General features: G+C 38.2%; 1 protein-coding gene across 1 annotated transcript; it reads left to right on the top strand.

The window, feature by feature from the left end:
* Positions 1-70,215: 70,215 nt before the first annotated feature.
* On the top strand, positions 70,216-221,278 carry LOC5564848 (neural-cadherin). The gene is made up of 12 exons (XM_021847322.1): positions 70,216-71,083; positions 102,724-102,867; positions 118,268-118,383; positions 138,439-138,603; positions 157,166-157,303; positions 166,760-166,997; positions 167,084-170,474; positions 170,549-170,719; positions 178,854-179,095; positions 208,515-208,724; positions 208,978-209,148; positions 217,620-221,278. Exons 1-12 carry the CDS (start codon positions 71,032-71,034, stop codon positions 217,733-217,735), a joined length of 5,154 nt encoding a protein of 1,717 aa, XP_021703014.1. The 5' UTR covers positions 70,216-71,031; the 3' UTR covers positions 217,736-221,278.
* Positions 221,279-288,358: the final 67,080 nt, after the last annotated feature.

Here is a 288,358-nt window from a genome sequence, read left to right as displayed (position 1 = left end):
AACACGGCTGAATGCGTCATGTTCAAGAAATCCTGTTCCATCGTCAGTCGTCATGAGCCGTGTAGCCGCACACAGTAGCAGCCTCCCAACCAGATGATGATGATGATGCAAAGAGCCAAGCATACACGACGAAACCAATTACACTTCACTGAACACCAGTGCTTGCACGACTCGTGTACGACTAGGACTGCCTTGGTCCACCCTACCTATGAGCCGAAATTCCTTTGATGTTACGTAACAGTCAGATATCGTTGAATGCAAATTCGTACGCGAGGCAGAATGCTTCTTGTGTTGTCGTCCCGTTATGCCTTGCGGCCAAATCCTAGCCTAGTTCTCTCTTGCACTTCAAGGCCCCGTCATCCATTCTTCCTTCCATCCATACATCCATCAGCGTATTGAAACCATCATTCGCTTCGAATTTTTTCTCATCAACAAATAAAACTGCCGTTGGACGAGGAGTGCGCGTTGAATTCTCCGTCATCGTCGTCAGGTCGAAAAGCTGCTTCCGTAGAACTGTTCCACTATGGGCCAGAAATCAACATTTTGCGACAGATCTTAAGATTGTCCGCCTTATCTAGACATAGAAAAAGCATTCGACAGTGCTTGGCATGAAGGCTTAATTGAGAAATTAAAAGAACTTTAATTTTCCAACATACATTGTCAGAATAATCCAAAGTTAAATCGTACACTTCTGGTTAATTATCAGAACTCCAAGTCTGAATGGCTTCCTGTGAGAGCTGGCGTTCCTCTAGGCAGCATTTTGAGATCAATATTATACAATATTCTCAAATCTGACTTACCTGAGTTACCTCAGGGATGTCAACAATCTTTGTTTACAGATGACACAGGCCTCTCCGCCAAATCTGCGTGTCAGCTTTAGTGGATAGCAAAAAAGTTTGGTTATTTCTTCTTCATACTTGTAAAAATGTAAGATTTCCCCTAATGCTCCAAAACCTTACTTATAATATTTATTTGAAATCTTCAAGAAGACATGTCAAATTCACAAGGCATCTTAAACCCTACAGTTACGATTTTTTCATGTATACTTGAGTTTGAATTACGTTTAGGTTGACTTCGTTTCATCATGAAAGTGCTTGTAATTTTGTCGCGGAATTTCGATTTCTGGCCTATAGTGGTGGCGTTCGTTGTTGTGCAATGGAGAGCGTCAGTGCTTAGGTTCAGCAGCGCAAACCGGGGTGGCGAGAAATGCAGATTTTCACACTTCATTGAGACGATTCGGTGGCTCTGGGCGGGTGATGAAGCAAGATTGCCTGAGAACAGTAGATACCCCATGTATGCCGTTTCTGTACGCTCACTCGAAGGATTTCGCCATTGTTCGGAATGTTTCCCTCTGAAGCACACTGGAAGCACTTCGGAACGAGTGATGAACCTTCCCCACTTGAAAGTAGATAGTGAGACCCATATATTTTTTTTTTTTTTTGATCGCTACATTCGGGTGAGGCACAAGCACTTTTGGAGTCGTGTTAGCATTGAGTGCATTTCAAAAGGTGCAAAGCTGTAGGTTTTTTTCGGGACGATGACTGACGAAATTGTTCACATCACTTTCACACTTTGTCGGGGCAAAAAATTCGAACGCTTTTTAGTGAATATATCTGTAAATATCAGCTTTCCTCCAAGGGCTCTACAGAGATTTTGTTTAGCTTCCCATTCATGGCAAGGAAAGGCACGTTTTTTTTCGGCACTACACAACTCCAAACGGTGAAAAGGCAACCGGAAATGTAATCTCGTCATCGGAATGAAGTGCGTTGCGAGTTGTTTGCTTTGAATGAAGTATGGTTTCTGTTGGGATTTTTTTTTAGTCGATGGATTCAAAAATGAAATCAGGTTATTTCGTTAAGTGAATGTGCAACGGAATGTTCGAACTGCTGCTTTATTGAATTACTTAAGATTGTTCAAAAGGATTCTTGTTTTGTCATGCTCCATTTTTGGCACCCCTCCTGATTTTAACAACAAAATGGATCAATTTTAGACAACATTTTTTGAATATGTTTGCTCTCGTCATTTGAGCAGCAGCCTAACCTCTTGCCCATCATATCCCGGAGCCTTAGCCTCGTTGCATTCTGTCATATCCTTCAAATTTTAACGGTTCGCATATTCGATCATAAGTGTTACCTTTCCTTTTTATGGCAGTACGTCCTTTAAGACATGACCTGCGCAACAATGTTACGCCAACTAACTCCATCCATGGCTGCTAACCTTCAATTTCTCGATTGCCCCACACTTCCAAGATCCTGCTCTACTTGGTCAAACCACCTAGCTCGTTGCGCTCCTCTTTGTCTTGTACCGGTCGGATTCGAATTGAACACCATTTTTGCGAGATTGTTGCCCGACATTCTCACATCGTATCCCGCCCATCGTACCCTTCCAGCTTTGGCGACTTTCTGGATACTGGGTTCACCGTAGAGTTGCGCAGACTCATGGTCCATTCTTCTCCTCCATACACCGATCACACATACTCCCTCAAAGATTGACTTAAGCACACGTCGTTCAAAAACTCCTTGCGCTTGCAGGTCCTCTTTGATTATTGTTCACGTCTCATGCCCGTAGAAGTTAACCGGTCTTATCAGCATCTTGTACATGGTGATACTTTTAGTACGGATTTGGAGATCCATTTTTGCTACTTTTTTCTTTCCGATCGATAGTCAAACGTTCGTGGTACCGATTTGAAACACGAGATACCATAGAATGTACCATTCCCAGCTATCTGCTGATGGCACGATGAGATGGATCCGGATTTTCGAGGTACGTGCGCAACATTTTTTTGCGCCGCTGCTGTTCCTACTCCATCTTCACAACGATTGCGAATCTGCCAGCGAACATTACACAGCGTAAACAAATACACATTGAACAAAATACACCCAAAATTCAAATAGAAAATACCCAACGTGCAAAAAGTTACAGCCATTTGAAAGTGGTGCAATTTGATTTCAGACGCCATTTATTTCTCAAGGATTTTCTCAATATATCCTGCCGATAACTTTCATGTACATCATTTACTTATTCTTTTCTAAACACTTTTTACGAATGTTGTAAGGGTTTTTCCAATAACTTCAAGAAATTTCTGGTTTTATTCAGCTATGTCCCATTGGGTTTTTCTCAATCATATGTTTGCTTATTTATCAAAAATTATATAATCAATTTTGTAATGAAATGGCCTACCGTTTTGATTCATATTACGGACACTTAAGGCCTCAGTGAAGTGTTACTCATCATAAAGCATATAAAATAAATCAGTTTGTATGATTCCTCCGCATTATTGAGCCTTGAAGACTCTTAGCTTTCGAATGGTGGGTGAAGGTTTTGATTCCGCAACATGAATAATTTTAAATAAATGGAAATGTGTGGACTTCCCATGATTCTAATTCCGGACGCTTCCTCACTTTTGCCTTGATTTCCGGACACTTTGATTCGAATTCCGGACAGCTCATGAGAATCATAAAAAGAGAAGTCAAATAATCGATTGAAATCGCCCAACCACTAAACATACGTCTAAGACAGTTGGGCATTGTATATTTCCATAGATATTCATGAAAAATACTTATTAAAACAAGCTTCGAAAGTGCGAACTTTTGATAGGCAAAAATTGAAACATTTCGATTGAAATGTTTCCCATACAAAGAAGAGTGTCCGGAATTAAAAGCTGTCCGTAGTATGAATCAAAACGGTACTTTCCTGTACAACATTCGCCTTTATGAAAACGCATATAACTCCATTTTTTAACGCTAAAGACCATATGTTCATAATATTTTTTTGAATAAATGCCATTTATGTGAATATATTTCACGCGATGAATGATCAATATATGATAAAAATTCGCTTACAATACGAGTTTATAGATTTTATTGCGAACTGATCTCAAATCTTATGCGACTCAATTTATGGTAACATCTTTAATTTGATAGCTGTTTGTACTTATATGCCTCCGGAGCGAAAAAAATACAATGAAGAATTCAGAAAATAGCGTTTTATACGAGGAAATGATTTCGTTTGCCGTGTTGTGCGGGTGTGATGTAATTAGCAAAAGTAACCGATCTTTCAAAAAAATGTTTTTATAAAATAACACAATAGAGCATGTTCTTGCTACTACTTTGGCAAATTTTCCGGCTCAAATACTAGCTACATATATCACATTCAAACTTTAATTTAAAAAATGGGTCCATATTTGAATCATAGACATCGTTAACCGTGACACTTTTGATCATGTTTAACATTCACTTGGTAGACAAAAACGCCACAGGGGTTTTACTTTTTAACACTGGGGTTATTCCAGTCTGAAATTTCGGAAGGGACATGGTAAACAAAATAAACCCAATATTCAAGTTTAAACCAAGGTGTGTGAAACAGGGAAAGTGTTTAACTTAATCAGACGAGAAACCTAAATTGACGTTCCGAAATCTGTTCATTTTATGGTTGCACAAGAATGACGTAACAACATCCAATTGATATTATTAAAAACACTTAAAGCAAGACAAAAAGGATTCAAATTTTAACACGCACAGTGGCCTAAACCTGGACAAAAGGTTAAAAATTTCATGGATATTTCATGCTGCGAAGATTTTAATTTTCAAAGCTTTCGCACGATATCGATCACGGAAATGGGTTACAAATACAAATACCGTGGCTTCAATTGCGCCATTTATACATTCATTTAGACCTATATGTTGGTCTTGTTTAAAAGCATGCATTTGTTCTTATCAGAAAATTTAACCATCATTCACACACGAGCCATAATTTTACCCCATTTATCCGCCTGCATTCACACAACACGCATGATCGTTCGTGGAAGATAACGAGCTAGAAAAGAAAAAAAACTGACACACACCGCCCACTGTTTGACGCCGGTCATTGTGTGTCACGACTTGTAACATTCGCTGACACACTCTCATTCTAATCAAGAAACAGGGGCAAATATTTTCGATTTTCTGTGCTATGTTTGCAGTCAAAGGGGTGTTCAGTGATCCAATAGATGTTTAATAAGTTGTTTAAGGTTGCATTACCAGAAAATATACAAGTTTTTCCCAAATTTTGCAAAACACAAATCACCCGTTGTAACCTGTGAGAGTTGCTGCTCTTGCACGCTCTCTCGTCACGTATTAAACTAGAGTGAATAACAAAATCCATAGGGCTCTCCGATTGAGATGTGCCACAAATTGTTATGGTGCACAAACTGTTACACTCTCTGAATATGAATCGATCGGCTTATTTGTATCAAAATCCAAACACTGGTTGTTAACATTGGCTCTTGAATAAATTTTAAAACCACGTCATTCATATCATATTTTTGTTTCGACCGCCATTTTCATAGTATTGCCTTCAACAATCATGTTCTGTCAATGAATTGATTTTTGGAAACTGACACTTATATTGAGCTGTTCGGTAATCCAATCCGCATGGTTATTAAATTAATAAACTCATTACGCGTGGTAAAAATGGACAAATTATGGGTGAATTATGAAAAAACAAAATCCACGTGCTCGGCTGGGATTTGAACCAAGGATACAAGAGTCTAGCATACAAGAGTCCTGGGCTCAAATCCCAGCCGAGCACGTGGATTTTTTTTTTCATAATTCACCCATAATTTGTCCATCTTTACCACGCGTAATGAGTTTATTAATTTCATAACCATGCGGATTGGATTACCGAACAGCTCAATATAAGTGTCAGTTTATATTAGAGTCATTGGCGTAGCTAGGATTTTTTCCTGGAGGGGGCCTAGGGGGGGCCTAGCAAATTTGTTGACTTACCGAAGTAATGTCGCTCGCAATGATCACAAATTTCGTAGTTTGCATAAATTTTATATATTTGTGATTTTGTGTCACATCCTGTATATCGTTATTCGTAAATTTCAATTTTCATTACGGAAAATATTCAATCTATGTCTAATCCAGTAAAAAATCCTTCAAGAATTCTTCCAAAGAACTCACGAGGAATATCTCTTTGTAATTCTTGCAGGAACTTTTCAGATATCGGGGATCTCTTCATGAATTATTTCCGAGCCTTTCCAGTACATTCTCCCAGAACGCGTTTAGGGGAGAGTTCTGTATGACCGGACAGCCTCTATACCCGGACACTAGCCGTTTTTTCAGAAATCAAGAGTAATTTAAAAAGTTTAACATCATAATACAATACCTATTGGGAAGTTATTTGGTTACACAGAATATGACGTTTCTGTCTTCACAGATTATAAAATCAGAGACATGTGTTTTAAAAGCCGGACACTTATATGGAAGTTTTAAGCTTAATTTTGGACCCCTTAAAAACACTGATTTTGTCAATAAAAGTGCATAAAATAATAATCAATTTATATGAAGCAGAAAAAACAAATGTTATATCTTCAGTCTATGGTATTGGTTTGAAGTTTCATCAACTGATTCACTTGTACGAGTTAACTGAATTTAGTATCCGGGCATAGAGGACACCTACAAATTTTTACAAAAAGTGTGACAGCTTTCAAAAATATATGATGACGGTTTAACGAGCCACACATATTTTATTCCTCTTGTTCAATCGTAGATCTTGCAATTAGTAACAAAATTCACGCCAAAAGTAATGTACTTTTAGAATTATGAATTTTCAACGAAAAGTGTCCGAGCATTCTGGACTTACCCCTACCAGTTTTCACTAAGTTCCTGCTGAAACTCCCACGGAAAATCATTTCCGGGATTAGAAATTATTATTTAACAGATTTTTTCTTGGAGTTTCTTTAGGCTTTCTTATCTCACCATAATTTTTTTTCGAAGAATCTGTATCAATTTGCTCTTGGAGAATTCCAGATTTTGAACATTTTGCCATGAAGGTAAACTACGTACATATTACACATATAATTTAATTTTTTGGCTGAAAATATAATCCAGTTGTTCATTAATAATGTGTTGAAGATTTTCTGGATATATTTAGGATTTCTCCAGAAAATAGTACAATAAATACTACCAAAACTGTCTTCAAGATCACTAATACTGAACTCTTCCCACAAACTCATCAGAGAGTGCACTTAAAGGTTTTTCAAACTTTGCCTTCGTGATTCTTCCTAAAGTTTCTCTTCAGATTCATTCACCAAATCTTTCAGAAAATCTCTCATAAAATCCCTCAGAAATTCTTAAAGGTTTGCTCAAAAAATTCGCAGCAAATATTATCCAGGACTTCCTGCGAAAAAAAAGTTGGATGATTAATTCAAGATTATAATAATCTACCAGATTTTCATAAGATTCAATTGGGATAATATCCTTAGTCATATGTCAGAGAAGTTTTCCACAAATCTATCTGCTTTATTTTCACAGAAAATTTAAGATTTGTCTGAAATTGATCCCCGAATTCCATCAAAATTCTCTCTCGCAGACTCCTCTCAAATATTTTAAAATTTGTTCAATCACGCCTACCTATTTTTTTAATTCAATCTTTCCTAATTTTTTAGCGGAATACGTTCAGCTATTCTTTTATAAACTCTTCCGTAAAAATACTCCGAAAATTCCCGGGAAATTTGTTCAGAGATTTCTTTAGAGAGTTATAGTATTGCTTCCCCTGGGGGTAAAACGTAGTATAGAACTTAAGCAATTGAATTAAATTCAAGAAATTATTTTGAAAAATCAAAGCGAAAACAAAGAAAGAACATATTGTTGGATTAAAAATCTATGGCCGATTTTTTTTTCAAACTTTTGGTACAAGCCTTAACCAGGTTAAAATTCCTTGAAGATATGTGTTATGAATAAGGTTTTGTTTTTTTTGTCAATAATTCCAGCTATCTTATGTCTAAGAAGTTCCTTTAGTAATTTTGCCTATTTATTTATTTGCCGTCAGCTTTAATATCTATTAATTTTGTTCAGTTGTATTATTTTATACGAGTTGTAATTATGTATGGACCCTCCAAGTTGTAATTATTCAGGGCACCTTCAAGAACACAAGAAATCGTATTGCAATGCTGCTCTTTGCTAAAACATTTAAAATAGCATTTTTTGTACTATTCAAAAAAATACGAATTAAAGGAACTGCATTTCCTGTATACTGACGGTCTTTAGTATCACAGTATTTTTTTTTTTTTTCAGCAAAGTTGTCGAGCAACAGCCGGACGATTAATCTTTCGATGGTCACACGTTTCACCGAAGACAGAACCGTCACACTGATGCTGCGTATGACAAACGAGGTTTTCCCACTATTGTTTAACAGAATAAAAGAACGTAACTACTGAATATTTGTCAATTTTATCAGAAGATTTTTCTTCACTCTAGAATTATGTAAAATAAAATTCCTGTTCCTACGCCAATGATTAGAGTGTACTGCCTCTCTGTAGTAGTCATGTCGTCACTTGAGTGAGAACGACACGTTGATGGCCTTCCCACATCTTTACTCTTCCACAATACAGTTGTTGTGGAAACGATGTAGGTACGATAGGCAAACAGTTTCAACACTAAATAAATCGCACTCGCTAGCTCCGCGTGTGTAGGAACATGAGATGGATATTGGTTATGGAAGGGGTCCGCGTGGTCTGTAGGGATTTGAATTCTAAACTTGTAACCAACTCAGTTATTGGGTCACCAAGTGGCTCGGTAGCTTAGTTGGTAAAGCGCTCGTCTAGCATACAAGAGTCCTGGGTTCAAATCCCAGCCGAGCACGTGGATTTTTTTCATAATTTCACCCATAATTTGTCCATCTTTACCACGCGTTATGAGTTAATTTATTTGATTTTTGGATTTTTGAACGATTTGGGTGAAATAAGCACTTTTTCAACATTTGTATGGAATGCAGCCAAAGTGACATTTTTTATACTTATTATGCTACTAAAAACTGAGTTTTACTGCATCTTTTGTTTTCAAACTGAAACATTTTTTCAAGTCACTTTTATTTTAAATGGTTATGGTATTAATAGAGAAAAGATTGCAACCGAAAACATTTCGAGTTTTACAGCCGTTTCAGGAAGACAGTATTCAATTCGAAAGGAATGTGCGATATTCCTACGCAGTGGCACGTGTTTTGGCTCAATGCTTCATTTGATCTGAGGCGTCGCGTGCCCAAACCTACCATCTGTTCAACATGAAATATTTTTCACATTGCTAGCCATAAAACTTTTTAGAAATAACTCAATGTATAAATGTGAGCAAATATGCATTTTTTGCATTTAGTATGATAATTGAGGGCTGCAGCGATCATTTGTTTTACATTTTTCTGTGATGTTTTACTTGATGATGAGAAATTATGTATCATAAATTTTCGAGTTGTTTACTGGAATAGTTACCTATAAATAAAGGAAAACCCAATCAAATACTATGCTATTCAATTCCTCTAGAGTGTGTATTTCGATCTTAACTGTAAGGCCATCTTCAATGTCGTGTACTAGACTCGACTTGTCTATTTTCCTATTTTCAAATATATTTTACTCATTATCAAAGCAATGTTACTAATATATGAATATGCTGTGTACTGTGTACGTAGAAAATTTAAGAATATAGTGCCAAACATGATTGAAATCAAGGCAAGCTCGAGCGCACAGTTCTGTTCTGTTAATCCTTGTCCAATAAACAACATAGATCTCTCAATAATCTATAGAGAAAATTAACAAAGGAGAATAATTCTATAATTCAATTGTTTAATACTATACAAAAAAATATTGGTCGGAGTAGTACACGAAGAAAATAAAAAAAAAATGTACTACCCTATTCAATGATATTGCTTTGAACTTTTATCATCTTCCTCAGCCTGTTCAAGCGGCTGGTTGAACGTGTTGAGAGAAGCCGACGTCGTATTGCATGAAAATTTGCATCATCCTTGCTTGCTTTACACTCTAACAATTTTCCATTTTGGCTGCGCTAACTTCACCAAAGCCCAAATTTTGCTAGTCTTACAATAGATCAATAAAATTTACATGTATTCGGTATGCCTTTGATTTTTATTATTTTGATTGATTATTAGATTAACTCTTAAGCTATAAGGAGCCGGATACTATTTATGACACTTTTGATTCACTTCGGCAATGGAGTTTTTTGAAAGCTACAGAGTTCATGTTTTGCACACAATATGGGTCGTACTAAAGCGTTTCTTATACTTATTGCAAAGTTTCAGGCAATTCGGCAGAGAAAAAAGCCGTGCCAAAGTGAATCATGAAAGTGCCCAAGTAGCTCTGCACCTTAATAACCTTCTAAGTTGGTTAACGAACACTTGATCTTTTTCGTACAAAATAAAATTTATTATGAATTTTTAAAGCGTGCACGATTCTGACGAAAAACTGAAACCTGTTTAATTTATTCGTAGAACAGGTTGGTTCCATACATATATGCTTCAGAGCGTATACGTATTACCAAGCGGTGAATGTATGTAGGAGCTTCGAAGTATGGTATTTGGTTCGACAGGGGCAATAGAAAAAGTTGAACACACAGAAGAACGGCATACCATTTTCAGCTTATGTGCTAAACCACGCTTGTGCTGTGGATATCAAGCGAGCTATTTTCATGATGGATGTATACGACGGTAACAATCTTGGCGTGTTGAGAGAATTTCCCCTCTTGTGAGAAAGAACCCGCACTTTATTGAAAATCCTCATGCTATTTCAAAATTATGTGTTGAATTTGCATTGCTTTTCTTATATATTTCCACATTTTGAATTCAAATGGTCTACCTGTTCTATGAACATGTTGAACGGACTAACGGGATGCCTCTGATTGGATGCTAAGCAATGACTGGCCCCGAAATTCCAAACTAATGAGCCAGGATAGTATGTGAACATTATAGGGATGAATCCAAGACAGGCGTTCTTGCATAGCTGATGTCAAGCTTCAGAAAACTCTCGTTGTTGTGTCACTATGCCCTCCAAACGGATTGCATCAGCATTCAGCAGCACATCAGAGAAACATCTCCAGATTCACATTGTTGGGCGGGCACACGGGCAAAGAGTGGGTGGAACAATGTTATTCATCGACATGCTTCGGTCAAGTGCGGCCCTCATTGTCCCTGTTATTGGTCGTTATTCAAACGGTTCTGGGCACTCGTAGACCGAAGACTGCGGTGTGTTGTCAACTAACCGGCCTTCCGTCACCTTTGATCACAAGAATGAAAAGATAACAATAACAGTGGCCGTCGTCGTCGAGCTAGGCGTCGCCAATTCAGTATACCGGGTCGGTCGTTCGGTATGCAAAGAAGTGCCTCTTTTGAGAAGCCTTCCGTAAACACAATTAACCGGAAGGAGCCGAGAGTCGATCCCGGTTTCGGTCGGTAGGCCTGAAATTGCAAAGCGAACTCTGCTAAGTTTAGGCGAGTGGCTCATCGGTCGGCGTTGGTCGGTTTTGTGAAGGCCGTTTATTTTCCCACCACGAACCGAACAGAACGGTTCTCGAGCGAAGAATGACGATGATGGAAACGACAGGAAGTATTAACATCAAACTTGAGCTCGAGAGTGGGTCCTTCTCGTTTGAAGATGTGTCAAATTGAAAGTGGACAAAACAATTTACCTATTGTGTGGATGGTTCGAGAGGGGATTGTATTTGATCTTTCGAGGAGAAAAATAGTTTTCCCTTTGACAATGTAGAGCAGTCTTTCGATATTACATGGCTGGAAACAAATCAAAATTTTGTATTGAATAATACGGAATTGAGTGCAATTTTGCCAATTTTTTGCCACATTACTTGAATTTTATCATCTGTGGAAGGTTATACTGATGACGATTCTTAAAGAAAACGACGATATCTTGATAGCTTTGTAATACCAACTCAACATATGTCAAGAACACGAAGACGGGCCCCGATAGCCGTAGCGGTAAACGCGTAGCTATTCACCATTCGAAACCCACCAGTCGAGGATCTTTTCGACTCCCCAGGGCATAGAGTATCTTCGTACCTGCCACACGATATACGCATGCAAAAATGGTCATTGGCATAGTAGGCTCTCAGTTAATAACTGTGGAAGTGCTCATAAGAACACTAAGCTGAGAAGCAGGCTCTGTCCCAGTGGGGACGTAACGCCAGAAAGAAGAAGAAGACGAAAACGTCAAGACGATCAATGATATGAGTTCTATATTGAAGTCTATGCTTTGATTGCTATCACATTAGGGCGATTCAAAATTTAAAAATATTTGAAAATCCAATCTCCGTGTTTGAAATTATGGAGTTTCTCATAGCATTATGAGATTCATGTGATAGTAGGGCGGTTCAAAATTTAAAAATGTTTGAGAATCCAATCTCCCATATGTTCCTTACCATCCTTGCCATAAAAATAGTGTTCTGTGAAATTCTCAGCTTTTTCGGTGGCGATTTAAAGGTGGCCCAAAGACAAATTAGGTTTGTATGGAAATTACTATGGAGAAATTTTGAGAAATGTTTCAAACACGCTAATGTAAGTAGGAACGTATCATCCCATATTGAAAACTAATTCTTCAAGTCTCAATGAAGGATGTTGCTGAAGAAACAAATCCCTTTTGAGCAAATTTTGTTTGAGATTTTTGTACATGTTTACAGGGCTATAATCCCATATTTAGCAAACTGATAACAAACAAACTCATGAATATCTTTCTGCTATTTGTCGGATTGAATTAATCTCTTCATCAAATTTCTTTATTATGGCTTGAAGAATGAGTCTTTAGTATGGGATAATAAGTTTGTACTTACATTACATTACTAGCAGGTTTGAAACATATCTCAGAATTTCTCCATAGTAATTTACATACAAACCTACATTGTCTTTGGGCCACCTTTAAATCACCACCTAGAAAGCTGAAAATTTCACAGAACACTATTAATATGGTAAGGATGGTAAGAAACATCCCAGGCAACCAGAAGTCGCATAACAGTTAGCGAACTAAGTCGTTTATTCATACGAATTTCATCACACCCGCACTGCATGGTGGATGAGATCGTTTGATCGATGAGTTTCCTCGCATTATACGCTATTTTATGAGTTTATATGTACATTTCTCTTCATCCCGTAAACTTGTACAAAGTAAATCGGATCAATCCGTAGCAGCTGTCAAATCAACTTTGTTATCATAAATTAAGTCGCATAAGAGTACTGATTAGTTCGCAATACAATCAACACACTCGCATTGCATGCTGCTTTTCATCATACAAAATATGCACGCATATCGCCTCCACTTTTGTACATATAAGGCCTTTTCGCGACATCTTATACGTGAAATTTTGCAAATATAAGCATCGCATAATGCAAAAGGTGTTTTCGTTATACGTACATTCTGGTTGTCTGGGATATGGGAGATTGGATTCTCAAACATTTTTAAATTTTGAACCGTCCTACTATCACATGAATCTCATAATGCTATGAGAAACTCCATAATTTCAAACACGTAAATTGATTGTATCCTTAAATCTAGGAGTAATTTATTCTTTGAACATAAATTTTAAATTTTCCGAATAACGGCAACTCACCACCAAAGCCACGTCTCGTCTGAGCCGTCGCCATCAACCAAACCCATTTACCCTCCCGTCATCGTAGAGCCCCGTAATCTTCCTCCATCAGACTGCTCCATTGATCATTTTGTGTGACTCTTGTCAAAAACGTCACAAGAGCGATTAAATAAGGCCACCGCTTTTCAACACGGAGTCACGCCACATTACATACCTACCTTCGACATCTTAGACTACTCTTCTGGTCTTGATTGAGAGCATTCAGTCTGATAAGAGTTTAACCCCCTATAACGGCAGTACATTAAGGAATTACCGACACGGTGGGCAATAACCAACGTCTATCTGAAGCGACATCGCGACGACAGGGCGTGCGATTCCCGAATTTGAAATTTTAGTATGGTTTGGGGCGATGAAATAGCAGCGGAACAGTTTCTTGATTTACAAGCTTTACCGCCTGAGCACACTCAAACGCACCGCAATTCACGCGTAACGGAAAAGGGGTTATGGGCCCAGACGGTATGGCGCGGTGTAATTAATGCTGCTGGCGGTCGAAGCCGTTGTCTTCTTAGTCGTCGTCGTAGTCTTCCTCGGAGTGGTGTTAAAAGTTATTAGAAGAATATTCCACTCAAATGACATCCATTTCGCGAAACAACCGTCAGCTTTGTCATCAGCACGGGAATTCGACGGGGTGGATGTGGATTTTTAGTGGCTTCTGGAATTGATTTGGTTTGGTGGAAGCTTTCGGGGAATGGAAGTTGTGCGCAGCAGAAAAGGTGATTTACCGCGAAGCTTAGATTATAAAACATTCGAAACGGGCTTGATGATGCATCAACGTGTGGGAGTGGCAGCTTGATTGAATGACATAAAATTTCGGAATTTTCCAAGCGGGACCAAGATGTACACGGTAGTGTCTAAACGGTGCAGCTACCGTTGTTTTAATTAGCGAAATGTTGCTATGGAATTTCGAACATCTGCGCTCCTCTGGGTTTTGGTGCGACACCACAAGTCAAGAAGTGTTGATTTGTGTGACTGGGAGCAGTGGATCCTGGCGATTTCACACGGTTTACGAATGTTGTGGACGACGCTGGATATATACGGATGGAGCAATCAAAACGGAGAGTTCTAATTTGTATTTTATGGACGATTCCGTCCAGCTGGTACCAGGATGTAATTTCCACAAAACGGTTGATACTTTTCAGCAACCAAGTGAAATATTGTGCAAAGAGAATAAATGGCTACCAAGAATAAGGTACACAATGATTGCATGACAGCTACATGTACGAAGATTTGTCACTTATTTCTATATTCGACTCTTAATTTATCACAGTTGATCTATTCGTTCATAATATTTGCTAGAACCAAAAACATGCAAAAAAAAGTTTCCCTACGCTTTCAGTCTTCCATCATTATAGCACGCCTTTCCTTAAGCCAGATACATAGGCAGTGTGTTAATTAAGAAGCAAGCCTCTCTGCCATAAAATTGCTACTACATCTCCTGTCTGCATGAACTGGCGTAGATGCAGGGGTATATCCGGTCTACTGTGGGCTAGTTTTGAATGCATCATCAATTCCTCCCTCTTCCTCTTATTGGTCTACATTCTGATGTAGCTGGCGCCGTTAGGGTTACCATTTGTCATGATTTAGCAGGACATGTCCTGATTTTGAGCTTCTTTTGAGTTGTCCTGATTAATTTTTCATATTTCAAGTTTTGTCCTATACTTGTTTTTAATTATGAATCGTGGTTTACGGCTAACCAGCCGAGTGGAAGTTTTACAACTACCGAAAAGCTAAACATTACATATACTTTGCAATTGGATTAAATGGACAAATTGATGTGAAGTTTTGCGAAAAAGTTACACGTCAGTGAGAATCGAACTCACGACTCCCTGATCTTTAGTTAGGGCGCGTTACCACTACGCCATGAGAGGACTAATGGACGCAGAAGTTAACCTGAGTTCGATTTCAGCTCAATAATCACGTGGTCCTTTTTCACAAAGTGCACCTCTTTCGGAAGAATTAGATACCCATCCAAACACAAAGCTTTCTATTTATATCCAATGCCTAGCCCGAGAGCGCATTATTTCTTAGGTAATGAAATAGCACACAACACTAGCCAGCAACTGTACTGGCTGACGTTTCTATTGTGTGGGCTTCCAATGGGTCGCGACGTGAATCTGAAGGTGTTCAGATTCAGTTGACGTTTTACGGTTCTGATGTTGTTAATAGAATTCTTTGAGCTCGTAATAAAACACAAGCTATCATTTTTTTGTGAATTTTCGCAACATTTTTTGTAGGGCTCTTCATGAATTTCCAGCGAGATCTATGGAGAATCATCACGAGATCTGAATGAAAACTCAACGGAAACCTCTATGTGAAATTTGTATAAAGATTCTTATCAGATTCTTTGTGTAACCATGATTCAATCCAAGCAACATTTCCCTGAATCAAGCATGTGCTAGAATAAGGGCGCAAGCCACATCATTGATTTCTTTTCATCGGTCCTCTCTTTTGCGATTAAAAATAACAAGGTGCAATTTTTTTTTAACAGTTTGCATTTCACAACGCTAGACAGCGATGCAATCTTGCATTCTTAGAAGAAAACAATCCAACAAATTTTCATCTTGTAACCTTTATTGACAGAAGGGAGGCTCGATGAAGAGAAATCGACCATGCGATTTTTGCGATTGTACCCCGTTTGGCATAAAGTCGTTTGGCATAAGGTCGTTTGGCATAAAGCCGTTTGGCATAATGGCTGTTTGGCATAATGGTCATTTGGCATAATGGCCGTTTGGCATAATGATTGACTTGAAAAAAATATCGGCATTTTTTAAGCTTTTACCGAGATCAACACCACCGAGCCCTCAGCAAAAAATTTTGGTAGGTTCTAAACAAGCGTGGTGTTCGTTCAGAGATTATCCGAGCTAAGAATTTCAAAAATTGTTGTGACATTATAGAGCATTACTAAATAAAACTCGTGACGGGTCTCTACATCTCAGAACATAGAGTACCCTTGAGCTTGTTGCGATATACATATTTGAAAACAGTAAATTGGCAAGGAAAGTTTGCAGTTATTCATCAAGGGAACGCTCATAGAATGTTTCGGTACATATCAAGCTCTGTCCCAGTTTGGAAGTAACACTCGCTGGAAATTACTTGATAAAAGAATGATTTTTTTTGCAAAATATCAAAAGCTCTAATCAAAAGATCTATTAATGCGACTTAATGCAAAAATAGCCTTTAAACGAGAGCAGATTATTTTTCGTTTAAAATGTTTCAGACTCTAACGCAAAAAAAATCTGTTCACAGCACAGCTCAAATGAACAACACATCTTTAAAAGAAAATATTTGTGACAAAACTTTTCAACGGTTCAATATAAATTCTAATTTTGAAAGTGTACATCAAAAACACCGTCTTTTATCGAGAGAAGGGACAATTTGTGATTGAAATAATATATTTTCCAACATATCTCGTAAGGAGATCACGCGTTTGCCCCAAAAAAGTATATATTGAATATTGGCAGGTTCTGAAATAATTATAATTCTAACAACACATCAAGCAAGAATTGATAATAAAAATGGTTCACAATTAGCTTTACTAAATAATAAAATTTATAACAGTATAAACATAAAGAACAGCCTATTTTTAAAAGAAGGCAAAATTTACAATTAAACTAATACAAGAATTGACGCCAACAATTATTGCGGTTCCCCCGAAAAGTGGTGACGAGAAAGAACGATAAACAGTCAAAAGAAGGAAGTATTCTGTAATTCTCGGCTATACACATGTTGTCAAAAATGCTGAAGACGGTAAAACTCGAAAGAACCGCCAATTAAATAAAGAAGGGATGATGGTCAGTTCGTTCACCCCCTGAAATGTATATCGTTACGACAATTATGATTGCTAAAAATTTTCGGGGGAAGTGGGCTAGTCGAGGAAACGGGATATTCGGGAAATGGCATTCGGGGAAACGACATTCGGGGAAAAGTAGCACAACCCATCAAAGTAACTGCAGTAATCGATTTCTCTTTTCGCTGATAATTTGAGCAGATCAATGTTATCGATTGCCGCCCTTTTGTCAGTTGTGTACAAAAATACTTAAAAAATATAGCTCCAAAGAACAGCCTATGCATAAAAGAAGGAGAAATTTATTGAAATTTAAAATCAACAGTTTTCATACTTATAATAATGGTTACATCATATTTAGGAAAAAAAATAAAACAATTAATAGAAGGGTAAATTTGTGCTAAATATATAAAAATCTTCAGTGCAAAAATTTGTTCCAATAGCGAAACTCAAAAGAAGAATTAATATATGAAAGAAGGGTAATTTCTGGATAAATAATAAAATACTATTGGCAATAACCTTCCTAATATGCTTAAATTTATTCAAGAGCGAATGATTGTTGAATAGAGTGCCATTTTGTATCAATTGACTCCAAAACAAGCCTTGTGTCATAAGAAAGATTCAATAGAAACGTAAAAACGGAAATTGAGAAATTCTTGGTTTCAGACTCATTATGCCAAACGACTATTATACCAAACGACCATTATGCCAAACAACCATTATGCCAAACGACTTTATGCCAAATGACCATTATGCCAAACGACTTTATGCCAAATGACCTACCACCGATTTTTGCCCTTATTCTAGCACACGCTTGGAATGATCTCTAATAAATATCCGAATAGACTTTAGGCGAATTTCGAATATTATTTTTACTGTTTTATTCTATTAAATATACTTTTAAGATGCTTTCGCTTTTCTGACATTCTTTTTAATTTCCTAGCAATATCGTTATCAAACATAATACATCAAACATAAACATACCACTTTATTTATTTTTTTTTGCAATCGTCAGCTACCGTTAGCTCTCATGCACGGCACGAGCGGTAGAATGAACATCGATAAACACAAAAATACTGCCACTTGAATAGTGATTGTCACGCTCAATTGTATAAGTGTCTTTGTGTATAAGTGTTTGTGAAACTCAGAGGAAAACAATATGCAATCTGTCTCGATATTCAAATTGGGTAGTATTTCCATAAGCATTTTAATTAGTCAGGAAAGTGTGTGCAAGTTTCTCGAGGGAAAACAAAAACAAAATGTGTATGACGTGCGTTTGCGAATGTTCGTGAGTTCAAATGTCACTAAGCTCTTTGTCGTCTGACACGATGACATTTGAATAAATCGAAAGTTTCGCTTTGAATTCAGACATATCGGATCATAAGTAACAAGAATTACAAATCGAGTCTAGTACACGACACTGAAGACGGCCTTACAGTTGAGGTCGAAATGCGAGTATCTGTCAAAGGATACAAACTCTAGTGGAATTAAATGGTGTAGTACTTAATTCGGTTTTTTCATCTACTTAAGAATTATTCGATCTTGCTTGTTATGTCGAATACACACACATACAGTGAAAGCAGCGCCTATTACGAAAAATGACAGAAACGAACAGAACCCTAACGTTTCATAGTGAAGCTATCGCCATTCAATTGACATTTTTCTTTTCGACACTCGTTTGATCGCTAGTGTTGTGAATGTGTAATGAAAGCGCTGCCATATATCAGCGAAAACGTATGGACTACCGTGATTGCTTACAACACTGCCAGCACTTTTACACTGAGGTTAGTTTCAAGCAGTCATCTGTTGGCTCCATGTGCACTTACACAAGAAGCTGATCTGGCAATACTGGAGTAGTAATCATAGGCAGCCTATCAAGCTCAACAGGTGTCCATCAACTTCATGGAATACACAATACTGGACATACTAATTCGGTTCTAAAGATAATATCAATGTTTTGGAACTCTCCAATCGTAGCCAAATTTGATTTTTCAGAGCTAATGACTAACTCTCGCAGCTACTTTTATCTTTTATGTCTATCAAGTTAAAATCTCTCTTATGTATCCATCCATTAGGTAACAACATTTTCTATTACTTAGCTTTTCGTCTGCTCGGGCAAGTACGGTTTGGTCATTTTTCATACAAAATAGTCAAGTTTGTAGTCCTGGATCTCGGGTTGTAGTGGTTCGATTGACCTGAAATTTTCACCACAGCGCAGAAATAACGAATTCACTCATGACATTTGAAATCCATTTAGGAAATGTTTTGATAGCGAAAAGTTTCCCTTGCATTTTTTTTTCTAAAAACTGGTGTGTTTTGCAGAAGGGCATATGACTCTTAATATTTCCTCTATTTATTTTTAATTTTGTCATTGTTTGAGATTTGCAAAAAGTACAGAGTTTGTTTATGAAATAATCTGAATTCTCAGCTTAGAAAATTTGAAATTACTTTCGAGCTGTGGTGAAAGTTTCAAATCAACAGCACTAGAAGTCGAAGTCCCCAAACTTGATCATTTTGTATGGAAAATGGCCAAGGCGCACATCATTATGCCCAGTACTGTAAACTTTCAATCTATTGGCATAACTGGTAATTGTATGACTCAACTTCGAATCATGGATACAACACTGAAGACGGCCTTCTTGTTGAGGTTAAAATACTCGTATTTATCAAAAACTACAAACTCAAATAGAATTAGATTGTATAGTACTACATTAGGTTTTCATTTACTTAAAAGTATTCCACTAAACGGCTCGAAATATTGTTATGAATGTTTTTATGTACCGTCAAGCTACCATTCACCGTGCATTTAAGAAAAATTTGCACTTCAAAAAATTATATAACTTTTCCAAATAATTTGAAGCGCACTAGAATACCACTATGTTGCGTGCAATTATATAACAATTCAGGGAAAAATCTAAAACTAGTGATGCATAACAAAAAAATACTCAAAAAATATGTTTGAAAATGTAATGTAAAAGTCGCCTCGTACCGTTCTATGTCACCATTTACCGTGCACACTAGTGCACCATTCACCGTGCGTATAGTTTTCGTCATGATTTAATTTTGTATCTCGAAGAAACGTTGTTGATGGTGCAACTATGTTGCTAGTAGTGTGCGCACTCATTTTTAAAAGTATTCAACCATAAAAAAATTTAAATTGTCCAAATCATTATTTTTTCATTAAAAACGTTATAGGAGGTTTGACTGTATTGTCCAAACCATTTCATATTCACTCAAAAACTAAATATGAAGTAGTTCAATGACAACATAACAATAAATCTAATATTGCCGAATAGTTTCATGCCTTTTACACTAATGCACGGTAATAGGAACCATATATATTGAAAAGGGTCCATTCACCGTGCATTTGGGTTTCGACTGGAACAAAATAAAAAATTCAAATTTGCATAAAATCTTATTGCTCATACGATGAAATACATCTTACTTATAGTATCCACAGTGAAAACTTGTTGAAATTTTCAAAAATTTCATACTTTATCGTTAAAATGAAAAAATGTGATTTTTTGGCGTTTCTACTAAGAGTGTTGAAAACTATCATTATCAAACAGAATTCACATGATTTTGACTACATAAACTAGGTTTTTCAAAATGCTTTGTGACAAAAACTACTTCATTTCATCAGTTTTATCTTATTTTGCTGACAAAAGAAAAATTTGTAAAAATTGTATGAATATTCCATAGGAGTTTGTATATGTGCACGGTAAATGGAGGCCACACGGTGACTGGTGACTTAACGGTATGGCACAGGACCTTACCCTCCATATTTATAAATGGAGCATTGTATTGGTTATTACGGATCTTGGTCCATAATCTTGGTTATAAGATTCTTGGTCCTCCAAGAATTCTATCAAATATATAGCTAAGGATTGGCCGATTGATAATTTTCATACATGGAACAGTCCCTCAACCATTCATATTAGTACAGAAGTACTGATTTGTAAGAATATTGTTCGTCCAAGGACTGTATGGAAGATGGGCTCGCTATAGGACATGATACAGTCCTTTGACTATTCAAATAGGTAAAACGAGTATTTATTTATTTATTTTTTAAATTTCTTTATTAGTATCATTCCAAACATTACATTCATTTCTTATATCTAGGTGTTCTGTGTTGTTAGACAACACTATCATCCTAATTTGGTAAAACAAATTTAAGATTTTATTAACATTTTGTTAACAACATATTAGATTTCATTTGCCGTAGCAGTTCAGATTTTTTACAGGTGAATTGATTTCACCTGCTTATAAGAGAAAAAAACCGTTTTCAATCTACTTAACCGAACTTAACCTAAACATATAACGCATTAATCGTGGCAATAGTAGATTGTAACGATTTTTGCCTGAAGTTATTAATTATTTTATTTGACATTTGTTCCAGTGTTTCAACATTGGATATTTTATGTAACTCATTGGTACTGTACCAAGGAGGAAGCTTCAGAATCATTTTCAAAATTTTATTTTGAATTCTCTGCAGAGCTTTCTTCCTGGTATTACAACAGCTAGTCCATGTTGGTACAGCATACAACATGGTTGGCCTGAAAATTTGTTTGAATATCAAAAGCTTGTGCTTAAGACAAAGTTTTGATTTTCTATTAATAAGGGGATGAAGACATTTTACATATTTGTTACATTTGCCTTGAATGCCCTCAATGTGATTTTTGAAAGTTAAATTCTTATCTAGCATGAGCCCTAGATACTTACCTTCATCTGACCAATTTGTTGGAACCCTTCTCATCGTGACAACATGTCTACTTGGTTTATGGGGGAATATTATTAGTTTAGTTCTGGAAGCATTAGGAGAAATCTTCCATTTTTGCAAGTATGAAGAAAAAATAACCAAACTTTTTGTAATCGCCTACAGATGACACGCAGACTTCGTCCTTTGGCGGAGAGGCCTGTGTCATCCGCAAACAAGGATTTTTGACATCCTTGAGGTAACTCAGGCATTGGCGTAGCTAGGTTTTTTTTCTGGAGGGGGCCTAGGGGAGGCCTAGCAAATACTTGTTTTACAGAAGTAATGTCGGTCGCAATAATCAAGATTTTCATAAATTTCGAAATTTTAACATATTTGTATTGTTTTGTTTATTTGTCTCAATTCGTGGTACTACATTTATATTTATCAATTAAAATTTTCGCTACGGAAAAGATTCATTATTTCTGTAATCCAGTATAAAATCCTTTAAGAATTTAACAAAAAAAAAAACTCACCATGAAATGTCCTTTGTGATGCGTCCACGATTTTTTCAGGTATTCAACCATGTGCTTTGAAAAGATTCCTCTGTGAATTCCTACGGAAATTTCTTTATGAATTATTTTCGTACTTCTCAGTGCTTTCTCCATAACTCCATTATTAGTTTTCACTGAGTTCGCCTGGGATTCCCACAGAAAAATATTCACAGACTTTCTGATCACCAGAAAATTTCTCGAAGAATCTCTATCGAATTGTTTAAAAATCTGTTAAAAAATTCCGCCAGAGAATGCGGTAGAATTACTTTAAAGTATCCTCCAGTTGTTCATTAAAAATTTGTTAATGATTTTCAGGAATTACTGAGGATTTCTCCCAACAAAATAGTATACTAAATTCTAGAAGTCTCACCAAAAATGTCATCAATATCACCAAGCAAGGACACATTCCACAAATTTTTCAAAGAGTTCGCCAAAAGTTTTTCCAACTTTGGTTTTGAACTTCATGCTAAAGTTTCTCTACAGAGTGTTTGAAAAAATCGCAGAAAAAATTATTCAGACTTCCTGCAAAAAAAAAAATTCTTCCAGGTGTTAATCCAAAGATTCCTTGTAAAATTCCACAAATATTTCATGAGTAATTAAAAGGAATTCGATTGGGAACATGTTTATCAAAGAAGTTGTCCGCATATCTATCAGCGTTTTTTTTTCACAGATAACTATTTTTTTAGTTTTCTTAAATTAATGAGCAATATCCCGCATTTCTTCAAAACCCTCTCGAAAACCCTGACTAAGAAATATTTATAGAATTCTTACTTTCCTATAAATTTTCTAGCGAAATACGTTCAACAGTTCTTTCGAAAACTCTTCTGTGAAACTACTCAAAGATTCCCGGAGTGATTTGTTCAGAGATTTCTTAGAAAACTACATTATTGTTTCCTAAGATTCTCCCGAAAAAATTACCAGAGATTTATACAAGTATTTTCCAGTGAATTTTAAATCACGCTAACGATTCTTTTGGGAATTTTTGAAGAAATGTTTCATCAAATTCACTAAAATTTTGTAAGGTACCGCGGGGCAAGTGGGAACGAAAAAAACGATAGTTCAAACAAATTGTTCAATCAAATTTTCAAATGTCAATATTTTTCAAATCCAACAACACAATCACGTTTTGGCAACATATTTGCTGGTGTGTGCATGAAACTAATCGAATAATTTCGAAATTGTGAAAACCTTTGAAGAAAGTTTTAGAATGAGCCAATGGTCCCACTTGCCTCGCTAAGCGGGGCAAGTGGGACACATCCAGTTTCATGCGTCAATCCACATCAGTAAGTCAACCATTACAATAATAGGATTGATAATTCATAGATTTTTAATTTTAAGTACATATTTGATGTACATAAGGGATCAACCATAAAATACGTTACGTTTTAGGAAGAAACCCTTTATTTAATAGTATGTCACCTCACATTTAATATTAACTAAAAATTCCTCAATAAAAGCGTAAGGAGGTATTAAACATGTTCAAAATATATCATTTATAAGTTGTTAATTAAAATGTAGAATCATAAACAATCAATAATTGACGAAATTATAAATATGTTTTGTTATTATTTATATACATGGCAGAAAACCACCTTATGGGGTGGAATTGTTTTCCATCTCTACTTAATTTTATAGAAATAACAAATAAAGTTCAAATAAAATAGAAAAGTAATTGTTCTCATGATGCATTTCAAATTTCAGCTGTGTGTTTGTTCAATTTTGAAGTCGTATTTCAAAAATAAAAAATAAATTTAAAAATAAAGAATGATAACACTTTTCTTCTCCCTCCTATGCAATTACGTAATTTGAGGTTGATCTTTTTTGATAAAAAATCATTTGTTTGAATGTTTTAGTGCTACTCTCTAGGAGAATGTATGAAACGTGTACGAAAAGTTTTGATTCTGGTTTTTGTTTTGATAGGTCCCACTTACCCCAGGTACAAATATATTCTGGGGTAAGATAGACCATCGAAAATTTCATATGAAATGAAAACAAAATACTGGTTTATCGTTAGCAGCTTGTAATAATACTCAAAATTACAGCATACTGATGGAAATTCGATTTAAAACACATTTATTTTTTGCGAGTCAATGCAATAAGGGTATGCGAAATACCGAATGATTCCGTCAAATATGCTTCGAAACGAAATTCCGCGGAATTCCACGGAACTCGCACAGGCGAAATTTGTATTTTGCTATTTCGTTTCGTTTCGCCAAATTGTTAAAATATTTCCACGGAAAATTGAAAACAAACGGAATAAAACGGAATTTCGCGAAATTCGAGTTTAATTTCGAACAAAAAAAGGGAAAGCGTTCGCTTCTACTCCTAGCTCCGTATTAAATCCGGATCAAATCGACTCATATCATGGATCAGAACACTATAACAGCAAATTATCTGCGAGGTAATCGAATGGTGTGCTACCCGAGGAGGAACAAATAACTCCCCAATAACTTATGCATACCATTTTTTGGTATCATACCAAAATTAGGTATTGTTCAGTTGTCAATACCTCTATTTGGTATTATAAAGGTATTGAAAAAATCTTTAAAACAATTAAAAATACTTCATTGAGGTATTAAACAGCTATTGAGGTCTGCTGGAGGTATTGAACTACAATTGAAAAATTTCATTTTTATATGAAAATCCATCAAGTATTATTGAGGTATTACAATACCTGATCTAGTTATCAGTTTGGTGTTCGTAGAATGTGCTTGAGATATTATTTCAGGTATTTTACCTCTTATGCAAGGCTAATTCATACCTCATTCAGGTATGTAGTATTGGAAATTATCTGGTATGGAATACCTCAATTTGGTATTCAGTAGTTATTTTCTTCTGCTCGGGTAGTGAAGGCATACGTTTTGGCGTTTCTTTAGGAATCGTCTTATCTTAGATTCATAACTGATCGGTGTTCAGACAGACTGAACCAAGTGTTTTTTCATGATTCCAGAAAAACGTTCCCCAGGCATGCGAAATATCCAAATATTTGTGTTATTTGCTGTAATAATGGAACCTATCTATTTGATGATACATCTGTATAAAAATAGCATAGGAAAATCTTATTTGATTGAGTCCTTAACGTATCTTTAGAACGCCAAAACATCATCTAGTCCGGTCTGTCTGAACACCGACCAACTGTGGTATGGGTTTCAATGCCCCACAAATATAAATCAACGCCTCTAGGCATATGTATGACATTTTATATCGTACGAATGGAACAAAAGTGTTTAAGCATGTTATTGTTGATTGCGATGCTGTATAGATTTTTGGTTCGCGTAGGTAAAATAGGTTCTGCGTAATTGCTATTCTATTTGATGAGATATTCTCTGTTTAATCCAACTCTGATCCATATCTGTGTGCTATCCATAACTGTGGGATGACAGTAGTATTAACTGGTCCGCAGGATATGATAACCTGCACTGCCGTTGTAAAGTTTCCAAAAACGCCCATTTGCCCTGAATTCCTCGCGGCAAATAGCCCAGAAAAGGAACAACTGCGTTTGATGAACTACCACAATGTTATCTTCCATAAGAATGAAGAAAGCAAAACCACGGTTTCCTCCGGGAAACATCGAGTGTCCTGTTGAGCAAATCCGTTAATATATCGCAAAAACTGTTTGTACACAAATGTAAAAAAAAGCTGCGGAGCGTGAGTCCCTGATGTTCTGGATTTGCTCAGGTGGTGCAGATTATTGATGCGCGCATTAGTTCTCTCTCTTGCTTTCCCGCTATGACGTCACTTTTAACATAGCATAAGAACAGCTCTCCCAAATCAACGCGATTTTTTCCGCGATGGCGAAAAAAAATCGCCGCGATTTCATTGTTGTGTCATAAAACTCATGTAGCAGCGAAATCGCAGCGATTGTTTGTCGCTGTCGCCGTAAAAAATCTCGTTGATTTGGGTGATCCAAAGCCACACCACAAATCTTCAAGAGCACAAATCTAAAGAACCAGACGTCCATTCAAGCTGAAAACTCTATTGATTGGTTACTCGATGTCCAATCGATCAAGTGTTCAGCTTGAATCGCTGTCGGGTTCGTTAGATTTGTGCTTTTGAAATTCTGAAGTATGCCTTCGATTTATATTCACCTTAAACAAGAAAGATGCATACATTATTTTTTATCGAAAAGTGAATCTAGGTTTATTCTCGCTGTACCACACCACCAACTCCTCTCTCCTCTTATAACGTGACATATTCTCCTCACGACTTCCAATTAATACAAAATTGCGAATATTGATAATATATCATTACAAGTATTAGAAGCCAAATGCCGCAAGGCAAAAATCTTAACCTTTTCAATACCGACATCAAGTTTCAAAATTCTCTAGTTTCGCCATCTGTCGATCGATTTTGATGATTTATTTCAGGAAAAATCACAAATCAGTTATAAATTTAATTCATGCATTGCATGCACCATCAAAATTGGTTCCGGATATAGATTCAAGTTTGGTAGGGTACCTTGGGTATTTCACAATGGAAAACCGCAACATTTTTTTTTCGATTTTCGCACATCTAAATCCCGAGAAAAAAAAATGAGCCAAACATTAAATTTAGCTCATTGAAAAACGGATTGTCTGAACGAACATGGGTGAACTTGTCAGCCTTATTTGCGGTTCCTCTATGCTATGTAATCCAGGTTCAAAACTTTTTTTTTCGAAATATTCAAATATTTTTTAAAATACTCTCGAGGCTCAAAATTTAGTGAAAATGTGGTTTTGTAGACAGTTTTAAACAAAGAATCTGAAAATTAGATAATATCAACAATCCTTAATTCTTCCAGAAATCGTCCAGTCGTTCCTTCACAGATTTTGGAATAGGATCATTTATCCAGTATTTGCTCTTCAAAATAATAGAAATACCTTCAGTATTTTCTACAAGGTTTACTCTAAAAGTTTGCTTTCGTCCAGATTTGATCCCTCCAAGAAATAATACACAGTTTATGCAAGGCTTTTCCAGAAAATTTATTAGGAACTTCTAAATTAACCCCAACAGGAAATCCTAGTTTAACTGTTGTCGCAATATCTCTTGGAGTTTATTACTTTTGCAGTTCGTTTAAATTTATCTTGATTGATTTCTTAGGTTTGTGTTGATGGATTCTTTAAAATTTAATTTAATTCAATACTCCAGCAAATACTAAAGCAAATATTCCAATGATTCCTCTGTTCTACTTATTTTTCTTCTTCTTTCTGGCGTTATGTTCCAACTGGGACAGAGTCTGCTTCTCAGTCTAGTGTTTTCATGATCACTTATCGACTTGTGTCCCCAATCTCATTCATTCATGCCACAAAGCATAAAGTACAGCAAAAACTATGAATATCATTATTCCATGTTTTATGGTATATATTAGCATAACATCACATCCACATGATTAAAAAAATGTTTCGACCCACTGCTTAGTTGTAACATTTAAACCCACTCATTGCCTTGTGTGAATGTCAGATATGTTGAAATGAAACCTTATAGGGTAACTGGGGGTAAAACGCGCCCTCTAAGGAAGGAAGCGTTTTTAGCTATGAATTTTTTATTCATTATCTCATAGACAAATATGTTTTCTATCAAATAGTAGAAACAGCCATCCATTTTCTTTTTTCTGGAGTTAATAAATCAATTTTTACAAAATGCTTGCTTATCTGCATTTTTATTTTTTGCGGGGTAAAACGCGCCACCTGATCTCGGCGTTAGTCGTTCGCGCGCACGCATGCGCAATCATGCTTGCAAATACGTTGCATATATTAGGGCGTTTGATCAGATGTTATTGTTCGATTATAGTATACATGCTGATTCGATAAATGTGCATTTGTAAGGTTCAAATTGGCACGTAACTTCAGCGTGCCATTACGTTTGCAGGAATTTGAATTCAAACGGCTGTTTTGGTGTTATGAAATAGGTGTGGCCGTTTTGCCCCACGAGTTGATTAAAGTTTAAGTCCTTCAATACGCTTTTTAAAGTTGAATTCAACACTTTTTTGCATGCAATACAAACTATGGGAGTGCACAAGTCGATTCTCGGTGATAGTTTCAAAAGTTTTGTTGTTTATCGGCCTGATAAATGGCCTAGAAAATAACACAAAATTACAACGAAAACAGCAAAAAACGTTTTTTTGAGTTTTTCACGATTTTTGCCAGGAAAACACTTAAAAATATATATAGAGAAGCATTTTAATACATTTTCCATTATCTCGGGTGAAAAACAGCGTCCCGAAGCACGTCGTTCGTTCAAAACAAGGGTGGCGCGTTTTACCCCAACGGCGCATTTTACACCCAGTTCCCCTAAAGTTATTAAGAAAATTTCAAACAAGCAGAAAAGAGTTACCGTAAAACGGGGTAGCTTTGATAATGCGGGTAACTTTGATAGTGCGTAACCCACCACATACTAAACGAAATATCATAATTTCTGTTAATCAGTTAAGCAAAACGAATGCAAAACTAAAGAATATTATTATGACACTTCATGTAAGAGCGGTTTTCTTTTGAATCAAGAACATTTTAGGCTTTTAATACGAATTTAAAAAATTCACACAATTTTAGCATTTTCGAAACGCTTACAAACAAACTGTTCTACGTTCACTATTTGATGTAGTTTTGAATAGTTGGCCACTTATCTTTGACAGCCTAGTTATCATAGAACTTGAATACGGTCTCAAATCTCTTAGCGTAAGGCAGCGTCCATTTATTACGTAACGCTGAAATTGGGAATTTCTGACCCCCTCCCTCCCCGTCCGTAACGCTTTTTGTATGATTTTTTTAAAATTTTTGTATGAACCGTAACGCTTAAGCCTACTCCCCCCTCCCCCTAAAGCGTTACGTAATTTGTGGATGCCGCCTAAAGCATTTTCACAAACTGGGACCATTTTTGTAATCTAAGTCAGAAATTTCCATATAACGTTAAACGCCTAGAGGTATGCAATGCCCTACAAATGTTCGTTATTCATTCAATTTTGTTCGAATCATACTCCATTATCAAAGTTACCCCAAAACAGAAAACCGACTTTCGGTTATATGAAAAATTATATATCCATTCAAAATAAATCTTTTGCCAATTTATCGACTGTAATCGATAGCTAGGATTCCAGTACTTGTTTTAAAAATATAAATTGTAAATCTTTAAAACAGCATGCAAAAATATTCAAGTTTTCTTCGAAAAAACTATCAAAGTTACCCCGTTTTACGGTACCAAAACATGTAAGGATTCCGCTGAGCAACACTAATGTTTCCATATGGTAGAGGATTTAAAAATCCGTTTTTTATGCTTATGGTCAAATTTCCAGCTTTTGACAAGAAAAAAAAAACTTAAACGTGTATTCCGCGAAACAAATCCAAAAATTTCGTTTCGTTTCGAAAAATTCCGTGAGATATTTGATTTCGTATCGAGATACACGAAACATTTTTAAATATCGTTTCGTTTCGCCATTATCAGCGCAAGATATTCCGCGTATCGTTTCGTTTCGTATCGACATGGAAAAAATCCATATCGCATACCCTTACAATGCAAGACGTGGAACGTGTCACAATTTGTCATGCAAGTTGAAAATGGCGCTGAACTGACAACTGTTACATGAACCACATGGTAATAAAAATAACAATATGTTTAGTACTAAATACATTCCTTGTCATTGTATCTTCAACTTTCTAGAAGAATACCCCCATGAAAAACTTTTCCTAGTTGAGCTATGACGAAACGCCCCACTTACCCCGTATTCTCACTTGCCCCGCGGTACCTTAATTCATTTTTGAACTTCCAAAAAAAATTCAACAGAACTTTCGTCGAGTATTTTATCAGGTTCAATAAGTAAGCCCAATGGTAATCTCAGGATTCTTCTATAAATATCATTTATTTTTAGGTTCAAAAACTACTCCAGTAAATTATCAATATGTTTAGGAATTGCTTTACAAATTCCTTTACGAATCACTCCAAATCAGATTTCCAGAGAAACGCATGTAAAAAGGTTTGAAAGAATTCTGGTGGTAGATTTTTGGTGAATTGCAGCTTATATATAATTTGAAAAAAATTACTAAATTCCTGTCGTAAAATTCAAGAATCTAACCTTAGAATTTCTGAAACTTGTTGACAATGTACCTCACACAAAAGCTTAAGTGGTCCTTGTAGGATATACTACAAAAAATCTTGTTTTTTTCTTCTCCTTTTTTTATAATAGAAAATGATTGATGTTTAACATTGAAAGTATTTGTAACTAAAACGTAAGATAATATTTTGTATGAACTCTTAAGTTTCATGATGTAGAAAAAAACATACCTTTAGAAATTTCAAACAAGTTTTTTAAGGTGTCTGTTATCGGCAAGAGACGTTTCAAAAATGTTTTTTTATTCTTGAATAAACCTTAAAAAAGCAAAAAAAAAGTAGACATAGAAGGAATGGATGTCCACCAGCAGGAATTGAAGCTTTGATAGTATGAACATGTCCCACAATATTATTTGACTAAGTTCCAAGAGATTTGAAAAACTTCTGAAGCCACCTTTCAATATTCCTTGAGGATTTTGATTATAACTAAAATTCTATTAAGAATATCGAAAAATTTTATAACAAAATTTTGCTTCAAATCTGCTGAAATAATAAGTTTTTTTTTTAAATTGAGTTGAGCAATATTTTTTTTTTCTATCTTTATTAACGGGATTTTTAGCCCTGGGCTGGTTCATCTCGGGACCAACGGCTTTACTTCCCTTCCGAAGGAAGTCGTCACTGATTTTTTTAGTGACTATCTCGGGGATGGGATTCGATCCCAGGTCCTCGGCGTGAGAGGCGTGTGTTCGCAATAAATTTATTCTTGCGAAAATACTTCTCACATTGAATCGAAAAGAATTTATCGTTGGAATAAAACAGTATGGTCGATTTTTTTTAGCACCAGGTTAAATTACGGCCATTCAACTGAAGAAAACTTGACCATGTCGTAATTTCTTGAAAGTTAAGCCTTATTTTTCGATAAAAATTCCCGCTATGTGTTGTCTGAGAAATTTCTTTATTAGTTTTGTCAACATTATACGAGTTGAAGTTAATATACTTGTATTTGTAATCTTACGTCCAATCAAGCTCAAGCAAGCTGTATTCGTAATCTTAGTAATATATACTCTTCAGTATAGGGGAAATCATCATTGGGGTATAGGGGAGTATAGGGGAAATCATCATCACCGAACACATGAGAAAACACAATGTAGTGAATATGCTGCTTAATGCTAAAACAGCATTATTTGGATTATTCAGAAAAAAAATAATTTTAGAAATCAAATTTCCAGGATATTGACGCTTTTTTGTACCACGGTATTGTAGCAACGGAGATGTCAAAAAAATGCGCTAATCGTATATAATAAGAAGCTACTTCCAATAGTAACCAATCGATCGACAGCCGGACGATTAAGCTTTCAGTTGTCGCGCAATTTACCGAAGTCAGAACCGCCACGCTGATGTTGTGTAAGACAAGTGACGTTTTCTTTAAGGCGAAGTAGGCCGTCATTGAAATTTGTACGCGTCTTTGATGATTATTGCTAATACATCTCACGATTTCGAATCAAAGAAAACCAGTTGGTTTTGCACTGACACAGCTGAAAATGTATCAGCATACTTTATGCATGTTAGCGCGTACAGTGATACTTTTTCAAGTCAATATAAACTATCAAGACTGAGTTTTATCACTTTGAAATGCAAGCTGAAAAGTCATCATTGTTGCCAAAACGAATGACGGGCTGCTTAGCCTTAAAATAACGTAACTACTTACAGAAGAGATTTTTATCAATAACAAGAACCATGTACATTGATTTAAAAGTTTTTGGTTCGTGTTATATTGTTATCTTGTTTTAGTTTTAATTTTTATTATTATCAAATTCTGGGGGGGGGCTGGATGATCCTGGAGGGGGCCAGGCCCTCCTGCCCCCCACCCCCCCCTGTTCCTATGCCAATGAACTCAGGTAAGTCAGGTGTGAAAATATTTGTTTAATATTGATCCCAAAATGCTGCCTTGAGAAACACCAACTCTTACAGGAAATCTTTTAGACCTGGAGTTTTGATAATTAACCTTAAGTGTGCAATTTGACAGATAACTATTCTATTCTAACAATGTAGGTATGTTTGAAAATGAAAGTTTTTTTTTAATTTTACAATCAAGCCTTCATACCAAACACTGTCGAAACACTGTTTTTTTCTATGTGTAGTAGAGCAAGACCAGTAAAATAGCATTCAGATTTGTTGGAACGAATCGAATTTGTAAAAGTTGATGAGTGGTCAAATGTCCATGGCGGAATTCGAACTGTTCATTGGCAAAAATTGAATTTTCGTTGATGTGGGCCATCATTCTGTTCAAAATGACCTTTTCAAAAAGTTTACTGATGGAGGCAAGCAAACTGATTGGACGATAGCTGGAAGCTTCTGCAGGATTTTTGTCTGGTTTTAAAATTGATACAACCTTAGCATTTTTCCATTTGTCAGGAAAATATGCCAAAAGAAAACATTTGTTATGTATATCAAATAAGAATGATAATTGATTGATTGATTGATTTGTTTATTATCGACACTTTACACCAGTATGGTGCATTCGTGTCCGATTGAATTAGGACTAACAATACAATTCATTTTGATTAATTACTTTTTCTATCGACAAATTCAATTATTAATTATCCTACCTAATTTTACAAAGAATTAAATTTAATTCAACTTCTTACATTTTCTGGATCGGGTAATCCTCCAGCCCAAATCGGGGGATTCGCATGGCTCTTTCAATTCTTTTTCTGTTCTAGTTCCTTGACCCTTATCGTACGCTCGATCTACATCGTTTTCATCGCTTGACGTTCTGGTTGACAGCCGCCGCTTCGTGGTGGTTTGCAAATCGTCATCTACCGCATTATTATCGTCGTCGTTGTCGTCGCCGTCGTCGTTGTCGCACGGTGTGCGTGCGTCGTCATCGTCATCTTCATCGCCATCGTCCACGTCTATTTGATGCTGCTGTATCGGTTGGCTATCATCGTTGTTCACTTGATCGATAGCATTTGTAACAGATTTGGGTTTCTGTTGTTTTGACTCATCTCCTTTCTCTGATGATGTTTTGGGTTTCTCGGCTTTTGGGTAGGTAACGAGCGAGGGTTGGTTGTCGATTGTGATGTAAGTCGGCACCGGCTTCTCCATTCGCATACGCACCAATCTCACTCCGTTCGGCGTTCCCGAAAAGTAATTTCTCCACACTTCGTTGCTTATGGAGATGACTGCCGTACTGTCGCAGGTAGTCGGATATCGTTGAGTTTGGCATCTGTGGTGATAGATCGTGGATCCGGATGGTAGTTGTTGGGCCATCCACGTATATTGGGATGAAGTATTTCACCCCGTTATACCCGATCGTGTATCGTAGATGATGTAGTTTCGCTAGGCGAAGGGGTACACCTGCGTTGTACATTTCGATGTACACACAGTTTCTTAAAGTGTGCAGTTGGATGCTCCTGACGTCGGCCATATCGAGTTTAACGATATCCCTGAGGAACTCCTCCACCTGATCCGTTGGGGGACGCTTCGGCAAAACACTGAAGTCCACTACAAGAGTGTTCTTCCGATAAGAAGACATCTTGTATTTCGTATTTCGACACAGATTTCGCGAGAAGTTCGAGATACGAATGAAAACGTCTGTCGCGCACGAAGGGCAGCTGTCAACTGATGAAGAATGATAAGCTACTTTCTGAAAGTTTCGTGATGAGGATGTAGAAAATTCCATCATCGCCAAGGGCTTTCATATTTTCGATTTTGTTAGTAATAATTCTCACTTTTTCCAAAGCAGTATAACAATAAATTGCATCATTCAAGGCATCTAAAGGTCTTGAAGACATTCCATAACTTTGAGGAACACCTTAATCGTTTAAATTGATACCTTGAGATATTGACTTCTTATCAAAACAGTAATCGATGTCAATTTTGATCGTAAAAAGTGAACGTAAACAGAATATTTATAACATCTTTCTTCGCAAAAAGAGGGTGAAGTTCATTCAGTCGATTTTGATTGTATCTACAATAGAAAAGAATTTTGACTGTTTCCTTACTTTGCGCAGTGGCAGCTGCAACATAGCTTTCAACAGAATTGCATTACGGTTGAAGCACTTCAAGAGTATCGGTAACTCCATAAGCAAGTCCCTATCATAACTCCACCCACATCTGGCTCAGTAATGTTTAAAATCAGCAATACTTGCTAGCGGTTGGCTCCAGTAGTGCTACCTACACTCCCGTGCATAAGTTTGGGTTCACCCCCTAAAAAACATGCAAAAGTGTTCAGTCCATATCTCTGTGATTACACGTTCAATTGAAACTCTCTAAGCCGCATTCGAAAGGCAAAGAGTTATTTTTACTTTATATGTATTTTTCCAAAAACATTTTTTATATTTTGTATACTTAATTTTTAATTATAGTTGTTACATTTTTCGAAAAACACCCTGAAAAATCATATTTAATTTCCTCAGTATTGGGTCGACCAAAATTTTAAAACGTGTTTGGATGGGCATCTAATTCTTCCGAAAGAGGTGCACTTTGCGAAAAAGAACCACATGATTATTGAGCTGAAATCGAATTCAGGTTAACTTCTGCGTTCATGAGTCCTCTCATGACGTAGGGGTAACGCGCCCTAACTAGAGATCAGGGAGTCGTGAGTTCGATTCTCACTGAGAAGACGTGTAACTTTTTCGCAAATCTTCACATCAATTTGTTCATCTAATCCAATTGCTAATTATATGTAATGTTTAGCTTTTCGGCACTTTTGTATGTTTTTGAGGGGGTGAACCCAAACTTTTGCACGGGAGTGTACATATGACCAAACCGCAAAAACAGCGCCTCGCGGGGAATCATTGCGGAAGTGTCACAATGGAGTCAACCGATAGCATTCTCTCATGACCCCCTTCCCCTTTTTTGCAACAAAACCGGGAGGAATTTTGCGGTCGGTCATTGCGGTTTAATTAGTGTCGGGTGGGCAGGTCGATATTGAGCTAGATTAGCCTGTAGGTTTATGTTGGTTTTGTGCGAAGCTTAAATACCGCGGCACTGAGAAAACATGCAATCAATCAATAACATGCGTATTTTTATTCGGTGGTAAATTTTAGCGAATGGGAAAACATTCCTCGGAAACAATTGTTTTGTATCCATCAACTTGATTGATTCGTTCGAGGAATGGAAATTTGCAGCCGGTTGATTCAGCGGCTGTCAGCAGCTTTAAACGATCAATTGCTAGAATTTCGAGCCATGTTTACATGATTCTTCTTCTCCTTATTTTTTCAGCATTACGTATTCATTGGTACAGAGCCTGCTTCTCAGTTAAGTGTTCTTATGAGCATTTCCACAGTTATCAACTCAGAGCTTTCATTGTCGAAGTTGCCATTTTCGCATTCGTATATCGTGTGGCAATTACGATGATACTCTATGCCCAGGGTAGTCGAGGAAATTTCCACTGCGAAAAGATCCTGGACCGACTGGGAACCGAACTCAGACACCTTCAGCATGGCTGACAACTCGGCTAAGGAACGTTCCATTTACATGATTGTCTCCCGGAATTCCCTTATGGATACTCACAAAGCGACTGTGCAAATTGCCTTTTTGTTTTTGACCATATTGATAATTTTGTATTTTTTATAATTGAAAACCACAATATTGAAAAACAAGAGGTAAATCTAATTGGCTGAGCCGTTTCATTATTCTGGTTTTACAAGCAAGGGACGATGGGTTGATTAAATTTTGCTTACAAGCTTTTGAAGAGTTTGTGCTACTTAATAGGTTTGCTCGACCGTTTTTCGTGCGGTCGCCAACGAAAGTAATTTTATTATTTTTGTACTGAGAAGCACTTCATGCTTGGGATGCATGAATGAAGTCAAACTGTGGATTGCGTTCTGCATTTAGAACTAAATGAATTTTGCTCAGAACCTTTTACGTGGCAAACGCTAATGCCCGTCGTAGTGGATGTTGGCATTTTTTGTTCGATCACCAGCAAAAGTAGTTTTATCATTCTTGCTTCAGCAGCGAAACATATGAGTTGTTTCTGAACGTCTGTACTTGAGCAGCATCATCCTTCTTGGCATGTGAATAGAACACAATGAAAGTTTTGATAAAAATATCGTTTTACATAGAAGTCTTCTTTTGAGGACTGAACACCATTGTTGCTGCATTTTTGGTTCATTAACAAATTTATTTTTGTTCGCAATGAACTAAATTGATGAGCTTTTATGAGAGGTTTCTAGGTCGTGCGATTAGTGTACACTCATTAGGCATTTATTTGTATCATGTCAAGGAGTGTGGGTTCGATTTCCGCTTCAGTCGGAAGGCTTTTCGTGAGGAAGGTTTTCGGATCATGCCACTTAGTGTTGTATGGTTTGAAGATACAGAAGTATTTTCGGTCCCAAGAACCAACCATCATTACACACTAACATTCCTTTCATGTATGAAATCTGATTTTCTGCAATAGTCTTGATATGACAGGGAAGTCGTGCCCATACTTTCTGGGACACCCTATATTGTTTTCTCTCTGAACTTTCATAGCATTGCACTGCAAAAATATCTTCCAGGATGTTCATAGATGACAGTAACTTCTTGAATTCATGGTAATAACTCTACAAAAACCTTAATTGCGCTCTTTAACTGTCTCCAAACTTATTGCACGGGGTAACCTGGAATTCACTGATGAACATTAAATCAGCAAACAACCAAAACAAAACCAAACAAGCACGTTCCGATGGGAGAGATTGCAAATATTGTTCATCACAGTGTTGATTTATTCGCCCGTAGTTACCATGGTGTGTCATTTCAGCTGCCGGCCACCCCGCAGTGTTACCACTTCTGTTTACCACCATCACGTTTTTTTTTCTCTCTCGCTCTGCACTCAGTTCTGCGTGCAAGCAACAATCAACATACGTAAATAAATTACGAAAATTTAAATATACGAAAAGGCATCCCACCACCACGCCACAGCAACGACAACGTTGGATAAACTCTACGAGCATGAAAAGTTAGCTCTCCCTAACTTCATGGACTGTGCAATAATTTGGCTGCAGGAGCAAAATAAAAACAGTACACACAAAAACATTCCGCGCAGGACGTGAGTCGTCATCAAGTCCTCCCGGCGGCGATGGTTGATCCTCCTGAGGCAACAGTTTCCAAAGGGGAAAAATATGATTATGCCATAGGAAAAGGATAACCATCACTAGCCATTCGAAACAAGCAATAATTGTGTCTAATGTTATTAATTACCAATTTAACACACCAAAACAGCATTTGAGAATAAGACAAAAAAAAATCCAAAAAAAGAGCAATTAAAATAGAAAGAAAGTATTTTGGAATTGAATATTCTTAAAGAAAAACTGAAAATAAGAACAAGAATTTTTGAAAAAAAAAAAGGCCAAAGTTGTAATTGGCAAATTTTCGATTTCCAGAGCTTATTTTATATTTTTCTATTGACGTTTATAGAATTCTTGAGTGCCTTTATTTATTTGTTATTCAGTGCTAATTAATATTTTCCATTTGGAATATTTTTTTTGTTTTTAGTGTTAATTTTTATTTATTTTTTAATATTATCTTACATTTTTTATAGGAATGTTGATTGATTTTTCACAGCTTGTTTCCAATTTATCATTTTTCGATAATTTTTTTATTGACTACTTTTTTAAATGCTTTTTAATCTGGCTGCCGTTTCCAAAGCTCCCGCACTCCCACGGGACAATTAACGTGCACCAAGCATAAATTTTACATTATCGAAATTTACATTTCGACGGACATGGTTCGAAGCCAAAAAGCGCCAAAGTGGGCGCCGTTTGGGAGGGTGGGCTCCACAGTTATGAATGTGTGATGATAACCAGCTTTCGCCAGTTCTTCTGGCGATTCCTCGTATGGAAATGGCCCGAACTCAACGAGCCGCGAACAACATTTGTCATTATGGTTTGCAATCACGAGACGGGGTTGGTTGCGTGGTCCGAGTGAATGTACATTTCAGTGGTGTTTATTCGGAAAGGAGTTAATTGAGGATTTAAGCGTGATGATCAAAGTTTTTCCGGTGACTGTTGGAGAATCGAAATGCGAAATACTTCTGCATTTTGCAACACCTCGACGTCCTTCAGCAGATTATTCTTCTTCTTGGCATTACGGCTCCACTAGAACCGTGTCAACTATTACTGATGTTTTAAAAAATTTCCATTGCTTATTAGGCTTTCTTTATCAATTTACCATTTTTGATAACCTTGTGGCAGGCACAATAAGACGCTTACGAAAAGATTCTAGGCCGAATGGGTAACGAACCTAGACACTTTTGGCATGGCTCTGCTTTCTAGCCGTGAACGTGATCTTAAGACAAAAAGCTGCCCTATAGCTTCTTCTTGTAAAGCTTTGTGATACACTAAAACATCATTATACAAAGCCTTTTTCAACATAAACCCAATTTAAGTCTTTCTCAACATAAACTCAATTTTGTTCCTTAATTTGTAAATTGTTTTAGACTATTCAATGGAAAAATATGTATTACAATGATAATCTTTGCAAAAAAAAAATTCATTTGTTCTTTGCTAATGTTTATTAGATCTTCACAGCTAATCAATGATATATTGAGCCGTGAAATTATTTGCACAAAAAGTGATGATTTTTTATTAGGAGCAAATAAAAAAGAAGTGCTTCCCGACGAATTACGATAATAAAATTACGATAATAAAAAGAGTGAACCAAGTTTGCTATTTTTAGGAAATTTCTGAGAATTCCTTGGCCGACTGGATTCCTTTTAAGATTAGCTTCCCCTCAACCCATTCCTCTCGAATCTTTCAGTAGATATGATACAATATATTTGACGGATTTTAGAAACTCTCAATCTTAGACTAGTGTTATCAGAGATTCTTAGTAGATTCCCTACACAAAATATGACATAGTTTTGAATGCATACTGAAGGATTTCTCTAAAAGATTATAAATTTAAATTTGAGGCGAGACTATATGGCAATTCTAACGAAAAATTTCTCGTTAGAATTGCCAGAATTGTGTCTGATAATTTAATAATAATATTCGCAATACATACAATACATTCAAGTTATAAATACATAGCACACTACATCTACATCGTGCCATTTCCACATTTCATGTCTCCAAAAAGTTGTGTATGGGAAAGTTGTAGATGTAATCAAAACCTACAACTTTGATGAAGACTGCACGCCGATAAGCTTAAAATCTCATGAGCTCAAGGCGAATTTCAAGTTTTTTTAAGTGAGCTTCAATTTCATCCATTCATCTGAAGACCACATTCACGTAGAACTAAAAAAACTGATTTTTCGGGTTCACCCTAACTAAATATATCCACCTAGTAGTTAATAAAGTTTAGTCCGCATTATGGCATTTTAGTGCCTCAAACGATCTACTGTTTTTTTGTGATATACCGAGTAAACTCAAGTGATCAGTGAATTACCCCCAATCCAAAATCCCAAGAAGATCGGAATCCCAGGAATACTCACCCCACGATCGACCAACTCGGCAAAAATCCAGAACGCCATCCTCAGCTATCGATCATATGGTATTCCGTCCAACTTGGACAGAGCCTGCTTCTAAGCTTTCAAGTGCTAGACAATAGTGTTATTTACTCAACTTTTTCTTACCTTTGCATAATATTCAGGCTATCTACGGTACTATACGAACGCTCAATGGAATCGTAGTTCGACCTTCAAGAGTATCGACCATGCTAAGGCGGCGTCCATTTTTTACGTAACGTTAAAATTGGAAATTTTCGACCCCCTCCCTCCTCCGTAACGATTTTTGTATGTTTTTTTTTTTTTTTATTTTGTATGAGCCGTAACGCTTGAGCCTACTCCCCCCTCCCTATAGAGCGTTACGTAATTTGTTGATGCCGCCTAATTGAAACCATAAACATGATTTATGTCCAACAGCAGAATTTCTCTTCCATATCGAACCAACTGCTCGCTGTAGCCTGTTAACCTAACGACAAACCTTTTTCTGCTGCTATCAGACATCCCAGTCAGCTTCGTGATAAAATTGATCCACGAAAATTCTACTCTCCAAAATTCTGCCACAAATGCATTACGGGTGGCAATCAGTAATCAACCCATTTCTGTCCTTCCCATATCAAACAGGAGCGCAAATGCATGGTGGTGGCTTTCAAAATTGTTTGAAACTTACGTCGTCGGTCAGTTTCCGAAACTGAACGGAACGAAACTGCACCAGGATAGCATAACCCGTTCCGGTGTGGTTCCGATGCATCTCACCCATCATCGCTGCTAAGCTTGCTGTCCCGATCGGCAGGTTTTCCACTCCGATACCGATCTCCTCCACGGTGAATTCCGCTGCCATAAATCATAATTTATATCCCTCCGCACTCGACGAACAGGTTGGGCTTTCGTCGGTCGCGCATGTGGTTCAAAGGTGGTCAAAGGCTCGAAAATTAAAGTTGATTTCGCCGAAAGGGAAAAAAATCCCGGCTTCCTCAAAACTTGTGTGCTTGGAATGTGTGTGTGGTAAAAACTTTAAACAGCTACAACAAATGAAATGTGATATGTTGTTAATAAAATGTTAATGAAAGCTCAGCTTAGTTTTACCAAATTAGGATGATAGTGTTCTCTAACACAGAATACCTAGATATAAGAAATGTAGGCAATTTTATGAATGATACTAATAAAGGAATTATAAAAAAAAGATAATTATACAAGTTTAGCAGAAGTACAACAATTTTTACTATTGAAATTAGAGTTTGAAGTTTTGGACTCCCCTTATTCTAGATCGAACCACTGTGGATCGGTTGAGGGGGGCGTTCTCCGATCATCAGTGCGCAGAGAATAGAGCCATCACTTGGTATCCCATCAGAAGCTTGCCGCTTTGCTTCAGCAGATAGGGGGAAATTTGATGGTGAGTGAGCCAAATTTATGATTGACAGGGTCGCTTTGGGGATTGAATGTGCTGGCACTCAGACAAACCGAACGATAGGGACCACGGATAGGGATCTCGGAGTTTTTATTCGATTGATAGAGATGACATAAATTATGTGAGCTTAGAGCGGGAGGTGCAAATTTTTGCAGTTGCAGATTTGAAACGTCTGGTTGACGGAAAAATGTAATTTGTTTTGTGATTGCGTGACAGATGTCTATGTAAATTTTGTACGTTCGTAGGATGAGCCCTTTTTAATATTTTGTCTCTAATGGGAAACAACGTTTGTTGAGATAGTTGGCAACAGATTTGGAATACCGAATTTAGAACTAAACCATTTAATTTCACTAGAGTTTGTATCCTTTGACAGATACGCGTATTTCGACCTCAACTGTAAGCTTGTGGTATTAACTAACACTGGGACAGAGCCTGCTTCTCAACTATGAGCACTTCCACAGTTATTAACTGTGAGTTTTTTTTTGCCAAGCTTGCCATTTTCGCATTCGTATATCGTGTGACAGGTATGATGATACTCTATGCCCAGGGAAGTCAAGGAAAATTCCATTACGAAAATATCCTGGATCGACCGGGAATCGAACTCAGACATCTTCAGCATGGTTTTGCTTTGAAGCCGTGTACTCTAACCACTCGGCTAAGGAAGGTCCCTTAAAAAAGTAGAAGTCATTGTACAGCGATTCAACACATAAAAGATGCATGAAAATTCCAAAACACGAAATTCGTAAAAACCATGATTGTTTCGACATTCCTCAAACCAGAACAGAAATAGTTCCCAGAAATGTTTGCTCCATACTCTGGCTATTCTACAGTGTTCTTCGAATCCTAGTTATGCATCTAGTCATATTTTGAATGAAGTAAAAACGCTTCGCTATGCATTCTGTGGTCACGAGATGGGAAACCATCAGAGCTATGGCACACCGGGGTAAGTTGAACTGAATGTGACTAGCCCTAGTACAAAATTTGTGGTGAAAATTCTCTTCATTCATAGTTTTTCCAATTTGAGGAAATAACAAATTTCATCAAAATTATCTTCAAAAATAATATTTTTTTGCGTTACTTTTCAACTAGGATAGAGAGCTTGGTGTTCAAAAGGGGCACTTCCAATTCTTTGCCAATTTATCATTTTTAGATAGATTAGATTTTTTGATAGATAAGAAGGTACCTTATACCCTGGGATCGCTTGGCTTTCTTCTCATCCCAACTGATTTCAACTTACCCCGATGTACCTTAATATTCAAAACTTGAACCAATAGCAGTGTGCCATTCTATGTTGCTCGCAGACATGAAAAAGCTTCACCCATCAACCCCAACACGAAGTAAAACTGCAGAAAAAAAAGTGTCACCCCCTTGAATCCAAGAAACTCTCCAAGTGAATCTTGTTAACGTGGTGCCGACACAGCAGCGACGGTAGCTTATGTCACCCACGCGCTTTCGCCGCCAACATGTCGATGCCAAGTGGTGACAAGAAATATTTCCCTGTGCAAAACGTATGGCGAACGTGTGTTCCATTCCAGCCCGTATCGACGACAGTGGGAAAGTTCGAAAGAGGATGGAAAAAAACTTTCGAATCGGTTCTACTCTCATATGAAAGGCTGAAATGTTCCACCATAGGTGCTATACACGGGTCGGTCGTTGTTGAACTAAATTTCTCTAGAAAACAAAATATAAAAGTTTGGTCTTCCACGGTACATTTTTCCCATTCCACGGTTAAGTTATGAACGCTGGGTATGCTCTGAACCAGCGAGCTTGGTAGATAATGAATGTTATTGCGCTTCAATGCAACGTTAATAATTCACACTGGAGAGAGAAATTGATTGAAAGATAGGGAAAGTGTACCAGTTATGGCCATAGTGGTTCCCTATTTGGTCATTGGAGAAATTTTGATAAATTTCACATTTTAAATCTTTTTGAATGTTTTAACATCAAGATATATCTTTAATCTAACTACTATGATGCACAAAAATTTTCAAAATTTGATGACATCAAAGTAATCACGTATGGCGAAATAGGGAACCACTATGTCCATAACTGGTACACCTACCCTAGGTAATTATGATCTCTATGTATTTTGAGATGGCTGTATAATAGTCTGCGGATCACATTCCACAATTTGTTTGTAGGTACACAGGAAGAAATTAGAATCTCAATCGGAATCATGATAATGACTCATGATTTTATGAATCCAGTGAGTTTACCGTAACCTTAACTGGGAAACATACCATGATTTCAAAGCACGATATCACGCGTTATGTTTTGGTAGTTCATTGCTCGGAATCATGTGTCAAATGTTTGGAATCACGGCTCGCGTATCCAAAAATGATCTGTATATAGTTCCATCAGCTAACACGACAAAATAATAATAAAAAAAAACAAAAATACGGAGTGTGATTCGAACCAAGATCATTTTGATTGAGAGCTACGCACTCTGAAACACTACCAATTTGTTGTTGCGTTCAAATGCAAATCTCACAGCTTGGTGTTGCACTTATGAAGAATCATGATTAGGACTCAAAGAATTATGATTTGTAGGCACTTAACTAATTTATAAATTACATGACATTTAAATAATGATTTGGAAATAAGATTGTATGTGTATGTATTCAGCGCTCAATCGATTAAAGTTCACCAATTGTGTTTCATTTTTCTTACTTCTGCATTCGAAAATGTGGTTTGAACAGGCCTTATAGCAAACAACGTGTAGCTCCTCTAGGTTTTATTCCACATATTCTTCTTCTTTCTGGCATCACTACCTTACTGAGACAGATCCTAATTCCCAGTTGAGTCAAAATCTATGAGCACTTTATTATTAAATGGGAGCTATCTTTAACAATTGATCATCTTTGTATTTACATATAATTTGATAAGCACCAAGATACTCTATTCCCTGAGAAATCAAACAAAACTACAATCTGAGAAGTTCCTCATGTGGAGGAGGATCGAGGCTCACCAACCCCAACATGTTCATCCTGAACAGCTGTGTGATTTGAATTTGAACTTTTCCTATCCCCTATATTTTTGCTTGAAGTATTTAACCATAAAACACTATTTGTTCCATGCTTCCACAACAGGGTAGTGGGGAGGACAAGCCTAACAAATCGTTAAATAGTACCACAGAAAGTAACCCTCGATAATTTAATATAACTTCTCAGTTTAAATGTTGGTACCTTTTCACGTTTCTTTATTTAGGTTTTTCGAGGCTGCCAAAACATATCATACCCGTCGGGAAATTTCACCCACCTACACGATGACTTCATCACCTTCATCGTATCGACTATGCCGATTTTCTACCCCTCATCCCTCCCCATACCGATATTTCACAAGAAAAAGCTAAAACGCGTTCAAGATTAGCTCCAAAGTTTCTTTCGTGTTTACTCTCGGTGAACTGTTCCCCCCTCTCACATTACAGGGTGTGGACCATATTTTTGCACTTGATTAAGTACGATATGGTAATTCCAAATAAGACAAATATTGTGAACACTCGACATGAGAAAAATGATTTTGCATATATATCACTAAACTTTTTCATAGGTTGATTACTTTTTAAACATTACAAGTTCTTGCACATTGGGAACTTAAAAAAAATCCAATCTTCAAAATCAAAAGCAATCTTTAAATAGCTGGCATATGAGTCACGTCGGCTTAATCGATTCTATTCTATTGATCTCTTATTAATTAGAACCCGTGCATTCGATTTTTTGTTGACAGCAGATAATTATCTTTAATGGTAGTACGGGAAGCGCACTAATTTTCGACCCATTCAAACGATTTTGACCCACTTTGTAAGAAAATCCGAAAATTGGCACAGAATTCTTGCAGGTCGATTGCTTTTCCTCTTATTTTCCTTCCGCACCGTTCTAAAAACCAACTCTTAGAAGGTCATTTCTCTGAATATGATTACTATCACAAGCAAAAAGATAGGTACAGTCGCCTCTCCACATCTCGATATCGAAGGGACCATCGAGATAGGGAGAGATCGAGACAAAGAACATTAATTTAATGAACACTAGATTGAAAATCACTCCGTTACTAGGAAAATAATAAACAAACAAACTTCATTTCGGGTTTCCAAATTGTTCTGAATCGCTTAAATATTATCTAGTAACCTTTGATAATGTTCATATCGACATATAGAGAGAAAATTGGAAACAAAGAATCAACAGGATTAGATCGAGATATGGAGATATCGAGATAAGGAGGATATCGAGATATGGAGAGAGAAATCGTATGCAGAATGAAGGGACCGAAGCAATCATCGACATAGGGAGTGATATCGAGATGTAGAACATCGAGATGTGGAGAGTCGACTGTATATCTATAAATTCACATTTTTCCTCCAAGGAAATAATGCAACACTGTTGATAAAACTTGATTACACTAGATGGAAAGGTGCATGTTTCTATTATAAATTGTAACGAAATAAGCAATTAATTCGAAGAACTAAACACATCGGAGCAACAACTCTAACCAGCCTCACAGCCAGGCTCTTCGTTTCAAGTGAGAAAGCAAAGGGTGCTCCCAATCGGGGTTAGTATATTTGAAATTGCTGGATTAAGGCACGATTTCATTAACTCCATAATAAATAAATCATGAAATATATCCCAGAATTCGAACTGCAAATATACAGTAAAGTGCAAATAATCCTGTGATATCAACTACATTACCGACAGAATCAGTGAAAACAAACACATTCACTGTAATATTGATACTAACGAATAGCTCGGTATAGAGAATGGCAAAATGAATAAAAGTCGTTCAAAAGAACCGAATCACTCAACTAAAAGAGTGATCCGTGGCTCTTTGTTGGCGAGAATCGGTTCATTCGATCAGTTCAGTTCAACGGATTAGATAAAAAGTGACCCGCAAAAAGAATGAACTGATTCTAATTAGACAGACAGATTTGCCCCGTCCACTTGCATTTCAGGCAAACGAAAGATAAAGAGAGTCAGGGGGGTCCGTAGCCTTGAGGTTACGCTTTCGCTTCATAAGCGGAAGGTCATGGATTCAATTCCCAGCCCCTCCAAAAAATAACCCGTCCAGCCACCAGAAGACGCCGCACGGAGGACCGTGCTTAGGAGGGGAGCACATCCATCCTCCGTCAGTTTCAGATGGTGACTGAGACAAACTGACCCACTTCGCAGGCAGCTAGCCTCAAACGACTCAGGAACACGGCAAAACGAACCACCGCGAGAGCAAAATGGACTATGGCTCATGGAAATCGATTGGACCAACAGCAGAGCACTCTCCTACCTGCTCGGTGTGAGAGCAAAAGAGCAGAAGAGAGTGAAAGCAGATGTGAATATAGATTAGTTAAAAATAGAACTGTATCGGTAAGGAAGATACAGATAAACTGATTCCGGCACAGTAGTGGCCACGAGCACGGAGTGCCTCAAAAAAAAAAAAAAAATATATAAAGAGAGAAAGTGTCCACATGAACGGCAAAGCGCATAGTTTTGTGTTTTGGGTTCGAATCCCGCTGATCGTGGAGGAAATATTCTCGATTCCCAGGGCATATAGTATCTTCGTACCTGCTACACGATATACGCATGCAAAAATGATCATTGGCATAGTAAGCTCTCAGATAATAACTGTGGAAGTGCTCATAAAAACACTAAGCTGAGAAACAGGCTCTGTCCCAGTGGGGACGTAACGCCAGAAAGAAGAAGAAGAAGAAGGATGCTACAATCGGGGGTAGACAAAATCGGGTCATTACTGTATCAATGTTAATTGTTTTTTTATACAAAACATACAATTTTTTGAATTTGAATTACGTATGATGTTCACAATTTTACGTAAAAATACGTAAAAACGTAATATTCTAGTATTTTTACTTTTTATCTTAACTTTGTGATTTTGAGTCCTAGAACTTTTGTGTCTTAGACATCATTTCATATATTTTAACGTTCTAAAACATGGATGGAGTCACGCAAGCTCTAGTTCACGAAATAAAAAAAAAATTGCATTGCAGCACCACCTATACGTCAAAATATCCAACTAACACATGTTATCAAATTAAAGAACAAGTAAAACCAAGATAAGGCTCCGAGGACACCAACCCGAAAATTATGCTCCTGGCGCAGTCTGTAGTGATTTCACTGGAAATTCAACTAGAGATAAATGAAGCGATTTCTCAAAGCATAATGTAATTTCTCCAGAATTTTTTCATAAAATTTTTCATTTCGGCTAAAGATTTCCATAGGAATTCATCCAGTGAATCTAAAAATTGCTGTGAAATCTACTCTGCGAGTGCCTATTCTTCTGGTAATTCTTGAATTTATTTACAGGGTTTCGTTTAATAATTGTTTCTAATGTTTATCCAATAATTATCCTGAGACATTTTCAAAATTTCCGCAATTTTAGTCAGAAATTCTTATTAGAGTTCTGATCTGCAGTTGTTTACCAGAAGTTTACTGTAGCAGTGTTTTTTTTTTTCTTAGACAACTAACTTGAAAAGTTCTTTGGTAAATTTGGAATCTCTGAAAGAAGAATGATTCTCTGTAATTAATCTGAGGGAGATGCACTGAATAATTAATGGAGAAATCCCTGAAAAATCTCAGAAGGAATTCAAAGTTATATCTTTTAAAATCCTAATGAAAAAATTCTTATATTTCTTTAATTTTAAATTTGTTTTTACTCCAATTCAAGAAAAAAAAAATGGCCAGAACGCGGTTTCTGTTTGCGTTAATCTGTATTGGAAGTGATATGCGATTACTTTTCATTATGGGACAATTCGACTTGGTGTTATTCCTAATTTCACCGAACGAAAAGTGTTGTCTCTTTAGTGCAACAGAATGGTCATTGGAAGAAATGTTGAAACCTGATATCGATCAAATTTTTGAGGAAATGCGGATGCGACTGACTAGCGATTCACGCCACAACACCTAGAGCAGGCCTGCACAACCTTTTTGAACCGCGGGCCACATCTCAGCAACTAAATTTGGCGGCAGGCAAGTATTGTTGTTGTCTACAAAAAATATTTTTAACGATATCTAACAAAACCAGTCAGTAAAGTTTGAATTTTGAATTACATGAAATCTGAAAAAGATACTTAAAACTTAGCACCGGGAGAGTTTTTAATTATTTGTTTTGTACATCTTGCCTTGAATTTTATGAGAATGAAATACAAGTTTTTATAAGATAACTACACCGAATTCTTCCAGAATCCCTAAAAGTCTAGCCCAGGATTCTAAAAACAATTTCTAGAAAGCTTCCCAAGATTTTGCGAGAATTTTGCCTAGGATAGTAAGAATTTTGCGCAGTTTTGTAAAAAATATGCAAAGCATTGTGACAGAATCTTGTTTAAAATTCTGTTTTGTAATCCTGTCCAGGAATATGTAAAATGGCTATCTATCATTTTATTTGAATCCTGTTCGAAATTCTATCACATTTCCACCTAGGATTATATGAATGCTCTGTCCATGATTATGTTCTAGATTCAGTATGGGCCAAATGAACACATGAGAATTCAGCACAAGTTTTACATAAAATTCATGTAATTGATTTTGTGAGAATCATGTCAAGATTTTTCAAGAAACCGTCTTAATATTTTAAATAATCCTGCTCAATGTTTTGCTTAGAAACTCACTTGAATTGGGCGAAATTAACACCCCGGTTTTTGAGAGAGTTAAGTGAAATTTCGTTTGACTATTTTGACCTAAAACTTTTGTTGAAGTTCGATGAAACTTCAGTTCATTTTTGTATCAAGAAATGAAAAATAGGTTTTCTTATAGGAACATAAGGAATTCAAAATTTCAAGTTTAATTTTAATGAAGAAAAGTATCAAGAAAAGTCCATGTTCAAATTCTGAAAAAAAAGTTCATAGAATCAAGCTACTGAACATTGGCGAAAATTGTTGTTGAAATTCAGTTTGGAAATAAAATAAAAGAAAAGAAGAAAAATGGAGTAAACCATGGCTCTATTTTTAAGTTGGAAAAATATATAACAGACCAGATATGAGACGAATCTTCAAACCATTCACGGGCCACACAAAAGGAAGCCGACGGCTGGATGCGGCTCGCGGGCCGTACGATGGGCAGTCATAACCTAAAGTAATGTCTGGAGGAATGTAAGAAGAAGTTCCCAAAGCAATTCTTCCAACTGTTCTTCGAGAAATGTCTGGTCTGATCCTCTAAAACCTTTTTTTTAATAAAATTACTCTTGTAGTACTCCCAAGTTCCATACGTTTTTGCTGTTGGTGTATGATTAGTTTATTTTAAGGTATGTGGTCCCTGAAGTTCTTATTTTTTATATACGCTCGGTCGCTACCAGCCTAGCCATTCACAAAAACGAATTATGGAGTCCCATCCCGAGCATGAAAAAAATGCTGTAGAATACCAAATTTAGTTATTTCATATCTGGTAATTTCCAGTAGTTACTCTGAGTTAGATTAATATCAAATAATATCTTATGGTTTTTTTCTGGAATTTTACAATAGCAATTCAATACTTCAAACAGTTTTCAATTGCAAACCAAGACCTTACTGAGGAACTTAAATTAATAATAAATTTTTGGTATAGCCAATCCCTCATTACTGAACTAAACATAATTCTTATATAATACCTAAAAAATGGTATACTATAGATAAGTGTTTGTTTTGCTCGGAATATCAGGCAGTTTAGGTAGGAACTATAATTTTGTTTGTAGTATCTCCAACATTTTGAAATCGTCAAATTTAATTCTTGTAATTTATATCTGAATTCATATTACAATTATTACTAAAGTCTATTTGAATCCAAACAATAAGTCCTATGTTTCATGACATCACATGGCGACCGTAACAGGTATTTCCTGCACTTACACACCTACTGTGTGAGAATTTAAGCAAATTTGTTTAAGGTTCCAATGTTGAAATGTGAGATTCCGAGGTTGAAATGTAACTGCAACAATATCGAACGCACCCTGTACAGCAAGTGGTCCTCCTCCCTATATGCTACGCACAAATTCGTTGAAAAACAAATAAAGGAAGTACTTTCTACCGAAGGCTGTCGCTCCAAACGGTTGCGGTGGAATCAATTTCTGCGCTGTACGCATTATGCAGAACGTTGTACGTAAGAAATGGAGCCCTTGTTTGGTGGTTCCGTTATTGTTGCGTGAGCAGAAATGGGATGAAGATGCGAAACATCTTCCGAAGAAAATTGGTGCCATTTCGAGAGGGATTGCTGGATTTAATTTTTTAAATTGATCGATTTTCTCGGCTGAGGGGTTAAGTATTCAGATACAAACTCGGTTTAAACTCATGGGATTGGGTGAGAATGATTGTAACTTTGACCATGATCTCCGTTAACATCCTGACCTGACTTCCGGTTATCTCGCGGAAAGACATAAGTGATTAAATAAACGTAAAATGCTTGAAATAATTTAAAATGTTGATGTGTTGTTGATTCATAACCTGAAAAGAAACATATGTCCAACCAAACCCTTCAGAAGTTTTACGGTTTATTATAAAGGTGATTTGTTTGGAACAAGCCACGGTTGTTACCAGGTTTTACCTTTGACTTTTTTGTAAAACATATACTCCCATTACCATAATGAAGCTTTCACAAAACAGACGCAAAGTGCATGCCAGAAAGCTGTTCGAAATCCGAGAATGCATCTCACGAAACTTAGTTAGCTCGCTGGTTCGTCGTTCGTCTCTATACTGCTAAGACGAGTGCTGAATGTTGCAGTTGAGGAAGACCAACAACATAACATCAATTTGGTTGAAGCCTCAAGTCATTCAAAAAGCAATAAAGATGACAACCACTTATTCTTCAGCTTCTCCGTACACCATCCACCTTCGACTGGGGCTCTTTCGCCCCGCAATCCTATTAACCCTTATCCTCTCTTGATACGTTTTTAGCATTCGTAAAAAGACTCAAAAAATCATATCTCCGTTATTTCTGGAGCGATTTTGAAAATTTTACCACCAATGCAACCGGTCACTTCTCTAGTTTCCATATGTCATACCGAATATGATATTGGCCACATGGTTCCGGAGTTATTCCGGGGTGCAGTGGGGTAGGTTTTTTCCCGGATGATGATCCACTTACAAAGTGCTTCAGAAACCTGGACTTCGACATGTCATTCTTCATGATTTATCAAGAAGAGGTCACTTTGAACCACTTTGGGCCTTTCTGGCCACTTTGGCTGCATTCCGGTAGTCTTCCGGTCACTTGGTTTCCCTGGGGAAGTGGCCATTTACGGACTGGTTATGAAGTAGGGCTTGCGGCATATCAATCTTCAAGATTGAACGAATCAAGTATGTTGAAGACTATATCAATTGATTTTGGTCACATTGGCCACGTTCCGGAACTCTTCCGGGCACCTCGTTCCCTCAGGAAAGTGGCCATATATGGAACGGTAATAAAGCAGGGCTTGCGACATATCAATCTTCAAGATTTTACAAATCAAGTATGTTGGCGACTATTTAAATCATTTTTGATCACATCGGCCACGTTCCGGAAGTCCTCCGGGCACCTGATTCCCTCAGCAAAGTGGCCATATATGGACCGGTTATGAAACAGAGCTTGCGACATATCAAACTTCAAGATTTCATGGACCAATTATATTGGTGACTATTTCAATCGTTTTTGGACACATTGGCCACGTTCCGGGAGTCTTCCGAGCACCTGGTTCCCTCAGGAAAGTGGCCATATATGGACCGGTTATGAAGCAGGGCTTGCGACATATCAATCATCAAGATTTTGTGAAACAAATATTGTGCAGACTATTCCAAGTATTTTCGGTCACTTTGGCCACGTTCCGGAAAGCTTCCGGATACCTGGTCCTGCGGGAAAGTGGCCATACATGGATCAGTTATCAGATATGGCTTACGACATATCAATCTTCAAGATTTTGTGAATCGAGTATAGTGTAGATTATTTCAAGCATTTTCGGTCACTCTGGGCACGTTCCGGAAATCCTCCGGATACCTGGTTCCGCGGGAAAGTGACCATACATGGATCAGTTATCAGATAAGTCTTGCGACATATCAATCTTCAAAAATTTGTCAATCAAATATAGTGCAGATTATTCCAAGCATTTTCAGTAACTCTGGACATGTTCCGGAACTCTTCCGGATATCTGGTCCTGCGGGAAAATTGCCATACATGGATCAGTTATCAGATATGGCTTGCGAAAAATCAATCTTCAAGATTTTATGAATCAAGTATAGTGCAGACTCTTCCAAGCATTTTCGGTCACTCTGGGCACGTTCCGGAAATCTTCCGGATACCTGGTCCCGCGGGAAAGTGAGCATACATGGATCAGTTATCAGATAAGGCTTGCGACATATCAATCTTCAAGATTTTGTGAATCAAATATATTGCAGATTATTCCAAGCATTTTCAGTAACTCTGGGCACGTTCCGGAAATCTTCCGGATACCTGGTCCCGTGGGAAAGTGGCCATAAATAGATCAGTTATCAGATATGGCTTACGACATATCAATCTTCAAGATTTTGAGAATCAAGTATAGTGCAGACTCTTCCAAGAATTTTCGGTCACTTTGGCCACGTTCCGGAAAGCTTCCGGCTACCTGTTCGATGTAATGTGAATGAATGTACACTTTATCTGTTTCTTTTTCAGTTTTATTTTATTTTGTTTTATTATATTTCCATACAATTATTACCCAACAGTCTTACACATCAAGACAGCTATAACATATGTCGTTGTTGTTGTTGTTGTTGTTGTTGTTGTTGTTGTTGTTGTTGTTGTTGTTGTTGTTGAAGTTTATCATCTTGCTGGAGCAACAGCACACAAACAATACTTCAAGCTGCGTTGGACGGTCCTTGTTTTAGTATTGGGCAGTATCACACATAATATCAGTATCTGAAGTGTCATTACTGAAAACATGTAGAATTCCTATTATGTACCCAATAAACGAAAACCTTCCTTCTATCGTATAATGTTCAAAAAATTCGATACGCTTTCGAAAAAAAATCGCCCAATACTGAGTTGCTCATGTATTATGCTTGAAATCACTTATTCTATTCCACGACTAGCTGTTGTTTGCATGACACACGTTTGATTAAAAATCCAATCTATCAATATTGATCTAACCAACGCATCATCAGGTTACGGAATCATTGGGAGCAAGCTTGTAAGTTTCCCAATATTGCTGCTCCCTTCTCGAACTTGTTTGCTTAGGAGATGTTCCACACTGAATGGAGTGGATTTTTTAGGTTTGTTTTATAGTGTTGCATTCTGTTTAGTTTCTGATGCCCTCTTACAGTTGATCTCCAATCGGTCATTCTAATACGGCTTAGGTGAGTTCAATTCCCCATGCTTTTTCACAATTTCCCATGCATTGCATCAATGTGGAATCGAAATCTTCAAACACATGTTTCGATTCGTTTCCCGGAAATCTTGCTTTAATCCTGTGGGGGTGGGCCGATTTGAAGGATATGTACTGGAATGAGATATTGATTGAGAACTAATTGCGTTTTCTTACCTAGAAATGGGTGCATGTGTGATCTGGCCAACCGAGACGGATATACTGAGTGAAGTGACGATGATTGGCTGTGCTTTAGCATTGAATTTTAAATACTAACATTTGTTTTTTTTTCACTTTTTGCAGGTGAGAGATAAAAGATGAACCGACAAATACTTCAGTGAATGGGTATGTAAATCGATTTGAACGTATCTTCGGGTTTGTGATTTTTTATGTCAATGTTCTGGATATTCCGAATTTGCTCTAAAATAGTCGTTAAAGGAGATGTGCAGCTATTCAGACAAACCTTGCTGAAGATGACAGGTTATGTCCTCACTGCACTGGGACAGAGCCTGCTTCTCAGCTTAGTGTTTAATGGGCACTTACATAGTTATTAACTGAGAAATTTTCTGGCATTACGTCCCCACTGAGACAGAGCCTGCTTCTGTGCTTAGTGTTCTTATGAGCACTTCCGCAGTTATTAACTGAGAACTTATTGTGCCAATGACCATTTTTGCATGCGTATATCGTGTGGCAGGTACGAAGATACTCTATGCCCTTGGAAGTCGAGAAAATTTCCTACTCGAAAAGATCCTCGACCGGTGGGATTCGAACCCACGACCCTCAGCTTGGTCTTGCTGAATAGCTGCGCGTTTACCGCTACGGCTATCTGGGCCCCAGTCTGACCTCCTTTCTTCTGAAATGTCTGGAATGCATTATCGATCATCACATCCGTAATGTTTATTTGGCAAACATGCCTTTTCATGTGAATCTAATCTGGAAAGTCCACTGTGACTCTTTTACACAAAGTTGTATTCGATATGGAGGAAGCATTCGCTCAGAAGTAATCCTGCTTGGGTGTTTTCTTGAAAATTGCAACTGTAGAGTTGTGTTGTACGGAAGAAAACCAAATTATTTATGTCTCTTGATCAGAATGATAATGAAAACATTGGTGTTCGAAGAGAATTTCTCCAAAGGTTCTTTCAGAGAATTCTGCAGGATTGTTTTGAAGATTCTTGCATGGAATTTACCACTTTTTTATCAAGATTTACCCTCTTAAATGATGGCTTCGGCACCCTGAGGGTATTTTCGGCAGCACTAACTTATCGTCCTTGTTTAAATTTATCTACGGAACAAGAGTTAACTTCAATGTACTCAACATATTCCTTGAACTATAATCTTTCATGTAAATCACTTCTTTCACAAAAATATTATATAACATGGGTTTTATCATTGAATGAAATAAATGTTTCGTAACCCTCCATTATCGTCATTCGTGAGCTGCCGAATAAAACAACACAAGAACAGCTTACAAAAACTCACCACTTTAAAAGGTCCAATTCTCCGCTCCAATGCCAATTTTTTCTCAAAAGCTACGTACCGATCACTTATGCACTATTTAACTTTTGATTTGTATACAAAGCACTCGAAAATACTTGATTATTATGCTTTTAATCACAAATTAAAATTAATGCACTTTGATTTCCTCGGCAATCACTTTTTATTACGGGACCAGGTTGCCAGAAAACCATATTCAATTCCGGTGTATTTATTATTCACGATTTAAATTCACAGAAAAAAACGAACATGACTAATTAATTTATTGGAATTAGGCAACAAAGCATGCATTGGTAACAACTGAGCCTTTTAATACTTTCTTATTTGAAGAATGTAGTGCAAAATCTTCAATATACTGAGAAACATATAAAATGTACGTCTTTTAATAGTTGAACTGTTTTGGCAACACTACTGTTGTTCTACAGGCAATCAGAGGCATCAGAGGATGATGTTTTTGTGTCAAGTCATTAGTGAATTGATTTGCAAAGGGCCTATTTCGATTTTCTCATACACTGAGAATAATAGGATTATCCAGAAAAAAATCGTGGAACATTGAAAACAAATGTGCTAGTACCGTCGTTGGGGGTGAGATTTGGCAAACAATTCGTAAGTCCTTATTTATTTTTGAACAAATTTCGCAATTTGACTTAATGTGTTCGGCTAAATATGAGAATACATTGCAAATTCTGAACAAATAATTGAACTATCGATAAACATAAGAAACCCTTATGAAAATTCGCCACATGAGAAAGGATTGAAATTCATACATTTACGTTCTAAAACCAAACTTGAGCATGAGCATGAGCATAGATGACCGGGAATTTATGAATGGGGCTTGGGATTAGCTTACCATTCTTCAATGTGCACAAATCGAGAGCTCAAATTTTAAAAGTCAATAACGGCGCCGGCCACGTCCTTACGGTCATCGGGGAAGGGAAGGAATGTTAGTTAGACAACCGTTGTTACTAGAGACCGAGTATACCTCTGCATCTCCACAGTTGTCATGGATAGGATATTGGGTTAGTGGGATAAGGTAAAGATCTGGAAGTCACCTATGGTTGGTGGTGCGATCCATGATATAATCACGCCTAATCGGATTCGCGACATAACTCGAAAAACGCATTGCACTTCGAAAAAATGTTCATCACTCGCCCACGCAAGAGCAAGCGACTCGATCAATAGATCAAACACCACTAACGATCCGCGGCGCTTTTTCATTTCATTACTCGACCGACGCGCGACACGTTTGATCCTGCCCTCGTCACTCGCCCCCGCAGGAGCAAGCGTCAAGGTCGAAAGATCAAACACAACTCTTACGTTCTAAAACCAAACTTGAAAACAAAAATATATTTCACGGCAACCTGGACAGGCTTCAAATTTATCCCTTTCATTTACCATTATTACGTCTATCTTTTGATACTAGCAAATGATACTATCACTATGGGTAGTGATAGGGATACTATCACTTCTTGAAAAATGATGGATAGAAGATAGACTATATTGTCTCTATCAATTGATGTACGCATGGAGATACTATTAGCATTTTTTCATCAATGATAGATTAAGCATATCTTTATCATCCATCTTTGGGAAAAAATATACTATCTGCAAAAGTCTATAGCTATCCCTATCCTATATGATAGGATATTGATACAAAAACCGAAACCAAAATCTTGCGCATAATGGGAAAAGGCTAATAGAAATAACTCCAGGTATGTTCTCATGGATATTTTTGAAACGGGCACGACGAGGGAATAACGAAAATCGATGTCCGATACCATTTTGAAATCCAAGATGGTGGCCTCCGGTTACGGAAAATCGTTGAAAACCCATGCAATATGGGTATTTTCGGAACGGGCACGATGAAGGGATAACGGAAATCATAAATTATTCATAAATCATGTTTTTGATGAAAAATGGAAAAAAAATAATGGGAGCCAAACAAAGTTACGTATATCGAGGTAAAAATTACGTTATATCGAGTTACGTGATAAGGAGGTTTCGTTATATCGAGGTATGACTGTAATTACAATCCCTAGCTGTTGCTAGGACATGGCCAGAACAAGTCTCGACTGCAGAAAGATGTATCGATCGATAGGCTCGTGCGCACTCCTCTCGTCTATCGACGCCTCGATGCGGGGTGCTGCTAAAACGATACATAAAGCTTTCGTATTGCAATAATCTTTCCATCTTTCTCAAGGCAAAATGCATGAATCTCTATAGTCCAGATCGCCGCGTGTAGAATTGATACGTAATAAGAAAAAAATAAATTTTGTGTTTGAGCCGCAACGTTTGAGTCTACTCCCCCTCCCCCTAGAGCGTTACGTAATTTGAAAACGGCGCCTTAGTCTGCACAAATTTAGTGGCGTTGTGTATTCAATATGACTCTCAGCTATTCTATTTATAACTGCAATGCTGTTCTCAGTGTAGTCTGTATTTTTCTGCATTGGTCCTTCAAACGAGTAGAACATAATGAGCGACGTTTAAATTCAGGCATTGTCAACAAATACGAAAATTTATCAATGCATAACCTAGTTTTTGTACAGTTTTGGATTGCCGAAGAGAACAATTTAGCTGCCGACAATAGTCATTGCATTGTCGATAAAAGAACAAAGTGCCTCGTGACTTTGGTGAAGAAAAATAGATGATTTGGAGAACGAAATAGTGTTTTGTGCATGATAATTTAAAAAGGAAGAGTGCTCTAGTGTAGTTCAGGTGTCTCAGGAGATTAGCAGGACTGCTAATTGTTGTGCTTCATTGTTCTGTATAATTGCCTCCTCCTAAGTTCAGCTGCTTAGGCTGCCGACAATACGTTAGTTCCCCTATCTACGATATTGTGAGAGATTCCGCCACGAAGAAGTTTTGATCGCAGCCTAATTTTTTAAGACCGGATCAGAGCTCCAGGACTATCTTCAGCAATTCCTCCAGAAATTCTGCCTGGAGTTGCTCCAGGGATTCTTCCATTTCTCCAAGGAATATTCCAAGGACTCCTCCAAAAAATCTCGACAGGGAATCCTCTAGAAATTTCGCAACGAATTTCTAACAGAGTTCCAACAGGAATACCCCCAGTAATTTTTCCATTCCTTCGGTAATATTTTTAATAAGATTCTTCTATAAACTTCTTAACACTTGCTCCAGGAATATCTCCAAGAATTCCTCGATGAGCTTTTCAGGCGATTTCTCATTATGTTTCTTTAGAGATTCCTCCAGAAATTCTTCCAGAGACTTCTCCAAGCATTCCTCCAGAAAAAAAATATCTTCAGGGATACTTGCAGAGTTTCTGTCTCCAAGAATTTCTCCAGTGATTCCTCCAGGGATTACACTAGGACAACTTCTTCTACGATTACTCTAGATATTTCTCCAAAAATTCCTTCGAGGATGCTTTCATTGCACACATGGGAAACACTCACTCGATTGTTGCTTTTTTCGCAAGTGTCGGATTCTTTTGCGGTCTTCGGCAATATTCTTCATCGTAAAAATACCTATCGAGGTCTGTGTTCAGAATTTTTATAGAGGACAATGGGCGACCTCTGGCGATTTTTCTTTGTAAAAGTAAGTTTTCCCATAGTAAATTCCATACAAACTTTGAACGGCTGGCGCTAAAATATAGTTTCTCCGATCTAGCTAAAATTTTGCACAGTTGTTATGGGACCTAATACAATCCAAGACGTGGACTGGATCGAGAATCTAAAATTTGTCCCGCACTATTCAACACCTTCAACACCGAATTCGTGTGCCGAAGGCATCCGATTGCAGTAGCGAATCATTCACGGTAAAAAATCAGCACGTTCGATTGAATAGATTGATAACTTGACCCAATTCAAAACACCAATCACCATGATTTGAAGAGTTCTAACTTTGGATTTGCTCTACTGTCTCTAGAACTAGATTCTAAAGTGAAAAGTCGTTGATTTTGAACATCATGTCTTTTGTGTAAAAGCAATCATTGACAGCTCGTTGTAGAAAGTGATTGAGATCAATTCAACTCTTTTCAACAGATTCGAATTGGTGTCGAGGTAAGACACTAGACTTGCACTTGGCTGTTCAAATCTGGGTCAGGCGGAAATGTTTATTTTAACTTTTTTTTATTTCAAATCAAAACATGCAACGTTGAATTCAAGTGCTGTCACCTTCATTTTGTCAAGATTCAACAGTAATAACGGTCAGGGGAGCACCGTGGACACGAATACCAACGCACGATTAATCTTACAAAAGTTGATTCCCTCAGAATGAAAACGTATCGAACATTGTTTGACGTCATTTGAGCTTTCGGTCAACGTCAGTTGAACAAGAAAGTGAATGCTCTGCAGCAATTCTGTTTATGTTTGCATTCTCATAATGTTGTGACAGTTCTTACAGCAAACAAAAAACATTTTGTCAACATTGTACTACTACGCAGGCAATTGGATGGGTCTAGAAACATAACACTCTAAACTAATATTACCCAAAATTTCATTATGTTTTACCCCAGAGATAAAAAGTTACATCCAAAACAAAGTGTCACATTTTTTTCAAGTTCAATCTTTAGCAGTTGTGTTTTTGGCAACTAGAAATTTCGACCTTGTTGCCGAAAACGGAATCCCACTGTATTGGGTTTTCTACTTCAGCCTTTAAACACAGACAAACAGACGTAACACTTAGAACAAACTTCATTAAAATCCATCGCTCACTTTTCACCATTATCATCGGGTGAGCATCAGTGTGGGACAAAATTAAGATTCTCGCTCCAGTCCACTTTTTGGATTGCATTTAGGTCCCATAACAACTGTGCAAAATTTCAGCTCGATCGGAGAAACTATATTATAGCGCCAGCCGTTCAAAGTTTGTCTGGGATTTACTAAAGGAAAACTTAATTTTGCAAAAAAAAAATCGCCAGAGGTCGCCCATCGATCTCTATAAAAAATCTGAACACAGACCTCGATAGGTATTTTAACGAAGAAGAATATTGCCGAAGACCGCGAAACAATCCGACACTTGTGAAAAAAGTTAGAAAAAAAGCCTCATATTTTCACCTCAGGACGCAAGATTGCACCGCTGCCTAGCGTCCTTAAGTGAAAAATGCTAACAAACCCGCTTCTTGTCACCTTTATTCCCAGAAGAGAGGTTCGATAAAGAGAAATCGATCATGCGACTTACGCCCTTATTTTAGCACACGTTTGATGTTATCAAAATCGATTGAACTTCGTGAGAAGAGAAGAGAAAATCGAGAAAAACAAATCATTCACTGCATTACGACTGTTTGATACTAAACGCGAGAATTGGAAAAGAAAATTTCTTATTTAATATTACCTACCTTATCCCATTCAGGTTTTTTGTTTTCACTTCAATTCAACGAAAGAATCACAAAAATATGAGTTTTCTTCATTTCACTGAACGACTTTTACCATTCTTTATCGCCTTTGTCGCCACCTATCTGAGAACTGGTTGAACTTTTTAATCAGCCAGATATAAAACTTATTTTTCATTTATCAACCTGATATGAAATGAAGGAATTAAGAATTTTCTAAATAAAATTGTCCCTGTTGATTCCAATTCCCATATGTGCGAAAACTCAAGTTTCTACTTTTGTTTCCGGTTTCTGTTCTTTTCATGGTATAAATGAAATTTGTAGCAGCAACTCTTACCATAAAATATCATTTACAAGGGGTGAGTTCCCATTCCCACGAATAACATTTTAGTACAAACAAGTCCACATATCACCGTTTTTCTGCTGCTCTCAACAGAAATGAAGTTTGCCATAATAGAAACTTTATCATTCCTACTCAGGAACTGCAAAATAAGCAGTGCGCATGTTTCCCATTTATACATGGCTCGAGTGAACGTTTTCCCAACAACAAATAAGTGAATCCTAAAGAGAAATCAGTTCTCCTCTTCGATTGGTAAAGAAAGGAAGTTCAATTCAAACGGTTGAATAAAGCTTTAGAAAGCTTCCCAAAGATAAAATATCCTGAGAATAAAAACCTATTCGGAAGGATATCCAATGAGCGTCCATTTATAAGCTTATAAGCTTTTCGTTTTGGATTGTCTATCAAAAATCTATGACCAATACTGATTAAAATAAATAACTTGTAAATGGAAATTTCCTTGCCATTACGCCCTTTCTTGGACAGAGTCTGCTTCTCAGCTTAGTGTTGTATGATCGATTACAAAGTTTTTATTTAGATCTTCCTTGGACAAAGTTTTCATTTCCGCATTCATATATCGTACAATGATACTCTAACTCTATGCCCAAGAAAAGTCAAGGAAATTTTTCATAACGAAAAGATCCTGGACCGACCGGGTATCGAATCCAGTCGTCTTTAGCACAGACAAAGAGACGTAACAGCTAGTAAAAATAATTCTCGAAAACTTATTCAAATAGTTTCAAGTCGAAAACGTGAATAAACTTACTTCATTGATCCTACGTGTTTCGCAGACGAGATTCTACATGCTCCGCTCCTACCCAACTAGATTTTTCACTTTTAGAACGTTTAATTTCTGGATTTACAAAACGACGAAAGTAAGATTTTCAACTTTCGCAACTTAACCACTACTTTCGCCGCCCCGCTGTATAGAGAGACAAAGTGACTTAACCACGAATCAAAACAAAACACTACTTGAGCCGATTTTACACTGGTAGAAAAACGTCGAAAGTAACTGTATGAAACGGCTTATCATTTTGTTATAATTATTTTCGTTGAAAATAATAGAAACTACCTAGTTTTTGAACGCGATATGATTGTATGCAAAATTTGAGCGATGTACACGGCGAAAAAATGTTAAAAAGGTGATTCATTTTAAAACAGTTTTGAAAGACAGATTGTGATTCTTCTCAATTAGTTTTCAATTAGTTTTCTCTAAACCGTATGAAAGTTACTTACGTTGATTTGAAAAAGTAATCGAGAATTTATTTTAAAGCAGGGGGGTGTATACGCACGAAGGTAGGCCTACCGTTCATGTTTTGTGAGTGTGTTAGTGTGGCTCACAACGCTGCTAGACATCCCGTTGGTTGAGTGTTGAAAAGCATCAGCGTTTACGGCTTGGCTTGGCACGCGATTCTGACCTGTGCTGTTTGGGCCGGTCCGCGTGAGAGATGATTGTTAGGCAAGCTTTGTTTGTAGTTGACAGTCGTATACCTACCCTGTTTAAAACATAGTCACATAAACATTTACGCCCAATGCTAAAAATGTTTATTTTGCCAACCACGAACTAGGTGGCGGTAGTGAGCAAACGAGTGGCCCGGCGGCCAACTACCAACTATTAGAATTGAACGGTATTCTGCAGGGCGATGTAAATAATTAGAATGTTGCGTTTGTTCGTTTGTGTCTTCAGCATGGCTTTGCTTTGTAGCCGCTGATGTTACCACTAGGCTAAGGAAAAAATGTTGTATTGATGGGATTTGAGCCTAATAAAGGTGGCCAGATACTGTTACGTTTCCTCAGCTAATTTGTTCATTTACTTCGCCCATATAACAGTGATAATGATGGAGGTATAGTGCTCGTATTAAGCTAAACAGCTGAGCTCAATATGAGTAGCTTTGTGATTTACCCTTTGAATTTCCATTCCACGAAACTATTCAATTTGAGGTATTTCTGGTTTTCCTTCGTTGTGCAATAGTTTTTTGTTCCGAATTTCGGTGTCAGTTACGTGCAAATTTGCGATATAGCTGTTTGAACGAAAACTTCAACATTTACTCCCAGCAATCACACCCCATGTTTGTCATCTTTAATTGAGATGATTACTTTTTCGCAAGAAGTTTGACATAAAAGCACTTACCTACCACCGTACCGGCATAACCACCTCCTCTGCAGTCGTCAATATTTCATCAAAACTTTTGTCCATTTGCTCTCTGACGCCATGGCTGCTGCAGCTTTTGCTGTATGGCAAGCAGTTAGAGCAGATATTTCTATATCATCATTCATTCAACAAGTGTCGGCAATGTACGACTTTCGAGTTCTGCAGCAATAAAGTGCACCACACAATTCGCAACTCCCCGAGCCCCTTCTCCGGAGCACATTTGCCATTCAATTCGATTCGTCCCAAATAGGAGTAACTGGTCCAAATTCCTGGACATAAGACAAAAATTTTTGGAGATTTTTATATGTTTTATGAGATACTATATTAGGTGATATTGTGAATATAATAAAACGTATGTTTTCCTGGAATAGTTGCATGAAATACATGTTTTTCTACACATATTGTTTCATTTACAACATTATCTAAAACGCAATTTTTTTTTTCATTTTTTATAAGTTTTGCCTCAGTTTATGTACAAAAGCGTTTTAACAGATTTTTCACCATCTTTGGTATTGAGCATTGAAGTATAGTAATGACCTAAAAAAAAAATTCTTAGGCATTGAATAAATTCACTATAATCAATAATCAGAGCTGTAGCAGTAGACAGGTAACAGGCTCTCACGATGTGTTGCGGATCATGATTGTTACAGAGAACGATAAGAAAGAGATCCTCACAGTTTTTTTAAGAATTAAACCCTGAAACGTTTTTGAACATTTTGGCCATGAAATTGGTCCTGTTACTCCTATGTACTTCCTCTCGAGTGTATCAGAAGAGAATTAAACCCCAGCAGAAAGCGAAAATCCGAGAAGAAAAACAGAGCTGCAAACTTCTCACTCGCATAACGCACCCGTATGTGAATGGTTAGGTATGGGAACAAAAAGATGGCACACATTTGGGGTGCAAAGTTTTTTGCGGGATAAATTTTATTCGGCGGCGACGGATTGAAAGTTCCAGTCTCTCTCTCTCGCTCTCGTTCCACACTCGGATTCGGTGTTGATTGACGCTAACGAAGCACACAAGTGGAAAGTTTTGACGAACAGCTCACAGTTGGATTAAGCTGGAGAAAAAAAACTGTTTGAACACTATTCACCACAGGACTTCTTTGGGGTCATGGGGAATGCTCATGGCTTCAAAGTATAAGATTGTGTTAAAGCTAGCAGTGATTGAATCCCGGTGCGATTCAATGACATATTCCCATGTCAGAAATGTAAATTTTCTCAACTTTTCCATGGAGACCCAAGAACAGTCTCTATTTCAATTGCGATGTTGCATCTTAAAGTAAAAGAATAAGCTTTTATAGAGCATCGAGATCGTGATTCTGTTCCGTCCGTGGTCTTTTTGTGAAAAAGTTGACCGCTGTAGAAGAAATTAGAATTTTTTTCGGTGTGTGATTAGATTGAAATTCTTCAGCCCGGTGAAGTAAGTCACATAGAGGGGTTGGAAGAAATATGAGTCGTTATGTGGTGTAGCTTAGTCGATCGCTAATAAGATTTCACTCGGTACGTCTTCGTCCATGCGATTTCAGTGAAAATGTGGAAAGTGGATAATTAAACTGATGTTATTTATCGGAACACAGTAGTATAATTACAATATTTTGGTGTACAAGTAGACGTATCATAACATCTTTCACAAAATTAAACTTGAAAAATAATTCAATATTGAAGGTAAGTTAGAATATCCGCCGTAGTGAAACATCAAGTCTGATAAGACGAATAAAAGCGCTTGCGACGAAGTAGATCGTAACCGTACTGGATTTTATAACAATTAACCATTGATCGAAACCATAAGAATCCTGCTGCTTCGTGCTTTCCACATGAAATCAATGCTAGAAGACTATCTTTCGAGTTGAACATTGGAATAAAGAATTTTCATCTTCCAATTTCACTATCATCCCAACTTCAATCTGCTCGACTTTCAACCGAACAACATTGTCATGCAACAGCAATCCAGCTCATCGAAAGTTGTCAAACTGCATTACATACTTTCGCTGTTGTTGGTGTGCTGCTACGAATCGTTCTGATGCCGGGCGCAATGGTGCGAATAGGTGTCATTTATCGCGTTGTTAGCGAGTCAGATGGAAAAACTTTTAATTAAAAGCAACCACTAGTACTGCGGTGGTGTACATGTTCACTGGTTCCTTTTCATGAGCAGGCACACAGTGAATGTCTTAAAGTGATGAGAAAGGACGCTGAAAACTGCTCTTCTTATGAGACATCTCTGTAATCAGCCTTCTCTAAGTGCATCTCTCTCTCAAAAGGAAAATTTTCAGTGTACTTCAACTGTCTACCAAGCATCTAATCAGCGACAGCTAGGTGCTCGCCCAATTACAACAAAAGATCGGAAACTGAATCCTTGACATTCGAATCCTTGAGCCTTAGCAGGAATGTTGAATCATGTTTGTTGTGCTTTGTGCGTTCCACAGTGCTTCCAAGGGCCTTCATTCGTGATCGAAAATGTTTTGCACCAGAAAAGTTGGTTTAAGAGGTATGGTGTCTTCAGAGAAGTTGTTCGGGATGTTGAAGCCCTTCTTAAGAAAGAATTATTTTTGTGATGAATCCACCTAGCAGTGAGATAGATTTTCACTTTTTTGAAAAAGTGGAGATACAACAATGGTGTCTTCGGCAAAGTTGTAGATAATTTCACTACATGAAAATTTGCTGAAGACACTTTAGCTCTATCTATTGAATTTTAAGAGATATGGGTCATTTTTTGTGAACGACCCCTTAAAACTATTTTTTTTGTTATATCTCTTTCTGGGTATTTTTGAGATTTTTCACATGTTCTACAAAGTTGTTTTTATTGATAAAATACGCATTTCTTTAGAAGACATAAAAAATGTATCTCTTATATTTGGCATTTGGCTCTTATATTTGGCATTGGCATAACTCCGATAATGAGTTCAATTCGTATAAAATGATAATATTTTTACAGAAAAATATTCTGCTAAGTCTTTAGGCATTGCTTCAGAAACATTCCCAATGAATTCTTCTACTGACATCATTGAGAATCCTTCCTTCCATAAATTCTTCCGATGATACCTTCTCATCCTGAATACTCATAAAAAGAAGACATTTGATCAGGGATACTTATATTAAGCATTCATCCAAGGGGTTGCTCCACACATTTTTGCAATAATATCAAGATATTCGCCCAGATATTCTTTTCCATACTTCACCTGAAATAGCACTAGAGATTCAATTAGAAAAGAAATTGACGATTGTTCCAGTAACATTTTCAAGAATTCCTCTAGGGTTTCTTGAGGTATTTTTTCAAGGATTTTAAAAGGGAAATTATACCCTTGTTATTGTATCCTTCTTTCCTTGCACAGGATTCCTTTGCCATATATGTGTCAAGAGATCAGTACAGAAATTACTCTGAAACCTTCAAGGACTCGTTATAGGATTCTTCTAAGTAATCTCTAGTGGCGCTGCTATGAGATTTACAATGATGTCTTTTGGAATTTCTTATGAAATTTGTTCAAAGATCACTGTAAAATATAATTCTCAAAATAAATTTGTCCAGAAAATATTCATCCATAGATTCCTTCAATATTGCGGCAAAAAAAATCTCTTTGGCTTTTATCAGTTATATATCCAGATTTCAATTGGATTCTTTCCTTACAGAAACCTCACTGAATTTATCCGGTATTTACTTCAGAAAATATTTGAAGGATATTTTGTTGAAACTTCTCCTAGTGCTCTTTCAGCATTGTTTTTAGGATTCACGCATCAATTATTTCAGATATTCTTCACCATCGCATTAAACAAATATCTCTTATGCTACTACATGTTAAAGTATCGCTTCAGCATGAATCACCCCACATTAATTCTTTCAAGGAAACCTGAAAAAATATGTTTGTTTTTTCTTCGAAAATATTTCCAATTATCGTTTCAAGAATTCTTCCTAAAGATTCCTTAAGAAACCATTGTCGGTGTTTTCTTCTACTTGTTCTGAATCTTCTTATTTTTTACGGTCCGTTCAGCAACTTTTCAAGTAAATTCTAAAGGAATTTTTCATAGGAAAATTAAATGAATTCTTAGGAGTTTACTCCTCGCGGCCTTCGGAGGCCTGGCTAAAGGGGTTGTTTTAATCCCACAATCTAGATGTTGATTTCTCGTCTCGGCAATAGTGTATATAAAATAACTTTCAAAAATCGTGTTTTGTCGATGAATTACAGTGACTCAATTTCATTTTCGTACGGGGCACTGTTTTCATATCAAGTTGGTATAAAACTATCATTATCCATGGACTTCGATATACTTTATCAATAACGAACGGTTCATCTATTGTTCGGCAATCATAAACTGTGTTTATTTTCTTAAATCTTTGAAATAATGGTAAAGTGTTGAATTTGTGTCTAAAATTGACCCAATTTCATATTCGTTCACCTTACAAAAAAACAAACATACAACATTCAAAACTTATTTTAATGGACTAGATGATCGCTTAAGGTCTTCATTGTGTTGTTTAGATGTAGTAGAGTACATTTGGACATTTTATAAGCGGACATATTTTAAACTTAAGTAAATTGAAAAAAAAAATACTACTTTCTTAATGTTTTTTTTTTACAAAAATATCCGGTAAGTCAAACAATAACGTACATTTTTTTCAATCATTCTTCCTTAAGAATGACACAGCGAATACTGCACAAGTATCAAAAACATATAAGGCTTCCCCAGAGCTAAGCGACTTTTAGCGGCGACAGCGACAAAAAATCGCCGCGATTTCGTTGATGTTTCGCTGCATGCATTGTTTGATGAGCGCGCCTAAGCCACAGCGACGCGATTTCGCAGCGATTCGCGTCGTGTTAGTCAGGATGGTTCCACAGAAGAGTGCTTGTAGCGACACAACAACGAAATCGCGAAGATTTTTTTTGTCGCTGTCGCCGTAAAAAGTCGCTTAGATTTGGGAGAGCCTATACTCAGTTTTAGAGTAACTACGAGTGGATATCGACAACTTATACTTCACGATCATAGGTAACATAACATTTATAACAAATCAAAAACCAAAAATTTCAGTCAATTTCTCTCAGTTTGGCTCCTGAATGGATGTACATTATTTTACATTTTACCACCAAACATGGGTACAGAGATTTATAGAATAAATAGTATTGCCTTAATCGCAACACATACGTTTTTTTTAAATGATGAAAACGACAGGATATATTCTATTAAAAAATAAATCAATGCTCTCTGCTCATTCCAGTTGTTTATATTATTTTATAAAATCAATAAACTGCAAAATAGGGTCCTGTTTTGAGTATAATTTGAATATTATTTCGAAGATAATTGAGCATTGAGATAACATCAATTATGTCAAAGTATGTACAGCGTAGTGTAGGGTACTTTGTTGTAAAACGAAGTTTGTAGTTCAATTTATTTTTTACAGACAAGGTCAAAGTTTACCTTTACCTGTTGTTTAGAATGAAAATTTGGTTTACATTTATTAAAAATGTCATTTTAAAAGAGTTTTGAAGTTACGACACAACAATTTTCTGAACTCAAAGGGGATAAAATCTGTTTATGATTTCTGTAAACTGAATCCATTGCAACCAAAATTCCTTCAGAGCTCACGAATATAATTAAAAGATTGGTTTCCAACACTAAAATTAACGTTATTGTTCGAGTTATTGAATTTAATATTGTCGCGCGCCCACCAAATCGGAACGCGCGTGTGGGACATGCGACGTGTAACTCGTTCCCGACATAACTGTCATCAAGACATGTATGGCGCTGCACAGCAAAAAATTCTCAAATTTACATGGCACGTAATTTTTTATGATAATCATGTAAAACGAGTTGTAACTGAACATTCAACGATAATTAATTTGAATTGTCTCATTGCATTCGATAATGATTGCAAACTTGAGTGAAACTGAAACATTTCATGATCTTCCATCCAACATTCGAAAATGTTGTATGCATTCTTGCATCTTGAAAGTGAAATTGCAAACAAAAAATTCTCGGTTTACATGATTCTACACTAAATATTCTGTCAAAAATAATGCACATGGATGGATCGACGGCTTGTCATTCCATGTGCATTATTTATGATTAAATTTTCAGCGTGAAAATCATGTAAACCGTGCCGTTTTGCATGCAACATTCTTCGAGAGAAGACGTTGCGCGTTCAATATTAAGGATTTTGGTAACAATGTTGTATATAATAGATGTGTTTATAGGTTTTATCATTGAATAATACATGAGAAATGGCTTTGCATGATTGAGGCTAATATTACGTGACGTGTAAATCTAAGATTTTTTTGGTGTGTGCATTCTTACGATGTTTATGAACACAGTGCACTATTCAAATATTAGTCGCGACGCTTGTAGATTAAGAAAAAAATATATTTAAAAAAATGTTTGTCCTCATTTCTGTCGTATACATTATGGCAATAATCATTGGAAAACTTTCATTTTTTTCAAATTTTACCTAAGTTTTATATACGTCTGCTAATAAATCGTCCACATGTTCTTTACTACATCAGAGCATCATAATAAAGCACTCCAGCAATCAAATAGAGTATTGAAATTTAGTTTAAAATGTTGTACGTTCGATTTTTGATAGGTGTACGAATATGGAATTTGGTGATTTTTCGACATAAATTCAATACTTTTCCATTAATCCAAAGATGAATGTAAATGGAAACATTTTGTGATTGTCAAACAATAGATGACAACTTTTAGCTTCAATATGGATAAAGGATTTCAAATACAATACATCATTTAATGGTTTTTCACTAACTTGATGTGAAAACAGTGTCCTGTACGAATATGAAATTGGGCCACTGTATAAATTATAAACGATTTAAGCAAAATTTATACTTTTGTCCAACTTTTGTATGGAGTGTCATTGCCCATTGCACGGTGACATCATCAGAAAACCGCTCTCTTTTTCTCCTTCGGGAAATCTAAAAACAATGGTGCCAGTACCAGCACCATTGTTTTCAAGTTTTGTTGAAGAGTGAAAGAGAGAGAGCTTCGCCGTGAAATGCCTAATTATGCGCCGCCTTCGATCAAAACTTTTCGGCGTACAGGTCTACCTTGAGGAGTCAACTGGGTGCAGCGTGAGTAGCTGTTCTAGATTTGCGCATGATTCGGCACTCACGCCACATCGGGTTCATGCCGAAAGAGAATGAGTGTCGTTTTGTTTTGATTCACGTTTACCTTCGTTTGCAAGCACGCAAACACACCCACGCACAACTGTGTCACCGTGTCAGCTGGGTGTAAACGTACGTAGTGACCCACTCGCAGCTTCACAGAGAATGAGTGCTCAGTCAGTCGGACGACACTCATCCCCAGTCACCGTCGCTCGTCGTCGTTATCGTTTGCTTGCTAGACTCGGGGATGCCTCGATTAGTTGCAAACGGCACGTGTCTATGGTCAGTTCGGTTGTGAGCCCGAGGAATACAATACGTTCAAAATCGGATGTGAATTTGTTCCTTTTCGCGCGCGTGTGACTGAAACTTGTTTATTTATGAGATTAAGTAAGCACTCCCACGGTTCGCGATTGCATTAGAATTTTCCGGTGAATGTTTGCTGAGGTCTGTAGACCCTGTAGACGGGAAAAAACCAACAGTAGGAAGTGGTGATTGTTTACACGACATAAATCTGATTCTATCCAAACGTGTCCAGCAAATTCAGCGTGTCCAAACCCAGAGAAGAGGATTAACTCAAGAAAGGATTACTGCTATCCGATTGGCGCCGAAGCTTCCGCATTCCCGCGTGTGGTTTTAATTAAATGGGCAGAAGTGGGCGGAGGAGTTGGTATCCTTTGCCGACCAGTGATATTGGAATCAGCTTTGGAGATTGATAAAGTGTTCCCTACAGCTTATTCTCGGAAGTGGCACAGAGTGTACAGTGTGAAGATTAGCAGTGAATTCCACGGCAACAGGACCACGGTGGTGGCCTCTGGAATGCTATTCTCGATGCTACTACGATGAAACCGAACGAGCTCGCATGGGTGGAATTTGTGATGTGCTCAATGGTACCTTCCAAGTGCAGGTGGTCACCTTCAAAGTGCAGGATCTTGTCAGTGCAGTTACTGTTGTTATTATCGCTGTTGGTAGTTTGGCCACAAGTAGTTCCGTGTCCAGAAAAAGTGTTTTTATTGCCATTGCTAGCTTGGTGACTAGTGCCGGTGTCATTACTGCTGTTGTTGCTTCCTCTCCAGCTGCCGGAAGTGATGGTAGATCCACTTAAAATCTTCTGGGTACTCACAAACAGCACGTATCTAGGTAAGGTGGCTGTGTCTAGCCGTGTCGTTGGAATAGACAAATTAGAAATGAAATAAACCGGTACATGTTCGTGGAAAAATATTTAAAAGAGTTGCTCTAAGATACACAGAAAAAATCCTTGTAAAGAATGTTAAGAAGATTTCTAACAAAGACGTAAAAAATTTCTGAGGAGTTAATCGAAAAACTTAGAGAATTTCTATAGAAATGTATGACGTTGAGTTTAATGACTGTTATCCTATTATTACGAAATTCTTTAAATGAAACTTTTGTAGTTGAGTTGTTTACTTTATTTAGAGACCTTTTAAACAATTTTGGTCATTCGGGTGAAGCTTTTGTAGTGATTCTGCTGAAATACTGGAAGAGTAAAGATGAGTTTGCTAAGAATGATACTCTAGATTTTTGATGAATTACGAGATTAAAAACATAAGTTTGTAAAAGAAACTTCTGGAAAGCTTCCGCCAAAAACAGGGATTTCATAAGAGATTTTGCTATTTATTTTTGGAACCATTTTCAAGGTTACCTAAAAAATATTTTCTCTGGAATTATTTTCAGAAACCCTGTAGAAATTTAGGAATTCTTCCCTACAAAACTTAGAATTTTTCGAGTTCTTTCCAATGCAACTGACGAAATACTCTGGATAAATTGAGATTCAAACGGCTGGTACGCTTCTCCCCGTTTCTTACTCTTCTTTTAACGATTTTACTTAAGAAAGCAAAATTGGCGCTTAAGCTTAAGCTAATCAGCCAGGGCAAAAGTTGTACATACATATGCCTTCCAAAGTTAAGCATAACTCCAAGAGCAATCGCGAAAATGGGCATTGCAAGAAATCCCTTGCTTATGATATTTATATATTTCTTTTCTTCATAGATAAACTTCGACTGTACCAAACTAGACCCCCTACCCTCATCCTCTTAGAGTGCCTACGTAGTTTATGGATGGGTCTTCATTTTCGCGTTAACCTGCTCCGTTTGCCAAAAGGGAGCGAGAAATGTGTCGTTTTATGTCGAGTGGAAAAAGTTTCGTGCTTTGTGTAATGATGATGATGGCCATTCTCAGCGCAGAGATTCTCAAGAGCTGGAGGATGTTTAATCGGTTGGCTGTTATTGCCATCTACTAGGTTTTACTGTATGAAGCAATTGGATCTTGGCTGCATTCTAATGGGCTCATCATCACAGCTGGCCCTATATGGAATAGGTTTCGCATACCTTCCTGTTTTGGTAAAGTTTTATCGACCATTTGAACTGCTGGAAGGTTCTGGATTTGAAAATCGGATGGTGATTGGACATTTTACAGAATAGGGGTATTCTTCACTTTTCTCATAACCTTAAGGCAGAAATGTAAGTGGTTTGCCAAGAATTATATAACTGGCCATGTAAGTTATAACTCTGCTGAAGATGCCCAAATGAGCAAAATGTTTTTCTTCTTACCACGTTCTCACTGGGACAGAACCTGCTTCTCAGCTTAGTGTTCTCATGAGCACTTCAACAGTTATTAACTATGAGCTTTCTTTGCCATTTTCGCATTTGTATATCATGTGGAAGGTACGATGATACTCTATGCCCAGGGAAGTCAAGTAAATTTCCATTACGAAAGGATCTTGGACCGACCGGGAATCGAACCCAGACACCTTCAGCTTGGCTTTGCTTTATAGCCATGGACTCTAACCACTCGGCTGAGGAAGACCCTAAAAAATGAGTGAAATGTTTAATCTTTATTAAGTTAAACAATTCGTTTTTGTATCTAGATGTTATGAAACCATCGCGCCTAGTTTCAATTCTCATGTTAGCCACATCTTTCACGATATTCAATAGTCTAATTTTCACTAATATTATAATACTTATAAGTACTCAACTTGTCAAAACTTGACCGAACACGTCAATGGGGTGTGGAAATGAAGGAAAGCTGCCCCACGAAAAACTCCAACGGATGATTGATGTTAATCTTGACGGTAGTCAGACAGAATAACACGTAAGCTGCTCTGTCGTGGATGGAATTATGTGTTGTTGTCTGTCTCAAACGACTCATTCTTATCCATCATGCCAGCCATATAGCTCATGCATCATATAGCCCGTCTACATTTCGCGTAAGATGACCTATGGATATATTAGAAAATGGTTAAAAAAGGTCACAAAGATAGTGAACAGAGTCACAACACAATTAATCATTCTCAGTTTGGAACACAGCCCAAAAAAGAAACTACACGACATGAGAAAGATGCTCTTTATTAAGGCTCTTCTATCAAACCTGTCAATGATCTGTTTGCTGACGCCTGTGGGAATAAATTTCTATAGTTTGACTAATGATGTTGCATGTTAGTGTACTTTTTCACGTGAAAATTCACTTCAAAAAGTTTGACGGGACCAACCACGTATCGAACTTGATATTAAGAAACACCTAATGTGCTGAATCTGGGATAAATACTAGTTCTGCAGTTCCAGCTATTTCTGTTTTGTTTTTTTTTTTGTTGATGACCTCTAATTCTTCCATTTTTCACTAAATGACTATTTTTGACACTTATTGCAAACTTTTTGTTTGATTATTCTAAACACTATGAAGAATGTCAACTCTCCTTACTCTAATACAATGGACACAGAGGACTTAATTTTTCAACAAGGTAACGGGTCTAGTTGACAGGGCTGGTACCTAGCCACTTCTTAGTGTATTGGTCTGTTTAAGATCTAGTAACTAGAGCGTCACTTTTTGGAATAAAAACTCCCTAAAGACACTTTTTCTGCCATTTTTGATTTCTGATGTCAAAGGACTGATATTTTAGATTTACTTCCAAAATTTAGAAAGAGAATAGAATTTTTTGTAGCAGTTTTTATTAGGATTTTTTTAAATCAATTTGAGAATAGCACAAAAGAGAAGAAAGAGGTATTTCTAATGACTCTAGTGGAGCAATTCAAATCGTTAAAGTTTTTTAAACGAATCGGTATTTCAGCATAATTTCCAAAATTACAAAAAAAAAAAATCATGCGTTTTCCCTTAGCAAAGTTAAAAAGATATAACTCTTCTTTCACATCGGCACTATTCAAAGATTCTGCAATATAAAACCAATCTAGGAATTTTGCAAACATTCTCCAACCATATTTATCCAAGAAATATTGGAAATCTTGGAGAAATATGGCTGTAGAATGTTTGCAAAATTCCTAGATTGATTTAATAAGGTAAGTGATCCATTAGTTGTGGGTGTTCCTATAGTTGCGGTAGTGCCATTTTCACTGATTTTATTGCATTAACCACAGAACCGACACTGCCAATCGACATATTGGCTTGTTGATACACTGAATAGTTGAAAAGAGCGCTCAAATTGCTTTAAAACTGATGAAATATCACTAAAATTGCTAAAACTTTTCTTACTTGTACCAATATTTGCGATAAAGCGTTCCTAAAGTGGAGGATCCCATAAGAAAATCACGGATACCGCAACTATAGGAACACAAACTGAAAATTTACCGCAACTAAAAGAACAGTGTATCAATAGTAGAGGAATTTTTTGACTGACATTCCATAACATTATTTTTCTCATTAAGTCAATGGTCGCTACTTTCCGTTACAACATTAACATGTACATTAATTGCGTTTCTTGAATTTAGGCAGTTCAATGAAGTTCAATCGTGCTTAGTACCTCCATTATTGGTACATTTACCCTACACAATATCTCGCGGAATATCCGAATATAGCTCATGTGAATTCAGAATAATTTGTTTATTGCTTTGCTAAATGAATAATGGAGGATTTTTTGTAAATTTCCATGAATTACCCTAGAGTATACCCTGCGTATTTTCAATAATTCTATCTTAAACTTGTCCAGGGTTTATTCTAAGAGTTCTGTTGGGGACGAAGTCACATTTGCAGAGCTTTCTCGATAGCTGCTTCAATGCTGAAATTCAATTTATTTTACTTAAATATACTTTAATTCTAACTTATTATATACATACATTTTTGTATTTTAACTCGCGCTGGCTTCAAATTGACCTTCTACGAACGGTGATACTCTATACTATTATGCTCAGTCAGTCAGTCCGTGTTGCCGGTTTCACAGAACATTTTACCCACAACAAGTTACATCTCTATTTTCAGCATTCAGCCCCAAATTCTTAAATAATAGTGTGAGGTCTTTTGATTCTGTTGCATGCTCTTGTGGAGCGGGCGACCGACCTAAGATCAATGTAGTCTGGTTTGCGTTGTGTGAGAGCGAAATGATATTAGTGTTCAGTCTAGGATGGATTATCTACTGGTGAGCTCGTTCCATGCTTGTGATAACACATGTGTATGGTGGCAACGCACTATGGTCCAGGAATCAGTTTTACGCGGAAAGATGCATTTTGAGCTTTAGAATGAAACATTAGACAAAAACGGTCTTCTACAAAGTTGTTTGTATTAGTTGAGCCCTATGTTTGGTTTTATTGAAAATTAGGGTGGACCACATTTTCATAGAAATTGTGTAACTAACTTTCTTATTTGTTAAAATTATATTATACATGCTTCAGCAAAGTTGTGAACCATTCAATTTCAAGCAACTTTGCCAAAAAAAGTTTTTTTGTATCTCTTAAATTTACCGATTTAGAGCTTTTTTCCTGCAGTGTCATAGGGTGGTCCGAACAAAACTGATTTTCTGGCTCTAGAGTTTTTCAATTCAAATTTCTCATCGAAGTAGTCTATGAAACACTTTTAGAGCTTTGAAAAATGCGTAATTTGGTGAGTGAAAAAACTCGCTTTCTCTTTCCGATTAGGAGTTATTGTTGTTTTTCTCTCAAAAACATGCCTACTTTGATTGTAAATATCTCTGATTGGGGCAAACATAACAAATATCTTTTGACGGCGTTCAAAAGACAAAATAAAATTGTATATTATATCGAAAAATTACAAATGTGTTATTTTTGTAACTCTAATAAAACGTCTTGAAAATCAAATATTTTTTATCACAAAAACTTTAATAACTTTCGAACTAGAATAGATATCAACAATCTTTTTGCATAAAAATTTGCATTTTGTTATGTTCTAAAAGTCGTTTATAGATGACTTTGACGAGAAAAAAATATTAAAAAAACTAGAGTTGAAAAACTTATTAGTGTTGGACCACCCTGCGATGATTAGGAAAAAATGCTCTAGATGGTCACATTTTGAGCTACAGAAAAACTTTTTTTGGCAAAGTTGATCAAAATTTCAAGCTCTACCACTTTGCCTAAGAGCATATACCAGTATTTTTGCAAATAAAAAAGTTGATTATATTATATGTGTGATATTGTGGACCACCCTAATTTCAAATGACACAGTATGAAAGCTTACATTTTTAGAAACAATTTTGTAGAAGATCATTTTTCTCTAAAATTTCATTTTCATGCTCAAAATGCAAAATAATAAAGAAATACATTCTATGAAAATCTTCAAAATAGTTTTAGAACCCTATCTTTCTTATTTCAGATTTCTCGTCAAAGCGGTCTATGAACGACTTTAAGAACTTAACAAAACGCAAATTTTCATGCAAAAATATTGATGATATCTATTTTAGTTCCAAAGTTATTAAAGTTTTTCTGCTTAAAATCCTTTGTTTTTCAAGGCATTTTATTGGAGTTACAAAAATAACACATCTGTAATTTTTTGATATAATATACAATTTTATTTTGTCTTTTGAATGCCGTCAAAAGATATTTTTTATGTTTGCCCCAATCAGATATATTTACAATCAAAGTAGGCATGTTTTTGAGAGAAAAACAACAATAACTCCTAAACGGAAAGAGATAGCGAGTTTCTTCACTCACCAAATTACGCATTTTTCAAAGCTCTAAAAGTGTTTCATAGACTACTTTGATGAGAAATTTGAATTGAAAACTCTAGAGCCAGAAAACCAGTTTTGTTCGGACCACCCTATGTCACTGCAGGAAAAAAGCTCTAAATCGGTAAATTTAAGAGATACAAAAAAACTTTTTTGGCAAAGTCGCTTGAAATTGAATGGTTCACAACTTTGCTGAAGCATGTATAATAAAATTTTTACAAATAAGAAAGTTAGTTACACAATTTCTATGAAAATGTGGTCCACCCTAATTTTCAATAACACCAAACAATGGGCTTAACTAATACAAACAACTTTGTAGAAGACCGTTTTTTTCTAATGTTTCATTCTAAAGCTCAAAATGCATCTTTCCGCGTAAAACTGATTCCTGGACCACTGTGCAATGTTACGTTTTTGTAATTTTCAAACATACTTTAAATGGTTCGTCACTACAAGTGTCGACGTTTATCCTTATTCTTATTTTATATATCTTTCTTTTTTCGTCATTACTGATAATAACCTTCGAACGATTCGATATTATGAATGTCGACGTACTTTTTTTTATCTTTTACCAATATCTTCCAATATATTTTCACTGCGAAACAAAAATACAAAACTAGTTTTAAGTAAGGGCAACTTCACCGGTGGTCCAAATCACTGGTTTGGTCCAAATGGTCAAAAAACGGTAGCTTGCACCGGTGTTGCAAATGATGTTCCATTTTTTTTATACCAGTTTTCTGGTCTATGTTTTTGGAACAGGACAACTGCCTGGTCCATTTGTGGTCGGATTTGGACCAAGATTTGAGCTGTTCCAATTCTGGTTTGACACATGTTTGTTTACCAGTTCGGATTTTTCTCCCTGAATCGGCAAATGGGGGTGGGTGGAAGCTTGAAAGTTTACGAAGTGAAAAAGAGTGATCTAAGAAGGAAGGCGGGAAAACAATCCTTCAAGAATTCATACAGATACACCCTCATAAACCATCAGATTATTTCTCCGGGGACGTCCACCTAAAGAAATCTCCAGGAGCTCTTTCAGGAAATCTACCGTAATTCTTACTAGGAATTCTTCCTTCGATTTACTCCAGGAATTCTTGTGGGGATATATTTCAAACATTCATCGTGGGCTTTTATGCAAGAATTACTCCGGGGATTTGCTCTAGGAATCGCTTCGGGTTTGTATTTTCATCATAAATTTTTCTGTGGATTTGCTCAATTCCTCTATGATCCTTTCCTCCATGGATTTCCTTCAGGAACTCCTCTGGTGATTTGTTCCACGAATTTCTCTGGAGATTTCGTACAGAAATTCCTTCGGAGATTTCAGACATTTTATCTCGAAATTGTTTCGTGGATTTCCGAACATTGGGATTTCCTCCACGAATTCCTCTAGCGATTTCGTCTAGAAATTGTTTCAGGGTTTCACTTCAGAACATTTCTCCAGGAATTTCACTAAAGATCTCTGGGGATTTGCTCCAGGACTTTCTCCGGTGAATTATCCCAGGAATGCCTCTAAAGATCCAACAATTTCCCACGGGATTTCCACCAGAAATTACTCCAAAGATTTCCACCAGAAATTAATGCGGGGATTTTTTACAGCAATTCCTACGATATTCCCTCCAGGAACTCCTCCGGGGATTTACATCCAGAAATTCCTCTTGGGATTTCCACCAGGAATTTCTCCATTTCTCCATTTCTTTGGAATTTTTCATGGGATTTCCATCCGGAATATCTACAAGGTTTACTTATCCAGAATTTCCTCCAGGAGTTACACCGGGAATGTACCATAATTCATTCGGGGATATCCTTCAGGAATTCCTCTGAAGATTTCCCCCAAAAAAATCTCCAGATATTTCTCCGGGTCTTTCCTCCAGTATTTTCTTATTGCCCTCAGATTATTTTTTGCCGGGATTTCTCACAGCAATTCCTTCGGGTTTTCATCCAGCTAATCCTCCGAAGATTTGCTCCAGAAATTCCTCCGGGGATTTCCTCATAGAATTCCTACGAGCATTTGCTCCAGATGAATTCCTATTCATCTGGAGATTTCTTTCAGAAATTCCTCCGGAGATTTTTTCCAAAAATTGCTCCAGCGATTTTCTCAACAGTTCCTCCGAAACCTTCTCAATGAACTTCCTCAAAGTCTCTCCAGGAATTCCTTCGGAGTTCTTCCACAAATTCTTTTAGAATTCTTGCCGGGAGTTCCTAATGAGCCCACTAGGAATTACTTTAGAATTCCTCTAAAAATTCTACCGTTCTTACTTCGGAGCTCCACCGGAAATTACTTTGGATTTCTTTTATGGATTCTTCAGGAAATCGTTCAGAGTTCCTCCAGCAATTTCGCGGATTTCCTTTAGAAATTTCTCCGAGCTCTTTATATTACAGCTTTCTTTGGAGATCATCCCGGATTTGCATCAGGCTTCTTCCGGGATTGGGCTCCATTTATTCCTTCGGTGTTCTTCTAAAAGTTCCTCCAAGAATTTCAAAACTTTTGCCGGTAACTCATTCGGAGCCCCACCGGTAATTTATTCGGATTTCCTTCATAGATCCTGCAGATCCTGCAGAAATCCTAGAGTTCCTCTAAAAAAAATCCTTGGAGTTCCTCTAGAAATTTCTCGGAGTTCCTCTAGCAGTTCCTTTCAATATGCTCCAGGATTTTCTGCAGAATTTCTCCGGGATGTCCTCCAAAGCTCCTTCAGGAATTTCTTCGGAGTTTCGTAAAAAATATTCACCGTTTCCTCCAGCAAATCCTTCGGGATTCCCCAGGAATGTTTTGGAGGTCCTCCAAAAATTTCTTCTGAGTTGCAGTTGGATTTTCTTTGGAGTATGTCCGGGAATACCTTTGGAGCTCCACCGGTGATCCCTTCTGATTTCCGCCATTGTTACTACAGGAATTTTATCGAAGTTTCTCCAGGAATTCTTCAGAGTTCCTCCAGTAATTCCTCAGAAATACTCCAAAGGCGCCTGAGAATTTTTCTGGAGTTACTCCGATAATTTTCCTAGATCCTCCGAGAAATCCTCCAGAGTTCCACCGGGAATTTCTTCAGAGTTCCGCCTGGAATCCCTCCGGAGTTTCTCCAGGAATTCATTTCTTTCCGAAATTCTCCTGAATTTCATCAAGTATTTCCTCGGAAGTTCCTCATGAGTTTATCCGGGAATTGCTCTGTTCTTGCATGAATTCTTCCAAAGCAGTAACTCTTCCACCTATCAGTAAATATTAGGTGAAAAATTCTAGTTTCCGCCAATAAACTTAAGAATTTAGTCTAGCGTATTGGGAGTCGTGGGATCGAAGCCCATAATAGATATGACAATCCTAGTTGACTAATCTAGCATATTGAAAGTCGTGGGATCGAAGCCCACCATAACGATCATATTACTCTTCACAATTTTACATCTCAATTATCCAAATCGAATTTTGTGTCTACGACCTTCAGGTTTTTTCAAAACACTGTCGGCTGGTTTGAGCCGTAATAGACTTGACAACCGTAGTTGCGTAAAATCGTGCGGCGATCTCTCTATCGCAAAAGGGATCGATTTGACGAGATACGACCACGTCGAAAGCCGGACCCATATTAACCATCTCAGTGAGCCAACGTTGGCTTATGAGTAGTGTGGTAAAACAAGGCAGAATATATCATCAGATGGCTAAAGGTGATCTCGCATAAATTCTCAAAGGATCATTTCAAAAATACTGACTGAGCAATCAACTTGAGATTTTTTTTAAATATCTTTCAGAATTCCTCTAGCTTATGTATTGAGTTTTCTTCAGAACATTTCTATAGACATTGACATTTATCAGTAGAATTTTTCTGATACTCTGCCATGTAGCAGCGGCGAAAATATTGCAGGCGAAAAAGGCCCCCGGACTGGATGATATACCGAATGTGACACTGAAAGCGGCGATCCTAGCTTACCCTAATATGTTCCGGAAGGTGATTCGGAAATGCCTGGACGAAGGTCACTTCGGAAGATCCAGAAACTGTTACTGCAACTAAAGCCACGAAAACCACCCGGTGATCCATCATCATACAGGCTTATATGGTTGCTGGATACACTGGGCAAATTCTTGGAACGGGTCATCCTAAACAGGGTGGCTAAATGTACGGAGAACGAAGGACTATCACAAAAGCAGTTCGGGTTCCGGAAGGGAAAGTCGACGGTAGACGCAATTCAGACGGTCTTGGAGAGGGCCGAGAAGCATAAACGAAGAGGAAATTGTTACTGTGCCGTAGTTACTATAGACGTTAGGACGTTAGGCTGAACGGCAACATTAGCCCAGTGTAAACAACAAATCGCTAGCTCTCAAATTTATATAAAATTCGGTCAGAATTTGCGTGTTTAAAATGTGTTGCCATCTTGCAATTGCTCAATAATAGTAATAGGCTTCGTTTGAAAGTGAAATCGTGAATCGTCAAGTGTTGGTTAGTGAAATAAGTGAAATAGATGGTGATAGAAATTGAGCTGCTTCGAAAATGGCTGCTGCGCTCGTTGGATTAATCGCAAGGAAGTATTTTTCTTTTTACCACTGTGTATGTGTGTCGGATGGATGAACGCCAGTAAGGCTGAGTGAGTGTGTATGGTGCTTACTGACGAGAGAATAATGGATCAATGCACGGGTTCACTAATTTGACGTTTGAGCGGTGCCGAATTCACTGGTTGCCATGGTCACGTAAATAACACGGCACCGCTCAAACGTCAAATATTGAACCAGTGCATAGGTCCATTCTCTCATTTTTTCCGTGCTGTGATGCTACCATACGTGCGTGCACATAAGAATATGTAGGTATGTGTGCTGCTTGCTTCGATGAATGCTGCATTCATCACGCGAAGTAGGATGTGCGGGGGGAGCACAGAAATTTTCGATCACTACGCGACGCTCACACGAGTGTGTATTTTTTTTTTTTTTACTTTGTGTGGGAGATGCGTCGCATGTTTGATTGGAAGCTGTGCAGCATTATAGCTTGTGTAGCATGCGTCTTTGTGTTTTATGAGTGTTTTACGGGTATTGACTTATCCACCATGGAATTGAGTTCGCTCGGTGCGGGAGTTTTGAAGCTTGAGCGGGCACGCTTCTGAATGCTCTCCGGGGGTTCGAGTCCTGTTAGTGATTCTGGATTATCGGACCGATTTGACTCGGTTCACCGATGGATAATCCCATGATCGTTAGTCGCGTCTGATGGGAATGGATTCGATCGATGGAATTCATTTTTGGTAGGTGCTGTGCCGATCTGGCATTGGACCTGAGGGCTCGTACGTTTGAATGTAATCCAAGCTCAACTCGAATAAATTCTTTAAGCAAGTAAATCAGTTTATGACGGGTGTGGTTATAAATTAGAAAATGACTTGTCCATTGGTGAATTGAGTTTGTTCAGTCTGGGATCGTTAGTTCATTGCATTGCATTGCTCGTACGCGGTAATATTGACGATTTCGGAGTTCGTAGGTAGAATCAGCGCCGATTAGGTTAATATAAAAAAAACATTGTAGGTAATTACCAACAAGAGCAGTAAACGCAATATTTTTTTTTTCGGATTGAGGCTTTTATCTCGGTTTGCACATTTCGATCGGTCGGTTGTCATAGCTAAACTTTCCTTTAAGGCCCAAGTAAAAATGGAGCAAGTGTCGAAAGTGGAAGAGTAGTTTTCGGCGTTAAAGTCGACAAATTGAAAAGGGTAAAGACACACAGCATTTTTATTTGCAAAATAAAAAGGCTGTGTGTTTTTATTTTTTCCGATTTGTTGATATCAAGGACAAAAACTGCTTTTTCATTTTCGACATTTGCTTCATTTTTTCTTGCACCTTAATTTCGACCTTTTTTTTTACATTTCGATGACCCTGGAGGGATCGAATCTGCTTTTTACTGGTTAACAAGCAGAAAACTATTACCGTAATCAATTATTTTCAATTATTTTACGCGAAACAACATTCTTCATACTGTAAATAAAATATTGCTTCTCTTTTGATTGCCGGGTTTCAAGAGATTAAATTAAAAACAATTAAACAACAAATGCTCTGTGTCCATCGCTAGCTTTTCAAGCGAATAATGACCTAATACCCCTCCCAACCCCCAGCTCCGTAGCACTTATGAGGGCGTCGCTGAGTCGGTGGCCTCTCGTTAAGTAAGTGCTACATCAACATTTCCTTTCCCTATCCCAAGTTACGGTAAAGATGGGCGTGGCCGGGAATAGCAGTATTCATGGTTTTGGTACTCTTGTTTATGATTGGATAAAGGTTAACTCCCAAGCCTTGTTCCTGAAAGCAATCTGGATGAGATTATCAAAATAATAACATGAATATTGTTAGTATCCAATCTACGAAGTATACCGTAACTACGCTAACGCTAACGTAGTTACTATAGACGTTAGGAACGCGTTCAACAGCGCCTGTTAGTAGGCCATCGCCATAGCGCTGCATGAAATGCGGGTTTCTGACTATCTGTGCCGGATTCTGCAGATCTACTTCGAGAATCGGTGGTGGTCGGAGTTAAGACTAACGGGAGTTTCGCAAGGTTCCATACTAGGTCCGACGCTGTGGAACGGGATGTACGACGGGGTCCTATCACTGGAGTTACTCATGGGCGTCGAGATCGTTGGCTTTGCTGATGACGTCGTCCTAACAGTAATAGGCGAAACGCTGGAGGAAGTGGATGTGCTAGCCTCGAAGGCAATGACCACGGTCGCGAACTGGATGAATGAAGTCAAGCAAAAGATAGCCCATCACAAAACATAGGTGCTACTAATCAGCAATCGCAAAGCGGTTCAACACGCTAAGATTACCATCGGGTGACATGTCATAGCATCAGGGCGGTCGCACAGACACCTGGGCGTGATGATAGATGATCGGCTAAAGTTGATCAGGCACGTCGACTATTCATGTGAGAAGGCGACAAAAGCAACTAACGAACTTACAAGGATCATGCCGAAAACTTATTGTCTAAGAAGCAGTAGGAGGCATCTTCTGCCTAGCGTATCATTGTCGATACTGAGAAACGGAGTTCCATCCTGGGCTGCAGCACTGCAAAACAAGCGCAATCGGGATAAGCTCAACAGCACGTTTCGGCTCATGGGCATGACAGTAGCAAGCGCATACAGACAATATCGTCGGAGACAGTATGTGTGATCACCGAGATGATTCCGATTTGCATCACCCTGGGAGAAAACATCGAGTGTTATCAGCGAAGAGGCCCTAGACAGCTGAGATCGATTCGCTGGTCAAGTTGCAGCAAGAATGGGATGCCTCTGAGAAATGTAGGTGGACTCACAGCCTAACCCCGAATGTGTCAACCTGGGTAAACAGCATGGCGAAGTGAACTTCCACCTACAAGTTCCTGTCAGGGCACGTATGTTACAAAGAGTATTTGCATCGGTTCGGCCACGCGCTGTCACCGTTCCGCACCGTGTGTAGTGAGAGAGAGGAAACGCCGGAACATGTTGTCTTCGATTACCCGAGGTTCAACATGGAACGAAGCGCATGACGGCTGCTTTTGGACAGGACTTAAATTCAGACAGAATGGTAAGCGATCACCTTTGGAATCTAGCGAGTTTATGGTCGTGGAGATAACGTCTATCCTGCAGAGAAACTGGCGGGAAAAAGCAGTGAAACCAGAAGCAGAGGTCAGTTTCTGACAACGGGCTAACGAACCGGAAGACAACTCCCAATGGGAATCGTATCATGCGACACATCAATCTTCAATTTTTTTTCCGCCGGAAGTATAATATGATGCATATTGAGTAAATGTATGTGTTGGCGAATCCTCGCCATCGCGCCTTCACAACCATATTTGGGACACCCTATTGTCGGGCGAACGGGTCAGAAATGACAATTTTCACTGTCGTGCGGTGAGTCAGGGAATGGGTTTGAAGTTTCTTTATGATGCAGAAGAAAACAAGCAAGTGAAAGTACACGTTCTACAAACAGATACTTAATCCTAAATTCTTAGCCTTATAGCCTAAATCTAAGCAGTAAAATTAAGTGAAATTAAGCCTATGCTAAAAGGTAAATTGAATTATGAAAATTGTTCATTCGCATAATTATGTAAAAACCTATAACCTAAAGGGTGTAACCTAGAAGTTCTTATAGTCGCCTACTATTACAACAATAGAAATATTAGTAGTAAAACGCTAATGGCGTTGTTCTCACAAAACTGAATTAGTTTATTATCACCTTTAACTATATCTTTTCATTGATTGGGCGATGCCATGTTGTAGTGGATGATTTTAAAATTTGTTTGACACTTTGAGGACCGGTACTCAAGCTGTCAGTGCGCAAACTAGATGTTGGTAACACGAACAGCAGCGACATTAGCATTCTTAGGTTAATGCTTCTACTATTACAACTGAGGTAAATCTAAACAATTTGAGTTACATGCAAAATGAATTGACTAACTTTAGTACGGCAGGTTTAATAGTACGGACTAATACGACCAAATACTAGAACAGATATTTGTACAACGGTTGAAGACCAAAACGACACGAGACAGACTGAATTGACTACACGGAGAGAAATGAAATACTGAAATCGGGACTCAACGTAAGTTCACAAAAATAATTAAAATTATATAAAACACAGCAAACAACATACTGCTACACAAATTGGATTCTACATTGATAAAATTATGTAATCTTCTCAGGGAAATAATAATCTACCGGACAGTAATCAATACCCATTCTCCGGTTGTTTCATTTCCGGGATTATTATTGCGGAATATTCTGAGAGCGTTGACAATTTCCAACAGTATGCAACATAGAATCATTTCAAGAATCAAGATCATCAAGAACTTTCGGTATGTTCTGGAGCCGATTTCGAGATCCTTGATCAAAAATGATCACCGACTGGTGGGATTTGAACTTGCAACTTTTAGCATGGTTTTGCTGAAGAGACGCACATTTACCACTATGGTTATTTGGACTCTTTTGTTGTGTTTTTTTTTCTATCATAAAAATTGCCCACCTCATACTACGAACGGTTAGACCTTGGATTTTAGGATTTTACTTTCCATTCGAACAAGCAAAATTGTTGTTTTCATAATGGTAAAAAGTCAGAGTTTGAGCCCCAATCAGTAGGGGTAGTCCATTTGTCGTTATCCGAAATTGCTGCACTCAGTAAGATTACTTTGACAATGCTCGGATCCATCCTGTGATCTCTTCGGAATATAACTAATGCTTCGTTTCTGAATTGTCCTCTCCGTCAAGGAAATAACGAGATAAACACTCGTTTTCTATTTTCTTTGTTGAAACTCACACATATATATGGGAACGAATAACAAGAGCGATGAACGTGTACGATGTAATGCAATGCTTGGAATAATGAGCTCGCCGGAAATGGATTACGTACGGTTTGTTTTCAGTTCGAGTTTTAGCTTCCCGAAGACAAATGTTGAGCTTGCAAAGATGAAATCGTAGCACGTTTCATTAGTTTTAGATAAATCAAATTTGCTACTGTTAGTGTTTACATTGATGCTGACTTCAATAGAAACCGACTGCTGGGAAGTCCATTCATTCGATTTTCGTAACAGTGACAAACAAACAATCATCTACTCAAATCCTCGTTCATGAGATCAAACATTGTGTTTCTTATCGTATTTGCGTTTGAAGTTTCCGAAGAGACATCTCTAGGGAAGTCGATTTGTTTTCCCACAGTACAATATGTTCACACTCTCCAAAGTTATACGATTGCGATTCGTTGATTTCCCATTCCAAAAAAGCGTATTTTTGAACATATGCTCCTCAATTGTCGATTTCAGCACACAGTTTGCACAATTGTGCGAAGAGTAGTGTGTGATCCTTTGACTGCGACGCTTGCTCCTGCGGGGGCGGGTGATGCGGTCAGGATCGAACGTGTTACGCGTGGAGTGCGGTGAAAAAGTGTATAGTATTTTACGGAAACCCCAGTGCGGCGACGGAGAAAAACTGCTTCACATCCTGGTAAAATCGTTCTTTATTATTGTTTACTTTACTCACTTATTACCAATTCAAACTAAATACGTGCCAGGGTCGAAAATATAATTTTCGATTCGGGAAGTGTAAAAACATTGCATATATCCATTTGATATCTGGATGTTTTTATGCGGGGCTTACTGTAAATGAAAATGACCTCAGAATGTGTGTGTATTTACTGCCATTCTTGAAATGGGTCGTTGGAATTTCAGTAGAGCTATCACCTTTCATCTCCTGGGCTAAAATTGTCTGCAGATATAAAGATATCGAAGGGTATTATTAAATACATGCATACAATTTTCTTCCATAAAAGCACTGCCGGCCAGTGGGAGGTGGATTGTATCACACACACACACACACACAGTTTGCACAATTGTGCGAAGCTTAAACAGAAGGCCCAGATCGAAAATTTAAACTAAATAAGACTCCTGGTGAACCAAATGGTACAATCCGAAACGAGTAGGCGATAAGAGAATGCTTTGGTAAACTACTCGTTTTTCCATTATTAAACGTTCGTTCTGGTGGTTGGCAAGTAAGGCTCTTGTAAGTAGAGAGCCTACCAGAAACGGAAAAATCTCTACAGCCAGCAACGTTCTGCGAATCGGAAGTTCTTATCGGCGCTTGCCAGAATTTTGGGAGTCATCATTTTTCGAGGTTTATTATGCCAAGATGGCAATTTGTGTTCCTTTGCTTGCTTGGCTGCTGACAGTGCTTTACCGGGAATGAGAGAATTGCAAAGTGCAGCGAATATGGTAATCTGGAAAGGCTCTATGGTCGTATTTGTTTGAGTGAAGTTTCTCTTGTAGCTGGAATTATAATTTGAGTAAACATGAAATTTGGCGAATTTTGAAGATATACTAGAATTTTCTCGTATCGTGTTTTTTTAAATGCGAATGCAAATAATCACATGTAAGGACTGGTCATATTATAAAGTGGACACCTAGTACATGCAATATCTTTTTGATTCATCAATGAAATTGCAATCGGTTTTCTGCACATCGTTCGACTAATATTGTACAATATTGTGATAATCAAAAATTCAACAAAAATAATTAAATTTAACACTAATAAGGCACAACGTTTAGAACACTCGATTTTTGGAGGCTATCAAAAACAATGATTATTATAAATTTACTGGAATCTTCAACAATCTTTATATTTTTATATTAAAAAAGTCTTGTCTTCGAAAGCACCATCAATCACAAGCCTGCTGATAAATATCAAGTTATTTATAGAGCATGATATCATGAAATCATTTTTCACCGATATTTTTTTTAGGGAAAACCATTATAGATTCACAACTACCGAAAAGCTAAACATTACATATAATTTGCAATTGGATTAGATGGACAAATTGATGTGAAGATTTGCGAAAAAGTTACACGTCTTCTCAGTGAGAATCGAACTCACGACTCCCCGATCTCTAGTTGGGGCGCGTTACCACTACGCCATGAGAGGACTCATGAACGCAGAAGTTAACCTGAATTCGATTTCAGCTCAATAATCACGTGGTCCTTTTTCGCAAAGTGCACCTCTTTCGGAAGAATTAGATGCCCATCCAAACACAACGCTTTCTATATATATCCAATGCTTAGCCCGAGAGCGCATTGTTTTTTTTTTAGGTATAGGAGTAGCACACTACACTAGCCAGCAACTGCGCTGGCTGAGGTATCTATTGTGTGGGCTTCCAATGGGTCGCGACGTTCTCAAACGACCGGTTACGGAACATGAGTCCGTTGCTCGATAAATACATGTTTTTAATTATGAATCGCGGTTTACGGCTAACCAGCCGAGTGGAAGTTTAACAACTACCGAAAAGCTAAACATTACATATAATTTGCAATTGGATTAGATAGACAAATTGATGTGAAGATTTGCGAAAAAGTTACACGTCTTCTCAGTGAGAATCGAACTCACGACTCCCCGATCTCTAGTTGGGGCGCGTTACCACTACGCCATGAGAGGACTCATGAACGCAGAAGTTAACCTGAATTCGATTTCAGCTCAATAATCACGTGGTCCTTTTTCGCAAAGTGCACCTCTTTCGGAAGAATTAGATGCCCATCCAAACACAACGCTTTCTATATATATCCAATGCTTAGCCCGAGAGCGCATTGTTTTTTTTTTTAGGTATAGGAGTAGCACACTACACTAGCCAGCAACTGCGCTGGCTGAGGTATCTATTGTGTGGGCTTCCAATGGGTCGCGACGTTCTCAAACGACCGGTTACGGAACATGAGTCCGTTGCTCGATAAATACATGTTTTTAATTATGAATCGCGGTTTACGGCTAACCAGCCGAGTGGAAGTTATTATAGATTCAAATGGAACTGGTAGAAGCAGAAATTTTTGGTTTAAAATATTAATATGGAAAATAACCTACGCTTTCATAGAGTTGCTTATTTGGTCCCCACGTCAAATTTGAATCACAATAGTAAAACAAATGCTTTATTTCCAGAAGAACTTCCAAAGCACAATGACAATAATCAGAGTTGGGAATACTGCTATACTAAAATCTAATTTATTTTCCATGTATTATTTTCATAATTATTTCTGAAATTAGCCATCAAAGTATTTGGAGAAAAACGCTTACAATTTGCTGTAGATCGATAGATATACGTACAAGATTTTAAAAGTACGATATTTTTCAATAAAACGACCATAAAGAGAAAAAAATATACCTAAGAATGCGGTTAAGACTCGCGATTTGGCTCTCATTTATACAATTATAGTTTCTTTGGTAATCTAAACCAATTTTTAACATGATTTTTTTTTAAATTTTTTGCTGTGAGTAAAAGGATAGTGTTTCATCAAATTTGGCCATAAGAGATAAATCACTAGAATGACCCAGTATCAGAGAACGGTGGAATATTTTTGATTTTTTTTAAAGCACTACCTTTAGTAATATGATAAAGGATACCAACATACAACTTGTTCATGAAAATGAGGATTTTTGTTATGCGAAAAATAATGCTTAACTTTGACAAACAATTTTTTTTTGGGAGTTTTTGGAAAAACTATTCAGTTCTTCAACCAAACGCATTTTGTGAGATTTTATATTTTCATAACATTGTAGAGTAATTGTTGAACGATGTACAGCAAACCGATTACGATTTTATCAATAAATAAAAAAGATATAGCAAAAGCAATGTGTCCACTTTATAAAATGAACAGTACTTAGTGGTAAAAGATCAGTCTAGTTCATTATCTTTTTGGATAAGAAGGAGTCTCGAAATGCAGGGCCAGATTTACAAATATGGGGACTCCAGGATTCCAGGCTTCATTCCCAAAAAACATTTTTGATATTATAGAAAAGAGTAGAGTAAAGTGGGGCAAAAGTTCGAGTGGTGCAAGAGTTTCTTTTTAAGATTTCTAGCTCAATTAAAAACAAAGCCTATAAATGTCATGGTGGTTCGAATTCTATTCAAGTAAGAGACTTTTACTCCAAATACCATGAAAATTGGTTGAGATTTGGAAAAGTTGTGGCTATTTGTTGTTTTTCGACGTGAATATTGTAATTTCCGGGCAAAATTTCGTTGCATGGAATCAAATGAAGATAAAGTATTTTTCAATATTTTATGTAAGGGCGTTTCTAGGCCTATCATAAGGATGCTTTGAGGTGTATTAGTTTTTGCATAAATGCTTGGAAACAATTTTTGGCCCATAGTGGGGCAAAAGTTCAAATCAGCGGGGCAAAAGTTCGACCCATGTATAAACTCAAGGAAAAAAATGCAAATTGCCTAAAATCCACACATTATCTTCAAATTTAGCTACATTTGCCTAATCGTGCGAAAATTGTCATCAAAATTTTACATTTCCACTTAGTTTGCGAAAAACTGCTATTTTTGAGTATATTACAATTAACCCTGTTTTGGGCAATTTTTTGCTGAAAATTTAGTGTGTATTTTTCGGCAAACTTAAGCTTACGGCTGGTATAAAGTATGCCTGTCAAAAGTATCGATATTTTGTGTTTTAACCAGCGAACTTTTGCCCCACACTAGATTCGAACTCTTGCCCCACCGGTGGGGCAAAAGTTCGAATAAGACATTCAATTTTGAAACTGTTATAACTTAAAATGGGTAAATATTTTGACACAAGTTTGTTCAGCAAAATTGTAGCCAATATGTTGAAGGTTCACTGTATGGTATTTGTTCTGTTTCAACTGCTATTGTTTTCCAGGCAACTTTGATTATACCACTAAGGTCGAACTTTTGCCCCATCTTACTCTAAGAGAGGTGACGGGGTTGGTGGCCTAATGGCTGCCGCTTCTGCTTCATAAGCAGAAGTTCATGTGTTCAATCCCAGAGCCGTCCCTTTCCTCGTACTTTGTAATTGTATCTTTCACTTACCGTAATCCGGGGGCAAATTGCTCAGTGGGGCGAGTTTGATCAGGTCGGTACCAAAAAATATTTCCTTCGAAGGATGCTGAAGGCTTCGTTGGTACCACAGACATTCAACGTTTTCTAGTCTATGGATGTCTAATGACGATGTTGCACTATTTCATTTTTATTATACTCAGTTTTGCATAGAAATATTCACCCTTTTTGAAGGTGTAAGCAATACCGTTGGAAGTATCGGTGCTAAACAATCTACTGGTGCTATGAGTACATGTCAACTTTGAGTATTTAAAATGTTGTGTGAGCTTAAGTATGAACTACTGAACTCATTTTTGATATCATACAGCATAGCAAGTATAGTTTTTTGCTCATAAAACCGTTTATTCTAAAAAAATGAGTTCATTTCAAGGAAATTTAGGCGTATTAGGCAGATTTTCAAAGTTTAATTTTGCAATAAAATGATCAAAAACTTGAGTTGTAAGAACTTTAACATCATTTTCAGAATCAGGAGACCTAAATTGGACATTTTTTTCTTAAACCTGCTTTGCTTTGTTATATGGTGATCAATTTCGCCCCAGTGTGTCATTTTATTTTTTTGATATTAAAATTATTTTTATGATATGTTAAATACATATAACTTCATGAAAAGTCAATTACATAAACTGATAAAGATCAATGGAGTACTGATTTTGTCGAAATTTATTTGACAATACTTGAATTCCCAAGGGTAACACAACAAAAAGTTGTATGAATGTGATCAATTTGCCCCCGGTTTACGGTACTCATATCGTCCACTCTTAACTAATCTTTCAAAAGCTAGATTCAGATACGGACCAGGAAGCGTTTCCCAACGCTTCCATTCTTCCATCATTATATAGCACGCCTTTCCTTACGCCTGATACATAAGCAGTCGGTTAACCAAAAGCAATCCTCTCTGCCATAAAACTACCTTACCTTACCTTCCCGCCTGATTTGGCGTAGATGACTTTACATTTATTTTTGAATGGGTAACAATCATTATTGAATATATTTTCGAGAATACAATGAAAATTTTCAGAAATATTTGTTTTGCTTATATTTTTGCATGATATTAATTTTACCACCAACAGTGTTGTTCATTCTACCCACATAATGCAGGCAAAACGAAAATTTGCATCGTTTTAAAAAATATGTAAAAATTTAGCTATTTCAATCTGAATTCGTGTCGCTGCTATAGATAACATCCCTATTTTTGATGTTGTGTGATAGAACTATACAAATTCCTCGTTTTACTATCAGAAAAAAAGATGATATCCTTAAGGTGTTCATTTTACCACCCCTCCCCTTACTTTTATCGGTTTTATTGATCATCCAAAGTAATTGTTTTAACATATCTCTTTCAGTTTACAACATCCATCAAATCTGATCAAAGTGAAATCAGAGTGTTTATTACCTGGGAAAACCTGGAATTAATAGGGAATTTGATGCAACCTGGAAAAACTGGAATTTTCAGGGAATTTTGGCTAAACTCAGGGAAATTATTTTAAAGCGGAAATGCATGGTGCAATAGGGTAGTTTTTGAGACACTAAATTTCCTCTACCCATTTTTTTTCGGCTGTGCCGCTTTCAAAACGCTTATTCACATGTTCAGTCCTTTCAATGATTTTAATTAATCAGCATGAAACATGTTTAGACATAGAAGCAAAACTTAAGATTCCCAAGTTGGTAAAGGCAAGTACAGTACCAGTTGGGTGTCGTTCATGAGCAGTTTATGAGTTGACAACTAAATTGTTTTACAAATATGTTTTTTCGCCTAAACAAAAAAAAAAAAACTTTGTAGGAAAAGAGCTAAAATTACAACAGAAATGAAAAAAAGTACATTTCATTGGCAAGCAGATTTTTTGTTTACTATTGTAATGCAAGAATCTATTTTTGATTAAGGTCTTAAAACTCTCTATTAAAAAAAATGATCTCTAAGAACACTTTTTATTGCTGCTTGGAATGAACCCTTGTAAAAAATTCTAGAGGCTCCAGAGAATCCTACAGATGCTATTTCGCGACTATTCTGATATATTATTAGATCCTGACGAATTTTTCAGGAGTTCTAGTAATTTCTCCATACTTTCTAGAAAAAAATCAAAGAATTCCTCCTGATTCGGGGATAGTTTTTAGAATTTGGACCAAATAATCTTAGACGGTTCCGCTTTTTGAAAAAATCGTTTCAACATTTTTCCAAGAAACCCAAGAATCCATAGTATATTTTTTGGTTAATTTCAGGAATTTTCATTAATATTCTCTTGAAAATTCAGCCACGATTATTCTCAGAAATTGTTCCTAAAATCCTTTTTTCATTATTCAATAATCATTTGGCATTCTTCAATGGAACCTTAAAAAAGTTCGTGAAAAATTTCAAAATTAACTCCTGAAGAGATCTTCGGAGTAATATGTGAAAGTAATCTACAGTAAAACGAGCTGTTATACTCGTCGTAATGTGACGAGAAATTCCAAAAGTCTTGGAAATATTCTTACAAAAATGTATGTTCAACTTAGGAATGAAATTCTCATGTCGTGATTCCGGTTAGGTTTCGTTTAATATTCAAAATGCATGTATGGACTCGTTCAGTTTTTTTTTTCAGGGAAGAGGTCTCTGAAGTTCTTATTTCTAGTACGATTAATCGCTAACAGCCCTGACATCCCCCCCAAGATATCATCTAGGAAAACATACATAACGTTTTTCAGAAAAATCAGGGAATTTAATTCCTGTAAATGAGTATACACCCTCGAAATGGAGGAAAAGTAATTCTGCATCTAATTACAGAATGATCTAATTTCACAAGATTCGTACTTGGTCCATTCTGACTTAAGGCCGACCAAAATATAAAATTGCATTCGAATATATCTATGTTTCCTAACTTTTGTTCTGTAAAAATAGAAAAATTTGGTGGTATTTTCACAATTTCATTTTCACATTTTGAGAAAAGGAAAATTGAAAGTGTGTATATTATTCTAACAGATTAGTTAAGTGTGAGATCTACAGTAATGGGACAAGCATACTGCACCTGAGAGTTTTAAAAACCATTTGGATTTCCACGGTCATACGACTATTCTACAGGTTCATGATTTTATTCTCATGCTCATTGAGAAATAGATCGAGAATTCTTCCAGTGATTTCTTTAGATATTTCTCAGGGATTTCCAGGGGCTTCTCCAAGGATCATTTCAGAAATTTCTCTAGAAATTGCCTCACCGATTCTCCCAAGAATCGGTCCAAAAAATTTTCAAAGTATGCCTGGAGAAACCCCCCTACTTAATCTATTAATTTCCACTGGGATTACTTAGAAAACTTTTCTAGGATTTCCGGAGATTATCCTATCAATTTTTGCACTAATTCATCCAGTTGTTGCTCATCTTTTCCGTTAAGTCGTTTGACATAAAGCCGTTTTGCATAAAGCCGATTGACTTAATGGTCATTTCGCATAAAGTCATTTAGCATAACGGTCGTTTGGCATAATGAGTCTGAAACCATGGATTACTTAGAGTGACATTCGTTTTTACGTTTCTTTTGCATCTCACTGATTACATCAGGCTTATTTTGGAATTAATTGATACAAAACAAAATTAGGCTTTATTCAACAATGCCACTCTTTTAAATAAACCTATTGTTTATCGACAATCAAGAGATTGCCCTTTTTTCAATTATAAATTATTCTTTTAGAATAATTGTTGACACTGAAGCTTTTAATATATTAGCGTTAGCGTTAGCTTGGTTACGGTATACTTCGTAGGTTGGATACTAACAAATGTTATGTTCCTTTTGATAATCTGATCAAGATTGCTTTCAGGAACAAGGCTGACGAGTAAACCTTGAACCAATCTTAACCCCTCTACCGGCAGTTTCATTTTTTACCGCTAAAAAAATATTCAAATCGCGATAGCTTTTTTGTTTCTCACCAGATCTCAAAAAACTCTTCTAGTTTAAGAAGCCGTGTCGATATTAATTATTGGTGATTTGGTTTAGAAGATATTCCGATGTTCCTTGGGGACCGACATTTCCCATATAAAATATCTTTGGCAGCCATTTTGTTTTTGGTAATGAGGAGCTATTCTGAAAAAAATATACAAATCGGTTCAGTATTCTTTGAGGAATCTGAAAATTACGATATGAGGCTTTTTAGAGTTTTCAAGATCTTTATTTGTTCAGGGTGGTACCAGAAACATAAATGCTCATTATTCGAAGACGGCGGCGCCAAATTGCTTCATTTTTTTACAACACAATGAATGTCCGAATACGATGAAAATTCTGTAGCCTGAGATATTTATGTGAAAGGAAGGTATTTTGGAATAACTCCGGATACAGATGAACAATTATCAATATCGACACATATTCGAAAACTAGAATAGTTTTTTTGAGAACTTGTGAAAGAATGGTGCAAAAATATCAAGAAACAAAAAAGTCATCGCTATTTCAATATTTGATTAGTGGTGAAAAATGAAGCTGCCGGTAGATGGGTTAAACCAGTGATTCCCAAAGTGGGCGAATTCGCGCCCCTGGGGGCGATTTTCAGGCTCAAGGGGGCGAAAATTTGTAAAACAGAATTAGGGGGGCGAAATATCCTGAAAGGGGGCGAAAAAGCTAACACGGGAGTATTTGAAAATAATTACTCAAAACCTTTGGATGACACACATCTGAAAGTTAATCAATTCCAAACTTAACTATTTCCAGGCCTATTTTACCTAAGATCGTTATATATCTAATCATGGTCATTTTAAAATTATGGTAGACAACATTACATGATTGTCAAACACAAAATATTTGTTTTATACATTGAGGTTTTTAAATATCATATGAGTTTTGAGAATGGTCAGCATTTGAGATTTTCACAAGATTTTGCAGATGCCCAATATTTTATACAACGATTTTTTTTTATGTGAACTTTAAGGTTTGGAAGTTATTATCCAGCTTCTTAAAAAAAATCTACAGTATATTTTTTGATGTTTCTGATCATTTTATAAATAAATTTTGTAAAATTTAGCAGATAAAAATCGGGTTCCAACGATGCCAAAAAAACACACCATTTACAGAGATATGTTGGATTTAAACCTCCAGAACGTCCGAAAAATCGATTCTTTAAGGTTTTTTTGATAGCATAAAGAAAAGCGTTCCCAGAAACGTCAGACAATCAATATGAAATCACAATTCACGGGGTGAGATCTTCCAAAAACGACCAATTGCGAACAGAATCAATGCAGTTCATCCAAATATGACGTATTCATGTAAAAATAAATGCGTTTGCACGGAAAAAAATGCATTTGGTTCAGTTATGGAGAACTTCGCCCTTGAACTACGTCACAGGGCGCCTATACATTACATTTGAGTTAAAACAGGACCGAGCTTTTACCGACTGATTGAAAAGCCTGTATTGGACGCAAGTTATTGTTAAAATTGATTTTATAAATTACAATCCAGGTTACCGATATTAAAGAAAATATTTTCAAACGTACATAATAGCTAATGTATTATGATTCCTTGGATATGCGAGTCAAGGACAATAAAAAATGTTATTGAAATATTATTATTAAAATATTTGAACCACATATCAGGGGGGCGATTTCAGATAGATATTGGCCTTAAGGGGGCGAAAGTTGAAAAAGTGTGGGAAGCACTGGGTTAAACAATAATACCAAAAGTATAAAAATCGCTATTCCTGGCCACGCCCATCTTCACCGTAACTTGAGAATGCTGGAAGAAAATGTTGATGTAGCACTTACTAAACGAGAGGCCTTCGACTCAGCGACACCCTCACAAATGCTACGGAGTTGGACGTTGGGAATGGTAGGTGATCAGGATTCGCCTGAGAAGCTGGCAATGGACCCAAAGCATTGATTGTTTACGTGTTTTTAATTTAATCTCTGTTTACTTTTCCAAACGTTTCAAACATTTTAAACAACAAGATTTGCTCTCATATGAAGACTATTTTTGAATTATGCTGCAACAATAGTCTTTGGATCAAGGCTTTCAATATTTTGCATATATTTTTCCCTTCTTTTACCAAGTTTGTCGTCATCAAGACCAAGCTGAGGGTCGTGGGTTCGAGTCCCACCGGTCGATCTTTTCGGGTTGGAAATTTTCTCGACTTCCTAGGGCATAGAGTATCTTCGTACCTGCCACACAATATACACATGTAAAAATGGTCATTGGCATAGAAAGCTCTCAGTTGATAACTGTGGAAGTGCTCATAAGAACAATAAGCTGAGAAGCAGGCTCTGTCCCAGTAAGAAGAAGAAGAAGTGTCACGTACTTTTATCAAGTTATGCTATTGTAATAATTGCTGAAAACCTGTTCGTGAATATCAGTCATACATAAACCTGCTTTCAATAAGTAAAATTGGTTTTCGTAAAATTATGAAGTTACAAATCTTTCTGACAACCACTGTTGATAATGTTATTAAAAACTTTACACAAGATTTTTTTCTTTTTTTTCTTGATTGTTTCTAAGACACTTTTTTCATTTTGCTTAGGTTAAAACATTACGATGTAAAAACAACCAGATTGCGTACCGTTCGGCATTTCAGGTCACTGTCTTGTACTCTAGTCTGCTGAGAACCAGTAAGAATTTCTTGTGCGCGGTTGTGCCAATCTCGGTAAAAAGCTTTGAAATGTGCCGATATTCAAGGAAAAAAATCAGTTTGTCAGTTTTCAAAGGTGCAGAAGAAATTACTTATTGTATGTGATATATTGTATTTAAATCTGCTTATTTTATATCACTAATTATGCCAAACGGTTGTTATGCCGAACGCCCTTATGCTAAACGTGGTACAATAAAAAAAATCATCCATGACTTCACCAAAAAATACCTCAATCATTAAGCTGCTCCTGAAACTTCCTCTCAGAATTTAATTTAGAATGAACTATGCTTTTTTGCAAACGTTTATCAATTATTTTTGTTCAAGCGTAATATTTCTCGATCATTCAATATTTCATTTAAGTTTCGTATAAGCAAATACTACAGCAATTACCAAAATATTCCTGCTATGCTAACAACAATTTGCTCAGGGATTTTGTAGGGTGTTTTTTAAGGAATACCTTCGAAAAATTCTACAGAATATTTTGCAGAGATTCAAATGATTATTTTCCCAACAGGCTCTTCCTGAGACTTTTGCAGGAACTTATAAGGAACTTCTACAGTTGTTAGTCAGAGATTATTTTAAGATATAGTTTAAAGATACTTTTCGGGTTTTTTCGTTAATTTATCTAAAATTTTCTGAGAATTTTTTTTTTTTGACAATCCTTTAGAGATAGTCTTAGATAGATTGGTAAAATTTCTGAACATAATAAATTATTCTCCTATATAAATAAATTCAAAATAAATCTGTAGGAATACCTTCAAAATGTAAGAAAAAATCTCTGGCGTAATTTCTGAAGATATCCTTAAGGAAATTTTGCAGACATTTTTACAGAAATTGCTGATTAAATTCTTGGACATGTCTTCAAATGATATATGGGGAAAATCGATAAGTGAATCTTTGGGGAATTTCCGAAAGCTATTATGGATGGAATAATTTTTGGGCTTATTCCCAAAATATCTGGTTTAATTCCTGAAAGCATCTTGGAAGAAATTCATTGGATAAATTTAGTAAGAAAAAATTACCGAAAGTGGTTTTGAACAGTAATACCTGTCGTTATAACACAAGGAATGAAAAACATAAGTTTTTTGTTTTCCGTCTGGTCTTTTTTCGATTATTATTTGTTTTTTTTTTGTGGTATGAGGTTTTTAAAGTTCCTAAGGATCACATTATGTGTCTGGTAGATTTGGGGTTGGTGTGAAATGTCACAATTTTGAGCAATAGGCTACCAAACTTGAATATAACACTGGTTTCGTTTATGTTCACATGAAACTTAAAGTATGTTTTATCAAACTTTTTTCATGATTTAATTCATCCAGCATGCAAGCATGCGTCTTCCACTTTCATTCAAAAAGTAATTTAGATGAAATTGCACTTTCAATTTCGATTCGACTTTTTAAAATGCTTACAGATTCCATACAACAATCTTTGCTTTTCTTTTATGGCAAAATACTTTTCAAACCCATAAAAAAAAGCTTTGATCATCGGAAGTAATACAAAATTTGATGATAAGTATTGTTTAACACTTGAAATTTGAGCTCTGCGGCAAATTAAGCAAATAAATTGCCACACAAGCTAGTAAACTTGCACGCAAGTTGGCTGATATCGTCAACGCAGAATTTTCAACAACCAATACCTCAATAACTAGACGTGCTATTACCCAAGTAACCAAATTGCACTTTAATTCGCCCTCCGTGATAATATAGGGCGTTTATAGAGCTGACATGCCCTATATCGGCCGTATAATAGCCTAATTAGCCCAAAAGGCGAATTACCGGGTTAGTGGTTACTTGGGTAATAGCGATATTATTGTTTGAAACAGAAAAGTTTACCGCAGTGTAATTTATCGATAAACAAATCTGCTACCAATCCTGCATCAATTAAAATGTTACAAACTAAAATCAAAATATGGAACGATTTCTAGCATTTTCTATGCGTGAAATGCAACCCTAAAAGCTAAAAAAATCAGCTTTAAAGAGCTCCACTCGTTCGACTTGTCATGTTATTCAACTATATAAATAGAGTCCATTACTGCTTAGTGCCTTCATAATGTGCCGGCACTCCCATTCCTATGACCCCAGGTATCCAAGGGTATTTGCCGCAAATATGAAATCACCACTGCATTTCAGTTGCATGCTCCGATCTATAACAGCTGCTCATAAATTGGCGTCTATTAAATATTTCAGTCCAGCGGCGGCCGAAAGTGTCCGCAATAAGTAACATGTTTACGCAAATAGTTTCCGTTTTTTTTGGCATGGAATTGCATAGTGCTATCGTTTGGCATCGTGTTAGTAAACTGGCACAAAGTCAACATTTTGAGGCAAAACGCTCGAAGAATGTCCGTGTGGTAACACGCATTCATTTTCAAAGTTACTACAATAAAAAATCACAGCTGGATCTTTCCAAATGACTTATCTTAAATTCACCATAGTTTAGTGACTTTTGAAAACTAAACAATCACCTCGTGTAAGTTTTCTGGTAATAGCTGTTTAAATTGCAAAGTGTATGGAATTACGGGCTTAATAAGACATAGCGGCAAACACGCAGCTGTTCAGCAAAACTACGTTGAGAGTGGCGGATTCAAATCCTGTCCCGATCAAGGATTTTTTGTGTTAGGAATCTTCTCATTTTCTCATGGCGTATAGTTTATTCATATATATCACAAGACATTCTAATGAAGTAACCGTAGAAGTACTTGTTGTACTATTAGGTTAGAAGCAAGCTCTGTCTCGGTTGAAACGTAACGTCAGAAAATAATGCTTAAAAAGTCTCTTTCTGTTTGTTGGACTATGGGGATGCCAAGAGTCGCTAGGTAAATGGATTTGTTTTTCAAATGAATTGATGTTCACTATTTTTTTTCCCGCTATACTCTTACCTTCTCATATTGCTGCCCGAATACTTCGAAAATTGTTTTGTAAGCGTGCTCTTAGTCTGGTGTGATTCCAATCGCAGGAAATTACATTATTTCCTGCAGAGTGAGGTTCATTGCCAGCTGGAAAAGAAGCAAAGGCGATTATTTATACTTAATGGGTCGTCGTTTTACCTTTGGGGAATGTGTCTTACGAACGTTCTTGAAACAATTTTTTTCTGTTGTGACTTCGATGTCCATTTTCTTTTTGTTAATGGTTTCAAAATAGGAAACATGCATGTTGCCTTACCTTACAATACAAAAATAACAATCAAACGAAGGAATGCAAAGAAACTTCTTCAATTCAGAACATCACGAACACCATGTTGGAAGAACGGGTCTATAGCGTAAGAATAATATCAATTTAATAAAGGTGTGAGCTGTGACTTGTTCACAAACATATATAACCCTTCAATGTGATCTAATGTCTTGATGACTTAAAAAACAGACAACAAAAATTGTAAATAATTCATTTTACGAAACGACAGATGATATTGCTGTTACTTTCACACGTTACGACACCGCCTTCTGTCAAAAATTCATTTACAAAATAAGCGATCAGCTTTTTAAAATTGTTTCGTAAAATGGACTATTATCTTTACGTTCAACCAAAATGCTGTCTTCTACAAAGGTGTTGCTTAAATTTGTTTCACTTAGAAAAAGATAACAAACTTTTCAAGTATTATACTTTTTACAGCCAGCAATTCAGTGAAACATAAATTTGATACATGTAGGAAAATTAAATCTTAGATTGACATCGTATTTAGTATAGAAAAGCAATTTGCATCGGTCTTATCAAAACTAAAATTGAGACTTGAGACTTAAATTGATCAACCCATATTCAACTGAAATCCATTTACAAAGACTGTAATATTTCAAATACGATTGCCAAATGCACTGTAAGCTTTTTTGATTTCCTGTTTTAACACAAGAACGGAATCAATTTCCGCTTTTGTGGCTTTGCACTGCCCATAAATTTCCCCGAACGAAAGAATAAAGAAAGTATACCTCGGATTCCGGTAAGGTATCCTACGGTATTGCAAATTGCCTTCACTACTGCATCCCGTTCCTATGCAGTGTGTTTCCATCCATACAGCCGATCATAAATTGGCGTCGATTAAATATCTCTTACCGGGTGGCATCCGTTCCGAGTTCCGGCGTATGTGTCTATAGTAACCATCGTATCGTTCGGTGTCGTGTCATAAGATTGGCACAAAGTCAACATTTTGTGGCAACACATCCGGAAGCACACATATTCTTGCAGTTGCTACGGCAAATCGGATCACAATTGTGCCTATCCAACGGGCTTAACATACATTCGCCAAGGGTCGATAGCTAGTTAAAGTCGTTCCTTGAATACCTACACAAAGAAACTAGGCTGAAAATTGAAAATACGAATTGATAGCTAAATATACTATGGTCAGTTACACTGGACGGCTGCAGAGAGTCGATAACTGGATTTGCTCTGGCAATGACTTGGGGTTGACTATTATTCCGGATTGGCGTTGCCAAAATTGCTATCCCCAAGTGCTTCTGAAAATGCATAGTAAGCTTCCTTTCTAAGTCATGTGCCTTCAATTGCAGGAAATTACATTATTTGAAGTTGGGCAATACCGAGTTTTAAATGAAAAAAAAAAAACGACAAAGGACATCATTCCTAGTTTAGTTCATTCCTTGGTTCAATTAAAGATTTGTGCAATCAAGTCAAGCGAAGAAACACATCGAATTTATATCGGTCCATGATCGGCAATGTTTCGCAAATTGTAACAAGCTTGATAAATAGTAGTAGCGAAGGATAACCCCAAAGAGAGAGCGATGATAAAATCCATTTTAATTGCTTATTTACCATTGGGGATGTGTATTCTACTTTACCGGCATGATAAACAATCCCCGAACATCCTATAGTGATAGATGGGTTTTATCATGCACTGTTATCCCCCCGATGTAAATAGAGCTGTAGCAGTAAACGATTAACAAACTCTCATGATGTACAATGGATCATGATTGTTACAGAGAGTGATTAGTGAGAGATACTCTCAATTTTCTCTGAATTCAAAATATGCATTATCCTTTTTTCTATTCTTATCCTTCACAGTTACGAAATTCATCCGTATTGGAATCGCCGACAAGAACGACAACCCACCGTACTTCGACAAGGCCCTGTACGAGGCGGAGGTGGACGAAAATGAGGATATCCAGCACACGGTCCTCACCGTTACCGCCAAGGATCACGATGAGTGTAAGTATAGGAGCACCTTTGCATTTGCCCCCAAAATAATCGCCCTCTACTGGGCGTAAATCCTCAAACAATAGCAACCTATAAATTCATCCGACAACGGCACCCAAAAACAAAAACTAGCCCCGTGAAGAAGCACAAGTACCTACTGCGAAAAACACATTTTATATAGTTGAAATTTGTTGTTTCGAAAAACTTTTAACAAACGACGACATACGACCACCACGGGTCTGCAGTTTCCCCGCTTTTTTCGGTCTCCATTCAAAGCCACGTGGAAAAAATGGCGCACAAAACTGGAATTCATTTTTCTTTCCGCTCCGCTCAATGACCGCCTTTCACACCGAAATAATAGGACACACGCCACACACCGACTGCGCTATAGGGTGCGGCTTATTTTAAGAAACGATATAGGGAGCCGGATCCTATTCTTGGAACTTTTGATTCACTTCGGCAGTGGGATTTTTTGAAAGCTACTGAGCTCATATTTGGCCACAATATGCGTCCTATTGAAGTTCTCTTTTTGCAAAGTTTCAGCCAATTCGGTCGAGAAAAACCCCCCCATGCCAAAGTGAATCATGGAAGTGCCCAAGTAGCTATTCACTCTATCTGAAATTTTTGCCAATTAAATGTTCTCATACTCGAGAAGTTGACACTAAAGACAGCCTTACAGTTGAGGTCGAAATACGCGTATCTTTGAAAAGGATACAAACTCTAGCGGAATGAAATGGTATAGTACTAAATTTGGTTTTCGTTTATTTAATCTTCAAGGTTTCTCTTTTTATTTGAATTGAGTTTAGAAAAAACACTCGAAATTCCGGTTTTTGAACCTTTCGTAATTTAAACCGCACCCTACTGCGAAGCCCAACGTGGAAGTCACATATGAATTGTGCAGCCAACCGCTGGTTTGCTGCGTCCGTTGCTGCTTTCCATTTTCGGTTGGGTGACAATATCGTCGAAAGGACAAAACATCGAATCCCAAAACGTAGAAAAGACAAAACGTCAAACGGACAACTTGTCGGTAGGAGATAATTAAGGGGGTAAGAAACAAAGGGGTGGGTTTATGGACAAATGGTCGAGAGGATAAAAGGTCGAATATGATTTTCTTGGTGAGAAGAACAGATTTTCGATCCTTGTCTCTTCGTTTTTGTTCTTCGACCTTTTGTTCTTCGGACCTCTGTCTTTTTTACTATTGGACGGAATTACCTAAAAATACAGTTAGAATGCTTGGAAACAGTTAAATTTTTCGTTATTCCTAATTCAAAATCATCCAAAATGTCACTTACATCCCTTTGCGTTGCGTTGTGGGATAAATTTGAATGAAATGAAAATTTCTTGAAAGAAAAATTCTTTCCTGAAAAAATAAATAATTCAATATGAGCCAATTGCAAATCGCTGTTGAAAATCGGCTGCTCTTGGCGTTTTGTCCCTTTCAACGTTTTGCGATTCGACGTACTGTCTTTCGACTTTTTGTCCCTAATCCTCGTCTCTGATGGTGGCGCTTGCGGAATGTTCGGTAGAAAGAAAGCTATCAAAGAGACAGTTTGGCGACCGTGTGCTCAGTGTGAAACCGCACTACTTCTGCCTGGTTAGGACAAGAGAGTAAACGGGATATTAGATGCAAACTTTCGAATGGAACTTTTTTTTCGGGTGGCTTTCCATTAAAGGTTCGATCCTTTTGATTATGATTCCATGCGGTTGGAGGGGGGCAAACTACGATGAAGGGTTATTCTTCTCAAGAACTTCGAAAAGTTAGTGGAGTTTAGCTGATGCCAAATGTTTGACCTTGTTTTGCAAGTTTTTCGGAATTAAGTATCAAACTTATTGGATGAATAATAATGAGATTCGCGACGAATTCGTCTCAATGAACATAATATTGATTACACAACTTTTCCGTCACATAGAACGTAATTCAACAAGAATTGCCCATTTAAAACAAAACCATCATGCGACAGACGTGTAAGATAGATGATGGTTTGCTGGGTTCCATGAGAAATGGATATTTTACGTGAACAGGTGAAAACCCAAAATCAGTCGCACAAAAGGCCAACGCATGCAATACAGCCTTTGTGCTGTGTACAGTGTACAGTGAGTCTTCCAGATCATGTTCTCAGAACAGATCTTTCCACCCTTGAGATAATTTCCAATGATTGTTATGCACAAAATACTGCTGCGGTTCTGTCTGCTGCTGCTTCAAGCACTACTAAGCTAATTGGATGTCGCTGTTTTTCACCTAACGCCCACGGAAAGGTTCCATTACGGCGAACGGAAAACATGCCACCAAATTTCGTCACCAACTTCGTCAGCCTCAATTACCCTAAATGTGGCATAAATCTAAAACCCGGTTGGTTTTGTAGCCCCACGTTCATATCCCTGTATGCTCGTTCACAGCCTGTTTGTGATTCTTCGCATCTACGCTCAAAAGCCGTTTGTTTTTCGCTCATGCCAAACAGGTACAGAAATGCTTCCCATATGAGATGCACTGCAACTACGTGGATTCCTCAACGTTTGATCTTTTGATTATTAACCACCCAGTGGATTAAAACAAAGTTCTCAATTTGACAAATGACAATTGACAAATTTTGTTTCGTTTTATTTTGTTTTAAGAACTTTGAAGAAACAAAATCAGTTGAATGCTGCTTTCGAATGGAAACAAAATATTACATAATTTGTTACGAAGAATCACAGATCAATCGATTACACATAAGCCGTTTTAATTTATGTTGATAACATAACAAATTTTGTTACAATTTTCTGGATCAAGAGTTTAAGATCGTCGTCTTCGAATTGTATTCAAATTTTACTTCACATTTCCACATTTTGGTATTGTAATGCGCCTTGCTTCAACAATCCATTTTTTTAATATCGAGAGCATTGGCATAAAGTTTTGTTTGCAAAGAAATGTTAACATCAAGATTTTACTCGATGCTTGCCTCATATGTATTCCAATCGGCTCGAAAATAATTGGAAGCGGAGCTGATAGGATTGAGAATCGCTTCATGGGATATTTGAAATCTAACAGGGACACGATCAGAATCAAAATCAGCATGAGTAACCAGTTGGCTACAAAGGTGACTAGAGTCGGTTAAGACCAAATCAATTGTAGAAGGGTTTGTAGAAAAGGAAAAACAAGAAGGGGTATCAGGGTATTGAATTGAGAAATATGCTGAAGAGCACTCATTAAATAAAATTCTGCCATTGGAATTGCTTTGCGAATTATTCCATGAGTGATGGTTTGCATTAAAGTCATCAATAACAAAAAAAAAAGATTTATTGCGAGCCAATCACCGAAAGTCAGTTTTAGATAAATTAACTTTCTGCCCAGTGCATTGAAAAAGTCATTAGACAGCTGTGAAAGTATATCTATCAAGTTGTGTTTCAACAGAAACATCTAAACTTTCAAAAACTTTGGTTTGAAATCACAAAATAGTTGATGTTTTATTCGCTTATGAAAGATGATAGCAACTGCACAACATGCTTCATCCAGTGAGTCATTACAATACACAAAAAAAGTTTGGAGTCCTCTTGCGTTTGGATCCAGGTTTCATATAAGCTTTAGTAATAACTGCTATAAGTATGTTATTAGCTCTAAATGAACGTGGTCCCAATTATCGTCCCTACATGGAGACACAACTGTACATAGGTTGGCCGTAGGACTTGAAGCCCGCTCGTTTGATGTGGTGGCTGCTAGGTATAATCCAGCACACCGGAAAGCCATTTGATCGAGCCTTAATCTTGTGTCGAGCACCCTTGAGATGGAAATGAATAGCGACGGGTAGAGCAACCACGTGAGGTTACAAAACGGCCGTGGCACCATTTGACCTTGCCACCGGCAAGACAGAGTGAGACTATGCTTTTATGGGCTCACGTTCCTCTTTAAGACTGGCAAACATTTACATTCGCAGAGCGTAACGAGTTGAAGGTGTTATACCCAAGTAGCACTGGTAACAAATGCAATATTTTAGAAAAATAAAACAAATTACATTGCCGTTGCATTTCAGATAATTTGTAGCATATCTTATTGATGACTTTCAATATTGGTTACTAAACTATTACATTGTAACCTACGCTTTGTTTACATTACATAGGTGTTGCATTTTTACTTGCATGTAACTTAACCTAGAGCTGTCAAAATGAATAAGTTACATTGAAATTGAATCTGTGGTTGCAAAGAAACAAATAACACGCTAGGTTACATACAGATTGCTAAGTCACATGTGTGTCACAGCATGAAGTTTGTTTACCATTTGTCATAGGGGAAGGGGTGAAAAAATGAACAGGATGGTAAAATGAACACTGAACTTGTTACGCATGAACAACAAATTTCAATATTTTTTATTACGCACGGATGATTTAGAGCATTAAAAAAAGTGTTTTTGTTGATACGGAGATAAATTGAAGTCAGAACCACGTTCATAAATTGAAACTGATATAATTTTAGGCACGGAGATGTTGAAGTTTTTTCAATGAAGTGAATATCGTAATGATATGATGTCGAAGCAGAAACCTTTAGAACTGTTTTCGAAGGGATTATAATCATTCATAGATGTTTTTACAGGACTGTGATAAAAAATTTAAAAATGTTTGTTTTGCTCGCGTGTTTTACCACGAACATAAAATGAACATTTCCATAATATTTTGATGACGATGAGAGTATGTGAAAATTTAGCTGTCTTAGTCTTAATTCGTTTCGCTGCGTTAATTAATATCTCTATTTTTAATGTTGTGCGATAGAACTAGTTATAATTAATAAACAAATTAATAAATGAAGGACAATTTCTGCGAGTAGACATATCACAGAACATCAAATTACATTTGTAATGTTCTCTTTACTACTTTTGTGGGGAACGCCAATCTTTGATCCGATGACACGGAATGACGAGAATTCGTTTAAAGGGGCAGGATCCGTCATCAACTCCATAATTTTCAAAAGCAGTTTTTTCGTTCAAAATCATGAATATATTCATGAGTTCACTGTATTATGTTCTCCAACCGAAACACAGTGAACACATTTTCGACGAGTAAATTTCAGTTTTGAACTGAAAAATGGCTGTTGAAGTTTCGATGATTACGATGACGAATCCTTGAACGTTAAGGTGTTTGGGTCCTCTAGACAATTCGTAATCAAACGTCAACATTCCACCACAAAATCGCTAGTGTTTGGAGGTGATGTTTACTTCAAAATTTCGAAATCAACATCTCCAACTTAGTTCTAATACCCTCTTCTTCTTCTTTCTGGCATTACGTCCCAACTGGGACAAAGCTTGCTTCTCAGATTAGTGTTCTTATGAGCACTTCCACAGTTATTAACTGAGAGCTTTCTTTGCCGATTGACCATTTTTGCATGTGTATATCGTGTGGCAGGTACGAAGATACTCTATGCCCTGGGAAGTCGAGAAAATTTCCTTCACGAAAAGATCCTCGACCAGCGGGATTTGAACCCACGACCCTCAACATGGTCATGCTGAATAGCTGTGCGTTTACCGCTACGGCTATCTGGGCCCCTTCTAATACCCTCCGTCCACGAATTATTGTGGCGCGTCGATCGTCGCAAGTTTCTCGTTAAACAGTCAATCCCGTAAATGATTCTGTTTTGTTAAGCTTAATTACTTTTAGACGATAGGAGTCAGTGGCTGTCTTCTTTGTTGAAATTTGTTCTGGGATTCCAACTCCCACATGGTCCACTTATGCACTGTCAGTTTGTATTACGTGCAATAAATATGTTAAATTTGTCCTTGAAAAAGTTACCGAAGGACCTAAACTTTAATCAGCTCGTGGGGGCAAAATCCCCACAACCCCTGTTTCATAACACCAAAACAGCTGTTGAATTCAAATTCTACCAAACGTTATGCCACGCTGAAGTAACGCGCAAATTAGAACCTTACAAATGTATTTTTTCGCATCAGCATGTATCTATTATTGAACAATAACATCAGAACAAACGCCTGTAGGTATGCATTATATATGCAGAATCGATGAAATTAAATGGCGATTTATGATAGGCAGCCCAGAAAATGCAACTGCGGGACACGAAACAAGGTGATTTTGGAATCACATTATTCACAAACAATTAAATTAAAATCATAAACACTGCTGATTATAGTAACAGTGTTAATTTTCATTTTTTTTTGTGTCAGTTCTAATGGAATAATATCTCAACAATCCAGGTATCATGTGTTATTCAATATAATAATATTATCTATTTTATGAGCGCGTCAATTTTGAGCAAGTAAAATGATTGATTTCACCACAAATTCAAATCGGCATGTTAAATCTGTTATGTACTTGTGAATAATTACGCGTTCGAAAATCATACGTATTACTTTTATTGACATTCATTTCTAAAATGGTTGTTCGGTTCCAAAACTGTCAGAAAGTTACAACAACTTCAACGCCGTTTCATTTCTTTTGTCGCGGGAAAACCCATGCGTAATCAACAAATTACATAGCAGTCGCTTGTAAACTTCTTATGTAACGAACAAACAAGTTACATAAGACTCGACTTTTTGCGCTTTTTCGATTACATAGCAGTATTTTTCCATGTTGCAAATGTATCATATTGTAACTATTGAATATGTTAAGTAGCCGTTGCTGTAAGCTACTTGTAACAATATGTGCTGCTTGGGTATTATGCTGTGAACACACATCTGCTCCGATGTGTATGTTCTCGCTGGGTGGTTTTATTTAATTCATGATAATGGCTTTTTGTGTGGAGAATTCGAAGAAAAAAAAACTGTACAGTTCAGTCTCTTCAAATGGTGAAAAAATAGCTCTGCCGTCATGACAATCTATTGCTTATGAAACTACACAGCCATGCCGTTTCCTTCCCAGTTACAAAAGCTCCAAAAAGAGGTGAAGAAGCATCCATTCTGAATACATTTCGAATCCAAACTAGTCGTGTTCAGCTGCTGCTGCTTCATCTTCGCTGCTATAGAGCGTTTCCAGCGCAAAACGCAGAAAATGGCATTTTCAGACCTACTTTTTTACTGTAAATGAAACTTTGTGCATGTAGTAGCAGCTACCCAGTCAACGACTATATACGCATTTACGATTCTTTCAGATATTCACGATTACTCATAACCGTTTCCGTTACGCCAAGTAAGAGAAAAATAATATAACAAATTGGCATCATTGGACAAGCCATTATTCATAATTTGAACCTCTGAGTAAAATGACGTTTTATAGCTGACATTTAAGAACTTCTGACCGTAAACGCAATTTGGAGACCAGTTCAACTATAGCTTCCTTCAGGAAAACCTCCAGAGATTCCATCGAGAGTTCCTCCCGAAATATCTCCAATGTTTCCACCAGCTTTCTCCAGACACTCTTCCCCAGATTTCTCCAAGAATTCCTTCGAAGATTCCTCAAAGAATTGTAGGAGTAATTCCTCAAAAAAATCTCTACCGTAATCCCTACAATGTTTTCTCCACGATTGCCACAAGCGACTTCGCCAGGGATTCCTCCTAGACTTTAAACGTTTTCTCCTGATATTCCTATAAAATATCCTCCAGAAATTTTTCTACTCCTCCAAGGATGTAACCAGGATTTCACCAGGAAAATATTTACAACATTTGTTGTTTTTATCCAGGAATTTCTCCTGGGCTCTTAAGGAATTACTCCTGTTTCTTCTCCAGTGATTTCTGCTGTATTTGCCGAAGGTAGCCTCTCGAGATTCTTCCAGGATTTTTTTTGGAAATTGAGTCAAAAATTCCTACAGAGATTTCACCAGAAAATTCTTCAGAAGTTCCTTCAGGGATTCTACAAGAAATTACTTCAAGATTCCATTTCAAATATACCTACAGGAATTCCTACAGAGATTCCATCAAGATTTCTTCCCGAAATAGTTACAATGTTTCCACCAGCTTCCTCAAGACATTCTTCCTGAGATTTCTACAGGAATTTCCTCGAAGATTCCTTTAGGGATTGCACCTGAAATTTCTCCAAGATAATCTCTACCGTAATCCCTACAGTGATTTCTCCAGGAATTTCAGTAGGGATTTTACTAGGGATTCCTCCTAGAATTCCTTCATGTAAAACTTTTGATCGTTACTAACTGTTTTAGACCGGTTCCCATAGGACTACAGGAATATTCTTTCAGGAATCATGTCGGGTATTCCCTTATGGATTCCTCCAAAGATTATTTCAAGGATTTCTATTGGAAAATCTCTACAAGGATTCTTTCAGAGATTTTGGGAAGAGTTCCTCCAGTATAATCTCTACTGAGATCCCTCCAGGAATTTATGCAAGTATTTCTCCGGGAATTTTTCAAGCAAATATTCCAGGGATCCCTTCAGAGATTTCTTCCTCTAGAATATCCTCCAGAAATCTTTCCACTCCTCTAAGGATTCCACCAGGAGCATCAGGAAAATTTCTACAAAAATGTTTGTCTTTATCTAGGAATTTCTCCTGGGATCCTAAAAAATTACTCTTGCTACTTCTCCAGTGATTTCTGAAGAAATTTCCCGAGGTAGACCTCTCGAGATTCCTCCAGGAATTACTTCGGAGATTTCATCAGGGATTTCTCCAGCGATTCCACCAGGAATCTCTTGAGAAGTTCCGCAAGGAATTCCTCCAGGGATTCTTCAAAAAATTACTTCAAGATTTTCCTTCAAAGTCTTCTCAGGGATATCTCCGAAAAAATCGCTGCTACATGAATCACCCACAAGATTTTTCCATCCTCCAAAAATTTCCCGAGAATTTTTATTCAGAGATTCGTGGTTTGCTTCCAAATATTCCTGTATAAATTCCTCTGGAGATTTCGTCATGGATTCCTCCAAGGATTTAACCAGAAATTACTTAAAAAGTACCTTTAGGGATTCCTCCAAGATTTTGTTTTAGGAATTGCTCATGGGACTTCTTTACTGGAGAAGTTTTTGAAAAGACCTTGGATAAATTCCTGGAGCTGAAGGAATTAATTGAGCCATTCCTGGAGGAACCTCTAGAAATATTTAATGAAGAAATTCTTAGAGCATCGTTTCCCATTCCCATACTTGGTATTACTTGGTACCCTTAGCCTGTCAGTGCCTCGTTCTATCTATTTTACAAAAAAGTCAGCCGACGAGACGATGGGGGTCATGAAAACCCAGGTTGAGACAAAATGCTTTAGAGTAAGCTTTAGAGATCTCTGAAAAAAAAAACCTCTAGAAAAAAAAATATGGAGGAATCTCTGTAGGAATGAAGGATGAAGGAATCCTCAGAGTAATCTTGCTCAATCTCTGGGAGAATCCTTGGAAAATTCCTAGAAAAAAATCTTGAAGAGTCTGGAGAAATTCCTATAGAAATCTCTGGAACATTTTTTAGAGGAATACATGGAGAAATTCCTGTAGAAATAGCTGGGTAAATCTCTGGAGAAATCCCTGTAGAGATTTCTCTAGAAGAGTCCCTGGAGAAATTCTTGTAGCAATCTCAGAAGGATTACCTGGATAAGTTGTTTAATAAGTCAAAGAAGGATTACTTGGGTTGATGGATAGAGGGATCGTTGAAGAATCTGGGTAAACTGCTGAAGAAATCTCTGGAGGCATCTAAAGAGGAATCCCTAGAGAAATTCCTGGAGTAATCCTGGAGGAATCCCTGGAAGAATCACTGTGAAAAATTATGTGGGAGGAAACCTGGAGAAAACCCTGCAGAGGTATTTCTGGAGGAATCAATGGAGAAATTTCTGGATAAATCAACTAAGGAATCCATGGAGAGACTTTCGTAGATAAATCTAGGTAGAGTTTAAATATGGACTAATCTCTGTAGTACTACATGAAACAATCCTTGGAGTAATCTCTAGAAGAATTTCTGGGAGAAACTCTTGAGGAATCCTAGCCTGATTTCTGAAAGATTCCTTGGGAAATCCTTAGAAATAAAATTTACAGTAGTCTCTAGATAAATACCCAAAGAAATCTCTGGAGAAATTCCTGTAGATATCTGTAGAACTAATTTTCAGAGGAACCCATGTTGAGATTTTTCTAAAGCAATTCTTGGAGAATTTTCTGAAGAAATTGCTGGGTGAAACTCTGGAGAAATCCCTGTAAAGATTTTCCTAGAAGAGTCCCCAGAGGAGCCTCTGAAGAAATTCCTGCAGAATTCTCTGATAGATTACCTGGATAAATTGCTTAATGAATCAAAAAAGGTTACCATAGGGTTAATTGATGAAGGGATCTCTGAAGGATCTGAGTGAATTGCTGAAGGAATCCCTTGAGAAATTCCTGTAGTAATCCTTGGAGGAATCCCTACAAGAATCACTGAGAAGATTATGCGGGAGGAATTCCTGGAGAAATCCCTGCAGAGATATGCCTAGAGAGTTCCTGGGAGGAATCAATGGTGAAATTTTTGGATAAATCAAAGAAGGAATCCATGGAGAGATTTTCGTAGATAAATCTAGGTTGAGATTAAAAATGGAGAAATCTCTGTAATACTACATGAAGCAATCCTTGGAGTAATCTCTAGAAGAATTTCTAGAAGAATCCCTTGAGAAGCCCTTCCGCAATACTTGAAAGATTCCTTGGAAAATTTTTAAACAAAAATCTTGCAGGAGTCTCTGGATAAATACCTAAGGAAATCTCTGGAGGAATTCCTGTAGAAATCTATGGAACAATTTCTAGAGGAACTCATGTAGAGATTTTTGTAACGTAATTCTTGTAGAAATTCTTGAAAAGATATTGCTGGGTGAACCTCTGGAAGTATCCCTGTAGAGATTTTCCTAGAATAGACTCTTGACTATTTATCGGAGAAATTTGTGTAGAAAGATCACCTTGATAAATTGCTGAATGCATAAAACAAAGGTTACCAAAGGGTTAATTGATTAAGGAGTCTTTGAATAATCTAAATAAATTGCTAAAGGAATCCCTGGAGGCATCTCAGGAGGAATCCCTGGAGAAATTGCTGGAGTAATCCTTGCAAGAATGCCTGAAAGAATCACTGATAACATTAGGCGGGAGGCTGCAGAGATATGCCTAGAGAATTCCTTGGAAGAATCTATGGAGAAATTTCTGGATGAATCAACGAATACATCTATGTAGATTTTTTTTTTCCTAGGTTAATACCTAGATAAGGTTGAGATTAAATATGGAATAATCCTGTAGTACTACATGAAACAATCCTTGGAGTAATTTCTAGAAGAATTTCTGGGAGAAACTCTTGAGGAATCCTAGCCTAATCCCTGAAAGATTCCTTGGGAAATACTTAGAAATAAAATTGCAGTAGTCTCTAGATAAATACCCAAAGAAATCTGTGGAGAAATTCCTGTAGAAATATGTAGAACTAATTTTCAGAGGAACCCATGTAGAGATTTTTTCTAGAGTAATTCTTGGAACACTTTCTGAAGAAATTGCTGGGTGAAACTCTGGAGAAATCCCTGTAGATATTTTCCTAGAAAAGTCCTCAGAGAAGCCTCTGGAGAAAATCCTATAGAATTCTCAGAAAGATTACCTGGATTGATTGCTGAATGAATCAAAAAAGGTTACCAAAGGGTTAATTGATTAAGGAGTCTTTGAATAATCTGAATAAATTGCTGAAGGAATCCCTGGAGGCATCTCAGAAGGAATCCCTGGAGAAATTTATTGAGTAATCATTGGAGTAATCCCTGAAAGAATCACTGAGAAGATTATGCGGGAGGGAGGGCCTTCCTTAGCCGAGTGGTTAGAGTTCGCGGCTACAAAGCAAAGCCATGCTGAAGGTGTCTGGGTTCGATTCCCGGTCGGTCCAGGATTTTTTCGTATTGGAAATTTCCTTGACTTCCCTGGACATAGAGTATCATCGTACCTGCCACACGAGATACGAATGCGAAAATGGCAACTTTAGCAAAGAAAGCTCTCAGTTAATAACTGTGGAAGTGATCATTAGAACACTAAGCTGAGAAGCAGGCTTTGTCCCAGTGAGGACGTTAATGCCAAGAAGAAGAAGAAGATTATGCGGGAGGAATCCCTGCAGAGATATGCCTAGAGAATTCCTTGGAGAAATCCATGGAGAAATTTCTGGATAAATCAATTAAGGAATCCATGGAGAGATTTTCGTAGATCAATCTAGGTAGAGATTAAATATGGAATAATCTCTGTAGTACTACATGAGGGAATCCTTAGAACAATCTCTAGAAGAATTTCTGGGTGAATCCCTTGAGGGTTACTTTCACAATCCCTGGAATTTTCCTTGGGAAATCCATAGAAAAAAATCTTGCAGGAGTCTTTGGATAAATACCTGAGGAAATCTCTGGACCAATTCCTGTAGAAATCACTAGATTTTTCGAGAACGATTCTTGGAGAAATTCCTGGGTGAATCTCTGGAAGAATTCCTGTAGAGATTTTCCTAGAAGAGTCCCCAGAGGAGCCTCTGTAGAAATTCCTGTAGAATTCTCTGAAGGGTTACCTGAATAAATTGCTAAATGAATAAAATAAGGTTACCGAAAGGTTAATTGATGAAGGGATCTGGATAGATTGCTGAAGGAATTCCTGGAGTCATCTCAGGAAGAATTCCATAAAAAATCATGGAGGAATTCCTGCAGAGGTATTTGTAGACAAATCTGTTCGCGCCCGAATCGTCCGCTCTGGTGGCAAAATTGTCCCACTGTCCCCTACAGCAAGGAGCATGAGGAGAAACGTAAAATGCTAGAGAAACATCACCACCAGCAGCATCCAATGAGCCATTTTACGAAGCAGATCAAATGACAGGAGACCTGGGAGAATTCAATCATCGTCGTCAGTTTTCGCGATGTTGATGGTTGATGACTGTGCGTAGCTTTTCATAAAAGTGAAAGCTTAAACGGAGAAAAATTATTAAAATATTTCTGATCACAAAAGTGCTTTTTTATGTGCAATATGGGTAACAAAGAGGTAGCTGATACAAAAACTAGGTGTAATGTTGCAGTAACGATCATTTTTGAATCTATTTTTTGTCATTTTCTCCATGTCTCCGTTTGGTGAGATGAGGCGTTGTTAAAAATCACGCTGGATTTAATCCCAAGTCTCCTGTCAATTGATGACGTTGCGACGATTGACTGTTTAACGATAAACTTGCGACGATCGACGCGCCACCATATTTCATATAACGGAGGTTTTCAGAACTAACTTGGAGGTGATGATTTGGAGGTTATTTGGCAATTTGGAGGTTAAAATCACCTCCAAACACTAGCGATTTTGCGGTGGGATGTTGACGTTTGATCACGAATCAGCTGTTCCGAAACGTCTCGTAAAATGGCTTATACTCCCGAAGCCAGCAGCAGTTCACGGTCAATGTGATGGATTTTACTAATTAAGGTGAAACAGTTTGGAATCAACTTCAACACTAAAACTTTAAAGGCACCAATCTCGCGAAGAAAGCATCCCACAACAGTGCACTTTTTATTTTGGCTTTGTGCACTAGCAGAAAGCTTAAAATAAGAAGATTAGGAACGTTTGCCAACTATTTCTCCAGTTTTGTGCCTTTGAAAAAGTGAGTATGGTGAGAAGTCGGCCATTGTGCCAGCCATCTTTGGATTCCGAGATGTTTCACCTTAATCACATTGGTTCGCGTTCACTCAATGCTGTTAACAATCACTCATGAGTGACGCGGGCACACGCAACCGCTGTCAAATGGTGCTCAACGTCATCATGATCATCAGCGTCATCGCGCGCAATAGATTACGACAGCGTGAGCGGCAGTGCACCCAGATTCCCGATTTGTCTAGAATGTTCTAATCTGAAGAATAATGGAATATTTTAGATGCGACTCAACAAAATCCTTGGAGAAATTTCTGTAGAAATCAATGGAAGAATCCATGGAGAGATTTTTCCAGAAAAAAAAATAGGAAGAGGTTTTATCCCTGGAGAAATTATAAGTATTTTTTGATAAAATTCCTGGACGATGCCGAATTTCGTCAAAAGAAGTCAAAGTTGGTTTGATTTGTGGCTCCGTGTGGAGTTTAATAATGTGACAGCATACGCCTTTTCACGAGACGTTTCAAATCAGCAGATCCGGAAGCTCTTAGACAGTTCTATGAAAATGACAGGCTCGTGTTAGCACCGCTCATCCACCAATGTAAACAAATGAATAGACGGACCAGTCACATGAAAAGGCGTATTGCTGTTCTGTCAAACACTCAAGACTAAGGCGGTGCTATCTATGCATTTCATAGCGGCTTTTTGGTTATTTTAATGATCCATTCGAAAAAGACAGCCTCTACGCGATTTGCGTTCCGAGCTGGAAATACTCTACATTGTGATGCTGGGAGCTGTTCTGCCAGTTGAAACCACAATGAGACAGTAAGGAGACCTGAACCGAAACTGAGCATCACAAAAAAAGAAACCCTCCCCAGGGCGCCTGTACAAATACGTACGACCTACTCACTCACACATACACCCAAACACATCACCGACACGGAGGATGCACTCGAAAGGATAGATAAATTATTGTTGACATTTATGCTTCCGATAACCGGAGCTTGGTTGGGGACCCTGTCTTAGCTTTTGACCGTCGAAAAGTCACAGGCTTCACTGCCGTTATATAGGGTAATATGCACTCCTAGCGAAAAACTCAGTTTTAACTGTCATCCTAATTGGATTTACTAGGAATTCGCATAAATAAGCTCGCAATTACTTAAAACAATCATTGGATTGAGGCAATTATATATAAGATATTGAATTTGTAAGAATTGACATGAAACCATGGTCAATGGTTTCTAAACCAGTAAGACACCATCATTTATTCCCATGGCTGTCAAAATCGTTTTGGAATTTTTATTTTTTTATTTTGAATTTTCTGCTTGAATGGCATTGAAATCATAGGAGATATCGTATGGATTAATCGAGTAAAATACCTTCTATCTTGAATATGTTACTTGTCGCGTTTTACCCCAACAGCGTATTGTACGTCTAGTTCCCCTATACACGTTTTGGCAAACGAGCAGAGCAAACGAATGTCACGTACTTTTTAGGATCGTGTATGACTTGCGTGTACATACGAGCCCAATTGATGCAACTAAAAATACAGCCCGCAAGGGAAGGTCAAACTGCCGAAGGTTGTTTTCGTCGTTTCCTGACCGTTGTTGAATTGTAAAATCTCCATAAGTCTTTGTTCACAGGTTTAATATTGATCTATGAAATCATGATGAAACTTTGATTTGATGATAATTCCTTCAGGTCTCACTGAAACAAAATCCTGACAGTTGAACGTCTTCTTAACAACGAGTAAAACAGTATGGTCTTAACATCATACTACAACTGTGCTTCAATGACAAAAATTAATGGCACAGAAAACGTGGATCATCACTATAATACTTCCGGAGAAACGTACAAAAAGAAATTTAATTGGTCTCATTTGAGCTTCGGCACACATAAGATGGGGTTCATATCCATAGTCCACACATACATACATACAATAGCCCTACCCTACATATAGATACAATTAAACCATATCACACTTCCGTCTTTCTCATCTTTCTACTCGGCAGCCTCGCGTATTCGATACGAGATCACGAGCGGTAACATAGGTGGCGCTTTTGCGGTGAAAAATATGACGGGTGCCATTTACGTCGCCGGTGCCCTGGATTACGAGACGAGAAAGCGAGTAAGTATGGAGCCCTTTAATTCAGATCGTTTAATTAATCCCAGATGATACAACGAAAAAAAAACGGTATTGTATTATAGAACAGGTTTTGTTCGGATAAGTGAAAAATCGATACTGCATATTAGCAATTTCACGAAAAAGATGGTGCCAACTTTCTGATTTTTTTTTCAAACATTTCTGTAAAATAGATCGCACCCTAAAAATGTGTTTTGTCCTTATCCCTGTGATAATCGTCTAATTGAAACTCTTTATGGATCATTAAAAGGTTTAATTTAACTTCCTAAGTTTTTCGAAAAAAAAAAATTTCTTATTTTTTGTCACTAATTTTTTCAAAACATGGATAATTTTTTCCAATAATGAAAATTTTAAATCTCATTAATAGTACTTGCGATTGTTTGGCAGAAAACACTAATCACTCGGCTAAGGAAGACCATCGAAATTCTCATAGATTACGATTCTAATGTCGCATTGATTTAAAGTTTGGATCGATCTTGTGCTGAGAAAAACAACGATGTTATTTTAGCGTAGTTTATGAAAAATGTCACATCTTAACGTAAAAATTAAACGAAAAATATTAAAAAACTATCTTTCTGAAAACTTCTAAGGATTTAATCTTAACTCATTGTTTTTCGAATGAGCTTTACATAGAGAGTTTCAATTAGATTTATAATAATAATAATTATTATTATTATTATCTTTATTTAAGAGATTTTCAGCCCTAGGCTGGTTCATCTCAAGGATGTATAATATCAGAGATATTGACAAAACAATTTTTATGTTTGTGTTTTAAGGGGATGGCCTCAACCTTTCTTATTTAAAATATTAATTAATCATGCAAAAGAGGCTTAATGCATACCCCAGAGTATTTGCCATTTGATCTCGAAATCATTTCATCAAGCGAATAAACGTCATACTATGCTCATTATGCCATGGAAAGCTCGAAGATATGACCATACTGCAAAATAACATGAAGCATTGCAACTCTGAATGAAGTCATCATTCATCCATTCGATTCTCGCTAAAATAATCAATTCGGTAATGCGCCGGATGCTTCATATTGGTGATTTATTTTTTTCGAGTCATGATGGTTGCTGACGGATGGTGAATTAAAAATGCCGTTTCTAATCAAGTTCATCTCCGCCACACTGCTAATTAATGCTCTATTCATATATGAACAGTAGGGTGACGATGGAATATATGGGGCAATGATACGATCAAACTTTGAATGCCAGCAGCGTGCAGAAAAAATCCAAGCAAAAATGCTGAAATTGGATATGGCTCTGTGGGTGCCTTAACGCGGTCATAGTTTGCATATTTTAGCAATTCAGAAATTTTATGTACTTATTTTTTCTCATATTTTTATTGATTTATGCATTCAATGACTTTAGATACTATGTTCAGGAAAGTTAAGGAAGCAACCCCTGAAGATTTTTTTTAGAATCCCTGATGAAACTGAAAGAACACTTCCGATAGGAATTCATGTAGATTTCCCTGTAAAAATTTTTGTAGGGATTCCTTGAAGAACCTCTGAAAATATCCCTGGTGAAATCACTGGAGGAAACCTTCCTCCAGGTGTCACACTAATATTTCCTCCACGGAAACCACTTAGAATTTCTACAGAGTTTCTACAAGCAAGACATCCAGTGCTCACACCGGGATTTTTTTCAGAGATGCTACCACGAACATCACGGGAAATTTCTCCAATGAATCCATGGATTTCATCTGGAATTTCTTCCAGAATTGGATCATGAATTATTTCAGGGATTCCACCAGTTTTTTCGGCTTTAGGACATTTCGTCGAATGACATTTGGTCGAATGACGTTTGGTCGAATGACATTTGGTCGAAAGTACATTTGGTCGAAAGGACATTTGGTCGAATGGACATTTGGTCGAATGGCTTTGGAAAATTTATTTTGGTCGAATGATGTTTAGATGAACGGAATCATTTGGTAAAATTGATTATTGTATCCTAACTTTCGCAAAGTTGATAAGATAACGTATTTTTTAATAATCTGAATTATTAACTGTTTTTGAATGTATAATGGGACATTTTATGAAGTCTTATTTTTAAATTCAATACGCCTTATTATTTGTAATTCGAAGATATGCCAAAATCTAAGATTTCAATGATTATTTAAATGTCCTTTTTAGTAGTTTTTTTTTTGTACATTGACTGAAATATTTAGCTTTAGTGTATTTATTATTCTTTTAAAATATCATTCTTTGAAAAAGTGCTCAACAAGTTATGTTATTACTCAACGATGTGAACATAATGTTTTCTTCATTTATTATTCTTTTGAAATATCATCATTCTTCATAATAAAGATCAGCTCATCTGATGGAAGCATTCGGAGAGATTGCTCGGGATCATTCTTTGAATTCCTGGTCTTGCAACTCACGGACGTGGATAAGAATTTTGTATGCGGAAATCAAAACTCAATGGTCAATTGGCAATTGTGACTTCCAGCTTAATAACATTCCTTAGGCGAATATATGCCTTTGCTGTCAGTGTTGATGACCTCGGGTGAAAGACAGAGTTTGTAGTAGAAGCTTTGGATTATTAGACATGAAAACTGTGCCAATTCTGTGTATCGGGTTAGGAAAGACAAGTTGAATGAGATGAAAAAAGTTGGCTTGTTTCCATTTAAGATCAGCTCATCTCGAGTCTCAGAACAGGCCTGAACGAAAAAGCAGCATGAAACATAAAAAAACGCAAGAGGTAGATTAATACCTTGGAAGAGCGTCTATCAAATTGAATATCAAAGTTTTGCTAATCGCATATAGATTGTTGGCAAACTAGTTGATACTTTTTCAATTATTCAATCACTCTTGCATTATCGACAAAATGCTACATACTATTTAGACTCGAGCACTATTTTTTCCACGAAATGTCGGTTCGATCAAATATCATTTGCTTTCTGTTTCAACTAAACCTTTTCGACCAAATGTCCATTCGACGAAATGTCCATTCGACCAAATGTACTTTCGACCAAATGTCATTCGACTAAACGTCATTCGACCAAATGTCTTTCGACCAAATGTCATAGATTCAGTTTTTTCTCATAGCATTCTGCTATTTTGTTTGTGTTTTTTTTCGTGGGTTTTAACTAGAGTTTCCACCAGAATAGCCTCGAAAAATCCTTCAGGGATTCTACCAGTATTTTCTCTATAGATTCTACCAACAATAACATCCGAGTTATGACATAAAATTCTTCCAAGGATTCCAACACAAAAATCTTCAACGACTCAACCAGGAATCCCTCCAGGGAACAAAAAAAATCCTCCAGGGTTTCGAATAGGAATTGACCCAGTTATTCGACAGCAGTTTCTCTCATAATTTAACCTGTATTTTCTCCAAAGACTAGTGTAATTCCTACAGAGATTATATTAGTAAATCCGACATTTTATCAGAAATATGTCCATGGATTACACCAGGAAATGCTCCAGCCACTCCAACAGGAATTCTTGCAGAAAATTTTCCAAATTTTTTAACTGCGATTCTACCAGAATTTGCACAAATATCTCTTTCACGATTCCCTAGATTTAGCTTTGGAATTCCCCCAGGAATCTCATGATAGATACTCATGATGATACTAGGTATTTTTCCGGAAGTCTTAAAAAGATTTCATCAAGATTTCCGACCGGGATTCCACCATGATTATTTGCAGGAATTCTACAAGGATCCCTTTTTTTCCCTCGGAGATTCCACCAAGCAGGTCAATAACAAGTTTGAGGAAAAATATTATCGGTACTTCAAAAGGAAATCCTGGGTAAATATTTACAGAGTTTCCCGAAAGAATTCCAGGGTGTATCTCAAGCGGAATCTGTTCCTTAAGAGATGCGCTAGATATATTTCCAGGGTTTCTACCATGAAATTCTTCAAACATTCCCAGAGGAAATGTTTTTTTTTTTTTGGAAATTTTGCTGGAATCTTTGGAAAACTTCCTGGTCGGAGTAGGAGGAAATTCCTAATCTCTGATGAAATTCATGGTGGAATTTAAGTAGAAATTCCTGATAGAATTCTCGAAGAATTCTTGGTAAAATTCCTAATAAATATTGGAAAAATGTCTGTAGGAATTCCTGGTGGAATCCCTAGAAAACTTGCTGGTGGAATCTCTGAAGGATTTCCAAATGAAATCGCTGAGATTATTCTTAGTGGAAAATCTGGGGAATTATCAGTAAGAATTCGTATAAGCAATATGAATGAATCCGATGAGAAGTTCGTGATGAAATTGTTGGTGGAATTTTTTGAGTAATCTCTCAAAAAAATCCTAGTGCATTAATTTTTGGAATTCCTGGGTGAAATTATTGAAGAAATTCTAGATTATTGCTCTGAAAGAATTCCTGATGGAATCCTTGGGGAAATTTCTGGAACATAATACTCGGGGAATTCTTGGTCGAATCCCTCGAAATACTACTAGTGGAATCCCTGTTAGAATCTCTAGTGGAATCTCTGGTGAAGTTTTTTGAAGAAATCTTGATGCTATTACTTGAGAAAATCCTTGTTGGAATTACAGGTGGATTTTTTAAGGATTCCCTGGAAGAATTCTTACATGGATCTCTGGAGGAATGCCTGGTAGAATGCGTAGAGGAAATTCTAGTAAAATCGCGATGGAAGATTTCGGTGTGGAATCCCTAGTCCAATTTCTGAAGGTAATTCTAAAACTAGATGTGGTGTAATCCCTGTTAATTTTATGTGCAATCCTTTCGAAATTCCAGGCGAAAATGTCTGGTGGGATTCCATGATCTGTTTCCCTATCGAATGTTTGGTGAGAACGAAAAAAATTCTGGAAGAAATCATTGGAGTTGTCCTGGTGCAATTTCTTGCGAAATTCCTTGTTGAATCTCTAGAATAATTCCTAGTGAAATTCTTTGTAAAATCTTTTGGAAGAATTCAATTAAAAAAATCCATGTCGGTATTTCTGATGGAAATTCCCGCAATTCGTTAGGCGAAATTCCTGGAGGAATCCTGAAGGAAATGCTGAACAGTTTAATTATTGTAGAAGTTCTGATTTTACATCTGAAAAAAAAAAATCCTGATAAACTTTTGAAATGACATCATTTGGTTAAGATGATGTTTGATGCAGAAGAAATCGTTGGTGGAATAAGTAGCATCAACCTGGGGGCGGAGTCAATGTTGGTCGAACGGTCTGAGCGTCTGTGGGCTGCATTATGCAGGGCTTCCATTAGAGTTCCCTATTTAGATTCCTTCCAATGATTCCATCAGGAGTTCTTTTAAGAATATATTGGATCACCTTTTCGTGGTGCGTTATGGGGTAAAGATCTACCAGTGAACCCTAGTCCTGACTGCTTCAAACGAAGAGAACAGGATGTAATAGTAATCAAAGGAACACTTTCAGTCCTTGTTACATTTTAAACCTTGTTGAAAGTGACAAGTCTCGGTTTTCCCAGTTGCCGAGAATAATCTTGAGACAAGGAAAAAAAATGAGTCGAATTCAACAATTTGTTTTCTAATCTTTTATTTATTTCGTTCTCTAGTTTGAAGAAGTAAGGACTAGGATTCTGATGCATGGACAATTTCGGTGTAATTTCTTGGCTTTATCGAGGGATCCGATTTTGCCTGATAAAGGGGCGCGCCTGTGGAGAGTGCATGCTCCACACTCTTCGAGAGTAGGAACCTTTCAGTTAGAATCCTTTCCTGTGATCAAGTTAGGAATTACAACTGTAATAAAACCGAATGCTTTATCACTTCTCGATAGTGACAAAGTAAAACGACATGCACTACACAAAGGACACGGGATATACTACAATAGATCAACTATTGGTCGCAGTGGTTTATGTTCCGAACAGAACAAAAAAACATTCCTTGCTTAGCGCTTGTACGAGTCGGTTGACTGATTCCCGGTCTCATCGCACGGCACTTTTGCAAAGTACTTTTTGACCTTTTTCCCCCACCGCCCGCGTGGGTTTTTGGTTCAGTAGTTTCGTAATAGTTCCAAGTACGACTAGTTTAGTGCAATATTTGTGCTTAGGCGATCGCGCTTTGCGAAGGAAGCGAACTAGTGTAACTAGTATCGTTCCACCGCAATAAAAAAGTCATCACAACCAGCTCTAAGTGATTGATTTTTTTCCCCCGCACCGAGAGCAACATCAAAGCAGAAGTCACTCTGCTACCTACGGTGCGTGAACGTTCTCCTGCTGTACATCGAACGTAAACGGATAAGTATAAATTGTATACCAATTCCATATCCATTGAATTGCTATCACATCTCCGAATAAACAGTGTTGAGGTCAAGCTTGTTTTCGCTTCTTTTCTGTCTCTCTCCCGGTTCGATTGTTTCGACCGAATAGGGGAGTAGGGTACAAAATAGTCCACTGATCGGTAAATTTTTTTTTCTTGATTTTTTTTTTTATTCTGCCCGTATAGGGGAGGTGTGTACATAGTAGCCCATTGATTAGTTAAGTTTTTTTTTCTTTTCACATTTTTTTTTGTTTTTTTTTTCATTTTACTTTTTTTTTTGTTTTGTTTATTTGGTTGCGGTTGAAAGTTTTCCCGCATGGACGAATCGGATGGAGGCAATACGCCTCCTAAAGATCTTGTTGCTAGAACGCGGTTTTATCAACCATCTTCGGCAGGGCCTTGGGTTGTCTATTTCCGGCGCAAAAGTAAGATTTTGAATGTGCTCTCGATCTCTCGAGAGCTGACGCGTAAATATCCTGGGACCGTTATTCATCAAGTAAAACAATCCAAGCTGCGTGTAACTGCACCTAGTTACAAAGCAGCAAATGAGATTGCTCAGCATGAGGCTTTTACTGTGGAATATTACGTCTACATTTCTGCACGAGAGGTAGAGGTGGAAGGGAAAATCGTTGACGCGAGTCTAACATGCGAAGACATAAAGACTGGCAAAGGCGTTTTTGATAACCGGTCAATTCCTGATGTGGCTATACTGGATTGCAAACAATTGCAATCAGTTTCCATGGAAGGAAATAAGAAAGTGTTTTCGCCGTCAGCCTCGTTTCGAGTGACTTTTCCTGGTTCCGTCCTCCCAAAATTTGTTTGCATTGATAGTGTTTTTTACCCAGTGCGCCTATATGTGCCGAAGGTATTTAATTGTACCAACTGCAAGCAGCTTGGTCATAGTGCTAGCTTTTGCGACAACAAGCCCCGTTGTGGCAAATGCAACCAAGCTCACTTAGAAGATGCTTGCACAAAGGAAGCTGAAAAATGCTGCTACTGTAGCAAGGATCTGCATGACTTGCAGAAATGCCCGGCATACAAAAGGCGCATTCGAAATGAGAGTCGCTCCATTGTGAAGCGCTCCAAGAAGACGTATGCGGATATGGCGAAATCTTTAAATCCGCCAGCAAAAGAGTCTTCATCAGCCATCCCAGTTGGTAACTCTTTTCAAGAGTTGTCTTCCGACGAAGCGTACGACGACGAAACCGATGGGGGGGATTCTTCGGAGGTACACGCACCCGGAAAAAGAAAGTCTCCATCTTCTCCGGGACTGCGCCGTAAGGTATTGAAATCTTCCCTCAAAAGTTTGCCTAGTTCCAAAGGAGGTGGGGCAAATTTGAAAATGCCGAAGCAACAGGTCTTTGATGCATCCGTTCCGTGCTGTAGCAAAGATTTGCCGCCCCCGCTTCCACCGATTAAATATACTTCAAAAAGAAGCTCTAGACAAGATAGCAAGAAAAAAGCTACTGAAGTCCCTCGCTCTTCCTCGAAAACCCCCCGGGCCAAGCGAGGACTGATAACTTTTAAGGCCCTTGTGGATCGCATATGTGATGCCCTCGGAGTTTCAGACTCATTCAGAGGCATACTCGACCTTTTTCTCCCCGCAATAGAAGAGTATCTCAGGGAATTGACTATCTCGTGGCCCCTCCTTGCTTCGATCATATCTTTCGATGGATAATTCATCGAGTGAGGTACAAGATATGATCACTGTGCTACAGTGGAACTGTCATAGTCTAAAACCTAAACTAGACACATTTAAGTTTTTGCTTCACAATTCCGATTGTGAAATATTTGCACTTTGTGAAACATGGCTTTCTTCTGAAGATGATCTTAACTTCTACGATTTTAACATTATACGCCAGGATCGAGATGATAATTACGGGGGAGTACTTTTAGGGATCAAAAAGTGCCATACATTCTACAGAATCCCAATCCCGACCCATCCAGGCATAGAAATCGTTGCTTGTCAAATAAACGTAAAGGGTAAAGATCTTTGCGTAGCTTCTGTTTATATTCCTCCAAGAGTTTCAATAAACCGCCGTCATCTATGGAATGCAGTCTCCATGCTCTCATCCCCAGTTTTAATACTGGGTGATATGAACTCACATGGTACTGGATGGGGCGAATCTTATGACGATTGTAGAGCGGCTATTTTCTATGATTTATGCGACGATTTCAATTTGAACATTTTGAACACAGGTGAAGTGACACGTATTTCATCCGACGGCAAAGAAAGCCGCATTGACCTGTCTTTGGGTTCAAGTTCACTATCATTCGATTGCATGTGGAAGGTCATCGATGATCCCCATGGTAGTGATCACTTACCCATAATAACGTCCATCAGAAATAATTGTGAAAGGTCAGAACAGTCAATTCAGGTTCCTTTTGACCTCACTAGGAATATCGATTGGCAAAAATTTGCATCAGCGGTAACTTTCGGAATCGAATCATTCAACTCCCTCCCACCGTTGGATGAGTATCGATTCCTAACAGAATTGATTTATAAAAGTGCATTAGAATCCCAAAAACAACGAGTTCCAAGTGGATCCTTCAAAAGACGACCAGCCACACCTGGTTGGGATGATGAATGCACTCAGTTGTATCGAGAAAAATCTAATGCCTTTAAAGCTTTTCATAGATATGGTACCTCAGAACTTTATTTAGAGTACTCGAAGCTCGAAAAAAAGCTGAAGAATCTTATCAAAGCGAAGAAACGTAGTTATTGGCGGCGTTTCGTTGATGGCCTCTCACGAGAAACTTCAATGTCGACGCTTTGGAGAGTGGCTCGCAACATGCGAAACCGCTCATCCGCAAATGAGAGTGATGAATACTCCAACCGTTGGATATTCAACTTCGCAAAAAAGGTCTGTCCAGACTCAGTTCCAGCTCATCCGCCTCTATGGGAAACTCCAAGAGACGATTCTTTGGACAGGCCATTCACTATGCTGGAATTTTCTATGGCTCTTCTTTCATCAAACAACTCCTCTCCGGGACGCGATATGATTAAGTTCAATCTTCTTAAAAATCTCCCCGATATCGCTAAAAGACGGTTGCTTGACCTATTCAACTCATTCATGGAGCACAACATTGTTCCACCTGAATGGAGACAGGTCAAAGTAATAGCTATTCAAAAGCCTGGGAAACCAGCGTCTGATCATAATTCGTACCGCCCGATCGCTATGTTATCATGTTTAAGGAAATTGTTAGAGAAAATGATCCTATCCCGACTCGATCACTGGGTCGAATCAAACAATATGCTTTCCAATACTCAATTTGGCTTTCGCAAGGGTAAAGGAACAAACGATTGTCTAGCGTTGCTTTCATCAGATATTCAATTAGCATTTGCCGACAAGGAGCAACTGGCATCAGTTTTTCTGGATATTAAGGGCGCATTTGATTCAGTTTCCATAGAAATATTGTCAGAAAATCTGCACAATAGTGGCCTTCCTGGACTATTGAATAATTTCTTGTACAATTTGTTGTCAGAAAAGCACATGAGCTTCACTCTCGGCCAACTGACAACTTCCAGAATTAGCTATATGGGCCTTCCCCAAGGCTCATGTCTAAGTCCCTTGCTTTATAATTTTTATATTAAAGATATTGACAACTGTTTGGAAGAACCATGCACGCTTAGACAACTTGCAGATGATGCTGTGGTCTCTATGAAGGGCCCACGAGCGGAAATCCTGCAAAGACCATTGCAAAATTCCCTTGATAATCTATCCACTTGGGCTAGAAATTTAGGGATCGAGTTTGCGCCGCAAAAAACTCAACTGGTTGTATTTTCAAGGAAGCGGAATCCAGCCCAACTAAAGCTTAAGCTTTTGGGAACAGACATCGACCAGTCTTTGACTTCAAAATACCTTGGGGTCTGGTTTGATTCTAAAGGCACTTGGCAAACCCATATTAGGTATTTAATGGAAAAATGCCAACAAAGGATCAATTTCTTACGAACAATTACCGGAACATGGTGGGGTGCTCATCCGGAAGACCTCATAAAACTCTATAAAACAACCATTCTCTCTGTTCTAGAGTATGGCTCTTTCTGTTTTCTCTCAGCAGCAAACTGCCACCTTATCAAATTGGAACGAATTCAATATCGTTGCTTGCGTATCGCCTTAGGGTGTATGCACTCAACACATAATGCGAGCCTGGAGGTACTGGCAGGGGTTTTACCGCTACAGAACCGATTCTGGGAGCTCTCGCTAAGAATACTTATTAAGTGTGGAGTGAGCAACACACTCGTCATTGAAAACTTCGAAGAATTGCTCAAACTGAATACTCAGTCAAAATTCATGAGAGTTTATCTCTACTACATGTCATCTGACATAAGTCTTTCATGTTATAAACCTCCACGTGTACGCTTCACCAATGACAGTTCCTCTGTTGAATACGATCTGACCATGAAACAAGCTGTTCATGGAATTCCAGATCAACTTCGATGTTTAACTATTCCACGTATTTTTAACGCAAAGTACCAAAATGTCGATTCCTACAGGAGATATTTCACAGACGGGTCCCGTATCAATGGATCCACTGGCTTCGGTGTCTTCAATGAAAACTCTTCCGCCTTCCGAAAACTTCAGGAACCTTGCACGGTTTACGTTGCTGAGCTGGCAGCAATCAACTTCGCTTTGGGGATGATCTCAAACATGCCCACAGACCACTTCTTCATCTTCTCGGATAGCCTCAGTTCTATTGAGGCACTCCGATCGATGAAACCTGTAAAGCATGCATCTTACTTTCTTACAAAAATAAGAGAGCAGATGTGTGCACTGGTCGAAAGATCATATAAGATTACCTTTGTATGGGTCCCCTCACATTGCTTAATTTATGGCAATGAGAAGGCGGACTCTCTCGCAAAGGTGGGCGCTGAGGAAGGTGAGATATATGATAGAAGAATTTCACACGATGAATTGTTTCACTTAGTACGTCAAAGTTCTCTTCACGGTTGGCAAAGCGATTGGCTGAATGGCCAACTGGGACGGTGGTTACATTCCATAATTCCTAGAGTTTCCTTGCGAGCGTGGTGGAAAGGTTTGGATCTAAGTCGAGATTTCATTCGCGTGATGTCAAGACTTATGTCCAACCATTACTCGCTAGATGCACATTTGCACAGGATTAACCTCGCGCTGAGCAATATTTGTAATAGGTGTGGTTATGGTTATGATGACATCGATCACGTAGTTTGGAAATGCCCGGATATGGACGCCTCCAGAGCGCAACTTTTGGATACCCTTGCGGCCCGAGGTAGACAACCCTATGTTCCTGTTAGAGATGTGTTGGGCACTCGCGATCTCATTTATATGGTCGCAATTTACGATTTTCTTCGCTTGTCCTGTATAAAAGTTTAATTCTCTTGTGCTCTCTTCTCCAGTTTTTTTTTTCTCTGTGTTTTGTCCCCTTCATGTTGGATTGAGGATCCTGGCCATCCGGCAGACGAATACCGGCAAGAAATTGGTACCAACGCCATTACACGTTACCACGAGTTACCACGATATACCTCCCGGATGAGCTGCAGAAAACCCTAAACCCAATCCTCACCATGTCCTTCCTTCCAAAAATTGTGACCATTAACCTCGAGTTGCCACGAGTACCCTGGCTCCATCCCATACTAATTTTGGTATGAAAAAGTGAATTATTTGTAAATAATACAAAAAAAGGGATTTCGGCTCCGTAAAGCGTTAAACGCGATTGAGCCTCAAATAAATGAACTAGATAAAAAAAAAAAAGAACAAAAAAAGAATATATTTAGAAATTCCTCCAAGGATTCCATCAAGAGTTCCCTTAGGGATCGAATTCTATCGATAGATCGATAATATCGATAATCGATAGAATCGATTCTATCAGGAGTATCTTTAGGGTTTCCATCAGAGTTCTTCTGGGGATATCGTCAGGAGTTCCTCCAGGGATTCAATCAAAAGTTCCTTCAAAGATTCTATCAGAAGTTCCTCCAGAGATTCTATCAGGAGTTCCTTCAGAGATTATATCAGAAGTTCTTGGAGGAATTCCATCAATTTCTTCTAGGCATACCATAAGTAATTTCTCTAGGTATTCTATCAGCAGTTTCTCAAGGCATCCAGTGATTTCATCAGGAGTTTCTATAGGAATTTCATCAGCAGCTCTCCAAGAGATTTCATCAGGAGTTTCACCAATGATTCCAACGGGAGTTCCTTCAATAATATCTTTAGCAATTCCTCCGAGGATTCCTGGTGGATTTTAAGGAGGATTTCCAGGAGAAAGTCCTGAAAAAAGTCGTAGTGGAATCCTTAGGGGAATTTCTCGTAAAGAACTTCTTGAGAAGCATCTGAAAAAATCGTTGTTTGATTCCTGATCGAATCATTGGAACTACCTTCCAGAATAATTCCTGAAGGAATATTTATAGAAATTGTTATAGTCATCTTTGGAGGAACTCTTGCATTCAGCCTTGGAGTAAGCTCTGAAGAATTACTGGAAAAAAACACTTGAGGATTTTTTTTGAATTGATCTTTGATGGAAGAAATGGAGAAAATCCTGAACATTTAGTAGAGGAATTGAAGAATTAGAAGAAATCTCTGAAGAATGTCACCTAAAAACATTAAGGATTTTCCCTGAGAGAATTCCTAGTTGAATCTGTTGATAAATTCCTAGAGAAATATTGATACAATTCCTGATAGAATCCCAGGAAGAATTTCTTGGAATGGAATCCTTAGTATAACCCTTAGATGCCTGGATTTTTTTAAACAGAATAATTGAAAAAAAAAACACAAAAAAATCCAGAAAGAATCTTTTAAGAAATTACCAAAGTCATTCCCATATCGATGACTGTTCAGATCAATCCTCGACAGAGACCCTTATAATTTTAGAATTTTGCCAGAATACGATCGGAATCGTGCGAATTATAACTAGAATTCCTCATCAATATCCCTTTCGTTCGGTATATAAAATTTGAAAGCTCTGCCCTTCTTCACTTCGATAATTGCCTTAAAATCGTTGAAATATTTCCCCCACAGCCACAGAATTCGAAAAATTAACAATCCTATATTCATTAAATGTTCCTAGATCATTAAAAACATGCAAAAAAAAAATAGTCTTGCTGCATCGAGCTATTCTAAAAACTATTCGATGAAAATGTGTTCACTATGTTTCGTTTAGAGAATACAATACATAGAACACATTTTCTTATGAATTTTCTTGATTATGAGCGTTTGGTTAAAAAATACAAACCGTTTCGTCTCAAATTCCGAACATGATTCATGTTCCGAAAACTGGACTTTTCATACCGATTTTTCAAAAAAACCACTCAGATTTCTTCAGAGGATAATCAGTCTTTCTATGATTCAAGTCCAATACACTTATAAATCGTGTAAATATCAATGGTGAACTTTTGAAACAGCCCCTGTCACTGGAAATTAAAATTCTTACGTATATATTTTTATGATCATTTACTTTACTAACAGGAAAAAGTAATCACCCTGTCAAAGTAGCACGCGAAACATCTTTCAAGGCAATGCTTTCCAAAAATGGTTTCAGAGATGCATCAACAGAAGCATCATAACTTTCCTAGTTCTATCAAAAGCTCATGAAATTTCATTGCCGTTCCAAGAAACTTACATTTCACCCCGCGTTTGACGTTTAACAAAAAACAACGAGATTTGCTCTAAATGCTCTCAGCAAACAGTATTAAAGACAAGTTTATCAAGATGTATTCAGTAACTTTTCAAACAAACTCTTGCAACTTCTTCCAAAATGCCGGTTTCAATGTTATGACTCGAATTACTTTCATCTTCTAAAGCATCCGCAACATAACTTCATTGCATGCAAGTTGCGTTTCAATACTCACACCTCAAGAAGATTAATCTCTGTTGTGAGAAAGTTGCACTAAACTTCGTATTTTACAGCTAAAATTTTGTTTGTTTCAATCTAGGTTTCAATTGCAGTATAGTTGAGTTGTTCCTCACGTATTATGTAACAACGAAAACATGATCTAGCAACAGTTTGTTTGTTTAACCCTTTGGGGCCTGATTTTTTCCAAGAACTATTATACAGTTTTTTGAACGCCTTTCAATAGTTTTGGTGCTCAAAATGCTAAACATAACAAGAAATGATGACAAATATTTTTTTGGGAGGTGCTAGGTCTTCCAAACTGCTCTTGAGTTCATAACTTGAAGTCTATGCTTGTAATAACAACCTTGTTCATCAAACAAGGTGATGAACTGTAATCTACCGTATATTCTGAACCTTCTGAGTGTTCAGCAAATATAATCAGATCATTTCGAATGTTCTAGATTATCTAACTTGTCGGGATGTTCAGTACATAAGATCTACAACGCGATGAGAGTCAGGATTTAGTGGTAATAAATTAATAACCACGAAACGAAGCACTTCCGAAACATGGTGTATTCGACAAAGTTTCCAGTCATAATTAGCGACATCTATTGGGAAGCATCCATAAATTATGTCACGTAAAAATATACTATTTTCAACCCCCCTGCTTTTCAGCTTTTGTTAGAGAACAATTTGTGAAAACGTCAGTAGAGTCTAAATGCGTAAACGAGTAGAAACACGTTTTGAATATATGTGTTTGTCGACGAATCTTCTTCTTTTTCTTGGCATATCGTTCCCACTGGGAGGAAGCTGGCTTCTCAGCTTAGTGTTAGTTTAGCACTTCCACATTTATTACCTTTGATCTTTCTCAGATATTGACCTTTTTGCATGGATATATCGTGTGGCAGGCATGTGCCCATACTCCGTGCCCAAGGAAATCAAGACTCTTTCCTTTACGAAAAGATCCGGTAATCGTCATACAAATCTCGAGCTCTACTTCTTTTTTGCAATCGTGCAACACGACTATCCATGTAGAGGCATCACTACTGTACTGTCACAGACAAACAGACGTAAAACTCTTGAGAAGCTCATGGTACATGCGTTTAACGATGAATTTGATTTTCATTTGATCGACGCGATCGTTCCACCAGAGGCGCTAGTGTTCGACCGCTTTGACTTTTGATAGTGTACACGTTGCTGAATGATGCGAACAAAACTTACAGGTAATTTGTGTAGTAGCGTGCGTGTTAGGCAAACGTCAACTAAAATCCATCATGGTAGACAGTGCTTCGCGCGGTTCTTGCAACATATGACAGTGTGGACTATAAGACTATTCATGAGGACACTTCGCGATTGGGTTGACAGCTCAAAGTGCAAGCACAGTGAACACTAAACTTACAGAAATTTCGTTAAGCGTCATCAGTGCTTACCAATCTCCTTTGTTCCCCAAGGGATGATTGTCAAAAATTCATGGTAAACAAAAAAATTTAGCTGATCACAGCTGTCTCATGGATTGCCTTATTGTCAGTTAAGCACTTGGTACACTCTTTGCCAAGGGTGCAAATTTTTTCGCACGCATAAGCTAACACTTCAATGGAAGCTTGCGCAGTGACGACATTATTTATCTCCAGCTCTTTCTCTCATTCGGTATCGCTCCGTATAGCCGAGAGGCTTTAGAAGTTTCACGACACTCTCACCCAAATCTAGTTGAGAGTCTTCCATAGGGCACTTGGTGGCTTTATTTAGGTGCTAAACGGCTCCATTTTAGTCGGCTGGAAAATGCGTCGTAGTGCGTTTTTCGTTTCAAACCGTTTCCCAGCCGAATCAAATGAGTTACTAATGCACTAATGTTTACACGCGTGGAAAAAGTCAGTCAGAAAGAAAGAAGTAAACAGTTGGGATTTGTATGGCTGTGCAGTAAATTTTCTGTAACTGCAAAGCATCCGTAAATACGAGTAGATAAACATGTTTTTGTTTCTTATATTTTCATGTCTTTTTGAAGACAGTCGAGGAACTGAAGAAAGTATGGGTTCACATGCAAAAAATGGTTGATTCACAGGTTGTGCAGAATCTCATGGCCGGGGTTGAGGCCAAGGTGCGGGCATTTACATATGGACTGTAAATAAAATACGAGTAAAATGGTAAAATGAAGTTTAATGGTAATTTCTCAATCCCTGAAGTTTTGATGGCAATCGGATGAAAACTCGAATTTTGCGAATCAATTTTGTGTGTGGCAATTTCATCGGGGACACCCTTTACTCTATGCCCAAGGCAGTCAAGAATATTTTCATTACGAAAAGATCCGGGACCGACCGGGAATCGAACCCGGAACCCTCAGCATGGTCATGATGAATACCCGCGTCTTTACAGCTTCGGCTATGGGGGCCCTATATAACCTGGTAGATTATATAACTGATCTCTATTTAGCGAAAAAAGAACACTGCCACAAGGGCAGATTTGAAGTTCTGAGCTCTAGGATAGTTTGGAAAAGCTGTTGAGATTCTCAGAGGTCAATAGATTCCGTTTGAGTTGAAAATATTATTATTTGCAGCGTTGCCAGGTCTACGAAAATTTCCGTAGATCTACGGAATTGAGCACTTTCTACGGATCCGTAAGATAATTCAACGGAAAATGTATATTTTCTACAGAAAGCTACGGAAATTCTCATTATTCTATGGTAATTTACGGATTTTTCCAACGGAAATCTACGGAATTGCAATGCCGGGGATCTCTCCCCACGCTTATCACTTTTCGTCTACGGAATGATTTCCAAAGAAATCTGGCATCGCTGATTATTTCTAGTGCAAGCAACTACTGCTGTAAATTTCGAGAATTGAGCTTGGGGATAGTCTGAACGTCGTAGAATATCCCAGGACATGAAAAGGCATGTGAAGCAGCGTTTTTCTTGATATAATAGGTATGCATTACCAAGTACAAACATCAGTTGTATTTACAAAAGGCATTTTAGCTACTTTTATACTAATTATTCTATTTGTCAGACTTCTGCATGTTCAGGATGTTCTAGGTTGCCAAGCAGGGCATTAAGGCTTACACCTAAATTTTTTCCCTGACAGGGAAGTATATTTGCAAGGACTTTTCCGAAGACAGTAAATTTTATTCATTGGTTCTTTTTATACAGCCATTTTCCGAAGGCGGTCATAAATGACCGTGCCGGCTTCAAAGGGAAAACTTTGATCATTTTAGCGAGAAAAGTTACTGGAACAAGGGTAGACCTGAAGTTATGAACTCCAGGGTAAATTGGAGGGCCTGGAATATCACCAACGTTTCTTGAAATAGCCAATTGGTCTGTGAGAAGGTTCAGTGAACATGGTAGATTATATAACTTCACTCAGTTTAGAAGGAAATATTACTGGAAAAATAGTAGACCTAAAGTTCTGAAGTCCTGGAGAAATTTTGAAGGATCTGCAATACCTCAATCGTTCCTTGAAACAGCATATTAATCAGTCAACATAGTAGATTATATAACTTCACTCAGTTTAAAAAGAAAAATTACTGGAACAAGGGAAGACCTGTAGTTCTGAACTCCAGGGTAATTTGGAGGGCCTGGAATACTCCAAACGTTCCTTGAAATATCTTTTTGATTCGTGAGAAAGCTCAGTGAACATTAAATAACTTCATCGTTTAGTAAGAAAAATTACTAGAACAATTGTAGATCTGAATTTCTGAACTCCGGGGTAATCTGGGTGGCTCGGAATACCCCAAACGTTCCTTGAAACAGCTAATTGATCCGTGAGAAAATTCAGTGAACAACTTCACTCAGTTTAGTGAGATAAATTACTTAAACAAGTGCAGACCTGAAGTTCTGAACTCCAGGATAATTTGGAGGGCCTGGAATATCCCAAACGTTCCTTGAAAGAGCTTATTGATCCATGAGATGGTTTAGTGAGCATGTTAGATTATATAACTTCACTCAGTTTAGTGAGATAAATTACTGAAACAAATGTTAACCTGAAGTTACGAACACTAGGGTAAATTGGAGGGCCTAGAATACCCCAAACGTTCCTCGAATCAGCCTATAGATCCGTTACAAGGTTCAGTAAACTTGGTAAGTTATATATCTTTACTCAGTTTAGCAAGAAAAAATACTGGAATAAGTGTAGACCTGAAGTTCTGAACTCCAGGGTAATTTGGAGCACCTATAATATCCCAAACGTTCCTTGAAACAGCCTATTGATGCATGATAAGGTTTAGTGAACAGGAAAGATTTTATAAATTCACTCAGTTTAGCGAGATAAATTTCTGGAATAAGTGTAGCCCTGAAGTTCTGAACTCCAGGGTAATTTGGAGGGCCCGGAATACTCCAAACGTTCTTTAAAACATATTGATACGTGCGAAAGTTCAGTGAACATGGTAGATTATATAACTTCACCCAGTTTAGCAAGAAATACTACTGGAATAAATGTAGACATGAAATTCAGATTTCCAGGGTAATTTGGAGGGCCTGGAATACCTCAAACGTTTCTTGAAGTAGCCTTTTGATCCGTGACAAGGTTCAGTAAACATTGTAGATTATATAACTTTACTCAGTTTAGCGAGAATAACTACTGGAACAAGTGTAGACCTGAAGTTCTGAACTCCAGGGTAATTTGGAAGGCCTGGAATATCCCAAACGTTCCTTGAAATAGCTCTTGAGATTCTCAGAGGTTGGTAGATTCTATTTGAATTTGTAATGTTGTTGTGTTTAACCCAAACAATTACTGTTACGGTTGTAGATTTTAAAGAGTGTGCTTCAGGACAGTTTGGACGTCCTAGAACATCCCAGGACATAGCAAAGCAAGTGAAATAGTGTTTTCGTTAAAAGAGCAATTCTGTATTATCTAGCCTGAACATCATTTATGTTCACAATCAGCATTTCACGCTTCGTATGTACTTATAGTTCAATTTTGCAAACTTCAGGATGTTCAGGATGTTCTAGGTTGTCAATTAGGTCATAAAGGCATATACTTCATATTTTTCTCTGATAAAAGAGTATATTTGGGACAACTTTGCCGAAGACAGTATATACATTTGTTCATTGGTTCTTTTTTTACAGCCTTTTTTGTACTGCGGTCATATATGACCGCGCCGGCCCCAAAGGGTTAAATGATGTTATTCATATGTTGCGTGAAAGTTTTTTTTTTCAAAAACTTGTATTCTGAAAGGTGCATAGGGTAATAAGCAACAAGCTTGTATTTATAGGTAATGTCGTAGCTTTTATAGTACATTGGCCAAATAATCGTTAGAAGAACTAGTGGAGATTTACGATCTTGAGGTCGGGAGTTTGATTCTCGTATATATTAAGCAATTGACAACTGTGATTAGTTTCAAGAGATATTTTTATTTTTGAGTTGATGCAAACAGTGCTGCATTTCCATATTTTTGTTCAACTGAGATGGATAAATTATAACCCACGTATGAGAGGAAGCTGCAAGGGTCTTTTGGATTTGAAATCGAAACTTGTTACCTTTTGATTTAGTCCCTAGTGACTCAGTAGCTTAACCATTTTCTCAGAGTCGTAGGTTTGAATCCAACCTAGTATCGCGGATATTTTGTTTTTCATGATCTCACTAAATACTTTGTCTACATAAGCACAATAGGGATGTTTATATTTAGTTATGTTGATCAAAACCCAAGTATCCACAATACTGTTTATCAACAATAATAAACGTAGTTTTCATTCGATATATTTCCAAAGCTGTCTTGTAATAGAGCATTAAGGATACATTACAAATATATCAATGCACTAATATTACTTTTTTTGAATTGCTTGGTTGTATTATGAACATCCTTGCATTAATTATATAAGCAATGGTATAATACTCCATGGTTACTTGGGAACACGTTGTCAAGCAAGTAAAACTACTTAGACTAGATCTTTAATGATTCAGGTATTGCATACTTAATATCAAATCGATGTACTCAAATCAAACTATATAACATCAATTAAAATAGGAAACCAATTGCTTGAATGTTCCGAGGTGTGCCCACTAACCAAATTTCGCTGCTATTATTCAACTTTTTCCTCACACGCTGCCCCTACCAACAGTACGAGCTACGACTAGCTGCGTCGGATAACCTCAAGGAAAACTACACCACGGTGGTGATCCACGTTAAGGACGTCAACGATAATCCACCTGTCTTCGGGCGACCAACCTACCAAGCCCAAATCACCGAGGAGGACGACCGTAATCTACCGAAACGGATATTGCAGGTCCATTAGATTCGTATTCTTTGATCGTTTTGCATGAATTTTTATTTATTTTTTGCTATTGTTCCCTGTTGTGAATGTTGCGTCATTTAAATCCTATTTTTTCCTGGCTGAGAGATTATGATGGTTCCACTTCACAAATTATTGAAGAATTGTTTTTCATTCTAAATAATTTAAAATTTATGGATGAATCGGTTTTGAATTGATATGAAATGGAAACACAATTCCATATCTCATATTCTTCGAGGGATGGGTCTAATGTCATTATTTATTGAATTTAGGTTGTTTTTAATGAAACGAAGCTGTATCCGAAATAGGCTGATAAAATTTATATTTCATTTGACTGCCTCATGTATTCAACATGTATTCAACTGATTATTATAGGAGACTTCACTATCAATCGAAAGCTACATCACGCCTTCGTCATTATCAAACGCATCTCAAAAGACGGTAACTATTCTTGAACAATTGCACCGTGCATCAAAGAAACCCGATTTGATTATAAACTCGCCTCGATTGTTGCCGAACAAACTCTATTAATCACATTATAACTTTCTTCTCTTCCCTCATCGAACCTCGTGCCTCGATCCCACACCTTGTTCAACGTGGTCATTCAACTCGTCTCCATCACCACCCTCCCAGTACAACCTAACGTTGGTAGCGTCCGATAGTTTGAACGAAGGCAAAACGATTATCGTAATCAACGTCAAGGACGTGAACGATATGCCGCCAGTTTTCCCGCAGCAGCTCTACGAACGCACCATGGACGAAGAACTGGACGTCCCGTTTCGAATCATGCAGGTCTGGTACCGTTCACTTGTGGTCTTGTCTGGTGATTCTGTAACAAATACCCGATTTACCCGAAAGACATTCAACCGAAAACTATTTACCCGAATGGCCACTTATTTGAATACCATTGTTACAAAAGGACTCGATTTCATTCAGGTTTATTCGGATAAATGGCGCATTTGGGTAAATGTCTTTCGGACAAATGGCTTTCGTGTACTTGTTACAGAATCTCTCTGGTGGCTGGAATCTTCCTCTTCACTTGGGTGACGCTGCTCTTTTCGGTGGATTAACTTCCTGTCCATGTTCGCTGCCTGATTGCGTAGTTGCCCACTAATGTTGTAGAATTGCGGTCACGGTGGTGGTTATGGTGGTTGTGCATATCGGTGTCCTTTCTGTGCTAACTCAAACTCGTAACTAACATCTGCTCCACTTGCCAGCCAGCAGCATTGGCGAAATGGACAACTACTGTACTGCACTGGATCCTGTCGTGCCTCTAATCCTTGGTGCTAATCCAACCAAACGCTCTCCTATCCATTTCGGCCTAATGGATTGAGTGATTCAGTATAAATATTTCAGCGATTGAAGGCTTTTGCGAGCTAACACACTCATTCACGGAACAGTTCGTACGCAATTAACAATTCATGTCCGAGGGGAAAGGCCGCGGTTCAGCGATCAACAGCGCTTATCTAGGCATTGTGATAGCACGTGATTGAGTAGAATCTCAGCCAGGATCGATTTCTGCTGAAACAATGTAAATATCAAGTTTGTATAAATGTTAGTGCGTTTGATTTCGGCCTAGTAAACCAAATAATGGGTAAGTATACTCTTCGTGGAAACCAGAATGAGTCTTGAAAAACTACGTCTTTTTGGATCATCCGAAAAACATATATAATGCCTTTCCTAAACTTGAATTCTAATAATGCACGCACAGTAGTGCAGAAAACAGAATAGAACTTCTAAATTTTGAGCTTCAGAATTAATTTTCTAGCATACAATTTCAAGCAGCTCAGCAAAAGAAATCTGTTGCTCTTGAATTCATGAGCCACTTTTAGAGCTTAAAAAAACGAATTGATAATTTTGGAAATCAAATTTCTCAATTGAAGCCCTTTTGAAAATTATCAAAAATTTTGAGAAAACCTCAGAAGCCAATTCCGGCTTTAATAGAGGAAAATAAATTATTATTAACTAATAGCGAAATAGTTCAAGAACTTGCTATGCAGTTAGAGAGCAAGCATTATTTTAATTAGGGACTCACTAGTCCAATTGAAAATCAAGTTACTCAGGACTTCGATATCATTCTCAATAAAGAGCACGTATTTGAAAATTCCTGGGTGACTGATTTGGAATGAGTGAGAACTATTGTTAGAAAATTCTAAAAAAATGAAGCCCCTGGCGATGATGGACTTTACTACATTCTCATCAAGAAACTTCCAAAGAGTAGCCTATCATTTTTGGTTGATATATTTAACAAATGTTTTCAGTTGGAATATTTTCCTGACAAATGGAAAAAGTCAAGGTTGTATACCAATTTTAAAACCGATCACAAATCCAGCAGAAGCTTCTAGCTATCGTCCAATCAGCTTGCTTTCGTCCATCAGTATACTTTTTGAAAAAATCATTTTGAACAGAATGGTGGTCCACATCAACGAAACTTCAATGTTTGCCAATGAACAGTTAGGATTCCGACATGGATATTCGACCACTCATCAACTTTCACGTGTAACAAATTTGATTATTTCCAACAAATATGAAGGCTTTTCTACTGGTCTTCCTCTTCTAGACAGAAAAAGCATTCGACAGGCATGAAGGCTTGATTGTAAAATTGAAAAACTTTAATTTTCCAACATACATTGTTAGAATAATTCAAAGTTATCTGTCAAATCGTACACTTCAGGTTAATTATCAGAGCTCGAAGTCTGAAAGACTTCCTGTAAGAGCTGGTGTTGCTCAAGGCAGCATATTGGGACCAATATTATGCAATATGCTTACATCTGACTTACATGTGTTACCTCTGGGATGTCAAAAATCTTCGTTTTCTGATCACATAGGCCTCTCTGCCAACGGACAAATCCTGCGTGACATCTGTAGTAGATTGCAAAATAGTTTGGATGTTTTTTCTTCATACTTTCAAAAATTAAAGATTTCTCTCAATACCAGAACAAAGATACAGCAAGTTTCTCCATGAACCAAAGCATGGTTTTCAAAACTCTCAAAGTAGTCCATGATTGTTTTACAATACTAAACGAAGGGCCTAACTAATAAAAACAATATTGTAGAAGAAAATTGTTACAAAGTTTCTTGAAAATTGTGTTCATCTTTCATTCTTCATATAATTCCTTAACCATGTGTAAACCTAAAATGTGTACGTTATAGATCATGTTCAGTTCCACTCTTAAATAAAAGTGTCATTTCCTAAGACACTCCTTTCAAAGTATTGTTTTGTCCGTTGATTGTGTTGCTTGCTCCTGTGGGAAGAACGACGGAATCAAGGTATCGGTTACCCAAGCGGTTAACTATGCTCTATGATCTTGTTCGTTTTTAATTCAATTTGCATCGTTTACCACGATGAATCCTGGAAACGAACAGCCCTATCCCATATCGAAACTCACTGTGTTTTCTAGTGGAAGTGCAGAGGACTCAGCGGCTTCCTTAAAGCGAATAACTCGTCAAAATTTCCTACACAACCCAAAATTTTCCTGCATTCTGTAAACAGTGGAATAAATTACCAAAATTGTGAACTTTTTCATGTAGCGTTTGTGCTTTTATCGGTATGGTGTCTTGGAATGAAACTTTTCAAATAGCGTATCGGCTGACCATAACGTTAAGTTCGGAATCTCGACATAGCTGGCGCTGCAAATTTCAACTTTTTTTTACGATTTTAAAATACGGTGTATATGGAAAAGTTGTAAATTAATGAAAATAAAACAAGTGTGCTGAATGCACCAGCTGTCCATCTGGTCACCCTACCAAATACAAAGAAATTTAAAAAAGGGCTTTCAAATATTGTTTTACTCAAATATTTTCAAAATTCGAAGTTTTTATTGCAAACAATGTTCTACAAAATGATGTAAATACTCAAAATACACAACTTTGTGGAAACAAATAGGGTTCTGAAACAGGGAAAAAAAATCATCAACTTTCAGTAAAAATTGTAAATTTTCGAAATTTTCTTGTTATTAGGAAGGCAACTGGATGCAAGTAATTTCTCCCTGGATTCAAAGTACATTATAAGCAATTGCATATTTTAACATTTTCATCCGTATCCATGAGTATTCATGCAAGGAAGTTTGAACAGCATGGGTCACTATTTTAAACTCAAAAATGACCTTATCTGCTTTTTAGTTTCTGGGTTCTAACATAATGTTCAAAAAAGCGATGTTATTATGAATTATTCATATCATTTCATGCAATGTTCTAGTATAAATCGAAAATTTAATAAAAAAAAGTAAAAGTAATGATTTCATGATTCTGGAAATTAATCGTGTGCTCAAATATTCTTACTCATTAGCATGTTTGCTACATAAAAAGAACCGCAACCATGGTAATGTCTATTGCAAAATTGCAACAAATCTGTAGGAACGCATTGTTGTTGAATATTTTGAAGAGCGAGAATAATCAATTGACCATAAACAAATTCTCTGAAATACTGAAAAACTTAAAATACAAGTTTGTTGTTCCAAAGGCAATGTCACATTTGTGGTAGGTACAGCTTTTCTTCATAAGAGGTAAGAGGTTTAGCTCCATCCATTTGCCTATCTGATAACAACAAAACCATAAAAATGTCTATTTCCACTAAAATTGACAATAACTTTTTGCGTTTAGAACCCTATTCAATTCCATAATGATGTGTATTTCGACTATTTATACAATTTTGTCTCAAACTTCAAATTCTGAACATATTCAAATTAACCATTGTTTTGAAGATATTTTATGTTTTTTTTTGTGTTTCGGTAAAATGACCAGATGGAGGTTGATGTGATCAGTAAACTTGTTTCAATTTCATTAATTTACAATTTTGTGTAAGACACGTTATTTGAAAATCTACAAATAAAGTTTAAAGCTGCACTGCAACCTGTGGTGAGATTCCGAACTAAATGTTCGCCATGTTATTTGAAAATTTTCGTCCGAAGACTCCATACCACTCCATCCATACTCTGTGAATATCTTCGGATTTTTATACACACAAACACGTCGGATCCCTTAACGAACAATACGGAGAAAGAATCATCCAAATCCGTTGACCCGTTAGTAAGCCATTCCGTGACATACAAACACCATTCCATTTTTATTTATATAGATAGAGAGATTGTTACAGTTCTTTTGTCCAGTGTGGTTCTGTTTTAATAACAAAAAGTAAATATCGTCACTCATTTTACGCCTACGCAATTTTTTCTTGTACTTACTCCCGCACAACCTCAGTCAGTTTTGGAAACTTTTTTGTTATTTGTTTTTTTTTTTTGTGAAAATCAAATTTTAATAATTGCCTAAAATGTGCTAAGAAAAAATGAAATAGAATAGGGATGTTCAAAAAAAAAGCAATATATGAATCTCAGAAACCCACGATTTACAAAAATATACAATCATGCAATATTTCATGAGAACTTTGATGACAGTTTTTGAGCATCTCTCGGAATCCAAGCTATAGGAAAAAAAGGTTACTGTATATTTTTCGCTTTTATTTCATAGACTGTATTTTTGAAAAAAAGACCAAAGCTTTTTTTGGTACATTCAATTTCTACCATCAAAAGTGGGTATCAGGTATCAGAAGGCCGGCTCCAAAGGCACGTTCCCCACCAGTTGGGAGATTTGTGCCATCGCCATATTTGAGCCTATTTCATCATCTACCCGATGGGAGAGGAAAGGGAAGGGAAAGATGGGAGGAAATAGGAGTGGGGTCCCTTGAAGAGGGAAGATCGCATAAGCGAAATGAGAGCATGTAGCTCCATACCACAATGGGTTCGAACAGCGCCCTAAAAAGGGCACTGCAAAACGCATGAGCGTAAAGAGAGCCTATAGCTCATTACCACAGCGGGTTAAGAATAACAGAATGTCCTGAAGATTCAGGCTTCTGTATTCAGTTTCACTTAATAAGTGTTTACCAAGTAATTGGAATCGCATTTGCGCAAAAACTGGACAGTTACATATCAGGTGATACGAAGTTCCATAATCGGAGTCACAACTATCACACACAAATGAGTCAGCACGCTGAATATTTGCCATGTGATAGTTGAGTCGGCAGTGGCCTATCAACGCTCTGACCAAGAGACTGCAATTCTGCTTTGACAGATTTGTTAAATACTTCGCCACCTTTGGAGATGGCTCAGTAATATACAATTTTGTTTGACGACACGACTCCAAACTATTCCAATATTGCTTGTGCTGAGTTGCCGCCCAAGAGTTTATCTGAAGCTTCACCCAGCACTTCGAAATTGGAATAGCCGGCTCAGGGCCAATGAAGTCATGCGATGCTCCATCGCGAGCTAGCTCATCAGCCAATTCATTTCCAGCGATGGAATAATGGCCAGGTACCCATACAAGGTTTACAGAGTTGACTGAATTCAGTTCCTCAATTTGAGTTCGACATGCGATAACAAGCTTCGACCTTGAGTTGGCCGAAGCGAGAGCTTTTATAGCAGCCTGACTATCTGAACAGAAGTATATGACTTTACCCTTTACGCGCTGTTGAAGTGCTGATTGCACTCCACACATAAGAGCAAATATTTCCGCCTGAAAAACGGTGCAGTTTCTACCAAGTGAGTAAAACTGATTCAGCCTTAGCTCACGAGAATATACTCCTGCACCAGCTCTACCTTCAAGAAGGGAGCCATCAGTGTAACATACTATATTGTTTGATATACTTCTTTCCAAATAGCCAGACGTCCACTCTTCCCGTGAAGGGAATTGTGTGGTAAATGTCCTGTAAGGAAAGTTACAAGCAATTGTGAGATCACTTGGAGCAAGGACAATTTTGTCCCAATTCACCAAAAGTGCAAACAACGAAGTGTGTGTAGATCTACGATTCACTGGATTTTTCTCCAGTAGATCCAGTACCCATAAACGGTAAGAGCAAGAAAGTGCTTCTTGTTTAAGATATATGTGTAGTGGCGCAACGTCGAAAAGGGCCTCGAGCGCTGCTGTGGGAGTTGTAGAGAACGCACCAGACATCGCCATCAAGCACATCCTTTGGAGATGACCCAATTTTGATTGGATTGTTCTCACTTCGCCCTTTTGCCACCACACAAGACATCCATATGCCAATATTGGTCGAACAACTGTTGTGTAAATCCATTTGATATATTTGGGTTTGAGGCCCCAAGTTTTACCAAAGGTTCGCCGGCATTGACCGAAGGCCATACAAGCTTTTTTGACTCTGAAATCAATGTGAGCTGTCCATAAAAGTTTGGAATCTAGAATGACTCCGACATACTTTACTTGATCAGTCACATTAATATCAGTGCCAAAAAGACGTAAAGGTCGAATTCCATCGCGGTTCCGTCTTTCCGTAAAAAGAACAATAGATGTTTTATTCGGGTTAACCGAAAAGCCATATTGGCGACACCAACTCTCGACTACCTGAAGAGCACTTTGCATCAGGTCGAATAGGGTGCTTATGCACATACCAACTATCAGAGCTAGATAGTCGTCGGCAAATCCATAAGTTGGAAAACCGCAATTATTGAGTTGCCTCAATAGCGTATCTGCTACGAGATTCCACAAAAGTGGTGACAAGACTCCCCCTTGGGGGCATCCGCAAACACTCAATTTTCGAATCGCTGCTTGACGCAATGTCGAGAAGAGATGTCGGTTTTTGAGCATTTGATGAATCCAATTGGTAATCATTGTAGGTAGCCCATGGTTTCGTGCGGCTTCCAATATGGCATTGAAAGACACGTTATCAAAGGCACCCTCAATATCCAAGAAAACACCCAAGCACGATTGCTTCTGAGCGAATGCTTTCTCGATATCGTATACAACTTTGTGTAAAAGAGTCACAGTGGACTTTCCAGATTGGTAAGCATGTTGATTCACATGAATAGGCATGTTTGCCAAATAAACATCACGGATGTGATGATCGATAATGCGTTCCAGACATTTCAGAAGAAAAGAGGTCAGACTGATTGGTCTAAAACTCTTCGCTTCCTCATACGACGCACGTCCTCCTTTTGGGATAAACTTTACAGTAATATCACGCCAGGATTTGGGAATGTACCCGGTAGCAAAACTGCTTACAAGTAGCTTTTTCAAAACATGTTTGATAGACTCAAATCCCTTTTGGAGCAGAACAGGATAAATCCCATCCGCTCCTGGAGATTTAAAGCTTAGCTTAGCTTAGCTTAGACTGACTACACATATCAATGGTTGCTATTCCGTGATTGACCGAAGTCAGTGAAAATGCACAAAGAATCAACTAGAAGTTCGGCTGGGTTGACCATAATCTTCTTCAGTGTGCATAATTCAGTGCCTCTATTTATACAGGGTCAATAACGGCGCCGGCCACGTCCTTGCAGTCAGGTGGGATTGGGGGAAGGAATGTTAGTGTGTAACCTTTGCTATTTGGAGACCGTGTTTGCCTCTGCATCTCCACAAAGGTTACTGGGAGGGATGTTTGTTAATGGGGAGGATCGTTGGGTCATAGGATTCACTTTGATAAGCGATTAGACCATGATAAACAATGATTTGTGAGATATATACATGCTTATACGTAAATATAATATTTTCATTTGATATGAACAATTTCTATGTAGAGGAAAATTATGCCGACACTTGAGGTGACGAACCATTCAAAGTTTGTTGAACAAATACCTAAATTTAACATTCCTACAGCTGTCAGGACGAAAGCATGTGTTATTATATTTTACTCATTTGAAAAGAAACAAAAAACTCGATTGGTTGGGACATCATAGAACACTCTTATTCTTATGCCGACACTTACAGTGGCGAACCATCCAAAGTTTGTTGAATAAAGTGAACCTTTCGCAAGTCTACACTTGTAGTGTCGAACCATTCAAAGTTTTTTTAATTACAGAAATAAAGGTATAGAGGTGTTCTGAAAAAAAAAAAAAATGTTAAACATAAATGAATCATGAATCAGAGTTTGTGTCGACACTCACAGTGACGAACCATCCATAGTTTGTTGAAAAATCATATTTACATCCCACCATTGTAACGATTGAATGTGCAGTCATACATACTTTATAGATTAGAAATAGTAGCATGGAACGAGCTCACCAATTGATCCGTTATCCTTGACTGAGCAGCCACAATCCACTTTCGGCTTCACTCGTTTACTCGGCTATAAAAAAGCACTCAGGAAAAAAAATAAGCGCGCGACCCAAAAAGAATAAAAAAAAAAAAACTGTTCGGGCTGTTTGATCCTGCCCTCGTCGCTTGCCCCGGGAAAAGCAAGTGTCAAGGTCGAAAGATCAAACAGAACTAACCGATCGCGGCACTTTTTCACTTTCTTCAACCGAACTCACCGATCACGCCACTTTTTCACTTACGAGACCGACGCGCGACATGTTTGATCCTGCCCTCGTCGCTTGCCCCGGGAAAAGCAAGTGTCAAGGTCGAAAGATCAAACAGAACTAACCGATCGCGGCACTTTTTCACTTTCTTCAACCGAGCTCACCGATCACGCCACTTTTTCACTTACGAGACCGACGCGCGACATGTTTGATCCTGCCCTCGTCGCTCGCCCCGGCAAAAGCAAGTGTCAAGGTCGAAAGATCAAACAGAACTCCCATCCGCTCCTGGAGATTTAAAGGGGCAAAACTATTAAGTGCCCATTGAATCGATTCAGTAGTTACGATACTGCGAGACGAGGCCAGAGACTCGTAACTACATGAAAAGACATTTGGTTCATCCGTAGATGCTATGTCCACACTTCCGGGGAAGTGTGTATTGAATAAACATTCTAAAACTTCTTCATCGGAAGAAGTAAAGTCACCGTTAGGTAAGCGAATTTCGTTCACTTGGAAATCCTTAGATTTTGCAAGAATTTTGTTCAACCGACTGACTTCACTCAAACTGGAAACATTTGTACAAAGGTTTTTCCAGCCGGATCGTTCAGCAGAACGAAGAGCCTTCTTGTAAGCCTTGCGAGCTGACTTGAACGACTCTGATCCAGCTGAACGGCGTCTGTTCCAACTCCTTCTACATTGTTTCCTGAGTCTAGTCAGATCGGAATTCCACCATGGGGTCCCTCTTGTAGTCTTTACAGACCGCAGAGGACATGCTTCTTCAAAAGCTTCCATAATGTAGGATGTTGTAGTATCAACGGCATCATCCAGATCACTTGGATTTTCAATGGACGGAGAATATCCATGAAATTTGGTCGCAACCAATTCAATGTAGAGTTCCCAGTTTGTTGACCGGGGATTCCTAAAACGCAAAGTCTGCGCAGTTACATTTGAATGTTCAAAGAAGATGTAGCGATGATCAGATAATGATTCCTCATCTGATACATGCCAATTCGTCAACTCGTGACTGATTCTATTCGAGCAGAGCGTTATGTCTAACACTTCTTCTCTATTAGAAACCATGAAGGTTGGGCGATTGCCTATGTTAAGTAATCCAAGGTCTGTACTACTTAAGTATTCCATCAGACTGGAGCCTCTCAAATTGATATCTGAGCTGCCCCAGATGATGTGATGAGCATTGGCATCACTGCCCACAATCAGCGGAAGGCCTTTTGTTACGCAGTGTACGACAACTCGTTTGAAGTCATCCGTTGGGGATGGTTCATCATGTGGTAAATATACCGAACAATAGACGTACTTCCTGTTGAGGTCACCAACAGAAACATCGATTGTGACAGCACATACATCTCTGGTAGTTAACTCAGAAATGAGTGTAGCAACGATTGCTTTATTAACGAGCACGCATGCGCGGGGCATGGAGCGCGAGTTTGCCATTTCAAGCTTGCTAAAAGTAGCAAAAACTGGGTCCACAAGGTTACCTAGATAGAAGTTCCCTCTACGAAAGTAGGGTTCTTGAACTAGCGCCACTTGGGCTGCACCATTTTGCATGAGTCTGCAAAGATTGATCGTTGCTGTTCTTTTATGCTGAAGATTGATCTGAGCTAACCTAACCGTAGCCACTACCCAAACTAGGCAGGATTAAGCTTTTTGCAATCTCAGCACGAAAAAGACCAGCAACGAAAAAACCAGATCGGTATCTATTTAAAGTCGCCAAAGGCGAAAGAGCACAAAATACACTGTGTAAAACGCATAATGCGAATCCATATAGGTGATAATTTAAATTAAATGTCAACATATTCATAATCCCACCGTTATTAAGCCTCAGGACAGAGACTGAAGAAGGGCAGCCGATTATCTCGGAGAAACACAAGGTCACCTGCACCATTGCTCCGGGTAGCACAGGAAGGACTCAATACTGTGGAGGGCGCCCTGGTACCCCACAGGCTCCGTTAGCGGTTAGGTTTTATTTAGACCCCCCTAACCATTCATTCTTAGGCACGGTACGCATCACACCATAAATTAGGGGTCACCTGTGAGGTGGACTTTTACCACCGGAACAGGCAGTCCGTAGTGTTAATTCTTAGCCAGTTGAAACAACCGCTACCGACACTACGCGGCTATCTAGGCTGCTCGGGAAAAGGAGGTTAATATTGATGATTAACTCCTGACGTGCCCAAGCAGCCTGCAAAACACAACAGTTTGACGGGGTAACTTTAATAATGCGGGTAACTTTGATAGCGCAAGACCCCCAATATATTAAACGAAATAACGAAGTTTCTGTCAACCAGTTAAGAAAAACGAATGCAAAAGTAAAGAGTATTAGTATGACACTTCATGTCAAAGCTATTTTTGTTGGAATCAAGTGCATTTGAGGATATTTATGCAAATATTAAAAATTTACAAGATTTTAGCATTTTTGCAACGCTTACAAACAATCTGTTCTACGACCACTATTTGATAAAGTCATTATGAGTTTGTTACTTACCCATGACAGTCTAGTTATAGTAGAACATGAATTCGGTCTCAAATATCTTAGCGAAAACCATTTTCACAAACTGGGACCATTTTTGTAATCTAAGTCAAAAATTTCCATATAGCGTTAAACGCCTACGGGTTGCAACGCCCTACAAATGTTCCGTAATTCATTCAATCTTGTTCGATTTATACTCCATTATCAAAGTTACCCCAAAACAGAAAACCGACTTTCGATTACACGAAAAATTATATATCCATTCAGAATAAATCTTTTGTCAATCTATCAAGTGCAATCGATAACTAGGATGTCAGTACTTGTTTTAAAAATATAAATTGAAATTCTTTGAAACAGCATGCATAAATATTGAAGTTTTCTTCGAAAAAACTATCAAAGTTACCCCGTTTTACGGTACTGTAATTCGGGCTGTAGTTGATCAGTGGGGAGAAGTGGATCATTCTCGTACCCACATGTATAAACTGCCAAGAGAGCAATGATTCGTTTTCAATTATCACAATTTCTGTGATATCGCATTACCTGATAGCTGCTCTTGATATTTATAAATTCGGTTCGCCATTCAAGATAATTAAATCATTGAAAAACATATTTTTAGGAAATGTTTCATTAACTGTTGAAGCGTTCTACTCCAAACATTCGACTATTGCCATGGTTTTATAAAGACACCATTTGAATAACTGTTCCATGAATTAGAAATGTGTTCTGTAAACCCAGTTTTTAATTTGCATTGAGAATACAAATTCATTTTCAGAGAAAAGATGTTCTTTTTGTGAGCGGATTGCTTATTTCTATGAAAATTGCATACTTTGAGGCGTTTTATTTTTAGATTTCTGGAGCATGATTCAGAATCAGTGACCCCAAATTTAATAAATAGCACATCTCTTTATTTTAAGAAACCTATCGCAGTTATTGATCAACTTCACCACGGAATCAAAAATTCCACTTTTTGATTTCTAAAAAATGTTTTCGTTAGTATGATAACATTTTGTAAAAAAGGCGTTTATATAATTCGATAAACACGCAACCAGTACAGGATTTAGAAATTTTTGGATGATAATACATGCATCCTACTAAAGATTATAGAGTATAATCGCTCAAAAGTGATCAACTTCACCCCATTTTATGATATCTCTACTGAACTCTAGTATAAATTTTAATTTTCAAAAACATATAGGGAGACTTACGGCTTCGGCACCATTCGACTATTATCGGAAACCAAATATCAAACGCCAAATACTCAGTATTTTTCTATCGAAACATTCAGATGATTCTTTGTTCTGCCCGCTTCCCGCTGACGAGATTTCCGAGACTGAATAAACAATTTCTCCAGAGATGTCATCAATTCAAATGAACACGGGTCAAAATGCGACTGATTTGGAGCTGCCGAAGAGATTCACCAACAGTTCTTATGGGAAAGTTGCAGAAGAGAATGAGACTGTCGACAATAGTCACACTGACAAGAGATGTTCGCAGCGTTGTAAAACATTTCCAAAAGCATGTTGACAAGTCTGTCGGTGTCGGTGTGAATCGATAGAGGATTGAGCAACGCATAAATGTAAACAGACAAACATGAAATTTGTCTGCTGATATCCGAGAAAATAACAAAAGAAGCACGGCATCGGCTTACACTGCCGAGAATACGTAAATTCAAACACAAAAACTTTTTTGTGCAAACTTCTTCCTCTTATCAAAATCTACTTTGCAAATAATGTGATGGAGCTAGTTTTCAATTTTTCGAGTTGAGTCCATCATTAAAATTAAATCAATGTTGCTGAAACCGATGAACTCGTGATAAGAAAATTCACTCAAAAATAGAATTGAAATTCCAATTATGTCTGACGTGCTGTGAAAATTTAATTAAAATTGGTTTATAAGCCTCCAAAGTTCACCATTTTGAATATAAAACTGAAAAGGCTTTAAATGTTTTGCCTAATACTGTGTATCCGAGACTGTTTTCAAGAAGTAGAGTGTTATGGTATTAAATTTCTTTCAAAACTGTTTTACCAAGGAATGACCATCGAACACGTATTAGGGACTGGTTCATATTTTGTATCAAAGCTAAGCTTTCAATCTTGAATTGAGAATTTCAGATTTCACATTAAACATTTTCGCCTCTAGCCAACTCGAACTCAACAAAATCAATTTTCATTAAATCGTAGTCCAATTTGATGTTTCGATGGGGATCAACAACCGGCTTGCCCAAAACCTTCTTTTACGCTCCGCTGGCAACGTTACGCGGCTTGGCCGAAGAACACACTTTAATTTCTCTCGCCTTGATTCCTGCTTCGCTTGAAACAATTTAAATCATCAAAATTGTTCGCTCTTTTAAAGCATTATTTTCGGAATGTTTTGGACGTTTCGCTTCATATTTTTAGCTTTCAATAATTGAATTCTACAGATGGAGTACACCTTCCTTGGCTTCATCGTTTAACATTCTTTCTCAACTATTCGATTCGGAGCATTGCAGACGTGCAATCGAAAACTTCGCTTCACAAGTATGATGTAACGAGGATTATCTTCAACTAGATACATTGTCGAAACCAGCACATTTGTTGCTCAATTAGGAGCCATAGGATTATGTTTGTTCAAGGGTACTTGTTCTTCCCATTCTATCCCACAGAATGACGAATCAGCTATCCCCGCTGGGTGAGTTTGTGTCCTCACTCGTGCAAACGATCAAGATTTCATTTTGTACGGCGACTTGTAATCCAGCCCACCCACTGTCCAGTCCACTGCCGCCACCAGACTGTACAGAATCGGGGCCACGAGAATTGGAATTAAATTGATAATGTTCTTTATGTTTCTGCTGGTCTCGGACAAAAACGACAGCCGGAAATCAAAATTGAAAACGGTTGGGGAGAATGGTTCATGACGAATCGTTGGAGCTTTTTGTGGAGCTGCTCACAGACTGAGAAACTAACACTTTGATTATGTTCATCGTAAAGCGAAATAGCGCACAATTCTAATATTTTCACAAAAATTACACGAAAAGCTAGAAACAATAAACTTGTTATGTAACATTTTTTAAGACGTATTGCTGAATTTCAGCATATCATGTCTGCTGAACCGGAACAGAAACAAAACAACATGCTCGCGAGCATCAGAGCGCTGAATTACTCGCATCTGTCATGCTCGCGAGTAAACGCTAGAATGATTTGAGAACGCATTTTTAGAGCTGTTCAAAGTCAATTGCGATTTTGCGCTTTGACTACAAACTGGTAGTTAACTTTCGATTTGATGGACACCTTGTTCGGTTACTCGCGAGTAAATGTTTGCGAACTTTTTGCTATTTCTTTTGGTATATTCTTCCGAGTAAACTTACTCACGCCAAGCCTGTTCGCGAGTCTGTAATGCTTGTTTTACCTTAGTTTACGCTCGTGATGTGAGCATTTTACCACTGCCGCTTAGTGTAATCACTCAGGTTGTTACGTTTATGAATAATCATAATTGTGACCTCCGAAATCATGATATCAGGAATGAAAGAAATATATACATGAATTATATGACTTATAAATAATGATTACAGAATAAGATTTTTTCCGGTCAACAACTAAACTAAAAATTAAATAAAAAGAATATTTCAGTTGTTGATCCATTTTGTGCCAATCTCCCCATTCTCGTTTTGGCTTCCAAGAAACGGGCCCACCAGCAAGAACCATTAAAAGGCGACCAGAAGCGCAAAGCGTGATGAACAATGGAACTCTGGACGACCGGTACCGAAGGCAGAGAAGGTACGGGGCGGTGTTCATAAAAATTGGAGATACCAATCAGCAGCCCGTACAATGCTGGCTTTTTCTTCTCCGTCTCTCTTTCTCTCTTTAAAAGGCCGTGGAAGCCGCCCTCTCTGGCCAGCGCGCTAGGGTACTGAGAAAATCGAAGAAAATGGAAAATCTTCTAAGGAACATAACGTCAGATTAGTGGGACGTTAATTAAGTTTTATTGTGATGTGATAAGTGAAATTGGTGTCGAGAACGGGCCAGTAGAAGACCATCCCATTTAGCAGCGGCTTCAGCAACAAGCTGCTGGACAAAAGTGTTTTTTCTTCCGTGTTTTCTTAGGCGCTCGTTTGATAATCATCTCAGTTTCAAATCCGCTGCTGCTGTTGAAAAGGTTAGCAATTTTTAAAGCTGAGCATACTTTGAAGTTCATAATTCAAAATTTCAATTTAGAATAATTACACTAATCTCTTTATGTGGGATGCTAAGAGGTAGGCTACGCAGATTTTTAATGTATTTTCAAGTTTTTCGAATAAAATATTGTTCGCACACATATGGGGTACACAAGTCCCAAATAAACTACTCTGGGATAAGTGAGAGCCTTGGGAGCTCCATCGGTGTAGAGAGATACTTCTCCCATTGTCCCGAACGTTTAGAGTCGCCAGGTTCTCTTCCACTGCATACAGTTTGCGTAGTGGTGGTCTTCAACTAAGTCGCGACCTCTACCTGGTTTCCTGCTGAACAGTATTTTCGCTATTTTCTTTTCAAAATTCGCACGAAGTGACCAGCCCACTAAAGTCTGCCGAATTTCACTCACTTAATAATATTCCCATCTTTATACATATGATACAACTCGTTATTCATGCATTTGTGCCACACACCATTTTATAGTTTCCCTCCGAGTATTGTCCGCAGCACTTTAGGGGTGGTCCATTATTTACGTAAGGGATTATGGGGGGAGGGGGTGTTTGAGATTTCTTATGCGTCATACAAATTATTTTCAATTTTCATACAAAAAATCTTATCATGGGGGAATGGGGGTTCTGAAAACCGCTAAAATTGTCTTACGTAATCAATGGATCGCCCCTTACGCTCTAAAACATCGAAAGCTTTCCAATTTGCCTCGTTCAAGGTTCACGCTTTGTGTCCGTAAAGAGTTACCCGGAAGAATCAATGTTGAAACATGACGAATTTTGTTTCCGTTTGCCAGTTGCGGGACCTAACAAGTAAGTATTTATCGGATATTTAAAGGCCCTTTTTGCAGCAGTAATTCATCGTTTCACTTCACAGTAAACGTCATTGTCACATTTCGCAAGTGTTTCAAAGTAAACATACTCTTCAACAACTTCTTACATATCCTGCAACCATGTATTTCATGATGATAGAATTTATGGTCAGTCCTATCCTTGCTGTCTCCCTCTTCAGAGACACGAAGGCCTCCTTCACTAACTTACGATCGATTCCAATAAGGTCTTTATCATCCACAAAGCCAAAGAGCATATGCGACCGTGTGATGGTAGTGCAATGTTGAACAGTAAGTTCGAAAGTTCGTCTCCTAGCTGCAATTAGATTAACGTGTCAAACGAGCTTAACACCTCTTCTGCAACTCGGACAATAGATTTTGCGTCATACAGCGTCGCACGTATCAGCCTAATTAGTTTTATCGGAAAACCATGTTCAGACATTATCTGCCACAGCTCATTTCTTTTCACTGAATTGTACGCCGCCTTGAAATCAATAAAAAATGAGGATGGGTCACCCGGTTACACACCCGGAATTCATCTAAGATCATTCGCAAGGTAAACGTCTGATCCGTTGTTGAGCGGCCCTCGTGAAATTCAGCCTTGTATTTAGCGACGAAGGACTCCTCGAACGGTCTCAGTCTGTTAAGCAGGATGCGTGATAGCATCCTAATTCAACCAACAGGTAGGCATTTCTTCGTCATCCTATACCTTCAAAACACGGTAAAGCTGCTCTTTTCCGTGATTGAGAAGTTCGACCGGGATCTCGTCCTTCCCAGCAGCCTTACAGTTCTTCAGCTCACTGACAGCTTTTGCTTTTTGACAGCAAATTCAAAGTATGTACAGTCAAAAATAGAAATTCAAATTTCAAATCCAATAATCATTCTCAATAATCAATTTTCAATTGAATTGAAAGTATGAACAACGAAACGTCATATTGGGATTTAAATGGAAGTATAAAATAACTAAAAGAAGAAAGGTAACCCTACAAAGTAAGCGAAGTACTCCAATCATAATCCTCTCGTCATCTCAGAGTAATATGGTTTAGAGTAATGAATAGCTCAAGCCTTGAATAAATATGCAACCAGGTGGGTAAGGCCTTCCACCAATGCTTGATGCTTCTCGAAGCTTTCTGACCACAAGAATTAATCTTCATTCCGTCCGCATGTTACTCCCGATTCCTTTCACGTAGCCCATTCATTTGGGCCAGCTGTTTGCTCTAGCAGCCAACGATGTGCTCAATTGTGAATGCTTGTATGTAGTGTGCTTTCGAAGGCCAAAATTTGGCAGGTCTTACTGTAGTAGCGTTTAGTAACATAAGCTTCTTTTCGGTGTTCCTATGTAATTAAATGTAATATTCGTTTGAGAACCATGCATGCTTTCGCTTATTCTGTAGTGACCTTCTCTCACCACTAGTAACTAACCAATGGCGCGTGATGTAAAGGTATACGAGCTTCCTCAGAGCCGGACCTGGACCGTGCGTGATAACGGAGGAACAATCTAATTTGAAGATTAATTTATGTTAGTTCCACTTCGTCAGTTGGTATCGGTTTTCGTTTCTCCGTAAAGGATGGCCAAGCGCAGCCCACCAACTTACGAAAAAGGAACCCCGACGAAGTGCACTCGTTGCTGCATTTGTGAGAGGTGCAACGACGAGCAAGTAACCGTTTACATCACCAGTGCTGACTCGGAAATAATAATTTCCTTTTGACGCATCGTATTAATTAAATTTTCCTTTCCCCATTTCTCGCCCCACATGCCAACACATACTACGGACGATAATGGCGACTCGGTGGGATCTTTTCCTGGAATAACTGCTTGCTTTTCGACATTTCAACGGCCGAACAGGTCACGGCAACCGATGGAGACAAGGACCGTCCGCAGAATATTGTCTACTTCCTTACCGGGCAGGGAATCGATCCGGACAACCCGGCCAACAGCAAGTTCGACATCAATCGAACCAGCGGCGACATCTTTGTTCTGAAGGTAAGTGCATAACTTGTTCCACATGGGCGGAACCAGAGGGGGGTTGAGGGGATACATGTCCTCCCTGAGCGATGGAAATGCGAGACCACCAAACAATCATACTTCTGTCAAAGATCTTAAAAGAATTTACTTAAGTGTTTCATGAACATTTCACAATGAATCTGGCGAGAAATCTGCCGTAAATCCGTTATGGAGTTCAAAATAATCCTCTAGAATCTTGCCAACAAATGTAATAAATAGCTTAATATAAATAAGTTTGTTCAGCAAAATTATAGTCAATATGTTGAAGGTCCACTGTGTGGTATTTATTTCTTTATAACTGTTATTTTTTTCTGGAAACATTCATTATTATGTCGAACTTTTGCCCTACCTTATTCTATGTATAAAATGACTTATGTAGGATGACGATTTATCAACAATTCCGAAAATTGACTTCATTTAATTAAATACGTGAATCACACCCACCATAATTCAGCTCAGACAGTTTCTCCACGTGGTGACGGAATTGCGCCGCCCCCTCAGTAATGATTAGAGTTTCCGCGCCATATTCCAACCGATACTCCAGAGAGACTTTGTAACCTCTGGCAATGCTGCTTAGTTACGGGTAATGGTGGGTGCAAATGCCAGCTAATAAAAATTGATTTTTCTTCTCCATACAAAAAACATCGCACTCTGATTGGCGTGAAGGCGACAGAGATCTTGGTTCTTGGCAACCGGGGGAAAAAATAAAATCAAGTGCTAAACTGCTTACCGAGTAAATATTGTGCCGCTTGGCGAGATGATGATGAGGAGCGGCAGTCGAACGCTATCATAAATCATGAAACTTATGCAATTTATCTGCGAGATTGTGCCAGTGTCAGTGTGTGCACGTGAAGGTCCAGCAGAAAATTGTGCAGCGCGAAAGATCTTGATAATGGTTGATGATGGGCTGCTGTCATCATTGTTCGTGAAACACACTTTAGATACAGCAGACGGAGAGCCTTTTGCATAAGATGCCGTCTAGTGTCGTCTATGCGTTCGAACGCCTGCGGATAAGCCAAGAAATGGAAAAGTTAGTTTTCTGCTGGTTGCAGAAACCAAACCGTCTATCGGGGATGTTCATTACGAGGCGCAAGGTGGAGTGAGGATTAGAGATGGCTTTACAGTAAACTTGCGAGAGCCGGCTTTTATCGATCGATGATAAACTAAACGAGATTGGATCGTGGATGAAGCAGAAAGTTAACAATAAGTTTGTGTACTTGTTTGGGGGGAATTTACGATTTAGTTTGTTGGCTCTTCTTCATTCTGGTGATACATTTCATGTGGGATGATGGTTTGAGTCTAGAAGTTTTCTATTTGTTCACTGGAGTTTTGTGTTTTGTTTGGATGGTGTAGTGTTAAACTAACAGAAATTTTGGCAATGGTGTGCCAGAAAAGAGGGGCACAGATAGCCATAATCATCATCATATGTCTGAAATCGACGAGAACACCGGATCCTTACATAAATTCCAAATGATTTGTACAGGATATCCACAAGTATTCCAGAATTTCCAATGTATGTTTAAACGATCGACTTACTATTTCTGCAGTATTTCCACAATATTTGCATAGTATTTCATCATAACTCTCACAGGATTCCCAAAGTATTGCCACTGAAATGAACTCCCATGGTCTTAGGGTTTCCATTTAAACATTGCCACTGTAATGCCAGTATCCTCACTGGAATACCGGAAATCCACACCAGGAATCCAGCATCTATACTATAATCCCAAGATCCACCCTGGAATCCAAGGGAATTCATAATCCCCACTGGTATCCTAATATACAAACTGGAATCCTAAATTTCACACCGAAAATTCAAGACTCATACTGAATTCCCAGGATCTACACTGGAATCCGACAATCCCCACTTGAATCCCAGATTCCACCTTGGAAACCAAGGATCCATGTTCCGATCCAACGATCCACTCTGAAATCACAAGAACCACACTGGTATTCCAAGATCTACACTGTTATCCCAAGGTTCACACTGGAATTTCAAGAACGTCACTAAAATATCAGGTTCCACACTGGAATTCCAAGATCTACACTTACACGTTACGATCCTCATTACACACTTAGCTCTTACGGTGAATTTCACCGTAATCTCAGCAGCTGAACAGTTCGGTGAAATAAAACACCGTAACTTCGTCGGAATTTAACGGATTCCGGTGATTTTTTACCGAATACTGTAAAAATTTACCGTACTCCGTTAATTTATTTTACCAAACTGTTCAACTGTTTAGATTTCACAGGAATCCGTAAAATAATTAAACGTGTGTACAATAGTGTGGGACAAAATTTAGATTCTCGCTCCAGTCCACTTTTTGGATTGCATTTAGGTCCCATAACAACTGTGCAAAATTTCAGCTCGATCGGAGAAACTATATTTTAGCGCCAGCCGTTCAAAGTTTGTATGGGATTTACTATGGGAAAACTTACTTTTGCAAAGAAAAATCGCCAGCGGTAGCCTATTAACCTCTATAAAAATTCTGAACACACACCTCGATAGATATTTTTACGATGAAGAATATTGCCGAAGACCGCGAAACAATCCGACTCTTGTTACAGTAACAGTTGTTATGGGACCTAAATCCAATCCAAAAAGTGGACTGGAGCGAGAATCTAAATTTTTCATATAACCGTGTCCCAGACTAGTGTACAGTCCCAGAATCCACACTAAAACACAACAAACTACACTGGAGTCCCAATATCCACATTAGAAGCCTAGGACGCACAGTTAAGTAACACAATCCTCATTAGAATCCTAGGATCCACACTGAAAGCCGTACTGGAATCTCAGCACCCACACTGGAATCCCAGAATCCATACAAGATTTTCAGGATCCATACTGAAATACCAGTAACCAGTGATCCATACTAGAATCCGCACTGTTATCCCTGGGTCTACACTGGAATCTTAGGATCCACACTGGAATCCCAGAATCCACACTAGAATCCCAGGATCCACTCTGGAATCCCAGGATCCACAATGGAATCCCAGGATCCACACTGAAATACTAGTATCCACACGTTAAATCCAGGATCCACACTGGAATCCCAGGATCCACACTGGAAACCCAGAATCTACACTAAAATAACGGAATCCAAACAGGAATTCCAGCATCCAACCTGGTGCTCTAGTATCCTCCCTAGAGTCCAAGGATTCACACTGGAATCCCAGAATTCATACTGGATCCACACTGGAATCCTAATTACAGAATGGTCTACATCTGATTCACGACATGAAATAAATAAATAATTAAAAAAATGCTCAATGGATTCGCAGGATCAATACTGGAATCTCAGTATCCACACTGCATTCCTAGGACCCACACTAGGTACTCAGGATCCACACTGGAATCATAGGATTTATACCGGAATTCTAAAATCCTGGAATTCAAAGATCCACACTGATTTCCCAAGGTCTACACTGGAACCTCTTACTGAAATCTCAGGTTTCGCACTGGAATCCCAAGATGCACTTTGAAACACTACGATCTACACTGATATACAAAAACCACACTGGAATCATAATATCCACATTAGAAGTCTTAGATCCACAATGAAGTAACATAATCCACACTAGAATTATAGGATCCATACTAAAACCCTAGAATCCAGACTGAAACATCAGGATCCACATAACAATCCTAGGATCAGTGGATTCTTAACATCAACACTGGAATCTCAGACTCCATACTGGATTCCCAGAATCCATATTGGAATATCAGGATCCACACTGTAATCTAAAGATCTACACTGGAATCCTAGTATACCAACTGGAATCCCAGGATTTACACTGAAATACTGGATCCACTTTGGAACCCAGGATCCACAATGGAATCTCAATGTACACACAAGAAACTCAGGATGCACAATAAAATATCGAAATCCACACTGTAATCCTAGAATCTAACCTGGAATCCCATCATCCACACTGGAACCCGAGGATCATCCACACTAGAGTTCCAGGATCCACAATGGAGTCCCAGGATGCACAATGCATTCCCAGGAACCACACTGGAATCCCAGTATCCATACTGCAATCCATATTGGATTCCTCAGATCCAAACTGGAATCCCAGGACTTATACTGAAATCTCAGGATACACGCTAGAACCCCATGATCTACGCTTCAAACTTAAAATCCACACTGGAATACCAGAATCCACACTGGAATCCAAAAATCCACATTGGACTCCTAGGATCTATACTTTTGTTCAAGGATCCACTCTGAAATCTCAGTATCAACACTGGAATCCTTGGATCCACACTAGGAACCTATCATTTACAATGAAATATCAGAATTCACACTGGAATCTAGGTTCTACATTGGATTCCCAGCAACCACACTAGAATCTCTGGATCAATACTGGATCCCAGCAATCACACTCAATCTCAGGATAAAAAACTACAGGATTCACACTGGAATACGTTGATCTAAACTGAAACACTGGAATCCCAGTATCCATACAGGAGTCCCAGGAACCCTACTGGAATTCTAGGATCCACACTAAAATCCCAGAATCCACAATGGGTTCTCAGAATCCAAACTGTATCCACACAAAATACAGAAATGCCAGGGTCCATACTGGAATCTCATGATCTGCATTCCAGTGCATTCACATGAAATCCCAGGCTTCATTCTGAAATCCCAGAATTTACATTGGAATTCCGGAAACCACGCTTATTGTAACATAAGGGCAACTTCACCGGTGGTCCAAATCACTGGTTTAGTCCAAATTTTTGGATCATGTTAAGAATTCGAGCTTGCACCGGTGTTGCAAATGATGTTACAATTTTATTTTATACTGGTCTACTTTTATGAAACAGGCTTTAGACTAAGTATTTAGACCAAGATTCAAGCTGTTCCATATCTGGTTTGACGCATGTTTGTTTACCAGTGCAGTTTTTCTTTTCCTGAAACAGATGAAGGTGCAAAGATTGAGAGTGGTATAAGAAGAAAGGCCGGAAAGCAAAGGATGCCGGAAGCAAGCTAAAAATTTTGGAATCATTCCAGAGACGATGAAAAGCAGTTTGGAATTTGAAAGGAAAGAGATGATTTTTTTTTAAATATACTCCAGGAATTCCTACGGGGATTTTGCAACAATTTCCCCGAAGTTCCTCCAGCAATTTATCTGCCGTTCCTCTAGGAATTCCTTAACAGTTCCTCTAAGATTTGCTCCAGGAATTTTTCTGGGGATTTGCACCAGATTGCCTAAAGAGATTCCTCCGGGGATTTCAAGGATTCAACCGGGGATTTTCTTTAGGGATTCCTTCGGGAATTGTGGACAGGAATTTCTCGGGAGATTTCCACTGGGAATTCTTCCGGGGATTTTCTTCAGAAATTTCTCCGGAGATTTTTTTTTCCAAGAACCCCTTTGAGGATTTTCCCCAAGAATTTTTACGGGGATTTCGTACATAAATTCTTCCCGGATTTTTTCAGAGAATTTATCCAAGGATCTCCTCCAAGAATTTTGCTGGCAACTGGCACCATAGATTTTTTCCAAGAACCCCTCCGGAGATTTCCCTCAAAAACTTTTCAGGGGATTTCTCCAGGAATTCCTCAGGAGATTTCCAAAAACAATTCCTCTGGGGATTCTGATCAGGACTTCTTCTGAGGATTTCGTCCAGAAATGCATTTAGAAATTCCTAGAAGGATTTTCTTCAGAAATTCTTTCGGAGACTTTTTCAGAAAATTTATCCGGAGGTTTCCTCATGGAAGTTCTTTGGGGCTCCGGAATTCTTCAAGCAATTATACCGGAGTTCCTTAAGAAACGCCTGCGGAGTTCCTTCAGGAACTTGCACGCATTCAAAGTTCCTCCCTAAATTACTGTGGAGTTTCTCTAGGATTTCCTTTGGAGATTCTCTAGGATTTTGTCCAGAGTTCCTCAAGGAATTCTTTTAGAGTTTGTCCGAGAGCTTCTTCGGAGCTTCACCGGTGATTCTTCCTGTGTTGCTTCAGAAATTTCTCCGGAGTTCCTTCACTCAGCATATCCTCCAAAGTTCCTCCAGAGATCCACTGGGAATTCCATTGGAATTCCTTCATAGCTCCTCTTGGAATTGTTCCGGAGTTCTTTCAAGTTTTTTTCTGGACTTCCCCCATGAATTCCGCCGCAGTTTCTCCAGCAATTCTTCCGGAGTTCTTTCAGCAATTCATCTGGAGTTCCTCCAGAAATGTCTCTAGGTGATTTCCTCCAGAAATTTCTTAGGAGTTCTTCCAGAAATGTCTTTAGGAGATTCCTCCGGGGACATCAAGGGTACATCCGAGGATATCCTCCTAGAACTCCTCCGGAGATTTTCTTCAGGAATTCCTTCGGGAATTATAGGCAGGAATTTCTGTAGAGATTTCCACCAGGAATTCATCCGGGAATTTTCTACAGAAATTCCTCCGGAGATTATTCCCTAGAATCCCTCCAATGATTTCCCTTTCGGGGATTTTCTCCTGAAATTTCTCATAGGATTTCCAAAAGCAATTCCTGCGGTGAGTTCGACCAGGAATTCTTCCGGGGATTTCTTCAAAGAATTCATCTGGGGATTTCCTTTGAAAATTCTTTTGCACATGGAACTATAAATTTCTCCGGAGATTTTCCTCGAGATGCCCTCCAGGAATTTTAAGGATTCCCCCGGAGATAATTCCCACGAAATACTCAGGGGATTTTCTCCAGGAATTCCTCAGGGTATTTCATCCATAATTTCCTCTTGTGATTTTGTCCAGAAAATCTTCCGGGGATTTCGTCCAACAATTCTTCCGGAGATTTTTTTCCGGCGATGTCTTCCGGGGATTTCTTAAAAAAAAAAATTCATCCGAAGAATTTCAGAAATTTCTCTAGTGATTTGCAACAGGAGTTTCCTCCGAGGATTTTTACCAGAAGTTTCTCCGGGGATTTCAAGGGTTCTCTTCGAAGATTTGCTCCGAGAATTCCTCCGGAAATTTTATCCAGGAATTTCTTTGGAGACTTTGCCGGAGATCTCCTGTAGGAATTTCTCCGGGAATTTCCTCCAGGAATTCCTTAGAAGATTTCATCCAGGAATTGCTGAGAAAATTGACTCCAGGAGTTCCTCCGGGAATTTCAAGGACTCTTTCGAGGATATCCCCCAAGAACTACTTTTTACAAGAATTCCTCAGGGTGTTCATAATAACAATGCATCCGGGGATTTTCTCAGGAATTTCTCCGTATATTTCTTCCGGAGATTTCAACGATTCTTCCGGAGATATATTCCAAGAACTCCTCTGGGGATTTTCTCCAGAAATTATTCCGGGGCTTTCCTCCAGGAATTCCTCCAAAAATGCTCCAGAAATTACCTCCAAGAATTCTTCCGAGTTTTTGCTCCAAAAATTTCTCCGGAGATTTTTTTTACCAAGATTCCTTTTGAGGATTTCCCCCGAGATTTGCGGGGTTCTGGGTATTTCGTACAAAAGTTCTTTCGGAGATTTCCTTAGGGGATATTTTTTGAGAATTCATCCAGAGATATTTTTCCAGAAATTTCTCCGAAAATTTACTCCAGGAATTTTTTACGGGAATTTCGAGGATACCTCCGAAGAAATTTCCCAAGAACTCCTTCGGAGATTTTCTCCAGAAATACTCTGAAATTATTTGGGGCTTTCCTCCAGAAAGAGTTCCGGGGATTTTGTCGAGGAATTCCTAAGGAAACTCCTTTAGTGATTTGTTCCAGAGGTTTTTCCAAGAATTCCTCCGGAGATTTTTTCCAGTAATTCTCCAGTGGATTACCAATAGCTATTCCTCCGGAGATTTCCTCCAGAAATTGCTCTGGGTCGGAGTTCTGCCAGAAATTCATTTAGATTTCATTCAGCAATTCTCCGGAAGTTCCTCCGGAGGTCCGCCGGGAATTGCTCCGAAGTTCTTCTATACTCTGGTGTTCCTCCAGCAATTCCTCTGGATTTGATCTAGCAATTCCTCGGTTATTCCTTTGGAGCTCCAATGAGAATCCCTTCGGATTTCCTCCATAGTTTCTCCTGAGTTGGTCAATTACCTTAAAGTTTCTACAGGAACGCCTCCGGAACTTCTCTAATAGTCGCTCCGAAGATCCCTCACCGAATCATCCAAAGTTCCTCTTGTTTTTTTTAATTCTTACGGAATTTCTCAAGAATTTCTTTCGTAGTTTTTGTAGTAAATCCTTCATGAATTCTTTCAAATTTTATGCCTGGAATTCCTTTGGATTTCCTTCATGGATCCTCCAGGAATTCTTTCGAAGTTCTTCCAAAAATTTCCCCAGAGGTCCTTCGGGATATGCTCCATAGTTCCTATAGGAATTTTTCCGGAGTATCTCTAAAAATATTCCACAATTCCTCCAACACCAAGGTGCCTCCAAGGTGCTTTAGAATTCTTCCGGGAAATCCGTCGGAGCTCCACGTTCAGACAATTCCTCCAGATTTTCTTGATGATTCTTCCAACAATATCTCGGGAGTTCCTCTAAGAAGTCTTCCGGGGTTCCTCAAGGAATTATTCCGGGATTTCTCCAGGGGTTTATCTCAGAATTCCATTAGATTTTCTCTGTGAAATACTCCAGAGTTGCTCCGGGCAATCCTCCAGAGTTGATGATCCTCTAAGAGTTCACTGGGAATTTGTCAGCAATTCTTCCTGAAGAGCCTCTGGAGCTCCACCGATAGTTCCTACAGAGCTCCGCCGCGAATTCTTCGGGAATTTCTTCGGAGTTGTTTCTAGAAATAAACTTTAGAATTCTGCTGGTTATTTCAGGTTATTTTCAGTATTTGTTTGTTTTTGTTGATCACATTCGAAATGGATGAAAAATACAACAACGGTGTATGCGCATGCGGTTTAGTCTATTTTTACTGGTCTATTTAATTTTGACAGGTCCATTTTTGCCACAAATTTTGACCAAACAATGGACCTCCGGTGAAGTTGTCCGAAGACGAGCGTGCTGATGCCGATAAGAGCTACTAACAAATAACTGAAAAATTGAAATATTTTATGCCTACAGCGCAATCTCTGAATCTGAATCGCAATCTAAAATTAAAAGATAGATTCTCAAGCAAACCGTTACGTCTGGTTGTCTGTGACTTCACTATATTTCAAATTATTTTCATATTGTGTTTTAAGAACACGGCAAGATCACATCAAAGGTCGGTTCGCTACAATGAACAACCGTCATTTTTTTCTGCCCAGTAAACTGCTGTGCTACCTTGAAGTGTACTTATATAGCAAAAAACATAATTGCACTTGACCAGTTAATTGGCCCTCTCGACGCTAAAGTCTGCTAACAATTCCGAGTAGAGTGGCCACTGGACTCCCCGACTCCAAAGCAGTATTATTCTTCGATACACTGACACACAACGGTTCTATAAAATATCTAGTGTCCCTTCAAAGAAACATCGTGACACGGTTCAGCAATATCATGATTTATTTTCAACTTTTTTCTTTCTCAATTTTCTCCCACTCCATTGCCGGGCTTAGCCGCTGGACCGGGATCAACCGAATGGCCGACCCCAGTGGCGGTTCACGGTGTTTGCCCAGGACGAGGGAGGCGAAGGTCTGGTCGGATACGCAGACGTGCAAGTTAACCTGAAGGATATCAACGACAACGCGCCAATCTTCCCGCAGGGCGTCTACTTCGGCAATGTTACTGAGAACGGTACCGCCGGTATGGTTGTGATGACGATGACTGCCGTCGATTATGACGATCCTAATGAGGGTAAGTTCCTTTCTTTTCACTAATGAGGGAGCAAATACGATTATATTATAATTCGGTTCATATTCGAATAATTGTGCTTGCAACAGGTACCAACGCTAAGCTGATATATTCGATCGAAAAGAACGTGATAGAAGAGGAAACGGGCTCGCCGATATTTGAAATCGAAGCGGATACCGGAGTCATCAAGACGGCCGTTTGCTGTTTGGATCGAGAACGAACTCCGGATTACTCCATACAAGTGGTGGCGATGGATGGAGGGGGGTTGAAAGGGACTGGGACGGCCTCTATACGCGTCAAAGATATAAACGATATGCCGCCACAGTTTACCAAAGACGAGTGGTTCACCGAGGTGGATGAAACGGACGGTACAAACCTGCCGGAAATGCCCATTCTCACGGTGACGGTTCATGATGAGGATGAAACGAATAAGTTCCAGTACAAGGTGATCGATAACAGTGGCTACGGAGCGGACAAGTTTACCATGGTTCGAAACAACGACGGCACGGGAAGTTTGAAAATCGTTCAGCCACTGGATTATGAAGACCAGCTGCAGAGCAATGGGTTCAGATTCCGCATACAGGTTAACGACAAAGGAGAAGACAATGATAATGACAAATACCACGTGGCATACTCGTGGGTGGTTGTGAAACTTAGAGATATTAACGATAACAAACCTCAATTCGAGCGACCAAATATTGAAGTGTCGGTTTACGAAAATGCCGACGTGGGAAAGACACTGGAAACGTTCAAAGCGACAGATCCGGACCAAGGTGGTCGAAGCAAAGTGTCCTACGCTATTGATCGATCATCCGACCGACAGCGACAGTTCTCGATCAATCAAGAAGGAACAGTAACTATTCAGCGACAGTTGGATCGTGAAGTAACTCCCAGACACCAGGTCAAGATCCTCGCAATTGATGACGGAATACCACCGAAAACTGCCACCGCAACCCTAACCGTAATTGTACAGGATATTAACGACAATCCACCCAAGTTCCTCAAAGACTACCGACCGGTTCTGCCAGAACATGTTCCTCCCCGAAAAGTAGTAGAAATCTTAGCCACCGATGATGACGACCGCTCCAAGAGCAATGGACCGCCGTTCCAGTTCCGTTTAGATCCCGGTGCGGATGATATCATTCGAGCTTCGTTCAAGGTCGAACAGGATCAGAAGGGCGCCAACGGAGACGGTATGGCGATCGTGTCATCGTTGCGATCATTTGATCGCGAACAGCAGAAAGAGTACCTGATTCCGATCGTGATCAAAGATCACGGAAATCCCGCAATGACCGGCACCAGTACCCTAACGGTGGTGATAGGTGACGTCAATGACAATAAAATGCAACCCGGAGCGAAGGAAATATTCGTGTACAACTATCTGGGTCAGGCACCGGATACGCAGATTGGAAGGGTTTACGTATACGATTTGGACGATTGGGATCTTCCGGACAAGAAATTCCACTGGGAGACAAACCACGAACATCCCAGATTCAAATTGGACGAGGACACAGGTATGATCACAATGCGAACAGGAACGAAAGATGGTCGGTATAATTTGCGGTTCAAAGTGTACGATCGGAAACATACGCAGGCAGATGTTCCGGCAAACGTAACGGTGACGGTACGGGAGATTCCTCACGATGCAGTGATCAATAGTGGGTCAATTCGGATAGCGGGCATAACAGATGAAGACTTCATACGGGTGTGGAACTATAGGACTCAGACAGTGACGAAAAGCAAACTGGATCGATTTAAGGACAAGTTAGCTGATTTGTTGAACACGGATCGCGAGAACGTAGATGTGTTTAGTGTGCAGTTGAGAAGAAAGCATCCTCCGCTTACCGATGTGCGTTTTTCGGCACATGGATCACCTTATTACAAACCTGTGAGACTGAATGGAATAGTGCTAATGCATCGCGAGGAAATAGAGAAAGATGTAGGTATTAATATAACGATGGTTGGAATTGACGAGTGTCTGTACGAAAATCAGATGTGCGAAGGATCGTGTACGAATACGTTAGATATCAGTTCGCTGCCGTATATGGTGAATGCGAACAAGACATCGCTGGTTGGAGTGCGAGTGGATGTGCTAGCAGAATGTACGTGCGGTGCGAGAAACTTTAGCAAGGCGGAATCGTGTCGATCGTCTCCGTGCTACAATGGTGGTCGCTGTATGGAGACACGCTACGGGCTGACCTGTTCATGTCCCACTGGGTACACTGGACCACGGTGTCAGCAGACGACGAGAAGCTTCCGAGGCAATGGATGGGCATGGTATCCGCCACTGGATATGTGCGACGATTCACATTTGAGTTTTGAGTTTATAACGAGAAAATCAGACGGTCTGCTGCTGTACAACGGACCGATCGTTCCACCGGAGCGAGATGAATTACTCGTGTCCGATTTCATTTCCGTTGAATTGGAGAGAGGCTATCCAAGACTGCTGATTGACTTTGGTTCTGGTACGTTGGAGCTGAGAGTCAAGACTAAAACGACCCTAGACAACGGCGAGTGGCACAGGCTGGACATATTCTGGGATACCGAGAACGTCAGAATGGTTGTGGATTATTGTAAATCGGCGGAAGTGAACGAGATGGAAGACGGTTCGACTCCGGAGTTTGACGATGCGACTTGCCAGGCACGGGGGACGATACCACCGTTCAATGAGTATTTGAATGTCAATGCTCCTCTACAGATCGGAGGTTTTTACCGGGAGCAGTTTGATCCGACGCACTACAGGTGGAACTATATGCCGATGGGTAAAGGATTCGACGGTTGTATAAAAAATCTGGTACATAATAGTAAGTTGTACGATTTGGCGCATCCTGGTTTGTCACGAAATAGCGTAGCAGGTTGTCCACAAACAGAAGAAGTTTGTAGTCAGAGTGAACAGACCTCACGATGCTGGGAGCATGGCAATTGTGTAGGCAGTTTCACCGAAGCCAGATGTCAATGCAGACCTGGATGGACTGGTCCTGCTTGCAACATTCCAACGATACCAACGACCTTCAAACAGCAGAGTTACGTAAAGTATGCGCTTAGCTTTGAGCCGGATCGCTTCAGTACGCTAGTTCAGCTGAGATTCAGAACGAGGGAGCAGCATGGTGAATTGTTCCGAGTGAGTGATCAGCACAATCGCGAGTATGGTATTTTGGAAATTAAGGATGCAAGGTTGCGGTTCCGGTATAATTTGAATTCGTTACGAACGGAAGAACGAGATATTTGGCTGAATGCCATTGCCGTGGATGACGGACAGTGGCACGTTGTGAGGGTGAATCGACATGGATCCGCAGCAACGCTAGAGTTGGACGGTGGTGAAGGTAGGAGATATAATGAAACGTTCACCTTTGATGGGCACCAGTGGTTGCTAGTGGACAAACAAGAAGGCGTCTATGCAGGGGGTAAGGCGGAATACACTGGTGTGAGGACGTTTGAAGTTTATGCCGACTATCAGAAGAGCTGTTTGGATGATATAAGGTACGTAGGAGGGGGGTTTTCCCACGCAAATGGTGAGTGAGTTCTAATGAATTATAATTTTACTTATTATGCAGACTTGAAGGCAAGCATTTGCCCCTTCCACCAGCAATGAATGGAACGCAGTGGGGTCAGGCAACCATGGCTCGTAATCTCGAGCGAAACTGTCCGTCCAACAAGCCATGTGCAAACGTTATCTGTCCGGATCCATTCGAATGTGTGGACCTGTGGAATGAATACGAGTGCACGTAAGTACCATCTACTCACAATGCAAAACTAGTAAAAAGAGACCACCTCATAAATCAGACTTCATCGCATAACTCATCATCCGAACATAAAATTCACGTGCTTTTTATCCTTGTTTATAATTCATCCCTGTTCTTCCGTTCCTCGATGGTTGGGACGAACAAAATTCAAACGAGGATTCACTGGAATCGACCGACACTGTCTTTCCTCATACATAATAAAATCCGCTGAGCATCATCAGTTCAGTTGGGCTATCATAAACCACGGAAAGACGGAGACATATGACAAACTACTGACATCCAAATCACATCAACCATGCACGAACTATGACGCCAAGCGCGGCAGCCGAACTCACAAATCTCATCATATTTTTATTCTCAAACCACCATCCATCGTTGGAAGAGCGAATATCTATGGTCGCCCACGTCAGCGATGGTTAGTTAGCGATAGCATAAAAAGCCAACAACATAACTTTGATTGTCCGTACTGATTTACAAGCATTGGCTCTATCGTATTATGTCATCAAATAAATGATGGAAAAGTTGCCTACCACAAAACTATGTAATTCATAGCACAATAACAAATATGTGATATTGTTATTCATAGATTTGAGCTTGAGCTACTGAGAAATAGATGGAATTATGTTTATGTAATTCAAGAGTAATTTCATGCACGGTTGATATAGACATTCTCATACCAAAACTTATTCATGCATTCACCACTTTTCATCGAGTCATTGTCGTACTACATCAATGTTTTTTTAACAGCTTTTCATTTCTACTGCTTTTCCGTGGGAATATTTTTATTAGCTTCTACATTTCATTGTCCATCTCCCGAAGCATTTCACCCCTGTTATAGTTTCTATTCATTATAATTTCCTATCCTCTCCATTGTCTTATCTTATTTTCCCACGTGGCAATATTTTCCCGTGTGCTTTTGTGTGATGGTTTACTTCTTTCTGGGAAAATATCCCCATCCCTAGTATCCCGGTTTTTTTTTCAGGTACTCGTCATTACGCTCCAGATTTCTAAAGCCCCAAAGATGATGAAAATTCGCCGGGCTCCGTAATCCCGTTTTATGCAGGTGATATATACCGGCATATGCGCCATTGTTGCGCTACCGAAATTTTCCTCATATTGCAGTGGATAGATTTCCAGCTCTCATAAAATGAGTACATATTGGAAGCTTTTCATTTTATCGTCTTTACCTGAAGTTAACGGTACGATGCATGTGGAGCATCGCGTCGAGCCCGGTCTTGTTAGATGCAAGTAAACTGAGCTTTTATTTTGGCATTGGCATCAAGTTTTTGCCATGTTTCGGAAGGGAGTCTTTCGTGTTTCATTTCGGAGATAGAGGTCTAGTGGTATACATAAAGTGTATTTCATGTTGTGTGGTTGAGGGATTGAATGTATGCAAGTGACGCATTTTTCATCTAGATGATATGAGAGGTCTAGTGTTCTCCCGAGCAGGAACGAATACCAATTTTACTAACAATCGCTCTTCAATCCCTCCACTTGTAGTAAGATTATCATTTCGCTACATTTTCTGATTCATTTTCCACCTAACTTGACAGAGTTGATGTAACGTTCCTTTAAAGCTCTTCCGTTGAAGGTGGCCCTTCCCTCGCCCGAAGAGAAAGTCCAAGAAATCAAACAAACACGGCTCAAACTCATACACGATTATGCTCCGGAAAAGCATCTCAAATTTAGGAACGGCTATGAATTATTTATTGCCCAAAACCTTCCGTTTGCTTGTTCGGGGGGATTGCTGAGCTTACGGGCAATTGTGCGTTCACATGTCAAACGGGACTTTGTTCCTTATCGTTGGCGAGGGAGATTGTCGAAAAATGTGGATAATATGTACGCAATTGAACTTTTATCGTTGCCAGTTACGGCGCGGTTGTAAATGTAGAGTTGACCTGATTTTGGGCAGGATTTTTATGTTTCTCTTTCGTTATCGTTACTACCATCATCCCACAGTTATGAATCAGTTCGTGTTGAATCCAAACTACATATTGAATTAAATAAAACAATTGAAGGACTATTAATTATAAAAACTGTTTTCTGTACGTTGTTTTACTATTATTGTTCAATGTTTCGATAATAATAAAATTTGTCTTTTCTTTTTTTTTCGAAGAATAATGAAATTTCTCACGAATAGGGAACAACGTTTAGAACGGTCGTTTTTTGTAGGTTATCAAAATTAACCCTCTAATACCCAACCCCACCTTTAGACGGGGTACACTTTGGAATTTTGTGTATTTTTTCGTCGCTCTGAAATCAAAATGATTTTATTTTTGGCTTAAACCTTGACTCATGACTTTTGAAACTTTTTTGTATTTTTGAAAATTGTTTGAAAAATTGTTGTCTTATATAATCTACAAATGCCTGAGTTTAAGTTAACGTGTAATATAAAAACTCGTATCTTTTATATTTTCCTACGATCAACCTATCGCAGAAGAAGAGTTTGGTGGTATTGGAATAATTTCAAACCTGCTTTTCCGTAAATTACACGGAAAATAAAAATAATTCCAGAAAAAAAATTAAAAATTTAATTTTTTTAAAAGTCCCGTAAAAACTTGAATTTTTATTATTGCTAAAAATCAGTAACTTGAAGAGGCTTCAAGAAAAAATGAAAAAGGGTAGGGATGTTCAAAAATAAAAATTATAAAAATCAAAAACTAAAATTCATAGAATGACGAACAAAAATAAATCATTGCCCAAAACGCGTTTAGAACGATTTTAGATAACTAAAAATGATATTTAGATCGAAAATAAAAATTTGGGTATTAGAGGGTTAATGATTGTTAGAAATCGGCTTCAAAATTTGCCAATCAAATTTTTTTTTTTTCAAAAAGGGCTTGTTCTTCAACAACATCACCGATAAGAAGCCCGCTTCTTCTTCTTTCTGGCGTTACGTCCCCACTGGGACAGAGTCTGCTTCTCAGCTTAGTGTTCTTATGAGCACTTCTACAGTTATTAACTGAGAGCTTACTATGCTAATGACCAGTTTTGCATGTGTATATCGTGTGGCAGGTACGAAGATACTCTATGCCCAGGGAAGTTGCAAAAATTTCCAACCCGAAAAGATCCTCGACCGGTGGGATTCGAACCCACGACCCTCAGCTTGGTCTTGCTGAATAGCTGCGCGTTTACCACTACGGCTATCTGGGCCCCAAGAAGCCTGCTTAACAAATTCAAAACATGTTTAAAAAATATTTTGAATTTGGGAAGCCCTGAACGGCAGTACGCCTTCATAACGTTACTTGACCCGTATCCGACCGGGTTAAGATTTTTTTCTTCAAATTGTTATTGTGAACGTTCAATTCATCTGATTTAGATGCGGTTTTCACTATATGCAAATCCAAAGGCTTCTAGTTTCATATGCTGGCATAAGTGGACCAATTTATTCCCGATAGGCCGGAGTTATTCTGGTGTTTTCCTGGGTCAGGTCGAGTAAAATTTCGATCATCTTCCTTTGCGCAACGGAACGGAAATTATGTATCATCGGGTAATACTGTTAGATCATGAGGCAACCGATTGTGTTCAAGGTAGTCCCCCGGAAGATCCGTAACATCAGTAGAAGTGGACATATCCTGAAAAATGGACTAGAGAGCTGGGATTCTTTTCAAACAAATTGCAATGATGAGCTTTTAACTAGTAGACTATCATTTTCTCGGTATGATCTCGAATGGCCGTTTCTTGGTGCTCCGGAAGCATCCGTAAAAGTGGACATATCCTGAAAGTTGACCTAGTGTTGACTTACAGTGATGTGTTTTTAATTAGAATAGTATCGTTTCCTCGGGCATGATACCGAATGGCCATTTCTTGGTCCTCCGGAACATCCGTAAAAGCATACATAACTTGAAAGTTGACCTAGAGAGATGGATTTTTTCCTACGGCTTGCAGTACAACTAGTATACTATCGTTTCCTTGATATGCGCTCGAATAACCATTCTGGAAGATCCGGAACATCCGTAAAAGTGAACACATCCTGAAAATTGCCCTCATGAACTGGGATTTTTTCTAAACGACTTGCAGTATTGTGCTTTTAATAAGTATGCTATCGTTTCCTCAGTATGATCTTAAATTATCATTGCTTGGTGCTCTGAAAGATCCGGAACATCCGTAAAAATGGACATCCTTAAAGTTGATTTGGAGAGCTAAGATATTTTTTCAATCGACTTCCAGTAATGATCTTTAAACTAGAATACTATGATGACTACTATGAACTTTGAACTAGTATACCATTGTTTCTTCGGCATGATCTCGAATGGCCATTTCTTGGCCCTCAGGAAGATCCGGAATATCCGTTGAAGTGGACACATTCTGATATTGCCCTAGAGAGCTGGAATTTTTGTCCAAACGACTTGCAGTGATGAGTTTTCAATATGTATACCATTGTTTCCTCAATATGATCTCGAATGGTCCTCCGGAAGATTCGGAACATCCGTAAAAGAGGACATATCCTGAAAGTTGACCTAGAGAGTTGGGATTTTTTTTTTCAAATTACTTACAGTGATGAGCTTTTAACAAGTATACTATCGTTTCCACGGTACGATCTCGAATAGCCATTTCATGGTCCTCCGGAAGCTCCGGAACATCCGTTAAGATGGACATATCCTGAAAGTTGACCTAGAGAGCTGGGATTTATTTTCAATCGACTTGCAATGCTGATCTTCAAATTAGAATACAATCGTTGCTTCGGTATGATCTCGAGCGGTCGAGTCAATTTGGTCTAATCAGTTTACTTCAAACTATCGAGAATAAACATAAAAAACAATATTGAAACAAAATTTTATTTAAATTAAAAATAACCATTTATTTTCAAATCTACTTCAAGTTTTGACAATATATTTTTTGTGTAGGTAACGAATGGAACAATTCTTAAGCAGAATTCTCGATAATTTAAAGTAAACCGATTCGACCAAATTGACTCGCTTTTTAACCTTCATTGAATTCTGAGATAATTGCGACTTTCAGTTGTTTAGTTTTGTTTGAAAATTACACGCTAAAGACAAGAAAAAGATTTTGTTAGAAAAGGAGTTCCTCTGGAAGTTCCTGCAGGAGATCCCTGTGTTCCTTCGGAAGTTCTAGAAAATCCTCCCTAGGTCCTCCATTTGTTCTACTGGAACCTCAAGAAATTACTGGTAAATCTCCTCCGAAAGTTACTGCAGAAGTTCCTCTGGAAGTTCCTGTAGCAGTTCCTATGAAAGTTCCTATATGAGTTCATCCGGAAGTTTCTATATGAGTTCCTCCAGAAGTTACTGTAGACGTTCCCCCAGAAGTTCCTGTAGAAATTCATCTAAAAGTTCCTCTATATGAGTTCTTCGAAATATTTCCTTATCTGGGAATCAAAATTGTACAGCAGTATGATGAAGTTCCTGTACGAATTCCTCCGGAAGATCCTGCAAGACCTCCTCTGGAAGTTCCTATAGGAGCTTCTCTGGAAGTTCCTATAGGAGTTCCTCCGGCAGTTCCTTTGAAAGTTCCTGTGGACGTTTTCTGGAAGTTTCTGTAGGCGTTCCTCTGAAAGTTCCTTTGGAAGTTCTTGTAGGAGTTCCTCTGGAAGTTTTTGAAGGAATACCTTCAGAAGTTCCAGGATATCCTCCAAAGTTTTTCCATAGGTTCTACCGAAAATTCCTGTAGAAGTTGATTCGGAAGTTCCTCAAGAAGTAACTGCAGAAGTTCCTCCGAAAGTTCCCATAAAAGTTCCTCCGGAAGCTCCTGTACGAGTTCTTGTAGAAGTTTCCTGGAAGTTCCTGTAGTCGTTCCTGTAAGAGTTCTTCTGGAAATTACCGGAGGGGTTCCTTCGGAAGTTCCAGGAAGTACTCCAGAGTTCCACCATAAACTCTACCGGAAATTCTTGAAAAAGTTCATTCAGAAGTTCCTATAGAAGTTCCTCCGGAAGTTCCTATAGGAGTTCTCCAGAAGTTCCTGTAAAGAAATTTCTAGAACTTCCTGTATGCGTTCCTCTGGAAATTCCTGTAGGAGTTCCTTTAGAAGTTCCCGGAGGAGTTCCTTCGGAAGTTTCAGGAGATCCTTCATAGTTTCTCCATAAGTTCTACCGGAAATTCCTGCAGGAGTTCATTGGGAAGTTCCGCAAAAAGTTACTGCAGAAGTTCCTCCGGAAGTTCCTGTAGCAGTTCCTCCGAAAGTTGCTGTATGAGTTCATCTGGAAGTTTCTGTTTGAGTTCCTCCAGAAGTTCTTGTAGGAATTGCTCCGGAAGTTACTGTAGAAGTTCCCCCGGAAGTTCCTATAGGAATCCATATTTTGAGATTCCTTCATAAGAGTTCTCCCGAAAGATCCTCTTGGATTTTCCCGGAAGATCCACTAGAAGTTTTTCTGGAAGTTGTGGTAGAGTTTATCCTGAAAGCTTATCTATAAGATCTTGCGGAAATTCTTCTTGAAGATCCTCCGGAATTTTTTTTCAAAGTTCTTTCGGAAGTTCCTCTTATATTTCTAGCGGAAGTTCCTCTCAATGTTTCTGTAGAAATGTAGGAAGTTTCTTTAAGATTTATTTTGAAAGTTGATGTAGGAGTTCCACTGGAAGTTCTTGCAAGAGTTCCTCTGAAAGTTCGTATAGGAGTTCCCCCGGAAGTTTCTGAAAGAGTTCCTTTAGATTATTTCTGGAACTTCCTGTAGAAGTTACTCTGGATGTTCCCGAAGGAGTTCCTTCGGAAGTTTCAGGAGATCTTCCATAGATTCTACCGAAACGTTTATCTACGAGATCTTCCGGAAGTTCCTCTTGAAGTTCTTTCGGATAGTTTTCTCAAAGTTCTTTCGGAAGTTCCTCGGAAGTTATTTCATGTGGAAGTTCCTCTCAAAGTTTCTGTAGGAGTTCCTTCCCAAGTTCCTCCGGAAACTCTTTAAGGAGTTAATTCGGATGCTTCTTTGGGAATTTGTCCAGAAGTTTCCCTAACATTTACTGTGGAAGTTCCGCAAGGAAACTCTCCTAAAGTTCATGTAGAAGTTCCTTCGGAAATCTTTTTTGTGTTCCGCTAAGATTTCATCTGGAAGTTCCCCTGAGAGTTGCTTTAGAAGTTCGTCAAAGGGTATTTGCCGAAGTATTCCCAAAGCTGGAATTCCTCCGGAAGTTTCTTTAAGATTTCTTCTGAAAGTTGCTGTAGGAGTTCCTGTCTGATATCCTGTACAAGTTTTCTGAAAGTTCCTATAAGAGATCATTTGGAAGTATATGTAGGAGTTCCTGTGGAAGTTTGTGAAGGAGTCCCTTCGGATGTTCCAGGAGTTCCTCCAGAGTTCCTCCACAAATTCCTGTAGGAGTTCATTCAGAAGTTCCTCTGGGAGTTCCTATATAAGTTCCACCGGAAGTTCCTATAGGAGTTCCTGTAGAAGATTTCTGGAATTTTCTGTAGACTAAGTCGAGTCTAGTACACGACACTGAAGATGGCCTTACAGTTGAGGTCAAAATACGCGTATCTGTCAAAGGATACAAACTCTAGTGGAATTAAATGGTATAGTACTAAATTCGGTTTTTTCATCTACTTATAGGTATTCTACTAAACAGCTCGAAGATTTATATCAATAATAAAGCGATTTTCAGATAGTTTACACTTGAAGAAACCTCTGCAATAAGAATTGTTCTCGTTTTCTATTTTATATGTAATATTAAAATGAATTGCTGCTCTGATGCATAACGCAAAAGATGGTTTTTATATAATACCAACTCAACATCTGTCAAAAACTGCAACACATGATAGAAAATTATTTGTATGATCCATAACAGTATATGATCCGTAGCTTGGAGGGGATGCTACTTTTTGAATAAAGAAAAATAAATGATCCCAACGATTACACTGCACTTTTAAAGTTGTCTTCCGACTGGAATGGAGTCTGCGGAGCGTAAGACGGAGCCTACATCCAGAAATTCCAATGAAATCCCCAACTTTTCTCCTCCACCTAGTCCCATAATGCAATCATTGATTTTCCCACAAACATCATTATCTCTATCGTCTATCCATCTTGCATCGTTTTCACCGTATCATCTAACTGTGGTTTGGTTTGGCCGCTCATTCATCTAACAACACGATACAACACGTTCGCGTATATCTATCTAAATCTAACAACGTCGTCTAACTCCCCATCTAACCCCAACTAACGACCTTTCGATAACAGTTGCGGCGAAGGCCGGGTCATGTCGCCGGACGGCAAAGGTTGCATGGACCGGAACGAGTGTTTGGATTTGCCCTGTCTGAACGGTGGCATCTGCGTCAATCAGGAGCCAAAGCTGCGGTACCGGTGCGACTGCCCGGACGGATTCTGGGGCGAGAATTGCGAACTCATCCAGGAGGGCCAAACGCTGAAGCTGAGCATGGGCGCCCTGGCTGCCATTCTTGTGTGTCTGCTAATCATATTGAGTGAGCATTTCTAGTTCTTATTTTCAGCCGATTTCTTGAGCTTCTCTCTGGTTGCTGCTCTCTGGGTTATTGAATCATTTTTGAGTTGTATATAACCTGTATCGTGTAGTCATAGCTGATTGTAGTTTCATAGCACTGTATTTGCATGATTTTCACCGCTGCTGTATCTGATTTAGAGATGGTCGGGTTTCACATTTTTCAAACCCGAACCCGACCCGTACCCGACTTATTTTATTTCTTAAAACCCGGACCCGACCCGAACCCGAGACTGTAATTGAAAAGCAAACCCGGACCCGACCCGAACCCGAAAAATTTCCGCTGTTCAAACCCGAACCCGACCCGAAACCCGAAAAAAATTCTAAGAAAAACCCGAATAGGACCCGAGTTTTAAAAGATTATAAATTCATCGTTTCTGATGCATTGGGAAGCTTTTAGGTTGTTACTCGTTTCACCATTCTCACCAAACCCGACTCAAACCCGACTAAACCCGACTTTTTTCAAGCCCGAACCCGACCCGTACCCGATAATGTTGTAGCCGTCAAACCCGACCCGAACCCGAACCCGAAAAAAATAAAATTTTCAAACCCGAACCCGACCCGAACCCGTCGGGTTCGGGTTCGGGTCGGGTTTCGGGTTTGAAAACCCGAGACCCGACCATCTCTAATCTGATTATCATTTTTTAACTGTAGTTCACGGTGTGTTCGAAACCGTTATGAAAGAAACAGAAAATACAATTCATTCTGATTCCATCACTCGAAAGAAATGGAATTCAAGCATCCTATCTTTGGTTTAAATTGTTTCATCGAAGGAAATGAAGGTAATATTGATGTGAAGTTGTTGCGCCATTTGAAGAGATATTTCTATGTTTATAAAAAAAAAATCTTGTGCTGTGCATCATTTATAGATCCTAAACGAATTAAATACCCTTCAGGTTCCATTATGCATCCGAAAAAATGTACTATAAAAGTATATTCTCTGTGAATTTTAGGGTATTTCATGGATTATATTTCAAGTAACAGTGGTTAATGTGTTTAGGGTAAGTGTTCCCTTAGTTGTGGGTGTTCCTATAGTTGCAGTAGTGCCGTTTTCACTGATTTTATTACATTTGCCACAGAACCAGCACTACCAATAGACGTATTGGTTTGTTGATACACGGAATAGTTGAAAAAAGCGTTCAAATTGCTTTAAGATTGATGAAATCTCACTAAAATTGCTAAAAGTTTTCTTACTTGTACCAATAGTTGCGGTAAAGTGTTCCTATAGTGAAGGATCCCATAAGAAAACAACGGATACCGCAACTATAGGAATACAAATTAAAAATATACCGCAACTAAAGGAACAGTGTATTAATAGTGGAGGTATTATTTTTCACTGACATGCCGTGGAGTACTGTGATGAAATTATTTTTCTCATCAAGTCAATGGTTGTTACTTCCCGTTACAACATTAACATGTATATCAATTGCGGTTTTTGAATTTGGGCGGTTAAATGAAGTTCAATCATGCTTAGTACCTCCACTTTTGGTACATCTACCCTAACATAATTCCATGACATTTATTTGAATACTTCATTCATACGTATATTTCAAATTAAAATACTCAATCGAATTTCAAAAGACAACATATATTGGCACCTTTTCGTGTTTTAAAGTTCTAAGCCAATCTACAAGCATTTTTTTTAATTCGAAATCAGTGCTCAGAGTGACCAAAGAAAAGGTCAAAAAAGGTGTGCATCAAACTAAAATATTGAGCTGCTGAATTCGACACTTTTCACCGATAGCTCTTATTTCGACTGCAATAATGGCAACCACACTTTGTTTTTTGTAAATCTGAAGATGTCAGAATTATAAACAAAACTTAGAATCCAAGGTATCGAAACATATTGATATATTACAAATATTTTATAACTATGATATGGATAACAGAAAAACGGAACATTGACCATATTTCCATAGTTCTTTACTTGTCCTGCATTTATCTGCTCATGTTGATCTTCTCAACCATGCTACCAAAAAGAGAAAGGTTGACCAAAGCAGTCGTTAACTTTTTACTATTTCAAAGCATAAAGCATGTCTATGATTTTAATGTTCGATAATTTCCACTCTAATAAGCGGTTTCTTCACCACCGCTTAGGCCTTAAACCTGGTTTAATCGTATGGGTAAACGTGGTTTACGGCTTAAGCTAAGGTGAAGAAATCGGCCCTAAGATAAGTAAAAGGTTAAAGTAAACTGAAAACTCGTTAAAGTATATAAAATGTTTGAATAAGATATCATGTAATTTTGAAATGGCTAGTAGTATTCATAAGAATTCTTTTTGTTATGGCTATAGCGGTCATGCGACTCAAAGGTAAAAGGAGTCTATAAAAGATTTTTGCAAATGATGGAAATGATTGCAAATGATGGAATAAATAGGCCTCGCAAGGGAGCGACAAGATTAAAATTTTATTAGGTGGTGAAAATTGAGCAAGCCATTCTAAAGTCAGTACGCGTCGAAGCGTCCTGTATTCTACCTAGCTTCTCTACTGGAGAAGAGTTGGCTCAAAGCTTTAGGCTTTGCTACCAACACATCCTGTGTGGCTGCTGCTCAATGCCTTGCTCAATTTTCACCATGCTAATAAAATTTCAATCTTGCCGCTCCCTTGCGAAGACTGGGATATCTATTTCCATCATTTGCAAAATTCTTCTAGAGACTCCCTTTACCTTTGAGTCGCATGACCGCTATAGTCTTAACAAACATAATATAAAACAATCACGTTCGATACCTTCTCGGATGCATTTATAAGAAGTTGTTTTATTTTTACAAGTGATACATTAATACAAGCTTTCCATGCATTATGCGAATAGCTTCGACTTATAAGTTTGAGCTTTGCCTAATCAAAATATTTTCAAACTCTATAGATGCTAGAGTTGAAAGTTTCATGATCAAATTTTGGAATAATGTATTATTAACCTTTGCGTCCCATACTTATTTTTACAACCAAATTTTAATAATCTTTTGGCTCTAATTTTCATAATTTTCAGCCGATTTGAATAAAATTTTGGCACAACACTACAACACTATTCAAGTTTCGTGACCTGTACTGGGAACCTCAGTCGGACGACGGTCGGTTCCGGATTTATACGGATCTTCCGTGGGGTCTGTCCAAAGGCAACAATTTTAAGATTGAAATTTATATTATGTTACACATCATTCTTCGAGATCTGGGAGTATGCATACTGAATAATTAATTGTAACATAAGAACAATACAAGTACTTAAGCGATTTTCAGGAGCCGATTCCGGGAATCTGGAAATCCATTGCAACATAAAGTTAATTACAAGTACTTTCAAAATGTTCTGGAGCAGATTCCGTGACACTGGAGAAAAACATTTTTCTCCAGGGTATCAGAATTGGTTCAAAAGCATCCTGGAAGTACTTGTAAATCACCTAATTTGCATCATATTATAATCCCAGCGAAAAATCTTGAAGATTAATATATCTCATGATATGGGTTGCAACCATGAAATTGTTGTCTTCCTTCAGGGTCCCTGAATCGTTTCCAGAACATTCCGGAGGTACTTGTAAATGTCCCAATGTTGCAAGAAATTACTAAATTTGCATATGATATCTTATATGCATACTACTTATCTACACATGATACTTGTCATGTGTAGCACGATAGAAATGAGAACCGATTTCTGGGAATCCGAAACTGGACAGAATGATTCTCCAATGATTTGGAGAAGTCTGAATATACCAATGATTTATGCTTCAGTCACAAACACCGTAGTTCTGGTTGATCCGTGCAGAATAAATATGGAAATGTCTCAAATGTCCTCAGGGCAGACCCCACGGAACATCCTTATAAATCCGGATCCGTCCGTCCGACTGAGGTTCTTAGTACATGCCTAGAAACTTTAATAATTTTGTGGTGTTGTGTCAAAATTTTATTCAAACCAGCTGAAAATTATGTAAACCAAAAGATCACGAAAATTTGATTTTCAAAATAGGTCAGGGACGCAAGAAATGGTGATAAACACACTAGGGGCCGTCCATTAATTACGTTAGGGTTCATGGGGGGAGGGGGGGGTCTGAGAATTCTTACGCGTCATATTATTTATTTTAGATTTTCATACAAAAAATCTTACCATGGGGAAGGGGGGTTGAAAAACCCCGAAAATTGTCTTACGTAATTAATGGACCGCCCCCTAGGAGTGTTGTATGCAACTAATATGAAATCAATAAAACAGGTCCAACATCTCAACATCCCAACTGGTTTGGCTTCCATTTAATAAATTGTCAGATAAAGTGCCATGTCATTTGATTGAAGAAAGCCGATGAAATAGACTTTTTTTTTATAGACAGATTCACGGAAATTCAGTAATAACTCGATATAATGTAACTCGATTTTTTATCTTCGTTTCGTTATACTGAAACAGATTTTTTCCTTTGTATTTTTCAACATGTAGGATTTTTTATGAGAGAATGAACCTCAAATTTATGTTTTTCTCCTCGCAAACGTTTTCAGCCTTTCTTTCAACATTTCCCAGTTTTAGACAAGGTGTGATCATTGTACTCTGTGGTCAGAGTAAGGTGATCTCACTTGACGAAAGTGGCTGGGAGGCCATTTTTAGCTTGCTGGCCGTTTTGTTTACAAACATTACTGCCTGGTCTGGATGATACTCAAACTGAAACTAACCGTGCTGCCAATAGTATGGACTGAATTTTAAACTGAGAGCAGTGATGTAAACATTTGACACTTTGCGCGACGTTCGTTTTGTTGTCATGATCAGAACTTGTTTTTCTGCATTCATTCGCTACCGTCACCTCTCACACACAGCAGGAGCACTAGAATGGACATCCAGAAACACAAAAACACAATTGAATGTCGCCTGGCACGATGACATTTGCATAGAATTTAGACATATAGGATCATGAACAATATTAATAGTTTGATCTTGTTTGTTATCTCGAATGTGACACACATAGGGAGCTGGATCCTATTCTTGGCACTTTTGATTCACTTCGGCAGTGGCAGTAATTCTTGTTGCAAAGTTTCAAACAATTCGGTCGATAAAACCTCCATGCCGAAGTGAATTTTGGAAATGCCCAAATAGCTCTGCACCCTACAGTGAAAGCAGTGCCTATTACCAAAAATGGCAGAAACAAACAAAACCGTAACGTTTCCTAGAGAAGCTATCGTAATAGAGGCATTCAATTGACATTTTTTTCTGACGTTCGTTTGATAACTCGTGTTGTGATTGTTTAAGGCAAGCGCTGCCGAATATCAGCGAAAACGTGAGAGATGAAATTAGAGTACTCTACGCAGAGGTGCGACTGTATTATAATACTTGTTGACAACACTTTTTCTTAAACCAATCAGTAGTCATTATTACCTGACCCGGATTATGCTGAAACGTAAATTAACCGTGCTGATATCAGTGTGGACGAAATTATAAAAAAGAGAGAAAGAGATAGAGCATGCAAGGAACAGGTGCGACCGTATTAGAATTATTCTTGACATTACTGTTTAAACAAAACGGCAGTGATGGAAAACATCATGTCGTTTACGCAAAATGAATCAACTTTAAGCACGAACCACGCTCACACGCTGACGAACCAACAGCGACCGATTTGCTCACAGATTCTTACATCAGAGAACCAGAACAAAACAAATGTAAAAAGAGCATGATTGCTGGATGAGCAAAGTATGTTCGCAATCGTTCTTTTCCCGTTAATAACTTTTTCAAATAATTTGATCGATTATGATTGTAATAGATAGTTTACAAACTAATGTACGACAATATTGAGAAAATTGATCGATACATTGTGTTATTGTAGAAATAGCACGGGGAATCTGATGCGTGAGTACATGTCAAAATAAAATAATACAATGTACTCTACAGTATTCGTATTCGGGCGATCGTGGGTGAAGTATGCAAGAAAGCAATCGCACAAAAGGAATCACCGTTGCAGTAGCATTTTCTATAGTGCACAGTGATGGAAATGTTCGCATTACGAAGCACCTCACGAGTGTAAATCAACGAAAAAAACAAACATGACATGACTCGCGAACAGTGACAATGAACTATCAGTTTGTGGTCAACCCCTCGAAAACCAGAAAATCGAAGGGATTCAGAAGCATTTTGCCCGAAAGCGAAATTGATTTTGAACAGGTCCGATTTCACTAATCACTTTAGCTTTATTTACTCGCGAGTACGACAGATGTGAATAAATCAGCACTCTGATGCTCGCGAGCATTTTGCTTTGTTTTTTATTGTGGTTCAGCAGACATGGCTGCCACTTTCCATCACTGGTAGTGCATGAACAGATTCTGTTCACCGTTTTGAACCACTGCTCACCTACCCGTTCTGCGTTTTTTCCGTAAAGTGAGCATAACGTGACACCTTAGTGAACCCGTATTGATTTTAATAGATTTTTCTTTTTATTTTCTCTTTGCGTTACGACTCTACTGCAACTGAGACACTAAGAAAAGTTCAAGCCCCCCTAGAAAATTTGAACTACATTGCTATGTATGTACCTTACCTAAGGGATTTTTTTATCAAATGGATCAAGCCCCCTCTAAATTTGAGTTCAACTTACGCTAATGGACTAGCATAACATATGCAGGATGTGATCGTGCAAGAGCTTTAAGTCATGAGATTTTACAGGCATTACAACGTCTTGCCTGCTATACAAAATTGCAGCTTTTTCAAAAAGCTTTACATAAATAACTGTGGAAGTTCATAGAACGATAAGCTGTATAAGAAGCTATTTTACATTAGCAGAAATTGTTAATGGAACAAGTTTGCGTTGAAGAAATTCCTAAAGAATCTTTTTAGGAATTATGAATGGAATGGAAATCCTCGGAAATCTCTTTTGAGCATTATTTAAAAAAGTATGATAGAAAGTGTCGAGGGAGGAATCTAAAATCATAGCTAAGAAACAATCTTGGTGGAATTGCTGGAGTTTTCTGGCAGAATCCGCGGAAGAACTCAAAGAACTAGAGATGACTGGATTATCCTTAAAGAAACGGATTGAAATTTGTCTGCAAGAAAATCCTTGGAATAATTCTTGAAGGGATACTTGGCGCTCATTCAGACATCTTTAGTAGTTAAGGGGAAGATGAATCAAAGCTAAACTTAAACATTTCAATTGCACAAATCTGGAGAATTAGGTGGTAACCAGTGAAGCGTATAATACATTTTTGATGCTATTGTCGCATTGCTGTTACATTCACATGCAAGAGGTTTCAAAACATTCATTTGTGACATTCAGGTTGCTACTGATACATTCCTACTGCAGCTATGAATGTATTACCTGACATGGATAAGAGTAGCGTGCAATTCTTTTCAGCCTCCCATGAACGTTATGCTGTTGTGGATGACGGGAATGCGAAATGAATGTAAAAAACAATTACGACGCAGCTGCGATCGTAGTGACAACTCTTCATTCGTTTGCTTCTGATCCAAATCGCCACTTCAACACAGCTGCGTTTTCACTGCTGCACAATGGACCGATGCACGAGTACACTATTTGACGTTTGAGCGGTCCCGTGTTTTTTTCGTGACCATGGCAACGAGTGAATTCGGCACCTCTCAAAAGTCAAATTAGTGAACTCGTGCATTGGTCCATGGACCTTTGCACGAGTTCACTAATTTGACATTTGAGCGGTGCCGTATTCACTAGCTACCATGGTAACGCTCAAACGTCAACGACTGAACTCGTGCATTGGTCCATTGGAGGAGAGGGCGTTCATTGGAAGCAACAAAAAGTGGCACAAACGGAGCACCAGGGTTGTTTAGGTTTGCTTCTACCCTCTTTATTCATAGATTTCTGCTTCGAGCCGTTCTCGCACAAGGTGCTGTCCATAAACAACGTGGTCATCCATGGGGGGAGAAGGGCGGGGGTAGTTTGTTTGACCAAAGATCCCGATCGGCACATTTTTTTTGTTAAGACGAAAAACCGACCGACGAAGGAAGAGGAGTCTAAAAATAGAAAAATAACCCGTGAGTTATGGACAGCCCTCAAGCTGGTGCGGCTGGTTGATACAAGAATGAAAAGAGAAACATATTCCAATCGGTGCACATTGTGAGTGGCACATTATGATAATACAGATTAACGTCTACTACAGTAATTCATTACAATCATGATACATTTATTGCTGACCAAAAAATAGTCACAGTCACGCATGACTTTTATTTTCAGTATCACATGAAAGTTTTTGTTGCATGAAAGTCATGGTAGTCTATGTGTGATTGTCACGCTCACTACAGTTTTTGACGGTACATTTTGGTTCACTGGTACTGTGCCATAGAATTCCACTGCAATTCCAGTTTGTATCCTTTGACAGATACGCGTATTTCGACCTCAACTGTAAGGCCATTTTCAATGTCGTGTACTAGGCACTGGAGACGGCCTTACAGTTGAGGTTGAAATATGCGTATCTGTCAAAGGATACAATTTCTAGTGGAATTAAATGGTATACCGTTTTGATTCATATTACGGACAACTCAATTCATATTATTCTTGTTGTGGAATCAAAATCTTCACCCATCATTCGAAAGTATACTGTTTTGAAGGCACGATAATATGGAGGAATCATACAGAATGATTTATTTTATATGCTTTCTGATGAGTTATAAACTGAGGCCTTAAGTATCCGTAATATGATTCAAAACGGTAGTACTAAATTCGATATTTCATCTATTTATAAGTATTCCACTAAACAGCTCGAGGCTTTATTTAAATCGATCAAGTTTTTGTTCAAATGAAAGACTACTAAACAAGGCTATTCCTCCATACCGCAGGCTACCCGAGCAGAAGAAAATAAATACTAAATACCAAATTGAGGTATTCCATACCAGATAATTTCCAATACTTACAACCTGGATGAGGTATGAATGAGCCCTGCATAAGAGGTAAAATACCTCAAGCAGACCTAAATAGCTGTTTAATACCTCAATGAAGTATTTTTAATTGTTTTAAAGATTTTTTTCAATACCATTATAATACCAAATTGAGGTATTGACAACTGAAGAATACCTAATTTTGATATGATACCAAAAAATGGTATGCATAAGTTATTGGGGAGTTATTTGTTCCTCCTCGGGTACTGACTGATATCGATACCAGCCAGCTCCTCTCTTTTATTTCATGTCTGGGTATACATCTTCATATTTACAATCTATTTAAACTACCTATACAATTCATACCCAAGACATCTCCACTGCAGGGTGTGTGATGAATCTGCTCTCCAACAGTTTTCAGCTTAATCGGATGTGTGTTCCAGATCTGCGCTCTTGAAAATTACAGTTTGGCTTTGATTCATCTGCACCATAATGTGGAGCCACTAATTCCTTCCACTTAAAATCCTTAAAGAAATCTTAAAGGGAATTTAAGCAATTTGTGGAATGGTTCTTGAATAAATTCTTGAAGAAACTCCTACAAAAACTGATGAAGATATTTTTAGAGATATTTTCATATGATGCTTCTAGGTTTTTGACGAATACATGAATAATTTCATCAATATTTTCAGTTTTGAACAGATAAGCTGCTTTTGAAATTGTGATGATGACAATGATTACGATAATCGATTCTTGAACCGTTAACCTTTCTTGTGCATTGGGGTCATTTTTGGCCAATCGGCACGGTAAATAAGCTGTAACTTTGTAGAGAAAAGAGATATAAATCTGAAATTTTCTGACTTTTCCTAACTTTTGAAAACGAACATTTTCGTGCTAAAAGAAGCTTTCAGCGACCTCTAGGAGCGGCGCTACAAAAAAGTGACACATTATGCATTAAGGGTCAAAAATGACCCATGGCTTTAAAACACTCTCAAAAATTCATTTCTTTACCGATTTTCGTTCTTTTAGCTTTATATGAAAGATATGGAACTCAAGAATGTAACCCTGGAAATTGTTTCAGTATGGCCATTCTGGGCACAAGGGCACAAGGGAACCTGCAACCTGTTTCAGAAGGAACTGGCGTATATCATATTCAGCAGTTCATACACATGTATATAACGACGGTTCAAATTTCATGGTTTTTCATTCCGATTTACAAGAGCACCAAGAGGACCAACATTTAGATTTGGCCGGTATTTCGGAGTATTCCGGAACCGGTTCCACTAGGGTGTGATGTGGACATTTTCAGACCATCATATAGTACCATCATGCGACGGCTCAAAATAGATGATTTTTCATCCAGATGTAAATGGACACCATGCCATTTACCTGACGTTACGCACCTAGTGGAACAGAGCCTGCTTTTCAGCATTTATTAACGGAGAGGTTTGTCATCTTGCTATTTTTGCCTATGTATATCGCTTGGCAAGCACGATGATATTGTATGCCTGGGAAGTCGAAAAAATTTCCAACCCGGAAAGATCCTCGTCCGGATTCGAACCCATGCCCCATAGTTTGGTCTAGCTGAGAAGCTGCGTGTTTACCGCTGGGCTTCCCAAACATAAAAATATCATATTAGAATATCATTTCCGTTACGGCCAAATTAGAAAAAAAATGATTATACAGTCAACTCAGCATAACTGGATTTTGAACGGACCAGAGAACAAGGGAGGTATACAGTAAAAGCTAGAGTAACCTGACCAGTGGATTACAACAGAGTTGGAACAGATTTTGCTATTCCGTTTGCGCGTTTTTTTCTAAAAAAAGTATGTTATAATTTTTAATGATTAGTAGTTAAAATAATAAAAATTATAACACAATTTACTCTAAACTAAACTAAACTGAAACAAAATATGTAATAATTCAAACAAAAGTGTAACTCATTATGTTTCGAATCAAACCCAAATATAACTCATTTTGTTATTTTCCATTACTGAATTATAGCAAAATTTGTTATAAGCAATTGCTCTCACAAATTTTATGAAAAATGTGTTATAATTATGTTCTAACTAGTAACAAATTTGAAGCAGCTTTTGTTAATATGGTTTTATTTTAATTACACTGCGGAACACGTTTTTGCCTCAAGCACCAAAATACCGCTATACACTCAATTAAGAGGTTTTGAATCCATTGCCGTTTTCAAAAATATCATAGCACGTCTAATTTTTGAGATATTGGCTTTTGAAAATGATTAAATTGACTATTTTAGCCAACTTGCATGCAAGTTTGTCAGCTTGTAAGGCAATATATTTGCTTAATTTGCCACGGAATTCAAGCTTTGTGTATAAAAATACTTATCAACAAAGTTTATACTACTTTCGATGCAAAAAAGTTAGTTTAAGGTGCTTTGAAAGAGTAATGTATTTTCCTATATAAAAGAAACGAAGAATTTAGTATGGAGACAGAAAGCATGTTGAAAAATCGGTTTAATCTAAATTTAATCGAGCAATTTCAACCAAATTATATCTAAAATGAAAGTTTAAGTCCTATTTTGCATGTTTGGTAGATTAGACCACAACAAATTTTGATAAATTATACTTTAAATTTTATGTAAACATCAATAAAACCAGTGTTTTATGCAAATTTGTTGACCTGTAGCTAAAACTTGTGACGTGCTGAAACATTTCTGAGAATGGCATCAGATTCAGCAATCCCAAATGTACTAGAGATACATAATTTGATCCTTGAGACACGCAAACATGTCATTTTTGTTACACTGTGTTATGTTTAAATGTCTTCCATGAATTCAAAGTACTTCTAGCAAAAATGAAACAAAATTTGATATTTGTGATAAATCTTGATATAATTGTGCTACAATATTGTTGTAATCCATTGGTCGGTAGTAGATAAAATAAAAAAAAAAATCAATACAATTTCCTCTATAATAAACAAAATTGAAACAAAATATACTATAATTTATACAAAAATGTAACTTATTATATTTCAAATAAAAAAAAAAAACATAACTCAGTTTGTCATTATTCATAACTTAATTATAACAAAATTTGTTGGTTTTTACATGAATAAAAGCGCACATGTATAAGTAACTTCCCTCAGATTTTTAATCACGATTTGTTTAATAATTATGTTATAAATTCAAACACATTTGAAATAGCCTTTGTTATTATAACTGATTTTGTTTTAATTATGTAAGGACATTGTTACAACTCAACGTGCATGAACAAAAATGAAATAAAATTTGATATTTGTAACAAATCTTGATATAATTGTGATACAATTTTGTTGTAATCCACTGATTGCATTCTGTGCACGTGCTGCAGCCTTATGTGCAGGAGCCATAAGATCCAAGATAATCTCTACTGTAATCCTTACAGCGATTCCATGGGTTCCACAAGCGGTTACCCTGAGATTTCTCCAAGAAACAAATTTTGTTCGCTACCAGACCGTTTCCGAGAGAACTCCAGAAATACCAGCAATTCCATCAGGAATATTGCCAGAAGTTCCTCCAGGGATTTTTCCAAGGATTATTCCAGGAATTTCTGCTGGGATATTTGTACAGGGATTTCGCCAAGACTTACTGCGGGAATGTCTCCAGTGATTCCTCTAGTAAAATTTTAACTAGAATTTTTCAAGGAATTTCTCGAACGATTCCTCAGGGAACTTTTGTTTGGGCCACTCAGGCTTCTCAGACACCCGTCTAGAATCACATAACAAGATTATGACATATTGTAACAAAAGCTGTTAAATTAACAGAAGTTCATATAACTTTGTCAAGATGGTTATGTTCTTAACTTGTCACATATTTTTGTATCAGATTAATTAAATGGCATTTTTTATATTTCTTACATTGCATGTGTAAGTTGGTTGTAAATAACATCTAAAATCAGGAACAATAACAATATTTGCAATAATGTTGTTTTATTGTGACAGGTCGGTAACACGTTTTGTAATCATATTGGTATAATTTTAATAGGATTTGTTATATTCTATATTTATTTGGCGTTAAATTTGTTATCCCAACTACTAACGGTATATGTTTTATAACAACTGGTCTTATAATAAAATCATATAAGAGCAAAACTGTTATAATCTGGTTTCTTCTATCTGGTCGGGGACTCTCCTCCAGGAATATTTCTACAAGGATTTATGCAGTGATGTCTTTAAGGCTTCCTCCAAGTTACAATACAACGATTTCTTGAAGCATTACTCCAGATATTTCTCCATTTGTTTCTCCAGAATATTCTTGGGTAGTCTTCTCGAGATTTTTATACGAATTATTCCTGAGACTTCCTCCGGGATCGCTCCCGAAATTCTCCTGGAGACATTCATCTAGGGATTCTACAATAAATAACTTCTTGAATTCCTTTAGGGGTTCCTCAAAAGTTTACTTTAGGAATTCCCTCAGGCATGCATCCAGGAAATCGCTACATGAATTCTTCTAAGAATTTTTGCAGGTAATCTTCCAGGAATTCCTCTTCAAATTTCTTTAGAGACTCGTTCTGGGTCTCCAAAAACTCCTCCGGGCAATTCTTCGAGAATCCTCTATAAATTCCTACATAGATTTACCCATGAATTCCTCCAGAGATTTCATCAAAACGAATAATAATTCATCCTGAATTTCATCTGCGATTTTTTAAAGATTCCTCTAGAAACTCCTTTTCTCAAGAAGATGTTTGAAAGAAAATAAATGAGGTCCTGAAAAGATTCCTTGAGCAATCCCTGGAGAAACCTTAAAAAAAAAACACCTTCACGTAAATGCTTCCAGTGGACCTTATGTCCTTTGAAAGAAACACCACACCAGACCACGGCCCAATTTCACAATCGAAACACGTTCCTGACGAAAAGTTTTCCTAACTGAAGCGGGGATCGAACCCATACTCCTTGGTCGATGCGGATAAATGCGTTGTAATTCTAGAAAAAAATAGAGTAATCCCTTGAAGAATCCCCGGTTGAATTCCTGGCAAAATATCTGAAGTAATTCTTGCAAGAGCCAATCGAGGGATTCTCAGAAGAATTCTCTAGAGGTATTCATGAAAAAATCCCTGGAACATAAAATATGCTTTTTGGCTCCGCTGTTTATTATATAATAAAGACTGCGTAGACGAAAAGCATATTTCATTAAAATGTGCAGTTGATTGTCTACCAGCCCATCCTTGGACAATTTCTAGAGGAAATCATTAAGATTTTTTTTAAAGCAATCCTTTGTGATATTCCTGATGAAAAAGCTGAAGAAATCCCTGCAGGAATCGCTGTAGAGTTTTTACTAGAGAAATCCATGATTCCATGAAGAGATTTAACAAAAAATCAATGTAAGGCATTTACTGGAGGAATATTTGTAGAGATTTTCGTAAAATAATCCCTGAAGTAGTTCTTAGCATAATGTATGACTTAATTCCTGCAGGAATTCATAGGAGAATCACTGAAGGAATTTCAAGAAGAACTCTTAGAGGAATCCCTGTTGGTGGTTCAGAACGAGTCCCAGTCAGTCTGGAGAAATTATTAAAATAATTCATGTCGCGAATTTCCTTGTGGTAACTCTGAGAGAATTCCTCCAAGAAATTCTTGAGGAATTTGTAAGTTGAGAAACACCTGTAAAAATTCATGGTAGAATCCCTGGAGTAATTTCGGGAGGAATCCAAGAAGAAATTTTCGGAATAATTCCTGGAAGCATCTTAAGAGGGCTACTTGGAGATATCTTTGTATGTTTCCGTGGAGGAATCATCAGAGAAAATTCTGAAGAAATCACTAGATAAATATCTTGAGTAACCATTGAAACAAAATGTCCTAGTGTAACTCTTAGAGAAATTCCTGGGGGAAACCTTGAAGATATGAACATTAACATACTATAACAATCCCTTCATAAAAAAAGTGTTGCCTTGAAGATGCTTTGCAAGAATTGATTTTTTAAAGGAATCTCTGAAAGAATACCAGAAAAAGTAGCTTAAAAATTATCTGGAGAAATTCCTCAGCTTTCCTGAAAGAATTCCTAGAACAGATCTTGGAGGATTTCTGGTAGAAACTCCTGGAAGAATCCCAGTAAAAATTTTCTTTAGTAATCACTAAAGACATTCTTGTAGAAACTCCTAGCGAAATCTCTAAAGGAATCCCTGTAAATGTCTTGGCTGTCTTGGTAGTGTTATTCGAACAACACGCCAAGCCGTTCCCATAGGGGTCGTTAGCCAAAAAGAAGGACGTTTCAAGTAATACTGTTCTATATGGTATGCCCTCTTCAACATCTAATCCAATTTCTCTCGCCGTTCCCTTACGGTACCTATCCATCCAGCATGCATTGCTTTCTTCTCCATGCTCCCTCTTACTTCAAGTAAAATAGACCGATATGCCGGTAACCAAATTAAATGCCTGTAAATATTGTTTGCAGGAATCCTAGGACAAATTGCTTATCGAGCAATCTCTGGCAAAATCCATAGTGAAGAAATTGCTGTACGAATTACGGTAGAGATTATGCGTGAAGGAATTTTCGAAATAATTCCTGGAAAATTCTCTGGAAGAACCTCTGGAGATATTTAGAGAGTGATTCTTGAAGGAATATCTGAAGGTTTTCCTAAAAGGATGTCTGGTGCCCTATTTGAGCAGATCTTAAAATTGCGATTGATGTCAAAAGTTATATAGTTATAAGTTAGAATTATGTCGAATGATTTCGATTCCTTATATTACATTTTTTTTACTAATTTGGTAATAATGAAATAAAATTCAAGTATGATAACTTTATGTTTAAGAGACCCATATAGCATCAGCGGTAAACGCGCAGCTTTTCAGTAAGATAAAACTAATGGGCATGGGTTCGATTCCCACCGGTCGAGGAAATTTTTTCGACTTCCCAGGTATACAATATCATCATGCCTTGGCATATATACATAGGCAAAAATAGTCAGATGGCAAACCTCTCCGTGAATAAATGCTGAGAAGCAGGCTCTGTTCCACCAGGTGCGTAACGCCAGGTATATGGCATGGTGTCTATTTACATCTGGATGAAAAATCATGTATTTTGAGCCGTCGCATGATGGTACTATATATGCTGAGTATGATATACGCCAGTTCCTTCTGAAACAGGTTCCAAATTCCCTTGTGCCCTTGTGCCCAGAATGACCATACTGACAAACAATTTCCAGGGTTCCATTCTTGAGTTCCATATCTTTCATATAAAGCTAAAAGAATGAAAATCGGTTAAGAAATATGTTTTTGAGAGCGTCTTAAAGTCATGGGTCATTTTTGACTCTTAATGCATAATGTGTAACTTTTTCTTTTTTTTTTTTTTAAAGACACTACACGTTAATGCTTCCAGTGGGCTATTTGCCCTTTGAAGGAAGCACCACACTAGACAACGGACTAGCATGCAACGCCCAGTGGCACAGTCAGAAAACATTCCTCACGAAAAGTTTTCGGCCTGAGGCGGGAATCGAACCCACGCTCCTTAGCACGATTCGACTAAATGCCTCGGTGACACTAACCGCACGGCTACGAAGCCACAAACTTTTTCTTAATGCATTAGGAAGGTTAAAGGTGATTATTTCAAGTATTATTCAGCCAAAATGTTCGTTTGGAAACCATTTTAAGTTATGATTCCGCCAACGAAATGTCTTGAAATTAATAGAGAAAATATTTAGATCACACATCATTTTAAGTTGTATGCAAACCTGTTAGTTGTTTGACTTGGTCTTGGATGGTAAATGATGCTACATATAGGAAATGGATTATTAAGCATGTAGATGATCTTTGAAAATGGCTCAAAACTTCCAAATTATTATTACTATCATTTCCCTTTCAGACGGGTATTTTTTTCTTTGATAACAGCTTCGGACACACCGTGATAGATTTTCTATTCATATGAATACGTAAGACCTCCCTCTTGTAACCACGTTACCATAATACGCAAACGACGACTTAAAGAACATTCAAACTAACCGAACCACCGAACAGCGATTGCGATGAGAAAACTTTAGCCTTAAGGTTGGTAAGTAGCACCTAGAATAGCTAGTTTCATGTTTTTTTCGTTCTCTTTTCTTCTTTTCTCGTTTTATGGCACCATACAAAACTTTTTCATTTTGCCCGCGAAATTGTACCACCACCACAAAAAAAAAAACATTAAAACACAAACTCACCAATTCCCCAATCACCCCCTCATCACAAACCACCCGATTGAAAAAAACAACACGCACATGAACATCACCCACTGTGTCGTCGTCGTCGGCTTTTTGTTGTCGTACTCGTGCTCTCGAATTGTTCACGGGGGTTGTGATTGGTTGGTTGGTTGGTTGGTTGGTTTGGGGGCCGCGAGTAGATGCCCGACGGGATACCAGAAGTCGGGTCCCCAGTGCGTCAACAGCAACGAGTGCTTATGGCATCCGTGCCAAAATGGAGGCCGCTGTCGGGATTACAGCCCACCGAAACGGTTCGAGTGCGTTTGCCCTCTGGGCTACACTGGGATGCACTGCGAGCTGGAACTGCTGGCCTCCGGAGTTCTGACACCATCCAGGGGGTTCATCATCTCACTGATTGCCTGTGTCAGTACGCTGATACGTGAGTATGGCTTGTTTTTTAGTTCTAAGTTTACTATGTTCTGTTTTCATGTTCGTCGACACAAATGCGGGTCGGAATTCATAAATAAACGGTAAAATCGCTGATTGAAATTCAAGGTGCATTCGAATTGATTAAAAAGCGGAAAAGATGGCACACATTCAGTTATTCGATACCTTCGTTTACAATCCATTGGATATGAATGGTGCACATTTCTGGGAAAGCAATGGCGAACATGTTTAGAGCTATAACCTACCGATTCAGCGAATCGACCCTCGAGCAATGTAAAATAACACATTCTTCCCATCGGTGCTGCAGATCAAGACCTACCCCATTCTATAGGGGTACCATAAAATGGGGTGAAGTTGATCACTTTAGAGCGATTCCGTTCTGTAACTCCTAGTAGAATATATGTATTATCTTCCAAATATTTTTAAAACATGTACTACATGTACATGTCTATCAAATTATACAAACAAAATTTCAACGAAATGTTTTCTTCATGATAAAAACATTTTTTTAAATCAAAAAGTGGAGTTTTTGATTCCGGGGTGAAGTTGATCAATTATTGCGATAAGTTTCCTAAGATAGAGAGATTCACTATTCACTAAATTTGGGGTCACTGAATCTGAATCAAGTCTCAAAAATCCAACAACTCAATGATATATAGGTCAATTTTAAATTTGATTGTTGTAAATTACAGAATACACCACATTAAACGCCTAAAAGTATGCAATTTTCTTTGAAATTAGCAACTCACGCATAAAACAATACATTTTTTACTCAGAAAATGATTATTTATCCACAATGCAATTTCAAAACTGGATTCACAGAACATATCTGGAATGTATGGAACAGTTTATTTAAATGATGTCTTTATATAGCCTTGTTAATAGTCGATTGTTTGGAGGAGAACCCTTCAACAGTTCATCAAATATTTCCTAAAAAGTCTGTTTTTCCATAGTATAATTATATTGAATGTCAAACAGAAGTTAGGATCATCAAGAGCAGCCATCAGGTAATACGACGCCACATAAATTGTGCTAATTGAAATCGAATCATAGCTTTCTTGACAGTTCATACATGTGGGTACGTGAATGATCAACTTCTCCCCACTGATCAACTACACCCCGAATTACGGTATATCGATTGAATTCCTGGTACAACCTTGGAAATTTTCCTATGCTTGACTTGGTATAAACTATGCTGATGTGTGCCACAAGATATACAATTTCAAAAGTGGTAGTTTTACCAAAGGAAGTTATCAGTATTTTTGCTCCATTAGAAATAATATCAAAATTTTGTATTGATATTGACTTAAATCATTGGTCATCTGTAGGTGAATTATGGCACACATTTTCTTCGAAGAGAAGAAATTTTCTTCCATACCCCACCAGCAAGAAAATTTTCCTTTCTTCGAAGAAAATACGCGCTGGAATTCGCCTACGGATTTAGAAAATTTTCCAAACCCTTAATTTTGTTAGATTTGCTCAAATTAGTGACAAAGGATTCCTACAAGTTTATTGAGTCTAAAAATGGATAAGATTGTTAATTGTTCAGCTAAAAACGATGTCAATCGATAACCGACCAGATTCAGATAACAATATTGTAACAAATCTTCTTTCTTCTTCTTCTTTGCATTACGTCCTCACTGGGACAAAGCCTGCTTCTCAGCTTAGTTTTCAATGAGCACTTCCACAGTTATTAACTGAGAGCTTTCTTTGCCAAAGTTGCCATTTTCGCATTCGTAAATCGTGTGGTAGGCACGATGATACTCTATGCCCAGGGAAGTCAAGGAAATTTCCTTTACGAAAAGATCCCAGACACCTTCAGCATGGCTGAAGTAAAAGTTTTTTGTACCTCTCAAATTAACTGATTTTGAGCTTTTTTCCAATGGTGGCAAAGGGTGGTCCAAATAAATTTGGTTTTACGGCTCCAGCATTTTCAATTCTAATATCTCATCAAAGTAGTCTAAGAACCACTTTTAGAACTAAGAAAACTGCGTAAATTAATGAGTGAAGGAACTTATTATCTCCTTCCGTTTGGGAGTAATTGTTGGTTTTCCTAAAAAAAAAACATGCCTACTTTGATTGTTAATATATCTGGTTGGGGCAAACATAAAAATATTTTTTGACGGCATTCAAAAGGCATAATTAAACTGAAAACTTAATAAACTGCAGATGTGTTAATTTTATAACTCTTATAAAATGCCATTTAAAACAGAGAATTTTTATCACAAAAAGTTCAAAAGTCTAAAAGAGATATCAACAACCATTTCTTAAGGCTGCGTTTCCTATGGTCTAGAAGTCGTTCATTGACTACTTTGACGAAAAATCTGGAATAAATAAGACTTGGCAATAAATCTGTTTTGAAGATTTTTATTCACACGGTCAATTTAAAAGCTACAAAAATCTTTTCTGCCAAAGTTGCTTCAAATCAGATAGTCTACAAGTTTGATGAAGCATGTTTACTATAAAATATTTACAAAAAAAAAATATTAAGTTGTGATGAAAATGAGATCTCTTTCGGCTCTCTTAGATGCCCTTAGATGAACGAGAATGTGGGGTCGTGATGGACTTTGGTTTCAGGTTAGCCGACGGTACTGCAGAATCAATACCCGTTAAGTGGCGTAGTGTAGCCATTGGAAGTTGTGGGATCGAAGCCCATCAGAACGATTCCAAAATTTTTCATAATTTTGGATGTTTGGAAATTAGAGTTTCACTTGTGAATTTTAGAATAAAAATAACATCATTCTTCATTCTTCCAGTGTTTTTTTTTCAGAATTTCAAATTATTACCCACAACTTTTCCTTTGAATGTTCTTCAAAGATGGTTAAAAGGAAAAAGATGATCGACTCTTTATTTTGCCATATATTTTGTCGACGACACGTTATTCAAGTAACACTACTGCCATCTGTTGAGTCAAAAGCGCGTAAACATTATATTCTGCTAAATTAAAATCATCGTGCAATCAAAAAACGAAAAGTGGAAGAAATCAAAACAACCACGCTTAAAAATTGTTACACAGAAGTGAGTTCGACTCACATAACATCAGGCTTTTCTGGAACAACACAACATTTGAGTAATTTTTATATATACTTAAACGATCAACGCTCCGTCATCGTAATCATCGTCATCATCGAAACTTCAAAAGCAGTTTTTCTGTTCAAAACTGAAAATTAGTCAATGAAAATGTGTTCACTTTGTTTCGGTTGGCAAATAGAATACAGTGAACACATTTTCCTCTAAATTTTCTTGATTTTGAACGAAAAAACTGCTTTCGAAAATTCCGAAATCAATGACGGATCCTGCCCCCTTAAAACTGTTCATGTGCTGTTTTTTTCTTCTTTTTCTCACATTTTATGCCATTTAGAGATGATTGGCAATGTCGCACATCCACGTTTGAGCTGTGTACCTTTTTTCACGCGTGAATGTCATAAACGAACACCTCAACATCTGGTGGTCACTAGAAGAACATTGCATATTAGTTGGCTTTTGACTCACCAGAGCGGCACTATTCATGTCGCCTAGAAAACACGAGAGTCGGTTATCTTTTTCCTTCTTACCAAAAATGTTGAAGCCAGAATTTTGTGAAAATTGCTTGCATTATATAATAGACTATTTTTTATTAAGTTTCTTTTGTGACAAGGTGATGCTTTGTGTTTGTTTTGAAATGGCCATTGTCATACATCTGGCAAACGCTGCACCTATTGGATTTGATAGAAAAAGAAAGTTCAAATATATGTACTTAAAAAAGGGGGAAAACTAGAAAGATCTTTGAAAAAATCCTTGCAGTTCTCTAAGGACCTGTGTATAAATTCCTGTATTTTGATTCCTAGGATTTTATGTATTCTTCCTAAAAAATCGTTGGATAGTTATAACCAAAAAATTTCTGAAGGAATTGTGAAAAAAGCCACTTAAGAAATTTTTTAAGGGATCCTAAAGAAATCTCTTGAGAAAATGCAACTGGTTTCCTAGAAGAAATACCAAAAATATCGTGGCAAATTTCTAGCAGCATTCCTTGGAATTGTTAGGATTCTTGGAGTTTTACTCGAAAAAATATCGGAAATATTCCCTGAAGAAATAACTGAAAATCCTGAAAGAATTCCAAGAGAAATCTATAAAAAAAAACTCCTTAGAATATCTCTCATGGATTTTCTGGAAGAAAGTCTACGTTGATTTCTTAATAAACCTTAGTTTAACTTCCTTGAAGGATCACTTGAATATTTTATGGTGAAGTCACGGCAGGAATCCTCAGAAGTACTTTGAAAAAAACTTTGGAGGAATTACCTTCGATGTTTCTGAACAAATTTAAAAAAAATCCTCATTATTTCCTGAAGCTATTCTTTGTAAAAACCTATTAAAACTTCCTGAAAGTATCCCAGATGGGAAAAATTTCGATATTATTTTTGAAAAAAAAAAAATATTTGAAGGAATACCATGCGGAATATATAAAGATATTCGTGAATTAATCTCTAGAAAATTCTGTTTAGGTAGCGTTGATTGATGTTCTGGATGAATCTTCGAAATAATCCGTAAATAAATATGCAGAGGAATCCCTAGAAGATTCTTCTGAAGACTTCCTGGTCAAATTTCTGGAAACATCTCGTGAATACTTGGTAAAATAATTCTGAAGTAACTAAAATAATTTGATAACAAAAAAAAATTACTGTGGAAACTTTTTGATACAACTTTGTCAAAATTAATAAAAATAAATTAATTAATGAAATAATCCTTATAGTAATTACTGGAGAAGTCTTTGAAGAACTTCAGGATTCGGTAAAAAATTCTGTATAAAATCCTGGAAAAATACTAATGTTAGAAAATATCCCCTCATAAATCAGGATTTTTTTCAATCCTTGTGTATTTCTGGAGGAATTCTTTCATCAATATGTATAGTTATTTATTCCTGGAATTATCCTTGATGCAATCTGCTGAAGATTCCATAAAAAATCACTTGCTGAATCGCGCAGTCTTTGTAAGAAGTCGCGCTGAATGCTGTAAAAACCTAGAGGGATTCTTTGTTTTTTCGGAAAGTTTCTCAAAATGGAATTCTCAGTGTAATCCATAAAATAGGCCTTAAATGTACCTTGTTTTTGGGAGAGTATCCTAGTGAACTACTGGTTGATTTTTTTTTTTGTAAGAATCTCTGAGTGCACTAATGAAGGAGTTTCCGGATGTTATGTTGAATGTACACTTTTGGAATTTTCGGGAAAGCCTAGTCTTAGGGCTAAATCAAAGGGCTTAGTAACTAATAATGTGTAAAGTAACGTGCAAAAACTATCAGAAAAACTATTAAAAAAAATTGAAGGATGATCTTCAAAACACGTGAAGAATTCGATAAGAAAATTTCCGATGTAATTCTGAGAAAAATCCTTCTGGAAGGCAGCATTCATTGATAACGTAACGCTAAAATTGAAAACTTTTGACCTCATCCCCCCCTACCCCCTCCGTAACGCTTTTTGTACGAAAAATATGTATAAGTCGTAACGTTTGGGGAGTAGGCTCCAAAGCTGCTGAAGAAATTCCTTCAGCATTTTTCTAGAAAAAAAAACATGTTTGTAGAAATAACCAGATAATTTTTCAAAAAAAAAAATCTTGTTGAAATTTCCGGAAAATTTTTGAAAAATTCCTGGAAACTGAATAATTCGTGAAAACTAACCATGTATATTATAATAATAGGAAAATGCAAGAAAACTTGGGGAACCCCTGGTAAAATATTTGAAGCCGTTCGGAATCATTTGAGAGAATCTTAACGAAAAAAAAAATGAACTCACTCATCTAAGTTACTAGGAGCGATTCCTTGTGTGCAGATGGGAAGATTTAAATTTGTGTGATTATGTGGAAATCTCTTAATAGTTCCAGATAGTTCCAGAAACGCTCCTGTAGAAATCTTCAAACGAATTACAGTTGTTTCTCAATTTTATCACTGCCCGTTATAATATCGCTTCTCAATTTTAGCACGGGTTTCTGTTCGATTTTATCACGCCACAATAATTGTATGAAGCTCAAACATTTTACATTTAAAATAACCCTAAACAATTATTATATATATATTCATTCAGGATGACCAGTGCATTGGGAAATCGGGAAAACCGGGAAAAAGCCGGGAATTTTGAATCACCGGGAGAAAATCGGGAAATTTACGCGAATTTCAATTAGCACCGGGAAAATTTTACATACCCAGTATTGTTTTTACCAGCACGATCTATACTTTAGTGGACTTTTACAAAAGCTTCTGAATTTGAATCCCGATTCAATAAAGTCAAGAACATATTTTTTATACAAATGTTACCACTTGCTCTAATCCAGTAAATAATTAGCCAGTATATTTAAAACTTTTAATGAAGAAACATCTTGCGAAAAGTTTTTCATATAGTTTCATGAAGCATTTTATGTTAATAACTACAATGTTTGAATGTTATAAATTTCTCAAAGCAAGCTTGCAATTCGCTAAGATCAAATTAAATGCGTTTACAACCTATGATATTCATTGAAGATTTGCCATTCGCTTCTTGTTTGGGCTTTGTAAAAATAGTATAAAATTCTAATTCATTTCGGAATTATGACTGTTACATTTTTCAGAAATAATCGTCCTGAGAAAATGTTCTAGATTTGTGGGGATAAAACATAACAAAAAAGATAAATCTATGCTGATGACCATGGATCGAAATGTTGAACAATTGATTAATTAATTTTTATGTCTACCAAATCTGTGACCGTTTAAAATTTAAAATATTATTCATTCAAAGTTTGACTCGATCCCATCATATAAACAAGGGTTGACTTTTTTTAACACTGAACTTTTTCATAACACATTCCACGACTACTGAAAATGACCGTTGTAAAATATCGTTTCATAGATTAAACTGAAATTTACTAGAATCAGTTTTTTGCAGCTCAGAAAATTTGAATGCGCAGCGAAATATCTGTTTTCCGTCCACTTCTAATAGAAATACTTTTGCAGTGGTTCCTAACCATTTTGAAGTTGTGATCCCTTTTCGATTTTTATAACTTTCCTCGGGCCCCTGAAAATAATTGTTCTCGAAATCAAAATTTATGAAGACCAATTACTTGTCATAATTCAGACAACCATTGAGTAAGTTTTTAACATTATAGGGTGCAGAGCTACTTAGGCACTTCCATAGTTCTTTTTAACATGGGGTTTTTTCTCGGCCGAATTGTATAAAACTTGGCAATAAGAAGCACATATTATGGCTAAATATGAGCTCAGAAGCTTTCAAAAAACCTCACTGCCGAAGTTAATCAAAATGCCAAGAACATAATCCGGCTCCTTATATTGTAATAACATTAAAATTATATTTTCCTTATTACTATAATCATCTCCAGACACCCATCAAACTGGTCCTTAGAAATTCAACAAGGATCATTATAGTGATCTTGTCTGAGATGATAAGAACATCTTTACAAGGCACAAGATTTTTTTAATCTTCCACAGATCATGTAATAAAAAACTCTGGAGGAGTTTAATGATGATATTGGGAGATGACTATGCGTAGTATCTTTCCTGAAACTCGCTAAATAATTTTCATAAACGACTTTGCCCAAACCAATCAAAATTTTATAGGTCTTATGGTCTTTCATATGAAGATTCCAACAACAGATCTTGCCAATCTTGACATTTATCAGACATTTCCGGGACATTGTTAACAGTCACCTTAGAAATGTCCCATAAAGGTCTTCGAAAGGCTTAAAATATTTTCGCAGGATTTCTACTGAAGATATGATAAAAAATTATCCTCGATAGCCATTCTCTAAATATTTTGACTGGAATGTATAAGGTATTTTCTCTTGAATAAGCTGTAGATATTTTAAGGAATGTTAATGAAATTTTTAGAGCTAGTAACGGGTCTTGGGGAGAAATCATTGAAACATTCCACTATAATTTTATGAGGACTTTGTCAAAACATCGTCCAAAATTATCTTAAAAATCTAACAAGAATCACTGCTACAAATGTGGAATGCTACTTGTATGATTAAGGGCCGATTTCTTCACCACCGCTTAGGCCTTAAACATAGTTTAACTATATGGGTGAGTGTGGTTTACGGCTTAAGCCATGGTGAAGAAATCGGCCCTAAGACATATACGAAGAATCTCTAAAATAGCTTCTGCTGATAACTTTAAAAACATATCCGCCATTCCAATTGAATCAGTCAAGAATTTTGGAAATAAATTATCTGGAGTCCCGCTAATGGTTAGGCAATGATCCCCCAGGATTTTTTTCAATGATATCAGTAAGAAACTGGAAAAAATCTCTGGTAAAATTTGTAAATGATTGAGCCAAAAAGTATGTTAGAAATATTCAGTGGATCCTTTAGAAACCATCTTAGTAATTACTTCTAATTGAGAATCACAATAAGAATCTCAATAGTTTGAGTCAATTTTTGCAGTGGCCTCGCGGACCCCCTGAGTATGCTTCAGGGGTCCGCGGACCACCGGTTGAGAAACCCTGGTTTATGAGCAAAAAATTCGTACTTACTTTAACGTCGTTTGAAATGGTAAAAAAGAATCACAATAATGTTTCTTAGCATAACCCTCTAATACCCAAATTTTTATTTTCGATCTCAATATCATTTTCAGTTATCTAAAATCGTTCTAAACACGTTTTGGGCAATGATTTATTTTTATTCGCAAATCTATGAATTTTGCTTTTTGATTTTCATAATTTTTATTTTTGAACATCCCTATCCTTTTTCATGTTTTCTTGGAGCCTCTTTTAGTTACTGATTTTCAGCAATAATAAAAAATCATGTTATTACGGTACTTTAAAAAATATCAAATTTTTAATTTTTTTTCTAAGATTTTTTAAATTTTCCGTGTAATTAAAGGAAAACAAGTTTGAAATGATGTTAATACCAGGGTTGTTAACGTTAATCAACGAGTAACGCCGTTAACGTTAATTTTTGTCGAGATTAACGTCAACGACGTTTCGTTTGATTTTCATGTTAGTTAACGTTAGCGTCAACGGGTTGCGTTGAATCAACGTCAACGAACAGCGGTAATTTTATCGTTGATTATTGGATGACCTGTGTAGCTGGATCTTAGCTGTGTAGATGCAATGAAAAATTTTCTCTACTTGGATAAACAAATTGTTTCCATGCAAATGCCGTAACCAAGGAAGTTGAAAAAATAACATCTTGTTTAGGGGTATAAAAGGGTGCCAGCCTAGAGGTTCAAGATCAATTTTGAACGAGTGTTAAAGGAATCTGGTCTTGTTCAGAGTGCTTGGAATTACGTTTCACGATTGCACTGGGCAACCCGATATTCAAAACGAATTCATACCAAATCGAAGGAGGACCTTAGGAAACAAGAGTGTCAAGGGTGATGAGTGGATAAAAATGAAGATCCGCAGAACAATGTCCAAGCTACTTCTCGTATCAACATTCGCCAAGTGGCCCCTTCACCGAAGAAATTTTCGAAAGCTGTCTTGCCTGTTCACTGGTTCCGGAAACGACGTTATTTCGTAATCATAAAACATCAGTACGATAAACTACGTCTGCATGGATAAAGAGAAATTAAAATTCTTGAACACTCACATCCCAGAACAAAGTGGTTGAAAATGATGTTGCATGGGCTTGATCTCCAGAACACACGTATCAAGCAAAAGATCTGGTGGCCACGGAGCTACTTCCTAGAAGATTAGTTCATCTACAGTAAGTGACAACAGTAAGAAATAAAATGCTATTTTCGCATGCAATGGGAATTTGTTAGTTTGAATTGGCAATGTTATGAAATCAGTGCACACAAAACTTCAGGTTTTGTCAGGTCATTCAAACTTCAACCAATTATAAAAAAAACTAATTATAGTTTCTAAAAATCGTTCACGTTTTGGTAAAAAGTAGATGACATGAAATACATGTGTTTTTTTAGTCTGAAAACAAAAAAAAAATAAATCAACAACTTGTCATTTAGCTAAAAGGGAAAAAACTGGGTTTATTTTTGCCACTCCGAGAGGCCCTCTTGCTACGTTACATAGTCTACTTCAGATGAACTCGGTCGGCGATCTGCTGAAAATTGAATGCACAAAGGCCTTCATTAACGTAAAAATTAACGGTGTCGTTGACGTTAAATCAACGTCAAGCGTTAACGTTAACGTTGATCAACGGCTCTAAAAAATCAACGGAAAATCCGTTGATCGTTACAGTTAACGTTAACGAATCAACGAAACGGCGTTGATCGTTGATTAACGTTAACAACCCTGGTTAATACCACCAAGCTCTTTTTCTGTGATAGGTTTATCGTAGAACAATATAAAAGGTACGATTTTTAATACTACACATTAAATGAACCCCGGGTATTTATAGGTTATGTAAGAATACAATTTTTCAACCAATTTTCAAAAATACAAAAATGTTTCAAAAGTCATAAAAAACTTTTCTTATATGCCTGTTACGAGTCAAGGTTGAAGCCAAAAATAAAATCACTTTGATTTCCGAGTTACGAAAAAATACACAAAATTCCAAAGTGTACCCCGTCTAAAGGCGGGGTTGGGTATTAGAGGGTTAAACCGGGAATATTTTTGAAATACCGGGAAAAAAACGGGAATTTGAAATTGACTTTTCACTGGCCACCCTGTATTCATTTGACCAATCTTCTACGTGCTTTGCATATTATTTGCTTTATTTGTGGAACATAAATGTCAAATTATGATAAAAATTATGCAGCAGAAAAAAACACATTTTTATTTTATCACGCTTCAGTAGATATATCACGAAAAAAAAATTTAAGATCCGTGATATAATCGAGAAATTACTGTACTGTGTTATTGAATTACGTATAAATATGATTGGAGATATCCAAATAATGCAAGTAATTGAGGAAGCTCTAATGAAAATTCTAGAAACCTTCGAAGTACCTGAACTATTTTCGGGAGAGTTCTTTGTTTTCTTTTTTTTTTGTAGACTTTCCCCAACCCTTAAAAAATCTTGGTGGATTTCTTCAATGAAATTTGTTGATTGTTCCTTTAAGGAATTACTGAAGAAGTTCCCAGAACAATCTCCAGATAATATCATTAAAAAATCTTCGGGTGATTTAATGAGGTTTTATCTTATAACGATTAGTTGATAAGTGGTTAAATTTTAAGTTGGATTAGCTTGATGGTGGACTCAATGATAGTCAAACAGTTTGAGCATGTGGGGAGTGCATAAAGGGTTGCTAACCAATCGAGCTCAATAATCGAACGGTTCAATATCCGTCGTAAAAGAAGGTATCAATAACTGAAATGAAATTTTCGCACGCTCTCACATAACCGAGGTGCTAAAATTTGTCCCGCCACGTGCCAATACCAATGAGGCACATCTAATGGAATTATCAATTCGAATGTATCCTATCATTGTCAACTGTATTGCTATTTTCCCATAGAAATGGCTCAACCGAGCAGTTCCATTTTCGTAATCATAGCACACGCTCTTCTACTGCTGTTTCGTCACAGTCGTCTTCAATTTCATTGTTGTCAGCACACTAGACACACCGTCGTATTCGTCGTCATCGGGAGACTATAGTTTTCTATTATTCCCGATTGCACGTTAACCCGTTCCCATTTTTGCTTCATTTAGCCGCAGAGAGTTCGTTCTCACATCGTCATTCCGTTATAGATTCGAATGTTAATGCTAGTTTTGTATTTGTATCATCTTACCACACCGCTCCAAACTAAGTGCTCGACTCAAATTTTTCCCCTATTGTGCTCTAGAAGAATAGGGACATTTTATACGAATAGTGTGTACAGAGAATGCTTCCATTGTTAGTTTTTTTTTTCTTTCCATATAGTCACATATACATATAGCTTGTGAGCACTCTGAACCTTCAAACTGTTACTTAGCCATCCAAGCGTGGAGACGCAACCGGAAGCAGCTTCAATTTCAAAATTTCAATGGAGGAAACCCGAAGCGCCGTACTGATCTACCGTTTCTTCTTCTCGTTCTTCGTCCATCTCTTTCTTTCGGTTTGTTTTATTGTCCATAATTCGCTTTTCTACCTGGACTGTAATCCGCAACCTGTCCGTCGGAAACTGGGAGCAGTCCTGGTGTTGGTATTCGTGGTATACAACCGAAGGCGTGAGTCGCACATCAAGTACCCGGGGCCGGATGACGACGTCCGGGAGAATATCATCAACTACGACGACGAGGGCGGCGGCGAGGACGACATGACCGCCTACGACATTACACCGCTGCAGATTCCGATCGGACCGATGCCGGAACTGACGCAGTGTAAAATGCCGCCTCTAATGTGTAAGTATAATGGGGGGGACTACACTGAAACCTCTGTTTACGTAATGGATTCATGCTCTCGAAGTTCAATTTGTATGAAATTTCATGGATTATAATCAGTTGATAATGAAATTACGTAAAAAAGAATTGACTCAAGTATAAGTTGCGTAAATCGAGATTCCAGTGTAGATGGTTCATATTATTTTTTTATCTTCTGGTTGTTTATTGAATTTTCTGCTTCCATTACACATTTACTTTGCGGTACGAACGCCAGATCCGGTCATGACGATGGGACCGGGCCACGAACCGAACGTGGGCATGTTCATCGAGGAGCACAAGAAACGGGCGGACAGCGATCCGAACGCGCCACCGTTCGACGATCTGAGAAACTACGCGTACGAAGGCGGTGGCAGTACGGCCGGTTCGCTCAGCTCGCTACAATCAGGTAAGTGCCGCATTGTTTGCTGGTCAATTTTTATCATAAGTGGTAGCATACATTAATTATGTACATAATTTAATCGGAGAGAAGAGCATAATGGGGGTTTTGAGGGCACGATTTTTGAAATTCGTTTCTCATTAGGTCACGGACAAATTTGCCCATGATTTTTTTTAGTTTAAATTTTCCTCATCTAAGTAAATGAAAACCCGAATTTTGTACTACACCATTTCATTCCCCTAGAGTTTGCATCCTTTGACACATACGCGTATTTCATTTTTTTTATTTCAACCTCAAATGTAAGGTCGTTTTCAGTATCATGTATTAGACTCGAATATAGTACACGACACTGAAGACGGCCTTGCAGTTGAGGTCGAAAGACGCGTATCTGTCGAAAGATGTAAACTCTAGAGGAATTAAATGGTGTAGTACAAAATTCGTTTTTTATTTACATAAAGGTATTCCACTAAACAGCTCGAAGATTTATTATCTTCATGAATATATTTTTGCTGGAATGAAAAGAGAACTGCCAAATGCTTGGACGAATTCCTGGTGAAAATTCTGTGGAAAAATATCAAGAGAAATTCTTGAATGAATTTCTGAACGAATACCAAAAGAAATTCCAGTATTATTATTATTTATTTATTTGGTTCTACATCATTCTTCTCATCCAAAACCTCGTCGAACCCATCGTTTCTTGATCTCGGTTCCACATATCCGACAATGCTTTAGGCAGCGTCGTTAATGGCTGCTTTGACTGTCGTCCAGCAGTTCTCTATCGAGCTCGCCGTTATCCGGCAATGCTGCCTCAAGATGCTGCGTGTACGCATTGGCGACATCCGGTTGTTTCAGTCGTGCTAGATTGTACCGAGGCGGGCGTCGGTACCGTACATCGTTGATGACGGATAGTTTTAGGCGCAGTTTCACCATCACCAGGTAGTGGTTCATCGATCAAAACATGGACGATTTCCGATACTGTCTGCTAAGATTGCACCAGGTGCGTCCCACTCGGGTTCAGATTGGGTACTACTTCTAGTACTGCATTTGGACCCTTGATACTGCAAAAAGTACCCAAGTTTGACAGATTGCAGTACATTTTCACAGCATTCTAGATTTTGCTCTTTTACCTTATGTGCCATAAAATTTTGAGTAGCTTCAAAGGACATTGGGTTTTTTTTTCATTGTCTTTGGTTGTACCGATACTGGAGGCTGTGGTGGAAATAGGTTCTAAGAATGGCCATATTCTCGGAGGTGGCAAAATCTACCAGTCGTAGGCCGTTCTCGTTCGTCAGCCGGTGGGCGCTGAACTTTCCAATCGTCGGTCTGATCTCCACCTCCTGGCCAACCTGAGCGTTCAAATCTCCTATGATGATCCTCACGTCGTGGCTTGGACAGCGGTCGTACTCGCGTTCGAGCTGCGCGTAAAATGCGTTCTTGTCATCATCAGTGCTTCCGGAGTGTGGGCGTTAATTATGCTATAGTCAAAGAATCGCCCTTTGATTCTTAACTTGCACATTCTCTCATTGATCGGCCACCCGATCACGCGCCTTAGCATATCACCCATCAGTCTAAAAGCTGTTCCCAGCTCACGTGTGTTGCCGCAGCTCTGGTAGATGGTATGGTTACTTCTAAACGTTCGCACTATTGTTTCTGTCCAGCACACCTCCTGCAGCGCTAATATGCCGAAACCGCGGATCTTCAGTACAACGAAGAGTATGCGTGTGCTTCCGATGAAGTTGCGAGATTTGCAGTTCCACGAACCGAGTTTCCAATCGCTAGTCCATTTCCGTCGCTGTGGTCTGTGCCGTATTTTCTCGATGATGTTCCTGTGCTAATGTGTTTTTACGGTTGGCTTGCAGGGCCTGACACCAACCCCCTAGATTTCCGGAAGACCATTCCCCCTAATTGTTCGGAGGGCCATAGTGCGCAGTTTAGCTTAGAGTCCTTCTCTGGCACTCGGACTATGATGAGCCGCCCCTGACATGGGGAACAGACGCTGTTGTGAGCCATTCCTAACATGGAGTACAGACGCTCTAGGTTTGCAGAAGCAAAAGCTAAAGCGAACCACCCCTTTCCCTGTCAACATACGACCAAAGTTCCCACCGGGGTTGGTTACCCGATCTTCCCTGAGGTTACGCGTATCTCGGCCAGTGCCACGTGGAATAGGAGTTCCTGGGCAAGTGGTTAAAGACCACACAAAGGGGTCTATTGTATTCCTGCAGGTATGCGAGATACCAATGGTATGCCATGCCCAGCCATTTACCGTGCCGACCTCTTAACAGATTCTTATTGAGATTTCATTTTATGATACCTGTGGCTCTGTTAGTTCCATAATGGATAACTGACAATTCTGCACTTATCCAGGCTTCAAAGCAACTTCTCTGCGATGTAAATATGAAGTGATTTCGAGGTTTTTCTGAAGAGTAAAAATTGATCGCAAAAGTTACAACTTCGTGGCCGTGCGGTTAGCGGCATCAGTCGCTCAGGCGTATTGTATCACGAAGCGTGGGTTCGATTCCAGCTCCAATCTAACATTGAGAGACTCTCTTTGTTTATTTTATCTTTAATCAATAATTGAGCCACATTAATTTCCTCTGTTGCGTGCTTTTTGTGTGAAACACTATATAAGGACATTGTCCTTCGATCTATAGTGAAAAACTTACCAAAAGCTTCAGTGTTGCACTGTTATAATCGAAAAAGAGCAGGAAGAGAATTTCTCATTGTTATATACTGCCCATAAACGCATAATTGTCCCATGTGAATAGGAATCCAAGCAAACAGAGGACTGACATGCGTTTATGGGCAGTATAGGTCCTTTTAGAAAATTACGCGAGATTTTGTCAGTGATTTTTTCTCTTACTGTTGTGCTTACCCTTACTCACACTTTAAAAGAATTTTCGAGTGACCCGTCCGAACAAAACAGACCTCGCGGAGTTGTGATCAAGGGTGGAGGGTGGCTGTCAAATAGGAGTAAAATTGAAAAGGCGACCACCAAGTCCAGAACCAGTTTTAAGGCTTAAGGCTCAAGAATCCATCATGCAATCAACAGCAATCATCGAAAACTAAAAACCAACTTTTTCTTTCAAATTTAAAGAAAAATTAATGAAAATCTATCATTGAATTGCAGTTAGTAAGTGCAATGCAATGATAGATTGCTGAACACTGCTTCGATGTTAAGAAAAGGTTTTGAAAATTAAAAAAAACACTGCGTAACAAAAGGCCTTCCGCTGATTGTAGGCGGCAGTGATGCTAATGCTCATCACATCATCTGGGGCAGCTCAGATATCAATTTGAGAGGCTCCAGTCTGATGGAATACTTAAGTAGTACAGATCTTGGATTACTCAACATAGGCAATCGCCCAACCTTCATGGTATCTAATAGAGAAGAAGTCTTGCTTTAGCTTTGATCACCGTTTACTTAGTGTTAGACATAACGCTCTGCTCGAATAGAATCAGTCACGAGTTGACGAATTGGCATAAATCAGATGAGGAATCATTATCTGATCATCGCTACATCTTTGAAAATTCAAATGTAACTGCGCAAACTTGCGTTTTAGGAATCCCCGGTCAACAAACTGGGAACTCTACACTGAATTGGTTGCGACCAAATTTCATAGATATTCTCCGTCCATTGAAAATCCAAGTGATTTGGATGATGCCGTTGATACTACAACATCCTACATTATGGAAGCTTTTGAAGAAGCATGTCCTCTGCGATCTGTGAAAACTACAAGAGGGACCCCATGGTGGAATTCCGATCTGACTAGACTCAGGAAACAATGTAGAAGGAGTTGGAACAGCCGCCGTTCAGCTGGATCAGAGTCGTTCAAGTCGGCTCGCTAGGCTAACAAGAAGGCTCTTCGTTCTGCTTCGATCCGGCTGGAAAAACATTTGTACAAATGTTTCCAGTTTGAGTGAAGTTAGTCGGCTGAACAAAATCTTTGCAAATTCAAAGGACTTCCAAGTGAACGAAATTCGTTTACCTAATGGTGACTTTACTTCTTCTGATAAAGAAGCTTTGGAATGTTTATTCAATACACACTTCCTCGGATGTAGTTACGAGTCTATGGCCTCAGCTCGCAGTATCGTAACTACTGAATCGATACAATAGGCACTTAATAGTTTTGCTCCTTTCAATTCTCCAGGAGCGGATGGGATTTATTATGTTCTGCTCCAAAAGGGATTTGAGTTTATCAAACATGTTTTGAAAAAGCTACTTGTAAGCAGTTTTGCTACAGGACTGTACAGTTTATCCCGAAAGGAGGACGTGCGTCGTATGAAGAAGCGAAGAGTTTTAGACCAATCAGTCTGACCTCTTTTCTTCTGAAATGTCTGGAACGCATTATCGATCATCACATCCGTGATGTTTATTTGGCAAACATGCTTCTTCATGTGAATCAACATGCCTAACAATCTGGAAAGTCCACTGTGACTCTTTTACACAAAGTTATATACGATATCGAGAAAGCATTCGCTCAGAAGCAATCCTGCTTGGGTGTTTTTGTGGATATTGAGGGTGCCTTTGATAACGTGTCTTTCGATGCCATATTGGAAGCCGCACGAAACCATGGGCTACCTACAATGATTACCAATTTGAATTCATCAAATGCTCAAAAACCGACATCTTTTCTCGACATTGCGTCAAGCAGCGATTCGAAAATTGAGTGTTTGCGGATGCCCCCAAGGGGGAGTTTTGTCACCAATTTTGTGGAATCTCGTAGCAGATATGCTATTGAGGCAACTCAATAATATCGGTTTTCCAACTTATGGATTTTCCGACGACTATCTTTCTTTGATAGTTGGTATGTGCATAAGCACCCTATTCAACCAGATGCAAAGTGCTCTTCAGGTAGTCGAGAGTTGGTGTCGCCAATATGGCCTTTCGGTTAACCCGAATAAAACATCTATTGTTCTTTTACCGGAAAGACGAAACCGCGATGGAATTCAACCTTTACATCTTTTTGGTAATCTCAGTGCGACTGATCAAGTAAAGTATGTCCGAGTCATTCTAGATTCCAAACTTTCATGGACACCTCACATAGATTTCAGAGTCAAAAAAGCTTGCATGGCCTTCGGTCAATGCCGGCGAACGTTTGGTAAAACTTAGGGCCTCAAACCCAAATATATCAAATGGATGTACACAACAGTTGTTCGACCAATATTGGCATATGGATGTCTTGTGTGGTGGCAAAAGGGCGAAATGAGAACAATCCAATCAAAATTGGGCCATCTCCAAAGAATGTGCTTGATGGCGATGTCTGGTGCGTTCTCTACAACTCCCACAGCAGCGCTCGAGGCCCTTTTCGACGTTGCGCCACTACACATACATCTTAAACAAGAAGCACTTTCTTGCTTTTACCGTTTATGGGTACTGGATCTACTGGAGAAAAATCCAGTGAATCGTAGATCTACACACTTCGTTGTTTCCACTTTTGGTGAATTGGGACAAAATTGTCCTTGCTCCAAGTGATCTCACAATTGCTTGTCACTTTCCTTACAGGACATTTACCACACAATTCCCTTCACGGAAAGAGTGGACGTCTGGCTATTTGGAAAGAAGTATATCAAACAATATAGTATGTTACACTGATGGCTCCCTTCTTGAAGGTAGAGCTGGTGCAGGAGTATATTCTCGTGAGCTAAGGCTGAATCAGTTTTACTCACTTGGTAGAAACTGCACCGTTTTTCAGGCGGAAATATTTGCTCTTATGTGTGGAGTGCAATCAGCACTTCAACAGCGCGTAATGGGTAAAGTCATATACTTCTGTTCAGATAGTCAGGCTGCTATAAAAGCTCTTGCTTCGGCCAACTCAAGGTCGAAACTTGTTATCGCATGTCGAACTCAAATTGAGGAACTGAATTCAGTCAACTCTGTAAACCTTGTATGGGTACCTGGCCATTATTCCATCGTTGGAAATGAATTGGCTGATGAGCTAGCTCGCGATGGAGCATCGTATGACTTCATTGGCCCTGAGCCGGCAATTCCAAATTCGAAGTGCTGGGTCAAACAAAATTCTACATTACTGAGCCATCTCCAAGCGTGGTGAAGTACCGTTTTGTCTCAAATTCCGAACAGACTCATATTCCGAACACTCGGTTTTTGTATGGCGATTAGGTTGAAATGTTTCGTTGAAATATGTCACCAAATCACCTAGAAATGGCAGTCAATTGCAAATCAATTTTAACGTCTTAAAATCTATTTTATACCTCTGGAGTAGTTATGATTCTCTAGTTCAAGGTCAGTAAAACTAGTTCAGATGCATTTATTTGCGAAATTATCCATTTGAATACGATTTATTCGTGCTGTTCGGAATTTGAATCAAGGTGTTCGGAATATGAGACAGAATGAACACGGTGTTCGGCATTTGAATCAAAATGTTGTACCACATTTTTGCGTTAAAACAATATTAAACATGTTTAAATGAACATTTTTATCGGCACACTCAACCGCTAACCGTTAGACTAAGCGAAGAAATTGAAATTTTCACAAATTTCTACTAATTTATGCTCATCAGATGCATTCGAAGTCACTCTCGGCCTTAAGTGTTCGGAATATGAGTCAAAACGGTATTTAACAAATCTGTCAAAGCAGAATTGCAGTCTCTTGGTCAGAGCGTTGACAGGCCACTGCCGACTCAACTATCACATGGCAAATATTCAGCGTGCTGACTCATTTGTGTGTGATAGTTGTGACTTCGATTATGGAACTTCGTATCACCTGTAACTGTCCAGTTTTTACGCAAATGCGATTCCAATTATTCCAATTAGCTGGACAAACTTAATCTCGCGTGAAATAAGAAGACTTCGTTTTTGGATTAATGTTGTTGAAACTGCTTCAGCAAATTATTTTTCTTCTTTCAACTCCTTAGATTCCGTTTCCGATCAATCATAGATCTAATATCAAAACATGTGTACCGTTTTGATTCATATTACGGACAGCTTCAAATTCCGGACACTCTCGTTTGTATGGGAAACATTTCACACGAAATGTTTCAATTTTCGCCATCCAAAAGTTCTCATTTTCGAGGCTCGTTTTATTAGGTTTTTTCCATAAATATTATTGCAAATTTATAATGCCCAACTACCTTAGACGTCTCTTAAGCGGTTGATCGATTTCAATTGATGATTTGACTGTTCCATTAATGATTATCATGAGCTGTCCGTAATTCGAATCAAAGCGTCCGGAATATGAGGCAAAAGTGAGAGAGCGTCCGGAATAAGAATCATGAAAAGGCCACACGTTTTGATTTATTTAAAATTATTCAAGTTGCGGACGCATATTCTTTACCCACCATCCGAAAGTTAAGGGCTTCCGACGCTCGATAACGCTTAAAAATCATACAGAATGATTTATTTTGTATGGTCCAAGCTGGGTTATACTTGACTGAGGCCTTAAGTGTCCGTAATATGAATCAAAACGGTATTCAATTTTAAATGACTTTACATACAGTTATTTCGGTTCACCTAGCAAATATTTTTACATATTTTCATTTGAAATTTTGTTTTCAGAGTTTTATATTTTTTTCTGAAAAGTTGAGATCTTAAGCTTTTATTCCATAAAATAGATTGGAAATCGGTCAAGCGGTTCAAAAGTTATGATTTTTTTTAATAAAAATTTGCAAAGTTATGATTTTTCTGGGCACTCTATTTTGGAAATGATCACTCTAATCAAAAAAATCCAAAAACACGTGTATCCTTATTTCGGATAAGGAACAAAATAGATAATTTTCACGGAATTCGGTGACCCACTAGATCGGTTTTTCATGGAATGGCTGAATAAATAAATGCTCTTACAAGAGGGCTGGACGGTACTGGGGTCCATCTTCCGGATACAATTCCGGATCCTCGTGGTCAACAAGGATACAAAGCCTTTGCCCGCCAATTATTTTCGTACACTAGTGCACTGAGGGAACCGAAAAATCTTCAACTGGATGACACTGGGGCAAGTTTGATTGGGTGCCTTTCTTTCGGCACGTACGGCGTTTCGTAAAACCTCACAACACGCTCGCGGAGTGTTTGCTGTTTCGACAGAATCTTAGATTGAAGTAACAGCACCCGAGTGAAAATAATCAAGCAATTCTCTTGGAGAGACAACTAAAATACGCTCTTTACCTTAATTACAGAAAGGCATTGAATCCATTCTTATTTTTTGCTGAACACTCGTTATTTGCAAGATTGTTTGTTTCAAATTTTTATAAATTCTTGATTAGGGTAAAACATTCTTTGACAAATCTTTGAAAAAAATGAGATGAATTTTGAGGGTAATTCTGTTTTTTTGGAGGAAATTGTGGTAGAAAATTTTCAACATTAGGTATTTATTTAGGCAGGATGTTTTTTTTAATATATTCCAGAAGATCTCTATCTTGCGATAATTTTTAAATTATAGTTTGAAAGAGAGTAAATTAGCCTACTACAAACATGACAATATGTACAAAAGATTCTTAGTAATAGACAACTACGTTCCCACCCTCTTCCAACAGGTACCGATGACGAAGTGCAGGAGTTCGACTATCTGGACGCGTGGGGTCCCCGCTTCGACAAGCTGGCCAATATGTACGGAGACCACCACCCGACCGAGCTCGACGAGCTGCATTAAGTGAGAGTAAAAGGAAGGAGTGGTAAACTTGCCATGCCATTCTACACAGTCTGCTGCTAGTCATTGAGTCCGAGTAAATCAGTCAGTCGAGCGCACATAAATTTGGACGAAGAATTGAACATCACCGAGAGAGAGAGAGAGAGAACGATGGCGGAAAACCTAATCAGTCAGTCAGCGTCTTGTCTGTTGTTCCTTCGAAAGAGACTGCCTCCTTCCTACATTTTCGAAAGCGGAAATCAGACGCCCACTGCCTGCAGAGAGGGAGAGTTTCCTAGCTGCGGACCGAGGTAAGGGCACAGACAAACAGATGTAACACTTAGAATTAATTTCTTCAAAATTCATCGCCCACTTTACACCGTCATCATCTGGTGTGCAGATGGTGGTAGAAAAACGATGCGCGTTCATCTAGTGACGTATGGAACAGCGAATTTGAAAAGATCGTTGATTGAGCGGTCGATGCATAATGTTGTCAGTGTTACGTCTGTTTGCCTGTGGTTAGGGCATTAAAGTTATGTTTGAATTGCAGGTTTTTAGTTGATTCTTTTTCCTGAACGGTCTGTCGGTAGGGCAGGATGGTTTTTGTAAGATAAGCGATGATAAAGGGGATAGCGCGCGCAACTAAACAAAGCTAAACCAAAGTTTAATTATTAACGTTGATGAGGGATGATTAGAAAGTGCAACTAGATGGGGGTGGATGAGAGGATAGTGATGAATAATGATCAAGCGATTTTTTTTCTACGTTGGAAAAGTTCATCGTGGATAGAAGAAGTGGTGAAAGTTGCTGCTCCTTGTTCTGATGTGAAGAAGATGACTCAAAGTTCTAGAGAGAAGACATCCCTCTACATTCCTCTCATTCTCTTGCCGGAAGGATATAACTTGACCATCCTATTTCATGGCAGCACTATAAGGAAGGATAGAAGTTCGCTCGTTTTGAGCGATGATTATTATTATTCCGGTGATTCAACTTTATACTTATATCAACGAGTTTTTAATGAGTGATGTTCTCGTTCGGGAGAATTTTTTTGGTGAAATTTACACATAGGAAGAAGAGACAAGCTCATATACACAAACAGATATACAATACTCTTGAACAGGACAGACACACTCACACGAACAGTTACACAAACACTCAATTATACACAGTTAAACCGGGATAGAAACATGTAACAAATCTAGGGTATAGTTATTTATTAAAGTTTTGTTTTAACTCAGAAGCCGAAACAATCGATAGCAATGGATAGGGGAGAAAAGCTTTTTTATTTTTTACAGATTTATGTAAGCATGAGTATGCATTTCGTTGTTTCTGTTCGTTATAGCGACCCACTCAGTTTCAAATTTGATTTTACCGAATCAAACACAATACGCTGTTCCTGTTTTTCGTCTTAAGTAAGTAAAAGTTTTTTAGTAGAAAAAACTGACTCGAAATATTGTTTTTATAAAACATCGTAAGCCTAGAGACTAACACTGGTACACAGACCTATGAAAACAAGAACAGAAAACATCAAACAAGAATAGGGGAGGATCACAAAACTCGCTCTAACATTTTAGAAAGTTCGAGATCGTCTACATTTTTTCCATTTAATCGATCTAGGAAAATAAGTGTTTTGAATTCGCACAGATTTCAGACACAAAATAAAATCGATAACGAAAATTCGTAAACTTAACGATTAGTGTACGGTCAGAGAGAACAACTCTAAGCTAAGTAAATCAAATATACAGCACAGAATGTAGATTTGTGGTAATGTAAGATCCATTGGCCGAAATCTACTGTAAAGTTTTATGTAGCGCAGATAAATCTTATACTGTGTGGCTAAAAACAAAGAAATTTTGACAGAAATAAATCGTGGCAGAACACTTGAGTGTTTAAAGGTAAAATTTATTTATGTCGTAAGCTAATATTAACGAGACATGATATTGTACATCCAAAGACTGTAAACGTTTGTTCTTATAACATTTTCGTTCAATGTGATTTAGTTTCGAATTTTAAGAATTGATGACGAATCAAACAGATTCTCTGAAAACCGTTTTGTAGATCCGAAATATTTGATTTGCATTCTTTGTTGTAAATATTGGTATCTTCAGCCATAACTCTGTCATTCGATCCAAATTCTATGGTCCCACATTTACACTTCCTGATAGACAACTCACACCAACGAAGTATGATTGCTTCGAACACAAACTTCATCTAGAGAGAGAAATCGTGAAAAAAAACTCAGCGTGCGAGAAACAAAAACGAGCAAACTGAATATGTATTATTGAACATTATTATTATTATATTAGGTGAAAACAACAAAAAACAAACGATATTAATTAGTATGCTCATTAATCTAGGAAAGATATTTAACCAAACGCCATTACAAAAATAGGAAACAACGGAATACATTTTTACTGTTAGCGACACTCATTCACATTCACATTGCCATTCGTTAATTGAGTTCATTTTACCGGTTGCATTATTATGATATTGAAACGTTTTACTACTTACTCACAAATACACATTCACATCTACAGTACTCATTCAAAATCAGTAACAATCGCACACTCACCCATACACTTACATATCCCTCCATTCACACAAACTCTGAACTCACTTCCATAGCTGCAAATCTATTTCCTCTACACACTTCATCCCAGTATTCATTAAAAACTGTTCTCGAACAGAAACCAAAACAAACTGACACTGCGCGAAATAGGAAAATTCCGAAATAGTTAATTCAAAATCCATCTTTTTTATTAATATCCAAAACGGAACCCGGAAAATACACAACATGTGTGCATGGCGAATCTCTTCGATGACAAACACACGATGTAAGCGACAACTCATGTGTTAATAGAACACGATTCCTAAAACCAAACAAGCAAAGTCAAATCAGCCAAGCACACAACCACAAAGAAAATAAAAAAAAACAATTCACACACTTTAGATGCAATTCAAAAAAAAATCGGAACGAAAAAACAAACTGATGTTACATTAATAGAAAAATAAAACAGAACCGACAAACTACCAAATTCCTAGTGTAAATATAGTGTTACAATAAGTCAACGCAGAGAACGCCGGTGACTGGAGGCAGGAGTATTTAAGAAAATGAAAATGCTAATCACACACACAGGAGTAAATACAGAACGGTTAAAAAGTTGTATTTCAAAACTACCGAGTAATGTTTTCTAACCCGTCTCAAACCGATGTGTGCGATGGAAAAAAAATATTATGATAAAAATGTGTAAAAGACGAATTAAGAGTACATAAACAGAGCAAATGGGAGAAATAAAGGAAAATGTTACTTAGAGAAAAATTTTAGAACGAACTAAACACACACACACACTCAAACACATACACACACCCAAACTGAGAAAACTAAACTAAAAACGAAACTCAACGGGCAGTCACTGGAAGGCATTGAAACAAATTGAAACAAACATTCACATAAAAAAAAAAAACAAAATCGACGACGTTCAATTATGGTTTAGAACAGAGGATAAAACAATGCTAAATAAAGGTACATCCCTTTGGAGGGAGCACTCCGAATGGATGGATGAAATTAATGTTTAATTCTTCTGTTCTAATCGAAACGTGTCCGAAATCCTGTGGCAGGTAAGTTGTCTTGATTATGCATTGGTGTCAGTAGGGTTTACTACATGATACTTTTCTTGTAAAAATATACAAATTCCTTCAGAGATCGCATCTCTAACATAATCAACAATAACTAATACCTATGATAAAACCTTCGAATCTTGAGTGGAATACTTGCAAGTAAATAAATCTAATATTTTTACTGAACCATGTTATCAACTAAAATTTATATCCTCTGACAGATACGCTTAATTTGACGTCAACCGTAAGATCGCAAGCAGATCAATCAAATTGTGTTTTATGAACTTTTTACACTGGAAAAGTAAAAGAAAACGACTACCCAACGGTAGAGTGATTAGGCAATGTAGAAGGATGGATTCGGTCTATGTCTCACGACGATCGCATTCGCTAAAATTAAAAAGTTGACAGGAATAATTTCAAAAGATTAGCTGAAGTTGAAAAAGTGAAAGCAGTAGTGATGTGAGGAGCTTAAAAGCGAATCAGGTATGCTTGTGCCTGTGGCATAGAAGGTTTGACATTAAAAGGGTGTATTTGTGCATTTAGGATCCGTGTAGTTCTATCCTGAAAACCAAGCGAGTCGTTTAGAGCCAATTAGTATGGGTGAACCTAGGTTGGTTCTAAAGGGAGTCTACTGTTTGGGAGCTGGTCCTTAACCTTCCTTCCGAGTGGACAGCGTTGGGGCAACAAGTAGTTATTTCTTTGGGTTTCTGAGGTGGACAAATCGATGGTTAATTTAGCCCGTTGGCGGTTTGATTCTCGGGCGATTTGGTGTGCTTTTCTTCGATTTTGTCCACAAACTCAACATTAGCAACTTCACAACTTATTTACAAGTTCAACACACATTACACAGCATCTCGAAACAATATTATTCTAACCAGAGGCGCGTCCACGTTCGGTACCATGGGTAGGACAAACATTAATATTTTTGGTGTGCAGTGAGTTTAAGAACCAATATAACCCTGGGCTGGAATTTGAAAGCTACTATATCAAAGGTGCTGAAACACAAAGAAGTGTAAGTGACATTTCGGTCGTTTTGAGTTGAGTTGACATGAGGAAATTCTTCTGTTTCCAAGCGTTCTAACGATATTTTTAGGTAACTTTTCCGCTCATCTAAAAATAGCATATATCTTGGAATACTGGTTTGTTTTTTGACTTCCATAGAATGAAAAATTGCTGAAAAAAACTTCAAAGTAGATTATCACAAAACTAGGTTTTTGTCACTGACTTCACCTGCTCAATTTCATTCCAGCCTTTACCACAAGACTAAGAAGACTTTTCGTCGGGCTGGTAGCGACTGAGTGCCTTAAAAATAGGAAATAGAAGACCTTTTGCCAAAAAGAGATATAAAAAGAACCAAAAAGAGACCAAATACGAACCAAGAAAACAAAATGGAATCTAATAGGAGCCAGGAGATAAGAGCTTGACTACTCATAGCATCAGAGCAGACATTTCTCTAATAACCTGGATCTCCCTAAAATATATTTCTGAAATAATTTGAATTCCTCCAAAAATTATACGAAAAATTTTTCAAGAAAGTCAGTCTGAGCCCCTTGCCAACGTAATCTACACTACTTTGCTTCAGCCATTTCAACGGATCCGAAAGTTGCTGCAACGATGTTCAGGTCAAGAAAAGTGCAGGCGTTAGGGGCAGGGACGAAAAAAATCATGCTCACTATTCTCAATTCACTGACATTTCTGCCCCCATCAAAGTAACCGCACCACCACCAAATGATTGTACCAATGAAGATGGCACAAAAGTAGAAGAAGAAAACAAACAACGATGCCCGTATGTCGTTGGTGTTTTTGATTATCAGAAGCAGAAGAGTGTCAATTTTGGAAAATTGATTTTCAATGAGGTTCATATTAATTAAAAAATATGCTGCTCTACGGGTAATGAACGATCCGATGCACGGAATCGATTATATTGACGCGTCTTTGGTGTGCTTTGCGCAAAACTTACAACTTCCCGAAGCGGAATGTAAAAAAGTCAAGCTGGTTAGAATGAATATCGTTTTTTGTTTCCGATTATCATAAAGTGGTTGAGTATCAGCAGGTTAATAGGAAACTGACAATCTTGCGGCAAGCGCTTTGCCAATCTCTGTTGTATTGTCAAGGCGAGGATAAAAACAAATAAAAATCAACGAAGATTGCACCCAGCAAGTATCAATGTAGGCGAGGGTAGATTGAGTTTTTTCAGTAGAAGCATTAAGGCTCAAGAATCCATCATCCAGTCATCAGCAATCATCAAAACTTAAAAACCAGTCTTTTCGTTCAAATTTAAAGCAATCATCATGAAAATCTATCACCGTATTACATATAGCAAGGACAATGCAATGATAGATTTTCATGAATATTGCTTCAATTTTGACCAAAAAACTGGTTTTGAAAATTTGAAAAACGATGATGGTTATTTTCCTCTTAACCTAAGAATGCTAATGTCGCTGCTATTTGTGTTACCAACATCTAGTTTGCTACGAACTGACAGCGTGAGTACCGGGCCTCAAAGTGTCAGATTAATTTTAAGAACCAAAACAACATCATGGTATAGAACAAACAATGAAAACCCATAATTAAAGGTAATAAAAATTGAAATCAGTTTTGTGACAACTACACCATTAGCGTTCTTCTACTAATATTTCTAATTCTATTGTTTTTTCGTCCCTGGTTAGGGGTTCCAAATTGTTTGGATCGTCCAACATGCATTCCAACCTGAGACGTTCCAACGGCTCGTGTGACGGTGTCACGCACGTTCTGTAGTACCTGCGTGGACTACTTTGTGTGGAGTTTAGAATTGAAGTGGACAAACGGGAGCACCACCAAAAGCATGACACCCTGTTTGTGACGTTACTGGAAGAGTGAGATGTTGGTTTGTGCAATGCCTACTTGATTGCCTGATTTAAGATCGGGTTTTATCTTCACTTTATTTGACCAGTAGTTTGTCGCTAAGAGTTATCAGAATGCCACAGAAAGCATAGGGTTCCAACAATGTGGATTGATACCACACATTCTCCCTCTTCTCAGGATTTTTTTTTTTTTGAAAAACATGATTATTTTCTCAAATCAGCATCTATTTCCTTTGTCACGAAAAATATATATACAGCTTTTTTTTTTTTTGAAGTTATATATTTTTTTACGGTTTCATTATTTCTGAATAATTGATTGCAAGCAATCCTTCTTAACATTTTTGAAAAAATTGACGTAGGGATAGGTATTGACGGCTATGTTTGATTCGGAGAGAAAAGCATCATGCGCAGATAACCGTACTCTTAATTGCTACTTTGTAATTGACCAGATTTAAAAAGTCAAGGGAAGCAAAGATAGAGATCGAATACATTTCTTTATTTCAACTGATGACGACTATAAATTAAACCTCTACGAATTAGCTAATACAAACATATTTCGAAATATATATCTCTATCTGTCGTACTGCAAATCGATTTAGTCTTTGTTGGATGGTGTAGTTTGAATCCAAGTTTGAATCGCATAGTGGGGAATCCTTTGAAAAGTACTGTTTTATCGTTCTCTCGGAGTAAATAGTCAGTCTATTTTAACTACTAGTTGCTTGGTAAAATGCTTCAACGAGTTAATCACGTGGGTATCATTTTGAATTTTCGACTACTTAAATCTTTCTATACTTTATTTGTACATGCAACTTTACAATATTGTTCCGCTGTATGGTACCCACACTATCAGAACGGCGTCGAAATGATTTTATCGGTTAAACGTCGTTTCATTCGTTTCGCACTTCGCCTACTTTCTTGGCGCAATTGAGATGGATTTCCAAACATTGAAACGCTGCACTCACGCCAAAACATAAATAGCGCGATGATAGTTGCTGATCTGACACAAGGGGGGGGGGCGCTATTCTTGAACAGGTAGATATAAGTGCTTGTCTCCGAAATCTGAGAGCTAATTCTATGTTACGACTCCCTCGTAGACGAACTAATTTTGGACATTGCTATTATGGATAGCAAAGCATGTTCAACAAAGTAAAGTCAGCGTTTGACTTTCATCTTCTTAGCATAATCCGCAGTAATTTCACGGAAATACTTACTCGAATCAATGTTTCATTTTCTTACTTGTTTTGGTTTATCACATCTTGATCTATTTGATGGTAAATTTAAATTACTACAAACATCATTGGCCTTACATATCATACTCTTTGGATACATTCACGACCACCAGTCGCGCTAGCAACGTCAACAATACTTGCTATGAATAATTATGCGACCACCAGTCGCCGTAGCACTATTGCTTGAGACTAATTTGCGATCACCAGTCGCGCTAGCAACATTACCAGCACATGCTAAGAACATATTTGCGACCACCAGTCGCGGTAGCGATAGTACACCACCATTGCTTGATACGAATTATCGACCACCAGTCGCACTACCAACGTATACAACACATACTAGGAACATATTTGCGACCACCAGTCGTGAAAGCAAGTGTAAACCACCATTGCTTGGGATGAATTTTCGACCACCAGTCGCGCTAGCAACGTCTACAATGCATGCTAGAAACATATTTACGACCACCAGTCGCGGTAGCAAGTGAACACCACCATTGCTTGATACGAATTATCGACCACCAGTCGCACTACCAACGTGTACAATACATGCTAGGAACATATTTGCGACCACCAGTCGCGGTAGCGAGTGTATACCACCATCGCTTGGGACAAATTTGCAACCACCAGTCGCGCTAGCAACGTCTATAGCACATGCTAAGAATAAATTGTCGACCACCAGTCGCGGTAGCAAAGTCTACAACACATGCAAGGAATATATTTGCGACCACCAGTCTCAATAGCAATTTGAACAACACATTTTTTCAGAAACAATCTTGTGATACTCGTCGCAACAATAAAATTATGACATTCTTTTACAGAAAAGATCTGATCATAAGTTTTTTCCTATTTTTACTTTTCAGTCGATTTTTTTCATATCATGTATGTTCTTGAACATTTTCACATTTACCATTTGTTTTTCAATATTGCTTTATTGTGTTGGTAATCTACCTGAAAAATCTGGAACGCACTTTTAAATCCAACGTTTGTTGCGCGAAGGCTGTGTACAAAAAAACGAGTATTTATTTTTCCACTCTTTTTGTTAGACATAATAGACCACATAATATAACAAACTGTTTCTTTTTGATAAGACGCAATTCTGACTTTGATTATACATAATAATACATCTGTTATTTGTTTTTCATTTTCATTCGATGTTGTTTTGATTCTTAAAATATGTATGGAAACGAAGAAAAAGTATAATAAAAGACTTGAACGCCGTCTTCAGCCATTTAGCTGCACAGACTGAAGAACTTAACACTAGACAATGGTACTGTCGAGAAGCATTGCTTACGAAAAGTTTCAATGGCTGAAGCAGGAATTGAAACCCGATGACATGATGCACTTTGCTGTCTGACGATACTGGTTGCTCGGTCATGAAGCCCCACGATACACAATCATATATTGCTGTTTGCATTTGAGGTGCAAATGTTAACTAATTGTCCTCCAAATGCGTTAACACAAAACAATCAAAGGACACGTAGCAATGATTATCTAAATCATCGCCGTCCTAGCAAGAAAAATCTATCTTTGACACCGCATTTCTTGTGGAAAATCTTACCACGTTTGATGTCCCCGCATTTGATATTTGCATTTAAAACGCACACAGCAACATCTATATTTAGGAGGAATTTGATTTAAGCTATACATAAACGGTAAATGTCAGGGTTTGTAAATGATTAAACTTGTAAAATAACCTAGAATTAAAATACAATAATTCAGAAAAAAGTTATCAAAACTCTCAATGTAAGGTACAAAAAGCAACGCTACACGTTGCCACCAAGATGCAATGAGCCTACTCAGTGGGGTGATTAGAAACTATACTGCAAAATTGTTTAAGATTTAGATGCGCCTTTTCTAGGCACACAGTATGTACCAAAATGATTCAATTGTTTGTACCACGCGTATTGCCGTATCTACACTTTGGTTCGCTGCCAGGCTGGCGCCAAAGCAAAGAAGCATCGCGCAAATCGATAGATTAGGCTGATGCAAACGAGTAGGTGGGAGCGAATAATACGTGATGAATGAATTAACTTTCGTAAGCATGCCACTTCACAGTGGCCCGAGGCTGGCCAGAAGTCAAGATAAAGTTTGTCATTTATTTCCCTGATTTTTTTTTTGGCTTTCTTCAGTACTAAATATGACTTCCCCAAAGTTTCAGATTGACCGGTGAATGTTTTGATTTTTTTCCATGTTAACTGTAGAGATGTCAGTCAAAAATTGACCATTTTTTCAAAATTCGTGGATATTGTTCATTTGAATCTGCTGTTTCTGCACTAAATCTCAAATTCTAGCAAAACCGGTTTCAAAAAAGTAGTGTGAAATATGCATCTTGTTGAAAAAATGCTTAAAATCTATCTTTTTGTGCGAAGAAATCAGTTTATCAGACTTGTCTTGAAGATAGCTTTTTTTCAACATCAGTTGCCAAATAAACTCTGTAACGGCAAAAAGTCCAACGTACCGCCGTGCGGGGTGACATTGGGCCTAGGGGGTGACAGAAATATCGATTTTTCTGTTAATGCGACCATTTTCCTTCAAAAATAATGTTTTGTCAATGAATTAGTTTTTTTTTTAAGATTTGTTCTTTTGACAAACATATGCATGGAGTTCGGCCACTGTGCGCTCGGTAGGTGCAGAAGAGAAAACGAAGAAGTTCGTAGTGTGACCGCAAACAATCTGTTTTTTTTTTCTACCTTCCAGCGAACTCTGATGACACGTGTGTTGACATGCCGAGTTAGAAAAACGCATCCAAGTAGACCGCTTGCACGCACAAGTATCTGTTGCGTTTATTTTCACTACTTGACGTTTTGTTTTTAATTGCTTTTCAGAAAACATGGCAAAACGAAACATTTACTGTTTTGATTCTGAAAACAAAAATTGCCATATTCTCCCTACACTTCTTCTTATAAACATACGGGAAAACATTATTTTACTTACGAAAATCAGCTACCACATTCCGGTTTATCGGTAATAACCTACCCAGGATGAGAGCATTAGCAGCCAACATGCCAAAAACCAAGCACAGTGCCAATAATCTTCAATCCACACTTAACAGCACTCCGGAAGACTTCACTTATTTTCATTTCTTCTTTAAAACACGGCTCACTTTTCTCTATTCGAAATACTATGTATATATTTTTAGGCGGTATCTGAAAAAATAGTGGACTCCCGTTTGCTCACAGATAATTATAATGGTTCCGTGAAAAAAAAACTCGAATATAATAACTGGCAGGATTCGTGGAGTTTAGAATTGAAGTGGACAAACGGGAGCACCACCAAAAGCATGACACCCTGCTTGTGACGTTACTGGAAGAGTGAGATGTTGGTTTGTGCAATGCCTACTTGATTGCCTGATTTAAGATCGGGTTTCATCTTCACTTTATTTGACCAGTAGTTTGTCGCTAAGAGTTATCAGAACGCCACAGAAAGCATAGGGTTCCAACAATGTGGATTGATACCACACACTTTGGTCTGCTATATGTCCTTCTAGCACCCCGTAGAACCGCTGTGAAGGCATACGTGGCCGTATCCGTATGTATGCGCACCTAGGCCGTTAACCTTGAATTGGTAACAGACTTGACTACGGACAGTTTTCTACAAATGTTGCGCCGATTCGTTGGTAAACGTGGAATGTGTTTTGAGATCTGAGAGGACGGTTACTCATGCTACGCTCTGGATACTATACGCTGAGATATAGTTTTCCCAACGTCGGCAACTTGATGGGTCGGAGCTAATAATTATCGTTTTCAATCCTTGATGCGAAAAAGATAATGTAGTTTGAGTACTAGCAATAAATGTGTTTGTGTAAATGTGCCTATTTTGAAGTGTCTCAAAGTGATTAACCGGAAAGAATCTACACCAAAGACAATTGGAAGACAAGTATCCCATCCACCCAAGAACTTGTTCACCCAAAAATTCCCACAGATTAACCCGTGAAGCCCTAATACAGTCCACTCACTCGGAAGGAAAAGGACCAGCTCCTAAACACCTTCTGTTAGTCCAAGCGACCGAGTCCGCAGAACTCCTAATCCTACGACCCGGTTCCGAAGGACGACAAAGCCACGTAGATAAAACCACCGGGACAAGTAGTTATCAGTACTCGAGGCTAACGAATACCTTCTTCTAGCACCCCGTTCAGCTTTTCAACGTTATCATCTCCACGGAACCGAGCGCGATAGAGCTCGCATAGGCAGACGCGTGACGATCGACGGGGATGAGTTCGAGGTGGTGGACGAATTCGTCTACCTCGGATCATTGATAACGTCGGATAACAACTGCAGCAGAGAAATTCGAAGACGTATCATCGCCGGAAGTCGTGCTTACTATGGACTCCACAAGACCTTGCGGTCTGGTAAACTTCACTTCCGTACTAAGTGTACCATGTACAAGACGCTAATAAGACCGGTAGTCCTCTACGGGCATGAGACGTGGACAATGCTCGAAGAGGACCTGCAAGCGCTAGGAGTTTTTGAACGACGTGTGCTTAGGACGATCTTCGGCGGAGTATGTGAGAACGGCGTAAGGAGGAGAAGAATGAACCACGAGCTTGCGCAACTCTACGGTGAACCCAGTATCACGAAAGTCGCCAAAGCTGGAAGGGTACGATGGGCGGGACACGTTGTGAGAATGCCGGACAACAATCCCGCAAAAATGGTGTTCAACTCAAATCCGGCCGGTACAAGACGAAGGGGAGCGCAACGAGCTAGGTGGTTTGACCAAGTGGAGCAGGATCTTGGAAGTGTGGGGCGATCGAGGAATTGGAGGTTAGCAGCCATGGACCGAGTTAGTGGGCGTAACATTGTGGCGCAGGTCATGTCTTGAAGGACGTAGCGCCAGCAAAAGTAAAAATAAGTAATCTCCACCGAACAAGTTCAGCCGTGTAACCAATGGCATAATCCTTCCACTTAGGACAAATACAGGGATAGCTTTTCATTACACCCATTCCAATATGATTAGCCTACAGCAGACCTTGAGACCAGAGAGGTGCTCCAGATCGCGCTATCCAAGAAAAGAGGTCCTTGACGTACTCAACCTCACAAGGCAAGCCGTTGCTTACCCAAGCTTGCCGAGGTCTTTGTCTTGGCAGCCCACGTGTTGCCCAACCTATCAGTAATAACACCAGAGTGCAACGTTTATCGTTCTTCGTGTTAAAATCCTGGGAAAAGTCACCGAAGGAAGCACTTACGTAGCGTTGATGCTGGGTTAAGGCCGTATCAAGAAACCTTATGTCCTTCCAGAAAAATTGCACTGTATCAATTTTAAACATTTTTTTCAATTTGTTGTTCGAGAATTATACGAGTTATGCAGCCCACAGACGCTCAGACGGTTTGATTAACATTGACTCCGCCCCCCGGGTTGGTGCTATGTTTAACCGTGTGTGATGCTGCACGACGAACCAATTTGACAGTTTGAGAAGCATGTTTGACGATTGACGAATCGGTCGGCCAAAATCAAACGAGTTTGATTTCACTCAAGCCGCTGGTGAGCGGAGCCAAGTGTTTGACGAACTGATCGTACTGTCTGTAGGCAGTTCCATCGAAATTTCTGAATTCAGAAGAATTCTCCCTGGAAATCTTTCAAGAAATCCACCAGTAATTCCTCAAGCGATTCCGTATTTTCTACAACGCAACCTGGAATTCCTCCAGAAATTTAAACTAGGAATTCCAACAAGGATTTTCTTTGCATCAAGATTTCTTCCAGAGATTTCACCAAGGTATTCCAATAGAAGTATTTCCAGTTATTCTCTCTGGGATTCGACAAGGAATTCTGCCAGGAATGTGACCAGAAGTTCCTTTAAAGATTCCGCCAGGGAAACATCCTGGAATTTCTCCAATAGTTTCCCCGGGTATTCCGAAAAGTGTTTCACTATAATTTTTTTAAAGATTACTCCAAAAATCATCGTGAAATTTCACCCTCGATTTCACCACGAGTTCCTCATATTTCTTCTACGAACTTTAACTGAAATGGCTCCAGATTTTTCGCTAATAATAATCTCAGGGATTTCATCTGGAATTCCGTCAACGATTGCACCAACAATTCAACTGTGAATTTGACTAGGAATTTCTTTCGATCTACCAGTATTTTTCAGGAAATTGACCAAGAAATCTTTCAGAAATTCTGTCAGGAATTTGTACTAGAATTCCGGAAAGAATTTCTTCCGGCGATTTAACCAGGAACTTTTACAAAGATTCCAACAATATTCTTCAACAAATCTTTTACGGATTTCACCAACATTTCCTCCGGGGTCATTTGAAGAATTTCACGGTAGAAACCCTGAAGAAGGAATAGATTCCACTTGAGACACAACTCGGGATTCCAAGGGGAAATTCTACAAATATTTACACAGGACTTCCTTTAGAAGTTCCGATAATATTTCCCTTCAACTCTGTTATTAAAATGTTTGGTGGAATCTCTGAAGGAATCCCTTGTAGAATTTCTGGAAAAAATCATGGTCGAACCCCGGTCGGAAATCTTGATGAAATCTCCTCAAGAAATCCCTAAGGAAAATCCTTTGGAGGAGGTTTGGTTGAACCGCTGGAAGATTACCTGATATGATCCCTGAGAATGTTCCTACTGGAATTTATTAAATAATTTCTGGAAGAATTCAAAAGAAAATGCTAGAGATATTTGTGAAACTTCTGGTAGAATTGGTAATAGAAAATTTTAAACAATTTCTGAAGGAATTCTTGTCGAAATGGCTGGAGCATTTCCTGTTGTAATCTCTGGAAATTTTTTTGATGAAATAATTGTCGGAATTCCTGACGAAATCTCTGTTGGTATTCCACTTGTATCAAATCCCTGTCTTAATTCGTATTCGAAACCCCGGATGAATTATTGATTGAATCCCTGGAAGGAGTTGAGTCCTTGAAGATTTTCTTGTCCGAATTCCTAGGAGTATTTCATGTCAGAACTCTTATGTAATTCTTGATAGAATCAATAGAGAAAATATTGGTGGAATCCCTTAGCGCTTTTTCGAGAATATTGTGGTGGAATTCGAATCCCATGAAAAATACTGGTAGAATCCTATGAGTAAAACTGTTGGAATCTCTAAAATAATTCCTGGTAGAAATTTCAAGTGGAATTCCTCTGGTAGAATCCCTGAATGAATTTCCTGCGGAGCTTGTGGTCGAATTCCTGGAAAAATCCTAGAAGTCTTCCTTGTCGAATCTCTGTAGAAATTATAAGTGGTTTCCTTCAAGGAAATATTTACATCTGAAGGAACTCTTGATGAGTTCGTTGAAAAAAAAAACCCTTGTGTAATTCCTGAGACTATTCTCATTTGAATATATGGAGGAACTTCAGTGAAATTACTAAAAAAGATGGTAAAATTATTTGCGGAAACTCTGGTGGAAACGATGATGATATCAAAGGTGAAAAAAGACGATCACGCCCCTTGCAGATACCCCAAAGTGGATTCTCAGGAGAAGTCCCCGGTAGTTGCGAGAATTCCTGGTGTAATTCCATTCGGAATTACTGGTATAATCTCTGTAAGAATACCAGGGGATTTCTCTGGAGGAAATAGTAGTATGACCCCTGGAAACATTCCCGGTAGAATCTCTCAAGATATTCCGAGTAGAATATTTCATAACTTGCCGTGGGAGTATTCTCAGTGGAATCTGAGATGGATTTGCTGATGGAATCCTCAACTAAAATACATGAGAAATCGCTGGTAAAGTTCCTTATGGAGTTCCTGTTAGACTTCATGGTGAGATCATTCCTGCATTCTCTGGAAGAATCTGGAAATACTGGGTTGGGCAAAATCGCTAGAGAAATTCCTGGACCAAATGTTGAAGAAATCTCCTGAATCCTGGAAAAGTATTGGAGAAACTTCCGGAGAAATTCCAGGTGGAATTTCGGGAGGAATATCTCAACAAATTTCTGGAGCAGTATCTAGGGGTATCTCTGGAAGTGTTTCTGTCAGAATCTCTGAAAGAATTCTTTGATGATTTTTTGGAGCAATCTTCATATCCCCGTTGGAGAAATCCTTAAAGAATTTTTTAAGGAATTTTAAAGTATTATGTGGAGGAACTTCTGAAAACTAATATGAGAGATGTTTCGGAAGAAATTTTGTGAAAGTGTCAAGAACAAATCTCTTATAGGAGCATCTGAAGGTAGTTCAAACCCGTTTATGACATTCATTGAACGTATTTTTTAACCAAAACTGTTTTCCAACCAGGAATTTCTTCATAAATTCCATGTGAAATTCTTGTAGAGATTCGACGTGGAATTTCTCAGGAAAAATTTTCCATCTAAGTTGTATGGATATTCAACCAAAGTCCATCCAAGAATTTCACTATAATTTTTGCAGAATTCTCTTACTCATTCCACCAGGTATTCTAGCAGGAATTGATTAAGGGATACTACCAGGTATTCTCGCAGGGAATCCAATTCAAATTTTTGTCATGAATTTCATATGAATATCAAAGGGGCCCATCTTTTCGGGTTGGATTTTTTTTGAATCCCAGGGCATAGAGAAGGGGAAGGTTCCTTGAGAAATTCTTGGAAGTATACCTGAAGGAATTCTTTGCATAGTTTTATAAGAAATATTGGGGGAACTTTTGAAGGAACTCTTGGTGGATGTTTTGAAGTAATCCCTGTAAAATTGGTAGCAAAACTCTCAGATGTATGTCTGGACTCCTTAAGAATCTTTGGAAGAATTTCTGGATGAATGCCTGGAAGAACCCTAGGAAGCATTCCTGGAAGAATCCTCAAGTAGACTGTTGGAGGAAGCTCTATAGAAATCTCTGGTAAAGCTTCATACAAAATAGTGAAATAATTAGCGATGGAGTATCTGGACAAATTCCTGAAGGAAGAAAAATTCTTGTAGGAATCGCTGGAGAAACTCCTGGTTGAATTGCTTATGGAATCTCTGAATGAAGCTCACACAAAATCCTCGAATAATTTCTTACACACCTGCTGGAATTCCTGGATGAATTATTGGAAGCATACATGAAAGAATTCCTGAGTAAAATTTTGAAGGAATCTTTTAAAGCCCTGGAGAAACTTTAATGGAAATAGTGGAGGAATTCGCAATGAGACATCCGAAATTTCTTAATAAATACTGGGATAAACGCTTGGGAGAATTTCAGGAAAATGTGATTGAGAAAAGCATGATGATATTTTTAAAAGAATACCTGAGTAAATTAGTAAATTAATAGACACAATGCTGGTTTAATCTCTGAAGTACTTCCCGGAGGAATTTCTGAAGAATATTTCAAGGAACTCCCGAAGTTTTTTTTTTTTGAAATTCCTGATGAAACAAACGGAACAGTATCGATAGGAATTGATGTAGAATTCCCTGTAGAAATACTTATAGGAATTCCTGGAAGAACCTCCGAAAGTATCCCTGGTGAAATCCCTGGATGAAAACTTTTAGAAAACCTTATGGAAAAATTCGCAAAGGAATTGTAAGTGTATACCTGGTGGAATTTCATGAGAAATTTCACGTTGTCCAAATATTTCTTGATGAATTTCGCACGAATAACATATTAAATTTGTTTGTCTTGATTCTTCATAAATATTTTCACGACTCAAGCACGCGGTATCAATTGACTGATTTTGTTCCGGTTTTTATCCTATTAATATCGGGCGCATTTTATATCTTTTTCGCACAGCCAATCAAAATATCAACGGTTAAACATATTTTCCATCCCGATCATATTAATGTTGGTGCAACAAGGTTTGACATTTCGTTAAGCGGTCGTACGAACATAACCTTGTCTTATTTTTGAGAAGGGCGTATCGGAAAATGCATGGCAAATCTTTAAAAAACTGTAACTTGAAAACGGTTTGTCCGATCAATTTGAGATCTTCTACAAAGTTGTAGGTATTGCTTAGGACTATATGGAGAAAAATATGCACGGTAAAAAAAAGTTACAGATTATTTTTTATTTCAAAAACAAAATTTTCAAATTGATTTTCTCCAGAAACGCAGTTTTGATTTTTTTTTTATTTTTGGATATGTTTTAGGGGACAACTTATGTGATTTATTGCACAATGTTTCAAAATGGAAGAATTACACACCGTAACAAAAATGACATTTTTGCGTGTCTCAAGAACCAAATTATGTGTCTCTAGTAGATTTGGGGCCGCTGAATCTGATGCCGTTCTCAGAAATGTCCCAGCACGTCACAATTTTTAGCTACAGGTCGCCAAAGCAGTATAAAACACTGGTTTAAGTGATGTTTACATGAAATTTAAAGTATGATTACTCAAACTTTTTTGTGATCCAATACAGTAAACATGCAAAAAAGGACTTCAACTTTCATTTTAGATATAATTTGGTTGAAATTGCACGATAAAATTTAGTCTAAATCGATTTTTTCAACATGCTTGCAGTCTCCATACAAAACTCTTTGTTTCTCCTATATGGCAAAATGCAATACTTTTCTAAAACACCAAAAAATAACTTTTGAGCATCGATAGTATTATGAACTTTGCTGATAAGTATTGTTATACACATAAAGTTCTGTGGCAAATTAGGCGAATAAATTTCCTTACAAGCTGACAAACTTGCATGCAAGTTGACAGAAATAGTCAAATTTTGCATTTTCAACTGCCAATATCTCAAAAACTAGACGTGCTGTGATATTTTTGAAAACGGCAATGGATTCAGCAACCCTTAATTAAGTAAATAACGGTATTTTGATGCTTGAGACAAAAACGTGTTCCGCAGTGTTATGGACAAAAAGTTATGATTTTTTAAAAAATTACAGATTTTGAAAAAAAAATCGAAATAGAGGAAAACAATAATTTTTTATGTGATTATTTGAAAGTACAGAAAAATTTCAATCGAAAAATACTTAGGTAATTTTTTTCTAGGTTGCATCAATTTCGAGATATACTCATATTTATAAAAAAAAATTCAAATAAAAAAGAAAAATAGGCCCTTTTCAAGCATATTTCGTGTTTCTCCATTCCAGAAAAAAATATTTTGATTGAGCGAATCGTAGCTATATCGTTTATCGTTTGATCAAAACATTTATGCTTAAGTATTGAAAAAAGAGTGCACGGTAAAAAATATAAACGATATTTTCAAATCGCAACATTGTTGTTTTTATTTTTTGGATATATTTTGCGGTTGTTGTAGGTATTGTTTAGGACTATTTGAAAAATATGCACGGTAAAAAATAATGACAGATTTTTTTTAATAAAAAAAATAAAATCGATTTTCTATGAAAATGCATCTGTGATTTTTATTATTTTTGGACATGTTTTAGGGGACAACTTATGTGATTTATTGCACAATGTTTCATAATGGAAGAACTATGGACAAAAAAGTGATAATTTTATAAAATATTACAAAATTTGAAAAAAATCGAAATAAAGGAAAACAATATTTTTTTATGTGTTTATTTGATAGTACAGAAAATGCATTGGAAGAGTACTTACGTAAAATTTTTCTAGGTGGCATCAATTTCGAGATATACTCATACTTATATAAAATTTTAAAATAAAAAAAGAAAAATAGGCCCTTTTCAAACATATTTCGTGTTTCTCCATTCCGGAAAATTTTATTTTGATTCAAACAACACAAATCAAGTCAAGTCAAGTACACAACACTGAAGACAGCTTTACAGTTGAGGTTGAAATACGCGTATCTGTCGAAGGATACAATAGTAGAATTAAAAGTACAGTACTACTCATCTTTTTGTATATTTACAGACATTCTACTAAACAGGCTCCACAAGGGTTTTCATCACTTTTGCCTGTGTTAGTAGGTATGATGAACAAACACGTTTTGCCCATACCCATACATTTGGACATGGTAAATGAATAAAAGAAAACCGTACACCGTTGTGACAAAATCACATTTTTAATGCAACGTTTAGATTTACCGTGTAGATCTCGGAAGTGATGCATCTCAGCTAAATTTTACTTGAGTATTTTTCGATAGAAGATTTTCATATTTAAAAATATATATTTATTTTTCTGTACTCAAAAAAACGCACCAAAAATATCGTTTTATATAAATTTGTTTTATTTATTTTTTTAAATAATTTATTTTTTATCCAAAAAAAATTCCGTTTTGAGGCATTGTGCAAGAAATTACAAACAACATGCTGCAAAACATATCCAAAAATTAAAAACATCAATTTTGCGGTTTTTAAAAACAATGAACTTCAAATTTTCATTTGAAAATTTCGTTTATTTTTTTACCGTGCACTCTTTTTTAAATACTTTAGTATATAGGTTTTGATCAAACAATAAACAATTCAGCTACGATTCACTGAATCAAAATAAAATATTTTTGGAATGGAGAAACACGAAATATGTTTGAAAAGGGGCTATTTTACTTTTTTTATTTGAAAATTTTATATAAATATGAGTATATCTCGAAATTGATGCAACCTAGAAAAAAAATACCTAAGTACTTTTCGATTGCATTTTTTCTGTACTTTTAAATAATCACATAAAAAAATATTGTTTTCCTCTATTTCGATTTTTTTTCAAAATCTGTAATTTTTAAAAAAAATCATAACTTTTTTGTCCATAATTCTTCCATTTTGAAACATTGTGCAATAAATCACATAAGTTGTCCCCTAAAACATATCCAAAAATAAAAAAAAATCAAAACTGCTTTTCTGGAGAAAATCGATTTTAAAATTTTGTTTTTGAAATAAAAAATAATCTGTAACTTTTTTTACCGTACATATTTTTCTCCATATAGTCCTAAGCAATACCTACAACTTTGTAGAAGATCTCAAATCGATCGGACAAACCGTTTTCGAGTTACAGTTTTTTAAAGATTTGCTATGCATTTTCCGATACGCCCTTCTCAAAAATAAGGCGAGGTTCAAAATGGCGGTCTGAAGGTGCAAAATGGCATTTTTGGTCATAAAGAATCTATATTCAAATTTTCAGGCGATTAAAAAAATACAAAAATTAAATTTAAAAAAAAATTCGTCATGTTTGGTGGAACTGCTCCTCTACATTCACGTCTTTCTACACGACCATCAAAATCCAAAGCAAACCATGACAGTTCAAAGCAAAAAAATTTCTCGGCTCTCCTTTTTCTTCCCAACTGTTATCCCAACTCCAATCTTTTTCTTCCCAACTGCTATTCAAACCCTAATGCGAAAAGACTCAAGCACAGTGGTGACACGATTTTTCCGGTTTTCGGGGTTTTGCATTTTTGTCCGATAAAGGCACATCAAATTGAACTTCTTTATATGTATCGCAATGAAATGATTGTGCTCTTGCTGTTAGCGTTAAAAGATTTCAATTTATTGAAAAATCTTTGCAATCTTCTATTGTCACTATTAATGCGTTATATATTCAGGTTAAGTTTACTTGATGCCTTTTTCTCTTATGAGCAGGTGAAATCGACTCACCTATAAAAATTCTGAAGTGGCAAATGAAGTGTAATGTTGTTAACAAAATTTTAATAAAAGCTTTATTTTGTTCTACCGAACTGGGATGATTGTGTTGTGAAACACAGAACATCTGGATATAAGAAATGAATTAAACGTTTGAAATGATACAAATAAAAGAAAAAAAAGTTGTCATCACTGCAGCGAGCTCTACGTTGATCAAACAATGCGGTCTCTCGATGTTAGAGTCGAGGAACACTTAGCGGAAATAGTGAAAGCTTGGTAGATGATGAACAAGAGTATGTAGCTCATGATTTCAAATCTAAAGAAAGTAATAAAGCGGAATATGGCTCTAAGGAGTTCGTAGAATTACAACGGCGGACGAATGTCAAAATATTGCGTTATTTTTTTCAACTTAGAAATTAGATGTAACTGAAAGCCTGGAAATTTATAAACAATATTTACTATTACCATGCATTGGGGTGTCCCATTTTTTCTCGAATATCTTGAATTTGAGCTCTCACTAGATTAATAGCTACTTTATGATATTTTTTCGCTCCCTACAAAATTTCAACTCAATCCTTTAAGTTCTCTAAAAGCATTGCTTTGAGTTTTTCGAATTATGGCATATTGGACATTTGCCACTTGAAATTGCATGCGAACAACTTATATTCACCGTCCCTTATTTTTCGAAAATGTGAAATGCTATAAGTTCGTCATTGCAAAGTGCTCGTTTTGGTGAGAAAAAAAAATCAGGTAAAAATTTAAAGTCCGTACGTGGCTGTGGTCCCCCAACGGCCCCGAAGGCATTAGGTGTAGATGACCCCCGTGCGTCAAATCGAGCTCGCTGCTATAGTGTACACAACATGAATACGAAAAGCCACTAGTAACAAATTGATAATCAGCATAGAATTTAAGTAATAATAATAGTTTTATACAGTGGATAGCTTCATAACACTGCACGCTAACTTAAAATTCATAACTACAAAGGGATCGTTCAAATATTACGTAACGCAACAGGGGGAGGTCCATACAAAGATTTTAAATTTTTCGTACAAAAGCTGTTACTTGGGGGAGGGAGGGGGTATCAAATTGGCAAATTTTACGTCACGTTATATTTGAATCATTCCAAAGAAAACAAACTTCTATGTCGATTATCAACGCGCGCAGGACAATTCGTTACTGGTGGTTTTTCGTACTCATGCTACGTGCACTGGAGCAGCGAGCTTGATTTTGCGCCCGGGGTCATCTACGTCTCATACTTTCGGGCCGTTGGGGGACCACTTAGCGTACACGTACGGACTTTAAATTTTTACCTGATTTTTTTCTTACCAAAACGAGCACCAAATGACGAACTTATAACATTTCGCATTTTCGAAAAATAAGGGACGACCTAATATCCCCTTCGCGGGTTACCCTAGCGCATAATTTATCTGCAATCGGAATGCATCAAACCAGCAAACCGGAAATCCCCAGCTGTCGAAGGATTCTGCGGTTGCGTCAATGCTTTTTGTTCCTCAAGGCACAATACAAGAAGAAGCCCAGCAGCAAAATCCCAACCGGCTGCATCGTGCTTTGCAAATAGCACACAAATGTCGTTTCTGGATCAAAGCCGTTATGGCATTTTATCGCTATATACGCCTTCCGGAGGAGTACCAGAAAGGAATCTGACCGACACAGACATTACCTAACACCGGTAAATCTTAATTTGATTACAGCTCAACATCTGGTTCAGCTGCTCAAGTTGCGGTGGGTGTGTGAGTTGGTGTCCTTCCTTCCGTTCATGAATACTGTGCAAGGCGGTTCCTATTGGGGACTGTCAGATTTCCATTTGGCATGTCGGATTTGCATTCAAGGTTCCGAGAAATGGAATCGTAGGAGCAGCTGCGGTGAAGCGAGCTGGGAGGCTGGTGCAAGTGCTGAAATACCGATGTCATTTGGGAATTGATTGGTTTATCATCGGAGTCGTTCTCTTTGCCGCCGAATGTAGGGTTCTGCTGAAAATGGGACCTCCGGTTATCCAAGCATCCACTGTGGCTGGGGAAATAACGAGTTGATGGAGGCGATATTAATTAAATTTCAGGGTAAATAATCTTTATTAATGGTAATTGGTGCCGATTGCCACAAAGTAAAAGTTTTCAAACAGCGAGTCACGGCCCACTAAAGCAAAGAGTATATATATATATATATTCTTCTATACTGATCGCTCAGAACTTTATGCAGAAAGTTTTTTCAACATTTCTGCAGTTATTATTCCAATTAGTCATCCAGAGATCCCTACCATACCAACCCCAATTATTTTACCAGGGAATTCTCTAAGACAAACCTTCAAGAGTTTGTTGTGTTTTTTCTCTGGATATTCGTTTAAGAGATATGGCGAGGTATGCTAGAAAATTCTTGTTTTTTTTTCCAGGAGCTTGGTGGAAGCTTTGCACCAGTACATCATTTAACAATGCTTAAAATGATTTCTCTGTAAGTTCATCCAAAAATTGCATCACATAGTTTTTAGTACTTGTTTTTAATTATGAATCGTGGTTTACGGCTAACCAGCCGAGTGGAAGTTTAACAACTACCGAAAAGCTAAACATTACGTATACTTTGCAATTGGATTAAATGGACAAATTGATGTGAAGTTTTGCGAAAAAATTACACGTCTTCTCAGTGAGAATCGAACTCACGACTCCCTGATCTCTAGTTAGGGCGCGTTACCCCTACGCCATGAGAGGACTCATGGACGCAGAAGTTAACCTGAATTCGATCTGAGCTCAATAAGGTGAAACAGTTTGGAATCAACTTCTAAGATTGCACTAAAACTTCAAAGGCACACATCTCACGAAGAAAGCATCCTACAGCAACGCACTTTTTATTTTGGCTTTGTGCACTAGCAGAAAGCTTAATATAAGAAGATCAGGCACGTTTTCCAACTATTTCTCCAGTTTAGTGCCTTTGAAGACGTGAGTAGGGGCACAAGTCTGCCATTGTGCCGGCCATCTTTGGATTCTGAGATGTTTCACCATAATCACGTGGTCCTTTTTCGCAAAGTGCACCTCTTTCGGAAGAATTAGATGCCCATCCAATCACAACGCTTTCTATTTATATCCAATGCCTAGCCCAAAAGCGCATTATTTTTTAGGTAATGAAATAGCACACAACACTAGCCAGCAACTGTGCTGGCTGAGGTTTATATTGTGTGGGCTTCCAATGGGTCGCGACGTTCTCAAACGATCAGTTACGGAACATGAGTCCGTTTCTCGATAAATACTTGTTTTTAATTATGAATGTGTTTGGATGGGCATCTAATTCTTCCGGAAAAGGTGCACTTTTTTTTTTTTTTTTAAGACACTACACGTTAATGCGTCCAGTGGGCTATTTGCCCTTTGAAGGAAGCACCACACTAGACAACGGACTAGCATGCAACGCTCAGTGGCACAGTCGGAAGACATTCCTGTCGAAAAGTTTTCCGGCCTGAGGCGGGAATCGAACCCACACTCCTTAGCACGATGCGGCTAATTGCCTCGGTGACACTAACCGCACGGCTACGAAGCCCACTTTGCGAAAAAGGACCACGTGATTATTGAGCTGAAATCGAATCCAGGTTAACTTCTGCGTCCATGAGTCCTCTTATGGCGTAGGGGTAACGCGCCCTAACTAGAGATCAGGGAGTCGTGAGTTCAATTCTCACTGAGAAGACGTGTAGCTTTTTCGCAAAACTTCACATCAATTTGTCCATTTGTCCAATTGCAAAGTATATGTAATGTTTAGATTTTCGGTAGTTTTTTTGATTTTTTTAGAAGCTTTCAAATAATTCTAACTGTGACTCCCAAAGTAAATCGTTCAAGACTTCCTGTAAAATCTATGATTTCCTCCTGGTGAAAAATTAACCTAATCCTGAATAAAAACCATGTAGGAATGTCTTGACGAACCCTTTTATGATGTTCCTCGACAGTTTTGAAACTCAGTTTTAGAACTATTGTACACAAAATATAAATTTAAAAAAACACGTACAATATTGTGACGAAGGAAATATAACACTATCTCTCCATCCGATTGAGATAATTGGCCACATCTCCACTCAAACTGAATCCCACAAGTAGGTAGTGGGTGACATGAAGCTTATTCAAGCAAATCTTGAAGTGCATTTAGTTGTCTGCCAATCACTATTTTGTCAAACGAAAGAATGATACACTCTGCATAAAAAGCTAGTGCTGCTTGAGAAATTGTCTAGAATGCTTTGAAAAATGTCACAATAACCACAATTGTTTTTTCATCTATTCCACTTCTTTCTGTAAATTCATCCACTTCCCACATACGCTCAATCGACCAGCTTGACACCAGACCATAATCTGTCTCCCGTCGACCGAACCGAAATGGTCTCGAATTGACTCTTTGTGTGCCGGGAATGGTCCTTTGAAATCCAAACCCCACTCCGAACGAGGATCGCTTGCTTCCGGCCCCGGGAAAAACGGAGAGCGGGTGCGGTCGTCGCTCTGCATTTGCGGTAAACTAGTGCCGGTAATGGTAATGGTGGCAGGCAGGAAAGCCGAAAGGCTCAACTTGTTGTATCGTTTGAGCATATGAAAAACCGATCCAGAGAAACAACTTCACCATTCAAAGCCGAGGAATGGAAAATATGCAAAGCAGAATGGATGCTCCTGGGTAGGCGAGCGAGACGAGCAGAAGCAGAAGCACGTTATTTGTTATCTGAAAGGGTTTTTTGGGGTTTCCCGTGCAGGCGAACTTTTGTTTTGCACTCAAAGTTGGCAACCGCATGTCCGAGTGAGTTTTCCGGCTGCCGTCACAGCTTTGCCCCCGCTACGGGAATGGAAGTGTAAATTTGTCACTATTAGAAGGTTTATCACAGCATAAATTTGCATTTGGTTCCGGTTTGACCATTAGCCCAAATGTGAAAGCGTGAATGTCCGTTACTTTACTGGCGGAGAAAGACCAGTTTGGTGAATGGTGAGTGAGCTTATGTGGGTGTCGATGGGCCTGCCAACCGTAAAGAGTTATGTTAAGTAAAATTCATTTCGGAATTTCTGGTGCTTTTTGTGATGAATTGAGCTTATTGAGATAACATAATTTTAAATTTTCCAGTTATTAACACTATGTTACAATGATGAATAAGAATCCAAAAGACCTATCGTAAAAATAGATTTGAAGATTGTGTGATTAATTTATGTTGGATACTCCAAAACCATACCATACTAGACTGACTCTATAGAGGGGTCTGTAGCCTTGAGGTTACGCTTTCGCTTCATAAGCGGAAGGTCATGGGTTCGATTCCCAGCCCCTCCACAAAAAACCCGTCCAGCCACCAAAAGACGCCTCACGGAGGACCGTGCTTTGGGGGAGCACATTCATCCTCCGTCAGTATCAGATGGTGACTGAGACAAACTGACCCTTTTCGCAGGCAGCAAGCTAGCCTCACTAATAGCAGAGCTCTCTCCTACCTGCTCGGTGTGAGAGTAAAAGAGTAGAAGAGAGTGAAACTAGATGTAAATATAGATAAGTTGAAAATAGATCTGTATCGATAAAGAAGCTACAGATCAACTGAGTCCGACACAGTAGTGGCCACGTGCACGGAGTGCCTATAAAAAAATAGACTGAAAATGGTTGCTACTCCATGATTTATCGAAACTGGTAAGAATAGCACCTAGATCCAGAAATGTGAAACTTTCCGCTTACTCTCGAAGTGCACATTCTAGCATCTCTCCTATTATTGATCAATCGATGTTGGCCAAATCTTCTCAGTCAATTCAGAAGAGAGGGAATGTTAGTGTGTGATGATTGTTGATTGTAGAAACCGAAAATACCTCTGCATCTCCACAATTACCACGGGAAGGGTGTATTAGTAAGGGAAGAGAAAGATCTTTTTTTTTTAAATTATTTTTTAATATCACTACAAACATAACATTCATTTCTTATATGCAGGTGATCTGTGTTAGAAAACACTAAGGCCTGTTCAATGAACATGAAATGAAATGATTTCATTTAAGAAAGTGGACACGTGTTTTTTACAGTAAACTGTTTATTTTCAAACAAATTCATGAGTTTACCTAAAATACATGGAAATCAACGTTATTTCGACCAAATTCACATAAATTTGAACATTTATTGAGCATTGTTGGAGAATGCTCTTACTTTCCTCATTATACCTCCCATAAGGTTCTGCACAACTTTTTTCGGAACTTTTCGTTGTGCTGCTGTTCGTTGTGACCACATTTTATTGAAAAAAATCGATGGAGCTTGCTTCTCTTCCATCCTTCTTAAGATGTCGTTTGATTTTTGCCCAATATGTTTCAATGGGGCGTAGTTCTGAGCAATTTGATGGATTCGATCATTTTTCTACAAATTCGACTTTTTCCTTCTTGAGCATCTCCAAAGTAGCTGAAGCATAGTGAGCCGATGCTAAGTCTGGCAAAAACAATGGAGGCATGGTATGCTTTCAGTAGATGGGCAGAAGCAATTTTTTAATGCATTCAGTTCTGTAATTTTCGCTGTTGATTGACCCCGTCGTGAAACATGTAGTATTCTCAGACTGCAGGAGCAAATCATTTTTCCCAAATTTTTCTGTTGGGATGTATCGCACGTCGTCAGGAATATCTGTTTTGGCCAAAGCGTTGAAAAAATTCAATTTGGACACTTCGCGATTTTAGCCAAATCTCGGAACGACAGTTTTTCTGTACATCATTTGTGCAGAAAAAAATTGCGAGTCGCCATGTCAATTCGACACATCGCTTGGAATTTGTAATTTTTTATGTCAACTTTTGTCTGCTGACAAAATAAACACTTGGGTACACACTGAAACAAAATTGTATTTGTTTTTATGGAATTTTCACACCAAAATGTTAATATTTAGGTTTCCACTTACTTAAATGAACAGTCCTTATCATCCTAATTTGGTATAACTAAATTAATCTTTTATTAATATATTGTTAACAACATATAACATTTAATTTCCCGTAGCAGTTCAGATTTTTTTCAGGTGAGTTGATTTCGCCTGTTTATAAGAGAATATAAACGCTTACAATTAACTTAACCTAGATATATAACGCATTTTTCGTGGTAGTAGAAGACAGCAAAGATATTTGTCTAAAATTATTTATAATTTCTGGAACATTAGTTCCAATGTTCCAACGTTGGATATTCTATGCAACTTATAAGTACTATAGCAGAGCGGGAGTTTCACGATCAATTTCAAAATTTTATTTTGAATTCTCTGCAGAGCTCTCTTCCTGGTATTACAACAGCTAGTCTATACTGGTATAGCATACAACATGGCTGGCCTGAAAATTTATTTAAAAATAAAAAGCTTGTTCTTAAGACAAAGTTTCGATTTCCTATTAATAAGTGGATACAGACATTTTATATATTTGTTACATTTGGCTTGAATGCCCTCAATGTGATTTTTGAAAGTTAAGTTTTTATATAGCATGAGCCCTAGTTACTTAACTTCATCTGACCAATTTAGGCTGTGAACTGTTTCACCAGTTCGTTTAACTTTTAGTTAAAAATTGACATTTCGATAGTTATTTTCCCCTCAAATGATTAAATTGAACATCGCGATCAACCCATTTGAGCTTTGACAGTCGAGTAGTTATTCCAGAACAAAGTTGACAGATGGTTAGTTATTCTCGGGAGCAGAAAATAACTTTCGAACTGTCAAGTTTAACCATGCTCCAGAGCAGGGTTATTGCTAACCGGAGGGGAAATAACTATCGATGTGTCAAATTTTAACTAAAAGTTAAACGAACTGGTGAAACGGTTCACAGCCTTAATGGAACCCCTCGAATCGTAACAACATGTCTACTTGAAGGTTTCAAGTAAAGAGCATTTGGCTTATATGGAAATATAATTAGTTGAGTATGAAGAAAAAATATCCAAACTTTTTTGTAATCTACTACAGATGGCACGCAGACTTTGTTCTTTGGCGGAGAGACCTGTGCCTTCAGCAAACAAGGATTTTTGACATCCCTGAGGTAACTCAGGCAAGAGCATATTTTTAAATTGTCCGACAGGTTTGGGCCGAATTGTATGAAATTTTCACCAGAGGTAGAGCTCGTAGATACATGACCAAAAGTAAAATTCAAAAAATATAGTGGCCTACTTTCCCGGAAAACTCTAGATGAATTTTCATGTACCTCAAACTTTAAAAAATCATATCTCCTGAACTATGCAACGTAGAACAAAAGTCTGTTAGTGAAATCGAAAGGAAATTTCACAGTAATCTATTAAAATCAATGGATAAATAAATTAAAAATAAATGGAAAGTGCTGCGATTGGTGAAAAGCTTCTTCTGATTGGAAAAGGAAGGACGGTTTACTGCGTAACATTTACAATGCGTGTAAATTACTGCCACCTTTAGCGCACTATTATGATGTCCACAAAAGAATACATTTTTCTATGGGAAGCGTGCGGGTGGTCATTGGTTTTCCAGTTCTGTCGTCCAAACGGTAAAAGATACCACTTTGCTTTGGCGTCTATGAATAAACGTTAGAGTATGGATTGATGAAACAAAACAATTTCTTTTGGAAATTTTTCATGATACAGGCGATAGTTTTTCTGCTATTTTTCCGAAGTTTTCTTCATGGAGAAAAGTTTTCCGAGAAATGTTTTTCTTTTTATATTTTCAATAGATTGCTGAGAAATTTCCTTTCGATTTTACTAAAAGACTTTTGTTCTACGATGCATATTTCGGGAGATATTTTTTAAAGTTTGAGGTGTATAGGGAAATCGTTAAGATTAATCTAGTTTTTTTTCCGGGAAAATAGGCCACTGTATTTTTTTTTTGAATTTTACTTTTGGTCATATATCCACGAGCACTAACTCTGGTAAAAATTTCATACAAATTGGAGAAGCTCCGGCCAAAAACTGTCCAATAATAAAAAAAAATCCCCGTAAGTCAGATGTGAAAATATTGTATAATATTGGTCCCAAAATGCTGCCATGCGGTACACCAGCTTTTACAGGAAGCCTTTCAGACCTTGAGTTCTGATAATTAACCTGAAGTGTACGATTTGACAGATAACTTTGAATTATTCTAACAATGTATGTTGGAAAATTAAAGTTCTTTAATTTTAAAATCAAACCTTCATGCCAAACACTGTCGAATGATTTTTCTATGTCTAGAAAAGCAAGACTAGTAGAATAGCATTTTGATTTGTTGAAACGGATCAAATTTGTGACACGTAAAAGTTAATGAGTGGTCGAATGTCCATGGTGGAATCCGATCTGTGCATTGGCAAAAATGGAATTTTCGTTGATGTGGACCATCATTCTGTTCAAAATGACCTTTTCAAAAAGTTTACTGATGGAGGAAAGCAAACAGATTAGACGATAACTAGAAGCTTCTGCAGGATTTTTTTTTTGTTAAATATATCAACTAAGAATGATAAGCTACTTTCTGGAAGTTTCTTGATGAGGATGTAGAAAATTCCATCATCGCCAGGAGCATTCATATTTTTGAATATTTTTAATAATAGTTCTCAGTTCTTCCAAATCAGTCTCCCAGAAATTTTTGAAAACGTTTTCTTGATTGAGAATATTTGCGAAGTCCTGAGTAACTTGATTTTCAATTGAACTAGTACCTAAGTCCTAAATTAAAATTTTGCGCGCTTTCAAACTGCATAGCAAGTTTTTTAACTTTTTCGTAATTTATTAGTAATAATTTGTTTTCCTCTTTCAATGCCGGTTTTGGTTTCTGAGGTTTTTTCAAAATTTTAGATAGTTTCCAAAAGGGCTTAGAGCCAGGGTCCAAATGAGAAATTTTATTTTCAAATTTTTTGCTTCTTTATTGTGAAAAACGTTTTTCGATTTCTTTCTGCAAATCCTGCCATATAATTTTCACAGCAGGATCGCGAGTGCGTTGAAATTGCCTTCTCCTCACGTTTTAAAGACGGATCAAGAGTTTAAGATCATCGTCTATAATCACGGATTCAAATTTTACTTCACATATTGGAATTGCAATGCTCCTGGCTTCAACAATGGAATTTGTTAAAGTTTCAAGAGCATTGTCAATATCAAGATTCGTTTGTAAAGAAATGTTATCATCAAGATTAGAGTCAATATATGTTCCATATATATTCCAGTCAGCTCGAAAATAATTGAAAGTGGAGCTGATAGGATTGAGAATCGTTTTATGAGATATTTGAAACGTAACAGGGACATGATCAGACTCAAAATCAGCATGAGTTACTAATTGGCTACAAAGATGACTAGAGTCGGTTAAGACCAAATCAATCGTAGATGGATTTCTAGAAGAGAAAAAACATGTAGGGTTATCAGGGCTATCGATGGCTACGTCAGCACAGCGGACAGTGGAAGCCAACCATCTCCCACGATGAGGGAAGTTAAGGATGCCATTCAACAGCTATCACCTGTAGCAAACTAGTTCGTGAGAAGTTATCAAGCAGGTTTCATCGACGGCCGCTCGACAACGGACCAGATCTTTTCCGTGCGGCAAATCCCCAGAAATGCCGTGAGAACCAGGTCCTTACGCACCATTTGTTCCGGCCATGAACCGAGTGAATTGGCGAAATATTGTTGGCGAGATTTAACAAGGTAATTGATGTAAAACCAAATAAATAAATAATAATCGAACTGATTGTTCATTTCGATGCTATTATCAACATTATCTATTTCACCCATGGAAGAAAGTTCGCATTCTGGAAAAACGTCCTTTCTTCCATTATTGCCTTGTTTAGTGATAGTTTTAAATCCCACTTTTTTGGAAGGAAGTTGTGAATTTGGAGATTCACCCTTCCTTTTGTTTTTTAGTTGCTACAATATTTAGTGAATAAACGAAAGAAGACGAGACCTTCTAAGATTGTTTTTTTTTCCATCGATTACCATCGCTAGCTTTCGCCAACGGGTCCAACGAAAAATCGAAGGCACTGGTCCAAACAAGGATCGTAAAGGGATCAATAGTAGAAAAAATAGTACTGAAAATAATGTTTTAGTTTTAGCACTGAAAAGTACTGTTTTATTGCTTTAGGTAGTTTTTAAAAAACTTCCAAGAGCAGAGAGAATTCGTGTGCGTACAGCACAAAGATACGATGCGCATTGATATTGATTTGATTGGTTTGAACTACACAGAAAAAATATTTAATTTTCAATGTGATGTAAACTGAAGTCTACTGTAAAAATAAATCAAATTCGTGTGTTATTACAGCATCATGTAAATTTAAATGAATATACATTCAATTTTCAACTAAAAATGGTTGAAAATTACATGATCGTGTAAATTCAAAGTGAATTTAATTGAAAAATAATGGATTGGTCGTTGAAATTTACGTTTATTTTGATGCTCCAAATATGTGCATGAAAATAAACTTAAATTTACAACATATTTTTAGCTGTGTAAATAAAAAAAAGTAAAAAGTACAGATTTTGCATAATTATATTACACCGGATTCTGTTTTTGCACGGGGGATGCGTACCGTGCAAAAAAAGTAACACCATTTCTCGACGTTTCATGCAAAAATAAGGTTTTGTCGGGAAAAAAATATATAGAAAATTTATTTGCACGGCCGTGTAAAAAAATACATGCAAAAACAGAATCGGGTGTACTCAAATTGTTATATTGTCATATGTATATTATTATTTTAAGATTATGATGTAATGAATCCCAGTTTCGAGCATTATTTGTTGGCATTCTTTCCAAATTTAAGTATTCATACCTTTAGTATTATTATATACGAAATTAAGCGCTGATTCAATTTGCATCCGTTTGTTCTACAATGGTAGCCGCGAAAGTGAGCTCATGAAATTGTTTACGCTTCAAGATTGCCAATAAACTCGCCGCTGCTTGCAGGGTACACACAATTTAGAGATCAATAAGAGAAATGAACGGGAACACAAAGCAATCGAGCTAATTGATCGAACCCAATTCCAATCAATTTGCTGCGCGATTAACTCGACAAATAGCCACACTCCCATCGGCACGTACTCGGTGCACAGTGGGAAATAAAATTGCTAAAAACAATTATTTATGAAACTAGTTGAAAAATCCGTGTTTTCCATCGGGATGCAAACAACATTGTTTTTAATTACGAAAATGGTTGTTATAGTTGAATAATTTCTTCCTTATCCGAGAGGTTAGAGTCAATCAAAACTATGCTGAAGGTGTTTGGGTTCGATTCCCTATCGGTCCAGGAGCTTTTCGCAATGGAAATTTCCCCATCATTCCGAATCGAACTGCCGTTGTGAACGGTTGTGTGTTTCTCGAGTTGCTAGACACAAGTTCGAATTCTCCCGTTCGTGTGCGAAGTGCACCTTTTTCGCGATTTCCCGCTCCCGCGACTATTCTCCGGCGCTAACCTACCTCCTAGGGGTGGCTAGCCAGAAAGCATCTCTGCAAGCTGAAGCAGAGCAACCGCGGCCCATAGTGATGGGTCGCAATCGGACACAAAAGGCGGACTCCGCCTCGACCCCCGCCCCGCTGGCCGACAGCGGGCAGACCAGCGCACCGAAACGAGTCAGGAACGAAGATGCCAACCCGGCGGCATACAGCAGGTTGCTGGCAAACAACCAGTTTGCCTCCCTGCCTGTGGACCAAGCCCCCCCGGGCGCAAAGGTTCCCCCCCTCTTCACGGCGTCGAAGGACCTCTCGGCGCTGCGATCCGAGCTAGCGGTCAACAACATCCGACCGCTGTTCAAGCTGTGCCATACCGGCACCAAAATCATGTGCGCTTCGGGCGCCGACTTCGACAAGGTCGGCAAGCTACTGAAGGCAAAAGGGGTGGAATTCTACACCCACGATGCCCCCGGTAGCAAGCCGTTGAAAGTTCTCGTCCGAGGGCTGCCGGAGTTCACCCCGGAGGCCATCATCGACGAAATGAAGGCGGCTGGACTCAAGCCGACGAGTGTGTTCCCCATCCGGCGAGCACAAGGAGGACGACACCGGGACCAGCTCTACCTGGCCCATTTGGAGAAGGGGTCTGCCACCATGGCGGGCCTGACGAGGGTGAGAGCGCTCTTCAACATCGTGGTGGAATGGGAGCGCTACCGCCCGAAGAAGAGAGACGTGACGCAGTGTGGCAACTGCCTCGCGCTCGGTCACGGGACACGAAACTGCCATATGAAGCCCCGCTGTGGCAAATGTGCCGGTGCGCACGCCACTACGACTTGCAAACCGATGGAGGGCACCGAACCGAAGTGCGCCAACTGCGGTGCAAACCACGAGGGCAGCAGCCGCAACTGCCCCAAACGTACGGAATATCTGGCAATCCACCAGCAAGCATCCGCCAAGAAGCTGGGACGGCAACGCCAGCGCCAACCACCTCCACCGCTGACTGAGGAGCACTTCCCGACGCCCAAGTGCCCAATCTGCCACCGCTTCCATCAACCCACCGGCAAGCATCCCGCCAGCCGGCCCCTTCCGTTCAGCATCACCTCGCGGCCACCGCCGCCGCCCCAAAGGTGCAGTATGCGCCCCCTCCTGGATGGGGGAATCCTGGACGCAGTGCCCCCGGCACTCCTCCCTCCGACGACGGCTCCCTGTATACTCCGGAGCAAATGTTGGAGTACACCAGGGACTTGTTCCAACGGCTGCGCGCCTGCCGTTCCAAGTCGGAGCAGATCAACGCCGCCAACTCGGTGGTATTCGCCTTTCTCGCCAAATATGGCCCGTGAGGCCACCACCAAGATCCTCAGCTGGAACGCTTGCTCCCTCCGGAACAAAAACCGAGAGTTGTCCGCCTTCCTGGACCAGGAAGGCATCGACATAGCCGTGATAACGGAGACGCACCTCAAGCCGGAAGTTAACATCTTCATCCCCGACTTCCAGCTCGTGCGGCTTGACCGATGCGGATCCGAAGGTGGAGGCGTTGCGGTTGCTCTGCGGAGGAACGTAAACTGCACCCTGCTGCCGAGCTTCCAACTCCAAGTCATCGAGGCCGTAGGTGTTCGGGTGGAAACCTCCATCGGCCCAATTACGATCATCGCGGCGTACTGCCCGAAGCAAACCAACATCAACGACGGAACATCGGCGGCCCTAAAGCAAGACCTCGTCAAACTGACACGGCGGCAGGGGCAGTTCATCCTGGCTGGCGATCTGAACGCAAGGCACGAGACCTGGGGAAACCCCCGGCGAAATAGGAACGGCCTCATCCTACAACAGGACCTGGAGGAAGGCCACTATGACCAACATGGCCGAAAACATCTCCCAACCGGTCGTTCACCAGGACCTGAGCTCGGACCACTACCCGGTGGTGGCAGAAGTTGGTTCCCTGGTCAACCAGCATCGGGTCACACGGCGCAACTACCACCGTGTCGACTGGGGCCAATTCCAGCGGTGTGTCGACGCTAACATCCAGTACGAGGCTCCCCTGGCGTCCGCTGAAGACATCGACCGGCACCTACAGAGCGTCGAAGAGGCCATCTCCGTGGCCCGAGAACAGCATGTACCAGCATCTGGTCAGGTGAGCAACACCCTTTTTATCGATCGTGTTACCAAAGATCTCATTCGTTTAAGGAACACCAAACGCAGGCAGTACCAACGCTCTGGTCTGCCTGCGTTGAAAAGCGAAGTCAATCGCATATCCAAAATAATCAAGGCCAGAATGGTGGACCTCAGGAACGATGATTTTTCCAACAAGTTCCGCTCTCTCCCAGATTGTGCTAGGCCATTCTGGAAGATGACCAAACTTCTGAAATCCAAACCCAGACCTATTCCACCGTTGATCCCATTAGACAACACCGACTCTAAGGATCGCTTGATAACCCCTGCGGAGAAGGCTGCTGAGATAGGTCGGCATTTCGGCAGCTCCCACAATCTAGGGCTAGACATTCCTAGCCTACACGAAGCTGCTGTTTCCGAACACGCAGCTAACCTACACCAATCTCCCAACGACTTCTCGGAGGAGTTGGAGATCACTGCTGACGAGTTGCTGGCCTATCTCAAAACATCCAAAAACATGAAGGCCCTAGGTTTCGACAACATCCTGAACTTGGAGCTCAAGTAATTGAGTCTCCAGTTCTACCAACATCTGGCACTGATTTTCAATCAGTGCCTTCGACTTAGCTACTTCCCCTCGTCGTGGAAGTCAGCAAAAGTCATCCCCATTAAGAAACCTGGGAAGGATCCTTCCTCCCCCAAAAGCTATCGACCCATCAGCCTTCTCTCAGGGTTATCAAAGCTTTTTGAAAAAGCGATCAACAGACGGCTGCTTTCGGCAGCCGATCAAAACAACATCTTGCTCGAGGAACAGTTTGGCTTTCGACGCGGTCGTTCAACCGTGCACCAACTGACTCGAGTAACCAACATCCTCAGGCGGAACAAGTCCCTTGCCAAATCCTCCGCCATGGCGTTGCTCGATGTTGAAAAAGCATTCGACAACGTCTGGCACGACGGCCTGGTGTACAAGCTGCACCGATACAATCTTCCCACCTGTTTGGTGAAAATCATCAAAAATTATCTGTTTAACAGGACGTTCAGGGTTTCCCTTAATGGAGTCAACTCAGACAGTAGAAGCATTAACCTAAGAATGCTAATGTCGCTGCTGTTCGTGTTACCAACATCTAGTTTGCCACGAACTGACAGCCTGAGTACCGGGCATCAAAGTGTCAAATTAATTATAAAAACATAAACAACGACAAGGCATTGAACAAACAATGAAAAACCATAATTTAAGGTAATAATAATTAAAATCAGTTTTGTGACAACAGCGCTACTAGCGTTCTACTACTAATAGTTCTATTACTCAGACCCTCACAACATCCCCGCAGGTGTTCCACAGGGCAGTATTTTAGGTCCCCTACTATACAACCTGTTCACCTCGGACATGCCTCAGCTCCCTGAAGGCGGCTCTCTGTCACTGTTCGCTGACGACACATCAGTCGTCTACAGCGGCAGATTCACAAGAGCACTAACATCTCGACTCCAGAGAGGCCTGAACGTCTTGTCAGATTGTTTGAACAGCTGGAAGATCTGTATCAACGCAGCGAAGACCCAGGTCATCCTCTTCCCCTATTCCAAATCCCCCAGACTTGTTCCGGCTGAGGATTATAAAATCACCCTCGGTGGATCAACGGTGGAATGGTCTGATGCAGCCGACTACCTTGTGCTAACGTTAGACAGCAAGCTTCTCTTCAGACAGCAGGTTGACAAAACGGTCATTACAAGCAACATCTTGCTCAAAGCATTGTACCCCCTGATCAACCGGAAGTCAACTCTGTCTCTGAAGAATATTTTTTTTTTTTTTTCATCTTTATTAACGTGTTTTTTAACATTATGCTAGTTCAACACGGGAGAAGGTTCAGCAGAAGGCTGAGACCCGGGAGAAAAGAAATACGGTCAGCAGAAGACTGAACCGATAAAAAAGAGATAACTGTCAATCTAACATTTCAAGCTTACATCTATACATAGTACAATTTAGTAAAACAGTTTCGTATCCGTGGGCTGGCATCAATGTCGTCGTCATATTGGGCAGGATCATATACTGCTGTACAAGTTGGCATCGTGTAGAAAACTCAGTAAAGCAGCAATAGTAGTTGCATCGTCGCGTAGTACCTCTCCGATGTTGTCAGAAAGGCCATGTATTTGTCGCAGATGTTCGTATATGGGGCAGGCACAAAGGACATGGTCCACAGAGGCTGGGATATGACAAGACTCACATTCTTTGTGGAAGGGACCGCCTCCCATATTGTGCGATATTAGGGTGTGTCCGGTTCGTAAGCGAGATAGTATCCTTTGGTCCTTGAGAATTGGAAGGTCTGACCAAGTAGTGGTTGTGTTTTTAATCTTCCGAAGGAAAAGCGTTCTTGTGCGGTACCATGAATCTTCCCAATGTTGACGGAAGATAGATTTGATCCACCGTTTAAGGTCCATGAGAGGAACCTCTGAAGTATACCGTTGACCTGAAAGGCCCGATTTGGCAAGATGATCAGCCATTTCGTTCCCTGGAACTCCGCAGTGCCCAGGGATCCACGTGAAAACCGTGTCAGGTAGTGCGTACTTCAATATTGCTTGAATCCAAGGGTGCGAAGGCGAATCTGACTGTAGCGCAGATATTACGCTGGCTGAGTCGGTTAGGACTAAGATCGAACGGTCCGAAGGGGTGGTAGCGGCGATAAAGGCTGCTGCTGCCTCGGCGGAAAATACTGAACACTGTGATGGCAGGCTCATACTTACGTCCGGGATGTCACCGGCCACCCCTATGCCGACACCGGCGCTTGTAAGGGATCCATCTGAGTACCGAAGAGCAAAATCAGAATAAGAAATTTGTAGCAGCTCTGCGACTGATCGTCGCAAAGCAGCAGAGTTGCTGCCGGCAGAAAAACTGTTCTTTATTTTATTGTCGATTTTTGGTGGGACGGAACGCCAGCTCCTGTCTCCAAGCCAGTGAACCCTGGTAACCGGCGGGAGACTCAAGTTGGCTGCCGTGCTTAGGGCTCTATTCCCCTCATCAAGGAGAAAGACCCTGTCTTCGCCGGCTGTCTTGCTGAGGAATGCCACCGTTTTGCAGCAGATGGAGGCGCGAATAAAGATTCGAAATGGAAGAAGCCCAGCTTCAACGCAAGCGGAATCTGATGGTGTTGATGGAAGCAGACCAGAAATTATTCTGATGTAGGAGTTATAGACTGGGCTGAGAACTTCGACCAATCTATCTATCGCTATGCTAGTAAGCTCCAATCCGTATACAAGCCGACTGTCGACAATGGCATGGGCGACTCTGAAGCGGATTTTTCGATTGTTTGATCGATGCGGGCGGGAAATGGATTTAATCAGGTTCAACCTAGATCGACACGCTGACTTGACTGTATCAAAATGTTGACGGAAGGAGAGAGCCCGATCTACTGTTACTCCAAGAATACGAACAGTCTTACGAAGCGGAATTGGTTGACCGTCTATCGTGATATCCGGGCCAGTTATCCTATGTCCGGATGGACAAATGTGGCAACGGATGCTCTTACTGGCGGACAGTTGGAAACCATTATCTGATGCCCATTTCGCTACCGATTTGACTGCGGTTTGAGCTCGGATCCGCGTCATAGTAGGAGTTGATCCACAAACAACGATAACTATATCATCCGCATAAACGAATACATATATGTTCTTCGGCAGACGGGAGAAGACGCCGTTCATAGCGATCAAAAAAAGAGTTACAGCTAGCACAGAACCCTGGGGAACGCCTGTTTCTTCAGGGAAGGATGATGACTTTGTGTTCCCAATAACTACTTGGAAAGTCCTATCGGAAAGGAAATTGCGCACAAAATGCAGGGTTCTTCCTCCTATGCCCCAAGCAGCCAGTTGTTCCAGAACAAGTGGGGTCCACGTTCTGTTAAACGCCTTAGAGATGTCAAGTGAAATTACTTCGGCATGATTACCTTTATCGTAAGCCTCCTTGAGGACATCACTGAGACCTGCGAAGTAAGTAGATGTTCCAAATCCTTGGCGAAAGGCATGCTGGCGGAAGTCCAATAGCCCGTTGGCTTCCAAGTGATATCTTAGCCTTCGATTTACCATTCTTTCCATTACTTTTCCGGCACAGCAGGTCAAGGATATTGGTCGAAACTTAGTTGGATCGCGGGTGGGGATGTTAGCCTTAGGTATAGGGACTACTAGACTTTCTTTCCAAGCAGAAGGGAAATCATTATTGACCCAGATCTTGTTATAAAGATCTAACAGCGCAAGTTTTCCGACACTGGGAAGGTTTTTGAGGAGCGGATAACCAACTTCATCGGGACCCGCTGACTTACCATTGCTCCGACTAAGCGCGAAGGAGAGTTCTCTGGCTGAAAATGGTTGTTCCATTTCAGGATCGGCAGTGTTAGGTGGAATAATAAAATTCTTGATAGTGGAAGTGGAAGGTTTTACAGAATTAAGAAAGTGGGTCTCGTAGCTTTCAATGGCAGATAGGCTGGCAAAATATTTACCAAGTTCACTTGCAACTGCTTCTGGATCAGACATGGCCTTCCCTTGCACTTGTAGAGTGAGCGGTGTAGTTTTTCGCTTTCCATTCAAAGCATTCACTCGATTCCATAGTTCACTGGTAGTTTGAGATGCATTCATGCTCTCCAAAAAACTCTCCCATGTGGCCTTCTTAGCATCACCGATGATGTTCCGACATTCTAGGTGGAGCTTGCGATAATTCTCTAAGGTAAACTGCCTGTCCGGGTGGTCAAGTGGAAGCCTTCGAAGTTGACGCAGCGCTTTTCTGCGGGCTTTTACAGCAGCCTTGGTTTCATCAGACCACCATCGAAGGGCCTTCCGGCCAGGGGTGCAGCTGGTGAGCGGAATAGTGGCCTTAGCGGATTCAACTATGGTTGAAATGAAGTCACCCATGTTTTCAGGAGGACTGTTGATAAGGGCGGAACGGATAAGCAGATCGTACTCAGCCCAATCGGCTTTCTCGTACTTCCATCTGGGTCTTCTCGTGTTCTTTGGAATGGCCGCACCATTAGTCAACGCTATTCGGATTGGATAGTGATCACTACCATGAAGGTCAGAACTTACACTCCACTGAATGTTTCTGGCGAAAGAACACGATACTGCGGTGACGTCAATTTCGCTGGAATAATGACCATTGAAAAAAGTTGGTGAACCATCGTTTAGAATCAACATGTCTTCCTCTTCTAAGGCGTCAATTAAGTTGGTGCCGCGCGTATCGGCCTTGGGGGAGCCCCAGACCGGATGGTGACTGTTGAAATCACCAAGAAAGATTCGAGGTTCGGGGAGGGCTTGAAGACAATCATGAATGTGACCGTGAAGATTTGGAATTTTGCCACACGGTAGATAAGCGCAGGCTACTGAGACCGACGGGGAACCTAGTATCTGTATCCCAACTATAGGAAGGTCGGAAGGTAGATCAAGAATTTTGTGAGGAATTCCTTTACGAATACCAATTGCCGCGGAGTGTCGTTGATTTGCTAATCGTTTGACTGTCCAAGAATATTGGCCGCCGAGCGTGCGACCCATTTCATCGGCAGATATATTATTAGTTTCTTGAAGGGCTAAGATCCAAGGTTGATTATTCTGGATAATCAATTCAAGATCGCAAAGACGAGACCTGTAGTCATTCAAATTCCATTGCAGAATGAAATTATGTGACGTAGGAAGAGCAGGAACCGGAAAACTTGAGAGAGAATTTTCTTTGGAATTATTAGAACCGATGAAATTGCTGGATACAGACCCCGACAGAGCTCCACCGAGCGTAGGTCCCGATGTGGAACCCACAACTGGCAGAGGTGAAGGAGCTGCGGTAGAAAAGTAGGATTGGGAAAAGCAATTGGGAGGACATAAGGTTCTAGTAGCTGATTCCAACGGAGCCCCACCAAGCGTGGGACCCGGCATGGGATTTACTACTACCGGAATTTCGGGAGCTACGGCAAGACAGTCGTTTCCAACAGGGCTGCTAGGAAACCTCATCAAGGAGTGCTGCTGTGACTGGATTAAGGTGGAGGTTGGTTTCCTTCGCAGCGTTGCAGAAGGGGGTATCTGTGTTCCTCCTGGCGTCGGGCTTACCGGTTGGGGTCGCAGCGGGACTGCGTGGGCCTTACCGCTCGGATTTTTACGTCCGAGGTGCCCAGGGCGATCCTGATAGGGATCTGAGGAGGCTGTTTGGCTTGAGGGGCCAGCAGCGGGTGGAGCTATCATTTTGTCGCGGGTGGCGATCGTTTTATCGTATGCTTCCGCGTTTGTAAGTTCAAGTACTGAAAACGGTTTCGGAAAAACTGGAACTGAAGCTGGCGGGCGGAGTATTTGCTGGGTGCGGTGGGGCTTACCACTCGGAGTTTTACTTCCGAGGTGCCCAGGCAGACCCTGATGGGGGTCGGGTGGATCCGGCTTGCTCGCTGACCTGGGTTGGTTGTGCCAGCCGGGGCTGTAGCGGTCCGGCGGGTTCCTCTTGCGGGAGGGGTTCCTGCGTGGTGGTGTCTTGAATCCCTCGTTGTCCGATGTTCTGCGGTGATCTTGTTGCTTGTGTTTTGTTAAAGATGGCTTGATTCCCTCGTTGTCCAAAGGGGGATAGGCGTTTCCGCCCTTTTCCGTCCCTCTTCCAGACCGGATGGGAAGGCCAGGGTTGTCCGCCAGTTCCGGTGGACCAATAGCTTCCGCACCGACGGGGCCTGACCGTTCTCTACCGTCCTCTGGGCCTTCGGCAGAGAGGACACTCGGGTGCCGGGGGTTGTTCCCTAGTTCCGGTTGGGGTGTAACTTCCGCACTGGGGGGGCCTCGGTTGCCCGAGGTCTCTTCTGCGGCGTTCTCGTTGCCTTGAGTTGAGTTGTCGTTTACTTCTTCTACATTGGAGCTGGTTCTTGGTCGCTCGTTTTGCTCCGGTGATGGGTCACCAGCGATGGTGTGAGTGGTCGTGAAAAGGATGGTGGGTCGTGTACCAAACTCGGTTTTTTTTTTTTTGGTTTTTCTAGAGCGACGTAGTTAGTGGGCAGGCTATTTCGTCGACGGGTCGACCACGGTTTCACGGAGAAGTTTGGGTTTGCTCCTCGTGAATCGGGTTTCGTCGCCAGAGTTTTCGGTGGATTCTGCACTGGAAATGGGGATGTGGCTCCTCTTGGAGCCGACCGTGGACGATGCTGCTGTCTCGTGTGATTCAAGCGAGTTATCGCTATCCTCGATATCCATTTTTTTGGCAAAAAACTCACCTCTTTCACCTTGGCGGCTAAGGAGGGAGTGCGGCTGGGTCAGACAGTTTCCTTCGTTCGAAGGAATGGCAGCGGTGCTTCTTCCTTTTCCTTTCTTTTGCTTTTTCGGAATGGCTCCCTTGTCGATAGTCAGTTTCTTCGCTTCCTTCTCCTCCTGATCGAGGTTACGGATCCAGTCCGCGACCTGGGAGGTCATTGCTGGGTCGACATTTTTCAACTTGGGACTGTTGCTACTGATGGTCGTGTTTGGTGAGGCTTCTTGCGGGGTAGGTGTTGGCTGTTGGGTGGGATCAGCAGTTGGGATTACGGAGTTCCTTGGGGTCAGCAATTGCTTCTCCCTTAGTTCCGCAATGGTCAGGTCTTTTTCTCTCAGATCCATTTGGAGCTGCTTCACGGTGGCGGTTAGTTCTGCTACCTGCCGGATCAATTCCTGAATGGGGCCATGGTCCTTGGCCGCCTCTAGCCTTCCGCTAACTTGGCGGTTGGTTAGGGCCAGCTCCATATCGGCCATTCTCTTTTCTCGACGGACGGCGTCGTTTTCCAGCTTCTTTACCGTGTTCTTGAGTTCGGTGATCTCCGCGTCCTTGCTGCTACTAGCGACACCTGCATAAGTGTTCCGCTTCTCACTGCTTTTCAAAGCTTCTCGTGCTTCGAATTCTCGGCGCGCCTGCGGGTACGAGATTCCTTCGTCAACACGAATAATTTGAATGGCGTTTTCCTTCTTATAAGCGGGACATTCTCGGCTGGAAAGTGCGTGCTGCGTGCTGTTGTCACAGGTCTTGCAGCAAGGGGGCTCGCTGCACGAACTCCTGGTCCTTGGCGTCGGTGTTACTGTTGCACCTTGGTCGTTTGATGGTTCGGGGGTTTGATCCTCAGGGTGTACTCCACTACATCTGCCGCAGACCCTGGAGGGGGCCGTGCAGCGCTTCCCGGTATGTCCGAAAGTCCAGCACCGGTAGCACTGCATCGGGCTGGGGTAGTAGTGCCTCGTCCGGCATCTTGACCACCCGAAGTCGATATGCTCCGGGATCACGGTGCCGCTTATCGTCAAGATTAGGGTCGGGGTGTTTTCCAGGGCGTTGGTGTTGCTGTTTCGCCTCTTGATCCTGCGCACTTCCTTGACCTTCTGGTTATGAAGCTGGTCCACCAAGTAGCTTTCCTCCAGTCCTATCGTGTCAGCGTTGGACACGACACACTTGACTTGGTTGAGCGTCGAGTGCTCCTCAATCTCAATCTCGGTTCCATCAGCCAGCTTCTTCATCTTCAATAACTTGTCGAACTGGGCCTGACTGCGGACCTTCAGTACGTAGGAGATGCCTTTATTCTCCTTGAAGGCGCCGCTAATCTGCCCACCAACGTGTTTCTCCACGGAAAGTCGCAGAAGGAACGGATCATTGGGGATGGCTCCGGTTGTCGCTTTCATTCTTAGGAATTGCAGTTGTCCTGCATTCCCGTCCCTGTCCATGAACTCAGGTAGTAATCGGTTGGAGTACTCACCGTTTATCCTGTTGAACTGGTAGCCTCCGCCGGGGCCCCCTGGGTCCCCGGGGTTGAGCGAAGGGCTGCTCGCCGACATGGCGCCGGCGGGCCGGGACTATGGTGGTGGTGGACCACACAGTCGACCGGCCTTAAGTTGCTGGCTTTTGTAGCGGAGGTGTCCGCAGAGCTGGTGGTCGTGGGTCCTCGTAGGGATCCAAGAAAGGCCTAAAGAAGGCCACACTACGGTACAGCACACCTTTCACGAAGCTCTGTAGAAAAGATTCTTCAGGCCCCGTGGCCCAGCACTAAATTCTTCCGGAAAAGATCCGGAAGATTTTTTCACTTCAATCTCCCCAAGGCGTAATGCCCACGCTCACTCTCACTAGCTCTGCTTTTTGGGTTATAATCCCCGAAAGCACACGCGGCGGGTTAAAACGAACGCTTTCACTTCTTTTGTTCTCCTTTTTTCCTCCACGTGGGAGCACTTTCACCACCGAAAATACGGCGAAAACGCGTGAAAAACCCCCCGGAAAACGGCAAATCGATCGCGAACAAAACGAAAATACCGTTGGGAAAACGTGGAAAAGCGAAAAACCACAGAAAATGCACTCCGAGAACTCACTCGCAAAATTAGTCGGGAGCAGTGAAAAAACTGATCCGAACGCGCCGAACACGAGCTGTCAACCGCCTGAAGAATAAGCTTGCTGTTTACAAACAGGTCATTCTTCCAGTAATTGAATATGGCGTACCAATCTGGGAGAGTTGCGCTAAAACCCACCATCTGAGGCTCCAGAGGACCCAAAATAAGTTCCTCCGGATGATCCTCAACAGTCCTCCGAAAACGAGGACAACCGAGATCCACCGTCTGGCTGAGATAAAAACATTAGAGGAGCGCTTTGGTGACTCGATCGAAAAATTCAGGGCTCGTTGCCACCAATCTGGCCAGCAGGTCATCCAGGACCTCGTTCCCCCTAGGTTATCAAATTTTATTGTAGTCTTGTAAATAGTAGTTAGGTTATATTTTTTTTTTTTCAAAAACTACCAAAACACAATGGAAAATAAACATGAATTTAATGCAAAAAAAAATGGAAATTTCCTTGGCCTCCCTGAGCATAGAGTTTCATCGTACCTGCCACGCGATATACGAATGCGAAAATGACAACTTTGGCAAAGCTCTTAGCTAATAACTATGGAATAAGAACACTGAGCTAAGGAGGACGTTATGCCGAGAAATAGAAGAAGAAGAGGATAGATAAATAAAGTCTAAACTAGAGTTAATTTGGTTAATTTATTGCTCAGAATAACTATTTTGTCCGATATACTATGTGAAAATTGATCATTGTGGCTCACTGTCATTCGCTTGACTGCTACTTTGCCAATTTGTGCCTTGTAAGCGTTGGGGAACTCGTTTTTCATTTGCAGTGATGCACATAAGTTTAGAAATTTAAGTGACTCTTGGACTAAAATTCTACTGAAATTATATTTTCTTTGGCCCAAAGAAAAATAATCTTCTGTGCCAATTGTGTGTGCATTATAACTTAGGAAATAGTTCTCCAAACATCATACTTTAAGAATATCAGGTGTTATATATCTGTCAACCACTGTAGGTACTTTGCTACAGCATCTGTTTGAGAGCTCCAACAATGTGAACATCGTCAAACTGTTTCCGTGGTGTGATACCGGCAATTCAATCAAATGGCCAACGACATAATGACCAAACGGGTTCTTCTTCCATGCCCATCGAATGAGCATCGACGATGTCCAAGACTGCGGAGCAAGTCCCAAATCATTGTCATTTGTCCCATTCCAAAACTGCACCGGTACTATGAATACCGTAGTCAGAGGTTTCGTTGATCAGTTTAATATAGACAGTTTTGCAAGAAATGTTTACATTCTTTATAATAATTTTGCCGAATTGAACACACATAAGAAAATTTTGATGACGTACTATTTGGTCGGCGTTAAGTCAGAGCGAAAATAATCAGCGCGCTAAAGAATGCGAGGAAATTAAAAACATTTCAAGAGATTTGTCAGATTTTTCGACATCGAATGATTCTTCTACTTATCCATCAATATAAATTTATAATTATTATTTAATTCTTTGCCGTAAAATGGGGTGTTAAGGACACGTGGGGTTTTAAGGGATTGAACTTCTCAATCAAGTTCGACAAATCACTGAAACGTTGAAAGTCGATATATAAGTCATCTGAAATGCTCGATTTGTTCGGAGGATTGTGAGCTGCATTATGCAATAGGAGCTGTCTAATAATATGAAGTATTGTGGCTTCAAGATATTGAAAACGTTTCAAAACATTTTTGTTCGAATTTTATGGGCTAAATACATGTATCTACAAAACCATGAAGTACCGTAAAACGGGGTAACTTTGATAACGCGGGTAACTTTGATAGTGCGTAACCCACCGCATACACGCTAAAAAAAGCGTTCTGGAAAACGTGAACTGTCAAAAATACACCGTGAACTACCATGATTGGTCTCGTATACATGATCTAGTTCACGGTGTATTTTTGTTGTTGACGAGTTCACGCCTTCTGTTCACGGATACGAGAACGGATTTTTTTCTGTGTACTAAACGAAATATCATAATTTCTGTTAGTCAGTTAAGCAAAACGAATGCAAAACTAAAGAATATTAGTATGACACTTCATGTAAGAGCGGTTTTCATTTGAATCAAGAACATTTTAGGCTTTTTATACGAATTTATAAAATTTACACAATTTTAGCATTTTCGATACGCTTACAAACAATCTGTTCTACGATCACTATTTGATGTAGTTTTGAATAGTTGGCCGCTTATCTTTGACAGCCTAGTTATCATAGAACATGAATACGGTCTCAAATCTCTTAGCGAATAGCATTTTCACAAACTGGGACCATTTTTGTAATCTAAGTCAGAAATTTCCATATAACGTTAAACGCCTAGAGGTATGCAATGCCCTACAAATGTTCGTTATTCATTCAATTTTGTTCGAATCATACAGTCACCCCACAGTTATGGATCAACTAAGGGTCATTTTTCAGAACAAAATATGATTACAAAACATGGTGACGCTGTTCAAAACAAAATTACCTCCCAGGGAATGAAGAAAATAGTTGTTTTTGAGAATACAAATTGAAATTCCCGATCATTTACGAAAAAGTGTTGATTTTGATATAAATTTCAAACGATGTCCACCCCACAGATGTGGATCAGTGGGAGAAGAGGATCCCTATTATGGATCAAATCGACTCATTTTGTGGATCAAAACACTATAACAGCAATTTATCTGCGAGGTAAATGAATGATGTGCTAGTGAAAGCAGACGTTTAGGCGTTTGTTTCGGAATCGTCTTATCTTTGATTCATAACTGTGGTATGGGTTTCAATGCCCCACAGTTATGAATCAACATTTCTGGGAATACGGTTGACATTTTTTTTCCTACGGACGGAAAAAATATGTTTAAGCTTATTATAATTGTTTACGATGCTGTACAGATTTATGGTTCACGTAGGTAAAATATGTTTTGTATAATTGCAGCTCTATTTGAAGAGATATTCTCGATTTAATCCAACTTTGATCCATATCTGTGTGCTATCCATAACTGTGGGGTGACTGTACTCCATTATCAAAGTTACCCCAAAACAGAAAACCAACTTTCGATTATATGAAAAATTATATATCCAATCAAAATAAATCTTTTGCCAATTTATCGACTGTAATCGATAGCAAGGATGCCAGTACTTGTTTTAAAAAAATAAATTGTAAATCTTTGAAACAGCATGCAAAAATATTCAAGTTTTCCTTGAAAAAACTATCAAAGTTACCCCGTTTTACGGTATATTAAAGAAAAAATCGCGAGTAATATAGAATATAAGTAAATTTAATTGAGATCATAGTAGAGACAAAAGCTTTTTAAAATTACATCTGGGTTTCGATTTTTATGAACTTTTATGAAAAAAGTCTAGTTTTGAAAATAAGTGGAGTGTTAAGGAATTATCTATTCTAACTCTTCTTAGTTACTACACTTATTCGATTTATGTCGTAATACATTTAAATATAGTTTTAGGTTGTTCCGTGAAGATAACCTGCAATGTAAGGTTAAGGGATCTATTTCGTAAGTCACTGAATATTATCAAAAATGACTTATCTCAAAATTTGGTGAAATTGTTAGAAAAATGTAGATGAAAATTGATTCATGTGTTTTCATGATAATATTTTCAAAATTTGTTCCATAAAATTGGTGAAAAGTTTGGAAATAGGAATGACTATCTTATTTGAGATGGTTTTGGAGCTATTGATTCTTTTATGCACTACCTAGGGCCTAGAAGAACAATAAAAATATAAGGATATTTCCGAGCTCATTTTGGACAACTTTTTAGGCTTCGCGGGCATGTGTTAAGATGCGGTTATTTACGTTAGGGATTATGTTGGGAGAGGGGGTTGTATCGCTGATTCTTACACGTCATACAACATATTTTTAGTTTTCATACAAAAAAATCTTGCCATGTAATCAATGGACGACCCCTCAGTGTTGTGATATAGTATGTGCGATTTACGCTTTATATTGGAAGCATATCGCTAGGATATTTCCGATCATGCCACTGGGTGTTACATGCAAATCCGTTATTTGGTGTGTTGTTTTATTTTAAAGTCAAATTGGACACTTGCCCTGGCCCTGTTCAACCTTAAAGCTTGTTGAAATTATCCATCTCCTAACAAGTCATGAGGTTACTCTGAATTGTTCTAGGATACGAATACTTATATACGTATTCTAAATCTTTTCAAGACAATTGTGTGATGCACTGATACCTTGCTTGAAAATATTAACAATATGTATAAGAGATTTGGCAGTTAAAGTAAAACGGTTAACGTGTAAAGGAAATCAAACTTGAACTATATTGAGGTAATATCATCTTTAGATTGAAAAAGACCTCTAGAGTTGAAGGGACGCATCAACGATATTTGGCAAAATAATATTTTATTTTATTTTTTTGATGTTACAAAATATAATTTTATTTACAAAACTTAAATTCGTTAACACCCCATTTTGCATTTTCGTCAAAAATCACAAATTTTAACGATTATTTCAGAAATCTGCCATAGGATCGGCTTCATTGTAATTGACTTCTGATATACACGTCGGGAGAATGGTAGGACTGTATTTTTTCAGTTATTGACATACTAGAAGTTGCTCGAAATTTGAGTAGAAATTTTTTTCATCACTTAACACCCCATTTTACGGTACATTTGATTTTGATTTTTTACCATTTACCATATTGCAACAATTTCTGTGCAGACAGAGCGGACAAAGTGTTGAAAAGCACTAAACTGGTTGGTTATTGCATTTTTTGAGTCAATTTCAGAGTCCGATAGAAGTTTATAGTAGTTGTATGGTGAATGTATGGAATGTACTAGAACCCACTTATTGGACCACTATATTTTGGTTGGTATTCAAGACTTTCACTCTGACTGAACACATATTTGAATATTTCTGACCTTCAATGCATTGACCCTGCAATACTTTAATTTTCAAGCTATCGTATGCCACTGATTATGGTATTGACGATATGAATTACGATACTGCTGTCGAAGGGTCTTGATAATCTCCTTATCTTAGAGATATGCACCCAGTTTGACCATTGAAGCATTAAATGATTATTATTGTCCTAGAAATTGTTCAGTCAGAAAAAAACAATCCACTGAACGTTGATGTTTAGTTCAGTCAGAGTGGACTAAGTACACATAGTTCATCAAAAAATCGTTCTATCAGAGGTTTGGATTATGATTATTCATGATTATCACTTCACATCATGTTGTTTGCAAGTAACACAAAGATCTGTATAAATATTGAACCAACATTTAAACGAATTTAAAAATTACAGAGCTTTTGATTTTAAACTCATTTTTCTTAAAATATGAAAAATGTCACTTGGTCCACTCTGAATGAACGCCGACCATTTAAAGTAAAAATAAAATGGTTCTTGCTTTTATCATTTGTGGAATTAATGTTTGCTTGGTACTGACTTTCATAATCACGTATACATGTCAGTCTTTCGAAAAGTTGAAAAATTTACGTATGACAAATCCTAACAAATTTTCTTGAAAAATTTGTATGAATATGAAAAAGCGAAGGACTATCCGTATATTGAAAATATTTCAACGACAAATATAGATGCAAACTTTCCACGAGGAGAGTCATTCCGATCAGTGTGACCCCGTTGATCGATGATACCCCTTATTACGGTACCAACGATTCCAATCTGTCCTAGCAGAACCAACGGTGCATGCATGACAGCCATATGAGGGTTGCGATTGGAGGCGATGATAACGATTCTGGATCGTTGTATAATTGTTTCCCGATTGCGGTTGCAATTACAGTACGTATGCATCACAGCCAGAAATGATGTCGTTACCTACTAATAAGGCCTCGAATGCAATACGTATCTTCAACTACAAGTATTCTGTATGAGGGGCTGTTCATAAACCACGTAAACATGTTTTTCTCATAATTTCCGATTCCTTCACAAATATTCTCAACAATTCTTGTAGAGAGTATCCCGGATTTTTTGTTTTCAACGAGAATAATGCATACGAAACATACGAAGATTTAATCGTAAGAAAAATATCGCATAAGAATTAACGTTACAAATTCGTATATTTGTGTGAATTAGATCACACCCGTACAACACGGTGAATAAAATTGATTGCTTGACGAGTTTCACGTACAAAGTAAGTAAAATCACTCCGTAGCAGCTATCACATCAACTTTGCTTTCATAAAATTTGCTTTTGCTATAAAATGCCCAGAGAAGTCAAGAAAATTTCCATTACGAAAAGATCCTGAACCGACCGGGAATCCTAGATACATTCAGCATGGCTTTTTTCGTAGCCGCGGACTCTAACCACTCGGCTAAGGAAGGCCCTAGTTACACCCCTTTTCATAGTTTTTCGTAATAATTTGGCTGTACTCATCCTCCCCCCCTATTGATCACGTGGTTCATGGACAACCCTTAAAGTAAATGTTTTCCACACGTATCCAATACTACTGAAAGTTTTTAATTGTCCCCATGATATTCCAACAATACATTCGCTAATTGTTAGTGTCAACCACTTTCCAGAGGCGCTATTATACCGAAACAATGTTTTTGCAAATTTCCATCTAAAAGCAAATTCGGCTAATTTCTGAAGCACAAATTCAATTTGCACCACCCAAAAAACCAAACGTCATGGAAAGTGCGTTTATGAAATAACTCCATTGTACCTTCACAAAATGACAAACCATTTTCATTTGGCATCCGGAAAATGATTATTGTACACGTACATCTACTGCATCCATCCTCCTCTGGTCCTGACCTGACTGATGCATCTGCTCTTCATCATCGCTCTCATAACGCGCCGGTTCTATTCCGTTGGCATCTGTCACATTCAATTTTCCCTTTGTAGGAGCGAATCCACATGCTTACCCGGGGCCATCTTCTTCCGTCCGTTCGTTCGTGTGGATTGTGCGGGAGAGAAAATTGAAAACACCCCGATTATTTGCGGCAAATCCAAAAGGGGATCCGGCGAAACGACCGAACTTCCCAGCGGCGGAAGTGGATTTGAGCTTTTCTGGCACTGTGGAATACTAAGGGCTGTTCATCATATAATGTGGACACCTTGTACGTGCTATAGGCAGTGCTGTAAAACGGTGAACAGAGTCTATTCATGCACAGGTGGTTCCTTTTGTGCGATTGCGTTCTTGCTTTCTTTGCTCACGATCGGCGGAACACAAATACCGTTATTTCGGGTGAAATTGATCATTTTTCGGTTTTTCTAGTCTGTTTTCTATAATGTTAACAATGCCAAACAACTAAATGCAGGAAAACAAGTACGAAGGTAAGCCTCATCGACTTATGTACCGAAATTTTATAACAAATGTCATTTAAGTATAAACAAATATCTCTAAAATAAAAAATCAGAGGATCTCATTTCGGGGTGAAATTGATCACTTGCCAATGCCATTATTGCTAGTTTTCAAAACAACTCTACATGATAAATTTGAGCTCCCTGAATCCAAATATGCTTGTCAAATTCTTAACAATGCAATATTTATTAAAATAACGAATAGTTAAATTTCAAGAATTACGCTGAAAACGCCTAAATGTATGCAATTTCCTAAGGAATTCAATGATATCTAACAGAAATTTAATTATTTCAACCATATGAGCTAATTGGTACGAGTTTTGGTGATGAAATCGGGTTTGGGGATATATCTCAAGCATCCTCACAAACTTTCAGGTTTATACCATGTTCGAATCCTTGCTTATGAATAGAAGTTTATAGGTGTTTGTCAATACTGCACCGTGCATGATTTTGAAATTTCACATTATTTTCATAGTAAAAAACATTATTTAACGTAAAAAACTTCACAACACAGAATTCGACAATAGTTACGACAAATAACGTTCATTTACTGCAGCTTACATTGACAGTTGTGCTCCATTACAAATAAATAAATCGTGTGATACGATGATCAATTTCACCCTTCTGATCAATTACACCCAATTTTACGGTACTGTAGAGGGTATCGCATCATTTTATTAGGACATAGGGGAACTGGGGCCAACTTGTGCACAGTCATAGTCTGTATAACATGCAAAAAATATGTTGAATTTGTCCTTAAAAAGCTTATTGAAGGACCTAAACTTTAATCAACTAGTGCACAATGGCCGGGCTCCATATAAAGGGGGGGCCAAAACTACCAAAAACTTTTTTGAGATTTTTATGATGTTTTTAATTTTTAAATATACCTCATGTGTTATATTATTATGATCCCTGATTGAAATTGAATTAAAATTTAAATTTCTGTGACTTTTATGACGGCAAACCGGCTGAAGTCAAAAAATTGAAAATTGTAACAATAAACTAAAGCACAAAATTTATAATTTAGGAATGTAATATTTCCCCAAAGTTACCCACTATCTGAAAGCTTAGGGTTCAACACTTTTATCGAGCATGAGAATGGAAAAAATATTTGGTTGAAGTTTTAATACTATTCAATATTACACTTCAGTAATTTTGATGATTTTGAACATGAAAAACAACTCTTGTCGCGTCATGTCGCCGCCATTTCGAATATTGCACATCAAAAAGCATCCTTAGATCTTACAAAAAACGTTTAACATTTTTGTAGAAATTTGCTGATTTGCAAGTTAGAGCTATTTGAATAACTCAATATTTTACATATATTTTGACGATATTTTTTATACAAAGTTTATTTAACATATATTTAACCACTATTTATACACATTTTGATCAAACTCGATCAAATATAAACAAAATTTCTGCTTTCAGCTCGATTTGATACCAATTTTATTTTTTAATTTATTCTTTTAATCTTTTTTTTTAGGTTACGTATTTTGTGAATAACCCCTTCTGAAACAACAAAAACGTCAAATAACATATTCAGATTACATATTTCATCGATTAAGACGATAAAAATAGTTTTGGCCAAACTTCACTTTTTCCCGACCATTGTGTAGTGGGGCAAAACGCCCACCCCTATTTCATAACACCAAAACAGCCGTTTGAATTCAAATTCTACCAAACGTAATGCCATATTGAAGTAATGCGCAATTTGGAACCTTACAAATGTACATTTTTCGCATCAGCATGTATACTATTATTGAACAATAACATCTGAACAAACGCCCAAATGTATGCAACCTATAAACAAGCATGGCTAACGCCGAACTGAAGCGGGGCGTTTTACCCCGCAAAACAATACATATGCAGTTAAGCAAACATTTGTGAAATAATGATTTATAAAACCCAGAAAGACTAAAATGAATAGCTGTTTCTTTTATTTGATAGAAAACATGTTCGTTTATTTGACCATAATTAAAAAATATCATAAAATAATTATTTCACATCTAAAATCGCTGTTTTCCTTAACGTGGGCAAACTATCCCCAGTCCCCCTACATTCATGCATCCGATTCCCTGTGTTATTTCTAAAATAACACCATATATCGGGTAATTTTCTCAATACCGTCGTACAGTAGTTTGAAATTTATCTATTATTATCATAATCCACCCAATTATTTACAAACATAGCTATAAATCGAAAAAAGAACGGCTGTGAGCAGACTCTGCTCATCCAGCAATCACGCTCTTTTCACATTTGTTTTGTTCTGGTTCTCCGACGCAACAATCTGTGAGCAAATCGGTCTCTGTTAGTTCGTGAGCGTGTGAGCGTGGATCCTGCTTAATATTGATTCATTTTGCGTTAATGGCATGGATCTTTCCACCACTGGCTATAGGCCTCTGCATTGTTTTGATTTTGTACTTTTACTGGCCTTGTTGTTTACATAATTCATGAAGGAGTGAAAGGGAGAGGTACATTTTTGTGCAGAGCCCCATATACTTTTAATAACTCTCAACCCACACCGTGTACACTATTCGCGATGACGGAGGCAATTACCACAGTTGACCCTATGCGTGAAGCTTCAATTCGCGTCTACGAAGGTAATTACCACAGTTGACCCTATGCGTGAAGCTCCGATTATTTTACATGGCAAAGCATAGGAAGCCAATTTTCAAATGCTTCTAAAAAATTCAAAACACTTTTTAATTAAATTCTGTTAAGTGTACGGGGTTAGACTATTGATCAACTATAGAATCAGCAGCATATTGAGAAAAATATATAAAACCCAAAATAAATGCCTAAAATGTAGCCCATCAAAAGTATATCAACATATACTGAAAAGATTTTAAATAACTACTGTAGTTAATTTTATATGAGCATTTGAAATTTCGCTTCCTATACCTTGCCGGGTAAAATTTTCGACGCTTCACGCATCGAGCAAACTTTTCCCAGATGACAGCACCGTACCTTCGTACACTCGAATTTCTTTACATGGCAAAGCATAAAAAAAATCCAAATGCTTCTAAAAAATTCAAATCTAAATTTAATTTAATTCTGTTAAGTGTACGGGGTTAGACTTATGATAAGCTATAGAATCCGTAGAATATTGAGGAAAAAAAAATATAAAAATCAAAATAATGTGTCTATAATGTAGCTCATTAATAGTCTATCAACAAGTACTGAAAATAATTTAAATAGCTATTGTAATTAATTTTACATAAGCATTTAAAATTTCACTTCCTATACCTTCACGCATAGAGTAAACTTTTTCCAGATGGCAGAACCGTACCTTCGTTAGAGCGAATTGAGAGGTTGATATATTCCGAAAACTGACAGCTATTTGACGACGTAATTCCTATCCACGAACAAATAATTTGTTATTGTTGACAATTATTGTTGAAAAAAATGATCGAGTAGTCCGGATGGCATATGGTTCGATAGTAGTGATGTCATATGCTTAAGCATGGTTTGCTGCACGGTATACAATATTGATAAGGTTATATATTCCGAATACTGACAGCTTCTTGATAACGTCATTCCTATCCAACTCGAACAAATTTGTTGAAAAAATAATCAAGTGATCCAGCTCGTATATGGTACGATAGGAGTGACGTCACATGTTTACAATCAAATTTGATTTTCACACAAGTAAAGAGACTGCCTTGTATTGTTTATGCCGTGGTTTGCTGCTGACAAGTAATATCTTGGCCTTTTTTGATGCATGGGAAATTCCGGAAAGGATTCGCCCAAGAATACGCTTTTTTTCTGATCGCAGTACGCAGCTCAAAAGAAATGTCAGTTAAAACGGGAATCGCTCTAGAAAATTTCTGCAAGGAATCGGCGATAATTTTCTTGAGCGATTCCAACAGACCAACAGACTCAAATCAAAATCGCATGTAGATGCAATAGGTATGAGGTTCTGCACTGTTTTGATTTAGTATAGAAGTTTGACATTTACTGGCCTTGTTGTTTACTAATTTCATGGAGGAGTTTGATTTGCTTATATCTCAATCAACGAGTAGATTCAGAAGATTTTATCTGTTGAGAAACACTCCCAAGATGGCACTAAAGGGTGTCCACGATGAAATTGCCACACACAAAATTGATTCGCAAAATTCGAGTTTTCATCCGATTGCCATCAAATTTCCAGGGATTGAAAAATAACTATTAAACTTCATTCTTCCATTTTACTCGTATTTTATTTGCAGTCCATACGCAAATGCCCGCACCTTGGCCTTAACTCCGGCCAACAACCTGTGAATCAACTGATTTTTGATTTTCTTCAGTTCCTCGACTGTCTTCACTACCTTATGTCGTTTAAGAAGGTGCTGCTTCATAATCGCCCAGTACTTCTCGATGGGGCGGAGCTCCGGAGTGTTGGGAGGGTTGAACATTTTCGGCACGAAATTGACCGGTACCGGTCCAATATTGCGGACCGCATACCACTTCAGCACGTCTTTGGAGTAGTGGCATGAGGCCAAATCCGGCCAGAAGATTGTTGGGACGTTGTGGGCCTTCAGGAGAGGAAACAGCCGCTTCTGGAGGCACTCTTTCATGTACACCTGTCCGTACATCGTGTCCTGGGTCACGAAAGGTGCACTCCGCTTCCCAAACGTGCAGATGGCTTGCCAAACCAGGAATTTCTTCGCAAATTTGGACATCTTCTGAGTGCGGACATGCTTGAGGTACAACTTCCTGGCACGGGTTTTGGCGGACTTGTTCTGCTTCTCATCGCGATTAGGGGCCTTTTGTACCTTGAACGTTCGAAGCCCAGCCTTAGTTTTGGCCTTCTGGACAAAACATCCGCTTAGGTGCAGATTCTTAGACACATCCTGAACGGAGGCGTTCGGGTTTCGGTTGAAGGCCTCGACTACGCGGTTGTAATTTTTGGTGTTGTACGGAATACTTTTTCCTTCACTTCTGGGCTTCCGATCGGTGGTCAATCGTTCTTCGAACCGCTTAATCACTCGCGACACCGTGGAATTCGCGATTCACAACGTTTTAGCGATGGAACGATGCGAGAGATCCTTGTTCTCGTTATGAATGCGCAAGATTTTATCACGCACGAGCTGTTCTTTCGACTCCATTTCCGCGAGTTTTAGAGTTTTCTCGGATTTTTCGCTTGCGTAAGCAACGTGACTATTAAAATTCAGTCGATCGTCGATCATTACTCCCAGGTGCTTCAATACGCGCTTTGGTGCAATCACTTACCTTCCGACGTTGACCTACATTTGCTGAACCACCTTGCAGTTTCTGACTAGCAGCACCGCTGTTTTGTGGCGAGTTATATGCAGTTTGGCTCCGCTCATCCATCCCTCGATTGCATCATTTTTTTCCGTCACTGACATCTACACTTCATCCAGTGTCTCGCCTATCACCGTCAATGACACATCATCTCCCAAACAGCACAGTTTGTTGGAACTCAAGAATAAAATTATCTCTTGAAACTAATCAGAGTTGTCAATTGTTGAAAATATTACTTACATTTGCACTGAATACCAAAGCAAAGAGCGCAAGAGGCGGAGTCTGTTTGCAACATATTTAAGTTATATCGAAATTGCTTATTTGTTGCAAAATACTTAAAAGGAAAAAAAAGAAAACAAAATATGAACGATAATCGGACTTCCTATCTCAAGATCACCAATCTTCTCCTCTACCCACTACTCCACCAGCTTTTCGAACAATTGCTTCGCTAATGCACTACAAAAGCAACCACACGGCCCATTAGTCAAAGCTTGTTGCTTATAAATTGACTGCACCCTTCGGAATACAAGTTCATTACTGGCGAAATTAGGCCATGCCGGAAATAATCTAAAATTTTTGCAAAAACTTCCGTGAAACACATGAGAAACACGTTTCAAACAAACAAACTGTTGCTAGACCATGTTTTCGTTATTAGATGATTGTTCGTTATTAGATGTTTTCGTTATTAGATGATAAGGTGCAACTCAACTATATTACAACTGGATTGAAACAAACACACTTCTAGCTGTCATACACGTAGTTAGTGCAACTTTCTCGCAACTGGGATGAATCTTCTTGAGTTAGGGGTATGGGAACGAAAATTGAATGCATGTTGCGGATGCTTTGAATGAAAGTAATTTGAAACATAACTTTGAAACCGGAATTTTGGGAGAAGTTTCAAGAGTTTGTTTGAAAAGTTGCTGAAAACATCTTGATAAATTTGACTTCATTAACAACTACCGAAAAGCTAAACATTACATATTCTTTGCAATTGTAATAAATGGACAAATTGATGTGAAGTTTTGCGTAAAAGTTACACGTCTTCTCAGTGAGAATCGAACTCACGACTCCCTGATCTCCAGTTAGGGCGAATTACCTCTACGCCATGAGAGGACTCATGGACGCAGAAGTTAACCTGAATTCGATTTCAGCTCAATAATCACGTGGTCCTTTTTCGAAAAGTGCACCTCTTTCGGAAGAATTAGATGCCCATCCCAACACAACGCTTTCTATTTATATCCAATGCCTAGCCCGAGAGCGCATTATTTTTTAGGTATTGAAATAGCACACCGCACACCAAGGGACATTTGTAGCAAATCTTGTCGTTTCAAAAATGTTGAACGTCAAACAAGAAGTGAAATGCATGTTCATTGGAACGGAAATGAAACTTTATGGGCTCTGATATTGATATGCAACCGAACTAGAACCAGGTAAGTTACAGATGCTTTTATCGGTACGCGATTGAAACCATTTTTGAAAAGCATCTCTTAGGAAGATATTTCGCATGCTACTTGGGCTGCAAAAACAACAGATTTACCATCCTGGGCAGCCCGAGTACCAAATCTCCGTCATATATTCTGTTCCAAGAAGTTGAACCCAGAATGAAATATTGAGGGACTCCCGATGTCACTCACATTGACCTCTACCCTTCATTTGTTCCGTACACCAAGATTCCGCTCTGGAAATAGCTCTTCAGGATTTTACACAGATTGTCGGAAACCTGCATTCTGTGCAGTGCTGCGGCGATGGCCTCCCAGCTGGCGTTGTTGAATGCGTTTTTCACTTCCTATCGTAACCACGGCATAATGTCGATCTCCTCTTCGTTTTTGCTTCGACGCCTTTTCAGCACACTCGAGTACTACTCGAATCAAAACTGTATTTTAGACAATCCGCACTCACTATCGGTACACTTCGTCAGCCTGTTGAGGATGATTCTTTCCAGGAGTTTTCCGAGCGTATCCAGCAGGCAAATGAGCTTAAACGAGATTGGATCGCCATGGCTTCCCTGGATTTGCCAGCAGTCCCAGCTTCTGGATCTTTCATACTTCTGGAAAGTTACCTTCGTCAAGACACTTCTGCAACACCTTACAAAACATGTCCGGATATACCAGGTAGGTGCTTTTCAATGCCATCTTTGGTATTTCGTATGTACTGGGTCAGAAAGAAGTTCACTTCTTCATGACCACACCGACACGTTAGGAATGAGCCTGTGGGTCTACCTGCCTTTCTCCGAGTTATTCCACTCCTGCTGCCACTTGGCCATTGTATCCAATCTGATGGAATTTCTCACATTCCATGTGTCCCTTTGCTGGTAGCATAATGTGCCCTCAACCAGAGTGAAGCAGATGGGGATCATTCCGGCGATAACGCACACTGGCTCCGACGATATAGTATTGGGAAAGGATAACCAAGTATGGATCCCAGTGAAACACCCGCCGTAATTTTGGTTGACATCCGTCCCTGGTTTGTGTCTTGAACCAGTGCTTCGTGAAGCCCAAGCAGGACAGTTCGGTTTTGCGTCGTCCGATTGATTTTGCCGACGGATTCGCGCGTTATCGTTGCCGGAGAATTTTTTTCCCCCTGTTTTGGAGCGTCTTGCTGGGTAGTGCTTCGTGAAGCCCAAGCAGGACAGTTCGGTTTTGCGTCGTCCGATTGATTTTGGTGACGGATTCGCGCGTTTTTGTTGCCGGAGAATTTTTTTTCCCCCTGTTTTGGAGCGTCTTGCTGGGTAGTGCTTCGTGACGCCCAAGCAGGACAGTTCGGTTTTGCGTCGTCCGATTGATTTTGCTGACGGATTCGCGCGTGTTTTCGTCGCCGGAGATTTTTTTTTTTTCACCTGTTTTGGAGCGTCTTGCTGGGTACGTATTTGGGAAGGCCCAAGCAAGACGGTTTATTTTCGGGACGCCAAGAAGTTTTGCTGTCAGTGTCAGTTTTGTGTTCAGTCGAGAATGGATTACCAACTGGTGAGTTCGTTTCATGCTTATGATAACACATATTTTCTTGAAAGCGTAACTTTTATGTAATATTAAAACAAACTTTGTATGGTTCGTCACTATATGTGTCGGCATTATGCTCTTTTCTTACACAATTTGAATATACATATACAAATTCTCTTTTTGACATTATTAAAAATTATTTATTAAAAACAATCTTTTGAATTGTTCGACATTGTGAATGTTGACGTATTTTCTAAAACTTCTACCATATCGAGACAAAATGCACAGTAATACTCATATGTAATTTTCAAACAAACTATGTATGGTTCGTCACTACAAGTGTCGGCATTATTCCTGTTTCACATAAGTTAAAATATATACATGTAATTTTCAGTTTTCGTCATTAATAAAAACGTCTTTTGAATTGTTCGACATTATAGATGTTGACGTATTTTTCCAAAAACTTCTCGAGACAAAAATACAAAACTAGCTTTAAATACAAGTCGTATATTTCCCCCTTGTCCATGGATCGCATCACCGACCAGAGGTGACTCCCAGATCTTTTCCTCCCTCACTAATAAACACCCTTCCCGTGGTGATTGTGGAGATGCAGAGGTATTCTCGGTCTCTAGAAGCAACAATCATTACACCCTAACATTCCTTCCCCATCCCAACTGACTGTAAGGACTTGGCCGGCGCCGTTATTGATCAATAATATTAGATCTGCTAAAATTGCACTTCGAGAGTAAGCGGAAACTCCCATCCCTTATTCATTTGGATCGTAGTGCAATTCTTACCAGTTCCGATCAATCACGGAGTAGCAACCATTGACATGTACAGTCAGTCTATGCTATGCTATGCTATGCTGCTATGAACCAGTAAACGGTTCTGAAAGTAGCTTCACAGGACTTTACACAGATATTTTGGGACTCACATTCTGTGTAGGCCGAACTCTTACCGACAGATCTTTTTAAGCTGAAACCTTCATTTTCTTTTTTTTTTTGGTTCCTTCCCTTTTCTCTTCCTCTCCTTACGCGCTGCATTCTTCACCTCCTGGCTTTTCACGGTGCGCCATTCACTGCCGTTATTCTGCTCGCTGATGCACTCAGTGTCACTTCACTGTTCTTTGGGATCTTCCTGTTCTCCTGGTATATCTCTCGTTCTTTTCTCCGAGCGGGCGGTCGGATTGCTCTTAGGCCATTGACCAGGCCTAAGGTGTGTTTCAGTGTCCTCATCATTAAATATCCGGCTTTGGGTATTAATAGATTAATGTTATCACAAATAGTTTTCTGTACATCTTGTACTATGTTGTGGCAAAAAAGAGCTATCAAATTTATAACATATTATAGGAATAAGCGAAAATATTCAAAAAGGGGAAAATTTTTAACAAATAATAAAATAAATGATTATTAGAAGTTGGATGATAAATTTAGCAATTATTTTTATTGTTCTTGGAATTCTTTAGAATCATTAATAAGAAACCTGTTATAAAATCAAGTTTGTAGAGGCAATAGTTTTAAAACATCATAAAAACAATAAGAACCCAATTATTACAGGAAAAATATTTTCAAATACATCCTGTCGGAAGTTCTAATATAGCTGTTATATGATAAACAACCTGCGCTTCCATAGTGTTGCCGATTTAGCCTCCACGGTATATTCAAAGCAATATAGAGAATTGTATTATTTCCAAAACAACTTATCTTAAGAAAACTGATGAATCATGTGGAAGAAAACGATTACAATTTTGAATGCGGCTAAAACTCACTATTTTGCTCTCTATTGCACAATTATAGTTTCTTTAGTTACTTAACAATTATGGTTCCACTCACTTTTTATTTTCTTTGCTGGATGTGATTAAATCGCATTTCATTAAATTTCGCCATAAATGAATGAAGCACTAGGATAACGTATCAAAGATTGGTGAAATATTATTGGTAGTTTCAAAGCACTACTAATTGTGGGATAGCATCACCACATAAATTGTGGTAACGAAAAGTGTTACATAGTGTTTGTTGAACAGCTTTTCATAGAAGTTTGTCAAAAAAAACCATTGCTTTATTGTATTGAATCTCATTTTTATATAGTATCTGAAAGATGTACAGACAACCGATTTAACTTTCATCATTAAACAAAAAGGTATCATAAACCAGGTGTCGATGGCCACTTTATAAAATGAACAGTCCTTATTGGGAATGAACGCGAGGACATATCGAATGGGGCTGTGGTGCGGAACGTTGCTGAAAAGATGGTTTCTTTCACAAGTATGAAAGGATTTGGCACATGTTGATTGAGTGTGCTTTTGCAATTCGAGGTAGGTAAATCCAGGGTGAGTGCGTTTATGTGAGCATGGAGCTGATGGATGTGACAGAGCTTTACGGAATGTGTGTTTTCTTTTGGAGCGACAAAAAAAAATTGACAATTCTTTAGCGTGAAAGTTTATTTCAATTGCGTTGAGGGTATTGAAACCTTTGAAAATTTAACTTTCATGGGAGAAATTACAATTTGTGTTTATTGCCAAATGAAGTCATACTGTTGGATGGATATGTTTTGATATTTGGCCAACATAGAAAGCTCATTAGCTCATAAATCTTCAACTTACTGTGCGTTCGAATGTCCATACCCCTTCGCATACCGGCGATTCATTTATTGATCATGATAAGCCAAATCATTTCGCTCATCCGCAATTAGCAGTTATTCTAGAGAATGGAATCACGGTTTGAATGACGCGTGCGTTGCGGATTTCCGCAACTCACCAAACTGAATCACCGTTTCCCTGTACAAACCTATCGTTATCCATTGTAGTGCGGACTGAAATGTGTCCAGATAGCAATCAATTCGATAACCTCTAGCAGCACATTGCACAGTGGCCCGAAGCTCACCAAAACTCAAATTTATCAGTTATCAGTTGTTATCAGATTTAAAACTCATCAAAAGATTGCAAATGACGTTCTCCTTCAAATTCGTGTGCAAATAATTACACTTCAAAATATGTTTGCATGTTTATATTTCCAAAAAGTTTGTTTGGATTGTTTACCTAATGCTCTAGGTTAAATTTCTTATATTTATACTATTACATTTTGTCTTACAGTAATTCAACTTACCCCGGTATGGTACCGGAAATGACAAATTTTTATTTCATCAATAATTTCCATCAAATTGCTTTCGAAAATTATGTTTTGTCGATGAATTAGATTTGAACAAGATCGGTACTATTGCCCAACTTTTGCATGCATTGCGGCCACTGTGCATTGGGGTCACAGGCAGGAACTCCTCGTTGGCACTTGACAAACTGTCCCAACCAACGTTTGCTTCCCGTTGACATCGACAATAGGATCAACGATGCAAGCCAATAATTATAATTTCCGTCGGCGTTCCGAATTGTGTTGTGATGTGGTTTCAATCCATCCAACTTGAAAATAAAGTACAGCAAGGTGAAAATTTTAGTAGGATAACTATTTGGTGTTTGTGGAACGATTATTTTATTTCTCTCTGAAAAAAAAATGAGTCGTCATTAGTTCAGTTGGGAAGTTGATGATTACTTCAATATTGTTTGAACTGCTGTTGCTAGTAAATATTATTTTATGTCAAACACTACTTTTTATGAGAACTAGTGTCATTTGTCTCAAGCTCAGATTTGCCTAGTGTTCTGGTTGATTGTTGGTGCAAACAAGCACCAAAACTGTTTTGGGGATTTGATATTTATTGTGAATGTTTATGTCAGAGCGTTAATTATTAATCATAAATTTAATCATGATTAACGATTAATGATTTTGATTAATCAAAAATGTTATTCATTAATCACAAAAAACCAAGAGTTAATCATTAATCACTAATCATAATCATTGCAATATTATGTTTTAATCATTAATCATTAATCATAATCATAAAGATCGCTAATTTTATTCAGTAATCATAATTTTAATCATAAGTCAAACATTTAATCAATCATTAATCAATCATTGAACAAAATTTATCAAATTTTACAACATTGCCATCTAATGTATAAATAAATTTTGCATTTCTTATATCTTGTGACACGAACACGAGTTTATGCTCAAGGAACGTCCAAATCCAACCAAGAACAACATGGCTTAGCTTTGTATCCGAAGACGTTATCATAATACTAAAAAAGACCCTTCAATATTTCCTCCATGTAAGACGGTGCATTTCTTAGTTGTATATGATACGAATCCGAAGACGCGGTTGGAAGCTTGTGAGTGGGACCATTCTACATGAAGGATTGCTATTTACGTAGCGCTAAAAATTGAGTTTAAACCCTGGGGAAAGCCCTCCCCACAGAAAAAAATCCGTTCTCGTATCCGTGAACAGCAGACGTGAACTCGTCAACAAGCAAAAATACACCGTGAACTAGATCATGTTTATGTGACCTTTGGCGATAGTTCATGGTGTATTTTTGACAGTTCACGTTTTCCAGAACTCTTTTTTGAGCGTGCCCTCTTCGTAATGCTTTTTGTATGAACATTTTCAAAATTTTGTTTGAGTCGCACCGTATGAGCCAACCCCCTCCCCCTTCGAGCATTACGTGATTTGTGGACAGTGCCTTAGGAAGATGCCATTTAATAATTAATTTTATTAATAATCATTGATTAAGGCTAAGTAGCCCGTCATTCGTTTTTGCATCAATGATGACTTTTCAGCTTGCATTTCAAAGTGATAAACCTCAGTCTTGATAGTTTATTTTGACTTGAAAAAATATCACTGTACGCGCTAACATGCATAAAGTATGCTGATACTTTTTCAGCTGTGTCAGTGCAAAACCAATTGATTTTCTTTGATTCGAAATCGTAAGATGAATTAGCAACAATCATCAACGACGCGTACAAATTTCAATGACGGCCTACTTCGCCTTAATGGTTAATCATTTAAAAGCTAATGATTAAATGCCCAAAAGTATGCTATAGTATTAAAAGTATAAACGCCTTGAAGTATGCAACAACAAGTTATGCATTACATAATGATGAAATTTTCCCTTGATTAGCAATAAATCTGATATAAAATCTTATGAACTTCGTTACAACAAACTTTTAATCGCACACCGTTTTTACTGAAATTTAGGTTCAAATCAAGAAAAGGCGAACATTTTTTAAAAAATTGTTTGAAAGAATATTTTTCCAGTTTTTCATAAAGATCTCGTTATAAAATTCGAACTGATTTCGCCCAATATTTCTCCAAGAATTGAGTTGTTTAGTGATGAAATATTTGCAGTGTTTTGTAGCCTGTTCGAAAGTTCACATTTTCTAAGTATATCAATTATATCAAAAAACATTTCAATCTGTAGACTAAAAGACATTTCAATTTAAACTATGACAGCTCGCTCGAATTTAAATTTGCCTGGGGTAATTCAAAAACATCGAACGCGTAATTAAAATAGTTTCAGGACATGAACAATTTTGAAATTTTAAGTTCTGGTTCAAACTTTAATGTAGATTCAGAAAATACAAAAAACTGGATGCTCCTGAACAAGCCAATTCTTCCGAAAAATATAATACCATAAAACGGGGTATCTTTGATAATGCGGGTAACTTTGATAGTGCGTTACCCACCACATACTAAACCCAATATCAAAATTTGGGTTAATCGGTTAAGTAAAACGAATGCAAAACTAAATAATATTAGTATGACACTTCATGTAAATGCTATTTTCATTTAAATTGAGAACATTTGAGGCTTTATATACCAATTTGAAAAATTGAAACGATTTTAGCATTTTCGAAACGTTTACAAACAATATGTTCTACGATCACTATTTGATGTAGTTTTTGGATAGCTGGTCACTTATCTTTGACAGCCTAGTTATCATAGAACTTGAATATGGTCTCAAATCTCTTAGCGAATATCATTTTCACAAACTGGGACTATTTTTGTAATCTAAGTCAGTAATTTCCATATAACGTTAAACGCCTAGAGTTATGTAATGCCCTATAAATGTTACGTAATGCATACAATTTTGTTCGAGTTCTACTGCATTATCAAAGTTACCCCAAAACAAAAAGCCGACTTTCGATTGTATGAAAAATTAGATATTCATTTAAAATAAATCTTTTGACAATCTATCATTTACAATCGATAGCTAGGATGCCAGTACTTGTTTTAAAATTATAAACTATAATTCTTTGAAACAGCTTGCATAAATATTTAAGTTTTTTTCGAAAAAACTATCAAAGTTACCCCGTTTTACGGTACCTAATACTTTAATGATTCCCTTGAGAATGAATTCAATGGCTTGGTTTGCAAAATTCATGAAGTTTAATATATGGAAAGCTAGGTTCCAGAACTACCAAAATATTGCTTTACTTTCTTTTTGGAGGAATTTTTGGAGTATGAATAAACAACTGATTGAATTTGAACATTTCGCTTAACAAAAAAATACTAAAAATCACTAGGAAGGCGAGCAAATACCATTAAACTTTTATATGTATAATAATAATATAATAACAAGATATGCAGTACTTGCAGTATATTGGAGTTTACCGGGGTTTGCTCGCCTTACTTATGATTTTTTCAACACCAATATTTTAAATACTTTCCCCGGGAAATCGACAATCCTTAACAACCCGGCATATGTTCAAGTTTATGAATAACGCTTGAAACTTCTGTTTAAAACTAAATAATTCATGAAGTTGGATGTGTCGCAAGCTACGCTTCACAGAGCCAATATATTGACCACTACCTTCAGGATACTTGCTCTTGAGCCAGAGCAATTAATCACGATTTGTGATTGAAAACTGTGATTAATTTGCCATAACGAAGTTCAAAAGATTTTTAAATAAAATTGTTTGTTAATCATGAGTAATATTCATCATTATCTAGTGTTAGCATATAACCCACTGGTTGCACCCTTCAAGTCATTTAGTGCATCTTTTCGGGAATTTAATCATCCGTTATTGAATGATTATTGATTAATCAAAGATTTATCATAAAAACAATAATTAAATGACATGAGATGCCCAAAAAACCTTTAAGTATGCAATGAATGCATCCCACTCTTTAAAATTTATCGGTACACTTATGATTAAAAAAATCTGAATCAAATAGCTCTCATCATAATTTTTCGTTCAATCATCAATTTTTCAATCATGATTAACTTAACGCTCTGCGCTTGAACCATCCTCCTTTAGGCTCAGTCTGCAAAACAATGAAGCTTGATTAATCGTTAATAACTTTTGGGACTCAATATGAAAGTGTCTTTCGACTCTTATGGGGCTACTCCAGTACACCCCAGAATTGAATTCGGAACTATCCTAATTTACGAATCGATATCCGCAGTTTCAAAAACAAACAGCAATCTTGATATTTACGGAATTTCGTTAGAAGATGACTGAAAAACATAATTTTGAAAAACTACCGTAAAACTAAACATTATCATATCAAAAAATTAAAATCACACGCTGGGGCGAAATTGATCATCATATAACAAAGCAGGTCTAAGAATGAAAAATTTCCCTATCTAGGTACGATAAATGACAATTAAAAAAAAAACTATTGTCTTGAGATTGAAAATTTTGATTAAATTTGACATTAGGAATGTAAGGGTTAATCATAATCATTAATCATAATCACTAATCGTACTGATTTTAATCATTAATCATAATCATTAATCATCTAAAATTTTTATTTAATCATTAATCATAATCATTAATCATACTCTAGCTCAAAAATCAATCACAATCATTAATCATGACTTAAAAAATTTTAATCAATAATCATAATCATTAATCATGATAAAATTGAATTAAATCATTAGTCACTTAATTAATCATTACGACCCGTTAATCATTAACGCTCTGGTTTATGTTAGATTTCAAAAGCGGGAAGAGCATTGCATTCCTTCTACAAGCGGCTATTTAATTCAGAAAGAATTTATTGTATGAATGTACGTTGTATTGTATTTTAATACATAATTCTGTGGAGTATTGGGAGTTGCTGATCCCTTCAGTAAAATTAAATTGGTGCCCCTCCGTTCCTTACGCATTTTAATACGCATCGACAGTATTTGGATCAACTAGCATGAGTATGGATGCATTCGGCATCGTTTCAGGGGAGGGGGAAAGTTCATAGTAAATGAGATCGTTGTTCACAGATTGGGGACTATTGGGCAAAAGGCATTGATGTTTGAAACACTGGCACTTCTACGCCAGTGCCCCGAGAGCAGGAAACAGTCCTAACCAAACAAGCGAAATATAAGATAAATCTGGTTGAATTATGAATTCAATCAAAGCCGATGACCGTATTGAACGTGCCTATACCTACTGCTATCCAATCTATATTGTGAGTGAATTGTATTAGTAGTAGTAGCAGATGTTCGTTGAAAAACAGAGATAATTTGATTTACATTTAAATGGCATCCTATTCAAATGATGCAAGTGGAAGTAAAATAAAACGGATCAAACACCAACCTGAATTAAAATAAATTTTTGTACATATCATACTTTATAGACTAAAGACTGATTTGAAAGACCGATTTAAAAGTCGTCATAATAATCTTACGTATTTAGGCAACGTCCATTTATTACGTAACACTAAAATTTGAAGTTTTTGACCCCCTCCCCCCCTCCGTAACGCTTTTTGTTTGAGCCGTAACGCTTGAGTCTACTTCCCCTCCCCCTAGAGCGTTACGTAATTTTCAATAAAAACAATCTGCATTAACTACTATGATATGATAATGAATCTCATGCTTAATTATTTCAAATGTTGTCTTCAGCAGAATTTTGTTCTTCTTGGGATTTATCCAGATATTCCACCAAGAATAACTTCAAGATTTATAAAAAAAATTATTTCGGTTGTTCTCTTAGAAAGATATTACTTTATTTTACAACTCAGTAGAATGTAAATGGAATTATCGACCTCGAACTTTTGTTTGTATAAAATATCATAAACTGTCATCAAATGCTCAAAAAATGAGACTAATTATGTGTCTTGGTGTTCTAGTTCAGATATGAACTCCCTGGAAAACAGGTCTTCCAGTGATGAAAAGTGAAAAGTGAAAAGTGTTTGAAAAAAATATCTCTAGGGTAGTCAAAGAAATAGGGTAAGTTATCCATTAGGTGTTCCTATAGTTGTGGTAGTGCCATTTATTTATTTATTTATTTTGTTTTAGGAATTTAAATTTAAACTGATTTAATTGAATAAGCTGGAGATCCGACACCACCAATCGACGTATTGGCTTATTGATACATGAAATAGCTGAAAATATCGTTCAAATTACTTCAAAATTGATGAAATACTACCAGAACTGCTTGAACTTTTCTCTCTTGTACCAATAGTTGTGTTACCGCAACTATAGGAACTCAAATTAAAAATTTACCTCAACTCAAGGAATAGTGTGCCAATAGTGGAGGTAGTATTTTTCATTTTCCGTTATTACAATAATATGTACATTCATTGCGCTACTTGAATTTTGAGGGGTCGAATGAAGTTGAACCGTGCTTAGTACCTCCACTATTGGAACATTTACCCTATGGACAGACCGTTACGCGTATATAATTTGGCCACCTACGGTTTAAAACACCCTATATAAACTCATGCAAATGTCTTCTGTCGATTTAAATTGACGCTTATATTGAGCTGTTCGGTAATCCAATCCGCATGGTTATTAAATTAATTAACTAATTACGCGCGGTAAAGTTGGACACATTATGGGTGAAATTATGAAAAAAATCCACGTGCTCGGCTGGGATTTGAACCCAGGACTCTTGTATGCTAGACGAGCGATTTACCACTACCCCTTTCATAACCCATATCCATCCATCTCATGCTACTACACACGCGGGCAGAGTGAGTGCGATTTGTTTAGTGTTGAAACTGTTTGCCTACCGTACCTACATCGCTTCCACAACAAAATGTATTGTGGAAGAGTAAAGATGCGGGAAGGCTATCTTTCGTTCTCACTCAAGTGACGACATGACTACTACAGAGAGGCAGTATGACGCATGTAGGCAAACAGTTTCAATACTAAACAAATCGCACTCACTCTGCTCGTGTGTGTAGTAGCATGAGATGGATGGATATGGGTTATGAAAGGGGTCTGCGTGGTCTGTAGGGATTTGAATTCTAAACTTGTAACCAACTCTGTTATTGGGTCACCAAGTGGCTCGGTAGCTTAGTTGGTAAAGCGCTCGTCTAGCATACAAGAGTCCTGGGTTTAAATCCCAGCCGAGCATGTGGATTTATTTTCATAATTTCTACCATAATTTGTCCATCTTTACCTCGCGTAATGAGTTAAATAATCTTCTGTCGAGTTTTGAACTCAATGACCATTTGAGGTCATACAGGAATCCTCTTGCGTATAGGTCATTATATTTACAAGTGAAACGAGTGAATTTTCGAAGCCTTGTAACTAAAGTTGCTACCTATACAGCCACATTCAACAGAATCCAAACATATATTGCTAGTTAAACTACTGTATATGGCTATTCAAGAAAGCTTTTGAGTATAGACCTTCAGATCTAGATTCAGATTTTAAT

The sequence above is a fragment of the Aedes aegypti genome, chromosome 2 (assembly GCF_002204515.2).
Source record: "Aedes aegypti strain LVP_AGWG chromosome 2, AaegL5.0 Primary Assembly, whole genome shotgun sequence".
In the NCBI taxonomy this organism is placed as follows: Eukaryota; Metazoa; Arthropoda; class Insecta; order Diptera; family Culicidae; genus Aedes; species Aedes aegypti.
Note: the sequence above shows the minus strand (reverse complement) of the source record. Positions and strands in the feature narration are given on the sequence as shown.

Coding starts and splice junctions, on each gene's coding strand:
- LOC5564848 (XM_021847322.1), top strand. CDS start 71,032: ATGGTAGATCCACTTAAAATCTTCTGGGTACTCACAAACAGCACGTAT. Junction 170,720..178,853: donor TGGAATGAATACGAGTGCAC/GTAAGTACCATC, acceptor TTTCGATAACAG/TTGCGGCGAAGGCCGGGTCA. Junction 208,725..208,977: donor TAAAATGCCGCCTCTAATGT/GTAAGTATAATG, acceptor TACGAACGCCAG/ATCCGGTCATGACGATGGGA.